Here is a 265,310-nt window from a genome sequence, read left to right on the forward strand (position 1 = left end):
GGCTTGTGGGCCAAGGGGGCTGAGAACTAAATGGGAAGGAGGCAAGGCTGGGGGGGAATGTAACTAGGAAACCGATAGGTAGATGAAACAGGGGGTGAAGGTGATAGATCGGAGAGGAGGATGGAGCAGATAGATGGGAAGGAAGATGGGCAGGTAGGACAGTTCAAGAGGGCGGTGCCAAATTGGAAGGCTGGGACTGAGATAAGGTGAGGGAGGGGAAATGGGGAACTTGGTGAAATCCCCATTAAACCCATGTGGTTGGAAGGTCCCAAGGTGGAAGATGAGGTGTTCTTCCCCCACGTGGCAGGTGGTAAGGGTTTGGCGATGGAGGCGGCCCAGGACCTGCATGTCCTTGGCGGAGAGGGACAGGGAGTTGAAGTGTTCAGCCAGAGGCAGTGGGGTTAGTTAGTGTGGGTGTCCCGGACATGTTCTCTGAAACGAGAAAGTCTAGGACATTGAATGACTTCAAGATGGAGTTGGATATAGCGCTTATGGCTCAAGGAATTAAAGGATGTGGGGAAAGCAGGAACGGGCTATTGAGTCGGATGCTCAGACATTATTATACCAAATGGCAGAATAGCTTTGAAGGGTCGAATGGCCTACTTCTGCTCCTTGTTTCTATGTTTCTATCAGTATTATCTCTGGTGTCCAGCAAAATGCTTAACTTTCAATCTTCATAATCGAAACAGAATCATTACATTGCCATTTGAGGGAACTTACTGTGTATGAATTGGCTGTCATGTTTGTTCCATGACAATAGCAAATACACTTAATTGGCTGCAAAGAACTTTGGATATCCTATCAACATGAAGAGTACTATATAAATGCATGTCTGTTTTTAACTAATTGTATTGCCTTTCAGATCACTCTGCTTGTGGTGTTTTAAATAATAAATCCATCTGTAATTATCTAGATGCAGATCTGTGAAATACAAAAGATCCCAAGTGGACAGAGTTCCCTTGAGAAAGTGATTCATGAGGCATGACAAAGGAAAAATAGTTGCGCTAACACACCTCATGGGATCTAATAAGATAGCTATGCTGAAGTACAATTGTGAACAACGTAAAATTCATAATATCAGACTCTATAATTACGTGCATCCCAGCAGTACTTATAACTAAAGGAGGAGTCAGACCTAATTAAAGGAAAAGAGGACAATTTCTCCTTTAAAATATATTAGTATTCAGTCTCCGGATGCACTTAATAACTGACCATTCAGGATCAGAAACTACCATTGGTCTTTCATTCAGTGGTTTTGTTCTTCATTTGACAATGTAAGGTTCCTAAAGTTTATTACTGACATTTACAAAACTTCTGATTTTAACATCTTTTCCTCCTAATTTGATTTTTTGCCATACACTGGATTCCTCAGAAATTGTATTCACAGTTGGTGAATTTCCAGCTATCTTTAACAGATCTGTATCCAACAATTGGTTGGCTACACACCATTTCATTCTGGACCTTATTGAAGAGCAGGACCACAGGAATGCCCACTATGATTGGTCTAGGCCTAATCTAAAAGCTGGTTGAAATTCCTGCACCTAAGCCATTGGCAACTAAGTGTGGTTTAGGCACAAAGAAAATATTCAACAAGAATATGGGTAATAAAAAGTAACAGAATGATATTTTGTATAAAAGAATGCAATAGCTGCAGACTGAAAATCATTTAAGACTAAGGAAGGTTGAAGCTTGTTAAATCATAGCCCATTCAGTTCTGAGAATTTATTCTGGTAGAGCTAGATGAGGTTTGACCTATACTTCAACCCAATTTATCAAACAGATGTCTGTCCATCTCAGTTTTGGACCCAAAATTAACAGCCTTTCATTCGAGAGAGTTCCAGATTTCTTCTAACCCTTGTCTGAAGAAGGGTTTCCAAGTTTAAGTTGGCTGCGTCTCATCTCAGTGAATCCTTTGCCATGTTCAAGCGGGTTTCAAGGCGAGCAATTGATAAATCTCCCACTAGGTGGCGGTGTTGACTCTGTAGTTACTCAAAGATGGGTTGGGAAGGAAGGGCATGAGAGGGGAGAACGCCCAACATTGAAAGGGTGTTCAGAGGTTTCGGGTCTGAGAAAAATAGATTTCTGGAAATTATTACCAAACGTTTTCTTTGCTAAGGTACTAAAGCTTACTTTGTTATGAGGCAACACAGTAATTGGCACAACATATGCTGCTCCATCTGTTAGGTTTATCCCGGGCCACAGTTATATTACCATTTATCTGTCACTGTGGGACAGTTTATGGGCAATGTGAAAACAATTCAGTAACTCGGGGGCAGGACAGGCATCATCTGATTGCTTAACCGTAATAAAGCATCATCACTTCTGGTTAATGGACTTCTTAGCAGATGCAGGAAGACCCCAGCTACATTTTCATTGTGCTCAGCAACTTCATTGTTGACCACTGTTATTACCCACAAGAAGGGCAAATCTTGCCTAAGCTCTCATATTAAAATCTGGTCAGTGAGATAGGGTGAAGCAGATTGAGATTAAAGCAGTTTCCAATGAGACACAGCGAGTAATGCACTCTTGATCTGCCAATATGCATTGGACTTTACAGTTATCAGTGAGAAACCTATACCGGAAACATAATACATTTGGTCAGACCTTCAGCCCTATGTAGTTGAGACTGAGTCAATATTTTGGGAAAGGCTCCACCAACACTCAGTAGAAACTCATTTCAAATTGACATCGCTTTTTGTACACGAACTGTTAGGCGAAGTTCACAGCACAGAATCAGAGAATTTAATTGTTGTTTTAAGTCTGTCCAAGAGAAAGGCTACAGCAGTGGGTGCCGTGGATTCTTTCTTGATTATATGTTTTTGGAGATAAGTCTCTTGATTAAACTTAAAATATAAGCCATAGCTATTAATTTAACCTGGGGCAGTGTTTGTAGAGGAATAAGACGGTGTTATTTTCTGGGGCTGTAGATTGTGAAGGAGCAAAAACAGCTTTTGCAGTGATATGTACTTCTTGTCAGATGTGTGAGTTTAAAGAGAGTTTAAGGGTTACTGTGGATTATATCTGCCATAAATGCTGTTGTGTGCGAATCTTATCAGATCGTGCGGATCGGTTGGAGAGACAGATAGAAGCCGTGAGGAATTTGCAACAGCAACAGTATGTGATGGATGGCAGTTATAGAAAGGGGCGGGGGGGGGGGGGGGGGAAGGTCTCAGATACAGTCACATAGATGGGTTAACTGCAGGAAGGGTAAGAGAGATAGGCAGCTAGAGCAGGAGTCTTTTGTGGATATACCCATTTCAAACAGGTATGCTGTTTTGGAAAATGTAGGGGGTGATGGATTCTCAGGGGAATGTAGCACAAACAGCCAAGTTTCTGGTATTGAGACTGGCTCTAATGCAACGAGGGGTATGTCGGCTTCCAAGAGATCAATTGTGTTAGGGGATTCTGTAGTCAGAGGTACAGACAGACGTTTCTGTGGCCAGCAGAGAAAAAGCAGAATGGTGTGTTGTTTCCCTGGTGCCAGGATCAAGGATGTCTCAGAGAGGGTGCAGAATGTTCTCACGGGGGAGAGGGGCCAGCAGGAGGTCATTGTCCACATTGGAACCAACGACATTGGAAGGGAAAAGGTTGAGATTCTGAAGGGAGATTACAGAGAGTTAGGCAGAAATTTAAAAAGGAGGTCCTCAAGGGTAGTAATATCTGGATTACTCCCAGTGCTACAAGCTAGTGAGGGCAGGAATAGGAGGATAGAGCAGATGAATGCATGGCTGAGGAGCTGGTGTATGGGAGAAGGATTCACATTTTTGGATCATTGGAATCTCTTTTGGGGTAGAAGTGACCTGTACAAGAAGGATGGATTGCACCTAAATTGGAAGGGACTAATATACTGGCAGGGAAATTTGCTAGAACTGCTTGGGAGAATTTAAACTAGTAAGGTGGGGAGGTGGGACCCAGGGAGATAGTGAAGAAAGAGATCGATCTGAGACGGGCACAGCTGAGAACAGAAGTGAGTCAGTCAGGGCAGGCAGGGACAAGGTAGGACTAATAAATAAAACTGCATATATTTCAATGCCCTTGCAGGGGAGGGCAGATGAACTCAGGGCATGGTTAGGAACATGGGACTGGGATATCATAGCATTACGGAAACATGGCTCAGGGATGGGCAGGACTGGCAGCTTAATGTTCCAGGATACAAATGCTACAGGAAAGATAGAAAGGGAGGCCAAAGAGGAGGGGGAGCGGCATTTTTGATAAGGGATAGCATTACAGCTGTGCTGAGGGAGGATATTCCTGGAAATACATCCAGGGAAGTTATTTGGGTGGAACTGAGAAATAAGAAAGGGATGATCACTTTATTGGGATTGTATTATAGACCCCCCAATAGTCAGAGGGAAATTGAGAAACAAACTTTAAGGAGATCTCAGCTATCTGTAAGAATAATAGGGTAGTTATGGTAGGGGATTTTAACTTTCCAAACATCGACTGGGACTGCCATAGTGTTAAAGGTTTAGATGGAGAGGAATTCCTTAAGTGTGTACAAGACAATTTTCTGATTCAGTATGTGGATGTACCTACTAGAGAAGGTGCAAGACTTGACCTACTCTTGGGAAATAAGGCAGGGCAGGTGACTGAGGTGTCAGTGGGGGAGCACTTTGGGGCCAGCAACCATAATTCTATTCATTTTAAAATCATGATGGAAAAGGATAGACCAGATCTAAAAGTTGAAGTTCTAAATTGGAGAAAGGCTACTTTTGACAGTATTAGGCAAGAACTTTCAAAAGCTGATTGGAGGCAGATGTTCGCAAGTAAAGGGACGGCTGGAAAATGGGAAGCCTTCAGAAATGAGATAATAAGAATCCAGAGAAAGTATATTCCTGTCAGGGTGAAAGGGAAGGCTGGTAGGTATAGGGAATGCTAGATGACTAAAGAAATTGAGGGTTTGGTTATGAAAAAGAAGGAAGCATATGTCAGGTACAGATAGGATAGATCGAGTGAATCCTTAGAAGAGTATAAAGAAAGTCGGAGTATACTTAAGAGGGAAATCAGGAGCGCAAAACGGGGACATGAGATAGTTTTGGCAAATAGAATTAAGGAGAATCCAAAGGGGTTTTACAAATATATTAAGGATAAAAGGATAACTAGGGAGAGAATAGGGCCCCTCAAAGATCAGCAAGGCAGCCTTTGTGTGGAGCCACAGAAAACGGGGGAGATACTAAATGAATATTTTGCATCAGTATTTACTGTGGAAAAGGATATGGAAGATATAGACTGTAGGGAAATAGATGGTGACATCTTGCAAAATGTCCAGATTACAGAGGAGGAAGTGATGGATGTCTTGAAATGGTTAAAGGTGGATAAACCACCAGGACCTGATCAGGTGTATCTGAGTACTCTGTGGGAAGCTAGAGAAGTGATTGCTGGGCCTCTTGCTGAGATATTTGTATCATCGATAGTCACAGGTAAGGTGCCGGAAGACTGGAGGTTGGCAAATGTGGTGACACTGTTTAACAAGGGCGGTAAAGACAAGCCAGGGAACTGTAGACCGGTGAGCCTGACCTCGGTGGTAGGCAAGTTGTTGGAGGGAATCCTGAGGGACAAGATGTACATGTATTTGGAAAGGCAAAGACTGATTCGGGATAGTCAACATGGCTTTGTGCGTGGGAAATCCTGTCTCACAAACTTGATTGAGTTTTTTGAAGAAGTAACAAAGAAGAGTGATGAGGGCAGAGCAGTAGATGTGATCTATATGGACTTCAGTAAGGCGTTCGACAAGGTTCCCCATGAGAGACTGATTAGCAAGGTTAGATTTGATGGAATACAAGGAGAACTAGCCATTTGGATACAGAACTGGCTCAAAGGTAGAAGACAGAGGGTGGTGGTGGAGGGTTGTTTTTTAGACTGGACGCCTGTGACCAGTGGAGTGCTACAAGGATCGGTGCTGGGCCCTCTACTTTTTGTCATTTACATAAATGATTCGGATGTGAACATAAGAGGTACAGTTAGTAAGTTTGCAGATGACACCAAAATTGGCGGTGTAGTGGACAGCGAAGAAAGTTACATCAGATTACAACAGGATGTGGACCAGATGGGCCAATGGGCTGAGAAGTGGCAGATGGAGTTTAATTCAGATAAATGCGAGGTGCTGCATTTTGGGAAAGCAAATCTTAGCAGGATTTATAAACTTAATGGTAAGGTCCTAGGGAGTATTGCTGAACAAAGAGACCTTGGAGTGTAGGTTCATAGCTCCTTGAAAGTGGAATCGCAGGTAGATAGGATGGTGAAGGCGGCGTTTGGTATGTTTTCCTTTATTGGTCAGAGTATTGAGTACAGGATTTGGGAGGTCATGTTGTGGCTGTACAGGACATTGGTTAGGCCACTATTGGAATATTGCATGCAATTCTGGTCTCCTTCCTATCAGAAAGATGTTGTGAAACTTGAAAGGGTTCAGAAAAGATTTACAAGGATGTTGCCAGGGTTGGAGGATCTGAGCTATAGGGAGAGGCTGAACAGGCTGGGGCTGTTTTCCCTGGAGCGTCTGAGGCTGAGGGGTGACCTTATAGAGGTTTACAAAAGTATGAGGGGCATGGATAGGATAAATAGACAAAGTCTTTTCCCTGGGGTCGGGGAGTCCAGAACTAGAGGGTATAGGTTTAGGGTGAGAGGGGAAAGATATAAAAAAGACCTAAGGGGCAACTTTTTCACGCAGAGGGTGGTAAGTGTATGGAATGAGCTGCCACAGGATGTGGTGGAGGCTGTTACAATTGCAACATTTAAGAGGCATTTGGATGGGTATATGAATAGGAAGGGTTTGGAGGGATATGGGCCGGGTGCTGTCAGGTGGGACTAGATTGGGTTGTGGTGTCTGGTCAGCATGGACTAGTTGCACCGAACAGTCTGTTTTCATGCTGTACATCTCTATGACTCTAAGTGCCACAGTGGAAGAAATGAGTTTGACGTGTAAGTGTAGATGGTAAGATCAGTTTTAAATAAAAGTCATACATAGAAATAAACAATGATTGCACTGGTTCTCCATTATCAAGGACACAAAGGAAGTCAGATCATTTGCCAGCTTTTTAAAAATTCATTCATACAATGTGGGCATCGCCCTATCGCTGAGTTTACTGCCCTGTCCTGGCACTTACTGCCTGTCCCAGTGTTTACTGCCCCATCCCTAATTGCCCAGAGGGCCTTTTGGACCAAATGTTCAATGTCACCTGTTCTTCCCAAGATTACTTACAGTGTGGAAACAGGTCCTTTGGCCCAACAAGTCCACACCAACCTGCCAAAGCGCAACCCACCCAGACCCATCCCCCTACGTTTACCCCTGCACCTAACACTACGGGCAATTTAGCATGGTCAATTCACCTAACCTGCACATCTTTGGACTGTGGGAGGAAACGCACACAGACACTGGGAGAATGTGCAAACTCCACACAGTCAGTCGCCTGTGGTGGGAATTGAACCCGGGTCTCTGGTGCTATGAGGCAGCAGTGCTAACCACTGTGCCACCGTGCCGCCCATAACAGATGTTTCTGTTATCACAGATCATGTCTGTTCCTCCTGCACTGCACACAACAGAGAAGCAGCTGTTTCCCTTGGTGAAGAGTCAATAACAAGGGAACATAATTTTAATGTGAAAGGCAGGAGGGTTGCAGGGAGGTTGAGGAAGGGCTTTTTCACCCATTGGTTGGTAGGGTCTGAAATGCACTGCCTGGGAGCAGAGTTGAGGCAGGAAACCTCCCACTCTTTAAAAATTGCTTGGATGAACTCCTGAAAAGTCCTAACATTAAGGCTATGATGGGCCAAAGGGCCTCTTTGTTCTGTTGTTGTTTTCTGAAATATCTCCAGAATTATCTCGGTCAGTACTTGTATATTTAGATGGTCATAGCGTCCTTCCTAAAATAACTTCACCAAAAAATGTATTCTTCAAATATGGATCACCTACTCTTTAAATGGCTCAACACTAGCACAGAACTCCAGCCATCTTGTTCATTTTCATTCCTATATATATCTGAGGAAGTTCCCTTTTGATCTTACTGGTATTGGCAGTTTTCTTCCCATTCTGGTAGATTTTACCTTGTTATGAAATAGCTTTCGCTTCTGTAATCACCTTTTACTTGTTCTTCAAACAACATGCAACACAACTTGACACTTCAAGAAAATATAACAAGGCATATTAAACCATCAGTTTGTGTCTAGTCCAGTCTACAGGGACATATTGGTCTTCATCATTCCTGTATTCAGAAAAATGAACATTATTTATTTTTTAACTTTTGGGTAAAGATACTTAAGTAGTATTAGAAAACTCTTTACGCAAAAAAACTTAAATAGGGTTGAGTGTTAATTATGATAAAATTACACAATCAAGAGGGACCTTGATCAGTTGGGTCAATGGCGAAGGAGTGGCAGATGGAGTTTAATTGAGAAAATTGGTGTTGCATTCTGATATGGCAAATCAGGGCAGGACTTAGAATGGTAAGGTCCTGGAGAGTGTTACTGAACAAAGAGACCTTGGGATGCAGGTTCATAGTTACTTGAAAGTGGAGCCATAGGTAGGCAAGGTAGTGAAAAAGGCATTTGGTACACTTTCCTTTATTGGTCAGTGCACTGAGAAAAGGAGTCGGGATGTCATGTTGCACCTGTACGAACATTAGTTAAGCCATTTTTGGAATACTGTCTTCAATTATGGTCTCCTTGCTACAGGAAAGATGTTGTGAAACTTGAAAGGGTGCAAAGATTTATAAGAATGTTGCCAGCATTGGAGGGTTTGAGATACATGGAGACGCTGAATAGATTGGGGCCATTTTCCTGGAGTGTTGGAGGTTGAGATAAGACCTTACAGAGGTTAATAAAATCATGAGGGGCATGGATAGGGTGATTAGCCAAGGTCTTTTTCTCAGGGTAGGGGAGTCCAAAACTAGAGGGCATAGGTTTAAAGGCGAGAGGGGAAAAGTTTAAAAGGTACCTCAGGGGCAACTTCTTCACAAGAGGGTGGTGCGTGTACAGAATGAGCTGCCAGAAGGAGTGGTAGAGGCTGGTACAATTACAATGTTTGAAAGGCATCTGGATGGGTATAGAATAGGAAAGATTTAGAAGGATATGGGATAAATGTTGGCAAATGGGACCAGATTAAATTATGATATCTGGTTGGCATGGACAAGTTGGACTGAAAGGTCTGTTTCTGGGCTGAACAAGTCTATGACTCTGTAAGAGCTGACAGATCTATGATTTCCAGCTCATGTCTCTGGTGAATTAACAGCAGAAACATCTGAACTAAATTCACCTCACAGTCATGAAGACACACCATAATTAATGAGTATCATCATTGAGACATCTTTAAAAACTCTTTCTTCACATGTGTTCTGGAGGTCTTGACATCCACCAAATCTGTGCCCATCTGTCGTGCAACCCGATGTCTGAAACCCTCAAAATCAGGCTTCTCTCGGTCTCAGCAGGTCTTTCTGAAATCACAAATGACATCCTGTGACTTTGGCAGTAGTAACGCCCTCGCTTCTTCGACCTTCAACAGAGTTGAACAGAGTAACCTCCTCCAATGCCTTTCCCCAGTGACCTGCTGGCTCAGGCTGCATTTAACTGGCTCCCTTCGACACAAATGTTTGAGCTCTTATATCTTCCCCTTAGTTCTGGTGTTCCCCAAGTATTTATCCCTGATCACAGGGCCAAATGGCCTACCTTTGCTCGTAGTTTCTATCCTTGGCACCCTCAATACTTTAACTAAATATTACAAAACACATCCCATTCCAGAATAAGCTAACAGTACATAATTCCATCTCACAGTTTGGATGAAAAAGTGTTGGATTATTTAATATCATGATATCCACATCCTAGTTTCTCATGTTATAAGTGATAGAAGTATTTCTACATCAGAAAAGTACCTTGCTGTTTGGCAAAGCACACATTATGCACCGTTAGCAGTTTGACTGTTGGAAAGATTCCTCCTCCATCATGTCAAAAACCAGTTCAAGCTGGTTGTCTTCAACATTGAGTCAGAGATGTACAGCCCAGAAACAGACCCTTCAGTCCAACTTGTCCATGCCAACAAGATATCTTAAAATAATCTCGTTCCATTTGCCAGCATTTGGCCCACCTCCCTCTAAACCCCTCCTATTCATATACCCATCCAGAAACTTTTTAAATGTTGCAATTGTACTAATCTCCACCACTTCTTCTGGCAGCTCATTCCATACATGCACCAGACCCACCTTACTTTAGAAAATCCAATGACCAAGTGGAAAAATGAGCAATCTTTATTCAAAGATTTAAAACACCACTCTGTTCTCAGCTTTAATAAATGTTGAATCAATGTGGGGATGCAGCAGTATAGCAAAATTATATTCAATATACATATGTTAAGGAGTTAATTAGTGCTCAAAAATAAATAAAAATTAAACTCCTGAGATCCACAATTATTTCATCTCTGGACAGAATCCAGAGAGAGTAGTTTCTGGGCTATTGTGTTGGGAGAAATGCAATAGTGCATTGACTGGCTTGCTGTAGTCATGTGACACATGCCTCTGAGGTAAATGACTGTGACCCCTGAGACAACCAATAAACCCATGTCAGTTGTGAACTGGAGCAGAATTTCACTGGCCTCTGAATGGCACAGGTAATGGTGAGTTTGGAAAATATGCTGAGAGCTTGGAAAAAATTAGCTTCTCAACATCGAGAAAAGAGAGAGTCTGATTTTCCACCCCAGCTTTTACTGGCAAGACAGGAATTTCGCTAGTCAGCTGCAAAACGTTCATTCACATGCAACATCTCCTTGTAGTTATTCTCATCTCATTTGTATACAGTGTGTTGTTATCAAAGCAAGATGGCGGCAGAATCGCAGCGCAGCTTATGAGCTCCTTAGCCCATGAGCCCAGAGCTCATCTACTTCATCCATGTTTTACTTCTCCCTTCTTCGCAATGTTTCCTTTTTTTAATCTCCTTTGGCAGAAGGCATCCTCTCCAAGCCTGGGCCCAGCAAAGAGGTGGCTTCCAGTCCAGTGTGGTGGTCACGGTCTGGTGCTGTGGTCTGTGTCACGGTGGCCTTGTCCCGGAGGGGCCTGGTGCTGTGGTGTCTATCACGGTGGCCTTGTCCTAGAGGGGCCTGGTGCTGTGATCTGTGTCACAACGGCCTTGACATGGAGGGGTCTGTGTCACGTTGGTCTTGTCCTGGAGGGGCCTGGTCCTGTGGTGTCCATCACAGTGGCCTCGTCCTGGAGGGGCCTGGTGCTGTGGTGTCCATCACAGTGGCCTTGTCCTGGAGGGGCCTGGTGCTGTGGTCTGTGTCACAATGGCCTTGTCCTGGAAGTGTCTGTGTCATGATGGCCTTGTCCTGGAGGGGCCTGGTGCTGTGGTGTGCATCATAGTGGCCTTGGCTTGGAGGGGCTGGGTGCTATGGTGTCCGTCATGGTGGCCTTGTCCCGGAGGGGCCTAGTGCTATGGTCTCTATTCTGGTGATGTTGTCGGGGAGGGCCTGGTGCTGTGGTCTCCTGTTGTGGAGGCCTTGTCCCAGAGGGGTGCTCTTGGCAGTATGTAGATGTTCTTTTGCCGCAGCGTTCAAGTATTCCAGTGCTCTGATGTAGCAATCTTGTCTAGTTCCAGCATGGAGGTCTAGCCCTAACGTCTCTTTCTGGCGTGCAGGTCTTGTATTCCAGCCTGAAGCAGCGGGTGATCTCCTGTTGTCACAGCCATCTCTCTGGGTGGTGGTCTTGTCCCGTTGTAGCAGTCTCATCTACATGGAGTCTTCTTTGGCTGTGACTTACAGATATTCCAGTGTTAATCATCTTAATCAACTTTCTCGGAACTGAAATTGATCCAGAAATGAACTCTGTCTTAATGTTAACTTTTTTCTTCTTATTTATGACTTCTGTCATTAATACAGGCACCATGGCTTGGCAGCTTATAAAACTTTTCACTGTTTTTGTTTTGTAACAATATGTGACAATCCATTGCTATTCTATTCTCTTCTCCCAAATGCACAGTGAAACCAGACAATTCCTGGCATGAAAGTGGGGGTGGATACCTGGTAACTCCAGCTCTCACTGCTTGTTTCTCCCTTTGCACCAGCATTCTCTGGCATTTCAGGGCACGTTTCAAGTGTGGTATCTGTCTCCACACCCCACGGAGGCTGGCATTAGACTACACACCAGCAACACTGTATCATCGAGGCACAAACTCACAATGAATACAGTTCTCTGGATGGTTTTACAGGTCTGCAAGGTCTTCTTTATAAATGTCATCCCCAAGTTGACAAGAGTGAGACACCAACTCAGCATCTGCCGCAGAGAATCTAGCTGCCTCCATTTAGAGGACAAGGAAGAAAACTGGAAGATGAAGGAATGATCAAGAAAGTGATAAATCCTAGCAGCATGGTCAGAGAGAAAAAACTAAAAGCATGCAGTAGATCCAAATGATCTCAATAAAAGCTTTGAACAAATCTCAGTCCCCACATGCTAAACATGAATGAAATTGTGCCCTAACTTGTCAAATCAAAAGTCTTTATTACCTTGAATGAAAAGGATGGTTACTGGCAGGTGCAATTGGATGAAAGCAGCAGTTTTACAACTACGTTCTGGTCACCATTTGAGGCACAGTTGGCTGCACAGAGTGTTTGGCATTTCTACTGCTCTAGAAATGCAGCAATGTGGACAGCAAACGATCAGCGATCTTCCCAGAGTGGAAGCTATTGTAGGTGATCTGTTAGTCTATGAATGTGCAAGTAATCACACATGATCGTGACACCTCACCAGATGAGCCTGAGGCAGGAAAAGAAAAAGATGCAATTGAAACATTTAGATGTCTAAAATCAATCACATAGCCATGCACTGACAGCAAGTTGGCTTTGCCTGGATCGTGACACAGGTAGTGCTGTTGAGATGTAGCAACCAACAGATTGTTGTAAGCAGTGCAAGAAGCTGTTGGATCCATGAACCATTAAGTAAAGGTCCTGTCTAACTTGTTGCCAAAGTGCATCTTAAGGATGTGTTTTACGGATGTAGTTAAAAAATCACTCAACACCAGGGTATAGTACAACAGGTTTATTTGGAAGTACTAGATTTCAGAGCGCTGCTCCTCCATCAGGTAGCTAGTGGGGCAGGATCACAAGACACAGAATTTATAGCATAAGATCATAGTGTTATGCAACTAATACAATATATTGAACAAACCTGAATTGCTGTTAAGTCTTTCATCTTTTAGAATGGGCTGCAGGTTTCAATTCATTAATATGTAAATTCTTCAAAGTCACATTCATGAGATAACTTTTATAAAGGTTTTATAAAAAAAAGGTGACATTTCAGCTCAGACAATGCTTTAAAGGTGTGAGGTTAGAGTCTGTCTGTGTTCCAATCTTGAGTCAGATTGGTTCCATTTTCCAAAGTAGGAATTTATAAAAATGTCATGTGGAATGACTGCCTATAGATTGTGCGCTCTTTCAACAAAATAGAATGTATCTGCAAATACAAATTAACTCCATATGTGTGTGTGCATGTGAGGGAGGGTGAGAGCAAGAGAGTGTGTGCATGCATGTGATGGAGAATAAGTCTGTGAGAGGGTGTGTGTGTGTGAGAGAGTGAGACAGAGTGAGAGAGTCCTTAACCCTAACCACAATTACCCACGGGGACACCACCCACCATGTACGCGACAGGTACTCATGTGACTCGGCAAATGTTGACTATCTCGTATGCTGCTGGCAAGGATACCCTGAGGCATGGTACACTGGCAAGACTAAGCAGACGTTACAACAATGGATGAGTGGACACCGTGCAACAATCGCTAGACAGGGATGTTCTCTCCCAGTTTGGGAACACTTCAGCAGTTAGGGACATTTGGCCTCAGACCTTCGGGTGACCATCCTCCAAAGTGGACTTCAGGACAGGCAACAACGCAGAGTGGCCAAGCAGAGACCGATAGCCAGGTTCGCTACCATGAAGATGGCCTCAACCGGGACTGGGGATCATGTCACACTACAGATGACCCCACTGTAGTATATACTGTCACATACACTGAAAAGCTGAGGCTGCATCCAAAGATGAAGTGGAACAACTATGGAACTTCATTGCACTATCCCATTGGTTAGACACAGAGACAAGAATGGATGCAAGCTTTGTTGCATGTAAGAAGTCAGGCTAGTGATAAGAAAGCCAAAGGTTGAGGATATTTTGAAGTTGACCAAAACATTGACAACTTTAATGATAGAGAAGTATATATTGAAATTCCCAGCTTTGAGCAATCTCAAAAACCACAAAATTGACGTTTTGTGATGGCTTTTCATGCTAGTGTTTGCAATGGATTTTCCAGTGATGGTGGTGTCATAAAACTCTTCATGGCAGAGAATGGGAAATGATGCCCTTTGACCTGGGAAGCACATCAGTCCCTGAAACACACTCATTTGTTGATGCAGCAGACATACTGCTACCATTTATCTAAGATCTTATAAGAAAGGTTATTTTAACAGGGGAGTGAAGAGATCAAACCTGAGATCATGTACATTCTATACTGTGTACAAATGAGAAAAAGGCAGAGAATAGTTGCAGCAAGAGTAAAACAAATGTAGGAGAGAAAAGCAAAATCCAAAGTGAGATGGGCATATAAAAAAATTAACTATTGGTCTGTTTATCAAAAGGAGTGCTTCTAATGAAAAGTTGTTGGGCTCCTGGAAGAAAGATGTCTTGTAATGTAAACTTTGGGAATATAAGATTTATCTGTATATCTTGTTTTATTGTCAACTTTAAAAAATGAAAAGGAAATAAACATTATTATAAATTTTGATCCGTAGAAGAATGAACCAGGGCATGTTCCAGAGATTACAGAGAACATAATGCTGGGAATAACATATATGAGAGTGCTGGTTTCCCATGGTAAGGAAAAGGAAAGAGCAGACTGGAGTTTGTATTGAACCGTGAAATGCAAAGTCTGACTCCTGCTTCAGTAAATGGATGACTAGTAGTACAAAGGTTAGCACAGTAACAGCACACACTGTGGGAATAAATAGATGCCAGAGGTCAGCCAAGAATAATGCACACATGTACGAGGAGCTTTGCACAATTTAAGCACTATAATGATGTGCAGAGACTGAAACTAAAATTAAAGAGATGACAAATGACTGTCTTGTTCATTAATGATCATTTCCTTTCAGACTATGTACATTGGGTAAATTGAATAACTTGTAATTGCAAATTTATAGTGCATTCAATTTTGTTTTATGATAAAGGGAATATCTGTAGAAATGCAATTGTACTTAATGTGCTGACTGGCTTTCCATAGTAATGTAGCATCTAATGCTGTGGAAGGGCCTGTATGAGCAATTTCTGACAGCTATTAAACACATCACTTGTAACATTATTGTGCTTTCAACAAAAGCCATTTCTTACATTGCCACCTTGCATTTATTGCACACTTTGAATACACAAAATAATAGAGGGGTGAATTTGGGTGCAACCTATAAGAAGGAATCTAGTGATCCAGACAAGGAACAACAGGTGTGTCCCGCATTTTCGGATCTAATAAAGGCTTGGTGCATTGAAGGCTATCAATCTCTATCGTTTGAGAGCGTTGATATTTTCAGTGTGTCTCTTGCTCATGTCAAAATGCAAGTTATTTGCATCTCTTAATCAATATCAGTTTTGTGCTGTTGTGACTTACAAGGGTCAAATGGTGTTTGTTTTGTGCAGAAATTTGATGATACTAATGCAGATTAAAGAGAACACTGCCTATGACTGATTGATTAATAGGAAACACACTGATTGAGGCATCTGAGATTAAGAATTGTCTCATTGTTTCCTGGCATGTACAATAATGAACAATATAAACTGTTTCCATTGTCACTGGACATTTTGGTTGGTTTTACTTGTGTAGCGATTGTAATGAGATCAGCCAGGTGGAGTCAGTCAGAGTATGAGTTCCCTGACTGGGGCTGTTAGTCTGGGTCCAATCAGGAGCCCTCGCGAACACATAAGGAGTGTCAGACATCCTGTTCGCTCTGAGAGCTGGCTTTACGAGAGCTGGATCAGTGTCTAGGACTCACCACATGTAAATAAAGGGTGACTTGTTTACAGGATGTAGGCATCTGGAGTAATTTCAGTGATGATAAAAGAAAAGCATGCCCCTGAAGAAACTTGCTTGCAACAGTCATCTTTCAGTTGGGGTAAACATTTCTGGCATCATGCTGTTATTTGGGAAACTTGACTCATTTGATCCTGCCAAATTCTGGGCCCAGTATGTGGAAAGCATGTGTTATTTTCTTCTGGGCAAGTGGCATGAGGGCAGATGAAAAGCAACAAGTAATTCTCCTGACTGTCTGCGGATCTGCAGCTTTTTAGGTTATCAGGGGACTAACTTTCCTTGAGGCACCAGATACTAAAACCTTTCAAGCGTTCATGGATTTAGGTAAGGTATATTATCACCCCCAAGCCTCCTCTAATTCAGGTTTTACTCAGCAATTTGAGAACCGGGGAATCAGTTTTGGGATTGTTGAAAAGTTATGACGACTGGCAAAGGCATGTGACTTTTGTTTGACCCTTAATGAGAGGCTTTTTGTATGGAATTAATGATGCAACCATGCAAAAGCACTGACTAGCTGAAGCTCAACTGGACTTCAAATAAGCACAACAACTGGCTTTATCATTGGAAAATGCAGCAAGTGGAGCAGATGAGCTACAGGGTATTCAGATGGAGGTGGATATCCTTGCCAGTCTGACTGAGTTTGGGGAACACCACTTGAGGAAGGTCATTGCACAGCCTCACTCAGGACATATCCTGAACAGAGGAACTCCAGATCAGCCCACAGCAAAACCCCAACCACAAGCCTTAGTCAGACAAAATTTTCTTCAGGATCTGGGCCAGCAAGCCACTGTAATTGTTGCCAGTATGTGGACATGAGACAGCAAAAGAATCTCACTGGATCTAAATTCAGTAAGAGAATTCAAAGGTTGGTATCTCGGAAGGTGAACCCCCTGGAAAAATCCCACCTACATCTAGTTTGGAACAGTTAAATTGCTTAGCAACATCCAAGTCAGAACTAATCAAAATGAACGTCTGGTTAAATGGTCACCTGGTTCTAATGAAACTCTATACTGGCGCAGCCATTTCAGTGATCGCAAATCCAGTCTTTAATAAAGTTCGGTCTGGACTCAAACCCTTAAGTTTGCACAACCATGGCGAGACTGAGAACCTATACTGGAGGAACCATTACAAGTTAAGGGTCCGGTATCTTTGCGAAGCAGCTGGTTCAGTTCCCACTGATTGGAATAAAAGGCTCGGGCACAAGAATGATGGGATGGAATTGGTTGCAAGATTCACCCTTGGTTGGCTGCCTGAGTGAAGTCCACATTAAATACCCAGACATTTTGCTGGAAGGTCTATGGATTATTAAAGGGCCAAGGCCACCTTGCATATTAACCAGGAAGTAATTCCATAATTCTGCAAGGCCTGCCCAGTGCCATTTGCCTTATGGACAAAAGTGGAGTTGGAAATCAGGAGCCTGGAAAGCAAAGAAATCTTCACTTCTTGCAGCTGGCAAAATACCCAGTCCCTCACATCGAGGATTTATTCGCAAAAGTGTCGGGAGAGGCTGTCTTTCACAAAGCTGGTCATTAGTCATGCATGCATGCAATTGCGATTAGAGGAGGATTCCCAGAGGTATGCTACAATTAATACCCGTAAGGATTTGTACCAATGTACAAAACTGCCATTTAGGGTTACATCAGCCTGAGCAATCTTTCAGCAGAACATTTTGGAAAGTCTACCCCAGGTCACCATTTATCTAGATGACGTGATAATAACAGGAAAGATCAATAAAGAGCACTTAGAGGATTTGCACATAGCCCTTAGATGTTTCTTCCAGGTGGGCATACACCTTGGAAAGGAAAAATGTGTGTTCCAGGCACCCCAAGGGAGCTACTTGGGCTACAGATTCAACAAGACAGAGATACACTTGCTGGAAGATAAAGCGAGCTTAGGGTCTTTCCCTGGGTGTATTATTACGGAAAGTTCATTCATAACCCGGCCTCCATCCTGGCACTTTTGTGTTAACTCTTTAAAAAAGGGTCAGCCATGGAAATGGTTGCATAGCCAAGCCATTGCTTTCAGAGAAGTGACAAAATAGCTATTGTCAATCTAATCCGTGTCAAGCACTCTCTATGTGTAAGTAAAGGGTACAGGACACTGGCCTCTCTGGAATTATTTCAACTTGTCAGTCTGAATAGCAACCATTAGTGGAGCTCCAACCGTTTTAATAGTTGATGATAAAACTGCAAGTTAATCCAGAAATACCCTTCAGTTCATGACCAGGAAACCTACAACTGAAGTACTTGGGTTCTTTAGATGCCACATGGAGAAGGACTTAGACTGAGAATTCAGGCTATATGGCTCCACAGTTAAAACTTTGCTGAGTGTATATCAGAATTGTGTGTAAACAGCAGGTGAAGCGCCAAAGAAACTCCAAGACTAAATTATAAAGTAAGTTTGTCCATCAATTTATTTACTGGAGTCAATCATGAACCCACTCCTCAGGCAGAAAGTTGAAGATTCTCTGGTACATGCACAAGAGAAACATTATCATCTGAATTTTATCTACTTTTACACTCCAGGTCTTCAAAATCAAAACTACCTAAAATATAATGGTTTTTCAGGAATTCACAAGCCACCTTGTAGATTTCTATCAAATTGTGCATCATTTCCTAAACCAAAGAACAATACAGCACAGGAACAGGCCCTTCGGCCCTCTAATACTGCATAGACACATTTTGCCCTTATGTTCCAAAACTGTCTTCACTTACAGAACTTGTATCCCTCTATTCCCTTCCTGTTCATGTATATGTCCAGCTTCTTGAATGTTGCTGCTGTGTCTGCTTCCAGCACCTCCTCTGGCAACACATTCCATGCATTCACCAATCTGTGTGTGAAAAACTTGCCTTGCACATTTCTGTTAATCATGCCCCCCCTGCCCCCGCCGAACCTGCACCCCCCCAGTAATTGACCCCCCACCCTAGGAAAAAGCCTCATACTTGCCACTCTATCCATGCTATTCACAATCTTTTAAGCATCTATCAGGTCACCCCTCAACCTTTCTTCATAACTAAGGGACAGGATTTTACGTGCTTGGAAAAGCAAGGACTGATTAGGCATGGTGAGCATGGCTTTGTGCTTGGGAAATTATCTCTCATAAACTTGATTGAGGTTTTGAAGAAGAAACAAAGAGGATTGATGAGGACAGAGCAGTGGATATAATCTAAATGGACTTCAGTAAGGCATTTGACAAGGTTTCCCTGGGACACTCTTTAGCAAGGTTAGATCTCATGGAATACAGGGAGAACGAGCCATTTGGATACAGAACTAGCTCAAAAGGTAGAAGAGAGAGGGTGGTAGTGGAGGGTTGTTTTTCAGACTGAAGGCATGTGACCAGTGGAGTGCCACAAGGATCGGTGCTGGGCCCTCTACCTTTCATCATATATAAGTGATTTGGACATGAATCTAGGAGGTATAATTAGTAAGTTTGTAGATGACACTAAAGTTGGAGGTGTAGTGGACAGCAAACAAAGTTACCTTTCTTGATCAGATGGATCAATGGACTGAGGAGTGGCAGATGGAGTTTAATTTAGATAAATGTGAGGTGCTGCATTTTGGGAAAGCAAATCTTAGCAGGACTTATACACTTAATGGAGTATGTCTGAAAAAAGACCTTGGAGTGCAGGTTCATAGCCTCTTGAAAGTAGAGTTGCAGGTAAATAGGATAGTGAACAAGGTATTTGGTATGCTTTCCTTTATTGGTCAGACTATTGAGTTGGGAGGTCATGTTGCGGCTGTACAGGACATTGGTTAGGCCACACTTGGAATATTGCATGCAATTCTGGTCTCCTTCCTATGGGAATGATGTAGTGAAACTTGAAAGGGTTCAGAAAAGCTTTACATGTTGCCAGGGTTGGAGGATTTGAGCTACAGGGAGAGGCTTAATAGGCTGGAGCTGTTTTCCTGGAGCGTCGGAGGCTGAAGGGTGACCTTATCAAGGTTTATAAAATCATGAGGAACATGGGTAGGATAAATAGACAAAGTCTCTTCCCTGGGGTGGGGGAATTCAGAACGAGGGGGCATAGGTTTAGGGTGAGAGGGGAAAAATATAAAAGGGACCTATCAAGCAACGCAAAGGGTGGTGCATAAGAAGCTGACAGAGGAAGTGGTGAAAGCTGGTACAATTACAGCATTTAAAAGACATCTGGATGGGTGTATGAATAGAAAGGGTTTAGAGGGATATGGGCCAAATGCTGGCAAATGGGAATAGATTAATTTAGGATATCAGGTCTGCGTGGATGAGTTGGACCAAAAAGTCTGTTTCCATGCTGTACATCTGTATGACTCTATAACTAAACTCCCCCATACCAGGCAACATTCTGGTAAACCTTTTCTCTCCTCTCTCTAAAGTATTCACATTCTACTGATAGTGTGGTGACCAGAACTGGACACAAATTTCCATGTGTGGCCTAACTAAAGGTTTATAATACAGCAGCATAAGTTGCCCAACCTTTTACTGAATGCCTCTTCCAATGAAGGTGAGCATGCCCTTGGCCTAATTTACTACCTTATCTACCTGTGCTGCCTCCTTCTGATGTGTGGACCTGAACACTCAGAACCCTCTGCCTATTAATACTCCTAAGGGTTCTGCCATTCACAATATAAATTCCACCCGGACTTGACCTTCGAAAATGCATCATCTAGCATTTGTCCAGATTAAGTCCCACCTGCCACTTTTCTGCCCATACCTCCAACTGATCTATATCCTGTTGTATCTTCTGACAATCCTCCTCACTATCCACAACTCCAATCTTTGTACTGTCCACAAACTTACTAATTAGACCAGCTATGTTTTCCTCCAAAATATTTATGTAGATCACAAAACCAGTGAACTGCTGACAAATCTCAGTTCTAGGAATCCTCTTTCAAGAACTATCAGCTTTAATTCTGTCTTCCTATTACAAATTGTGCCTTTTGACAAGCTTAGGAACTGAGAGTATAGGAAATCACAGCACGTAACTGAACCCAATCGCTCCTGCTGCACCACACTTGACAACATGACACGCCACTGAGGACTGCTGTTATCATAGAAATTGTTTAAACAATTGGAGCCCAAGAGATTTGGAGAAGGCAGAGTTCCACAGGACAGTATTAGCACTTGTTAGATGGATAGATTATTAATAGGCAATATCGTCAACCTTTGTACACTTATCCTCTGGCAACTGCTTTTTCTTGTTTCTTTGACTGTGACTGATGATAAACATTCTTGACAGCATAATATATTCAAAATATCCAATGCTTTACAATGGGCTTTGAAGTGAACAATGTGACTGTTTTAGTTGCATGGTGCATTACATAATATAGAGGATGAATATTGATAGGTTGGCCTTTCCTTTCTGCATTAAAATTATTTCTTCAGTGAGAAGATATGTATTACAACAACTTAGATTTATGTAGCATCTTTAACATATTAAAACATCCCAAGGCACTTCACAGGAGCATTATCAAACAAGAATGAAACCAAGCAATATAAGGTTATATTAAGTCAGGGGAACAAAAGGTTGGGCTTGGTTTTATAGCTAGGAAGTAAGATAGAGATGAAGTGTAAGAACAGAACGCCACAGCTCAGAATTTAAGCAAGCTAGGGCACGACATTGATGGAGATTCTCAGGAAATCAGAATTAAATTAGTACAGACATTAGTGTTGCACAGCAGGAGGAGATGGGGACTAACAAAGTCATAGAGGAATTTGGAAACAAAATTGAAAATTAGGTATGTCGGAGACCACAGGAGTGATAGTGAAAGGTACTTGCTGCAAGTTAAGACACTAACGTCAGAATTTATGGATGACCTTGAGCTTATGAGGTGTAGAATATGGGACATCATCCAGGAGTGTATTGGAATAGGCAAGTCTTGAGGTAACAAAGGCAAAGGTCAGGGGCTCAGCAGCAAGTAGGCGAAACAGGGGCAAAGTCTAATGATATCACATAGATGTCAATAAGCAGTCTTCATAATGGCATGAATATGAGGTCATAAAATTCAACGTTAACTCAAATGTGATGCAAAGGGCATGAGCAGACAGAGCTCATCTCAGACATTTCTAGAGATAGGTTTGGAATTGGTAGCTAGGAAACGGAGTACGGAGTGGGAATCGAAAACAGCAGCTTCGTACTTGCCAATATTTCATTGAAGAAAATTTCTGCTTAGCCAATACTGGATGTCAGATTAGCAGTTTGATAATTTAGCAACAGAAGTAGAATCAACAGAGGTGGTAGGGGGAGTGGTGGTGGAGCTGGGTGCCGACGTATGTGGAAGTTAACACTATACTCTTGGACAATGTCACAGAGAGATTGCACATGAATGGGAAATAGGTGGGAGCCAAGAATAGATCTTTGGGGAGAATGAGAAGGAATGACTGGGGATGAAAAGACATTGACAGATAGGTAAGGATAGAATAAGATCAAAGGAGACCTACCCAGCTCGATGACAATGGAGAGTTGTTCAGGAGGAAGATGTGGTCAACCAGCATGAAAAGGACATGGAGTTATGTCCTTGGTCACTAGTCACATCAGGTAAGGTTTTACACTTGAGGAAACTCTCCAATTTATGAAACCATGTTCTTCTTTCACAATAATTTTTCACGCTGCTCTTTTAATTCCAAGTCACCCATTTTGTGCTTTCAAGTCCTAAAAACTTACAGACGTACAAGACTTGATACAGCTTTACAGATAAATTTCCTAAATGCTCACGATTTTGCTCTGTTAATTGTTGGTGCAAATACTTAGTCCAAACGTGTTAATGTGAACGCATGATCAGTCCTTGAGCTAGTGTTACTGACAGTAGAACGTCAGGACGTTTTCCTGGTTTCCTCGGATTAGGAGGACAGCGGGATGCAGATCCTGAGAAAGGGTCTCCAACCATGCCAGGTACAGTGTGCTCGGGCATGTATCCTTTCTTGCGGCAGGCATTGTACTGAAAAGATAGAACCACTATCACAGTTCACTCAACAGAAACCCACCAATGTCAAATAATAAATATGTTCCTTTTGAGCATTCCAGGGCCTCAAGACAACACTAATATCCTCGATGTACCTTAAATACACAATCTCACTATTGTCATTAATTCCTTCATTTTAAAAAACATTTTGAAGCATTGTTTTAAATTTAACGTACTTAAATTTGCGATAAGAAAGGGAAGCAATCTTCTGTGATAAGAAAGATTCCCATGGGCTATTGAGAGAGAGTGGTAGATATCTCTTAAACAAGCCTTTGTTAAGCCTCTTTGGGTAAGATATCCTGATGCACATAATGCAGACAATTGAAATAAAAATTTAAACAATTATAATCACAACTTGGGAAATACCAAGACAAGTATAAAATAGGAACAGACAGTGCCACTTTGTCACTGTTTGTTTTATTGACCAACTGAAAATTAAATCTAGTTAAAGTCAACTTTTCAATAACCTTTTAAATGTAATATCAAAAGAGACATTTACAAATATGCTGTCGTAACTTGAATTATTGAATTTCTATTTTTGGGTACCATAGCTTCATAAAATGTTAATGTACTTTCTTGAGATTTTAAGATATATAACTATGAATCTATAATGTTCATTATTATTTGAGAATGAGAGTTACAACATCAATTAAAATTTTCAGATAGGTAATCAAATACTTTTAAATGACTGGCATCTATCTTGTAGCTATACATTATGAAAATAAATCAGGCATGCATTTTGAAATAAAATTCATTCATTTCACTAAATACCTAGCTCGTTTCTACAATTTTTGTAAATGTAAGTGTTTGGTTCACAAATCTGATGACTGGAGCATTGCAACATCCAGGGGCAAGGATAACAATGATCTGAGTTGGAGATTACACACAATTTATACTTACTCAACTACAAGCGCAGCATCATGGGAGTAATCCAACAAGATCTCGTTCAGTTGCACTTGTCGGAATGACTGCAGGCAACACATTAACATTATCAAATTCTCACTCAACAATTTAACAACATCCAAAGATGTGCAGGTCTGGTGAATTGGCCATGCTAAAATGCCCTTAGTGTTAGGTGCATTAGTCAGAGGGAACCAAGTCTGGGTGGGTTACTCTTCGGAGGGTCAGTGTGGACTGGTTGGGCCGAAGGGCCTGTTTCCACACTGGGGAGAATCTAACCTAATCTAAATTTTCATGTCTGGATCAACATGGCATCTATTGTTAAAGTTCACTTGAGAATGTAACTTTAAAAAAGTTCTGCGATTTACATAGAATGACCATGTTGGTTTCAGTCCTTCCCTAAAAGATGAGAAACTTTCAATATATCATTTCAGATGCATCACACTGTAAACTTTTGCTATAAATTCTGTGTCTTACGATCTAATACCCCACAACCACCTGATGAAGGAGCAGCGCTCTGAAAGCTAGTGCTTCCAAATAAACCTGTTGGACTATCACCTGGTGTTGTGCGATTTTTAACCATGAACATACAGGATGCATAGATAAAGCAAAATAGAAAAACATGGGTCATACACAATAGTACAATAAGTCCTGAAAGGAGGCTAATTTAGGTTTATGCGCTATTACCAGTCTAGTTACTATCGAACTGGCCCTCAAGCCATTCTAGCTGACAATGAAATCTCCAACCAGATATTTACACACTTTTGTCTTGTTCTTCTTAATCTCTTCATCGGAGATCTTCCAAGAACAATCTTTCCTGAGCTCCTTAACAATAGCTTCATCCTTGAAGCCATCATTCAGTCTGTAGGGAGCAATCAGATCTTCAAACCTCTTTAAGCTGCAACAAAGGAAGGGGGTTGAAAGAATGGCTTATGAAATAAAAGACATAAAACTAGAATCACTAGCATTCTATGTTGCAGAGTCTTATAAAGCTATCGCGTTTGTGCTGCAGTGTTCCTTACTGTTCAGGACGTGGGCTCGTGTTGATATCTGGCAGGATATGTACCTCATGGAAACCAAGGCGGAATTTGTTTAAGAAAGTAATCATCCTAAAACACATAGGCAATTATTAATCCAGTATCTTCATCTGCTGAAGTTAAATTCGTCAAGTTTTCTCTTTAATATTGACAATGAGACCTGAGTTGGGTGTGACATCAGGGAACCAAAAGTTGAGTCAGTTTACTTGCCAGCACTAGTCTGTCTTCCTCACAGGTGGAGTATAAAACTAAACATTCATGCTATTTATTGTGAAAAATTAATTTGTACTGATTGGTTCCTTCTAATTTCTGATTACTGTTTTTTGTTGCTAGCTAGGTATTTGTGAGAAATAGCAAGAACTTTCTTTCTGAAAATTACTGCAAGGTAGTAGAGGCTAAGATTATTACTGGTAGGAAACCCCTCAATACAATTACAGCAAATGTATGATTTGAAGTGCACAAATTTACATAAATCTTTAGACTTATAGATTGAAGAACAGCCTTCAATTAATGGACTTGTACAGAATGAACCTTACGTATCCTAGAGATTAGTGTTAGCTGGAATCTGCAGGACAAATGGAAGTTACTGCTCACGACCACAATTGAGGACAGGCCCTGGAGTCAGTAGAGATTTAGAGACAGGGTAAGGCAGACACAGATAGGGAATGGGGATAATAACAACATAAAATTTCTTATTCCCCGAGTAGGTGAAGACGGTGTTGTTGAAATTTAACCTGTGACTCAGAATGGACATCTGTTTCTTATATTTGTAAAAAGCAAGATTAGAATTTGGATAATGAGATGCATTAGGTATAAAAGTACTCAATTTTTCAGTATTCTTTAGAGTCTTATTGTAGTTTAACTGGAGTGATGCATTGCTCAAATAAAACAATAGTAAACTTGTACTAAGTCTCCAGTGGTCAATTATAAGCAGTTATCTCAATATAGCTAGAACATAAGAATATAGAACTAGAATCAGGCAAGTCAGCTCCTTGAGCTTGCTCTGCCATTTAATACAATCTAGCTGATCTCATCTCAAACTCAACTCCACGTTCCTGTTGTTCTCCACAACCCTTCAACCTATTACTAATTAAAATGCCTATGCTTAAATTCCCTCAATGTCCCAGCACCTAACTCTGGAGTAGGGAATTCCACATATTCACAATCCTTTGAGAGAAGTAATTTTTTTATCATCTGTATTTTAGGTCTGTTAACCCCTTTTCCCAAAACTACAACCTCTTGTTCTAGATTGCCTAACATGAGGAAACATCCTTTCTATGTCAACTCTGTCAATCTCTTATTGCATCTTGTATACCTAAAGCATAAACACACCTGCATTATGATGTGTGCAAAAATAAAGTCATGAGGACACTAAGATAACAATTTTATTCAGAATGTATTCTTTCAGATACCTGCTCGTATAATTGTTTTGGGTTTAATTTAATTTTTTTTGTAATACAATTGGGTGAATGCCATTAGATGACTGTTTCATTTACATGGGGGTAAAGGCACCAACATTATCAACTAGGCTTTGAGGCTTGGAAAGCTAAAAGGATATATTTTGCACATGCATCATCACTAAGGAGCGTAATTCACATTATTTGGGCTCACTAGAGATTTAGAAGTTCTCATCTTCGCAGTAAGGAGACCGTCCATGCAAACTGGGACAGATGGATAGATATAGGAGGTAAAAACAATGACTGCAGATGCTGGAAACCAGATTCTGGATTAGTGGTGCTGGAAGAGCACAGCAGTTCAGGCAGCATCCAAGTAGCTTCGAAATCGACGTTTCGGGCAAAAGCCCTTCATCAGGAATAAAGGCAGTGAGCCTGAAGCGTGGAGAGATAAGCTAGAGGAGGGTGGGGGTGGGGAGAAAGTAGCATAGAGTACAATGGGTGAGTGGGGGAGGAGATGAAGGTGATAGGTCAGGGAGGAGAGGGTGGAGTGGATAGGTGGAAAAGAAGATAGGCAGGTAGGACAAGTCCGGACAAGTCATGGGAACAGTGCTGAGCTGGAAGTTTAGAACGAGGGTGAGGTGGGGGAAGGGGAAATGAGGAAACTGTTGAAGTCCACATTGATGCCCTGGGGTAGAAGTGTTCCGAGGCGGAAGATGAGGCATTCTTCCTCCAGGCGTCTGGTGGTGAAGGAGCGGCGGTGAAGGAGGCCCAGGACCTCCATGTCCTCGGCAGAGTGGGAGGGGGAGTTGAAACTGCACCAATCAACCACACCGTCCCGTGGCCCAACATTTCAATTTGCAATTCATAGAATCCCTACAGTGTGGAAGGCCATTCAGCCCTTTGCCCCTCCAAAGACCATCCCACCCAGATCCACCTTCTTACTCTATCCCTATAATCCTGCATTTCCCATGGCTAATCCTCCAAGCCTGCACATCCCTGGACACTGTGGCAATTTAGCATGGTCATTCCCCCAACCTGCACATCTTTGGACTGACAGAAGAAAGTGGAGCACTTGAAGGAAACCCACACAGACACAGGGGGAATGTGCAAGCTGCACACAGACAGACAGTCGCTGAGGCTGGAGTTGAACCCAGATCCTTTGCGCTGTGAGGCAGCAGTGCTAACCACTGAGCTAGCGTGCCATGTCAATGTCATCTATTTGTGTGCCTAAATCAACAGCAATGTGACTAACTCTTAACTGCCATCTGAGATTGACTAGCAAGCCACTCCACTGTTACAAGTGCATCCCCAGGGTTAATTAGGCATGGATAACAAATGCTGATCTTGTCAATGACACCCATATCCATGATTCAATCATTGATCACCATAAAATTGAGCCATTAACCTTGTGAAAAAGAGACTGCACAATAATCATACAACTCAGAACCATCATAATGGGATGCTTGATACATGAAAGTCCCCGCCTGATTCAGGTGTACTTACGCCTTCCTCTCCTTATCCATACGATTAATCTGACCTCCCACAAATACACGAACCTTGCAACTGCGCCACCTCTTCTTGCGAGTGAGCAAATATGGGATTAAGAGAGTGAGGCCTACAGTGTTGAAAACAAAAACAGATTAGTGCAATAGCAGTTGGCATGTTGGATTCCAATTCTGATCAGTCCTGGAATATTGTTGCAGCTGCATCAGTCTCTCTCCCTTTCTTTCCTATCTGCTTCTCACTGCACCCACGCTGTTTCAATGACAATATTCATTGTGCTGTACCTATAAACAACAGGAAGGAAGATCAGATTTCTCTCACACTTCTGAGGGGGCCAGTTCAAAGTACTATTGAAAGTGACTCTGAAGTGTCTAAGTGAGGAACAGGTATTCACCTACCTCCTGGAAGAAAGTGAGAACTGCAGATGCTGGAGATCAGAGCTGAAAATGTGTTGCTGAAAAAGCACAGCAGGTCAGGCAGCATCCAAGGAACAGGAGAATCGACGTTTTGGGCATCAGCCCTTCTTCAGGAATGAGGAAAGTGTGTCCAGCAGGCTAAGATAAAAGGTAGGGAGGAGGGGCGTTGGGAATGCGATAGGTGGAGGGAGGTCAAGGTGAGGGTGATAGGCCGGAGTGGGGTGGGGGCAGAGAGGTCAGGAAGAAGATTGCAGGTTAGGAAGGCGGTGCTGAGTTTGAGGGATTTGACGGAGACAAATTGGGGGGAGGGGAAATGAGGAAACTGGAGAAATCTGAGTTCATCCCTTGTGGTTTGAGGGTTCCCAGGCGGAAGATGAGGCGCTCTTCCTCCAACCTTCGTGTTGCTATGGTCTGGCGATGGAGGAGTCCAAGGACCTGCATGTCCTTGGTGGAGTGGGACGAGGAGTTGAAGTGTTGAGCTACGGGGTGGTTGGGTTGGTTGGTCCAGGTGTCCCAGAGGTGTTCTCTGAAATGTCCCGCAAGTAGGTGGCCTGTCTCCCCAATACAGAGGAGGCCACATCGGGTGCAGCGGATGCAATAGATGATGTGTGTGGAGGTGCAGGTGAATTTGTGACGGATATGGAAGTGTCCCTTGGGGGGATGTAAGGGGGAGAGGTGTGGGCGCACTTTTTGCATTTCTTGCGGTTGCAGGGGAAGGTGCCGGGAGTGGAGGTTGGGTTGGTGGGGGGTGTGGACCTGACGAGGGAGTCATGGAGGGAGTGGTCTTTTCGGAACGCTGACAGGGGAGGGGAGGGAAATATGTCCCTGGTGGTGGGGTCCGTTTGGAGGTGGCGGAAATGACGGCAGATGATACGCTGGACATGGAGGTTGGTGGGGTGGTAGGTGAGGACCAGTGGGGTTCTGTCCTGGTGGCGGTTGGAGGGGCGGGGCTCATGGGCAGAGGAGCGGGAAGATGAAGAGATGTGGTGGAGGGCATCGTCGACTATGTTTCTGGGTGGTACGGTTTTGGAACTGGTCCTCCTGGGACCAGATGCGGCGGAGACGAAGGAATTACGATGTCCTCCACCGCATCTCTTCCACTTCCACCTGCACCTCCACACACATCATCTATTGCATCCGCTGTACCTGATGTGGCCTCCTCTATATTGGGGAGACAGGCCGCCTACTTGCGGAACGTTTCAGAGAACACTTCTGGGACACCCGGACCAACCAACCCAACCACCCCGTAGCCCAACACTTCAACTCCACCTCCCACTCCACCAAGGACATGCAGGTCCTTGGACTCCTCCATCACCAGACCATAGCAACACGACGGTTGGAGGAAGAGAGCCTCATCTTCTGCCTGGGAACCCTCCAACCACAAGGGATGAACTCAGATTTCTCCAGTTTCCTCATTTCCCCTCCCCCCACCTTGTCTCAGTCAAATCCCTCGAACTCAGCACCGCCTTCCTAACTTGCAATCTCTTCCTGACCTCTCCACCCCCACCCCACTCTGGCCTATCACCCTCACCTTGACCTCCCTCCACCTAGCGCATTCCCAATGCCCCTCCCCCAAGTCCCTCCTCCCTACCTTTTATCTTAGCCTGCTGGACACACTTTCCTCATTCCTGAAGAAAGGCTTATGCCCGAAATGTCGATTCTCCTGTTCCTCGGATGCTGCCTGACCTGCTGCGCTTTTCCAGCAACACATTTTCACCTACCTCCTGCCCATAGTCAGCAAATGACATAGAACTGGAGGCAGGCAGACAGAAGGAAGATGTAATTAATTAAATAGAGTAGATTTATACAAGAAAAGAGAAGACTGGAGAGATCAAACACAACCCACTCAGAAATGTTTGAGCAGCAGTACAGACGTTTGCCTAGGCCACAGCTGGAGTACTGTGTGCAGTTCTGGTCACCACACTCTCAGAAGGATGCAGTTGCACTGGAGAGGGTGCAGAGAACATTCACCAGGATGTTGCCTGGGCTGGATCAGCTTAGATATGAAGAGAGGCTGGATAAACTCGGGTTGTGTTCTTTAGCCCAGAGAAGGCTGAGGGGGAATGTTTTGGGGGCATAACATTATGTGGGGCATGGACAAGGTGAAAAAGCAGCTGTTCCCCTTCATTCAAGGATCATTAACAAAAGGGGGAAATTATCAGGTGAAAGTCAGAAGGTTGAGAGGGGGTTTGAGGAAAAATGTTTTCACCCAGAGGGTTGTGAGAAACCTGGAGAGTAGTTGAGGCAGGAAACCTCACAATCTTCAAGATTTGGGATTTACAAATGTCCAACTTACAAGCGCGCTTAAACAGGGGTATAAATTTTAATATTCCACATGAAAACATTTCCTGTATTTACAAATAGTTGCTTTATTTTATCTTGCACTGTGTTCCGACTTGCATAGGAATCAACTTGGGAAAGAAATTTGTTTCAACCTGGGGGCTACCAGTATGCAGATCAACTAGAAATGTCATAACATTCGAGGATATGGGCCAAATGCTGGTCAGTGGGACTAATGTAGATTTGGAGAAGTTTTATTTGGTGCAGGCTCCCAAAGGGAGTCTTCTGTATTGTACAAGTCGGTGATTCTTAGAATATCCCACAGCACTGTACAGGGTCAATGAATTATTGTACGAATTGTTATCATTATTGTAATGTTGGAATAATTGCAGTCAAATTGTGACAGTGAGCTCCCACGTATAGCAATGACTTGGTGACAGGTTTGAGGATTAAATATTAGCCAGAATACTAGGAATAAGTCTCCTGTTCTTATCTGAAAGAGTTTCGCAGCATTTTTTTTACGGTCACCTTAGAAAGCAATGATTTACCATTTCAGCTGAAAGCTTTGCAGTCACAGTCATCCTGCAGTACTGTGTAACAGTGTCTAGAGTGGTACTTGAACCAGTGAACCTATGACAATGCAACCACTGAGTCATGGCTGCCTTCTGATCACCAGTAGCAGCAAACAGCAAGGAACACAATCAGGAGAATGTCTGTCATAATGCTGACCTTTCACCTACTCCTCTTCAAGTTCTAGGTACAATTTCCAATTAAGAACAGTTAATGGCAGATTAAAATGTGCAGCTATCTAATTTGGAGTAAACGAGCCATGTCGTGGGAGGAAATTTGTTGTAATGTTGTTTCTCACTAAAACTGATGGAATATTTATGATAAGAGGGAAACTTACTCAAAAACAATTACATTTATTAAAACACAACTCACTGTCTGTCCTCTCCTCTGTTGTTCTTGCCTATCATTCTATGCCTTTTGATGTATCTGTGTGTCCCGTCAGCTGATGTATCGCTATCTCTCACTTTTAACCCACTTGTGTCCAGGAGATAATGCTGGCTGCACCCTGAAACTGCGCTCAGCAGTAGTATTTGGTAAGCCCTAGCAAGCAGATGGTGTACTGTGCCAAAAAGCATGGCCTGAGAATGGAGGAGGTCGGGGGGAGGGCGACTTCTCATCATCGAGTAGCCGGAAATTGAGAGCTGAAAGGCCAGCTTTTATACAGATCTAATGTGTCCGCTTGACAGCTCCAGAGGCTTTTTAAAAGTCAGTCCTTCAGGTCAGTTTCAGTGACTGTTGTTGCATCTTCCAAACTTCAGACATTCATGGACCCAATTTTTAAAAAAATGGTTTGCCCAGCCCCACCCCAGAAATCCAGATAGTCACCCAAAGGTCAGTTACAACAGTTCCTTCTGGCAGTAACTATCAGAATACTTTGGGTTGAAAAATGGTAAAGTGAGATGCTGGAACCATGTTGGAGCCAATTGCAAGTTATCTCTGCATTGGGGAGGGAAGGGCAGGGCCACTTTGGAGGTTTAGGCCTACAAATGTTAATACCTTTCTCAAAATTCTCGAGTTTAAAGCAGCACCTAAATAGCAGCCAACATTTTCATCAGGCCCTGAAGCAAGGACAATTCTGCTGACATGCTGCCATTGACGGATCTGATGCTTGATATTCTTAGCCCTCATCAAAATACATGTGACAAAGTAAAAACCGATAGTGGTGCAAAGCAGAACGCTGACTCACTATCGTCCATTTTATTGGGTGAGGCACTTTAGCAAGGACATGAAAGCATTAACAGGATGTGTGGAAAACATGCACAAAATTAGCTCCAAAAAGTAGGAATTTCAGTTATGAGTTAGGATGGAGAAATTATAACTGTTTTCCTTATAAGAAAGGAAGGAGAGGAGTTTTGCTAGAGATATTCAAAATCATGAGGGATCTGCATAGAGTAGATAGAGAGAATTTAGAATTAGCTCATGAGTACAGTGAAATGTTTACAAGTCACCTTAGATACAAAGCTACCCAGATACAGATTCTTAAGTGCAAATTTTTCAAAAAAAATTAGAAAAATAAAGAAAATCAAAGCTCCAGCATGACAGATCATAGATAGAAATTTGAAAAATAAAGCAATAAGTAGTTCAGAATAACAGTCCTTCCAACCCATTCCATACCAGGCAGAGGCATTGAAGCTGGAGTCAGAGTCCACGCTGAGGTCAGGATATCACCAATGTCGCCCAAGAGCAGGAGGCAAGAATAAAGGAGGAGAAAAAAAACATGAAAAGGGAAAAAATAAATTCTTTCAAAACATTGCAGACACGCTCTGGCTGAAGAGGCAAACCCCACTGCCACCTTGTGAAAGGATTGAGAACAAATAATCACTGAAAGAAACAGTAAGGTGATGGGAGGAAAACATTTTCACGCAGTGAGTTAACAGGGTCTGGAATACACTGTGATCAGACTTTGCAGAATTGCCAAGACAGGAGGACTCATAGTGGCCTCAGAGTGAATCAGTGACCTGTTTTACACTACATATAATTGTCAAGAGTCTTTTCTACGGAGTTTAATTTTGTCGACTTATTTACAATTTCAAGGGTTTTTTGAAGTCTCATGGTAAAATTTGTTGTGTACGAGATACTGATCAAGAAAGCAGATACAAGTGGGACACTCAATCTTTGTCCTCTAGCCATTGCAAAGAGACACCCGAAGGCTCCAACTGAGTGTGAAAACCGCTGGGTTTTTTTTGAGTTTCACTTAATTGCTTGAAATCAGTTGATCTTTCTACTCTGCAAGGTTACTGATAAAATGGAATTCAGTTGCACCCATCTACAAAATAGTGATATTGAATAACATGCACATACCAGGCAGGAGAAAGTCTTCTAGACTCTGCTGTTTTTCTAGATTGCAAATAACAAACTTTTGCCCCAAATATGAATTTACTATAACCGTGCACACATGGTGGAATGTGCAGAACATATTAATGAACAAGTGACCAAAATCAATGTTACTGTTTACAGAGTGCTAGAAATAATTAATGGAATATTTTCCTATCAAATTAACAATATCGCACGAGGAAATTAAAATAAAATTTGTACCTTCTGCCTTGTTTAATAGTCAAAGTGAGATCAGCTATAGTGTGCTGTTATAGACCAGGCCAGACCCCCTCAAAACGTATTAAGATGATTGCCCAGACCCTAACTTTTCTAGTTGTTTTAGGCAGATGTAGGGTGGATATCCCAGGAGTGATGCAGCTGGTCAAATCACTTGGGTTTCATATAAAACAGAATTTATTTACACACCACCAAATTAAACACAAATGAGAGTATGAGAGTGAGAGAGTGAGAGAGTATGAGAGTGAGAGAGTATGAGAGTGAGAGAGTATGAGAGTGAGAGAGTATGAGAGTGAGAGAGTATGAGAGTGAGAGAGTATGAGAGTGAGAGAGTATGAGAGTGAGAGAGTATGAGAGTGAGAGTATGAGAGTGAGAGTATGAGAGTGAGAGTATGAGAGTGAGAGTATGAGAGTGAGAGTATGAGAGTGAGAGTATGAGAGTGAGAGTATGAGAGTGAGAGTATGAGAGTGAGAGTATGAGAGTGAGAGTATGAGAGTGAGAGTATGTATATGTGAGAGAGAGACACATCAGTTGAATCAGGGAACCTTTCTACCCCAGCAGCTTCGAACAGATTGCTTGCTAAAACCAAACCAAACTAAACTAGAAACATCTCTGAACTGGTAGAATAAGCCACTCCCCTTTCATTGTACAACTGTTTTAAAAAAAACCTGTTAGCCATTAGCAAGTTCCATCTCCCAGACAAATCGGAACCTCTGCCTTTTACAACCCGTCTTGAAAAAAAAACCCCAAGGACAACATAACTTTGTTAAAGGAGCAGCATCATCACAGTACACACAAATCAATACTGCATTCTATCAGTACAGCTGCTGATATTAGCCACTTATGCTGTAGGTATTTTCTAATCAACTTGTTCAGAGATGTTATTACACACGTATGTATGTAAACCAGATGACAATAATGGGCATTTCATTTACCAGGACCTTTCTGCAATTGTTTTGGGAACTGCTTGACGAATCTTGAAAGGGGGACATGGAAGAGAAGGAGCAGAGAATAAGGGGCCTGGACACAAGAGAAACAGCATGACCTCAAATTTTACTCCTTGCAGCAAGATCTGCTGCCGAACAAAAACCACGACAGCTAAGAAGATGGGATATTTTTCTGAAGGAAGATATGTAAGACCAAGTGACACCTTACCTTTATAAAATCATTGGAATAGAAATTTAGGGCCCAGGGCTAATGCTGTTGGGGCACAGGCTTAAACCCCACCACAGATAATTTGTAACCGGAATACAATCAATAAATCTGGAATTAAAACAGGTCTAATACTAATCATAAAACCATTGCCAAAAGCTGTAAATACCTGAATCACTAATGTTCTTCAGAGAAGGAAATATCATCCTCAGCTGACCTGACCCCAGGCACACAGCAATGGGGTTTTCTCTTAATTCCCCTCTGAAATGGCTTAACCAACCATTCAGCTGTATCATTTGCTAAAGGAAATGAAACCTGGCAAACATCAGACAAAAGACCAGGCTGAAGCGTTCGCAGCAATCCTCAGCCAGAAGTGCTTAGAGGATGATCCACCTCAGTCTTCAGCTAATTCAATTCACTCCATGTGATATCAAGAAACAGTTGGAGGCACTGGATACTGCAAAGGTTACAGGCCCTGACAACATTCCTGCTATTGCACTGAAGACTTGTGCTCCAGAACTTGCTGCTCCCCTAGCCAAGCTGTTTCAGTACAGTTACAACACTAGCAGCTACTCAACAATATGGAACATTGTACACAAAATGCAGGAGAAACTTCTGCCTTTAGTCAACTCTTGATCAATGAAGTATTGGAAGGTGACATCAACAGTGCTATCAAGCAGCACTTGCTGAACAGTAACCTGCTCAATGATGTCCAGTCTGGGTTCTACCAGGGCCACTCAGCTCCTGACCTCATTACAGCCTTGGTTCAAACATGGATGAAAGAGCTGAATTCCAGAGGGGAGGTGACAGTGACAGCTCTTGATAGCAGGGCTGCATTGACTGAGTGTCGCAATCCAGGGCATCAATGGGAGCCATTGGGAATCAGGGAAATCTCTCCACTGACTGGAGTTATACCTGGCACATGGGAAGATGGTTGCAGTTGTTGGAGGCCAGTCATCTCAACTCCAGGAATTAGATTAGATTACAATGTGGAAACAGGCCCTTCGGCCCAACAAGTCCACACCGACCCGCCGAAGCGCAACCCACCCATACCCCTACATTTACCCCTTACCTAACACTACAGGCAATTTAGCATGGCCAATTCACCTGACCTGCACATCTTTGGACTGTGGGAGGAAACCGGAGCACCCGGAGGAAACCCACACAGACACAGGGAGAACGTGCAAACTCCACATAGTCAGTCGCCTGAGGCGGGAATTGAACCCAGGTCTCAGGCGCTCTGAGGCAGCAGTGCTAACCACTGCGCCACTGTGCTGCCCACTGTCTGCAAGAGCTCCTCAGGATAATGTCGAGGTGGGAAATAATTCTGGAACTCACTGCCTAACAGCACCGTGGGTGTACCTGTCTCCGTGGGCCACAGCAGATAAAGGCAGCACTCACCAATACATTCTCAAGGGCAATCAGGAATGGGCAATAAACGCTGGCCAAGCCAGCAACACCTATGTCTCATGAATAAAAGAAATATAATCCCAGAGTGGACGCTCACTTCTGTCAATGAGAACAGGAGTTGGCTGTAGTTAATGTACTGTAGTTTATGACTTTTCCAACTGGAATAAACAATTTATATCATTACGTTTTAACTAGTGTAGTTACAAAGGGTGACAAAGGAAAATCTGCAGCTCCTCCTTCTAGCTGTTACTCGTGAACAATTCAGAATGTTATCTCTGTCATCAAAGAGCCAATAGACATCAATGGTCTTTTTGCCTTGCTCCAACTGGAAAATGGTACTGGTCTGCTGAGCAACAACGACTGTACTGGAGTCCACTAAAGCAAAAATAATAATGGCTTTTCTTTAAAACTGATCAGCATAGACAAGCGGCAGAACCATCATTCAGTACAATCTTAAATATTCCGCAGTGAACTGCCAGTATCTGGTCATAACTTCCCATTGCAGATGGCTTCAGTAATATTGTTTCATTGCACTTTTCTCCATTCCTCTCTTGAAGGGATGATATTATGCAAATAGCTGAGATTGTACCAGACATCCTGATCTGGGGGAATGTAAGGTCACAGACCAAATGGGTGAAATGTAATATTGGCACTGGTGTGGGAAGCTGATGTGAGTTGCTTTGCTCTGGGAGGACTGATGCTCCAAAGTGATCAGGCACCTACCTGAGCAGTTTCAGGTCCAGTCCAGCCCCAGAGGCTGGCAGCCTCTAGGTCCTAATGGTTTCTGCTAGAGGCCAAGGCTTTAATGCACGGAGATAAATCTTCTACTTTCTGGTCTTGCGGAATGGAGGTTATGGACAGAGAGAGGTCAGAGTATCACAGGCAAGGTCATGGTCATTTCCACCCCTTCCCCTTCAAATGTAGCAAATGGAGGCACCTCAACCCCACAACAACAGGCAGGATGCCCTGGTTCCCCAGTTGGAATTCCTCCCTTGTTTCACATGTCGGGAGGGAAATGCTTGTACCCACTGGCAAGTCGGGGCCCTTCATTGGCCACTAATTCACTAATCAAGTCTGTGGCCTCTCTCACCCAGAAAGGGGGTTAGTGTCTCTCCTGCAGGGGCAAGGACAGAATCCTAGCTCCTGACCTGAGTGCAGTGGAACCCCTAACTTCTCGAGATTTCGGCTATTGCGCCTTGATGTAGCCTAATATCCCAAGCCCTGGTCTCGAGGGCCAATTATTCTCGTTTTCTGCCACTTTCCGCACCATCACCACAGCCAAGTGTTTTTATTCATAAACTTGGAGGAAAGAAAGGCCAATGTGTACAGTGTAGGACAGATTCACCAAGGTTAGAGGAAAGAAGGAGCAGAGAAGTTAAATCTGGCAATACTAACATGTGTGTATCTGTAGATTCTATAAGGAAAGAAAGCAAGGTGATCTAACGATAACATTGCAATCTATGAAAGATATTTCAGAGCCTAAGGATAGCACATTAAGCCTTGATTTTAATAGTAGCGAACATACAAGAATGAAATAATAAAGATAATATATTTTCAGCCTACAACAGAAAAATTCAGAGAAGCATCAACCCTTAGCAGTATTGAGAAACATTATGATATGTGATCATTCAAGACTTCAAATTCCATTTTCATTCCATCCATTATTAGTCTCTTTAAAAAAACTATAAATTCAATAATGTAAATAAAAGATAATCAACAAATAGTGGGCATAAGTAGGGAAATGGTCCTTCATGCACAATTAAAGAAACTCTCAAATACAGGAGCCCTGCAGTGACAGTGACTGTTGAAGGTTATCATAAAACAGTTGGAATATTGAATGAAGAATGCAATCAGAAATTTAGAAATGGATTGGAATTAGGATTGATGGAACAGAGGAAAGGAAGGATCAAGCCAGAGGCAGAAGAGGAGAATCAAAAATTCACATGGCAAATAAAGAAAGCACCCAGCAGTCAGTCAGAGACCGAATGGAGGGAACTGGGAGAGGTCCTAGAGGAATAGAATGATAAAAAGGAGAAATATGGAATGGAGAGGTAGAACAGATGATAACACAGACCAAAAGGAGCAAGAAAGTGAAAATCCGCGATCTAAGACTAACAAAGATACAAGAAGGGGAGACAAAGGCAGATAGATAAAATGTGATGCAGGTCTTTGATGAGATCATACTTCCACGTGCAGTTTGAGTTTCCATGCTGATAGGAGGACATACCGGGCTTCGAGAGGGTGGCATTATGCCTGGGATGAAAGAGTTGCCTTGTGAGGTGGGACTGAATAAAATAACCCTATCATTTGTGCAATTGAGCAAAAATGGGAGGTGATCTCACTGAGACATTCAAAATGACCAGAAGGCTCCGGAAGTTAGATGTTGACAGGAGATATTTCTGCTCACAGAAAGTTGTGAATATTTGGAATTCTCTCTCCCATAGAGCTGTGGATGCTTAACCACAGAGTACATTCAAGGCTGATATTAATATCAGTTTGGGTGGGATACATGGATCAAATGGGAAAGTTGACTCAGGCTGATGCTTAAACATTAATTTACAGAATGGTGAAGCAAGCTCAAGGCCATATGATTTACTTCTGATCCAATTTCTTATGCTTCACCACACAGCGGTCATACTGTGTTTATTGCTGAGAAATTAATGAAATTGACAGCATCAAAACCCACAGGTACTAGCTTTTGGGCCCAGAATATATTATTGGAGTTAAAATGTCTGTCCTATACTCACTGTGTGCTTGCATCATTCTCAAAATATCGAAGCCCTGCTTCATTCTCATCACACACACACCATAATTCAAGTCAAAAGAGTCACTATAATTCAAATACCGATGTTAACTATTGCACCAGACATTAATTCAAATTACCAAGAGCAACACAGAATCCTATCACTTTGTTAACTATTGGTGGTGCAGAACCTTTTAGCAGAGACATTTGATTGTATCCCTTGTTAAACAGATTGATTTTCACATGTTGATCTAGGCACAAAATAGCTTCCAGAGAGTTAAGGATTTTATTGAAAATCTATAAACCACAAACATCAGTTTCCACCTTTCCCTGTACAGAGGCTACTGAAGAAGAATCCAGCTTTTTTGTTTTGTAAATCAACTATTCAGCGACACTATAACACACCTCTGGAGCAGGTGAGACTTAAACCCAGGTTTCCTAGCTCGGAGGTACAGACGCAACAACCACGTGCGAGGTTGACGGGGGAGACCAGACGCAGAAGGGTGGAGAGCTGCCAGATCCTCACTTCTCTCCACCTCCCACCTACATGAGCAGATACTGTCTTAAAAATGGTGATGTTAGTTTTGTCCTGCTGATAGTCATGTTAAGTGACAGGAGACAGTGATGTATATGGCTCATACTCTCCAGCAAGCATTTACCACAATTCAGCATTCAATGTTAGACCTACATCCTCCTACAATAAGTGGTTAGCAAAGATCTAATTTTCAGTTCATGACACAATCTGTAATGTACATTATTTAAGATCTCACATTACCTCTCCTTTTAAAATGATTTGCTTTTTGCACAATAATTGATATAGTAATTGGATACTCACTAGATAATGCTGATCAGATTGCCAGTTCCTTTTAAATCCAATCATAAGCACGTTGGGCTTCATCCGCCCAAGACCTACAGCCTATTAAATAAGTAATATGATTCCTTTTAATATATATCAACAATTTTACATGGTGGTTTGGAGTGGGGGGGGGGGGGGGGGGAGAGAAAGAGGGGGGAGAAATCAGGAGTTAATTTAAACAAAGAGAACACAATGTCCTGTGGCAGTAGTGGTGTCAATACTCTTAGGAAGGAATGGGTAAAACTGATATCTGTACACATGCAGTTAAAGGCACAAACATGGAAGCTTGACTTTGACACAACTTGCATTGACTTGCCAAGCCATTACAGAAAGCAGTTATGAATGAAATCACACCGTTGCAGGTCTGGAGTCACATGAAGACCAGGCTGGGCAAAGTTTACAACTCAAAAGGACATGACCAAACCAGATGGGTTTTTATGATAATCCAATCGTTTTGCTGTGACCATTACTGAGACGAGGTTTTAATTCCAGATCAATTAATTAATTGAATCTAAATACCACAAGCTGCCATGGCAGGATTTGAACTCCTGTCGCCAGAGTATTAACCGCCAGTTTACTCATTCAGAAACATCACTGACCAAATGCTAGCTGACTCGTGATGCTCAAGTCCAGTGAAGGAATAAATTTGTTGCTGTCAGAGATACTCTACTCTTCCACAGAGGGCGCCATTGTAACCTTCACAAAATAAATAAAATACAAAAACGTCTTTTTTCAAATTCATTCACAGGATGTAGGCACCTCTGCCTAGGCCAGCATATACTGCCCATCCCTAATTGCCCAGACAACAGCTCCGGATCTGGAGTTACATGTCGTCCCAACCAGATAAGAATGGCAGTTTCTTTCCCGAAACGAGAGCGAGGGGCGGAGAGAGCGAGGGGGCGGGGGCGGCGGGGGCGGAGAGGGCGGAGAGGGCGGGGGGGCGGAGGCGGAGAGAGCGGAGAGAGCGGAGAGGGCGGGGGCGGAGAGGGCGGGGGGGCGGAGAGGGCGAGGGGGCGGGGGCGGAGAGAGCGGAGAGGGCGAGGGGGCGGGGGCGGAGAGGGCGGGGGCGGAGAGGGCGGGGGCGGAGAGGGCGAGGGGGCGAGGGCGAGGGGGCGGGGGCGGAGAGGGCGGGAGGGCGGGGGCGGAGGGGGCGGGAGGGCGGGGGCGGGAGGGCGGGGGCGGAGGGGGCGGGAGGGCGGGGGCGGAGGGGGCGGGAGGGCGGGGGCGGAGGGGGCGGGAGGGCGGGGGCGGGAGGGCGGGGGCGGAGGGGGCGGGAGGGCGGGGGCGGAGGGGGCGGGAGGGCGGGGGCGGAGGGGGCGGGAGGGCGGGGGCGGAGGGGGCGGGAGGGCGGGGGCGGAGAGGGCGGGAGGGCGGGGGCGGAGAGAGCGAGGGGGAGGGGGCGGGGGGGGAGGGGGCGGGGGCGGAGGGGGGGAGGGGGCGGGGGCGGAGGGGGCGAGGGGGCGGGGGCGGAGAGGGCGGGGGGGCGGAGAGGGCGAGGGCGAGGGGGCGGGGGCGGAGAGAGCGGAGAGGGCGAGGGGGCGGGGGCGGAGAGGGCGAGGGCGGGGGGGCGGGGGCGGAGAGGGCGAGGGCGAGGGGGCGGGGGCGGAGGGGGCGGAGGGGGCGGGGGCGGAGGGGGCGGAGAGGGCGGGAGGGCGGGAGGGCGGGGGCGGAGAGAGCGAGGGGGAGGGGGCGGAGGGGGCGGGGGCGGAGGGGGCGGGGGCGGAGGGGGCGGGGGCGGAGGGGGCGGGGGGGCGGAGAGGCGGGGGCGGAGAGGGCGGGGGGGCGGGGGCGGAGAGGGCGGGGGCGGAGAGGGCGGGGGCGGAGAGGGCGGGGGGGCGGGGGCGGAGAGGGCGGGGGGGCGGGGGCGGAGAGGGCGGGGGGGCGGGGGCGGAGAGAGCGAGGGGGCGGGGGCGGAGGGGGCGGAGAGGGCGAGGCGGCGGGGGCGGAGAGGGCGAGGCGGCGGGGGCGGAGAGGGCGGGGGGGCGGAGAGGGCGGGGGGGCGGGGGCGGGGGGGCGGGGGCGGAGGGGGCGGGGGGGCGGGGGCGGAGAGGGCGGGGGGGCGGGGGCGGAGAGGGCGGGGGGGCGGGGGCGGAGAGGGCGGGGGGGCGGGGGCGGAGAGGGCGGGGGGGCGGGGGCGGAGAGGGCGGGGGGGCGGGGGCGGAGAGGGCGAGGGGGCGGGGGCGGAGAGAGCGAGGGGGCGGGGGCGGAGGGGGCGGAGAGGGCGGGGGCGGAGAGGGCGAGGGGGCGGGGGCGGGGGCGGAGAGGGCGGGGGCGGGGAGGGGGCGGGGGCGGAGAGGGCGGGGGCGGGGAGAGGGCGGGGGCGGGGAGAGGGCGGGGGCGGGGAGAGCGGGGGCGGAGAGAGCGGGGGCGGAGAGAGCGGGGGGGGCGGGGACGGAGATAGCGGGGGGGGCGGGGGCGGAGAGAGCGAGGGGGCGGGGGCGGAGAGAGCGAGGGGGCGGGGGCGGAGAGAGCGAGGGGGCGGGGGCGGAGAGAGCGAGGGGGCGGGGGCGGAGAGAGCGAGGGGGCGGGGGCGGAGAGAGCGAGGGCGGAGAGAGCGAGGGGGCGGGGGCGGAGAGGGAGTGGGCGGGGCCAGAGAGAGAGGCCAGAGAGAGAGGGGGCGGGGCCAGAGAGAGAGAGAGGGAGTGGGCGGGGCCAGAGAGAGAGAGTGTGTGTGTGGGCGGGACCAGAGCGAGAGAGAGAGCGGGCGGGGCCAGAGCGAGAGAGAGAGCGGGCGGGGCCAGAGCGAGAGAGAGAGCGGGCGGGGCCAGAGCGAGAGAGAGAGCGGGCGGGGCCAGAGCGAGAGAGAGAGCGGGCGGGGCCAGAGCGAGAGAGAGAGCGGGCGGGGCCAGAGAGAGAGAGAGCGGGCGGGGCCAGAGAGAGAGAGAGCGGGCGGGGCCAGAGAGAGAGAGAGCGGGCGGGGCCAGAGAGAGAGAGCGGGCGGGGCCAGAGAGAGAGAGAGCGGGCGGGGCCACAGAGAGAGAGAGCGGGCGGGGCCACAGAGAGAGAGAGCGGGCGGGGCCACAGAGAGAGAGAGCGGGCGGGGCCACAGAGAGAGAGAGCGGGCGGGGCCACAGAGAGAGAGAGCGGGCGGGGCCAGAGAGAGAGCGCGAGGGAGGGAGAGCGCGCGAGGGAGAGAGAGTGCGCGGGAGAGGGAGAGAGAGAGTGAGCGAGGGAGAGAGAGACAGAGCGAGGGAGAGAGAGACAGAGCGAGGGAGTGAGGGACAGAGCGAGGGAGTGAGGGACAGAGCGAGGGAGTGAGGGACGGACGGAGGGAGGGAGGGAGGGAGGGAGGGAGGGAGGGAGGGAGGGAGGGAGGGAGTGAGGGAGGGAGGGAGTGAGGGAGTGAGTGAGTGAGTGAGTGAGTGAGGGAGGGAGTGAGTGAGGGAGGGAGGGAGGGAGGGAGGGAGGGACAGAGCGAGGGAGGGAGGGAGGGAGGGAGGGAGGGAGGGAGGGAGGGAGGGACAGAGCGAGGGAGGGAGGGACAGAGCGAGGGAGGGAGGGACAGAGCAAGGGAGGGAGAGAGCGAGGGACAGAGAGAGCGAGCGAGGGAGGGACAGAGAGAGCGAGCGAGGGAGGGACAGAGAGAGCGAGCGAGGGAGGGACAGAGAGAGCGAGCGAGGGAGGGACAGAGAGAGCGAGCGAGGGAGGGACAGAGAGAGCGAGCGAGGGAGGGACAGAGAGAGCGAGCGAGGGACAGAGAGAGCGAGCGAGGGAGGGACAGAGAGAGCGAGCGAGGGAGGGACAGAGAGAGCGAGCGAGGGAGGGACAGAGAGAGCGAGCGAGGGAGGGACAGAGAGAGCGAGCGAGGGAGGGAGGGACATGGAGAGTGAGCGAGGGAGGGACAGAGAGAGCGAGCGAGGGAGGGACAGAGGGAGGGACAGAGAGAGCGAGGGAGGGAGGGACATGGAGAGCGAGGGAGGGAGGGACATGGAGAGCGAGGGAGGGAGGGACATGGAGAGCGAGCGAGGGAGGGACAGAGAGAGCGAGCGAGGGAGGGACAGAGGGAGGGACAGAGAGAGCGAGCGAGGGAGGGAGGGACATGGAGAGCGAGCGAGGGAGGGACAGAGAGAGCGAGCGAGGGAGGGACAGAGAGAGCGAGCGAGGGAGGGAGGGACAGAGCGAGCGAGGGAGGGAGGGACAGAGAGAGCGAGGGAGGGAGGGACAGAGAGAGCGAGCGAGGGAGGGACAGAGAGAGCGAGCGAGGGAGGGACAGAGAGAGCGAGCGAGGGAGGGACAGAGAGAGCGAGCGAGGGAGGGACAGAGAGAGCGAGCGAGGGAGGGACAGAGAGAGCGAGCGAGGGAGGGACAGAGAGAGCGAGCGAGGGAGGGACAGAGAGAGCGAGCGAGCTAGGGAGGGACAGAGAGAGCGAGCGAGCTAGGGAGGGACAGAGAGAGCGAGCGAGGGAGGGAGGGACATGGAGAGCGAGGGACAGAGAGAGCCGGGGAGGGAGAGGCAGAATGAGGGAGGGAGAGGCAGAATGAGGCAGAATGAGGGAGGGACAGAATGAGGCAGAATGAGGGAGGGAGAGGCAGAATGAGGGAGGGGGAGGGAGAGGCAGAATGAGGGAGGGGGAGGGAGAGGCAGAATGAGGGAGGGAGAGGCAGAATGAGGGAGGGAGAGGCAGAATGAGGGAGGGAGGGGCAGAATGAGGGAGGGAGGGGCAGAATGAGGGAGGGAGGGGCAGAATGAGGGAGGGAGGGGCAGAATGAGGGAGGGAGGGGCAGAATGAGGGAGGGAGGGGCAGAATGAGGGAGGGGCAGAATGAGGGAGGGGCAGAATGAGGGAGGGAGGGGCAGAATGAGGGAGGGAGGGGCAGAATGAGGGAGGGAGGGGCAGAATGAGGGAGGGAGAGGCAGAATGAGGGAGGGAGGGAGGGAGGGAGGGAGGGAGGGAGGGAGGGAGGGAGAGGCAGAGCGTGGGAGGGAGGGGGAGGCAGAGCGTGGGAGGGAGGGGGAGGCAGAGCGTGGGAGGGAGGGGGAGGCAGAGCGTGGGAGGGAGGGGGAGGCAGAGCGTGGGAGGGAGGGGGAGGCAGAGCCAGGGAGGGAGGGGGAGGCAGAGCCAGGGAGGGAGGGAGGGGGAGGCAGAGCCAGGGAGGGAGGGAGGGGGAGGCAGAGCCAGGGAGGGAGGGAGGGGGAGGCAGAGCCAGGGAGGGAGGGAGAGGCAGAGCGAGGGAGGGAGAGACAGACAGACAGACAGACGCAGAGAGAGACAGAGAGAGAGAGAGAGTGTGAGAGAGAGAGACACACACAGACAGAGGGAGAGAGAGAGAGAAAGAGAGAGACACAGAAAGACAGAAAGGGAGAGAAGGAAAAAGAGAGAGAGAGAGACACACACACAGAGACAGAGAGACTGACAGCCTGATATCAAGTGGAAATTTCCCATTTGCCATCTGTTTAGATCTCACAGGAATTCCAGACACCCTATCCAGTCCATTCCACATTCACTGCCAGCAATCTGTAAAGCAGTGTTTTTTTGGGAAGTTTTAAATTCTAGTTAACAATCTCCTAGTTTGGATAATCCATAACTCACTTAGAAGCTGCATAGGGCAAGAGCAGCTGAAAACTGCACAAACAATTACATGTTTATCAGAAGAAAATACAATTTAAGATCAGCCATTGTTTTCAAATTCTGTGCATGCATGTATCTATTACAGATTTAAAAAAAACATAATAAATTATAAAGAAAGCGTGCAGAAAAGTGCATAGAAGATGATAAAATGCCCAAAAATAGCTTTTCTTAAAAAAAAGCAAGGTCACTGCTGCAGATATTTCTGGAAAATTAACTTCAAATCTAAAGTTTCAATCACACTGACGATCAGCACATTCCCGCACACCATCAGACGGTGGTTTTTGGTGACAGTCCCCACAAAATCTACCAGTGCCGGACGGAAGTTGGGAGGACCAGTCAGAACCAAGCACTGAGGCCTGGAAAATAAAGTTTTGTGTTAAGAGAAACAGCATTGTCTAACTGTGGCATTATCAAACTCGTAAAGGTGGGGTCGATCGGCCTAAAATAATAGACATGAACTAATACTTGTCAATGGATACACAACAAATTTAAAACAGTCATACTCAACAAAAGATTGTAGGATGTAGAACAGGATTATGACAAATGCTACAGCATTAAATAAATTGGAGTAATCGTTTACGATTAGATAATATGTCAGCAGCCATTTTATTTGAATTCGAGAATGTCAAACATTAATTGTACCCTGCCTCAATTACAATATTTTCAAAACTAATCAACAAACGATAACGACTTTTTAAAAAACTGTTCCAAGGATTGTTCTTCACAGTTGCTTAGTGTCTAGAAGATTAAACTTTAATTTGTTATTACCTCAGGATACTGCTGGGATCTACTAATGACCATGATGATCTAATATACCAAATGATGGCTAGGAGTGAGATATATGAATGACTTTGTCTGTGTACAGAAATAAATATACTCAACTGGTTCACCAGAAAAGACCAGGATTTGAAGCTATGACAACACATTTGAACTTTAAGATGGGGCAGCAGTCAAACTCAAGAGGCAGAACCTTCTATGCTTTCAACAATTTAATTTTGTCATATAAATAAATTGGCTACTCTCTTGTAAAGAATAAATGATTATTGAATGAAAGTTAGTTGAGCACTGTGGCCACTTGTTGTAAATTGCTTGGTTACCCATAATTACCTGTAATTTTTAATGTGATCATCCACTTCATTAAGTCCCACAGAATAGGACAAGGCCATATTATAGGAACCAGCTTGAACAGACGACCCCAATTTACAGCTAAAAGGGGAAATACTGACATTCAGAAACACGTACATTATTTATTTGAACATTTCTGCATCACACTAGGGTTTGAATTCCTCGGTTTACAAAAACAAAAATACTAGGTAAAAACAATGACTGCAGATGCTGGAAATCAGATTCTGGATTAGTGGTGCTGGAAGAGCACAGCAGTTCAGGCAGCATCCAAGGAGCTCCTTGGATGCTGCCTGAACTGCTGTGCTCTTCCAGCACCACTAATCCAGAAAAACAAAAATACTGTCAATCATTTGGAGCTATTGCAGTTAAAATGGCACTGCACATCACATTTAATCACAAACTAAAATAAATACTTAAACAGAATTCACCACTGGCTCAGGAACTGCAATGAGTGTATCATTCAGATGGTAAGTAAAAAAACTTGTGTATACATCATTGCGGTTCATTTTGCATCTCAAACATTTCTCAAAGGGTTCTGAAGTGAACTGCAAAATACATTAGAAAACAATGAACATTATGGAAACAGAACAAAAATACAGCCTTTCTCCATTGAACACATTGCACCATGAAGTGACTCAATCCAGTAACATTCACAAAAAACACTCAGTGACAAGTGTAAAGCTTGAGGGGGTCTCAGAGTTACCAGTCCCTTTGTAAAGTAAGGTTGAAAAGCCTCAGACAATGGCCTTTCTATGCAGGCAAACTGTAGCAATCACTTTGGACTTCAAGCCATATAGACTGGCACAGTATGGCAACAACCTTGTTGGCTATGACAGACATAGGTATTCCTGAGGAAAGGCGGGGTGATGGCTCCTGCTCCTGAATGCAGCTTAGTGACATTTGCTAAAATATGTACACCTGCATATTGGGCAGTAAAACAATTATAGTCAACTTCGATACCTGCCACACTTGATTAACTTGCTGACCCCTGCTGCCTAGGTTCATACGATAACAGCAACCATTTAGATGCACTAACAGGGCTACAACTCCAAACACGTTAAACCTTCATTAAAAAGCAGAGTGTGATTTTATTTAAACATCTTCCTCCAACCACAAAGATGATTAACCATTACTATAATCAACAAGAGGGAAAGTGAGGACTGCAGATGCTGGAAATCAGAGTCAAGAGTGTGATGCTGGAAAAGCACAGCAGGTCAGGCAGCATCCGAGGAGCAGGAGAATTGACGTTTCGAGCATATGATTCCTGATGAAGAGTTTATGCCCAAACTGTCGATTCTCCTGCTTCTCGGATGCTGCCTGACCGGCTATGCTTTTCCAGCGGCAGTCTCTTTGACTATAATCAACAAACTGTGTCAGACTTCAGAGTATAGTCAAACCAGTGAACCCATCATTAGTATCTCTATGCTTTAACCTTTGGTGAAAAACTCATAATACATAACAGTAGCAGCTTTCCTGTCACTTACCAGGGTTATTGTACAAGGCATATGCCAGGAAGAAGGCAACAATGCCAATAGCTATGAGGGCTGCCCACCACATCAGTAAAAACATGATAACCATGGAAACTACTGCACAAAACAGGGAGGCCCACTTGTTGTAATATCTGAATGAAGGTCGCCAACCTTTTTAAAACATAAAGCAAAATTTAAAAGTGATATGAGTGATATCCAGTCTCTGATATTCTGTGAATGTTGTCAGTATGGCTACGCTTTAGGACCAGAATTTTAGTGAAACACATACACTTCTCTATTGCGTTGTTGGTGCTCTGACCGAAGCCCACAGGGACATTCCCAATGTATAGCAGATTTATATTAAACAGTACAATATAATACAATAAATCACAGGAACAGGCTCTTTGGCCCACCAAGCCTGCGCCGATTCCAAATCCTTATTTGGACCCACTTCTTATTGCCCAAATGTGCTTTCTATCCCTCGCATTCATGTGTCCATCACGATACACCTTAAATGTTGCTAATGTGCCTGCTTCCACCATCTCCATTGACAGTGTGGTCCAGGCACCTACCACCCCGAGTGAAATGTTTTCCCTGCACCTGTCCTTTAAACTCTCCCCCTCTCACCATGAACTTGTGCCCTCTTGTGGTTAACTTTTCCACCCTGGGAAAAGGCCTCTGACTATCCACTCACTATGCCTGTTATAATTTTGTAGACTCTCTCAGGTCACCTCACAATCAAGAGAAACAAGACTATGAATAGTTGCATTCGACTTCAACAATGTCTACATAGTACAATGAAATAAACAGCACTGGCAGTGTGCATGGATTACATTATAAAGAAGACTTCATGATAAAATTACACCTCGCAGTTCATTGAGGGCAAAGCTCACCTACAGGAACTATTATAATCCACTGACAGAAGAGTCAGGTCATTGTCAGAATACTGTTTCTGAAGCTCTCACTCCCTATTTTAACTGCTATTTTGCGAAATGTTCTCAAAAAATACTTTTCCTTCAAATATTTGGTTAATTTTACATGTCGTTCTGCTATAACACACATTTCATCAGCGTGAATTGGCTTTAACACGATTGATGAATTGTGGATGTTGTTTGCATAGTGTGAACTTTCTGTTGAGTGGTTATAGTGGGTCGCCCATGCGAAATTCTATGTAACACAAGGTTGCAGAGGAACATAACTGCTGCATTATAGCAGAATAACCTGTAACGTATATTGAAAAGCTGTATTTTCTCTCAACTCCCAGAAAGACTTAGCGCTTCTGAACCCAAAAACTCTTTGGCTCAATCACAGTCACATCAAGGAACCGGATGCCTTTGGTGCTAAAAGTTCATGAGGACCGGAATAATACATAAGAAAGCACAGTCTAGTGAAGGGCAGGAGTGAATGTATAACTGCACGCTGCCTATCTCTGGTCTCCAACAGATTATTGGCCCTGATACCTATTTGTACTTGATATCAGCAATAATGACAAAATCCACATGCAAACTTCTTGAGAAATAAATAGTGAAAAACTTGCCTGGAGAATTGGTAAGTGAAGCATGGAAGCAGCTAAAATTGATGAGTGCATATGAGCACAGGAAGAAGTTGGAGATGATTGGAGCAGTCCTATTCAGTTCCGCTGTTTGTAAGAAAACAGAACCACCCAGGTTACAGGTGATGTTAGATTTCATTGTTGACCATTGTCCAATATGTAAAGGCATCATATAATACCCTAAACACAGTCGAATTGATGCATCTCAGGACTTTGAAGGAATCTGTGGTATGTCTCTTCAGGAATTTCTCTCTCCAAAACACTTCTGTTAAAACAGGGTTACCTGACTTTTTCCACATCGAGGAGCCACATCAAGTTTTTCCCTCACATGAGGGGCCAGTGAGAAAATTTCACACAGGGAAGGCTTGCTACACCAGTGAGCTTGAATCAAAAATTGATTGTTTTGCAGAGTAATTAATAAAAATAACCATTAAAAAGGGTCAAGCAGCAGAGCTAACTAAATAAAAAGCCCCAGACGATGGTATGGGGTTAGGACCACGCTAAGGAGTAACTAACCTTGCATTTGCCTGTGAGATGGCTTTGGTAGAATTCTCAAGAAAGTGGAACGTGAAAGTGGGTTCCTTTGAAGCCTGGATTTTCCCTGTCTTCCAGCTTGCTTTGTGGATCGATGCTTTGGGGAAGGTAGGTCTGTGTCCAGCTCAATCCCACTACCTCACCCACTTCCACAAAACAGACAGACACACAGCACTACCAGCTCAGGTCTGGGAGGTTTGGGGTTAATAACACTCACGAGCAGCTCTGAAGGTGGCAACACACAATTCCTCCCTCCCAGTCCAACCCACCAATTGTCCTGAGCTGTGTTACGGCAGCAACCACTGCTCCTCCTTGCTTCCCTGTCGCATCCAGGCCACCTGCCTCTTTCCCAAGCCAGGGTCTCCCTGAAACCTTCCCAGTTCCCCTCCCTGCAGATTCACCATAAGTGGCTCCAAACTATTCATGTTGTGTTGCTCCACCGATCGCAGATTATTCCTCTGGCACATTCACTACATAGTGCACAAATGCAGGATAGAGATGGCCTCTGATCAAAGGAGCAGCTCCATACAATATCCTCCAGTTACCTGTAGCTGTATTGTGAACAGTAGCTTGGATAGAACCCCTCAGCAGGTTGGACAATGCTACTTTAAAATTTCTACTGTAATAGTCTCTTTTGTGGAACTTTTATGGATTTGAAGACCAATGCAACAAATCTTAGCAGGATTTACACACTTAAATGGTAAGGTCCAACGGGGTGTTGCTGAACAAATAGACCTTAGAGTGCAGGTTCATAGCTCCTTGAAAATGGAGTCCAAAATTGGAGGTGTAGTGGACAGCAAAGAGGGTTACCTCAGATTACAACAGGATCTTGACCAGATGAGCCAATGGACTGAGAAGTGGCAGATGGAGTTTAATTCAGATAAATGCGAGGTGCTGCATTTTGGGAAAGCAAATCTTAGCAGGACTTATATACTTAATGGTAAGGTCCTAGGGAGTGCTGCTGAACAGAGACACCTTGGAGTGCAGGTTCATAGCTCCTTGAAAGTGGAGTCACAGGTAGATAGGGTAGTGAAGGTGTTGTTTGATATGCTTTGCTTTATTGGTCAGAGTATTGAGTACAGGAGTTGGGAGATCATGTTGTAGCTGTACAGGACATTGGTTAGGCCACTGTTGGAAAATTGCATGCAATTCTGGTCTCCTTCCTATCGGAAAGATGTTGTGAAACATGAAAGGATTCAGAAAAGATTTACAAGGATGTTGCCAGGTTTGGAGGATTTGAGCTATAGCGAGAGGTTGAATAGGCTAGGGATATTTTTCCTGGAACATCAGAGGCTGAGGTATGACCTTATAGAGGTTTATAAAATCATGAAGGGCATGGATAGGATAAATAGGCAAAGTCTTTTCCCTGGGGCGGGGCAGTCCAGAACTAGAGGGCATAGGTTTAGGGTGAGAGAGTAAAGATATAAAAGAGACCTAAGTGGCAACACTTTCATGCAGAGGGTGTTACATGTATGGAACGAGCTGCCAGAGGACGTGGTGGAGGCTAGTGCGATTGCAACATTTAAAAGGCATCTGGATGGGTATATGAATAGGAAGGGTTTGGAGGGATATGGGCCAGGTGCTGGCAGGTGGGACTAGATTGGGTTGGGATATCTGGATGGCATGGACAGGTTGGACCGAAGGGTCTGTTTCCATGTTGTACATCTCTATGACTCTAAATAACAGCTTGACAAGAAGATACTGACATGCAACCCTGTAGCTATTATTCATAGCGATTGGTCTTCTAGAATGCTCGACACACTGTATACAAATAACAGCTTAAATGCCATGAAAACTATTTCATAATTATCAGTAAGTTAAAGAAAAGCATTCCTTTTTTTCATATAAAGTACTGCATGTTATTAGATATTTTTCTTCAAAGCTAAATAATCTGGGATTCCTTATTCACTTCTAATATGTTGGATCGAAAACACCTTGCCACACTTGGCCATTCTGCATATAACTTAGTCAGATTGAATTTTCAATCTTACCAAAGGACAAGACAGATATTTGGAGTTACTTACCTATGAGAATGAAACCAATAGCGATGGCATAAGTGAGGAGGTAACTGTAAATGGGCTCATTGTTCTTCCCGTAAGCCTTCACAAAGAAACCAATACCAGGATACAGCTTGTCCTGGCACAGACGCTGTTGTGAAAAAGGTGAAAAAATATCGGTTCAGTTGAACCATTTAGGCAACAAATAACTTGGAACATTGGTACTATTGACACATTTTATACTACAGGAATCTTCACCCCATGATGATCACTAAATCACTACATAGAAAAATTAAACAATATAGAACTAATTGAATTTCAAGCTTAGCATCTCAGTGGATGAAGTAAAAGCACAAACTAATTGCTATAAATATCATGGTTTGGAGTCTGAACTTGAGGTTAAGTTATTTGCTTTTCCTTAAACATATATGTTATAGAGCTTCATATCGAAGGATTCTACAATGTCTTTTATTGAAGGATGGCCTGTTCCTTTGTCTATCAGAAGCCAATTCAGCACGGACTGCATCAGACTCGATGGTTTTGCACCAACAAGTCAAAGTTTGTGTGTGTTAGACTTAAGTCAAAGCATGTAAAATGGATGTTTTATGACATTCTGAAGAAAACAAAATTAAGAATGCAGACTTTGGGAAAAGCTGCAAAAAACAAATGGGAATGATTTTGGTCATGGACTATAGTGTGGAATGGATATTAGTGAACTGGAAGCCTGTTTTACATTCCTCCCAGTCTTATTTTCTAAATGGGAAGGTAAATCAAGAGGAGTGTATGAGGAACAGCTGTTTCACTGTTTCCTTCTCCTGGTCAAGCTGGGATTCTGCTCCAATGTTTCTTTATTCTGAATTCTATTGGTTTCATGGATGTTATGAGAACCAGTAGCTCAATAGACGTTTTTTTTTGACTGATCCAGTTTGTCACTAGATAGCGTTACCCTGCGCATTATAACAATAGCAATTTGCATTTATATCATTTCTGTAACAAAGTAAAACATCTCAATGTGTTTATAATAGACTAATAATGTCTCAGCTGTCAGGACTTTGATACAATGTAAGAATTTCCAGACTTCTGTACACCACACTGTTAATTTTAGATTGGTTAACAGAGTACAGACCAAATGATTGCCCACAAGTATTGAGGTCAAACCAGATTAACTTCATTTACATACTTCCCACTCAATTACAGAAACTGAAGACACTGATTGCTTAAGTGTGCAAATCAGAAGAGAAGTTACCAGTTAATATTTGGAGAGGGAACTCTGTTTAGAGAAAAAATGCTTAATATTCCAGGACTTACTTTCACTGGTTCCACAATTTAAAGTAAATAACATTACTGGGAAACATTACAGAAAAGTTAATTACAGCAGTTGGGTAGCTGAAGAAACATTCAATACCTGGAAGTCTTCGGGGGCAGACACAAGGAAGGCAAGTGCAGAGGAAAACGTAGCTCCAAAGATTCCAGCTGTAATCAAAGGGGCAAATCCAGACACTAGGCTCATAGTCTTTAAAGAAATAAAAGTGGAAAAAAATGTTTGTTATCTCATCAAACACCAGCATTACATCACTCTCATACACGTTGTCTTAATTCTAAGCATGATGGCAAATAAGCACTGCACATCATTTGTTGACAGTGTAGAGCTGCAAATGTAATGTCAATCTGCTAGAAAACGACCACAGTACAATACTCACTGCAGATATCCTCCCACCGTGAATCGGCAGATACTCTCCCAATTTGATGATGCCAGAACTGCCTGCTAGCGTCTCACCTGCAACTGGCAATAAGTACAGGCAACATCAGTAAGGTCACAGCAAAACTCTTGCTTTGGACTGAAACAAAATTTGATGTCCATTACTGTGCATTGTATTAGATGATTCTGGGAAATAGAAGGAACTGAAAGATTGGAATATAAAGTACAAGAGAATATCAAGCCCCAGAGTAGGAAGAGCTGAGAGGGGAGCATCTCAGTGCAGACCAAAATTGAAAGAATCGAGACAGGACACAGAGAGAAGGAAGAAGCTGCAGAACCCAAAGAAACTCAGATCAAGGGCAGTCAGTAAATATTGAGGAAAGGATCCAAGGCAAAGAGATAGAATAAATCAACAAGGTTGAGATGAAGTGACAAATTATAAGTTTTGAACATCATGCTTATTTTAAGTATTAATTTGATAAGTTTAGTTTGTGTTTGACTGAAAGGGGACATGGCAGGTCATCTCCACATCACTGGCTGCAAATCCTGGAAATTCCTGAACACTTCTTGTGGCTTCTTTGACGCTGTTAATTTGTTGTTGTGAATTTAAAATGAAACTGGACTTTACCAAAAGATCCCTATCCAAGCACAACTCCAATAAGGATCCTTGCCTTCCTTGATATATATTAATACCTTGCTTGTGTATGGGATACAACTTCAAAATGAGCAAAAGACACAAAACATGGCAGCGTTGTGTACCATGAGGAGGACAGTGATAGATTTCAAGTCGGCATGAACAGGCTGGTGAAATGGAATGGGCGGTGGGGGGTTCTCATGGCACAGGATACAGATGAGTACTGAAGATGGGGTGAGACAATAAGCTTAAGAATACAACTCTAAAAGGGATGTAGGAACAGCAAGACCTGGGGGTACATGTGCACAAGTCTTAGATGGTAGCAAGGCAGGTTAAGGAAGTAATTAAGTAGGAATCCCAATTAAGCTTTATAGACAGAAGGAGACCGTATAAAAGCAATGAAGTTATGTTGGACCTTTCCAAAACAGAGGCTTTGCCTCAAACGAGTATCAAATTCAGTATGTTAGACAGAATATGAAGATTTTAGAGAAAGTGCAAACAAAAGAATTGGTTCCACAAATGAGGGACTTCATTCCATCGACAGATTGGAGAAGCTGGGGTTATTCCCCTTCAAGAAGATTGGGAACAGATATTTAGAGGCAAGGTCAGAATGATAACAGGTGGATGAGGGTAAAGTGGTTGATGTGGTGTCTATGGATTTCAGTAAGGTGTCTGATAAGGCTCCCTACAGTAGGCTATTGCAGAAAATACAGAGGCCTGGTATTGAGGGTGATATGGCGATTTGGATCAGAAATTGGCTAGCTGAAAGAATGACAGAGGGTGGTGTTTGATGGGAAATGTTCAGCCTGGAGCTCAGTTCCTGGTGATGTATCGCAAGGATCTGTTTTGGGGCCACTACTGTTTGTCATTTTTATTAATGACCTGGATGAGGGCATAGAAGGATGGGTTAGCAAATTTACAGATGACCCTAAGATTGGTGGAGTTGTGGATAGTGCCTAAGGATGTTGCAGGTTACAGAGGGACATAGATAAGCTGTAGAGCTGGGCTTTTTTCCTTGGATGGTGATGGCTAGCACAAGGGGACAGCTTTAAATTGAGAGGTGATAGATACAGGACAGGTGTCAGAAGTATTTTCTTTACTCAGAGTAGTAGGGGCGTGAAACCTTCTGTCTGCAACAATAGCAGATTCGCCAACTTTAAGGGCATTTAAATGGTCATTAGATAGACATTTGGATGAGAATAGAATAGTGTAGGATCGATGGGCTTCAGAGTGGTTTAACAGGGTGGCTCAACATAGTGGGCCGAAGGGTCTGTACTGTGCTGTAATGTTCTTTGTATACGTCCTGGAGGTTCTCCTGTTTCCAAACCCCTTGTCCTATGTCTATTTCTAACCTTCACAGGTTGTGTTAAACACCCCCACACGTTTCAGTCCTAGAGAAGAGAATAATGCAGCATAGGAAGAGGTCATTCAACAAGAGGACCAAGGAATCCTACTACCCACCCCACTCTTCACAATCTTTCCCCATGTATTTGACATTACAAAACCTTTACACACTTCTGAAATATGGCATTGGAAACAGTAGTCATGCAGCAATAATAATGCCAATCAGTTTTACATAACTGGCAGAAAAAGCTTTGCTTTTGCATTCTATGTTTCTATTTATTGAGCCCATCAGAAGTGCCGGTTCCAGTATATTACATTTTACAACCAGAGCTTTGTCAGATAATTGCACACAACCTGTTGTTTATATTATGTAAACAGCCATTTTCCCCCCAAAATGGCTTTGAGTGTGACTTTCAGCGATTAAATTTTCATTCTCACAAATTCATGAGTTAGGTGATGCAGTCACACAGTATCAATACCTTCTGCTTTTCTGTTAATATATGCAGAAGCGGAATTAGAATAATTCAGTTATTTTCTCAATTACTAAACTCTTCATCCCAACTTAAAGCCACAAGAAACAAGGAAAGCCATTAAGCACCATAGTTTACATTGGAACAAGATAACAGGCGTAAGATATCAGCAAAAGTTTTCTTTTCCAAAATAAGTTACACAAACTTTTGAACATAAAAAGCCATTAGCTAAAACACATCTTATACAGACTAGTGAGGTTACAGCTAATGCATTTCCATTGTGTATGTTCAAAGCTGGACCATTTTAATCAGGCAGCATTTATTCTCTTTACTACATTTCAGATCTCAATTTCAGATTTCCATTTAACAATTGACTGCATCCACTGCATAAGCGAGATATTCCACATTCATTTGCCAAGAACTTATTACCTCAGTGATTTCAGGTTTGCTTGGATCCCAGTGAGACAATGTTCTTTTGTTGACAGTTTTAAAACTGCTCTCTCTCTTTTGAGACCTCCTTTGCATGGAAACAGAGAAAACAGGAGGAGTAGGCAATTTGGTCCTTCAAGCCTGCTGTCTTTCATGGTTGATCATCCAACTGAGCACCCTGCTCCCGCTTTCTCTCGATACATTTTTGATCCCTTTGGTCCTAAGAACGACACCTAACTCCTTGAGAACGTTCGATGTTTTGGTCTTAACTGCTATCTGTCATAGAGAATTTCACAGGCTCACCACTCTGGCTGAAGAAAATTCTCCTCATCTCAGCCCTAAATAGCCTACTTCATATCCTTAGACTGTGGTTCTCCCCAGACATTGAAACATCCTTCCTGCATTTATTTTGTTACATCCTGTTCGAATTTTATAGAGAGATCCTCCTTCATTTTCCTAAACTCTAATGAATATAGTCCTAACAGATCCAGTCTCTCTCCAAATGTCAATGTTGCTGTCCCAGAAATCAGTCTGGTAAAACTTCATTGCACTCCCTCCATAGCCAGAACATCCTTTCTAAGAGGGCCAAATCTACACAGACTACTCCAAGTGTTGTCTCACCAAGACCCTGTACAATTGCAGCAAGACACTCTTCCTCTTGCTATGAAGGCTGATATACCATTTGCCTTCTTTCTTGCCTGCTGCAGCTGTATGCTTACTTTCAGTGAATGGTGTACAAGGACACCCAGGTCACATTGCACTTCAACCTTTTCCAATCAGATAATAATCTGCCTTCCTGTTTTTGCTGCCCAAGTGGATGACCTCCCATTTATCCACATCTGCCATACATTTGTTCAATCACTCAACTTGTCCAAATCACACTGAAGCATCTCTGCAGCCTTCGCACTGCTCATCCTCCCACCCAGTTTTGTGTCGTCTGCAAATCTGGAGATATTACAGATGTTTCACTCGTTCACATCAGTAATAATTATTGAGAATAGCTGGGATCCAAGCACTGGTTCATGAGTTGCTGCCTGCCACCCGGTCATGTTCATGTTCATGTTCCATCATCTTCATCGTACCTGCCCCTCACGTGTAGCCTTCTTGCTCCTGCACTTCACTTTCAGCCTCAATATTCCTCCCCTCTGCCCTAGCTGACCCTCCCTTCCAGGCTCCAGTCAGCTCCTTGCGGTCTCCTTTCCCTTTCTACTTACCCCCTTTTCCTTGCTTCCCTACACATACACCCATGGGTCATAGAGAGAGTCATAGAGAGAGTCATAGAGAGAGTCATAGAGAGAGTCATAGAGAGAGTCATAGAGAGAGTCATAGAGAGAGTCATAGAGAGAGTCATAGAGAGAGTCATAGAGAGAGTCATAGAGAGAGTCATAGAGAGAGTCATAGAGAGAGTCATAGAGATGTACAACAGACCCTTTGGTCCAACCTGTCCATGCCGACCAGATATCCCAACCCAATCTAGTCCCACCTGCCAGCACCCGGCCCATATCTCTCCAAACCCTTCCTATTCATATACCCATCCAAATGCCTCTTAAATGTCGCAACTGTACCAGTCTCCACCACATCCTCTGGAAGCTCATTCCATACATGTACCACTCTCTGTGTGAAAAACTTACCCCTTAGGTCTCTTTTATATCTTTCCACTCTCACCCTAAACCTCTCGTTCTGGACTCCCCGAACTCAGGGAAAAGACTTTGTCTATTTATCCTATCCATGCCCCTCATAATTTTATAAACCTCTATAGGGTCACCCTTCAGTCTCTGATGCTCCAGGGAAAACAGCCCCAACCTGTTCAGCCTCTCCCTGTAGCTCAGATCCTCCAACCCTGACAACATCCTTGTAAATCTTTTCTGAACCCTTTCAAGGTTCACAACATCTTTCCGATAGGAAGGAGACCAGAATTGCACGCAATATTCCAACAGTGGCCTAACCAATGTCCTGTACAGCCGCAACATGATCTCCCAACTCCTGTACTCAATACTCTGACCAATATAGGAAGCATACCAAATGCCTTCTTCACTATCCTATCTACCTGCGACTCCACTTTCAAGGAGCTATGAACCTGCACTCCAAGGTCTCTTTGTTCTGCAACACTCCCTAGGACCTTACCATTAAGTGTATAAGTCCTGCTAAGATTTGCTTTCCCAAAATGCAGCACCCCACATTTATCGGAATTATACTCCATCTGCCACTCCTAAGTAAATGACAAAAAGTAGAGGACCCATCACCGATCCTTGTGGCACTCCACTGGTCACAGGCCTCCAGTTTGAAAAACAACCCTCCACTACCACCCTCTGTCTTCTACCTTTGAGCCAGTTCTGTATCCAAATGGCTAGTTCTCCCTGTATTCCGTGAGATCTAATCTTGCTAGTCAGTTTCCCATGGGGAACCTTATCGAACACCTTACTGAAGTCCATATAGATCACATCTACTGCTCTGCCCTCATCAATCCTCTTTGTTTCTTCTTCAGAAAACTCAATCAAGTTTGAGAGACATGATTTCCCACGCACAAAGCCATGCTGACTATCCCAAAGTCAGTCCTTGCCTTTCCAAACACATGTACATCCTGTCCCTCAAGATTCCCTGCAACAACTTGCCCACCATCGACATCAGGCTCACTGGGCTATAGTTCCCTGGCTTGTCCTTCTTAAACAGTGACACCACATTAGCCAACCTCCTGTCTTCTGGCACCTTACCTGTGACTGTCGACGATACAAATATCTTCGCAAGACGCCCAGCAATCACTTTTCTAGCTTCCACATGGTTCTAGTGCACACCTGATCAGGTCCTGGGGATTTACCCATTTCAAGACATCCAGCACTTCCTCCTCTGTAATATGGACATTTTGCAAGGTGTCACCATTTATTTCCCTACAGTCTATATCTTCCATAGCCTTTTCCACAGTAAATACTGATGTAAAATATCTGCCCCATTTTCTGTGGCTCCAAAAATGACAGCAGTCCTTAGACTGTGCTCCCAGCAACCTCCAAGGCCTGAATGTGACAACTCGCCAAGACCTGGACCCACAGTTTCGCATGACCTGACCTCCAGTGGCAGGACCTGAAGGTCTGAGCTCCAGCTGCAGTGCCCCAGAGGCCAGCTCTAGCTGCTCATTGAATGTCTGTCTCAGGTATGGGAACAACATGATCTGATGGTCATAGAGGCAGCAGTACTGCCCAGACCCTAGAATCCATGAAATCAGGAACTTGGTGATCAGCATGATTCTCTGACTCATAGAATTCTTACAGTATGGAAGCAGGATATTTGGTCCATTGAGTCCACACCCAACCCAAATCCCCATCCCCCCCCACCCCCCACTCCCCCCCAAATCCCCCCCCCCCTCAAATCCCCCCCCCCCACCGGACCCTGGTGCTGTTGCAGCAGTACTAACTGCTGAGCCACTGTGCCACCCTCAAAGGATTCTAAAGCCTGAAGGATATGGAAAAAGTAGTTAGACGAAGTAGTTATCAGGAAGCTGTTCCCGTTGGGTCAAACATTTGCGAACATACATTGAAGGTGATTGACAAAAGAAATGATGATGACAAAGAAAATCCTTGTCCAGTATTTACAATCGAGAATGCACCGGCATGTGGTGGAGGCAAACTTTACTGTGGCTTACTTACAGAAGTGAACTGGGTAAGCACCTGACATGGAAAAAAAACACATAGGATGATTGGGAAAGGGCATGGGAATGAAATTGAATCAAGTGTCTTTTTTTAAACAGAGAACAAGCATGAAGTTGACAGGCTGATTGGCCTCTTTACATCGAACAGTGATTGTTAGATTGACTCAGCTCCAGAAATGGTGATCTTTTCAACACAGAATTTCACTGTGACAATTCCCATTCAGTGCCATGCAACACTTTGAAGTTCCAATTCACCAATCCCTATTCCCCTTCAATGCTCTGACAATTAATTCCAGAAAATATGCAAAAGATAATATGCGCAGTTCTAATGCACCACACTTACTTGCAATTATTCATATTGTAGAGAATTTGAACTGACAAACTCTCCTTTTCCATTCCTTACTTCCTTTCCTACAGCTTTTAAATCAAAAATTACCATGTCAATAAAAATAATTTTGCTGCTTCAAGTATAAACATGTAATTGCCACTGTATTGTTTTTGGATTAGTGGTGCTGGAAGAGCACAGCAGTTCAGGCAGCATCCAAGTAGCTTCAATATCGACGTTTCGGGCAAAAGCCCTTCATTAGGAATCTGTTTTTACCTGGTAGTAGTTAATGAGTCCATAAGTACAAGTACCAGCCTGACTGCATTCAGTGAAATTCCATCCATAACCAATCCATTGAGCCGACAAGAATGGTGTCATTGAGACTACCAGAGGCATCACATACCACACAAGATCCTAAGGTGGAAGGTGAAAGAAGCTAGGTTAAAGATACGTTTCACGAACATCTGACCATTCTTATATCCTTGAAGACTCTAGTTTTAAGAATGGTGTATGGTAAGGAGTTTGCCTTTGTGTTTGGGGTGGTGGAGAGAGTGTTCCTCAAGAAAATACAAGGTAGATACATTATTTCCACAAGTTGTGGATTCTAGAACTAGGGGGCTATGGTTGAGAATTAGGGCCAGGCCACTCAGGAGAGATGTTAGGAAATTGACTACTTTGTCATGGAGAGGCAGTGGTCTAGTGATATTACCACTAGAAACCTAAGTAATGTTCTGGGGACCCGGGTTGGAATTCAATAAGAAAATCTGGAATTAAGAATCGAATAGTGATCATGAATCCATTGTTGGATTCTGGGGAAAAAAAAAATCTGGTTACCAAAGTCCTTTAGGGAAGGAAACTGCCTCCTTACCTGGTCTGGCCTACATGCAACTCCAGACCCACAGCAATGTGATTGACTTTTAACTGCCCCTGGGCAATTAGGGATGGGCAATAAATGCTGGCTGAGCCAGTGGCCATTCTCATCCCATGAATGATGAAAATAAAGTCTTCAATACACAAAGAGTGGCAAATATTTGGAACAGTTTTTAGCAACAGCAGTAGATGCTGGATCAGTTGTTAATTTTAAATGGATAAACATTTGTTAAATAAATGAATTAAGGGATATGGGTCAAAAGCAGTTATATGGAGTTAGGCCACAAATCAGCCATGATCTCACTGAATGGCAGAACAGGCTCAAGGGGCTGAATAGCCTACGCCCGATACTATGTTCCTCCAGCAACTATTTTTAATGTCTCAAGCAGTACAGCTGAGTATCCAGGATTCTTTCACACAGAATCCAAATTGTATCGCTTGCTCAGAAAATGTCAGCTTTGATGTGCAAAGATTTGAAAGATCTACTAACAATTCAGTCACATACTCCAGTTACAGTGTTTGCTTGCTCCTGTCAAGTCAAAGTCCTGCAACATCCCCCTGCCTAAACGGCAGTGTGGACATACCCACACAAGGGAACTGCAGCGGCTCGAGAAGGCAGCTCTGCACCACCCTCTCAAGGGCAATTTGACTTAGACAATAAATACATGCGCAGCCAGCAATGCCCATGCCCCATAAGTAAATAAAAAAAGGATAGGAATCTGTGGAATACAAAACATGTGACTGGTTGAAGATTGTTGTGTTGTTGCTGTTAATGATGGCACACTACCCCACTTTACCACTTGTGTGTAATATATTTATGCATTTGTGCTGCTCAACAAATTCACATAACCAACTACTTAAAAACTCTCAGCAAACAACAAGCACAAATATCGTCACTCTAGTATGCCGTTGGTATATGACTAGGACTACTTCATTCTTCAAATGAATGTTTTAGATTGTTTTCTTCAAACATTTGTAGATCATTCCGTTACCCATTATTTTAAGGAATGTAGTGATTGAGGTTCACAAGGAGGTGATGTTAGCAATTCTAAAAAGTGTGAGAACAAATAAGTCCCCTGGGTCAGATGGGATTGATCCTAGGATTCTCAGAGAAGCTGAGGAGATTGCAGAGCCTTTGGTTTGATCTTTATGTCGTCATTATCTACAGGAATAGTGCCAGAAGATTATTGGATAGCAAATGTGCCCCCTTGTTCAAGAAGGGGAGTAGAGACAACCCTGGTAATTAGAGACCAGTGAGCCTTAGTTCAGCTGTGGGCAAAAAGTGTTGGAAAAGGTTATAAGAGATAGGATTTATCATCTAGAGAGAGGAATAATTTGATTAGGGCTAGTCAACATGGTTTTGTGAAGGGTAGGTCATGCTTCACTAAACTTATTGAGTTCTTTAAGAAGATGACCAAACAGGTGGATGACGTTGATGTGGTGTATATTGATTTTAGTAAGGTAGTTGATAAGGTTTCCCATAGTAGGCTATTGAACAAAATACAGAGGCAGGGGATTGAGGGTGATTGAGCTGTCTGGATCAGAAATTGGCTAGCTGAAGGAAGACAGAGGGTGGTGGTTGATGGGAAATGTTCATCCTGGAGTTCAGTTGTTCGTGGTGTACAGCAAGGATCAGTTTTGGGGCCTCTGCTATTTGTCATTTTCATAATGAACCTAGATAAGGGTGTAGAAGGATAGGTTAGTAAACTTGCAGATGACACTAAGGTTGGTGGGGTTGTGGAGAGTGCTGAACAATGGTGCAGGTTACAGAGGGACATAGATAAGCTGCAGAGCTGAACAGAGGACGAAAATGGAGTTTAATGTGGAAAACTGAGAGGTGATTCACTTTGGAAGGAGCAACAGGAATAAAGAGTACTGGGCTAATGTGAAGATTATTGGTAATGCAGATGAGTGGAGACGTCTCAGTGTCTATGTACATTGATCCCTGAAAGTTGCCACCCATGTTAATAGGGTTGTCAAGAGGCATATGGTGTGCTAGCTTTTATTGGTAGAGGGATTGAGTTTTGGAGCCACAAGGTCATGCTGTAGCTGTACAAAACACTAATGCAGCCGCACTTGGAATACTGCGTACTGTTCTGGTTACCACATTATAGGAAGGATGTGCAAGCGTTGAAAAGGGTTCAGAGGAAACTTACTAGGATTTTGCCTGGTATAGAGGGAAGGTCTTATGAGAAAAGGCTGAGGCACTTGAGGATGTTTTCATTCGAGAGAAGGAGGTTGAGAGGTGACTTGAGACATTTAAGATAATCAGAGGGTTAGATAAAGTGGACAGTGAGAGCCTTGTTCCTCGGATGGTGATGGCTAGCATGAGGGGGATACCTTTAAATTGAGGAGTGATAGATATAGGACAGATGTCAGAGGTAGTTTCTTTACTCAGAGTAGTAGGGGCATGGAACAAACTGCCTGCAAAAGTAGTAAACTCACCAATTTTAAGGGCATTTAAACGGCTATTGGATAAACATAGGGATGAAAATGTAATAGTGTAGGATAGATGGGCTTCGGATTAGTTCCACAGGTCGGCGCAACATAGAGGACTGAAGGATCTGCACTACGCTGTTATGTTCTTTGAATGCGTTTGCCCATCTATTTCAATAGGCTAACAACTGCCAACTCATTAGATAAAAGAATATGACTTAACCATCTTAAATGTTCCTACACTTGCATCAGGCAATCATTTCTACACGTGTGCTACCTCAGTTTAGTTAATAGCACCTTTACCACTTAAGTCATGGGTTCAAACCTTGCTCCAGAGACTTGAGGTTGTGTCATCAGTGCAATAATACAATACCTGCAACATCACAACTTTTGGGCAAAAGAAAAGCGAAGCAGAGGCTCTGCCTGCACAGTCATGCAAATGTAAAAGCTCCTTTTGTACTGGTGTAGTAAGAATTCCCAGAGATCTAAATCAATACAATTGTGTTCTCATTTTAATGACTTGTGATTCTGGATAAGCACTTGATAAAAGGCAATGACCAATAATTCAATATTTTTTGTTATGCAAAAACAATGAACAATTTGAATTAAAAGATGTAAACAGCACAGAAAACTGGAACCTGATCATTTGTAATAAGAAACAATGAATCTACAAGTTTTAGATAAACTTTCAAAAGTAAAGAAGAAATCATAGTTATATAATGATGATAAATAATAATCATTCTACAATTTACCAATGGTAGCAGAAATTACAAGGTAGGAAAAGGCTGTCCAAAAAATGGCTGACAGAGCTCCCTTTGGAATGGCTACATCAGGGTCCTAGAAGTATAATGCAATGCAAATGAGCCCATTCAGTATATAAGGAGGTTACTAACTGCAGACAGAAAATGGTAATGAGTTAACACGAGACAAGTCAGAGGAACCTCGATTATCTGAATGAGATGGACGGGCATTATTTTTTTCGGATAATTGATTATTCGGTTAATTGATTTCCTCTGAGCTCGGTGTTTTCTGTGAAGTCTGCTCTCCGTTCAGGGCACTAGGCAGCAGCACACTATAGGGTAAGGGCATCACTGAGCAAAGTCAGTACCTACTGCCTTTATAAAAGTCAATGATGTTCTGCATTCTTGAATTATCTGTGTTGAAGGTACTCCCATAGTACTATTGAGTAGGAAGTCGAACAATTGTGACCCCGGCAGAGGTGAAACATCTATGGAGATGTATTTCCAAGTTGTGAGAAAGACTTGGAGGGGAACTTGAAGTGATGTTCCTTTGCATTGTATACCTTTGTCTGCCTTGGTAGAAATCAGGGGATCGGGACGGGCAGGATCGGGGCGAGGTGCGGGAGGGGGGTGGTTCTGTCAAAAAAGCGTTACTGAAATACATCTTGTATCTGGTGACAGTACAACTATAGGAATAAATCCATTATTTGTTCACTTTACTGCATTAATTTTCACATACGTTTGCAAGAGAATGAATTTGCAATACAAGTTCTATATTCTTTTGGTATTCAATTTGTGAATTTGATCATGAACTCAGTCCAACTTTTGGGGGGGGGGGGGGGTGATGGGGCGCAGGGGATGAGTCATGGATGGACAGCAGTACCAAGAGCAAAGAGTTTACTTTCCATAGTAGCTGGGGGATGGGGGGGGGGGGGGAAGAGGGGAAGGGGGGAGAGAAGGGGGCTTAATGCCTGAGTTTATGGAGCTGGAAAATGGATTGTGGACATGCCACAAAAAGACAAACTGAAGAAGCAACTGGATAGGTTTGGGGAAAAAGACCAAGAGATAGTCTTAAAAAACTGAGATGAGGAAGCTGACATGAACCAGAAAGGAAGCTGCTAGTTTGGCTAAACTGCATGTACCTTCTCCTAAACTTTTTTCATGTTCTATATATTGCAAGTTAAACTCATCCAACTCTGACTGTGTCTCATCAAGTCAGGTTAGAACAGGCTTCATGAGGTTTGTTTCAATTGCTTGTCTTATAAAAATGGAGAGAATATTTTCATTGAGATAGTTCACTCTAGGCCAAATTTCAGAACAAAGACACATGGGAAATGCCCCTTCAATAAAAACAGAATGAGTTTGGATTTGGATTTGAGATGCCCAGGTCAGACCAGGCATAAATGGCCTGAAAATCCAACCAAAAATTGTTTATCCCTTACTTCCTATAACCTTATCTCTTTTAGCAGACCCAACTTTGACTTTCCAAAGTATTCAGCCCCTCGAGTGTCATTTTCTCCCAATAAACGTAATCGATTTCATGTTAGCATATTTAACACCCCCAATTTTATTCAGTTTTAGCGAGATAACCATTTTACAGTTGTCCAATTATTATTATCTGAAATTCAAAAGATTGATGATTTTTTAATTCCTGTATAGAATGATACATCAGTTTCATTTTCTCCATTTGCATTCATCACCGGATCAAGTGAAAGAAACAAACTTTGAAGCAAATTGACTCCAGCTTTCTCAAATTCCCACACACTCTCCTCCTCAGTAATTTCTGGAAATTACATACTCAATTATATGACACACCTCAGTCATATTGCCATGAGAGGGAAAGATGTCACAGAAATATCTAGTCCACAATTAGTCTGAAACCAGAAATTGAAAGCATAAAACCAGTAACAAGAAGAAATACCATTAGAAAGCAGTTATCTTCCTTCATAATACTTAGGAACATTTGATCATTAAATTTATTACAGCTCTTTTTAAGTTGTAAAAGCCTGAAGTATACCTTTTTACTTTGTTGATATATTTTTCTGGACTGGGAAATTTGCAAAGATATCGCTGCAAGTGAGGGGCATTGATAGGATAAATAGCCAAGATCTTTCTCCCAGAATCGGGGAGTCCAAAACTAGAGAGCATAGGTTTAAGTTGAGAGGGGAAAAACGTAAAAGGGAACTTAGGGGCAGAGGGTGCTACATATATGGAATGAACTGCCAGAGGAAGAGCCAGAGGCTATTACAATTTCAACATTTAAAAGGCATCTGGATGCGTATATGAATAGGAACAGTTGAGAATGATATGGGCCAAATGTTGACAAATAGGACTAGATTAATTTAGGATATGTGGTCAGCATGGATAGCTTTGACAAAAGGTTTGTTTCTGTGCTATACATCTCCATGACTCTATAAAGAAGGACTTCCTGTTTTACATCTGCTCAGACCTTGCCACAAAGAGATGAGACAAAAAAATCTTACAATTTTATGTTTTCATTCACAACATTTTGAATTACCTTCAGGTTGCCAGAGATGTTTGCACCTGCCAGGATGCCAGTTGCAGAGGGAAAGAAAATGGAAAACATGCCAAAGAAGGACGAGTCATTTTGCCAGCAAGGCAAAAAGTTCTGGGCAAATATATCAGCTGAAAAGCAAAATCAGCACTAGAATGAACAGCAGAGATGGACACCACTGTCTGAATCCAACCAATCACCATGCATCAGTACAACTACAAGACATCATGTTCTGAGTGCTGCAACCAATTGTAAAACAACCTAAGCAAACCCAGTCAAAATAGCTTGAAGTTACCCAATGTGGTAGCAATTCACAGCAGGTTGTTCAGTGAACACATCCGAATACAAAACACTTTCGCCAAGCAACATTGTGTTTTACATTTGTTCACACTGCTTAATTCTGCAGAGTCAAAAAGTGTGGCGCTGGAAAAGCACAACAGCATCTGAGGATCAGACTTTTTGGGCACAAGCCTTTCATCAAAATGCTGCTTGTTTTCTCTACTGCGGGACAGAATGAACAGAGAGAAAATGCTTATTATCATATATGATTCAAAACAAATTCAAAGGGCTCCAAGGTGAGAAATATCAAATGAGGATGTCAGAGATGGTATAAAACGTTAACCTTCTGCCATCCTACTCTCCTGCCAAAGGCAGTGATTCACATTGAAGTAGTGCTCCATGAAATCTGGCTACTTTGCCGAAGTGCCTATTCCTCATTTGTGAGCTCAGACAGTGATCAGTGCCAGAGTATTCATCCACAAGGAATCAAATTCAACTCTATCCTCATTCAACAGCCACTTGCACCTATTTTTCAGCAAAGGTCACTGAAGTCAGGAGCAGGAAACATCTGATTTCCCCATTCCCTAACCCAGGGCATGGGGACAGGCTGAAGCTCCCCACATTGGGCACACAATCTGCAAAATATTAGCAGTCTGTGCCCCAACATACATTTCGCCACAACTGTGCTGTAAAACTCCTCAAAACATTGATGTTTATTCAGATGCAATAATTAAAAAAGGGACTTAAGAAAATGTAGCTTGAAAATAAGCAACCTCCACAAGTTAGAAACCTAAGTAGCTGAAAAAACCTTTGGTCTGTTTTTCTTGCGATCCTGGGATAAATGTCCCCACAATGTAGTTTGAAAAGGAAATCATGATCACAAAGAAGAAGCCAACCTGTGCCTATCAGAAAGGAAAAAGAAGGGGCATTCTTCATCACAGAAAACAATGGGAAAGTTGTAGCCTTGCCCCACCAGTACAGCTAATACCAAAGATGGTGGATCAATGAACTGGAGGATGCAAATAATGCTAAATTATTGCTTCATTCACTCACTTGGTGAAAAACACTGCTAAAGCGCAGAGTCCCACCAAGCAACCCTGAAAATAACATGTACAGTGTAATAAAGTTGAAAGTATGTATGCTCACTTTGAAATAGAAAGCATTTTCTGAATTTTGAAGTAAACTTAAAATGCAAGCTCAGCTTTTCGAATGGAAAGGCTGAGAGATGAGCTGTTCCAAAATAGATACATGTAGGAAATGGCTGTTAAAATGGATACCTAAGTTCTGGCTGCTGTTTTGACAATAATTCGAGTTTAACCAATCGGTTTAAATTATGCCCAGGATACTAAATAGAGTTTGAATTTATTGTTTTGACACCCAGAAACCAATCAAATCATATGCATTTTAATGTGTCATGGGAGGTATAAAACATGTAGGCATTTTGAAAATGGGTGAGAGAATAACTGCCATTGATCAGCCAAGCAACTGCTGTAGAGCCGGACAGCTAACTGACCAGCTAATATCTCGCTCTCAAAAGAAATTAGAAAACACTCTCTATCAAAGGTCTCTTTTCATGTGAAACATACTCGCAGTATAAAGAAAGAAAGATGACCCAGGGAGATCATCAGCCAGAAGAGAAGACAGAGACCGTGTGGTCTTGAGATTAAGTTAATACAATGTTTAATAAATATTGTTATTAAAACAGCTTTTTTTAAAAATAGAGTTGGGGTCAGATAGTAAGTAGTTAAGAAAAGGAGAGCTTGGATTTGTGAATAGTTGTTGTTTCACGTTCAGTATTAGAGTTAAGAAAATGAATTGTTTTTTTTCCTTTAACTAGTGGAATTTAGGAGTTCTCTGCCACTCATATTTTAACAGATTATGAGGAGCGGTGAGCTTTTCTAGGTGTTTGGTTTAATTAAGAGGGGCTCAACCTTCACTTCATATCAACAGTTACAAAAACGTTTTAATTTTATTCTACTAAATCTTATTAAATAGTAGAAGAAAAACATAACATCTGATCATAGACATTAAAGAATAACAGTGTAATGTACTACTACAAAAAAAGTCCTACAGCTATTGAGAGAGTAAAGCATTCTGACATCTTGGATCCACTCTGTGGAATTCTCGAAGCCCTCACACTTTGTTCCTCAGCACCAAGAGAAATCTTTCTAAAGCCTGTATTTTTGACCAACACTACCTCCAAATCCACTGAGCTTGTGTCAGCCAGTAAAAGGAGAAAGTGAGGACTGCAGATGCTGGAGATCAGAGCTGAAAATGTGTTGCTGGAAAAGCACAGCAGGTCAGGCAGCATCCAAGGAACAGGAGAATTGACATCTCGGGTGGGCTCATGCCCGAAATGTCGATTCTCCTGTTCCTTGGATGCTGCCTGACCTGCTGTGCTTTTCCAGCAACACATTTTCAGCTCAGCCAGTAAAAGCCACTATATAAATGCAAATGATGTCGCATCAGGAGCAATATGCTGCATCCTACTTGGAGTTTAGCCTTTGTCTTATTCCAACCCATCTCCATCCTACCTAAAATTTCAGCAAAGGCTCTGATCTGAAGTCTAGTTGAGCTTACAAAGGGCAGGATACATACTGCTGGAAGGGAAGACAAATCTTTAATTCTTTGTATGGATCTTTTGATCATATTCCTAATGAGTCACTCATATCAGTAAACTAATGCTGTTAACCCGAATATTCAAAAGAATATTCCACATGTTACAAACAGCAAATTGGCAATAACTTTAGTCTCTAAGCTTTTGGGACTGTCACATGTGCAATACTCGATAGCAACCACAACTTAAAAGTGCATCAGTACAGTGTACGTGTTGCTGGCTCCAATGGCTATACTGTGCAGTTGTCAGACATGGGTTTGCTACACAAGTGAGATCACTGAATTCTGCTGCTGAAAGAGTCACTCGTTGCTTGGGTTCTTTACTGTGTGCAGAGAGGATAAAAGGGTTATTAAGTTCAAGTAGTCACAACAGGGACCTTAAGTCTACCTTACTGCAGTCAGCTCAGAAGCAGCAAGGATAGTGAGAACATTTGCTAATCTCCTGAAATAGGAGAGTACAATATGGTACGTAGGTGACCTAAATATGGATAAAGTACATAAACAAGCAAATATAAACAAGGACTCATTAATACAGTATTTACAAAATAAAAGTAAAATCAATACCTAAACTTTTCTGAACTGACTGATTACAAAGACTCAAAACTTTGGTAATGTTACAATTTCCATGGCTTTACCTTTGCTTCCCATTCCATTCCAGCCAGTAAAATCCCAAGTGGCACTGTCACTGTTATGACTCCGATAATCCGTATATCATTTGTGGGGTCCACAATTGTTGCATTGTACTCCTGTTGTAAGGTTAAAGTGCTTAGATTCATAGGAGCTTTGCAGTGTCACAACTGAATAACACCAAAACTGAAAATAGACATTGTGATTTTTGGATTTACAGTCCGATCATTATACAGACACTCAGTGTATGCAACTTGATTATGAAACCTATTCTTGGGATGCTCAAGAACAATACCTAACAGCGGATACATCTCAGAATAACACATTGCTGTAAAATGTTATTTTTTGCAACAAGTTAAACTCAATAATTGATCTTGAGTAACTCAATTCAACAAATTCAGATTGGTTTCTTCCTTTGGCATAATTACACTGATCACATACAAATCAGAGACACGTTCATAAATAATGTTGTACTGACAAAGTTACCTGGTGTCCAAGATTCCAACAATGGATTCTATTAGCAAATAATGCTGAAATGGGCCATTTAAACATCACACATCAGAATTATAGACAACATGTGTCAGGTAATGACTTAGAGGAGGGAGTTGAAGGGTGGGTCAGTAAATTTGCAGATGATACAAAGATAGGTGGAGTTGTGGACAGTGAGGAGGGCTGTTGTCGGCTGCAGAGGGACTTAGATATGATGCAGAGCTGGGCTGAGGAGTGGCAGATGGAGTTCAACCCTGCCAAGTGTGAGGTTGTCCATTTTGGAAGAACAAATAAGAATGCGGAATACAGGGTTAATGGTAGGGTTCTTGGTCAGGTGGAGGAACAGAGGGATCTTGGGGTCTATGTACATAGATCTTTGAAGGTTGCCACTCAGGTGGATAGAGTTTGTAAGAAGGCCTATGGAGTATTATCGTTCATTAGCAGAGGGATTGAATTCAAGAGTCGTGAGGTGATGTTGCAACTGTACAGGACTTTGGTTAGGCCACAGTTGGAGTACTGTGTGCAGTTCTGGTCGCCTCACTTTAGGAAAGATGTGGAAGCTTTGGAGAGGGTGCAGAGAAGATTTACCAGGATGTTGCCTGGAATGGAGAGTAGGTCGTACGAGGATAGGTTGAGAGTTCTCGGCCTTTTCTCGTTGGAACGGCGAAGGATGAGGGGTGACTTGATAGAGGTTTATAAGATGATCAGAGGAATAGATAGAGTAGACAGTCAGAAACTTTTTCCCCGGGTACAACAGAGTGTTACAAGGGGACATAAATTTAAGGTGAAGGGTGGAAGGTATAGGGGAGATGTCAGGGGTGGGTTCTTTACCCAGAGAGTGGTGGGGGCATGGAATGCGCTGCCCGAGGGAGTGGTAGAGTCAGATTCATTGGCGACCTTTAAGTGGCATTTGGATAGGTACATGGATGGGTGCTTAATCTAGGATAGAAGTGCGGCACAACATCGTGGGCCGAAGGGCCTGTTCTGTGCTGTATTGTTCTATGTTCTATGTTCTATGTAACCCTGAAAACTGTTGTTATACAAAAGAGGTTGCTGACAGCTTCAGAAACCTGGTCATTAAAATAATCATTGGGGTTTGTCTGAAGCAGAGATCATTTTGTAGAATTTCTGAGTGAATGCAAGCACCAGAGAGTGGTGAATTTTGAAAATAGTCAGCATTCTGAAATTAATTTAGCAAATGAAAACTGAAATATGTCAACAATAATCAAGTGAAATTAAACAGACCAGGCAGCCGTTTCATGAGTTTGTTAATTAGATTTAATACAGATCAAAACATAACATTAACTAATTTATTTAATTTGTTAGTTTTTTTTTATCCATTTAGCTAATAGAATGAAATTCTACATACAATGTATTTTGCTGCTGAGTACATAGTATTTTGCTGCCGATGGGCCATTAATTGAATTTAATTTAATGCAGCATGTCCTATGCCTCCATATCTAGGGAGGATCTGTGCCTCACAAAATCCGAGATGCAAAAATAATCAACTTGGTCAATAACAATCATGACATTGGTGACTGTAGTCAGTAAGTGAGGAACGGCTTTACTGGTGGTGTTGGAAGGGGTTTACTCTCGTTGCTCTGACCAGAATGCAGATCCTGGCATCAGAGTCATAGAGATGTACGGCACTGAAACAGACCCTTCGGTCCAACTTGTCCTTGCCGACCAGATATCCCAACTCAACCTAGTCCCACCTGCCAGCACCCGGCCCATAGCCCTCCAGACCCTTTCTATTCACATGCCCATCCAGATGCCTCTTAAATGTTGCAATTGTACCAGCCTCCACCACTTCCTCTGGTAGCTCATTCCATACATGTACCACTTCTGCGTGAAAATGTTGCCCCTTAAGTCTCTTTTATATCTATCCCCTCTCACCCTCAACCTATGTCCTCTCATTCTGGACTCCTCCATCCCGGGGAAAAGACTTTGTCTATTTATCCTATCCATGCCCCTCATGATTTTATAAACTGCGATAACGTCACCCCTCAGCCTCCGACGCTCCAGGGAAAACAGCCCCAGCCTGTTTAGCCTCTCTCTATAGCTCAAATCCTCCAACCCTGGCAACATCCTTGTCAATCTTTTCTGAATCCTTTCAAGTTTCACAACATCTTTCCGATAGGAAGGAGACCAGAATTGCAAACAATATTCCCACAGTGGCCTAACCAATGTCCTGTACAATCGCAAAATGACCTCCCAACTACTGTACTCAATACTCTGACCAATATAGGAAAGCATACCAAACGCCTTCTTCACTGTCCTACCTACCTGCGACTCCACTTTCAAGGAGCTATGAACCTGCACTCCAAGGTCTCTTTGTTCAGCAACACTCCCTAGGACCTTACCATTAAGTGTATAAGCCCTGCTAAGATTTGCTTTCCCAAAATACAGCTATTCACATTTATCTGAATTAAACTGTAAGAATAATAGGGTGGTTATGGTGGGGGATTTTAACTTTCCAAACAGACTCTGACTGCCACATTGTTAAGGGTTTTGGATGAAGACAAATTTGTTAAGTGTATACAAGAAAATTTTTTAATTCAATGTGTGGATATACCTACTAGAGAAGGTGCAAACTTGACCTACTCTTGGGAAATAAAGGTGGATGCAGTGTTTTTCCTCGGAAGGTGGGCGGGAGTCCTGATTGTGAAAGTAAGCTCGGAGGCGGAGGCGACGGAAGAATTGTTCGATGTCACGTCGTGTATTAAATTCATTGATGCGTGGACGGAGGGGGATGAAGGTGAGTCCTTTTCTGAGGACTGATCGTTCGTCCTCAGTGAGTGGGAGGTCTGGAGGAAAAACACTGCATCCACCTAGACACCCCGCGCTGGCCTATTACCTGCCCTCGACCTCTTCATTTCCAACTGTTGCCGGGACATTAACCGCCTCAACCTGTCGACCCCCCTCCCCCACTCCAACCTCTCACCCTCACAACGCGCAGCCCTCCAATCCCTCTGCTCTAATCCCAACCTCACCATTAAGCCAGCGGATAAAGGGGGCGCAGTGGTAGTCTGGCGCACTGACCTCTACACCGCTGAAGCCAAACGCCAACTTGAGGACACCTCTTCCTACTGCTCCCTCGACCATGACCCCATCCCCCATCACCAAACCATCATCGCCCAGACCATACAGAACCTCATCACCTCAGGAGATCTCCCACCCACAGCTTCCAACTTCATAGTCTGGGAACCCCGCACTGCCCGGTTCTACCTCCTTCCCAAGATCCACAAGCCTGACCACCCTGGCCGACCCATTGTCTCAGCATGCTCCTGCCCCACTGAACTAATCTCTACCTACCTTGACACTGTCCTAAACCCCCTAGTCCAGGAACTCCCCACATACGTTCGAGACACCACCCACGCCCTCCACCTCCTCCAAGACTTCCCTTTCCCCGGCCCCCAACGTCTCATCTTCACCATGGATATCCAATCCCTCTACACCTCCATCCGCCATGACCAGGGCCTCCAAGCCCTCCGTTTTTTCCTCTCCAGACGTCCCCAACAGTACCCTTCCACTGACACTCTCATTCGTTTGGCCGAACTGGTCCTCACCCGTAACAATTTCTCCTTTGAATCCTCCCACTTCCTCCAGACCAAAGGCGTAGCCATGGGCACACGTATGGGCCCCAGCTATGCCTGTCTCTTTGTTGGCTATGTAGAACAGTTGATCTTCCGTAATTACACCGGCACCACTCCCCACCTCTTCCTCCGCTACATTGATGACTGCATTGGCGCCACCTCGTGCTCCCGCAAGGAGGTTGAGCAATTCATCAACTTCACCAACACATTCCACCCTGACCTTAAATTTACCTGGACCATCTCTGACACCTCGCTCCCCTTCCTGGACCTCTCCATCTCCATTAGTGATGACCGACTTGACACTGACATTTTTTACAAACCCACCGACTCCCATAGCTACCTGGATTACACCTCTTCCCACCCTATCTCTTGCAAAAATGCCATCCCGTATTCCCAATTTTTCCGCCTCCGCCGTATCTGCTCCCAGGAGGACCAGTTCCACCATAGGACACACCAGAAACGTCGATTTCGCTGCTCGTTGGATGCTGCCTGAACTGCTGTGCTCTTCCAGCACCACTAATCCACTGTTGGAATATTGCGTGCAATTCTGATCTCTTTCCTACTGGAAAGATGTTATGAAACATGAAAGGGTTAAAGACTTACAAGGATGTTGCCAGGGCTGGAAGATTTGAACTATAGGGAGAGGTTGAATAGGCTGGGACTGTTTTCCCTGCAGCATCAGAGGCTGAGGGGTGACCTCATAGAGGCTTATAAAATCATAAGGGACATGGATAGGAGAAATAGACAAAGTATCTTCTTTGGGATGGGGAGTCCAGAACTAGATGGCATAGGTTTTGGGTGAGAGGGGAAAGATGCAGAGGCTGGTGCATGCGTGCAATTAGCTGCCAGAGGAAGTGGTGGAGGCTAGAACAATTGTAACATTTAAAAGGCATCTGAATGGGTATATGAATAGGATGGCTTTGGAGGGAAATGGACTGGCTGCTGCAGGTGGGACTAGATTGGGTTGGTATTTCTGGTCGGCATGGACAGGTTGGACCGAATGGTCTCTTTCGATGTTGTACGTCTTTATGACTCCATGACTATAACTTCTATCTGCCACTCCTCAGTCCATTGGCCCATCTGATCAAGATCCCGTTGTACTCTTAGGTAACCCTCTTTGCTGTCCACTATACCGCCAATTTTGGTGTCATCTGCAAACTTACTAACAATATCTCTTATGCTCACATCCAAATAATTTATATAAATGATGAAAAGTAATGATGTATTGACCTTGAGTCTCAGCGCAGTTTCAAACTTGGTGGATTGACAGTCTACATCATCTCACTTTAGCAGTTAGAGGGGAAGTGGTGTGAAGTGTGCGGACAAGACCTCATAGACCTCAACAAAGACTTCAACCTTTTGGTACGGTAAATAAGCTACCTATGTGGGCTTGTGGACACCTTTACTTCAATTCCATATTAATACGCAGAGTATCACAAGTTACAATACAGCCTCATAGGAGACTTTCCAGATCAGCTGTGTGGTCAAGGTAGAGCTGTGTCCTGGTACCAACTCTCTTCAGCCAATTTCTCTACATTTCTGTTGCTCTACGGGGAGGCTGTTAACCTGCACACCAGAGCTGACAGCTAGCTATGCAACTGTGTGTCAAGACAAAACAGTGTAATGGCACTGGCAGCCATCATTGAAGCTAATCTGGGCCAGCTTGTAGATTGGTTCTCCCGGGACAGAGAGAAGCTTGAGCTGACAATTGGCATCAGAAGGACCAATGTTATGGACCAGGAGGTAGATATTCCACCTTCTAACAACAGGACAAGCTCACATTGGAGCTCACTAACAGCCTTACATACGTTGGATCAACAACTACATGCCCTGTGAAAATGAAATTGGCACCAGGATTGCCGAAGCAACACTGTCGTGTAAAGTTGAGACATAGCAAACTAACTAAAGATACAAGACTAGGTTTGTGTCCTGAACAATGTCTTTTACAGCAGGGAGGTGTGGACAACTTCAGTAAGCCATTCCTGGGCATCCTGTGGCAAGACAAAGTGCCGAATATGCAAGCACATCAGGATGCAGCGATGCCCAACAGGTTTGCCTTCTACAATCAGTGGTAACTCCATTGGCTGGCTCATGAGCAAAAGGATGAGTGTTGCATTCCTAAAGATAGATTAGATAATAAACTCACTGTCACACACAGGTCTATCCAGTGGAGATGGCTGTGGAGCAGGACGCTCCAAATGGAACTCCTCTGCTCCTTTTGTTTATTTCCTGTTTTCTTCTCTTTTTTTGTGCCTTTTTCCCATCTTAATGTTCTCTGCTGAGGTGGGCCAGGGCCAGGGCCAGGGCCAGGGCCAGGGACGGACAGCGGGCAGAGGGCAGGAGCGGGGGGCAGGAGCGGGGGGCGGGTTCAGTGGCTTGCAAGCCCAGGCAGACCACATATGGAAGCCCCTTTTGCCAATCCACTGCAGACTTTACGGAAAGGCTGTAACACTCATCTTTTTAACTTTATTCTCATTCTTCCAACTTGTACAATGGACAACTATAAGTAATGTAACATTTTCCCCTTTCTTTTTCTCTTTATTTCTGTATTTTGTATTTAAGATCGCACCTATTACTTTGTCCCTGAGGTGGTGCCACATGGAACAACATTGTGAACCTTTCACTGTACTTTTGTACCTGACTGCAGGTGATGTTAAAAGGATCTTCTATTCTATCATTGCTCACCTCCATCTGAAACACCACCATCTCTGCCACAGGGCTCCAGAATTTGGAATCGGCATGTGGAAAGTGCTTGCCGTGGCTCAGTATCTCTAAGACCATCTATCAGGAACTGGGTAGGAAAGTAGAAGACAGAAAAGACAGGCAACTCAGGGAGGAATGCTCCTCAGTCAACCTCAGGCCAATGCACTTCAAGTCATTGCAAGTGAGCCTCTACAGGCAGAACACAGTAATTCGGAAGTGACAGACTAGGGACAGTACATGGTCTCCCAAGCTGACTGGATGTCATCACTCAAAGATTTGTTATGTTTATGACTAACAGTCCTTTAATTCTGGGTTATCTATGTGAATTAAAGAATGCGTGGAATCTTTATTCTGCACGACCCAAAGTAAATGCGTTTGTGATAGACCCTGACCTGCCCCTCACCTGTGATCTGCCAACCTCTCGGGGGTTTTCACTCAGAACCCAGCCCGGCGTAAAATGTTGACAAAGCTGAAACTTGTCATTATTCTGCCTCTATTGGTTGCTTAAAAGCAAGCAATGAAAGTGTGTTTGGAAGCAGGGCTAATCCAGCTCCCCAAACAGTAACACAATAGAATTTAAAAAAACCTTCAGTTTTATTTCAGTGTATGTTTCCACGCTGCATGACTATTAAAGCAATTGCTGAAAATGTGTTGCTGGAAAAGCACAGGTCAGGCAGCATCCAAGGAGCAGGAGAATCGACGTTTCGGGCATGAGCCCTTCTTCAGGAAAGCAATTAAAGCAATTGGTCTAATAGTATCTCCCCTCTCTTCGGCTTTGGGGGAATACCTGGTCTTCACTGAGGAACAGTCTATGGTGGAAAATGTGGGTTTGTAACCTTACAGGCAAGGTCAGCGAGACCATGAGTGCTGAATTCCATCCTCGTGTTCATTTGGTATCTCGGCCGTGCTCATGTATTCAAAAGAATGGGCCTGAGCAAGGCAACGATTGGTACATGTAGTTCTTTCAAAACACGAAAGTACTGTGACAAAGGATTGAAATGAATCCAACTTACAACAAGGAGATCTTTCACAGTCTCAGCGAAGCCAACAACGTGCATGGAAACTGCCATCGCGTTTGCAAAAGTAAAGATGAGACCAATGGAGCCTCCAAGTTCTGGGCCAAGGCTTCTCGAGATAAGAAAATATGAACCACCTGAACAACACAGAAAGGAAGGCCAGTTTACTGTAAACACAGAAGAACACAAGGGAACGGATCTAAAAATATACTTATGGATTTAGTCTTTGGGAAATGGCAGAAGACACCCATGTTTCCAGTTTGCACTTATTCAGCAGAATCTTGTACTTAATTTAAACTGAACCAGTAATTTGCTTCATTTCTGCTCTCTGCCTACTATGCCTTCCCTTTTTAAACTACTGTTCAAGAACAGAGGGATCCTACCAAATGCAACAGGAACAAGAAAAACCTGATGTTCCTGACCTATATTTTTCTCTTTGTTAAAAAAAAAATCATTGAAGGGTGCAGCTGGCTATGCCAGCATTTATTGCCCATTTCTAATTGGCCACAGGGCAGATAAGAATGAATGACATCACTATGGGTATGAGTCACATGTAGCCCAGACCATAGAATCCCTACAGCCCAGTTATAGGCCATTTAGCCCATTGAGTCTGCACCAACCCTCTGAAGAGTATCCCACCCTATCCATGTAAGCCCATATTTACTACACTTATCCTGCACACTACGGGGCAATTTAGCATAGGCAATCCGCCTAACCTGAACATCTTTGGATCAAGTGAGGATGGCAGTTTCCTTCCCTAAAGGACATTAGTGACCCAGATAGGTTTTTCTGACAATTAGCAATGGATTCAGATTCTTCATTCCAGATTTTTATTGCATTCAAAATCCACCATGTGCCGTGGCAGGGTTCGAACCTGGATCAACAGTCCAGCGATAATACTTCTAGACCATTGCCTGTCCCAGACATAACACGCTACTTGAATGTTTCTATGAAACCCGACTTAACTCTCAACAGCAAAACCTGCCCCTCCCACCGCTTCCCCACAACTCTGAACACATGGCCTTCTTGATTCACTCCCCACTGTCACGCAAGTTCTTTTCATTAAGGAGACACACCTTCGGCTACTTTCACTCCATGGTCAAACTGCTGACCACCCAGACCTCTTCTGCTGTTGCCATCCACTACCTTGTTAGCAGATATGCAATAGTTCACTCTCAAGATATTGCCTAATTGCCTTTCGTAACTATCATTACTGTTTCTATCCCTCAGCAAAATCACCCTCAATTCCTTTACACTTGCAAACAGTCAAGCAATCATCACCAATGTCTCTGTTTCAACTCTAACTTCCTTGAATCTGTTGTTGCTTTCCAAATCTGAGCCCATTTGCCCTGCAACTCCATCTTTAATCCTTCCAATCAAGTTTCTATCCAACCACGGCACAAAAAGGGCCCAACCCCATCAACAATTTTACTATGAGATCTTATCCCATCTCATTCTTCTCAAGGGGTCTCTAGCCTTTGACATGCTCAGCTATACCATCCTGGACAAACTGGATTAAAAATGTGTGAAATTATGAGGATTGGTCACACTGCTTGCATCCCCTGGACGTTGACAATTAAAGTGCGACCTAATTTAGGCATTTCACAGTGTTGAATTTTTTCATTAAAGTAGCTACTAAGAAATTATTTTCTCTGGCTGAAGAGCTTGGAAACACTGGTAATAAACATAAGATTAGAGTCAGGCCACTCTGAAATGATATCAGCAAACGTTTCCTGATGCAGAGGATGTTGGGAGGCTCTGGGGCTCAGTTGAAAAATCTCAAAACTACATTCAATGCACCATTGTTTGACAAAGGCGAGCATGTTTGCAGAAACAAATGTTAAGGTCAGCAATGACGTGAGCAAATAGTGGGACAAGTTAAAAAGGGTTGAATGGCCCACTCCTGCTCTGACTTTTTTCCACTGCCACTCCTCTACCACCCTCAGCTTGTTTCACTGTCTTTGCTTCGTTCCAATCTTAACTAATGATCAGATCACCTCCTGCTGTAGTTTAGTTTCCAGCCCTTGAGCCATTTCTCCGAATTGTCAAAGTCTTTCCTTCAACCTTCAGCCTCAGCTTCAAGACAGACAAATGTGGAGTCTGTTCCTATCTATACACTGATGACATCCAACTCCATCTTTCTAACTGCTACAGTGTTAGGCTGGGTTTGTCCAAAGCTGAATCTTGAATGGACTGCAATTTCCTTTCTAGTTAAGCAGTGAGAAGACAAAAATCACTAGCATTAACCTCTCTCTCAAGCTTTGTACTTCAGCCAATCCACCCCACTTCCTAGCCGCTGTTTTCAGCAATCTCAGTACTCTATTCAATTCTTAACTTATTCTAACTTTAAATGTCCCCCAACTACCTATCTCTGTAACATCAACCCTTTTTGCACCAATAACAGATCAACTGGGGGAAAATAAATCTCTCATTTATGTGGCACCTTTCACAAGCAACAGATGCCTCAAACAATTCACAGCCAATGAAGAACTTTTGAAGTATTGGAACTGCTATAAAGTGGGAAATGCAATAGCCAAGTTGTGCACAAACTTCTGTAAATGGCAATATGCTAATAGGCAGTTTATCTGATTTTGGGATGTTGATTGAAGGGTAAACATTAGCCAGGAACTGAGGATAACTACTTTGTTCTGCTTCAAAATAGTGTTGTTAAATCTTTTACATCCACCTTGGCAGTAGATGTGGCCTTCGTTTAATTTCTTATCCAAAAAAGCACTTCCATCACTCGTCCCATGTCAAGGTTTTAGTTCTCAAGTCCTAAAGTGGGACATCAATCCCACCTGAGACCCAAAGGCAAGAGTGTCCCAATGAAGACATGGCTGACAATTGATATCATCATTCATTACCTACCTTCAGCTGAATCAAAACTCTACTACCATATCCAATCCTGCAGGAAATACTATTAAACTCACGAATCCTGTCATTGCTGGCTTTGATTCACTACAAATTCTGAATAGCAGGCATGGAAATAGAAAGCTCTGGCGGATGAAACAGTATGAAGTATTGTGAAGAAGCAAGAACTAAAGAATACCTGATTTGACTTTGGCATTTGTTGATATGGATAGACCTGTAATGCTGGTTACAATTATGGACATAATGATGATTAACCATGTTAAAACTGCAATGGAAGGGAACAAAACCAAAATCATTTGTGTTTTCATCACCACTGGTAAATACACAGTATCATACTTCAATGCTTGCGACAAAGGATCTCAATTAAGTCCATTAGGCCCACAGTTGCTTTGACTGATTGCCCAATTATATGACTGAGGAACTACTGTTAATTGTTTGGATTCAGAGATCACTCTGCCACTTAGATACAGTAATTTATTTTTATTCTGTACTTCATTAAAAAGACCGTTGTGCTAGTTATTTACTTCTTCTGGAATCACTGCTACAGAAGAATCTGTTCAGCATGTCAAGGGTAGGGTTGAATTTTAACAGGAGCAAATACACCAGAACAGAGTCAGTGGGCAGAATAGCCTGTATCTGTGCTGTATACCCTATTTAACATTCTCACCTTATCAGAAATACATATGTCCATGGATTTCTATCACTATAATGGGAATATAGACATTTTCATTATTCTTTTGAAACACAATCTGTGAAGACACCACATGATTTTTATACCTTGAAAGAATATGAATGAATAAAATCTTTTCTATCTAATGCAAGATGAAACTATTCATTTGAACTGAATAGCTGGTATTAATTTCAGAAAAGCTGCAGTAACATATAAGGAAATTGGCATCATCAAATGTGGCACTGCAAGGCCTTTTACATGTAATTCCATTGACTAACTTGAAGCATTGACTGTTCTTTAAAAGAGTGAAAGTAAATCAAAGACAGGCTCCAGCAACAGATGAAATAACTAAAATAGAAGCTGCTGGTTGAGTGATCAGTTCTTTCTTGTCTTGGACACAGCATGGTAACAGCAGGGTGTAAGTAATGGCCAGAGATGGCTTTTGACAAAACAATTTGTGTTAAGCCTATTGTCAAAGATGTAAAGGCACTAATCGCCTTGGAAATAGTTACGACTGTCTCTCCCAAATTCTGCTCTGCCTTTTTTTTAAAAATTGAGTCAAACAGTGTGGTGCTGGAAACGCACAGCCAGTCAGGCAGCATCCGAGGAGCAGGAGGATTGATGTTTCGAGCATAATCTCTCCCACTTTATTTTCAAAACCTTGCTCTTGTGATGTGAACACTTCAAGCAAGATGTATTGCTGTGCATCTCTGGTTGCTCTGAGTGGGTAATGGTGGGATTTTGGAAGGAAGTGAAATTCTTAGGCTGAAGGTGCTCCAAAAAAGAAAATAAGAGTTTGTTAGACTTGGGCTATTCTTTCTCACCTGACAAACTGCCACTGTGGCAGGGTGTCCAACAATGAACCCCCTGATTAACCACATCCAAGTTCCACAATAACATAAACAGGTCTTTATAAACCTTGTCTCAATCAGCGACAGTCTCCACATATTCAGGCCATCAGGGGACCAGATGCAATTGCCATGCAGCTAATAATGAGTAGCTCAGGCCCGAAACTGGGTGCCAGTTCCCACAAAAATACTGCAAAAATCAACCCAGGAGAAAAGTACCAGGGAATGGCATAGAGGATATCCCTCATAGCAGCAGCCTCACACAACAATTACTCTAAAGCTGTGATCCTCCGACAGTGAAACAAATGTCACTTCACTTCCCATTTCTTTTCCAAGTCGTTCTTCAGCTGTCTTTTCGGCCTGGCAAGAGCTGCTCATTGATTCATCTTTATTATCAACCGACTATGATGCTGCATCTCTTAACTGTCCCTTATCTCAATAAAGATGTCCTCTTGCACCATTATTGTGTTCCCAGCACGTCTTTCACTTTCAGTATAGTACACACAGGTGTAGCTACACAGAGCAAGCCACACAAAGTAGTGCACACAAATATCAAAGACCCATTTTTATTATTGTAAGCCATAGTTACAATAGGTGGGCTGAATTTTACACTGGAGAGGGAGTGTAGTGCTCATCACTCCAGAAAATACGACAGTCCCAAACTGACCAATGTTAAACAAGCCCACTCCCCAGTAACAACACATACTTGATGTCCTTAAGGAGCACATGGTTGAAATTCCACAACTCCAATGGGAGTGAGTGTGACGGTCGAGAGATCAATCTGATTGTCCCAGCACCAGACCTCAGCCCTGGGCTCTACATGGAGCAATGTCCCAGAAGGGGACGAAAGGACTCTCGAGAATGGCAAATCTGAGGTTTTGGAGGGGAAGGATCAGGAAACCTTGGGTGCCGTGTGGGTGAGAATGCAGGAATGGGTTGGAGGCAAAGTGGGAATTGGTGGGAAATGGCAAAGTTGGGGCAACACCCTGGGAACAATGCCCTCAATAGTGTACAGCAAACACCACCCCAAAAAAAAGGACAAAACCCACCTTCCATCTCTCGCTTTTAAACTGGATGGATTAAAAAGCTCAACCTAGAACTGTACTGTGCTGGGGGCAAAAATATACAATTCCACTGGCTTGTAAACAAGATCAGTTGTCAGGTAAGTTATTCTCCTAAAAAAAAACGGCAGGCAGGCTGATGATTTCAGAGCTCATTTGTGTACCACTTCATGGCAGCTAGGCTGGAAGGAGTGCAAGAACGTGCTGGGTTAATCACTCGTTACTCCCCACCTCCTCTTAAAAACATACCCGGCAATGGGACTGTAAACCCCAACCCAGTATCTGCAGGGACATGATGAATGACCTCAATTGCACCTAGTCCTCCCTAAACATAAAGCATTTTCTTGTTGTGCAGTTCGTAAGTATAGGGAATCCTACCTGATCTCTCCTTCCTATGCAGGGTCAGCTAATTCAACAAAGAGAAGGGACTATTATCCAGTTCAGTAGCACAACACCCATTTTATTCACCCACTAGTTTTCCACAAAGTCTGTGGAATTATGCTCACTTATATTGTAAAAAAAATTATACTTGATATGTACAATATTTACATCACCAGTAAATACCCAGATTTGCCTCGTCTTTAACATTTTACATACAGGTCAAAAACAAATTACATTTTATTCCCTTTATCAATACAACAGATTCAGATTTTGCTACTAATACTTATTAATGTTCAGTGAAATTTGGCATATTTTGAAGTTCATAAATGTAACCTTACCTATTCCAGCTTGTGCTGTAATCCATGACAATCGTAAATACAAGATAACACCCGAGATATTTAACATACATCAGATCTATGGAAAAGGAGAAACAGAAACAATAGTAACATGCCATGCCTGAAGAAAGTCACCCTCCTGTCACCGATTAAAGGAGAAGTCTCCTTTAGTGGGGAACAGAGTTCATAAAATGATCAGTTCCTTGTAGCTCTCTAAGAACTAGCCAGGTGACCCTACTTCTCCTGTCTTTTCTTTGCACCCTGCAAATTTCTCTTCAATTAATTGTCCAATCAGTTTTTGGAAGCCATATTTACCAAATTCTCAGGGGTGTATTCCAGATCCAAATCACTCACCATATATAGAATCTTCTCCTGCTACTATTGCCTCTTCTGCCAAACAACTTCAATCAATACCCTTTGTGTCTCAATCCTTCCATCAGTGGGTATGTTCTCCCCGTCTACTCTGTCCAGACCTTTCCTGATTTTTGAAAAGTTCTATTAAATCTCCATCAAGTTTGTCTTCTCAGCTTCAGCTCCACAATCAAAGACTCAGAACCAGTCTCTAAAATGTATTCACACATTTCTAATGCTTGCACATCCTTCCTAAAGTGTGATGTCCAGAATTAAACATATACTCTAGTTAAGGCTGAAACCAACATTTCAACAGGTTCATCATAGCCTCTTCCCAATCCTCAGATCTCTTCACACAGAAACAATGTTTTTGCATCTGAGTTGCAAATGGTGCTGAACAGATTAGATTAAATTCCCGAGTGTGGCCCATCAAGTCCACACCTACCCTCTGAAGAGTAACCCACCCAGACCCATTTCCCTTTGATTAGTGCACCAACCACTATGGGCAATTTAGCATGGCCAATCCACCCTAACCTGCACATCCCTAAACACAATGGGCAACTTAGCATGGCCAATTCACCTAACCTGCACACCTTTGGGCTGTGGAAGGAAACCGGAGCACCCGGAGGAAACCCACGCAGACGGTTACCCGAGGCTGGAATCGAACCCAGGACCCTGGCGCTGTGAGGCAGCCGTGCTAACCACTGAGCCACCATGCCACCCTGTAATCATCAGCATCCTCATCCATGACCTTATGATGGACATAAGGAAATTGACGAAGCAGTTGAAAATGGGTATTGAGGACACTATCCTGGAGGAACTCCTGAAACTAGGGTTATGACGATTGACTTCCAGTAACTACTACTATCCTCTTTTGTGCTAAATAATGGAAATCCTTCTCCTGATTCCCTTGACTTCAACATTTTTTGAGGGCTCCCTGGTGCCACACTTGGTCACTTGTTGGCTAATATCAAGGACAGATGTAACTCACCAGTGATCAGCCCAAGCCTGAATGTCACCCAGGATTTGCAGTATGTGGGCATGGACTGCTTCATTACCTTTAAACAGGGATAGACAAAAAAAGTTCAAAAACAAATCTTGAGATTTACAGTTTAGCAGAGATAACTTTGTAGTTGTCTCTTATTACTGGACATTGGATGCACAATGCAATGACTGATCATTCCATCATAACATAGCAACTGTATAAACTTGCCGTGTCATCCAGTGATGTGACTTGTTGTTATGGAATTCTAGGCATAAAAACTAATTAGCAGTCAAGAAAGTATGCCTTGGGAGTTAACCTTGTCATGCGCTGGTACAAGAAATAAATTAGACATACCATAACACCTTTTATCCAGCCAAAACGGACAGGTTCTTCTACAAGTTTATTGATGCTCAACCCAGCCTTTCTTTGCCAAGTTCATCATCAGGTCTAATCTCATTCACGGGGGATGGATGTTGTCTTATTTCCTGAAAGTTCACAAACACAATATCAAGAACTATCCAGGTTCCTTCAGTGGACATTGGGTATAGGACGGCATGAAGCATAAACACAGAATTCCAAACAAACATTATTCTGCATTCACTACATGTTAAAGAAAAACAAAAGAATGCAAAGGCTGAAAGTCAGAAACAGGACCAGAAAATGCTGCTTTAAGAGGTGTGATACAAAACACGAACTTGTTGTTTCTTTTCAATTAGCTTCTGAACCTGCCAATATTTCCAGGGCTGCATTATTTATTCATTTACACCACAGTCGGATGATGGTAATCTATTTATGCGTTCACACTGCCCACTGTTTGGTGAGATACAAGCCTGCAACCTGCCAAGGGCACACCCAGGCCTCACCTCATGACTGGCCGTAAATGGCTGCCAGCCAATCACTGACATCTTAGCTGGACATATCTTTTATAAGCGTACTTTAACTAACACCTTTCCCTTTGGCTTTTTTTTTTTTTTAAATTTATTCTCTCCTGCCTTCCACCTGGTCACAAACTTTCCTTTTGGTTCTTTCTTCCCACTTTTTCTTGTTGACAACCTAGTTCAGATATTCAGGGGTCATTAATTCAATTTGCCTCCACATATGCTGCCTGATCTCTAGCATTCTTCAAACATTTTTTATTTTTATTTACTAAACATATTGGCCTTTAATTCCTTTAACTGGGGACCCGAACGCATTGCTGAAGATTCTACTGATTTGGTTTCCATGACGTTGGTTTGGATATCTGCTGGATAATTCAACAATAATAGGCTGCGTTTCAAAACGTTTGACAATATGGAAAACAAACAAAATCAGCTTTGTTAAATGGAAGACCATGCATGCATTTTTATAGTGACTTTCACGTCCTCAGATGTCCCCACAGTGCTTCGCAACCAGTAATCTACTTTTGAAAAAAAAAAGTGGAGAATCTCAGCAGCATCTGTGGAGAGGGCAACAGTTGGTCCAAGTGCAATACCTGAAGAATCTAGTTATCAAAATCAGGGGAGGCTGCGGCTTAGTGACAGTATTACTGGATTAGTTATCCAGAACCCCAGGTTCTGGGAACAATAACTGAATCCTACCGTGGCAAGTGGTGACAATTAAATTCAATAAAAATTTGGAACCAAAAGCTAGCCTAATGGGACCATGGTCAATTATGGTAAAATCCCATCTGTTTCACTAATGCCTTCTGGGAAGGAAATCTACCACTCTTATCTGCTCCGGCCTTCACGTGACTCCAGATCAGAGCACTGTGGTTGGCTCTAAAGGCAGTTAGGGATGGGCTCTCCTAACCAGCAATGTCCACATCCCATATCTTTTCCAAAAATTACTTTTGAATTTTGTCTACAGGGTTAGGCAAACATAGCAGCCAGTTAGTGCAAAGGAAGATAGAAAAGCAGCATAAGATAAATGAAATAATAAATAGAATGCTGAAGAAAATCAGTGGGAGAGAGAAACAGAGTTAACATTTTGAGTTTGATATAATTCTTCTTCAGTTCTGAAAGTTATTTGATCTGTTTTTCTGGTGTAAAATTTTAAGCTTAAAGTTAACACTTTTCCCAATGGTATCTTGGTTTGCATATTCCTAGCTTCCTTTACAAATCAAACTGAGCGTGAATCCAGTTCTCTGGAGCAAGGGCTGGATATTACTGCTAACTTCTAGGAATTTGCAGGTAGATCATTAAATGATAACAATTAAAGGAGCTGAACTAGTTTCTGGTCAGACAGAACCATGTTTATATTATGACCTTCGTGAGCGCAGAGCTTTCCCCAAGTAAATACAGAAATTTAAACTGTGGTCTTACTCCTTTCTTAAACACGAGTTCTGTTCTCACATTCCAGGGTGCCACAATGCCTCAAGAATTCTGCCATTTTAAAGAATGGCATGGTTTGCCCTTCAACTAGTAAGGTAACGGAACAACCTTGAGGTTATGACTTCAGAAGGAATGGGAGTTTGAGGTAGAACAGCATGAATGTGAGAATTCAATGGAGGAGCTGATTTTAAGATTTGATGAAAGTCTTCATAACAGAATTAGGATTGAAAATTTTAAAAGCCCGGCCCATGTCAAAGAAACATATTTTAAACCATATTTAAAATAAGCCACCTCTGGGTGACAATGCAATGAGTGTGCACCTCAGCGTAATCAGAAAGAGATGGATGGCTTGTCCAGTGAAACTCACACTGCGCTTCAGTTATTTGATGGATGACATGAGAAGGTAGCTCACTACCAATCCCTGAGGCAACCAAGACCATAAGACATAGATGTAGGTTATTCAGCCCACCAAATCTACTCCAGCATTGAGGGATCACAACTGATTTGATAATCTGCAACTCCATTTTCCTACCATTTCCCCCATAATCCTTGATTCCCTATTGATGAAAACGTCTTCCTCAGCCTTGATATATGTAATGATACAGCCTTGAAACCTTGGGTAAAGCATTCCACAGATTCACCTCCCTCTGAGGGGGAAAAAAAACCCCTCCTTATCTGACTTACGTGGGCAACCTCTTACTCTGAGATTATGCTGTCTGGCCCTACACTCTTTCCAGGGGAAACAACTTCTCTGTATCTACGCTGTTCAGCCCTTAAAGCATCTTATTTATTTCAGTAAGATCTTCTAAACGCAATGAGTACAGGCCTAACCTACTCAACTGCTTTTCTCAAGAAAAATCCTTCCATTCATTGGTATGATGGTTTTCAGTGGTTAGCACAGCTGTCTCTCAGTGCCAGGGACTCAGGCTTGATTCCACCCTCTGGCGACTGCATATGAAGTTTGCACATTCTCCCCATGTCTGCTCAGGTTCTAACCACATCCATAGATGTGCAGGTGAGGTAAACTGGTTATGCTAAATTGCCTATAGTGTCTGGGGAGGGGCTCTGGATGGGATGCTGTTCAGAGGGTCAGTGTGGACTTGATGGGCTGAATGGCCTACTTCCACACTGTAGGGATTTTATGATTTGGAATGTGCAATAATGCTGACTGATCCAGTGACATCCCTATCTCATGAATGAATTAAACAAATGCAAGGTTTGCTGGAAATCACCGTGACACCTGTTTGGACAACTGACATTTAATTAAAATAGGCGCAATTTATGGAATAATTATCTATTTAATAGTGTGTTGGAGGGTAAAGATCCTAAAGACAAACTCGCAACAAAACTCAGTGTAAAAGGTGCACTTTAAGAAAGTGGACAGAAACGTTTCGAGATTGTGAATTAAAGACAAATTCCTGACAAACTGGAAAACTGTATTCAAGGAAGTTTCTAAAATAAATATTGAAGGGGAATGCCCAAAGAATCTTGAAAATTAGAATGGAGAATGAAATGCTGACAGTCTTTAAAGTGATACACGTTGCAACTGAATGGTTGGATAATTGAAAGAGATAGAATGCAGGTCTAGGGGGAATGTTACATTATGGACTGGCTTTCTCAGAGGATGGGAGTGCCTTACCATCATGTTGCAGTGGAGATCTACCAGACTGGGTCTGGCCCTCTTCTCTTCACCTGGCACCTGCGTGTTGGCATAATGCTGGTAATTGGGCACTGCATCAAGGGTGTTGTAGTCAAAGGTTCTCAGGTAGGTGTTGTTCTGGGTCAGTCTACTGACACTCATGCTGTCGCTGGTGGGTTCAGGCAGGCAGTAGGATGTCCTTTGTGTCCTCCTCCTGGCCAAAATGGGCACTGATGGTGAATCTGCCATGGGTCATGTCTCCTACAGCCGGGCTAGGGACTTCCATTGGGCTCTCGCAGGCTGTAGAAAAAACTTCCATGAAGTCAGGGGGACTCAGGCAGAGGGAGCTGCTGGGGAAATGAAGGGAGTGCCATGTGAAGCTAAACCGTACCTTATTTTATAGAACAGAGCAGGGAACCAGCGCACATCTTCAGCGGACGGATATGTAGCCGGCCATACAGGGCATTGGTAGCTGGCAAAAACAAGAAGACATTTTATTGCAAAAGTCAGCTGCAAGCTTCGATCATTCATCTGACAAAACTTTTTTTTCACATCGCCAGAGAAACCACTAATTGATGTTTAAACTTTCTTTGCTCCAACTATTTCAGGATGGGGGTGGTGTGATAATTACAACGATCGCCTGAAGGAGAGGAGAGTAATCTTGGAAAAAAGCCAGAGGTGACCGCCTCCGCCATCCCTCTCAGTATATTCCATTGAACTTGTTTGGAGTTGTAAAGGCAAGTGAAATGCCAACTGGAAGAAAGCTTTTTTGAGGGGAAAGAGAACACAAATGGTGCTGACTCAAAGTTAATTAAAAAGTGACTTTAATTCAGTTGTTCCAACCACCCCCCTCAAAAATCTGCATTTACAGAGTGCCTCTCAAAACTTGTGCTTTGGTCCAGTCCACATCAGGGACAATCGTGATATTTAATGCATTCAGCTACCACTGACCAACAACATGGGTTACATTGATGTGAGAATGACCAAATAATATTTTTCAAGGGGATGTTGGAAGAGGCACAGATTATGGCCAGGACACAGGATAATATGTCCACTCTTCCACATGGGCCATCCAGTTGAACAGGTGGTTTCATTCCCACTGCACTAGACACTCATCCTTCCTTTCTCACACACTAGCTCTTGGAATAGAAGTTGGACCTGGATCCTTGTGCTTTAGATGTGTTACTGAATCAGCCACAGCTAAGACACTTCACAGTTAATGAAGTGGCTGGCCCTGTTGGACAAATCCAAAAGTCTGTCTCTACGAGTGGTTTTACACTGAGGATCACCATGTATCGAAACCCACCACAATATGAAGATGCTGCCACCCAAATAAGTGGATTTGGGTGGATTTCCCAACATGAGACGCAACGGCTTTTCCCTTTATGAACAAATATTGATCCATGTACATTTTAGATGTGGCATCAGACTCAAGAGGTTCTTACATACCTGCAGAAATTTACAGAGGGCATCTAATATGTCACCGTATCAAAAAGGGCACTAGTGAACTGACACCAGTGTTGTCCCAACTCGTTAACAACTGGAGGTGAAGGCTTAGTCGCGGTTCCTGCCTCTTTTTAACTCAAAGCATTGTAAGCACCAAAACAGGGATTGGTGATCATGCAATACCTTTGAACAACAGCCACCATGGTCCTGGTAAAGCTTATTAGCTACATAACTGATTTCCTCTTCAGCGTCGTGTAACCTACTACTTAAGATAGGCTCACCAGCCACCTTGTGGTTCCAAACATCCAGCTCCAATGCTTTGTTTCAGAATTTACTCATTACGAGTGGCTCAATTTCACAGCCTCATGAGGGACTTTGGAAGAAATGTAAAATCAGGAAGCAGTCCCTCCCAGAAAAAAGTAAACTTGGTTCCATATCTCTGCTTTCTTGTTAGCTGATCTCAGACTGAGCAATGATACAATTATCTTTGACTAAAGAACACATACAGCATCCTCCACTAAAAAAAGTGCACATAGACAGAAACTTATTTACCTGTACTCACCTTCACATTTCCACCAAAATAACCATAACTCAATGCTCACAGACCAGCTGAGCAAACACTAGTTTGAAAGATGGACACTGCCTATAGAACAACAGCCAAAGGTGTGACATGCTTTTAAAAAAAACCAAAATAAATATTACTTTATCTCTTTAATTAATGTAATCATTTAGAACAGAATGAATTTTCCAGGCAATATCAAATGTATTTCATCTGTGTTTCTTCAGATCAATAGGATGAACAATGACAACTTGAGAGAAGGCAAACAACATGACAAGATCATAACATGATAGAACTGTATAATCAGTTTGAGGGTGAGACACTTGGGTTGGAAACAATTGTGTTTAACTTAAATAAAGGGAGTTACAATGCTACAGTTAGCTGAAGAGAACGGAGTGAATAGGTTAGCAGGAACCTCAGTATGCAAACTGCGGCAGACACTTGATGGCTGTTGCTAAAACTATATCCCAGTAAGGAAGAAAGATGATCTATCCTCTGAGAATCTATGACTAACTTAAGGAAGTTGAGGAGATCATTAAATTGAAAGAAAAGGCACATAAAGGAGGCAAAAGTCAAAGACTTGGATAAATTCAGAATCCAGCGAAGAGCTAAAAGACAAAGACAGAAAGTAACTATGAAGGCAAACTAACGAGGCATATTAAGAAAACTGATAAGAAGAGCTTCTTGAAATATATAAAAGAGGAAGAGAGGTCAAAGTGGACATCGGCCCCTTAGAAAATGGATATGGTGAGACAGTTACGGGGAACAAGGAAATGACAGAGGTGTTAAACAGATATTTTGTATTAGTCTTTACAGTGGAAGATACATCAGACATCGCATTAATATTAAAGAATATGGTGGAAGAATTAAGTACCGTCATCACCACTAGAGAAGTAGTATTAGATAAACTAATGGGGCTAAAGGCAGAGAAGTCCCAGGTCCTGATGGCTTGCATCTTAGGACCCTAAAAGAGTAGTTAGAGAGATAGTGGATGCATTTGTTGTAATTTAACAAAAATGCATGCATTCTGGCAAAGTACCAGAGAATCAGAAAACTACTAATGTGACACACTTACTCAAAGAGAAAAAGTGGGTAACGTAGGTCAATTAGCCTACTCTTACTGGAAAAGTATTGGAATCACTTAAAGGAAGTAATAGCAGAACAGTTGGAAAATCATGATCTAATTAAGCAGAGTCACCATGGGCTTTATGAAAGGGAAATCATGTCTGATAATTAATTGGAGTTTTTTGAAGATGTCTCACCAAAGTATATAGAAGGAATGAGTAGATGTTTTGCGTTTGGACTTTGAGAAGGTGTTTGACAAGGTACCTCACAAAAGGCTAAATTAGAAGCTAAGAGCCCATGTTGTTGGAGGCAGTATACAGGCATGGATAAAAAAAAATTGGCTCACGGGCAGGAAACAGAGTGGGAATAAGGGTTTTCAGGTTGGCAACCTGTGACCTGTGGGGTTCCACAGAGATCAGTGCTGAGATTGCACAGTTTACAATATATAACAATGACTTGGAAGAAGGAAGTGAATATATTGGAGTCAAATTTGCAGATGACAAAAATAGTGGACATGCAGGTTGCAAGAGGGATACAAAGAGTTTACAGAAAGATATTGATAGATAAAGTAAATGGACAAAAAGTTGGCAGAATATCATGTGGGAAAATGTGACTTTGGAAGGGAGAATAAAAGACAGTATTATTTAAATAGAGAAAAATGGCAATGCAAAGGGACTTGAGGATACACAGGGGTAGATGGTAATCAGGAAGACTAATGGAATGTTGGTCCTTATTTCAAGGGTTGTTGAGTCTAAGAGAAAAGAGGGCTTACTGCAACTGGTGTCTGAGAGCAGTTTTGGTCCCCTTATTTAAGGAAAGATCTTATTGCATTGGAAGCAGTTCAGTTCACAGGGACGGTCTCCCGTATGGTTGAGTACTCACTGGTATTTAGAAGAATGAAAGGCAATCTTACTGAAACATCAGATTCTTAAAGGGCTTGACAGGGTGAATGCCAAGATGATATTTCTCCTGATAGAAGAGTCTAAGATTAGAGGGCAATGTCTCAGAATTAAGGGGCACTAATTTATGATTGAGATGAGGAAGAATGTCTTCTCTCTGAGGGTTGTGTCTCTTTGGAACTCTTTGCCACCGAAAGATGTGGGACAAAGTCCTTGTATAAGACGGAGATAGATAGATTCTCAATTGGGAAGGGAATCGAGGGTTATGGGAAAACAGCCATGATCCTATTGAACAGTAGAGCAGGCTTAAGGGGCTAAACAGTCTGCTCCTGTTCCTATTTCTTACGGTCTTTTAAAAAATCCTAGCATTTGACTGGATTTATGCATACCATTTTCATGAAATGGTGTTTGTTATTGAATTAATTGTTTTATCGAAATGTTTCATGAATATTCTTTTTCTCAGAGTTGAACTTTGCTTGTTTTTGGTCTGTGAGAGTACTTATCCTGATGCACGAAGGCCAGTTAAAACAGAGAAGCACAATCATCTAATATACATCATAAGAACGGGACCAGAGCTGTTTCACATGGGAACAATGTGAAAACAAGCCCTATAACCTTTGCAATTTGCCTTTGGGAAGTCAGGATTAATTGATTGCTGCATTCAATGCAGAAGTTTCAGAACTTCACATTCAAGGACGATAGCAATTATGAAACAAAGCCGTGGTAAAACTACTTAACAGCTGATTATGTAGGCATAAATTTCTTTTGTGTTCTGCATCAGTAATAATGACATCTCATGTTATGAATGTAATTTTCTTTTCCTCGAAAAACAAACCATTAAACTAATTCTTGCAGCACTTGTCCCCTACCAAAATTATTTTAACATTAGCTAGCAAATACAATGGAGGAGGATGATGGTTAACCATTAAAAGAAAATACAAGTTACACAGGAGAATACTTTAAATTCATGCTTGGGACTCAACTTCCTTGAGAAGGTAGCGGTGGAACTGTAATGCTGAACCATTGTAGCTTCTCAGCAGAAACATCCACAGTGCTGTTAAAGCACAAGTTTCAGAATCCTGACCTAGTGATTATGAAATCATGAAGTTACGTTTTCAAATCAGGGTGGCAAGAGGCTTGAAGGAGAACTTGCAGAGGTTGTGATGCTCTCTTGCAGCTCATCTAGGTAGCAGAAAGTTTGCTTAACAGATGCTGTCACAGAATTCTTTTTTCCATGTTACTCTGAAATCAAAGGAAACAACTCAGGTGGTGATGTTATATTGCACTGTAAATAATATCCAATTCTTATCTCTACATCAGAACATAAGAACTAGGCGGCCATCTGGCTCTTCAAGCCTGCTCCAAGCTGGAGGTTCTTGACCAAATACATTTTCAAGTTGCTTAAGATTCATATAAGCATAACGTATATTGGTACCATTTTATTAAAAATAACCCAACTGCTAGTTTTCATCTATTCACATCCATACATTTTCTATGCCATAGTATTTGATATGGCATGAACAACTGCTAATTTCTTCTACATTCAAATATGTTTAAACTATTAAAGAACACCTGCTTTCAAAAATAGGTCAGCGTAGCCAACTTTAAACAGAATAGACTGTCACATCGTTTCAAGTGTCTAACTTAGAGAGGGTTTTCAGATGCAAATAAATCTAGAGATGAAGGTAGATGTTTGTAAACATTTATTGAGGAATGATAGTGATGTATTGATAATGTCACAAAACCGGTCATCCAGAGGCTAAATCTCTAAGGATATAGGTCGAATCCCATCACAAGTGCTGATGCAATTTAACTTCAATTGGAATTGAAAACTAGTCAATAGTTCAGCAAGAAATTGGTGATGGACAAAAATCCATCTGGTTCACCAGTGTTCTCTAGAGCATAAACCTGTTGTTCTTCCTGGTCTGGCCTACACTTGACTCCAAACTGCTCTCTGCCCCTGTAATCCACCTCGGTCAAGGTGGGCAATAAATGCTGGCCCAGATAGCAATGCCCAGATACCAGAAAAGAATTGGGAAACTACACTATATTGGAAACATCTTCTCTCACCAGATGATTTCAAGAGGGTTGGCAGTGGAACAGTGCAGGAATAGATCAGAGTGTTAGGATATTACCTCAGGAAAGAAGAGGGTATTTATCATAACATTTAACAATGCAATGACAAGGAGAGGTTAATTAATGCATTATTTCAGACTGGCTTATCAAAATCAAAAACAGGCCTTATCAATGCATTATTTTATAAAGCTCAATAAAATGGACTGTCATTTGATATAGGGCTGAGGAAGTAATGATGCCATAGAAAGAAACAGTCTTGATTTTTGGAGGAGGTCGACGTCATGACCAACTACCTAGTATAGGCAGTCTAAATTTGCAGGCAGTTTTCTGATAGTTTATTGAGCGTCTTATCCAGCTTAGAAATTATATATTAGTAAATTAGACAAAGGCAGATATACAACCATGACTACTGGGGATGGTTTATTGATATCAAAAGATAAACAGGCTGTTAGTATGTCTATAGTTGCGGAGGCAGTATCCTGCTCTCCTGCCGAGGTGTTAGGGAACTCTTTCCGAGTCTTCCTCTGATGAAGACAGCTGAGGACCACTGCCGACAAGGTTTGCCTGAAGAGAACTGCCCTCTTGATTAGATTACTTACAAGTCCACACTAATACTCTGAAGAGCAACCCATCCAGACCCATTCCCCTACATTTACCTAACACTATGGCCTAATCTGCACATTTTTGGACTGAGGGGGGAAACTGGAGCACCTGGAGGAAACCCCGCAGACACAGGGAGAATATGCAAACTCCACACAGACAGTTGCCTGAGGCGGGAATTGAACCTGGGTCTCTGGTGCTGTGAGGCAGCAGTGCCAACCACTGTGCCACCATGCCGCACACTTGTGACAATATTCCCTTTTGATTTTCATTACAGCTGCATAGGTTCAGAGTGGCAGGAACCAGAAGACAATACCATAATCAGAATGCATCGGAACTGCTGTGCACGTGCATCCACGCAGCTTAGAGGGAACATTTCTATTTCTACATTTACTCTGTCAATCAATTGCTTGAATTCTTTTGGCCAATGCCCATGGGACAGCTACTTGTGATGCTTGCATGACCATTGTCTCCTTGCCCACCTTCATCTGGGCATCAGTTTATCATTCTAAGAACAAATATTTATTTTTCCCAAACAGTACACTTATAATAGGGTATACTGGATGCCAGCTGAAATTGTGGACTCTAGTTCAAAGGGCATCGTGACCTTATTGCTTCTTGTAATTCTTCACATTTTTAAAAAGGAAATGCTAAAGAGCTTAGAAAAGTTATTGCTGCTGTAATAGCTGTAAATGAAAATTTCCAACTTCACAGTAAATACTAGGTAAATTCAGTTTTTAAAGGAGTCTAATTTCCAAAACGATTTAAGTAAATAGCATGATAAACTGCATTTTAAAAAAAATCTTATTCATGGAATGTATAGGTCAGCATTTATTGAAGACAGCTGAGGACCACTGCCAACAAGGTTTGCCTGGAGAGAACTGCCCTCTTAGAGTCATAGAGATGTACAGCCATCCATAATTGCCCTTTATCCAATAAAGATCTTGTATTCTTGATCAACCTCTGAAGCCAAAGACACTTACTACAGATCTCAGAAATGATACTACAGTTACAGTTTCCATTGCTATTCCATTATACTTCAGTTGAGCCATGGCTGCTGGCTCCACCCCATCCCATTCCATCTGTTCACTTTAGTTCTGTGGCTTCCCACCAGATTGAAAAAGACATGCCACTGCAACTCACTGACCTTTCCAGCATGCTTGAGGAACCTGACTTATACTCTCTATCCCCTTTCTAAAACTGAGATGGATAATCTCAGTCTGGAAATTGTAACCTACTGCTCTCCAATTCATTGTACAACTTGTTTGTTCTTTAAAAAACAACATCCTTTTACAAGCTGAATTTTGTGATTTCTACTTACCCATGTGGTATGTACATATTTTCAGAGTGGTTGGTTTTTCATTGAAGACAGTGGTATGAAGCAACCCTGGTGTTGTGAAATAGCCGGATCGTAGCAGTTGCTTTTTACCGGCCTGATTCACAACACCAGCTGCTGCACCGATACCAAGTTTCGCATGGCAATGGCACGTCATCCAGCTATCCTGACATTTCCACAAGTCTCTCCCAAGGCGGCTATAAAACTGAGGTTATCTAAATACACATTTTATTTGAACAAAATTTATTTATTCACTTAAAGATAAAAAGGGCAAAAAAATCTTTCTAAATGTAAGAAAAATACAATCAAATACATCCCTCCAGATAACTAAAATACACAACTGAATTCAAGTTAAAAGCAGTTTCCATTTAACAGTCTTTAGTTTATCAGATCTAGTTTACAGCTTAGTTTAATGTTCTTCAGCACTAGGCCAGTTTAATGCAGGATCTTACCTTGAAGGGTTGAAACCAAGATATTCTTCATAATAACATAATTGACACTTCGCAGATAACTTTAAAGTTTGTACAGTGAGTTCCTGCACTCTACAACTCAGGAAAATTCTGAGCTTTAGTTCCAGTTTAAGGTATTGTAATTTGAAGCTCTAGTAAGGTGCAAAATGATCCTTGGCATCCCAGTTTGGAAGACAGTGCTGGAGGAGATTTGTGGGGGGTCCAAGTATAGGCATGGTTTCTGCTCCTATTGTCTATTCGGTGAATCCTGTGCAGAGGCACACTGCACATGCCCTATTAGCCAGACATTTATTCTCAAAGCACAAATAATAACCACCCAAGCGTGGGACCAAAGAATAACTTGCAGAGATTGCAAGGTTCACCGCTAGGTAGATTTGTCAGCAAGGAGTCAAAGCATTCAGGAAGGCAAGGAAAATGAACTGAATGAAAGTTGACAGAAATAAGAACCCTCACAAGTAAATTTCCAAACTGTAGTAGCATCCCAGCCGAAGCAAAGAATGTTGCTAAAGGTGGCAGTACAGGACAGATGCCAAGCTTCTGCCAGCCACTCTTGTTCAATCTGCATCTAAACACAAATATAATAAGAGCATTAAGACTGCTCCTTGTCTAACCAGAGGGGAAATTAGGAGAAATCTTACTTAAGAGCTTGTTTTTGAAATGAGTCATGTTAATTCAACATGCACTGTTATAAACGACGATGAAACATTTGGACACATTTGAAAAGTAAATATCGACAATAGTCATGGGGAATAAGCAAGGAAGTGGGACTAATTGAATTTTTTTTTTCAAACTGTTGGGCAAGATGACAGGCTGAATAGCCTGCTTCTGTGTCAAAAGGTTTATAGGAATGAATGAAATTCCTGAAGAAAATCAGTTTCTTACAGGAGGCATATTAGTGCTTTTATAAGATCAAAGGGCAAAGAAACGTTATTGAGCCTATTTGACAGCACTGAAATTTCATATCCAACTCACCCAAGAAGGCTAACTTTCGTTTTAATAAACAAAATTAGACAGAATAGCAGTCACCCAATTTTCATAGACAAATTCTCAGGTAGATAATCCCATTTCTTTCTGCCAATTTGGTCAGAGTTAAATGATCCACAAAAACCAACAGCTGATCAAAGAAGTGATCAAAAAAAAGACAATTACATTTTTGATCAAAAAACATTATATCACAAGAGTTGACGACACTTTCATGAAACAATTCACAGCTGTGTGTAATTTAATAAAATTAATCACAGTCTCTTGGTTTGCATTATTGAGATACCAAAATTCAAACCAAATGCTTCTGATTCACCTCCAGGTATTTAAATGAAAATGAACAAAATATTCCAAAAATCATAAGTTAAGCAGGAAAGATAATTTTATTTCCAATTTGAAAAATACAAAAAAGAATTCTGAATATAAAAATCTATTATTACACCACTGGGTTACTGCTCCAATATTAGAATTCCCCACAATTGTCAGTTCATGAGGACTTCCATCTGTACTAGGCGTGCATTTGTATCACCAGCCATTCTATATGGTATCATTCCAGCAAATGTTATCAGGGCACGTGCCTGGCTTCGGAGTTGCTGACGAAAAAACAAATCAAACTGTTAGAGGTACTCCATCAAGGCATCAAGCAAAATGAAACAAAAACAGCAAGATGGACTTTTTTATTTGTTACTGCAAATACAATTCACTAATTTCAATCAATAGAAAGTTTTACATCCACAAAAATATTACTTGCAGCACCACACAGGCGATACTGTGAGGTACTATTTCTTGTGTTCTTTTGAAATGACACTCAAACTGTCTGCTTCCCTGTATTGAAATGAAAGTACCAATGGCTGTTAGGTTCATGGTACATGTTTCCACACATTGTTTTTCCCTAGCCACAATTGGCATAGTAGTGGTATCTACTCTCATGAAAAAGGTCAAAATTAACATATAATACTCTCAAAATGTCATCTAAGTATCTAAATAGGTATACTGATGGAGAAAGAAGATTTACTTCTGGAATTCTATTCCTTGGTCTGCAATTTCTGTTCAATTCAGTTATGTCTCACCAAAAATTTAGCCTCCCTCTATTTCTTTTATGCATTGTGAAGCTTACAAAAGCAAATTCTATTTTGCTTATGAAAATGAAAGTTTGACATCATGTCATTTAAATTGTTTAACATTTCTCAACAGCTCAAACACATCCTAAAGCTCTCTAATGAAATCTTACCGAGTCTCTATCCTCCATCACACGCTGAGGTCTGGTTGGGGTGGCTGGGCTTTTGCCCTTCAATCTCTTGTACTGGGTATACAGAATATTCATGGTGGCAAGCAGCACTTCTGACAAGTTGTGTCGAATCTGTATAGAAGAGATTTGCTCATTAGCAATGCCATTTGTTGCTATACAAATGTTATCAGCAAGAATACTGTCCTGCTCCTCGGATGCTGCCTGACCTGCTGTGCTTTTCCAGCACTACTCCAATCTAGACTCTGGGGTCCAGCATCTGCTGCCCTCACTTTTGCCTAGATACAAATGGCAGCTCTTCAGATTTTACTTTTTTCATAACAGAATTCTTAATGTCAATAATATTGAAGATTAAATGGTTTAAAAAGAACTGCTACCATCACAGGCTGTTAACGACCAAGCTCAATTGAGAGCTTTTCGTAATAGTGTATCAAACGGAAAGATAGAAGAGTGAGCAGTGAAGGGGTTTACCAGAGAATGCAGAAAGAACAATGTCATTGTGCTATCCTGTCTGTGAGCTTCAAACAAGGTTACTTAATCAATCCCACTCTGTCCTTTACCACCTACTGCTGTGCAGTATGCTACCCAACTATTTCTCTAATTTCCATTTGAAAGTTATTAAATGGGCTTCCACTGCCCTTTTACAAACAGTACTAGGATAAACGCATTTTTAAAAATCTTTTAGTGCATATTAAACATGTGCTGCTTGGATCTAAGAGAAGCCCCCTCAAAAAGAAGTTAATTTTCCCCCATTTCTCATATTTGGTGTCAGTTTGCCTCAACAACAATGTCCAAATGGTAGGTAAATGAATGCTACAATCCTCTGCCGGAGAGGAAAGCTCAAGTTTATTTCATACAGGGCCTTTACAACTAGCAGACTGGAGATTCTTTCTGAATTTAGACACGTGTCCCAGAACAGAATGGACAATGGATAACAGCATTAATCCAGTCATAATCATTGCAATCTTTTACTATTCTGGATATCACAAATAAGGTGGAGTCTCTCCATCAAAAACAAATATAACTGAATTCTATGCCATGTTAAATTCAGACCCTTCTCAAATATCTCCGAAAAAGCTACAGAAATTCGGACTTTGAATTTATTATGCATAGCTTTCGCAACATAATCCCAATGACAGGCCATAAATTTCACATAATTTTAAGGAGCATGCACAGTTGTATTAAAGGAAACTACCCCTAGCAAAAGCTTTTCACCTCATCGCTGAAATTTCTGAAAGCTGCCACTCTCTCCTCAACACATTCTTGACTGAGAGGCACAAGTTTCAGTCTCTCCATGACCTATAGGGGAAAAAGGGCAAACGCAGTTCGGCAGAACATTAAAATCAAACATGACAAAGTTGATAGAGAAAATGGTATTTAAAATGGTATTTTAAATAGAAGTTAAACATTAGAGAGAGTAAGAGAAGTATGAGTTTGTGTTATAATTTAAATGAAAAAATACCCAGTGAAATAAATCTGATCAACATAACAGAAAATGCAACAAGAAACTTGCTAGTATGAGTGTGTATGGAATTAATCAGAACTCAGGAAGAAAGAGCAGCATGTTACTGCTGCCCTCCTTAGGCTGCTGTTGAAATTACTGCTTAACTAATGTTTGAACTACAAGAGAGAGCATCCAGTGTGAGGGCAGAAATAGCTTGTAGTGATAAATCTTTATCCTCTTGTTGGTTTATGGAAGGGGAATTGGGGGAAAAATGGCTTGTATTTGTATAGCTGTTTTCACACCATCAGTTGTTTCAAAGTGTTTCACATAGTTAGTTAAGGAATCTTTGAAGAGCTAGTCACTTGTAATTTAAGAAACACAAGGAACTCACATCGATTGCTCTGTCAATATTGCCAGAATGGTACTCATCAAAAAAGGTAATTAGGTCCAGAAGGAGGTAGAAAGTGCTGTCAACTGACTTTTCTGCAGCAACACCCCGATTCCGATACCTACCGAAAAAGGAAAATGTAATCATTATCTGGACGTTGGTGTTTCATAGATCACTACTGTGCTGTCTGTGCCAGCTTATCTTGCCTAAATTCTCCAAAGCATCACATTATCTTCTTGCCTCCAACAATGACTCATAAGTACTTTTACTGACATCTGATGGTGCTTTACAGAATAGTACCAAAATAAAATTTGACTCCAAGCCACAAGAGGTTTTAGAACTACATGTTGATCAAAGAAACAGTTTCTAAAAAACGCTTTAAAAGGAGGAGGACTGAGGGGGGACAGGGGTAGACACATTTAGGAAGGGAATTTCAGAGCTCAGGCCTCAGCAGCTAAAGGACTAGCTGTCAATGGGATGATCAAGCATCCAGAATTGAAGGAACACAAATAGCTTACTGGATTGTGGAACGGAAGGACATTAGAGTTAGGGGAGGGGAGAGGTCATGAAGGATTTGAAAACAGATCAGAATTCTAAATTTGAGGTATTCCTTAAATGGGAGCCAATGTAGATTAGTGAGCACAGGAATAATATGCAAATTGAGTTTGGCATCAGATACAACAGAATTAGTGGGTTAATTCAAGTTTGCAAGAGTAGACCATGGAAGGTTAACCAGCAGCAGTGTGTTAACTAGGCAGGTCTAGAGGTTTAAAAAAAAACGATGCAGGTTTTTGTACCTGGAAATGGATCATGTTAACAGAGTAGAAACCAACGATTTTAGTGATGTTGTAGAAGTGGGCTCAGAACCACATTTTGAGATTAAAGGATGCCAAGATTACCCACAGTTTAGTTTAGCCTCAGACATTTGCTTGGGAAAAAAATACAGTTGGAAGAAACTTGTGCTCATTCAGTACTGGATACAGCTAAGCAGTCTTTTAATTTAGAGACAGTGAAGAGGGGTGGAGGGGTGATGAGGAAAAATCTGACATCATCAACACACATGTAGAAAAACATGACATGCTTTTTGATGGTGTCATTGAGGAGCAGCATGTCTGTAAGAAATGAGAGAACAAAGGATAGATCCTTGGGCCACATCTGACCCAACAAGTTGGAAGTTGGAAGAGATGTTATTGAAGCAATTCTGCAGCTACAACTTGGTCCATAGAAATAGAATCACAGTCCAAGAGCAGAGTCCCAGACAGCTGGATGACAGTAAAAAAGGCATTGGAAGAAAATTATATGCACAAACATCAAAAGTTGGAGACTAGCTGGTAGTTTGCAGAGACAGAATTAGTCAAAAAGGTAGGCACTATCCTACAGCCCACAGAAACCCCTCAATTCTTTTGTGCACCTGACTCTAGCCACTCCTACCAGGAGTTGAGTGAAGTGTTTTCATGCTTTCAAATACTCAGACCTTCTTCTGCAGAATTCAAGTCAATAAACCCGTTCACCCCTCATTCCTCCACTAAAGCCTTTGCAATCCTACCTTTCTAAACAAGTCCTGGATTTGCCACTACTCCATAGCTAGCCTGCACATAGCCATGTGAACAAGCTCCTGTTCTCCAGAAGATCTATCAAAACAATTTTATACTCTGTTTCTCAAAATTATTTTTGATGCTTTTCTTTATGCAACAAACAATCTGGAAATTAAATTAATTTTGTAAAAATTAAAGAAATATATTCTGTGTGGAAACAAAATCTTTTCATATACACAAGCACTGGCATGAACTGTTTGAAAAATTACTACAATTACTGAATGTAGTTAGTTTACTGGTATGTTATAAAATCTAGAATTGCTTAGCAATTAAGCTTTACCACAGGTCAATATAGAGCCCAAGCTATTGACCTGTTCTAAAAGTGGTCTATATTGACAAATCAAGCATTCAGAAGACATTTCCTTCTAGTCACCTTATTTTAAAACAAAAATCGATTCTTAGCCATTTTAAATCAGATAAGTTTTAAATTGCTGAAACCTCAACTCAAAATATGCTTATGAGCTGCTTGAGATAATTAAACCCAACTGAACAAGCATGCAATGCATTTTTAATGGAACATGGGAGAAAAAGTTATAATGCATTGGTAAATAATTTACACTCTACTTTTAAATAGGCATTTTCCATTACCTTGACACAGGAGTTACAGTAAAGACAGAACTATCCATAGAACCTACAACTCTTACCTCTCAGCTACTGAAAGTGCCATGTTTTTCAATCGTTCTTTATTAGACTGGGGTGCGCTGATTTGTGGTATCACAGGGCTCAACAGTTTGTTCATTAGCTCCAGGACCTTGTCTGGATTCTACAGACAGAATGTTAACAAAATATTAATCTACTGGTTAAAAGCTTCCATACATTAAAATTGTGATAGATAATTTTGCTCTATTGGTTGACTAGGCTCTCGACCTGTGCCTGCCACAGATGATAAATATGGCAGAATGCTCTTACCTTAACATAAAACGACAGAATGTTCTAGTGATTTGGAATACTGAGGTGACCAGTTTTACGGTCCAGCCATAAGCCCTAAAGGCTTGTACAATTGTGCCCTGTAACATCCACTGGAACTTTGCAACATCATGAAAGTATTTTCACTTATAACAAACAGTGGTAAACCAGAGCAGGAGACTAGTCATGAATTGAATTTCCATCCAGATCAAGGAGGTCACTATCACTGGTTTTCCACAAAATGGAAGTGAAAATTTGACCCCATCAGCTGCCGACATTGATAAAGATAAACTGACTCCAAGAGTGGTGATTGGCCAGTTTTAGAATGCAGAGTTTTGTTTTTATCTTTCCATTTCACCAGCAGTCTAAATCATGGTAATTCTTTCAAATTTATAAAGTGGGTAGGTGAGAGCAAACTGGCTCCAGTTTCTTACTGCCAGTGACAAACAGATACCAGGATAATTTATGGTAATTCCTTCACCTTGCCCGCTTCCACAGCAGTATGGGGAAAATTGAGAGCTGGGAATAGCCAAGTGCAGGCACAAAACTATGTTCTGATATCCTTTGGCACAATACACAGGGGCTCCAACAGTCTGCTGCTTGAGTATGGCTCACATGTGCTTAACAACCTCATGGATCTTGCTGCACAAATGTAAAACATGCTTTCTCTACAGGTCACAAAAGAAGAATGATTGCAGATGCCTGTAACCAACTGAAGAAGCTCTTATTATAGTAATTCACAAATAGCAGACTCAGTGCTTTAGCACTTTACTAAAGCTGATGGAACCTTCCTGGTGAAAAAGGACTGAAATAAATGTGCAGCTATATACAGCGAAGGAACTGATCCGCTCTTCAATTACAGCCTATTCCAAAGTTCAGGGACACAAGAAACATCAGAGTCAGCTCTGCCAAGGATATCTACCTTTAATGATCATTTGTGAGATTTAGATCCTTATACCTGGGAAAATTAAAGGCTGCAAAAACTGATGTCAGTGAAGCATACAGACTGCACTATTAAAATTAAATGAACTGGAGAGTCACTAGTAAATTATGTCTGTCTGTGTCTCCATTCAAAATGGTGAGATGCCAATAATAATTATTTTAATCAGGCCAAGCACCCAAATAAATGTCAGGGAGAGTACTGGTGGACTAGATTACCTTGTTAGAAAAACGAGAAGACAAATCAAAAAATATGTCCGATTGATGAAAACTGAGATCAGTCAATTATAAACTTAAATGTGTTTTAAATACTCTTAAAATTGATTCTGTATCAGAACTTTTTAGTATTTTCAACATATAGTACACAGGGCATTAGATGGACAACAAACTAGTTCACCAGTAGAAAAGGACAAACAGTCAGACAGAACAGTTCACTTATTCTCAGAGCTTTTGTATAAAAATCTATAAGATACTATTCAATAATACAGTGATAGGAAAAGGACCAATAAAATTAATTCTCACTGCAAGACATACTGCACAGTTAGTGGCTGAGCCTTCAGAATTTACCCACTCATTCTCCATTCCAATACATCACTCCTAAGCTGGGAAAAACTGACATAAGGCACCCAAAAGAGCATAGAGTTAAATCAAAATATCTGGGGAATTCTAAACTGGAAAGGATAGCAAAACAAAACAAAAAAATTCCAAAAAGTTAGAAAATACAAATTGCACACTGCACATTTATCCCAACAATTTTAAACAGTTATAAAATCTATACTATACTACTATAGATTGAATACAGTTTGGCGGACATCTCATTTATTTCACTTAGATACTTTGTAGGTCCTGCCTACCTGAGCCAAGTCGTAAAGCTTCACAGCCTCCTCGAATAGGCCTTTATTTTCAGCCACTGAAGCTACTTTACTGATGACAGCTCTCGTGTCACCAGCAAACTTGTCAATTACACCAGGCTGTGCAAGGAAACAAAATTGAAGAGGTGAGAAATGACATTCTGTAATTTGCTTCAAGTATTTACATAAATCTGTTGAAATATTCCACAGCAACCAGGTACCAAAGCTCGATAAGAAACCGTATTTGGGATAGTAACTGAAAATCTACCCCAGGAAATGGAAATATTGTGATCTCTGCTGCTGCACTATTCATCTTCTGAGACTGGGGGTAAACAGATTGAAGTGAGAATGAAGCAAATACTGCTCGACATCTAAGCCTTGCTAATTGCTTAACTCAATCACTGGGGGACTGAATACAAATCAATTCCAATAAAGCATTTTCAGAGTGCAAAAAAAATCATACAGTTTTAAAAAGAGTTCAAGTAAAATATGAAACTTTTCTCACAACCACAATACTATTACTGAAGAAACAGTTTAGCTCCAACACCTAATTAAACACTTGGGATTCTGCAAAAGTTGTACTCAGGCATTTCTTGAAAATAGGTGTACTAAGCAAGTTTTTTGGTCAACCATATATATGGTTGAAACACATCAACTTGCTAAGCAGTCTTTTAAATAAACAATGGAGAAATTTATAGAGCTAGAATTCCTGTTTAGTCAATAATTTTACCCAGAGGACACTTCACACTTACTGCAGAGTAGTACAGGTGTGCAAGGTTTAAGATTGATGCATTACAATACAAAGAATATTCAGTTTACCAGTAAAGAATACTGGACAACTTAAAATATCTATCAACCATGATATCTTCCAAGATAAATAACTCCAAATTAAAGCTCTGGCCAAAGTTATTTTGACAAAACTATATTGATCCTATAATAGTGCAATATCAATACATAACAGGATAAGGTTTTTTGTTACACAGAATAGGGTTTCTTAATAGGATTAAAGTTTACATTAATAACCATTTGACAATACGAAAATACTACATTTTTATTGATTATAGGCACACTCGTGCACTGGTTGGCACTGATGCCTCACAGCGCCAGGCACCTGGGTTTGATTCCACCCTTGGGACAACTGTGTGTGGAGTTTGCATGTTCTCCCTGTGTCTGCGTGACTTCCCTCCGGGTGCTCTGGTTTCCTCCCACAGTCCAAAGGTGAACAGGTTAGATGGACTAGCCAAACTAAATTGTCCACAGTGTTCAGGGATGTGTGGGTTAGGTGTGTTAGCCACCGGAAATGCAAGGTTACAGGGAAAAAGGTGGATGGGGTGGTGTGGACTTGTCAGGCCAAATGACTTGCCTCCACACTTAGGGATTCTATGAAAATAAAGCAGCAAATAACATTTTCTCCATAAAGTTGATCACCTGATATAAATGCATATTCAGTGAGAATTCCCTTTCCCTTGTGACTTCATCTTGTAATAATAGATCACGAAGTACATTAATGATTCAACAGATTCATACCAATCGATATGTTACTGAGCCATTAAGCCAGGCTTCTATGCATGTCAGTCCTAAGTCTCCTTATACACTGTTTTGTAAAGTGCAGAGGGTAGTAGGAAGGCTTGCACAGTGGCAACAAAAATCCATGGCCCTTCTGGTACGGAGCAAACACCACTGCACGAGTGCGAGAAGGTCAGAAGACTCGCTAGTAACGTCTAAACTCTCTGACTAGACCTGCCACATCTGCTTGGACATGCAGCCTGAATGCTGCCAATATCCATACGTTTGTATTGAGCATTAGTTGCTGCCCTCTGAAAAATCATAAAGGCAGGAAACAGGAAGGGAACGAAGCAACAGAACAAGCACCACCAATGTGAACCAATGATGGAACTACAGGCAACTTTTATATCTATGTTACGCAGTAGGATGCAGCAAAACTGACCAGTCTAAACACCTTCTTACACGTTAGTAACACATTTAAAGACAGTAAGGGAAAAAGAAAGGAATATCCTGCGCCATAGTAAAACTCATCTCACCTTTCGACTGCCATCCTTTTCTAATCGCCCAAGTAGCATGTCAAACTTGAAACAAGGGATAAAAAAAATGTTGATTAAAATAAGAAATCACCCATATAATGCAGGGATGAGGAAAATATTTTTCTCAATGGTTTGCAAGCCCGTGGAACTCTTCCTCAAAAGGTGAGGAAAGCAGAGTCTTTGAATATTTTAAAGTCAGAGGTAGGTAGATCCTTAACAAGCAAGAGAGTAAAAGGTTGCCGGGAGTATCAGGAATGTAGAGTGATCAGCTCAGCCATGATTTTAATGCAAGGTAGAACAGCTTCAAGAGACCGAGTGACCTATATCTGCCTCAAATTCATGTGTACACATGCATGCAATTAAAGAAACAAAATGCACCATGCTACAGTTTTTTGCAGTACGTCTCAGTAGGTGCATTACTTACCTCTCTACTTTCAATGACAAGCTCACTGACACATCTCATGAACATGTTTTCTCCTTGACTGTCTTTCTCATTCCTGTTAGAAACAGCAAACAGAGTTAAATAAGCGTCGATCCAATGTGACAGTTGAGTTAAGAGTGAATTGTTCAGGTTCAAAAGCCAATTTCTAGCTTCTCTCTCCCTTTGTCTTCAGCATTTTAGTTTATTCTGATTTACCATTGGCTGTGGAGTACACCTGATCAAACCCAAACAACGATCTTTAGCAACTTAACATGTAGATTCAGTCATGTGATTGAAGGTTGCATCCCAATTTATATTCAATTCTCAAATAAAATAGAAACATCTGCAACAACTGCACACCCAAAATTTACAAACGTGACACCCAAGAGCTAAATGCTTATTCCATAATTCCACAACCATATTAAATCCTGTGGAAATTCTCTGTAGGGTAAACATTATTGAGCAACAGATGGTCATTTTCCAACCAACTTGCAGTAATGACACCATTAATGATCGCCTTCTGTGACCATCAATTTAAGCCAAGGACAAGAAGCTCAAATAATTAATATCTGCACATTTTTTTTTGGCCCTAAATCTTCCTCTAAAAATGAAGATATGGTATAAATAGACACTAAGGCTATAATGGCTTTCAAAGCTGTTGAGTTACTGTAAACGTCAAAACTTTTAACAACTGTTCACAGAGTGCAAGGATCAATAATAACACTGTCTGGAATACACTGTAAAAGGGACAAGGACAAATAGTTATCCAGGAATTGAAAGCAATTGGTCATGCCTGGGAAAGAGACACAAAACGACATGAACAAAACTGTTTGGACATCTGCTTCACGACTGGCTGCCTTATATCACAAGGACAAATTATTGCCCTGCTAAAGAATTTAAGGAGCTAATCTCAGAAGACTTGTGCGTCTTCAAACAGATGGTTAATGTCGAATGTAAGAAACAGGGAAGCTACTTCTGATAAGAAGGCAAGCTGCAGATTTGATAGCTCCAGAGGAGTAGTCAATATTGTGGATGAAAGAGTCAAAACGATCATCAATAATGTCACATAGTAAACTTAAAGGACAGAAACTTGTATAAAAATTCATCTCTAAGAATCTTTAGCAGCAGAACTCTGAAAAATACCTCTCCATGAGGATTAAACCTGGACTCATCTAGAGATAGACGCTGTTGGCTGAAATCGTAAATTCCACCTTCAACTGGGGAATCATCAAGTTAGGTTGTGGGGCTTAACTTGCTTAGTTGAGGAGTCATATTTGGTTTGCTACATTCAATATAGTTTAAATAATTGTTTCAGTATTTGGTTGTCTGAGAAACCTATTAAGAAGTAGCTTAATTAAAAAGGTAGCTTGTGGTATCTTAGACACAACATTGTTAGGCCAGCTTAACAATAATGGTTTACTATTCCAAAAGCCTTGGTTTTAGTGTATTCCTAACTAGGTTAGGTGTTTTTTAAATACACATTTGGATTTCCACAATTGAAACTGTCCCAAATGAATTAAAAATTGTTTTGCTGTTTAAGCATTTCATACTTGCTTAAAGGAATAGAGCATAAATTATGCCCCTGGGCTTTACTTAGATCGCAATAGATAGGTATGAAGGAATATTACCTGAGGAAATAGAAATATTGGAGTGCTTCTCTAGGATCAGTGGGTTCAAATTTTCTGGTGTACAGCATTAGCAGACGGATGAAATTAAGGCGTCGTATTGGACGGGGATCAGCAGCATCCTGACTCACTGTTAGAAGATTACAAATTTCAAATATAAAAGACTGAAAATATTAACAACATAGAAACAGAAAAGAATTTTAAAAAGTGAAATTCAGTATTCTCACTGAAAAAGTATAAGACTGGTCAGTAAAATCAAAGAGAACATGAAATGCCAGCTACAAACTAGTATAGACAGCATGGTGGCTCAGTGGTTAGCACTGCTGCCTCAGTGCCCAGGACCTTGGTTCAATTCCACCCTCGTGCGACTGTCTGCGTGGAATCTGCATTCTTCTAGTGTCCTTCTAGGTTTTCCTACATTCTCTGGTTTCCTCTCACAATTTAAAGATATGTAGATTAGATGGATTGGCCATGCCAAATTGCCCATAGTGTCCAGGGATGCATAGGTTATGTAGATTAGCCATGGGATATGCAGGGTTACAGGGATAAAAGGGTGTGGGAGTGGGTGTGGGTGGGGCACTCTTCAGGAGGTTCAGTGAGGACTCGATGGGTCGAATGGCCTGCTTCCATGCTATAGGGATTCTATGATTCTAAACATTAGGAAATCAAACTCAAGGTATACCATTGTTTGCATTTTGAGAGATTAAGTTGAGATAATACGACTTTCTCCACATTATAAATTATAGGAAATATTGTACTGAGTAGAGTCGTACGTTTATAAAATCGTTAGAACAAAATGTTTTGGTTTTCAAAGCACCAAGAGAAAGTTAAATGATGGAATAAACAGTTTTGCTTCATGTTACAAAGACATCTGCAAACAGCATAGATATCAGAACAAGAGTTGAAAAAAATCCTAAGTTACAATAATGTTGAAAATTTCATTATTGAGCTTTTGAGCAAATGAAACATACACAATGATTCTTGAACAAACTAGACTAATTGTATAAGGATTAAGTTGGTTCAGGACTTCTTCAGTTCCTAAATCATTTGACTGCGAAGAGATATCCAGCCAGATCACTGGATTGATAAACTGGAGAAATAGCACATTATTCTGTACCTGAAATTTAAACTGGGACACCTCCAGTTTCAAGTCATGTTAAGAATACGGAGATAAAACTGTTCTGACTGTATTCAAGTGTTTTGTGATTTTATAATTTTCCCCCTTTGGCAGTAACATACATGTCATTATACTAAGAAATCTCCAAAATTATTCAAATGATTAAAGCAATAAGGGGTGAGCCACACAAAGCATGAAGAACCCAAGATCAATACCAAGGTCTATACCAAGTCACTGAACCTGAATATGATCAATCCAATTAGTCTCAACACACAAGGTAGAAACGTGATAAACTGATAAGTGTTCTAAATCCAGCAACACTCACCTACTGTCAAATTACTACAAACTGTCACCATACAGACTCTAATATCCAATGGCCAGTTGAATAAAATACTCAAGTGTGCTTCGAGTACTAATCCCCAAGTGAGCATAAAAAGCAGCGATAGGAAAAGAGTGACAAATTGGACCAGAACTAAACTGCCTGTGTCCAAATACTTGAGCCAAAGCTTCATTTCTATGATAATTCTCTGCTTCTTTTACACAGAGCCTGGGGAGTTCTTTTCAAGATAAGTATAGTGACCTCAGATAGTGCAGAGTCACTACACTGATACCACAGTTTAAAAGGTGTAAGTTAGGATAACAGACTCAAGTCGACAAAATTGAAGGGTGATCTAATTAAGATCTCAAGAATAATAATCTACTATGAATGGTGACCGTGTGTGGGGGAGGCATGCACCTCACATTTTTTTTTAAAATGGTGCTCTACTGGAACATTCTGATGTACAGTGTACAAATGATCATTACGACTCCCGAGTTGGTTGAGCTAATTACAATTCAGCTACCATAAATCCTCCAAATAAAAGGAACAGCAAAAACAGTTTAGGTATCTGAGTACAGGTTTTTAACTGGGGCTTTCCAAAGGGGAAAGTGGTACACCAAACTGATCAATATGAGCTTCTACATTGAATAGGCTAATAAAAAATTTAGCGATCATAATCCCTGGATGAAAAATAATTTTCTTTGTGTCAGTATCTTAGCACTGCATTAGCTACTGTCCTGCACTTAGGAATGGTGACAAGTGCAGGAGTGGTTTAGGGGAATGAAAAATTGAACTATTTCATAATTGTTAACATGCAAAAAGCTGGGGAAAGAGTAGATAATTTGCTTCTCCCAATTGAAGGCTCTTTTCTCAATCAACATTGGAAGAAAGTGGAGCAAACTTGAAAACTTAAACATAGGTGCGGGAATATCTATGACAACCTGGGACTGTATAGCATGATGCTGTTCCTTTGTTACAACATCCAGATTTTCCTGTTACACATGTGGATAATTTGACTTTTTCTTTTAACCTGGCCTGCACTTCTGTGGCTATGATGTGGGCAGCTTTTAGTGGTGCATGACTAGACAATGTTCTCAGTAAATGATGATCCCTGACAGCTGTCTGATCAATGGAGTTCTCATTCACTGTGGTCCAGTGGATCAACAGGCCAACTAGTGGGTAGCACAATGGTACTATTTACCTTAATGAAAGGATCTGGAAGATGATGACCGTTTTAAGTAATAATTCTGTCATTCAAAAGGAAAAAGCAAAAGGTCTTTTTCTACATAAAGTATAGTGGAAATTTGAAACTCTGTCCCCCAAAAACTGCTTATTGCCATTTTTAAGTGAGATTTTTGTTAAGAAAGAGCATGAAGGTATTAGATTAAAGGTGCAAAATGCAGTTTCAGTAGAATCTCAAGGGTCTGATTGGACTAAACCTGCTCATATGTTCAATTATCACACTCCTGTTATTAAGTATGCTGAATTCTGAAACTTAAAATGTTAACTAGAGAATCACAATGAAGAAAACCACAAACTAGTTAAAGGGCCTATTGAGGACAGTTCTAGCATTGTACTTACACAGCTGTGCACTCTGAGCAGAGGATTTCAGAAGTAGTTTTAACTCATAAAGAACCAGGGCCACTTGCACTGCATGACAACGCAGTCTTTCCATACGGAAGAGAAAGGCGATAGCTGCCTCAAATTGGGCTGTAAGGAAAAGGACTTGGAAGTACAGGAAAGGATGCCGGTTGGCTGCAAAGTGGGTTTCACCTGGAGGAAGAACAATACATTCAGGAGCTTGAGCATAATAAAAGGTTTGAATGACTGCAGCTTTGTGGATCTACAATTAACAGAACATTGAAAATTAATACAGAAGTTGAATAATGCATTTATTTCTATAATTCACTAACTGTAATTGATATAATTATCGGATCACCCTAAATAGAAACACAGTAAAGCTGTAATTGAGAGATGGCATGAGTAAATTGTTATATCAATAAAAATTATATAAACTGTTTAAAGACCCAAAATCCTTGCAACTGTCAAGAACGCCTTACAGCAAGCATTCACTTTCTGTTATCAGAAAAATGAATTTTGCTGCAGGTGATATCTACCTTCCCTGTAGAAGCAACAGAATATTAATTTACAGAAGTTAGACATTTCCTACAAAAAAACACAAATCACTTAAAAACAATATTTTAAAGTTACAGCATTTGGTATACTGACCAACACAGAGACTTAAGTAAACCAATCACCAGAATTGTTAAGGACCAATAAACAGCTGGGTTAATAATTCAAGTGTTTAGCGCCGGAAGCTTACCATATTCTTCCAGCAGCTGACTCTGCAATTGTGGTAGGGTTTGCCTGTCCTGAGGAGAGCTGCTACCATCATCGTCAAAACATACTTGATTAAGCTGAAAACGTATCGAAAGGACACAATTAATGCATCATACAAAAGTTCCAGCCGAAATCGGAAATTTACTCACTGGATAAGACATGTAGGGAATAGAAACCTTTATTTGACATACCTCTGGAGCAGGTAGAAATTGAGCCTGGGCCTTCTGGCCCCAAGTAATATAATTCTCCAGATACAACAGCCCAACAATAAAACCAAACCCATAAGAGTATTGTCATATTTCTTGTATTGTGCACTAAATAACCAGTTTGGTGAAAAACTAAGCAAGCGGTGCTCAAGAAACTAGATCAACACTGCACAAGTCAAAAGCACTCAGGATCTTTTATAACTGTGCTCCAACACATCTTTAATTCCTGTATATATTTGAAAGCACGCTTCAAATGATTGCATAAGATATTTCAGATATCTCTTTTCACTGCCTAAGTCAATCAAAAGTAACTTTGTTTTTAAAAAAATATTGCAGGTAAAGCTGCAGTTCCAATTTCCATTGCTTGTTCCAGGTTATTAATATTCCAGATTCTTAGTGTGCCTAAATTAAGCTTTCTGCTGTTGGTACCAATCATGATAATAAATTGGTTCATTTTCCAAAATTGAAACTATTTAATAAACAATTTAACTCAAACAAGCATTCAAGGTGCATGTAAAGATTTGTAACTCATTATGCTGGTAGTCATGGTTGTGGGTATGTTTGCTGAACTGGGAAGTTGATTTGCAGGCATTTCGCCCCTCATCTTGGTGACACCTTAAATGCATTGGAGCCTCCTGTGAAGTGCTGCTGAACTGCATCTTCTGGAATTTATTTGGTTCCGATCTTACTGCTGCCGGTCGTTCATTGCAATGGTTGGTATGTTGGATGGTATAATAGGGCAAGCACGCAGACAACTAGCAATCCGTATCCATGACCACCAACTTTCCACTAAGCACCATGACCAGCTGTCCCTATTGGCCATACACACAGATGACAAGGACCAAAGATTCGACTGGGTCAACACAACGATATTAGAACAAGCTAAACAGGGGACAGCCAGAGAATTACTAGAAGCATGGCACTCAGCCATTGACTCCAACAACAAACACATTGACTTAGATCCCAATATACCAGCCACTACAATGAACTACCAGAAGTAGAACCAAATAAATTCCAGAAGACACAACACAACAGCTCTTCACTGGAGGCGCAAAGCACAGACAATGCCACCTAAACAGGGGACAAAACGCCTGGAAATCAACTTCCCAGCTCAGCAAACATACCCACAATCACATCAAACATTGTAGTTGAAATTGAAACATTGTTGTCGCCATATTTTCCACAGTCCAATAATACTTTACAAGGCTGCAGTGAAAATACAGATACTGCATATATCCAACAATTTTGAACTAAGTAGTCACAGGGACAATGGTCATAAGCCTTGAAGGAGGGGAACTGATCAGGTAATACCCAAGTAAAACCTGTGACACCAGGATAGTCAACACTTCAGCCACATGAGAACGGTAGGGAAAGAATGAAGTGAGTGCCTATACCTTTAACCAGAGATAGTCGTCTGTTTTATCAGCTATTTCACTGTGGTTGTCAGTAACATCACATCGACCAATCAGACAATAAACTGCTCTTTTATATGGATCCGTGCTGTTCCGCAAAGCACGTCGGTAATGTAGCCGAAGTTTATTCTCTGTTGTGGGAGGCAATCTAGGATACACAATGTAAGTTCAAACAGAAAGCTAAGCCTAGAGGCAGAACAACATCTTGAGTGTGTGCAAGTAAATACACATTAAACCTTCAACCTCGTCATTCATATGCAAAAATATTCAATCATTTTAGCTGAGCTATATAGTACTTTTCCTCCTGACTTTTCCATCATGCTGTTGAAATATAAATGGGGAAAACTATTCCAATTCAAATTAATGCTGGTCTACAAAGGGTCACTCTCCACCCTGGCATTTATCCCCTACAGACACACAGAGAAGGTGTCTGCAAAGAATTAGTTATATTGTGTGCCCAACACCCTTTCAACTTTTAATAAATGGATCGAGGTCAAAAGAAATTTAAATCTGAGTAAATGCATCTTTGCATACTGCACGTTAAAAATCTTTTGTTTTAAAAATAGCCTCCTCACAATTCCACTAGGTAGGTAGCAAGCATCAATTTCAAAATGTACTTTTCAAGAATGATTGTTAGAAATTGGTACTTGCCTCCGGTCATCACTCTGAACGTACTCTTGGAACCAGTTGCTAAACTCCCCCAGCTGATGCTGTGCACGGTTCACCACCTGCAGTGCTGCCATTAAGTCTCCACAACGTAAACAGTAGTAAATGAGGGCCCAGACTGGCTGGCCTTCAACCTCACCATCCTAGATTTGAAAATAAAAAATTATTTTAGAATGATGTACACTGAAATTTCTGATCTTGAGTTTTTAATAATACAAACATTACAGCCATCAATAAGTATTGTTATCACTGGATTCTATCCAACAACCTACAAAATGTACCAACATATGAATTAGTAACAGGGAAAGGCTACTTGATCCATTGAGCTTGCTCTGCCATTCAATAAGGTCATTGCTGATCTGACCATGGCCTTACCATTAGATTCCTCCTCATCTCCATAATATCTTTCAATGCCTTTGTTAGTCAAAAATCGTCTTACCTCTGCCTTAGAAATATTGAATGTCTCAGTTACCACAGTTCCCTGGAGGAGAATTCTAAAGATTTGTTACCGTCAAAAAGAAAAAAGAAATCTCAATATTAAATGCAAGTGCCTTTATTTTCCAAACTATATGCCCCAGTTCTGATTTCTTCTGCAAGCGGGAGCATATTTTTACAATCCATTCTATCAACTCCTCTCAGAATCTTAATGTCTCAATAAGATCACTTCTTATTCATTTCAGCTCCGAGAAATATAGGAGCAGTCTGTCCAACGTTCCCTCAAGGCCCCCTCATCCTATGAGCCAGTCAGATGAACTCTGAGTTTTATTTTAGGTTAAACTGGCTCAACTTTCCAGCTCAGCACCATCCCAATGACCTGTCCTACCTCCCTATCCTCCTTTCCACCTATCCACTCCACCCTCCTCTCTGACCTATCACCTCCATCCCCCACCGCCATTCACCTATTGTACTTAATGCTACTTTCTCCCCACCCCCACCCCCTCTCATTTATCTCTCCACTCTGCAGGCACCCTGCCTCTATTCCTGATGAAGGGCTTTTGCCCAAAACATCGATTTTCCTGCTCCTCGGATGCTGCCTGACCTGCTGTGCTTTTCCAGCACCACTCTAATCTCGACTCTGCTTATATGGTGCAATTCCACCTTCACAGATTCTTGTATCACTGTATTAAATGTTAAGTATGTCAAGTAACCCCAATGCAGACTCAAATTCTCTTCAACCTCAAATTAACTCAAATACACAACAACTGCGTGTGTTTAAAAACTTGAATACTTAAAAACATCACAGGATAGAAGCAATTTTTTTAAAAATTGGTTATATATTGTCTAAGGACACAGGACCAAAGTTAATGTTTCAGATGTCATTTTGGCAGAACTGGAAAATGTTAAGAGCTGAAACTGGTTTAAGCAAATGTGGGCGGGGTGGGGGGGGGGATGGGAAAACAAAAGGGATAAAATGACAAAGGGGTGAAGATGCAATGCAAGTGGAGATGATAATAGGGTAAGTAAAGAATCAAAATGATGTGTGAAGAGAAGAGATAAATAGAAATAGTAGAGCCACCACAATGCTCATGCGTCTATAATAAGGAGGTGTGCATCTTCAAACTTACTTTGAACTTAACTTGAACAGCAAAGGAAGCAGAGTCAACGATGACAAAGTGTAAGTGGGGCAGTAAATTACAATAAGTGACTGGATTCTCAAGGTCTCCCTTGTGGGCTGAATTCAAGTATTCCTAAAAACAGCCACCCAACGGATGGTGTCCCCAGTGCAGAGATCTATAAGGAATGGCAATTACAGGATTGCCTATAATTTAAATTTATAATTTAAGATAAGTAAATGGTTATTCCAACTGGATGGGATATTTGAAATCCTGAATAGTCATAGAGATGTACAGCATGGAAATAGACGCTTCGGTCCAACTTGTCTATGCTGACCAGATATCCCAACCCATTCGAGTCCTACCTGCCAGCACCTGGCCCATATCCCTCTAAACTCTTCCTATTCATATATCCATCCAGATGCCTTTTAAATGATACAATTGTACCAGCCTCCATGACTTCCTCTGGCAGCTCATTCCATACACGTACCACCCTCTGTATGAAAAAAATTGCCCCTTAGGTCTTTTTTATATCTTTCCCCACTCAACCTAAACTTATGCCCTCTACTTCTGGACTCCATCATCCCAGGGAAGAGACTTCTGTCTATTTATCCTATCCATACTCCTCATGACTTTATAAACCTCTAAGATCACCCTTTAGCCTCCAACACTCCAGGGAAAACAGCCCCAGCCGATTCAACCTCTCCCTATAGCTCAAAACCTCCAACTCTGGCAACATCCTTGTTAATCTTTTCTGAACCCTTTCAAGTTTCACAACATCTTTCCGATAGGAAGGAGACCAGAATTGCACGCAATATTCCAACAGTGGCCTAACCAATGTCCTGTACAGCCGCAACATGACCTCCCAACTCCTGTACTCAATACTCTGACCAATAAAGGAAAGCATACCAAATGGCGCCTTCACTATCCTATCTACCTGCGACTCTACTTTCAAGGAGTTATGAACCTGCACTCCAAGGTCTCTTTGTTCAGCAACACTCCCTTGGACCTTACCATTAAGTGTATAAGTCCTGCTAAGATTTGCTTTCCCAAAATGCAGCACCTCGTATTTATCTGAATTAAAGTTCATCTGCCACTTCTCAGCCCCAAGATCCCAAATATTGACAAAAGTGCTAGGACAGCAGCTGCAACAACTTCATTTGCTCTGGAAAGTGCTGTGATTGGGAGTGGGATGGGGCAGATCATTGCATGCGTTTAAGGAATGGACTGGGTATCTTGGATGGGACTACCTCATGAGACTACTTCAAAGGGCAAGGTATGTATCGGAGTGCCATCATGCTGGGAAGGGGTGCAAATGGCAATCTAATGAATGTACAGATTGGCGGGGTGGGAAGTGAGGAGGAGAAGGGTTACTCCTGTAGTTGGGGGCGCTGGGGGGAAGAGGTGCAGGGTAAGAAAGAGAGCAGAAAGGAAATCAAAAGACCATGATCAAAGCCCTTATCAACTGCACTGAAATAAATCCTTGGTTAAAGAAAAATGGAAGCTTTTTGGAGGTACTGCTATGGAAGATGGCATTGCCAGAACAGATGCAGCAGAGAAACTGGACACATGAAATAGAGTTCTCAAAGGAAGCTTAGTAAGGAGTGTAGTCAAGGTACTTAAGGGAATCAGAGAGATTAGTCGAAAACTAATTGAGGTATGGAGAGAGATTAGGAATAGTCAGCATGGTTTTGTGAGGGGGTAATTGTTTCACAAACTTGATTTGAGGTTTTTGAGGCAGCAACCAAGAAGATTGAGGACGGTAGAGCAATAGATGTAGTCTGCTTGGATTTGAGTAAAGCCTTTGACAAAGTTCCGCATTGGAGACTAATTAGTAAAGTTAGATCACGTGGGTTTCAGGGCAAGCTTGCCAATTGGATACAAAATTGGCTTTAATGGTAGGAGGCAGAGTGGTGGGGGAGGATTTTGTTCCGATTGGAGGCCTGTGACCAGTGAGGTTCCACAGGGATCAGTACTGGGTCCACTTTTGTTCTTCATTTCCATAAATTACTTGATATGAATATAGGTGGCATGGTTAGTAAAAATTGGTGGTACAGCGAACAGTGAGGAAGGTTACCTAAGATTACAAAGAGATCTTAATTGATTGGGTCAATTGGCTCAGCAGTGGCAGATGGGAGCTTAATTTGGATAAATGCAAGGTATTGCATTTTGGTAAAATAAACAAGGACAGGACTTAATTGTAGGGCCCTGGGCAATGTTGGTGAACAGAGAGACCCAGAGGTTTAGATACATCATTCTTTAAATTTTTGTCACTGGTCGGTAGGGTGGTTAAAGTGTTTGCCTTCATTGATCTGACCTTTGAGTATCAGAGTTGGATCGTCATGTTGAGGATAGTGATGCCTCTTCTGGTGAGATTTCAGAAAAGACTTCTAAGGATGTTTCTGGGAATGGAAGGTTCAGGACATTAAAAAAAATAGACTGGAAAGGCTGGAGCCTTTTTCACTGGAGCATAACAGGTTGAGGAGTGACCTTATCGAGGCTTATAAGGTCATGAGAGGCATAGATAAAGTGAATGACAAGGGTCTTTGCCCTAGGGTGAAAAAGGAGTTCAAAACTAGAGGGCATATTATGAGGAGAAAGATTTAAAAAGGACACAAGGGGTAACATGTTTTTATAACACAGAGTGGTTAGTGTATAGAATGAACTATCAGAGAAAATGGTTGATGCAGGTCCAAAGTTTAAAAGACATTTGGATAAGTACACGAATAAGGAAGGTTTGGAGGGATATGGGCCAATCTCCGGCAGGTTGGACTAGTTTAGTTTGTGAACATGGTCGGCATGGACTGTTTGGACTGAAAGGTCTGTTTCCATGCTGTATGACTCTATGACTCTCATGGATTCATCCTCCAGCCAAAAATGTGCACTAACTGGAAGTGGTAATGGCCATCACACTCATGTAGCTTGCAGAACCATCAGCAGCAATCTCTATTTTTATATTAAGTCTATGCCACAGTTGCTTACGAATATCCCAAACATTTTTAAATTTAGATGTTATTGTCATGTGCATCTGAGTACAGTGACAAAAGCGTTAAGTTGCCATTCTCTAGCACCATCTTAGTATACAAAAGACGGGATTAAAAACACAAGCAGAAATAAAAGAAACATCCAAGAGAAAAGGAAACGTCCAGATCACTCCCATGCCTCTGGCAGGAGTCTTCGTCACCAGAATAACAAAGCTACAAAGCCTATCCCTCAAATCAGGTGTTCCAAGTCCCCACATGCTGTCACCTCAGCAGTCAGGTAGCTGGGCCAAGCCATGTCCTGGAGCCTCGCTACCGTGCTGTAACCATGTCAGCTTTCATCGGCGCCATCTTGAACCCACTGACGTCATTGCTGTCATGAGTCCATGGTGGGCCGATCGCGGCAATACAGCCACAGCTGAAGACGCAGTATCCCAAACTGGGCTCAAACCCAACACCAAAGCTGCCGGTGCCTCATTTTGGCTTACATTGCAGCCACTGCTGCCTCCTAGGACCGTCATTTTAGCAAAGGAACCTGCCACTGCCGACACTCTGGGAAAGAGACCGAAACAGCCAAGAAAGGCAAAAGTAAAAAGAAAGTGTGGGAAGAAAGAAAAAAGAAAGGCAGACAAACCCCGGGCATGAACTTTGATACTCTGCTGCTAACTTGAAATATTTTATCATAAGATCTTTTATCATAAGCAACAAATAAAAGGAAAATGATTAGGAAATTTAAAAAATCTTGAACCTTAAAATGCATGATTTCTGGTTACGTTTTAATATTGAAAAAAATACAGAAACGATTACCATTTGAGAATAAATACCTGAAGCCCTTGCAAGGGAGCTGGCAGTTTAATATTAAGAAAGCTACGGACTAGTTGGTATGTTCCGGGTACACCACCTAATTGAGCCTGGTGCAGGTTTCCATAGACAGTTGCCATTACATAATTCTTGTAGCTATCAATGGGAACAAAGAAAATCAGTTAGACAATGGGTGGCACTGAAGCTTAAGTTCCAACTCTTTCATAAGACCTTAGAGAAACAGTAATCAAATTAAGCTAGTTTGTCACAAATTAATAATCAACAGCTACAAAATAGTTCTTAGAACTGCTTCTAATTAGTAATCCTAAGAGATAACATAAACAGGCACATGTCAAATTAGCAACAAGATGTTAACCGTTCCTCAATATGCTCTCTCTCACCTCTGCTCCAGAAAATTTAGGGCCTGCCGTACAAACGCCATTTGCATTTCCAAACTAGTCCGGCTCTTCAGTGCATCAGCAGCAGGTACCAACAGCACATCAGTCATTTGCTTCACCATCGCCCACAGTTCGGAAACATTCTGCAATCAAGAAAGTAGTCAAATGAGTACCAAAGTCTTTGATCGCTTCAGAAACAACGAGCTCGAGGCAGATACATTCTTGGAAAATAATGTATCATTATTTCTTCCTGGAAACATTATATTATCCTAACAGGTGTTTTGTATTGAATTATGTATACCATACCCAAAAGATGTTTTTCCATTACATGCCCAGATTTTTGCAATGTTGCACAATTACAGACAAAATCAATTTCAAGAACAGGCAAAATAATACCTTCCCCAGTCCGAGGTTTTAAAATCTATTTCTATAACTTTTTAAACTCCTTTACATAGCATTTGATTTTATTCTCTAAGCAAAGGGGAAGAATAGCAACCTCTTAAATCAACAACTAGGATACAATGGTACAAAGGGTTGGTAATGGGATTATTCTGTCTTCACTATCTAAGATGCAACAAAACTCCAACACAAATTCATTCCACAGTTGGAACTCTGAGCCATTAAGTGGACTTGGTAACCAAAACACAAACAAGCTATTTCAAGAGCTTATAGTTATACGGGTTATGCTTTTAATGGAATAAAAGGTCTTAAGGTACAAGACATTGCAGAGAGGGTGAATAACTAAAAAAGCACAATTGTAAGCTAAATCAAGCAGTCTCCAAAAGGTTAAAAGATTCTGAGGTTGTAATGAATCATATGAAAGGAAGTGCAATAAAGCTACTGCATTCCTTCAGGTTTGGAAAAGATCTATTATCTCTAAGTCTCAGTGACACCAATCTTTAAAAATATGAATAATAAAGTTTGGAAATCTACGGCTGCTTAAAGCAAGCCAATTTGTGGGTAATGTTTAACTATGAATCGCAAAATGCAAATTAATATGATAGCTTAAAGTTTTATATTTGGGTACCTTGTCATCCAAAGACTCAGCTACAGTGCTGCAAAGGTCTCCTAAGTTTGGTTGTAGATGTCCATTCACCACTTTCTCATTATATATATAGATCTACAATAAGCAAAAGAATTTTTCCACATGTTTAAATGCAGTTTTAAGGCAGGTGAATTTTGTTTATTTTTACATTTAAAACGTACAGAATTACACACTGTTTATAGCTGCAGACTATATTTTAGCCTGGATTTCTTTTCTGTTCATTTACAGCATGTGGACATCGCTGACCAGGCCCATCCCTAAATGCCCACAGGGCAGTTAAGAGTCAACCACATTGGTATTGATCTGGAATCACACAAAGGCCAGACAAGTAAGAACAACAGTCACTTTCCTGACTTTTCCCAGGTTTCATGATCATCGTTATATTCTCACTTTTATTGAATTCAAATTCCACCATCTGTCACAGTGGGATTCAAATCTGGGTTCCCATATTGATAGTCCATGATAATATCACTAGGCTATCACCTCTTGAATGCATTTGTAGTGACAGTGAAATTATCAGTGTTTACTAGTATTAATAGAATTGGCGGCACGGTGGCTCAGTGGTGAGCACCGCTGCCTCACAGCACCAGAGTCCCAGGTTCAATTCTAGCCTGGGGTGATTGTCAGTGTGGAGTTTGCACATTCTCCCAGTGTCTGCGTGGGTTTCCTCCGGGTGCTCCGGTTTCCTCCCACAGTCCAAAGATGTGTAGGCAGGTGAATTGGCCATGCTAAAGTGCCCATAGTGTTAGGTGCATTAGACAGAGGGAAAAGGGTCTCGATGGGTTACTCTTCGGAGGGTCAGTGTGGACTGGTTGGGCTGAAGGGCCTGTTTCCCCACTGTAGGGAATCTAATCTAATCTAAATCATGCACAGTAAATGAGAGAAATCCAGAAACTTCTGTCAGTGCATCCTTCTTTCTGCACAGGGTGCACCAATGCAGTCCCCACAATTGGAAACACTTTCAAATCATTGATTTGACACTTCTCCACTTTGCAAAGTTCCTTTTTAACAAATCATAAAGTATGTCTTGTTGAATAAGGTGAGATAGAGTTTTTAAAAACAGTGTACCGAGTCATGAATTTTGCTGATCAATCTCTTAGACCTTGAAAAGCTAATTTTATATTTAGTGGATTAATAAAGCTCTGAACTCAGTGATATGTTTTAGTAGATCTTGAAAACAATCACTTTGCTTTAAAAAAAACACAGTTTTGATGGTTCACCTTCTACCTTGAACTTGTATTTCAAACATTCACTGCATTTTCTACAAAACGTTTGCTTTTTTCCCAAACGTATTTATCACAACGTCCTAGGCCATTTTTTAAAGTTTAGCACATATCACACTGGATCTGAAAAGACTACATGCATGTGAAGAAACGTCTGTAGACATATCTCAAGACAAATTTAAACCATGTGAAAATTACTAAGTTAATTGCAAACTTTCCTTTTAGCAAAGTTTAGTGCGAACCTTCAAACATGTTCCTGACATTAAAAGTGAATATTTGCATATATAAATAACGTATACACACCTGCCGTGCATATGCCACTTCCACACTGTCCATTGCACTCCGTCCTGGTGGACCCATTTCACTGACAAAACTTGGCTGTTAATAAAAAATAAGAAACATAAACAAAGCTTCACTAAAACAAAACAAGTTTTTCATCACCAACCAGAAACATTTTTTTTTTAAATGAATGAATTCATATTCTGTCCTCTCTTAATTTAAAATTAATAAGTGAGAGCCATTTGAAAGATTAGCAATAATGTATCACTACACTGCTCTTGTAGGTCATCCCCTTTAATGTAGACCGTCGTTGCTCCTCTCCTAAACTAAGTAATCTTTGAGGCAAATCTCACAGAAATGAACAAGAACATGAAAACTGACCCATACTTCATGTTTGCATAAACTGTAAGATGCAAGATACAAGACACTGCAACTTAGCTCAAAACACCACCTAACATCCACACATTTGTTAACTGAAGGTCACTTGATAGGCAACAGAGGTACAGGATGTTGGGCAGTTATCTTTCCTTTCATAGCCAGAACATAGCGTCATCCACTACAGCAATTTAGTGGTGGCCGCAGGAGATACCAGCTTGCCCATCACAAGCAGGGAATTGATGTGATGTCTACAGTTCACTGCTACCTTTATTTACTCTTATTAGGAAGGATTTGCTTAATTAGCATCTTAGCTGCTTAAACAAATTCAGTGTGAAAAGAAGAGGTAAATACCTTTGTTAAAATTTTACGTGAAGGATTCACACACAAATGTATTATTAATATCAATTCAATTTTGACATAACAGATGCAAAGAGTTAGATGCATTATTTTCAATAATGCAAAAAGGTGCATTATTTTCAATATATCGTAAATGAGATTTTCTTGCCTATCTTCATTTTTGTGAGAATGTATCATAAAAGCAGAACGACACAGCTTCGGGGACAAAATACTTTATCACAATAAATTGTTTAAAAGTATACCTGAAGATTATCAAAAATGAGAAAAATGGCTCAGAGAGTCGGAATTTTGCAACAAGTAACTTATCGCCAATCTCCCAGTGCTTTTCCACCATCCACAAGGCACAAGTCAGGAGTGTGATGGAATATTCTCACCTTGTCTGGTTGGATGCAGCTCCGCTCCAATAACACCACCCAGGACCAAACCATCTGCTTGATTGGCATCCCATCCGCAAACATTCCAGCTCATTACTTCCACTATCAACGCACAGTGGATACCATCAGCAAACAGCTTCGATTTTGAACTACATCAACGTTTCTTCACAGTCATTGGGTCAAAATCATGGAAACTCCTTTCTTAACAACATAGTAGGTATATCTGTATCCAAAGAACTACAGTAATTCAAGGTGGCAGCTAGCCACCACCTTCTCCCAGGCAATTAGGAATAGGCCCAGCCAGATGAATGCCCTCATCCCATGTAGGAATAAATAATTAAACAAAATCATGACTCTTAGTGTGGAATTAAAAGCATCTCTGAACAGCCTACTCCTGTTCCCATCCTCCTGGGAAGTACGTCTTCACAATCAGAATATGGAATGACTTTCGGGGGACAGTAGTAATGTAAAAGCCTGGGAGTAATTAAAGAGGCAGTTGGATGCAGCAAGATTGCGGATTCTTCAGGAAGGCAGGGTGAGCTAGATGGGCTAAATTTCTCAAGCTACCTCTCAACTTACCTCTGCTTCCTGAGTGAAGTCAAGAGCATCCTCCCCTGATGTCAGAAGTGTATGGAGGATCTTCTGTTTCTCATGTTCCCATTCCACCAGCATGGACTCCCAGTGATACTTCTCTGCCATTGCAAATGTCTGTCAAAATATATATGCAGTCAACCTACAGGTGTGATTTCAAATTAAACTTGAACAGTAAAACCCAATTTCCACTTATGATTTTCCAACCTTTAAGCACAATTTATGAGAAATTGCAGCAGAATAATACTCAATCGTAGGAAGTTATTTTTCATGGAAGTTGGAAATCTGTGCGAGTACATTTAACCTGCAAGATTGAGACGTTCAAACTCCTGACATGAAGTGAGAACCAGACCAACGTTGTCCGCTTCATAAAAATAACATAATTCAGGAGACCTACAGAATTCAAACATAATAGCAATGCAGTATCAAATTTCAAAGTTGGATTTTAAAATAAATCTGTTTGAATGAATGTTTTGGTTCAATGATAACCTCATGGAGACATTTAACTACCATCAGTAACCTTGCTGGCATGTCAGAAAAATGAGTCATTGATCTGACAGTGAAAATCTAGTTGAATGGTGAAGCAGGCTTGAGGGACTGAACAGCCTACTTCCCATCCTCCTGGGAAGTACGTCTTCACAATCAGAATATGGAATGACTTTCGGGGGACAGTAGTAATGTAAAAGCCTGGAGTAATTAAAGAGGCAGCAAGATTGTGGATTCTTCAGGAAGGCAGGGCGAGCCAGATGGGCTAAATATTGAATCCAGTCATTCAAAAACAAATATTTCTCTTTTTACACTAGCAAATATTTTGATCTGAGTTTTAACAAGATATTTCCTCTTAGCATTTCTTTTTATCTCAAAGCAGAATGAGTTCGTTGAAGAAAATACCAGTACGCCATCATAATGCTCAAAAAGTTTTTTTTCAGCTTTTCCATTTACCCATGCTTCTACAAGCTTCAAAAATATAAATCACAGCCAGAGGTTTTCTTACAACTGTTCTATTTTATTTAATTTAGTTGGCCAATAGGTTTTGCACACCTGCTATCCTCAAATTTGATAGAAAAACAGAGCTGTTATCCAATTACATCAAATACGCCCTATCTCTATCTCTGGTTATTATAGAGAAAATTCTGCATAGATTATTCCTTTACCAAACCAAGTAGTTATGTTTTTTTAAAAAAGTCACAAATTCAGCACATTTTACTTTCCATTCATTTTACTTCATTTGCAAACCTCAATTTCTGCTATTTTCTGGTTTGAAAGCTACATTTTCAGTACACAGGGATGCTAATCTGAATAGTAGAATTAGAATTCAGAGATACATTATAAAATATGATAAAGGTCTACAGTTCTAACCTGGTTGAGTCAAGAAACAACTTGTGGTGAGCCATTTTGGATTTCTCCACTGCTGTGATCTATTCATATTAAAGTTGTGCAGTAAACATATTTTAACCAAACAAACCAGATGCTACATCAAATTTTAATTTATGTGATCAATAAACTAATTTTTGCAGTTGGATTAATGATTCCAGGACATAAAGCTTCAACTTAAATGTTCTGAGGAAGGGTCACTCGACCTCAACTCGAATTTCTCTCTACAGATGCTGCCAGACCTGCTGAGTTTTTGCAGAAATTTCTGTTTTTTGTTTCTGATTTAGAGCATCCACAATTCTTTTGGCTTTTATTCAAATTTAAATGTTAATTTATTCACAAACCAGTTTCCACACACCAAGCACTGTTACCGTCAGTGTCAGAAAGCAAGGATTCTTGACAATATGAGCTTCAATCCTACAAACATTTGTGACCAATACCAAAGGGTATATATATATATATGAGAAGTGCTGGGAGCACCCTTTTAACTATATGATCCATTTAAAAAAAGAAACAGCACCCTTCTCAGGGAGATGGTAGTGTAGGTGATAATACTACTTGACTCGTGACTCAGAGGACTAGGTTAGTACTCTGAGAACAGGGATTCAAATCCCACCATGGCAGCTCATAAATCTGGTTTTGACCTAGTCTTAGTAATGGAACTATAAATGATTATTACAACCCATTTAGTTCACTATCTTTTAGGGAAGGAAATCTGCTATCCTTGTCCTGTCTGGCCTAGGTCTGGAACAGCAGCATTATGGTCAACTTTCAACTCCAAGCCACTCTGTTATAAAGGGTGATAAATACTGTCTTTGCCGATGGTGCTCACATCATCTCAAAAGATCAACAAAAACTTTAAATGCCTAAGGTATACTATTTAACATTGTCACTAAAATGTCAAAACCCTGGATTTCATATTAAAATCAAAATTTAACTCAAATTAGTTCATAATTTAGCATGGAGATGATTTGTGGCCACATTTCAATCTGATACATAAAACAAACTTTGTCTCTAAATTAGATGAGCCAGACTGCATGTCAATACAGAGAATTATGAACGCAGGCTCTCCAAATGGATTTTATAAAATTATATATTTGCTAAGACAGCAATTAAGTGTGGTTAATGGTTCTGCAGGTGGTGAATGAATTGTTCCATTTAAACTTCAAATTGCTCTGCACATCTTTAAAGATCAATTAGAATTATTAAAAGTAAAATAGTCAACCAACCTTGACACCAAATTGACAATTCAACAGGAATGCCTGATTTTTATTCTTGCACTTCTAACACTATTTTACTGATCAACTTGCTTTCCAACTTGGAGAAAATTAGGTTCAAAGCCTGTTGGAGTTTTTATCAGCATGATGCCACCATATTTCTATGCAAGACTGGTGTTTTTATGAATTGCCCATTATGAATATTCCAATAACTTTAATATTCAATAGCATTGTTACATTTTATTTGTTGTTGCTCTCAAATACTTCGCTATTGACGAAGTTAGTTACCATTACAGACATAACCAATGCAAAACTCTGAAGGACACACATTACAGCCCTGGAAATATTCAACATTTCTGTAGAGGGAGAAACATACAATAGTCTAAACGGTCTCTTTTGTTTTGCTAAGTGTCATTTTCAGAGAGCTGTATGAAGAATGTCCTCTAGTCATCTAATATTTCAGTAGCCATCTCGTTCTTTACTCATCAAGGCTCCACTTTCAATTGTGCAGTCATTGTGGTGAGAGCTCTCACCACTGCTGGCATCTTTCGGTGTTCACATTGTGAGAGCCATTATGAAAACCCAGCTCCACAACATTTAGCCATACCTTCTCCTCCAGACTTCCAAAGAAACCTATGCCAAACACGCTCAGCTTGGAGATAGCCAGCCACTCCGGTAAATGCAGTCTCTACAGTGAAAGAACACCCAGCAATGTCTAAAAAGGATCACTGACTTTCTGTGTTCTCCAAGTGTAAATGCCACCATCCTCTCTGCCGTTTCACATTCATTAAAGCACGGTCACTGCACACACTTCCCATCTAAGGTGAACAGTTTGCTGCTCATAATTGCATGTAGCATCTCCATTTTACAGCTCTCACCTACCTCAGCCACTCTGTTGTACCTCAACACTGGAAATGTTAAAACATTCTCCCCACAGATGCTGTCAGACAGGCGGAGTTTTGCCAGCATTCTCGTTTGTTGCTGCTATACTTCCTACACACTCACTGACGACAACTCATCACCGTTCCTGCTGTTGCATTATCATGAACTACTCTTTCAGCCACTTTCATTTCACTCAATTCCTCATCTCGTCTCAGTCCAGGAGGCAATGCTGCACTACAGAGTGGAGTGTGTAGGCTGGGTGATAGTAGCATCCTCACCCTCCACAAGGAAATCTCTGAAGTGGATCAGGACCACTATTTTCTCTTCCCTTATTCTCTTGCATAGGTAAGTGCCCTCTGTTCTCTTGTGCAGGTGCTAGCACAGCTTCAACCACAAAGAAGCTAGCCCCTTACCCCCATCAGTTTCTCTTCCACCTCAGAGAAAACAGCAACAGATCCCTCTGAGGATATGGCAGCAAGGCTTTCTCCTGCAGCCTCCATTAGTTCAGATACGTTCGACTCGCTGGGGTCCCTGGCCAAGTTGGATTTGGGGGCAGGTTCTGGTGAGCACACCTCTGGCTTGGTCCTACAGCTGGAGGGTTACATTGATGCTGGAGGTCAGGCACTTGCTCAGGTCCAGGCCATCAATGTCCTGTGGCAGTAGCCTTTAATGACTTTGTGCAAGTGTGCAGATAGATTGTCACAGGTACAACAGGCAGGTTTGTTGGAGATATTCTGTAAACTGGACCAATGTCTGGAGGAAGTGGGTACTGCAGATGCTGGAGATTAGAGTCAAGATTAGAGTGGTGGTGGAAAAGCACAGGTCAGGCAAAAGTCCTTTATCAGGAATTTCTGATGAAGGGCTTTTGCCCGAAACGTTGATTTCCCTGCTCCTCAGATGCTGTCTGACCTGCTGTGCTTTTCCAGCACCAGTCTGATCTTGACAACAAAGTCTGGAGGAGTCCACCAATGTTATCAGTACCAAACTGACTGGTACCAACCAGGCAAGCATATATCCTAATATCTCTATCGAGGGTGGTAGCTGCCATGTCAAGTCAGGTCCTGCAGAATGCGTAATGGCTGCCAGAAATGTACAGAGGAACCTTAATTATCCGGCATTCGATTAACCAAATTTCAGATTATCCGAACAAGATCACAAGGTCCCGATGCGTGGCTAGGTTACCTGGCATTTGATTAACTGAATGAAATACTCCCTTCCCCTGTCCTTCAGAAAACTGAGGTTCCTCTCTACACAGAACTGCATTCCATTGCTCTAATCAATGGTACTCAGCATCAACAGAAAATTGAAAGGGGCGACGAGGGACTTCGACCACATTCTAGGTAGCCCTTTATCTTGAGCCAAGGTGATTTCAGCAGACACTAGGACAGAGTAGGAAGCTCACACAGGCCCTTTCCAGAAGCCTTCTCTCAGAACATTCTAGAGGAGTCACATCTCTCCATGTGAACCCTAACTACAAACCCCAATCCCGTAGTCACCAAGGAAACTAAGCCTGCATCTGTACAGAACATTCTCAGAGTGTCCACTAGCCACAAATGCCATGGGGCTGTTCACCCAAACCTTTCATGTCTCCGCCCCAGCTAGATGTAGCAGGATGGCAAGGAGGGGAAAAAAGCCCTCTAAAGACACACAGGCAGGATGGGGATAGTTCTTATCACTAGAAATAAGTATGCAGCTTAGTCACTTTGTGACTGACTGTCATTTTAGCTTAAGGACCTGGTTAACTAGATTCTATATCACAGTTAAACCAGATGATCGCACATCCCATTGAGGATAGAAGTTATAGTGGTAAGATGTTGCTCATCTCTGAACAGCATTCTGGACAGCAGCAGATATTATACATCCAACATCCCACATCCCTTACGTTCACAATACTGCCAAGACCTAGCAATTTTAACAAGGAGACACCAATATCAAAGTTAACTTGAACACCTTGTAATTGGCCCTTGCCTCCAATTGTTGCTTGGTTGGGATTTGGTGGAAGAGTGCATGTTGTCCAGGTCGCATTCTTGTATGCGAGTCCCAATCTCCGCCTTCAAGTCAAGAGTCCCCACCCACCCTTCACGCCAATCTTATATTTGCAGTTGCCACTTCACAGTCATTATCGCCTCCACTTCAGAGTGTAACAACACTAATCCCCACACTTGAATTTCCCTACTTTCTGCTACGAAGCATGGACTTGACCCCTGATAATTCCTCCTGACATGTGTTACCCAAACCAACTGGCCATAGCTTAGCTCTGAGACGTCTCGGAGGGACTGCCCTGACTGACCACTGACTGGTGACTCTAATACTCCCCAGACTGACTGGGCCTGATTCGCAGGTCAGATCATGGCCCAAACTATGGACTAGAAGATACTAGGATCCTGATCAGATCACATTAACAGCAGCAAAACCCCTGGTTGGAGTTCAACTGAGTGTAACCACACCCTCAAATGATCACAGTCCCCATTACTCAATTAAGGACTGCTCCTTTACAACTTTCAGACATGCCCCTTTAGCTGAAGCACATGCAGAGCATTTATTATGGAAGCGGTAGGCACATGTTGTAAGTGTGATATCGATGTAAGACTGTGCCATATAGCAACATGGTCACCCTCTTGACTACTTGGTGATATCAATCACAACAAGGTGGCTGCCTTTCTACCTGTGCTAAGAAGCAAGTTAATGCAGAAATAGTGAGCCTCTAATGTTCTGAATGAAGCAGCAATGTGCTAAAAGATAAGGCAGACATGATGAGAATATCCAAGTGCAGAGTCAATGATTACTAAGAAAGCCAGCTACAATGTGCCCTGTTCAGATGCACAAGATGGCCATGTGTGTGGAGTGGCCTGGCTGGAACTCTGCAAGATGAGTGCCCATGGGCTTCAAAATGCAGTGGTGACATGCTAAAGTGCCTCGAGTTAATCCAAGACAATGATGTAGGAAGGCTGGCGATTTGCTAAGGCCAACTTCTGTGAACAAAGGGTACAGATAGTCAATGGCCATGGAGATACTGCTGAACAGAGCTGAAGATGGAAATCCAGAAGGGCAAGCAGTCAGCTGCATCTCGAAGGTAACCAGTCTGACTTTCCAAGTTGAAAATTACTGCCATCTAGTTTCTCACCAGCACCCTGAGACAACTGCAAATTACATATAAATGAGGTGGGAATGCAGATGAGATACAAATACTTGAAATAAGGAACTTGTCACTAATGAGTGAAATTCTCACCTCGTCGTTAAAACCTGAAGGGAAAAATGAGACTATTATTTGTTTGCTGTTGAGGATTGGCGTTTTCCCAATCTCGGTTCTTCCTGTAGCCCATGCCTTCTAGAGCTGGGGAGACTTGATCAAATGTTTCAAATTAAACATGACTCTCTCCCTCCATCACAAATGATGTCCAGCCCAACTATTATGTATACACCTTTCACTGTGGTGTCACATCGTCTAATACTAACTTTTATTTTTGACTTTTCAAAAGTAAAAATGAGTACCATTGATCACATAACCTTCTGATGGTACTCAAAACAAGGTGAAAATCTGGCTACACTTGGAAGGAAATCAAAGGACAACAATGTTCATCCTTACAATAGGCCATGAACATGCAGAAAATGAGAAGTAGCACTAATCAATATTAACATATCCTTTCAACATCATAGCTGTGTGCATTCAGCTCACAGTATTAGGAAGGGCACTAATTACATTGTGGTGAAAATTACATCATCTGTTAAACTACATAATGGGAGGTTGTTCAAGTTGAATCATTTTCAAAAAAGTCAAACCCTGAAAGACGTGACACGGCGACAGCCAATAATCCCATTTTTGGGAAAGATTGTTTTTTGCAGTTATCAGGGCATGACATCCAATCACAGTTGCACTGCAGACCCACAGCTGCTAAAATTAGGATTGGGACGCTAACAGATTCCAATACAAATAATATTGGCTCAATATTTCAAATAATATAACTCAGGAAGCCTGACTGGAAAGGATTTTTTTTGTAGAACACCAAAATAGAGATACTATTTATGGCATACACAGGCTAGTTGCTGAGTGGGACAGACAGTTCTGCAGACCCATAGCTGGGTCTGCTTAATAGTTTTTTAAAATCAATTGGTTTACAGACGTTATTACACACTGCAGGAGCAGGTGGGACTTGAACCCAGGCTTCCTGATTCAGGTGTATGAACACTACCACTGCACCACAAGAACCCACTGTGTCAGCTTCATATTCCTTTTTTTTCCTCAAAAGATCTGGAAGTATTATCACACAAAACCAAACAACTTCCCACCACCAAAACATTTTTATTTGTTTTTAAATTATTAACCATCACTGATAATCACCCGTGCAGCCAATTAGAAGTTTACAGAACCACAACAACGAACACCCGAGCTACAAATCTTCTACCAAACTTTTATCCCTCTTAGTGCCCACCTTGCTGTAAAGACATCAAGAACACTAATAGATATTGCATGCTCGCTCTCCAGGGACACCCATGTATAAACATAACTGCAAAACAGGAGCATCACTGGGTCTGCTTTTTTTAAAGCAATGTTTCTAATCAATCTGTTCACAAATGTTATTACAGGTGGAACTTGAACCCAGGCCTCCTGACTCAAAAGGTAGGGAGACTACCATTGTACCACAAAGGATTCAAGTAACAAGTTATAGCAGGCCTGCTGCCAAGGGGAACTCACTAACAAGCTCCAGAAGGACATTAATTAGTGACCCTCCGTATAGGAATCATCATGACCCTCTTGTGGCATGGTATCATCCCTATCCCTGGACTGGGAGGCCCATGTTCAGGTCCCACCTGCCCAAGTGTTCAAGAGTATCTTTGATAAGTTGATTAGAAAAACAGGTTAAATTAAAACTATCAGGGTTATCACAAAGATTTCCATTGGAATCAAATCTGAAGACTGGTTAGCTAATTCAAGCACTTACAAAGCAGTGAGCTCCAGCTCTTTATGAATGAGAAACAATGATCACAATATTGGAGATCAGATTCATAAGAGTACCTTTGAAACTGTTCCCAAGCACATGAACTCTGAAAGCATTCAGCCAATCACAGGGCACCCCAAATCTTCTTAAAACTTCAAGTCAACTGCATTAATTGCCTCTTGGATTGTCATACAATTTTCACCTGCCAGATACTGGACTTTCATTCAACTATTTCAAAACCTCATCACAGAATCCCTATCGGATTTAAACAGGCCATTTGGCCCAATATGTCCACACCGACCCTCCGAAGAGTATCCCACCCAATCCCCGACCTATTACGCTACATTTCCCCTGGCCTACGCACATTCCTGAACACTATGGGCAATTTAGCATGGCCAATTCACCCAACCATCACATCTTTGGACTGTGGGAGGAAACCGGAGCACCCGGAGAAAACCCATGCAGACACGGGGAGAAGGTGCAAACTCCACACAGACAGTCGCCTGAGGCTGGAATCGAACCCGAGTCCCTAGCACTGTGAGGCAGCAGTGCTAACCACTGAGCCACCGTATCGACCTGATGGTATTCCAAAGAAAGATCACCGGCCTGAACCATGAACTCTATTGCCCTCACTGCAGTTACTGCCAACTCATGGTAATTACATTTTCTGTTTTTATTGGTGAAATCATGGTGAATAAAAGCTTTTCTTTTACATCTTGTGCAGCATGGCAAAAATATATTCCTTTCTGTTTTAACTTCCACTCCAATATCCATCGGTCTCCAGTTATCTATTAAAGACATAAAACGGTGATACTCTATGCATCTTCTACTGGAAGATGAGATTTACGATGTGCAGCTTCAGGAAATCTAACATCAGTCTACAGTTGAGCACTGCCATCACGGATCTACTGAAAAATGATTTATTTCAACTTCATGAAGGAACAATGCAGCCCATTGGGTGTCCTTTATTCTCAAATTTTATACAGCACAAATTTATTGTTCAGCAAAAGTGCTGAATCTGAAATGGTAATAAAGACAGATTACAGATCAATGGTATAGAGTTACTACACGAAGGATATAACACCCACTAAAGCTCTGGTTAATTAATCTGATATTTTATTGCTTATCCATTCACGCATGCTCATAAGCTGCTTAAAAATAAACAATATTCCATTTAATTGAAATAAATAAAACCCACTTTTAATCCATTGTATCATCACAACCCATCAACATTTGTTGAGACAATATTAAAAAATCCCCATTTGTTAGAACAGGACTTTTTGTTGAGGGATGATTCCACGAGTGGTGAAGGGATGAAGCCATTTGTCAGGTGAAGGTCGTGACTGTCAGTGTTAGTATTTAGAAGGACATGTTAACATAGAGGGATTAGTTAAGTACCTTTGATCTAAACTTTCAAAAAAGAATTTAAAGTCATTGCCTAGATACTTATGTGGGTATTTTTTAAAAAAATAATTATATGTAATAACATTAGAAGATTAGCAGGAGGAGGCTTGGACCATTCGGTCCTTTAAGCTCACTCCACCATTCAATAAAATGACAGCTGATCTGAACATGATTTAAACATCCACTTTTACATTTTTCCCCATACCCCTGGACTCCACTGTAAATTAAATATCTATCCAATTCAACCTTGAACATATTGAAGGTTCCACTGTTCACTGGGGAAGAGAATTCCAAGCACCAAATCCACAAGGAAAACCTTCTCATCTCAGCATTAAATGGATGACCTAGTTCTAGACTTTTCTGAAAAAAAATGCTCTCAGCATTTAGCCTGTCAAGCCTCCTCAGAATTTTGTGTTTCATGATGATGATCTTTCATTCTTCTAAACTCCAACAGGTATAGGATCAACCTGTTCAACCTAATGAACCTTTTCTGAACTGATTTCAATGCAATTATACATGTCAGAAGTAAGGAGACTAAAGATGCCCATGATAGTCTAGAGTTCAGTCTCATCAATGCCCTTTATAGGTATTGAAGGACTTCCAGACTTTTATATTCCATTTCCTCCTAATGAAGACCAACATCGCATTAATGACTCACCGACATGCTGACTTTTTGAGATTCACGTTCAAGGACACCCATAACGAGAGAACACTGTGATAGTCTCCAGTTAAATAATATCCTACTTTCTTATTCTTCCTGCCAAAAAGTGAATAACTAACCACATTTACCCACATTATATGGCATCTGGCAATTTTTTTCCCATTCACTTAACCTATCTATATCTCTTTGCAGGCTCTTTATAAGCTCGCAATGAGGACTGCTGCATATCTTTGTACCATTAGCAAATATGGTTAGAATACAATCAGGTTCCTTTATCCAAGTCATTAATGGAGATCAAATAGTTGATTCCCAGCATGGACACTTTGGCTCATCATTAGTAACAGCTTGCCTTCCTCAAAGTAACCCATTTACCCCAATTTCATGTACTAAAGCAAATTCTGCAGATTTCAGAAATCTGAACAAACATGGAGAATGCTGAGAATCTCAACAGGTCTGCAGCATCTGGGTAAAGTACAACTATTCTTACATTAACCGGACTTAAAACTATAACAATTTTTCAACACAGATACTGCCAGATCTGCTGATTTTCTCCAGCATGCTCTAAGTTTACCTTAATTGCTTCCTGTATGCTAGTGAGTCCTCCATCTAGAGTAACATATCACCCACAACATGCTGAGCTCAATGTATGCTGTAACTCTTTATGTGGAACCTTACCAAATTACTTTTGCAAAACAAAATGCACAACAGTTACTGGCTGCTGTATCCAGCCTGCACATTACATCCTCAAAGAATCGCAACAAACTTGTCAAACAATTACCCCTTCATAAAATGTGTTGCCTCTGATTAGATTATGATCTTCCAAATGTCGTGTTACTACCTCTTTAATAATGGATGCCAGTATTTCCCCAATCATATATGTTAAGCTAATATAAATGTTAAAGTAGCATAAAATGCATATGTAATATAAGACAGGGATATCATGCTAAAACTATAGAAGACATTAGTTAGATCACAGCTAGAATATTGTCAACAGTTCTGGTTTCTTTATCTAAGGGAAGATACACTAGTATTGGAGATAATTCAGGAGAGGTTCACTGGGTTGACCTGGGCATGGAGGAATTTTCTTACGAGTTGAGATGGAGTAAGTCGGGCCTGTACTCGTTGGACTTTAGAAGAATTGACAGGGATGAAACAGAAGAGTTGTTTCCCCTTTGGGAGAATCTAGGGCCACAGGGCATAATTTCAGAATAAGGGACTGCCCGTTTAAAACAGAGACAAGGGGGATTTTTTTCTCTCAAACAGTAGTGAATCGGCATAATTATTCGCTGCAGAATTCGGCAGAGGCTGCATATTCAAGATGGAGGTTGATTCCTTTACTGATTAAAAATCTAAAAATCAGGAAAGTGGAGTTGACTGTTTTATGGAAAGCCAATTCTATGATCTCGGCCAGCATAATTTCAATGAACGTGCACTGTTGGTTGACTGAGCATTATTTCTTATTCTAATTTTGTGCCAAGTAAAGAGGCTGCATTTATAGAAGGTCTCAACAGTGGCTGATGTCAAGCCAACTGACAGGGTTTCTCCTCCACCCTGCTTTACTTTGGTTTTTTAAAAAATTGTGTATAGCTCAGCGAGGGCTCCTGCTTGTTCAAGCAGCTAAGGTGTTGTCGATCAGTCTCAGCAGCACCCACCTCTCCCCATAGGGCTGCTGAGGTCACAAATCAGCTGATCCTCTAATTAGACTGCCAGCAATGGGAGCTCACCCAGAGTCTTTAATAGGACCATAAGCACAAACATGGTGCTGGCCAGTCAGGAGGCTGTGGCTTGGATGATGATTACACTGATCTTGCTGGTGTCTGGCATGGGTTTGGAATACCCTTTTGGTCATGACTTCAAGGTCCCAATGTCCAAGGAAAGATGCAATATTGGTAAGAAACACAAAATTGTTGTGTTCTACTAAGAGAGTGCTGACAAAATAAATGAGACAAATTGAAAAAGGTCAAACAGGTTTTTATTAAAAATACATCTTAAATTTTTAGCATCTTTGACACTGAACCTAGTCATGGCAGCAAGAGTTCTGCAACTGACTTGAAAATGTTTAAAGACCGGGAATGAGAAAGACTTCAAGGCAAGTCAACAGCTTTTAGCTCTCTGGCGACCCCTGCTGGAAAGTACACTTGCGTGGATTCATGAAATAAGGAAACACTGGGCTTAGTTACGATGCCACTCAGCGGATCAATATTTTCTCTGCACACAAGAATGACAACTTGACTCAGCTTTCAAAAGGCTAACAAGTGCCAGTCAAAGCATGCCAGCAAGAGTAAGACAACTGTTGGAGAGGAAGGATCAGAAACATTCTGCTTTAACACAGCCATGCCAGTAACAAATGACGCCATTAAAAGATATTTCAAGTCCTGTGTCTGTAATTTGGAAAATGAAAATATCAAACAACAAAATTCAGCTAAATCTGATTTCATTGAATTATTAAATGTTTAAAAATCAGCGAAGTTCACTAAACTTTGTGAAATTTAAATATTAAGTAATTTTATTAACAGAGACTGAACTGAAGTGTTAAAGAATGTGGCAATATTCACTTTCAAACATTGCCACGTTCCAACCTGTTGTCTCTTTCATACACTGTATTACAAGTGGTTTTGAATATGTATTAAATTTAGTGAAAGGAAACAGAATTCATCCCTTAAATGAAGATGTCTAGGCCTTTGGCCCAATCAACTTCAACAACAACGATGTTGCCTGAATGGAGCATTTCATCTATGAACAGCCTGATCAGCTTGGGTTGTTTTCTTTAAAGTAGTGATTGGAGGTGTATAAAATTATAGACAAGGTGGAGCTGTTCCCCTTAGTTGAAGGCTCAAGAGAAAGGAGGCATACTTTTAAAAGTGTAAGGAAGTAAGTTTAAAGGGGAGATGTGGAAAATTAGTTACACCCAGAGGGGTGGGTAGGGGTCTAGAATGCACTGTGTGACAGAGCCATTGAGGCAGGAAACCTCAAATCTTTAGAAAGTACTGGATGAACACAAAGTAACTTAACGGTCGAGGTCTAGTGCAGGAACGTGACGTACATAGATTCAACTGAAGGGCCTCTTCTCTACTTTATGATTTTATGAACAGTATAATTGTGTTGAATTAACAATTTACAATGCAGCAAGGACTTCATTTGCCAGCTCAAGTACAATATGGTGAGCCACCTAGAGACTTTGTACAGAACTGAATGCTGCTGCCATAGACTAGACCGTGAGCTCATGCGCCACCAACCACAGACACTCAAATCTTCAATCCTGCTGCTGTAATAGGATGTATCCATTATCATTCTACCAACACTGCCATTGTGTACAGTTTTAGATCTTCAAAATGGTTGCACACTGCACAACACAAGAATATAGCTCAGTTTGCAAAAATAAAAGGACCAAATCTTTTGATTCAAAAGTAAACCAAAATCAAGTTTATTTTGACATTACTATGAAAGATATTCAAGCTTAATCTTTTGAATGTAAGCCAAAACATTGTTATTTTATCAGAAGCCGAGAATAATTGAAAACATACATGGCACATATGTAGCCTCAAATTGTTTTGTTTTGACAGGTTGATCAATTCCAACAAAGTAGCATTTTGCAGTCTGATCGCCTTAATATACAGTATTAAAATGTTATAGCCAAATTTCACTTACCCTCTTCCTGGACTCTTCAATGGCTGACAGCAGTGCATTATCACGCTCATTCTTCAGAAAACCCTAGAGGGTAAAGAAAGTCACATCAATGCCAGCGCTTGAAATGCTGTCACACTAGGTTTCACCACGGTATGAACTAACAGCACATTACTGCACAGTCTGCATAATTAGTAAATCCAGAGAAAGGTCTTAAAAAATCCATAGCATATTATCAACCTGCTGAAAGCAGTTATCCACAAACGCCTTGAACAATCTATTTCGTACACATTCTGCATAACGATGAAAAATTTAAAATTATATTCTGCTAAATCATTATTATTTGATAATGTAGCCCAATAGGAATGCTGAAATACCTTAAGAATTTAATCAGGGGTGCTTACCATTAAATTTATATCACAGAGTTGTGAATTCGGTCTATTTAGACAACATATTCTGATCAATCACTTCATACTTGTAACAAAGTCATTCTGGCATGCACAAAATATTATTATGGAAAAATGAGGAGAAATGGCAGTTTCCCACAGCCCCTCTCTCTCTCTCTCTCGCTCTCTCTCTGCAGGCATCTCCTTAACCTGCATGAAAATATACTGTCAATGACAAGCGAAAAATAATTCTAATTAAATCTATCTTCTTCTTTGTCGTTTTTCACCCCGAAACTGTGCAGGGTGTCTTCATTCACTGCCCCCATTTCTTTGCAGCATGTGCTCAATGGTGCAGCAATCATTCAAAAGACCCCACCCCATCTCAGAAGTCTGTTGGACAATGACTTATGGCTTTGAATAGCAATTATAAAGGATAATGCTGCAAAATTATGGGATTTAAATTTACTGAAGGAAATGGTCATTTAAAATCACCACTTCTTCCATTTCAAAATATTAAGCATCAGATAAAATAACTTTAGTGCTTCATATCTATCAGTTTTGTACATTTCTAGGAAAATTGCAATGTGGAAATGCAAAAAAAACAGTATTGGGTTAATAATTAATATATTTGCATGTTCTCAAAAAAAAATTTATCCACTCTAGTTCTTCCTTCATACAGAGGTAGTTTTTCTTTCTTAATCTTCCTAATATACTGGAAGCAAGAATGGAGAAATGGGTTCAAACTGCAAACAGGCAATATATGACGCAGTTACTTGACACACCCATGTCTTCAGAGTCAAGTCCTTTGAAACAATGGATAATTAGAATATGTTTGAATGGATACATTTTAAAACAAAAGGGAAGAGTGCAGACAAGACACAGAAGACAGTCACAATGCACAATCATATGTAGGCAAATAAAAGTTAATTACAAGCTTTAAATGACCATTTTACAAGCCCATATGCTAACAGTAATATTTTGTAATTCACATTTATAACCAAGTAAATGGAGAACAAATTCAATTCAATTATTTCTTGCAGATGACTAAATGACACCAAGATTAATCAACTCTAACTTATTGTCCATTTGATTATAACAAAAAATTGCCAAACATTTGCATTGCATTTTTCTAAATTATAAAAACATCTGAAACAGTTCAAACCTTGCATATTGTAACTCAATAATTAAAGTGAGATGATGCATTTCACACAGCTATTTCTTTGCAGAGTGCTGTTAAAATTAGAATTTTCACTGATGAACTTAAGCTTAGGCAAATTTAAGAAACATCTTCCCGTTAGCTTTCCTAATTTACTAAACTGGGGAAAATAGTTCAGTACTAAAAATAAGAAACAAGCGACCACAGAGGAGAGCAAATTCAGCATTAGCAGTCTGAGCCTTCAGTACAGTTTACTTATGTCCATTGGGGAAGACTGAGAAAGAGGGGGAAAGTGAACAGATCACTTGAAGTGTATTCGGGAGCAGGATTAACACGACTGGTCCAGCATCCATACAGCTGCCATTTCCAGTTGTGAACAAGGTCGGACAAAGAATTGCTTTTAAAAGCACCCAAAAGAATATGTCCCAGTGTTAAGCAGTTTAAAAATACATAATTCAATCAGCCCATTATACTTATTAGTGAGTAAACTTCACGAAACAGAACAATTGAAAATGGAAACTGATAAGCATACACATTACGAAGCTTGCGAATTCAGGCGCAGCATGACCCCACCCTAAATTAGCCATACATTGGTTCTTAGATGGTCAGAGCATAACTAAATACATTCAAAAATCAATTTCCTTACCTGGAGGATGAGACCGCTGTTAACATATATAAAGAAAAGGAATGTAAATGGGTTCAATGGATGCACCTGATGGAGTTTGTTCGCTCAGATATACTGCAATGCTCTACTTAATAATATATCTAAAGTACTCAAGGTTTTCTGGGGTGCTTCATACTCCAGATCAATTTCTGATGCTGTATAACATATATCTCATTGCTGTAAGATTCCCTTGTACAGCAAAAACAGCAGAAAGATTCTTAGAACTGTTGATACAGTCAACAGTCCAGGAGCATAAATAACAAGCAGCTCAGTGTCTAGGGAACTGAAAATCAGCTGAGTCTATTTCAGGAGTGCATGCACCGCAGTTCACCCATTCCACAGCACTGAAAAACATGCATTCTATAACCATCCAAGCAGTCTGAAGCTGGCTGCTCTGATGTGTGCTACGATTTTAGGGTTACACTGGGTTTTTTTTATTGTTAAAGGACTGTACCATATCAATTTGATGTTGGGGGGGGTGGGGGGAAGAGGAGAGAGAGAGAGAGAGAGAGAGAGAGAGAGAATGTGGTGCGGGGGGGGGGCGGGATGGAAAGAGGAGATGGAAAGATGATTCAAGCTTTTTCCCTCCTTTGGCCCACTGCAATTTATGCTAATGGGAATTTTTGATGACTTCCGACATCCTGCCTTGAAATCAGGCTAATAATCCTTTTAGCTGTCATGTTTTGTTAATGAGGTAAATGCGGCTGCAAAAATGAAGCAACACTGGGAGCTGCGCAATTTAATCACAGATGTGAAGCTATTTTCTTAAGCTAGCGTCCTTTATTAGCATATGTCATGAAGCATGGAGAGGAAATGTAGTGTTTTCTCCCTTCCCTTATCCAGTGGGAAGACTTACCAGCTTCCGCCATTTAAACAAGCAATATCACAAAAGTGTCGTTTCTAACTGCTAAGTGCAGATGAGAATCGCAGCAGAATTAATAGTCACTGCCCAAGTATGATACAGAGCACATTAATATGTTGTCATATGAGAACTTGATTGTAATTTCTTGCTAAAAAAATAAATCAGCAGGGCACGCCACATTAAAATAACTGCACATTCTTGTGTTCGGTCTGCAATGATATTCTTTCTAATACTGCGGATATTGCAAAAATTAACCTTTATCATCAATGATAGATGACTGTACATTATTACACCAGATGCCTCAAGATAAACACAGTTATGTCAACATTTAAATTAGGAATCAAAATTAAATATAAACTAAATCGGTAGTTTTATTTAGTGTAGATGCACATTACTTAGTATAACAAAAGGATCGCAGAGTACAGTCAAATTGCAGGTTGTCAATAGCCTAAATAGTGTCAATCAGGCTATTAAATGCTAATAAGAGTTTTTCAGGTCAAATGTGATATTTATGCTGAATCAGTTCGGGTTTAGCCAATAAAGCTGCAATTTTCCCAGTTACCCATTACTGGAATATTTCTATATAATGGTATTGTGGAAAGGTAAATAATGTCTTACATATCAAATGGAGGGTTGCATCTGGATCCAAAGCTATAGTGTCAAGATGCAAATTAAGAGCTAGTCTCAAATGACCAAAATTAGGCCAGGTTATTTGACACAAATCATGCAATGGCACTGTCAAATTGCAGAGAGCTGCAGAAACTTCTAGAGACAGCAGCACTCATTCAATTAAATCAAAATGAAGCAACTATCTACTGTACAGAGCTGGTAGAAGTTTTTTTTTAAGGTTGAAATTTACAATATTTATTTTAACCACTTAACTACTTCCTAGGTGAATGTCATGTTTTTTTAAAATTTGTGGAAAATGATACAACTCTTTTTGGTGTAAAATGTATTAACAATAATCTATTTTGATTTCCAGAAATTGGTGCAACTTAAAAGTGTCCTGTAATTTGTGTGTACTTTCTCATTCTCCATTAATTTACAACAGCCAAACTAATTTTATTGATTAAATTATACTGTGAATCTTGCTGTGCAATTATTATGCAACGTCAGCAGTTTCTCAACTATGAAACCAGCAGCAAAGCCAGAATAATAGGTTTACTTTCCTAAAGACAGATTCAGAGTAAAAACTCAACAGGATTGGTTTCCAGGAGCATTAGGCACCAATTTAATATTAGGGTTCAGTTGCCAATGAATAGCACTTGCTTTCAGAATTAATGAAGTCATCTGAACCTTTGGTTTAAAATACAGCTTCACTATTTAATCCTCAGCAGCCAGAGCATGCAGTTCTCATTGTGCTTTGCTAAAGACACAAAAATTCCTTTCATCCAAATCAACAGGCCAATTTGGAAGACTAGACTAACAGAATTTCTGCAAATAATCACAACTGTTCTAACATCATACCCACCTTCTCAGTCTGTACAATCTCAAAATCAAATACTTATATTAGGGTATCATTCAGCTGTTTATGAATTCACAATACATCAGAAATATATTCACAAATATGAAAGCCCGTTTTATCCCCAAAAGAAAAGTTAAGCTGAAATTAGCTTCAATTTTAAACATATGCCATTCCGAAACATTCTATATTCTCAAACTCCAGAAAAATGCAACTTTAGAACCTGCATAGGAACCAGCAAATCTAACATTTATAGCGTTGGGATGATTGGAGAGATGGAGGCGCATAAGAGACTGGGTGATGCCAGCTAACATAGTGCTTCTTTAGCTTTTAAAAAGTGTGATTTGTACCTCATCAACTCTAATGAAATATATCTTCTCACAGAAAATTGCCTATAGTTCTTCTTCACTTCTTCACGAGATGGTGTTGTGCAAGAGTTGTCACACCAACATAGTAGATGGTCCACTGCAGTTCTCTAGGACAGCCTCAGTAATCTTCACCTATTAGTACTCAGTAATGACACTGGGCATCCAAAAAAAACTAATAATGGAGGTCAGGGGCCCCTCATCTCAAATGGCAAAAAAACCTCATCAGTATCCCAATCAGATTCAGAGGTCAGTAGTAAGAGTAAAACTTTTCTGGTAAAGCTGCTTTTCAGGTTACAATTTCAATGGTGATGAGGATTAGTATTAATTTTACAGTCTGTAAGAGAAGAGTAACCCTGCCCTCCATTCTAACAACTAGCCAAAGCAATCCTGAGTTTAAAGGAGGTGGGTGCACAGTGTGATCTAGGTTTCTGTGCTGTCCTGTCAACCCGATAACCTAGCAAAGAGAAGCGTGCGGAAATGACTAACCTGGGCAATTTCATACTCCTATTACACATGGACCAGCACAAGGCAGGAGACATTAAAATAATGTATTAAAAAAGCTAGGCTCAACAAGTTACTTGAAGGGACACCAATTCAAAAAGTCTGGCTTCAAGGAGGCAAGAATTTGTTTCTTCTTTGCCCTCTCTACTACTCAGTTCTGACAGCGTTTGGAAACTGAATAATAAGTATTTAGGCTCAATTCAATAGAGTTTTGAAGGTAAGACAAAGAACATTAGAATGCGTTCAAAAACCATTGCATCTCTTTGAAATTAAAGGAAGCTTATTAAATTTAAGAAAGTATGTATAATATACTAAAGTTGACTGTCATCGGTTTATTCCTGTTTCTATCTTCAATGCCAATGACACAGCAACTTTTGTCATGCTGCAATCGAGCAACTACATGCTCCAGCTCAAAGTGAGCTTGTCTGCACATCCACATCAGCAACTAATGAATCTGACCTGGCAGCAGCTTGAGGCTACTATTAAGTTATTAGTGTTAATGTAAATCCTCCCCATCCCCCAACCCAACCCAACCACTCCAACTCAATTTTCTCCATATACTGTGGGTAATACTATCCTTCCGGCTTTTTCTACCATCTCCGATGCATCATCTGCCTCTTTCCCTATTAGCAAGGCTTTTTTTTCATCCCTAGTGGTTTATTAAAGGCTCGAGGGCGAGGTCGATGCAGCCACTGTGTGTGTGACCTGCTGAACGTCTTTTCACTATTATAAATCCCACAATCATACCAAATGATCTAAGGTAGTTTACTTAAGAAACAGAAAAAAGGCCGACATCCCATTTGCAATCTACTCTGGAGAAGCAGCCCATTACAAACATCAGCAACCACACCATATCCAGTTACAATTTCCCTTGCTGTTTTTGAAATTCGGTCAAGAGGAGACTGCTGTTGGCAAATGGCTGAAGACGCCATATAAAGTCAAAACTCATATCTAAACAACAACCGCCATCTTGTTGATTAGGCAGACCAGAATAAGGTGTACAGCAGTGCAACACTGGAGTTTCAGCAAAAGACTTCTATACCTTTAAAATTAATGAGCATGAGCAAAGACTTGCACTAAACCTGGAATCAGATGGTTTGTTTTTGGAAGGAACTATTGTATAGAAACCAAAATCACACAAATATATGGAAGAACATGTTGAAGGTTTTGACCAGAGGCAGCCTTGGTGATGTCTGGATTTATTCATGAAATTCTCTCATCCATCTCTGCTCCACTACTCGTGCGCCTCAAGTTCCTGATAAACTGATATTAGGAAACATTTTGAGCGCTGCAACTGAATCACAAAAGGTAACATGCATGTGAAGCAATCAGGAAAAAAAGAAGGCATGTTATGCTCCTTTCACTGTGACGATGCACACTACAAACAAACAATCTACCGAGATGCAATGCCTTCAAGGTGCATCTTTGCTGAAGATTGCAAAACACCAATCCATGAGAGGCAGGTTCCGTTAGAAGGAAAACTACCAAGTGGGATTGTAGATTTGCTAATGCCAAAAACAGCACTGTTCCCAAATGCTGTAGCAACAGGTAGTAGTGAATGGCAGCCCACAAGAGGGCCTGTGACACCCAGGAGTGATGGTTGAAACATAGAAACTTACAATGTAGGTGCAGGAATAGGCCATTCCATCCTTTGAGCCTGCACTACCATTCAATATGATCATGGCTGATTTATGCAATCTCACAACCAAACCCCACAGCAATCATCCAAATTCCAGCAAATACAAACCCTGTTGATCCAGTCTTTCCTCATATGTCAGTCCTGCCATCCCAGGAATCTGTCTCTCAATAGCATGAATGCTCTTCCTCAGACTAGGAGACGAAAACTGCACACAATACTCAAGGTGTGGCCTCATCAAGTCCCTGTACAACTGCTGCAAGACATGCTTACTTGGATACTCAAATCCGCTTGCTATGAAGGAGAGCATACCATTGGTTTTCCTCGCTGCCTGCTGCACCTGCATGCCAACCTTCAGTAACTGTTCCACCGTGAAACCCAGGTCTCGTTGTACCTCACCTTTTCCTAAACTGCCATCATTCAGATAATAATCTGCCTTCCTGTTTTTGTGACCAAAGTGGATAACCTCACATTTATCCATGTTATATTGAAGTTGAGGTTCTTCATGTCATACTGGCAAGGATCCTTGAAGGCTCGAGCTTTGAGTGCCCCATTGGTAGTCCAGCTCAGACTATCTTAGAAAGGCAAATGCTCTACTTGCAAATACTGACACTTACCAGCAGGTGGCGATAGACCAGACCCCACAGCTTTTAAACAGAACCTCATCCTTTTTAACAGCACTTTTTAAAAATCAGGAGAATTAAACAGGACAGACTTCAAAACATGAAACCAATTGGATCCAACACACCACGCTTCTATGGATTACCAAAAATACACAAACCAGCGCCCCTCCTCAGACCCATAGTCTCCCTATCTGGTAAACCAGAGTAGCCAAAGAACTCCACCAAAAACTAAAACACCTAACTGAAGATTCACACCACTCCATTCACTCCACCCAAGAATTCCTGAACAAAGACACCAAGATAGAAGAGGATGAAATAATGGTTTCTTTTGATGTTACAGCCCTTTTCACATCAATTTTAACATCGACCTGGCCATAGAAACATTAGCATCACTACTAGGTAAACCAGGACCACAAAACATCAGACAGCACCAACGTCATCAGCAAAGATAACATCAAGCTAGTGGACTTGTGCCTCACCACCCACTTCACATTCAATAACAAAACCTACAAACAAGTCAACGGAATACCTATGGGATCACCAGTATCAAGGCTCATAGCAGAAGCAGTAATGCAGAGACAAGCTGCCCTCCCATCTATCCAACCCTAACTTTAGGTCCGCTCCGTAGATGACACCTTTGTCATCACAAAATAAGAGGAACAATTTAGAGGAAACATTCAACACCATCAACAATATCCTGACAGGCATAAAGTTCACAAAAGAGGAGAACGACAACAGATTCCCATTCCTAGACGTGACAATTGAAGGTGTAGTTAATGGAGAGCTTCAAATCAGTGTCTCTAGAAAAACAACAGACATGAACCAAACACTGAACTTCAGAAGCAATCGTCCCAACACCCCAAACGGAACTGCATCAAGACATTATTTCAACAAGCTACATCACACTGCAGCACCCAAGAACTATAAAAAGCAGAAGAAAAATATCTATACAACGTTCAAGAAAATGGGTACCCAATAAACACAATCCACTGATTCCTCAGAAACAAACCCAAACAAGCAGACACAATGCAACCAAAAACGATAGCCACATTACCTTACAAAGACATATCAGAAATTTCTTCCAGACTACCCTTGGCATCATGGTAGCCCACAAACCTATCAACACACAAACAGCGACTAATGAACCTAAAGGATGCAACAGGTACCACCATCAAAACGAACATCATTTACAAGATACCATGCAAGAACTGTAAAAAAAAACTGTAAAAAAAAAACATCGGACAAACTAGCAGGATACACAAACACCAACTGGCCACCAAAAGACACGACCCATTATCACTAGTTTCTGTAAATACAGGCAAAGGGGGACACCACTTTGACTGGGACAACACACACATCCTAGGACAGGCAAAACAAAGACACACACGAAAATTCTTAGAGGCATGGCATTCTAACCAGAACTCCACCAATAAACACATTGATTTAGACCCTATCTACCTTCCCTTGAAAAAAAAGAACCGAAAAGACATCACCCACCTTAAAAAACCAAGACCTATAAAGAGAGAAGCGGGACTTACCACCAGAGCCTGTCATTGATGTTGTTACTTAGTATGGTGACAAAACGTCTGAAAATAAACCTTCAAGCTCAGTGAGCTAACTACATACATAATCTAGCTCTGGCTAAATCACCATTCAGGAGGATTCTGAACACATGGCCTGCATTCCATCCCACAGAACATGGCCAATCTACTGAAGTCATCTCTGTTTGACTCAGTGACATTCTTGATTGCTCTGCCTGTGAAGAGACATCACATTTGTGCTACTGTCCAGCCAGGATGTACCCATGATGTCTCACAGACCAAGATGACAGAAACAGAGCTTTCTTTTCGGATGGCTGTAAGTGACCAATATTTCACAATAAGACACCGAGAACACAGGTTTTATAAACCTGTGCCAGCCGAAATGATGTTGGTTAGTTGGCCAAAGCAGGTAGTTGATTTTTCCATGCATGTATTGAGCTCTGAATTTCTGTGCATCAGTGGACCCAAGGCAGAATTTGCTAACAACTTTCATTAGAGTGTGATGCAATGTGATCAAGGTAGAGATACAGCACCATTTTTGTTGACATGTTTGTTAAGAGTCAGGGAGAACAGCTTATTGGCATTGGAGAAACAATCCACAAACCTTTGTGGTTGGCTTTCAGTGTGGTGAAGCACCGTCAGTATTGATGGTGTTCCCTGAACAGGACACAATATGCTTCTGTTTTCATTTCTAGACTTCAAAGAATGTGCAGCTTGTCATTTGAGCTCAGAGTCTCAATTGTTGCATTACAGGAGGAAGTCACTTGGCCCATCACATATGCATTGGCTCTCTAATCTGGAGCTGCTCTTTTCGCCGCTGTCCAATGTCTTTACATCCTTCCCAAGGTAATGCGCCTAGAACCTGAACAACTCAGCCCAGCCATGGCCAAACTAGCATCTTTTATCAGTTCAAATAACTTCCTTGTTGCACACTCTGCCCTCATTAAAGCCCTGGAAACTATGTTTTATTAACTGTTCTCATCAGGATTACATAGTGTCCAGGCTCTTGAGCCCAGGGCTTTGTTCACACCATCCACTTTTTTCCTTCTTTATTTTTTCCCCGCTTTTGGTTTTTATTTTGGTGGAAGACAGCTTCATTGGGATTCAGAGCATGGCAGCATGCTGCTATATTGGAACAGTTGATGAGTAGTTAAATCATATTTTAAGTATTTCGATAGAGTTACCGTTATGCTAATTTGTTTTGTCATTTAACTGTGGTGTAAGAATAAAGTGTTTTGCTTCAAGCCTAGTAGCTTGACCAATCAAATCACAGCTGGAATGCAGCACCATACACTTGCCTTTAAATGAGCTACAAGTTAGGGTTATGCTATCTCCTGTTTTGAGGGGGTTTGGTCTGGTTGAAGATGCGAGAGCTAAACAAAGAGCCACCTTTTGAAGAAAAGAGTATCTGGCTAGTCAAGGAAAATCTCGTGAAAAGGGAAAGGTAGGACAAATAAATCCCCAGAGCTTTCCAAATGAGGTAGAGATTTATGTTAAAGAAGAAAAAGTAAGCTTATAACAGATGTTGGCTGGAAAATACAATTGAGAACCAGGCTGAATATGAAATATTCTAAAGAGTTCTTGACATGTTAATGATCAAAGGTGGTAAAAAGACAAGTTACACACCCAGGCAGAAGAGAGGGCTGACTGTGCATGTGACTTTACCAAAGAGAACAAAAAACCATTGTGAAAGAGGTCAATATGAAAGAGAAGGAAATTCAAGAAGGGTTAAAAGAGTTCAAAATTCATGATTCATTTGTTTGTCTGTACTTAATGTTGACCAGGCACTGGTACGGGTTGAGCTGTCTCACGCTGAGGAAAGTGAAAATGGAAATTGCAGAGTCACTGGCAATATTTCAGTCTTCCTTTGACTTATAGGGTGGTGTTAGACGACTAGAGAACTATAAACATTATATTCATACTCAACAAAATGCTGTAGGAATAAGTGAAGCAACTACAGAAGTCAGTTTAACTTTGGGGTATCTCCAGTTAAAATAATTGTAAGCACATTCATATTTACGTGGTCAAATGTGGGTTAATTAAGGAGAGCTGAAAAATGTGCCCCGGCCGACCCATCGTCTCAAACTCCAACCTCAGTCCTACAACCCCACACCACCCATTTCTACCTCCTGCCCAAAATCCACAACCTGACTGCCCCGGCCGACCCATCGTCTCAAACTTTTCCAGCAACACATTTTCAAGCTCTGATCTCCAGCATCTGCAGTCCTCACTTTATCCTAGTTAATTAAGGAAAGCCAGCATTCATTTCTTAAGGGAAAATCATGTTGATCTAACTTTGCTGCAGTTTTTTGATGTGTTAATCAGGGCAATGCTATTGGAGTGTACATGGACTTTCAGAAAGAATTTTACTTAATGCTGCATGGTAGACTTTTTGAGCAAAGTTGAAGTTCATAGAATAAAAGGGACTATAACAATATGTATACAAAATTGACTGAATAATAGACAAAGGAATAATGCTGTATGAATATTTTTTGGGCTGGGGAGGACCAGTAGAGTTCCATAGAGTATTTGGGGCCCAAGCTTGTTATGAAATAACATTGCCAATCTAATTACTACTTTACAGGCTACAATTTCAAAATGCTGGAACATTATGAATAGAATAGTCATTTATTGTCACTTGTATATTTTACAAAACAAATACCCTAAAATGTTTAAGTCACCATATTAATAACCGAAGGCATAGATAAGAAAAAAAATCTTCATTTTTAAGACAAAGCCCATCTCAGTTCAATTCAAGGCTCCTGGGTTTGGGGAAAAGACAGTGAGCTGGAAGCCGCTGCTGAAGCAGGCCATCCACGTTGGGCCACACGATTCTGCAGAAGCTGCCCAGCAGACATGGCCATAATGAACACAAGGAACTGCCATTGCTGCAGCAGCAGCTGCCCGAAATATTCTTGCTCCACCTCCGTAGCAGCTGATACTGGGTCCCAGTGTTTGCTCTTCTCCTAGCCCCTGTCTCTTCAGTCATCTAACACCACCCTATAAGTCAAAAGGAGACTGAAACGTTGCCAATGACTCTGCAATTTCCATTTTCACTTTCCTCAGTGTGAGACAGCTCAACCCGTACCAGTGCCTGGTCAACATTAAGTATAGACAGACAAATGAATCATGAATTTTGAACTCTTAACCCTTCTTGAATTTCCTTCTCTTTCATAATGACCTCTTTCACAATGGTTTTTTGTTCTCTTTGGTAAAGACACATGCACAGTCAGCCCTCTCTTCTGCCTGGGTGTGTAACTTGTCTTTTTACCACCTTTGATCATTAACATGTCAAGAACTTTTTAGAATATTTCATATTCAGCCTGGTTCTCAATTGTATTTTCCAGCCAACATCTGTTATAAGCTTACTTTTTCTTCTTTAACATAAATCTCTACCTCATTTGGAAAGCTCTGGGGATTTATTTGTCCTACCTTTCCCTTTTCACGAGATTTTCCTTGACTGTACCCAGATACTCTTTTCTTCAAAAGGTGGCTCTTTGTTTAGCTCTCGCATCTTCAACCAGACCAAACCCCCTCAAAACATAGGCGATAGCATAACCCTAACTTGTAGCTCATTTAAAGGCAAGTGTATGGTGCTGCATTCCAGCTGTGATTTGATTGGTCAAGCTACTAGGCTTGAAGCAAAACACTAATTCTTACACCGCAGTTAAACGACAAAACAAATTAGCATAACGTTAACTCTATCAAAATACTTAAAATATGATTTAACTACTCATCAACTGTTCCAATATAGCAACATCCCATAAACACACTCTTAGCAGAGGCAAATTCAGTAAAATAGATTTCCCTCACGTGTGATCGTCTTCAGTCCAGAAGAAAGGAAAATCAGAAAGCATGAATCCAGCAGCAGAGAGAGGACGCAAACTGTTGCAGCAGTAAAGAGAACTGTAGCTAGCAGCTTCAATTCCAAAACCTTAACTTCAACACCCGAAAGCATAGCTAAAACCCTGGGCCTACCTGAGCCTGATTCCACTGACTCATTCTTCTTTGTCTAATTTACTCTGCTTTCCATGGAGTAGGCACCTCAGCACCTGGTTTACAATACCCCTTTATCAAGAGAAGCTGAATAGATCAAATCCCTCTTGAAGGTGTATATCGTCACAAACCTACGAACCTTGAATTTGTCCCACCCAGATCCATTCTTACCCCAGTAAAGTGAATTTTCCTTTAATTATTTGCACTCTGGATTTCTCATTATCCTTTTCCATAGTCACCGTAATCCTTCTGACGGAGTGATCACTATCACCTAAATATTCTCCCACTAATATTTTGTCTATTTGGTCCACTACATTGCTAAGAAAAAGTTTAGCAGTGCTTCCTTTCTCACTTAACTAAGAATATACTGCTATGAAAAAGTCCTCTGCACAAACTCTAGGAACTCTTGCCCCTCTCTGCCCTTTATGCTACTACTATTGGAGTCTACATTCAGATAATCAAAGTCCCCCATTATAACTGCTCTAGTTTTTGCACCTCTGCAAGTGCCTTGTAGATTTGTTCCTCTACAACCTTCTCAGAGTTACCGGTTTATAAGACTATCCTGAACCATTTAATTGCACTTCTGTTTGTTTCTTGCTCTGAATTAGATGTGTCCATGATCATTTTGGGACCTTTTCTCCAGAAATGTGATGATCTCCTTAGTCAATGCTGCCACTCCCCCCCTTTTAATTCACTTTTCTTTCTTGAACATCTTATATCTGTGAATATTTATCAACCACCCTGCTTTCCAAGAAGCAGGTGCATGTTATAGCCACAATTTTAACATGACTCCTCAGCAATTACCTGCAAAACAGAAATCTTATTTACCATTCTCCGTGCAATTATTTACCTGCAAAGCAACCGGAGTTAAAGCTTCCTTACTCTGACCCCATCTGTTAACTTATTAATTATTCTAGAGCTCTTTCTCCACCAGTATTATGGACCTAGTGTATCAGTAAATTCCTTCTACATCTCCAGGAAAGGAGTGGTCAGGAGCACAGAGAATAATACTGAACAGAATAGGAGCTAAGACACAGTCATTTTCATTCTATTCAGCACTTTTAAACTATCAGAAATGGAGGCAATGTACACGCTGTCATGGAAGGAATGGATGAAACAGGAGCAGCTTTGCTGGCTGGCCTACCTTTGCCAAAATCTTGCAGAGTCCTCCTTCTGTGAACTCTGTTGAATGCCTGTGTGGGATCTTAAGAGAGGTACACCTGATTTCTTACAATTTTTCTTGTAGCCAAAGAATAAAGATGATCATGTCCACATCACAAACTGGACTCCACTTTTCAGTAGCAAGTAAATGGGAGCCTTTTGAGTAAAACCCTCATTAAAAAAAGGTCATCCACATGATACTATAAAAGAATGAAATATCCCTGTAGTTAATGCAGTTTATTTTTTGTTTTCAATGTGATGATTTTGGTGTCCCGCAGGTCCTGCCTTAGAGCAGATGTTTATTTTAATACATTGTTCATGGGATGTGGGTGATACCTGCTCCACCAGAATTTATTGTTCAATCTTAATTCTCTCTTGATTTGACAACAAAGAAGAGCAGAAATACATTTCCAAGTCAGGCTGGTTTGAGGTTTGGAGAGGACCTTGCAGTTGAAGTGCTTCCATGCATCTGCTTCCCCTGTCCTTCTAGTTGATACAGTTGGAAGGTTTGGAAGATGCTGTCAAATGAGCATCTTGTAGATGAAACCAAAAGATGCACCTCTATTACGGTGCATTGCTGGTGGAAGAAATGAATGCACAATGTGATTGACAGGATGTCAGTTATGTGGAATGCTTTATCCTGGATCGCACAGAGCTTTAAGCATTGTCGGAGCTGCCCAGGCAAGTGGAGAATATTCCAACAGACTCCTCATTTGTGCCTTGTAGATGGTGGGCAGATTTTGGAAAAGACAGGCAGCAAGTTACTCACTGCAGGATTCCGAGTGTTTAAACTGCTCTTGCAGCCAGACTTTTTATATGGCTACCTCAGTTCAGAGTCAAAAAGTGTGGTGCTGGAAAAGCACAGACAGACAGTCAGGCAGTATCCAAGGAGCAGGAGAGTCATTGTTTTGAACATAAGCTCATCAGTTCAGATTCTGGTAAATGGTAACACCCATGGTGTTGATTGCTGAATTCCCCTACTATGTTAATGCCATTGAAAATCAAGAACTGATGGTTAGAATTTCTCATTGAAAATGGCCATTGCCTGGTATTTGAAGCACAAATGCCACTTTTAGTCCAAGTTTGGTTATTGCCCAGGTCTTGCTGTATAAGATTACCAATGAAGCAGCTGAAAATGTTTGGGCCTAAGCATTTACAAGGAACCCCTGCACTATTGTACGATGAATGAGATGATTGAATTCCAACAACCACAACAGATTCCTTTTGTGTCAGACTCCAACAGCAGGGATTATCTTATGACGAGGAAGTGAGTAACTACCTACATACTCCTAGATACTAGAAGGCGATTGCATTGGAATATATGAAGTTCTTGAAAGGCTCAAAAGACAAGAGGAGAATATTTCCTCTAATTGGGTGGTTGAGAACCAAGTCTTTGGGTTATAGGCTCAGAATAAGGGATCAGCCATTTAAGACTGAGATGGTGAGAAATTTTATACAACAGGCTGTGGACCTTTAGTTAAAGGAATTGAGGTATAGGAATTGTGCAGGAAAGTGGATATGACATAAAAGATCAGCCATGATCTTGCTGTTTGGCATCTTGAGCAGGCTCACAAGGTCTATATCTATTCTTTTTCCTGTGTTGCATTCCATTATTCAATCCTACGATTATTTGAAACAGAAATGGCATTGCCATAATTTAGGTCTGTCCTCTAGGCAGCTATACAGGTTGTGCTTCAGGACTTGAACAGATTTCTGAAACTGGATCTTTGATCTGAAACAGGTTGTCCATAGCTGAGCCCATCCCACTACGACATTATTAATAATGACCGGAACAGAGGAACTTCGATTGAAACTGAAATGAAATTTAATTATCACTTTGCAGATGCAAGCATTGTTGTTTTCAGGCGAATGTCTACCAACTTCCAACTAGCAATCAACAGTCTTACATTTGTGGGTTTTCATCTTGAGCATCTACCAGTATAATGTAGGTTCCAGAATTCAAGTACTATAAAGCTGGTGCTTAATATGGCACCCACAAACAACTGCTGTGATGAACTACAATGACAATACTAGCTAATCAACCAACGATGACGTGCATTGGGAAGGCAGTGGAATGGCAATGTCACTAGACTAATGATCCAGAGCCACTGGTGACTGTGGTGGGGACAAGGGTTTGAATGCCACCATGGCAAATATTGGGAATTTTAATTCAATAAAATTAAATAGAACTAAAAGCTATCCTAATTGGCAATCACTTGAATATTTAGGTTCATCTTTGGGAGAGAATTCTGCCAACCTTATCCTGGTTGGGTCTACATGTGAACTCCAGACTCTCAGTAATGCGGTTGACTATTAAATCAGGTGGGTGATAAATACTTGCCTTGCCAGCAATACCCACATAGTGTGAACAAATAAGAAACTTTGACTTTACACTGCATGGGTAGTGCCGTATCTATGACAGGGTGAATGGACACTAACTTTCTCCCACTGAACAAATTGTGAATTGTGGGTTTGTAGAGAATGGATATGGAAATTACATTAAATCATATAACTCCTTGGAAAAAAAAGAAAGGACCACACAGACAAGTAAGATTGAAAGGAAGAAACAGGCAGTAAGAGAGATAAATTACAGATAGTAATTGAAGTTTATTAAAGATGATTCAGTAATTCAAAATTTTATTTTTCACCCTTTGGCAAAGAACAAGATATATTTTGCTCTGGTTCCACCTCGCCTAAACCATATATGTTTGGCTTCAAAAAGGATCAACTGAAGGTTGTGTCCCAAGCTCAATGAGAGGATTCTGCAGATGGCGGAGAAAATATATGAGTGTGGCTGGACCTTACACGCACCTCGTAAAGTAACACATTGGCTTTTACTGAGTGCCTTCTTAGGCATGATTAATTGCAATAAGGATGGGACAAAAATAATCACTTCAAAAGGTGAGATGATCAAAATGTTCAAACCACAACCACCCTTCAAAATACCCTGCCTTCATAATTTTTTTAAATTCTAACATGAAGAAGAAAATTGAATACAAATCTACAAGTGCTCAGAGCCCAATGTACTCTGGAGTAGTGGCAAACATTTTCTGCATCAAAAATTTAGGAGAAATTGGATCGACAATGGTTTTAAAGCTTCTTAAAGGAACAGTTCTGTCAGAAACTGTTGTGAAAAGGTGCAGCTTGACAGTCTTCAACAGAATGTAACCTTGCAGATTCTGTGCATATCAGTGTCCAAAATTGGAACTGCATCTTGTTGATGAAGAGCCAATGTTGACTAAGTCTAATCCTACAGTGAAATTAATATTGGATTTTCCATTTCTGGAAACTTCCAGTTTATCAAAACCCAAAAGAAAAAGAGCACAATTGTTTGCTGAGAATACAAATATATTGCTTGATGGCTAGAATCCATACTTAATGTATGTTGACTCCAGAATTGTACAACAGTCACAAAAGAAACTTCCTCATCAAACTTTTAAATACTTTATTCTTGGATGGGTGCTTCAGTGGTGGTGGTGGGGGAGGGGGGGGAAACATAATATTGACAACACTACCTTAGCTTTAAAATCAATTCAATGTTAACGCAAACAGAATAATTAATTCATTACACTGGCTAATTTGAAATAATTTCAGATGATTCAGCAATAGTTATGACTAGTTTATCTCAAAATAATAGGTCTCATAGGTAATTGTAACAACACTGCTATTTAAAATATTGTCCTGTAACCTCTGTGAACCAGATTTCAATCCACTGCATTCTAGTGGAAATAAAATCTTGCGTCCCTCAGCTGTAAGGATTTCATAGAACATAAACAAACTAGAACACTTCAGCATAGGTACAGGCACTTTGGCCCACCATGTCTATGCTAACCATGTCACCATTCTAAACTGATCCCCTCTGCCATGTGAAATCAGCTATTTCAGGCTCAAACCTTACTCTGTATTGTCGACCGGGCTTGTTTTGCTCCATCAACTTCACTCAAAGATTACTGAATAGTTACTGTCAAAATTGTAAAATGTCATACCAGTGCAATGGGGAGTGTTTTTTTGGAAATCAAAAGCAAATCCGAAACTTTAAACTAGGGCAAGTACAGAGCCTGTCTGTCTGCATCTGTAAAGAAAAGGATTAATCAAAATTTCAGGCATAGACCCTTCATGAGAACAGAAGTTCATTGCAATAAAAAAAGTCACTGCAAACTGACCCAAAAGAAAGCACATAGCAAAGGCTGGAGGAACACAATAATTCAGCCAGCATTGATAAAGATATGGGGCTACATTTCCATTACATACCCTTCTTTAGAAGGAGGGAACAGCATTCAAAAACAAATCAGGAAAAACAAAAAGAGAAGGGTGAATGCATATTTAAAATTACAAAATTCCTACATAGCAAGGACAATGAAATTACATGTCACTGAACAGAGCTACTGAAGAAATAAATAACTACAAAATAAAAATGAGCAAACTACTGTGCAGGAGAGGGATCTGGAATCCTTTTCTTGCTCATTTACATCCTCAGAGGCAAGGTTCACCTTTCACTGGCGGCATAGCTTCATGTCTCCGAACAGTGCTCTTGACACCTCCAAGGACACCATACAACTAGATTGGTCATTAAAGAATGTAGTTGATTAGATTAGACTCCCTACAGTATGGAAACAGACCCTTCGGCCCAACAAGTCCACACCGTTTCTCTGAAGAGTAACCCACTCAGACCTCAACCCTATGTTTACCCCTGACTAAGTCACCTAACACAATGGGCAATTTAGCATAGCCAATTCACCTGACCTGCACATCTTTGGATGGTGGGAGGAAACCGGAGCACCCGGAGGAAATGTGCAAACTCCACAACAGACAGTTGCCCAAGGCAGGAATTGAACCCAGGTCCCTGGCGCTGTGAGGCAGCAGTGCTAACCACTGAGCCACCGTGCTGTCCCTGATGTAGTTGATAACATGCTTGCTAACTACCTCATCTCATGATCAATGTTATAATCTGTGTGCACATTTGCAACACCATGCAACCCCAAAACTAAGTTTCCAGCATCATTCTTTCAATCACAAAAAAACTTCCTCCTCCATAACATCTTCGTTTCCAACTTTCACCTCAGACCATCCACCACTCAAATCTGCTTTCACATCTTAGAGTTTGGCAATTTTCATGCTTTTCCTGGCAGGTTTGCCAATCACCAATTTAGAGGAGTTTCCACTCATCCAAAAATTCCATCAGTATCCTTGTACACCAACCTGTCTCAGATCTACACCAATTCAATTTAAAACCCTGTGAGTTGAAATCTCTTCTTGCCTTCATTGCTCCCATTATTATAATCTCCTCCAGCACCACAGCCTGAAACGTGTCCTTCTTGGCACCCCTGGCTGCCTTATAGCCCATCTCCTTTGCTCCATCACAGATAGCCAAGATTTCAGTGGTCTGATCCATTGTTGTTTTCAGAGCTTTCTCAGAGACCATCCCTTTTGAGATTCCTAAAGCTAGCCCTTTGACTGATCTTGTGGTCATGTGACTTAATCTTGTGCCTTTTGGTTCAGCACCTTTTTCTTCTGACATTTGAAACACTTTATAATGTCTTTCTCGATTACATGCACTAAATATGCAAAATTGCCACAGGCAGGTAACAGAAAAGGCAGGAGATTAAGAAAGCAAGCATGGGAGTTAGAGATAAAATAAATGTGGGACTTGTTACTACAGTGTGCCTGAATAAAGTAGTATGGGTGCAAGTCTATCACCAACCGATTTATAAACTTAATTCTGGTTCACACAAATATAATTGATTTTGATTTTATTGACATCACTCGTCCAATTGCATCATCTGATTTTAATATCAGAGATCAGCGTGGACTGAACTGGTCCATATTTCATCAGTTTCTGAAACATTGTCTTAGGATGGCCACTGCGGTGCCTTGACCAGGTTGAGCCAAGCTCATGAAATTAAAGATAAACAATTATCAATGACAATCCAAGCCAAAATTAAATTTTATCAAAAGGCACTGAAACTGTCAGAAGTGAAGAAATCCTCATCTCTTCTTGATTTCTACTTCCACAGTGTGGCCTGCAGCAGTTCACTGCCTTCTCAAGGGACAGTCATTAAATGCTGGCCAGCTAGTGATACCCATGTGCCATGAGTGAATTTAAAAATTTACATTTTCCTGGAAGTTTCACATTGTAGGATACAAGTCATCTGTGGATTATTCAACTTGAAAAAGTAATGATACCAGGTGTGGGAATATGCCAGCGAACTGCATTTCACAAAACCAGCTTTTGGGTAGAAGTGATTTTTTAAAATTGTTACATAAAGAATCAAAAGACTGACTTCTTGCCCCATTTCCTCCTCAAGATCTTGAATGCCAGAATTGGTGATAGAAAAAAAAATAGAAACATCTATTCACTAACAACTCAAAGATTCTACAATTTTCAATATTGCTGAGGCTACGAGACATCTATTAAACAGCCAGGTTCTCAGGTTTAAAAGCAATAACTCAAGTGCTTCAAGAACCTTTAAAACTGCATTTTTTCCATCTTTCTACTGTAATAGATACTCCGCTCATTAAAACTTTATGCCTCCAAAAGTCTGATGTTACATTTATTTTTTGTCATGTTACTAAGTATTAAAATTCCTCTTTCTTTCACTCAAGAAAACCTTGCAACTGGTACTTTAATTTTGATTAGTATAACATTTTAACTGAAGTGTGGTATAGCTGTTGGCTACTTTTATTTTAATATTTGTTACAACTGACTAAAGAGGTTAAGAGGAGAGCTGATTCATCCCTCCTCACTGGGTCATGATAAAAACAAAAACTTTCCAATTCCAAAATTAAGCCAATTCCAAAGGGGATACAACACCACAGATTTTAAAGCTAAAGCGACAGGCATTGCTTATTATTTGGTTTTCTCCACCCACTTAAGATTCAATAAAAAATGCTTTATCTGCAATGTTACCATGATCAACTTGGGCCTATACAAGCAAACATACCAAATCCAGACACCTACTATCCAGCTGACTGAAATGTTGAGAGCGCGCTAATTGGGAAAAACAAAATTGACTGCAGTGGCATCTACACAATAAGCATCAAGAATTAATTAACATAACAAGGCAATAAAATGCTAATTATAAAATTTGTGCAATGGCACATATTTTTAGTCAGCATTGTCACTGACTTGTGCAGGAGTAGAAGCATCACCTCAGATCATACTCTGGCTAAGTCAGTATTAGTTATGTAGAGACATTCAACTTGCATTGACCTAGCAACTGATTATTGATTGCAATTTACTGAACTTGGGAGAACAGACACTTAAATTGTTGATTAAGACTTGTGCACTTTAAAAGTGACTTTGCCACCATGGGAATGGAAAACAACCAAGTCACATGTGTGGGTATAATGAAAACCCACTAGGCAAAAGGGAGAACTGCAGATGCTGGAGATCAGAGTTTAGATTAGAATGGTGCTGGAAAAGCACAGGTCAGGCAGCATCCAAGGAGTAGGAAAATTGACATTTCGGGCAAAAGCCCTTCATCAGGAACCTGATGAACTTCCCGATTAACCTTCCTGATGAAGGGCTTTTGTCCTAAATGTCGATTTTCCTGCTCCTTGGATGCTGCCTGACCTGCTGTGCTTTTCCAACACCACTTTAATCTGGATAATGAAAACCCAACCTAACCAAACAAAATAGCAAGGTGGATCAATTATTTTGTGATCTCAGCAGTATCATTTAACTCTTGCCCAGCAGAGAGTTTATTGCAGTATACCAAGGAATACTGAGTCCTGTAACTTGACAGGTTGCTGACAGTGCACTTATCTGGATATTAGAACTGCAGATTTTCATAATGCATCAACCTATTAATAAATAAACAATTCAGGGCTTAAGAGTTGCACTCAGTTGAAATGCCCCTCCCCTATATTAAGCTAAATACTTTCGGAGTAAGAGATCATCAAAATGCAATTAAAATAACCTTGAATGATAGTACAGAAAAATTATTCACTCAAGAGGCATTATCTTAGATTTAAGATTATGCTCTCCGATCAAGATCACTATACTGCAAAATACTGTGTAATAGCATTTTCATTTTGATTCCATATATTAGAAGAAGCTTTTCCATACCTTATTTCTGAAACAATTATTTATCCTGTTCAACAATAGGCCAAGATCCTTTGAACTATACAGTATTGGTTTTTTAAAACCAGGTATAAGTAGTATAAATATTTCCTTTTGATCATTAATGCTTTCCTGTTATTGGCAAACTTTGAAAGTCAATTATGTAGAATGTATCGTGAGGATTACTAGCTGTAGTCAGCATGCATTTGTAAAACAAAGGTCAATCTTGATGAACTTAAAGGGAGGGTAGGTAGATTTAAGATGACATATGTCAAGATATCACTAAGGTGGTTGGTTACAAAAATTATAGAAGTATTAAAGAAAATGCAGTGACATGAAAAGAAGCGACAAAGAAACAAAAGGCAAAAGATTTAGACAAGTGGATAGCTTTCAAATTGCAAAATATTCATAGAAGTTTGCCTCAAAAATCACACTAAACACACATTTTGTCTGAGATAACTGAACTGAACAGGATATAGATTTTTTTTAAATCAACTTGATCAGCTGCGTCATGAGACACCTGTGGAACAGGTGGGATTTGAACTCAGGCCTTCTGGCTCAGAGATAGGTGCTCTTATGGTACAGTGTCAGTGACCCTAAGAAATAATGAAACAGAATCAACCTGCAGGTAAGAATCACATCAATAGGTATAGTGATAACAAATTAAGATGCTTGCTGAACTGAAGGTGTCAATCTCGGGCCAAATAGACTGAGACATGAAGATGGATGACAGGCGTGATTCAATGGAGAGAAATTACAGGTAGTACATTTGGAGAAAGACATGAAACAACTAACAGCTTAAAGAAAATTCTCAAAAATGGGGCCAGAGAAATCTCAGGATAAAGGTGGAAAAATAAGAACCAACTAAGAAACATAGTAAAGATTCTCTAGTATATTAGAAGCAAGTGGTTGTGATCTTTTTAAAATAGCAAAAGCAAAAATACTCAAATTCAACAGATTGCATAAAAGTTGCCATCTTAAATAACAAATTATATATTAGACTTAGAGGTGCAGGATCCTAAAGGAGAGGAAAACTAGAGACCCTAATATTTGGGAAATTTTAACCTACAGTTAGATTTGAGCAAAAAAGTACAGCTAGAAGAGAATAGGTTTATAAAAAACAGTAAAGATAGTTTCTTAAAGCAGCCAGTGAGGAAGATGATTGATTGTTTGCTATCACATGTACCAACGTACTGTGAAAAGAGTGCTGTTGTGTGCACTATGCAGGCAGATTGTACCACACAAAGTGCATCAGGGTAGCAGAACAGTGCAGAATACAGTGTTAGCTGCTTTCCTGAGGCAGCGGGAAGTAGAGATGGAGTCAACGGATGAAAAGCTGGTTTGTGAGATGGACTGGGCTGTATTACCACTCTGTAGTTTCTTGTGGTCTTGGGAACAGCAACTGTCAAACCACGCTGTGGTGCACCTGTAAAAATTGGTAAGAGTCCTTTTTGGCATGCCAAATTTTCTTAGCCTCCTGAGGAAGCAAAGATATTGTCATGCTGCCTTGACCATTACATCGGTGTGGGTAGACCAGAACAGGTTGTTAGTGATCAGCACTCCCAGGAACTTGACACTGTCTCCACCTCAACACCAGTGATGCAGACAGGTGCACGCTCTCCACTCTGCTTCCTGAAGTCAATGATCAGCTCCTTCATTTTGCTGACATTGGAGAGATTGTCATCTTTACACCATGCCAGGAAACACTCTCTTTGCTGTATTCCAACTAGTCATTGTTTGAGATCTGACCTACAATGGTGGCATCATCAGCAAACTTGTAAATGGAGTTGGGGAGGTATTTGGTCACATAGCCATGCATATACAAGGAGTATAGTAGGGCGTTGAGTGTGCAGACTTGCAGGGTACCAGTGTTGAGGACTATGGTGGAGTAGGTGCTATTACCTATTCTTACTGACTGCTGTCTGTGGGTCAGGAAGTCAAGGATCCAGTTAGAGATTTTTGATTTAATTATAACTAATAAACCAGAAATAATTACACCTTACCGTAGATTTTCAGTGTGCCCATGAAGTAGCTCTAAAATGTTCCACGAACATTCATCCAGGCCAACTGGCAAAATATTGCTTGGGATTTGGTGGGGGTTGGCAAGCGATGTATTTGTTTTGTGTGAGACAGGATTTGAAGTGTACGATTTAAAATGTTAACTAGAAATCCTAGACTCCAGAGAATGAAACAAATGAATTAAAAAAAGAGATAGGTGCTCACAAAAGTATGAAATTGGGAATCATATAAAGCTTGAAACACAGATTCTGTTAGGAAGATTATTCTACAGAGCAAACCTAGAATATAAAATTACTAGAATTAAATTATTCCTTTACATCAATGAATACAAAATATTTCTCAATGTTGATATATGAATCTCCAAGTTCTTCAGAAATTGGTGGACCTTGAGTTTAGCTGCACCACTACCCAGTCTCTCATGATTAAATTGCTGAAACATTTTTATGCTCTCAAATTTCTTTTAACAAGTGTCCCTTTTCACTGACAATATTTTGACAAACAAAATTTAATCTTGTTATTGTATGCATAATATTAACATTTTGATTACCGTGATACTGATATGTGCCATTCATAGAATAAAAAGAATTTCATGCTTGTAATCCTTATAAAGTTTCGGTTTTTGAAACAGATGTCTCAGTTTGGTTAATTACCCCAAGAGATTTAATTTGTGTCGGAGACCTAAATTAACAATTCTCCACATCAGCAGCTCCAAAATGTAGGGAAAGCCAAAGGTTAAAAACGGTTACATACCAAGTGATATATGGTAACTAACAGTTCATAAAACTCAATCACCAACTTTTATCAAAGATTGGGAGGTTGGAGGAAGAGAAGGGGAGGAGGAGTTATCATTAGATCACACATTGGTTCAAAAGGGGAAGGTTTCTTCTGGCAGCTCCAAGAATTCTATTGAAGTTCTAAAAATATATGATTCATATATGTGACATTTTATACTTTTTTGATCTTTCGTATTTATCTTAAAGCACTAGGTTAGATATAAGTTTGAAATTGCATGGGACAACATTCACATAGGCTCATGTTCCAGACAAAAACATGAAACTGCAGTTTTCTGAAATCTTGCTTTACCAAATAACTTTGCTGTCACCCAAAACTCTCCCTCGCTAACCCAGATGCTGGATTTTCTCCCCCACTCCACCCCCATTTAACATGTTTGATGGAGATCGCAAAGAAAATTATTAGACACATGCTGAGCATTCCCAGGGTGCAAAGCAAAATATGGGGCTAGCATGAAAAGCCATACTTTTTTTTAAAAAAACACCAATGGGCACACACTTGAACATATATTTTTGCTTCCTGGGTAGATCTGATGCATATTTACATGGTGTGCACTTGGGTTTCAGAATCAATTTTGAAGAACCATTTGTTGTCTTAAAGCCATCTCAAGATCGCTACCTCCACACCAAATTCTACAAAAATGCAAAACTTATAGAAGGGGTTTCCAACGCTCAGCACAACAACTTAAGCAAACTGAACCACATCTTTTTAATTAGGCCAATTTTGCACCTAACTTTTCACATTTTTTTGCCAAAGGCAAATCACCTGCCTTGCATACATGTATAATTCTCTACTACTTGTGTAATGTCCCAACAAGTTTTGGCTCTTACCTTCTCAGATTTGCATGGAATTAATAGTGTTAAAACAGTGGCCCTGTAGTTTAAGGCTGGTCATGCTAATAACTGGTGAGAAAATGTAATGTTTCTCAAAACAAAAACAAAAACTGTCAGAACAGTACAGTTTACAATGTCAATGCCAGGACTCCACCATGGGGGACACAGACTTTTAGTGCCTGACAACAAAAACATTTAATAAAAACTAATTCATGACATCTTTAAAAGTACCAGAAGTATACTTGACATCAGTTTAGCTGCAGAAATACTGGTTTATTTAATAGCAAAACCACTGACATTTATGAGAGAAACTGAGGACTGCAGATGTTGGAGAGTCAGTCAAAAAGAATAGCCCTAGAAAAGCACAGGTAAGGCAGCATCTGAGGAAGACAGTCAACATTTCGGACACAAGCCTTTCATCGGGAACGAAGGGCTTATGCTCGAAATGTAGACTCTCCTGCTCCTCGGATGCTGCCTGACCTGCTGTGCTTTTAGTGTGACATACTTGAACGCTAAAATTTATGAAACTCATGACAATTATAGCATACATACTTGAGTAAAAGATTTTTTTAAGACCTTTTTTTAGGCCAAATGTCTTGGGGCTATCTTTCATATGTGCAATGGTTTGAAAGGATGGTGTGCAAATTTGATTCGGGCCTAAAAGGGAGAGTTGCAATTCAATAAAGTTTTCTTTTTAAAAATCATATTAAATTAGCATTAACAATAAGTTTAATAATTTGAACAAATAAAAAAAATGTACTAATGCTTTAGGTTTTTACTTAGGAGTTTCATTTTCATTCATTTGCAATGAAATCATTAATCTCTCTAGGATTATTCTTTGGTTCTGCATTCTTATCCCTGATATACTTCATATAGATGATCATCCTAATTTAATGAAAAATTACAGTGGTTTAAGTCAAAAACCATGGGATCAATTTCTACACGATTGACTTTCAGATGAATACATATGGCAAATGGTCAAATTGAACATCTGCATTTTGCCACCTATGAAGGTGGCAACTATCTGCTAACAGCAATGAGGTACATTTACAATACAGAGAGTATGCAGTAATCATCACCAAGCTTCCAATGATGCCAGATCAGCAAGCAAATTAGCAGAATATCTGAATCACAGTGTCTATAGTTCTTTCAGTTTTTAATTAGCAGAATATCAATGTTCACTAACTGAGCAGCTGTAGCTCTCCCAACCAGAATTTGGAGTTCTTTTTGCTTTTGACAATGTATAGACCTTTCACAGCTTTTGAAGGGGTTAGCTAGACCAAACAAAATTGGTACCATTTATGCAAACAGTAATTTCAATAACAGAGCCACTAGGAGCCAGAAGTACATCTCTATCAGAAAAACAGCATCAATTCAAGCAACGCACACAATATACTCACTAGGACATCATAGTGACTGCTTAGAATCTTTTATTTATAAAAGGACTTGACAACAGTAACCTAGTTAAGAAATTCAATCTCATTTACAAGTTTCAAATGAGGATCATAAAAATTACTCATCGAATCATTCTGGTCTGGCAGAACTGAAGATAATTTTTGAAATGCACCTCAACAGCTGAGACACAGCCAGCAATTTGCAATGCTAATGACTCTACTGGTCACACCATTGCAACAGCCAAATAAACAAGGAGATCAGCCACACAGGGACCACATAGCACTCACATGATTCATGGCCACCTTCCTGGAAATGCAAGTGATTCATCTGTCAAGAGTCATAAACTCAGCAAGCTGCTCTGAATGTTCAAGCTGCTTTGAATGCACAATGCAAAGAACGCTTCTACAGCCTTGCAAGCTCGCTAAATTAAAAATTGTCATAATCAAACATCATAGTGAAGCTCTAATTTTTGGGTCTCCAAAGCACACTATCATGTACTTCAGAACTATTCAAAATATTTATATTCTGGCACCTCATATATGAAAGCAGCAAGGTCCACTGATTGCGCCTGCACTGAAAAAAAAGGAAGCGGAATTAAAAATGTAAGCTGAAAAAAAATGCGCCTCTTCTGCAATTGAAAGGTAACTAGAAAATGAAATGGTAAATATGCTAAATATTCCCATTTTGTGCATACTTGTTTCTTTATAATAAATCAAGATTCAGTCACAATCTGTCATTTTGAAAAGAAGCATATTTCAAACAGCAATTGGAAATATAATATCAGTCTGTGGTTTTCAAAGAAACCACAAATGTTTGTGCCAAAATATACCTGTTCTCTTTGATATCAAAGAGGGACAAGAAAAAGCCATTTTAAGAGTGCACATATCTTGCTCATTATTAATCCCATTAACACTTGTCACAATGCTGCCTTTAGGATGACGATACAAGGAAGAGAATTATACGGTGAATCAGTCACAGGAATTCTAGTTTTACTGCGCTCCAATGTGTTAGTGTACAAATATTATAAACCATCAATGTCCACATAAAATAGTGCCACTGTATGGAAAGACAACTGCATTGTCATTATATCCCATGTTATTTTCATAATGTATAAATATATATTAAAAACAAACAGAATAAACTTCTAATAGATTCTTTCTTTGCTCATCTTTGCAATGAGATTAGCAACAGCACCAGAAGTGTCTGCATGGGTTTCCTCCGGGTACTCCGGTTTCGTCCCACATTCCAAAGATGTGTAGGTCAGATGAATTAGCCATGCTAAATTGCCTATAATGCTAGGTGCATTAGTCAGATGGAAATGGGTCTGGGTGGGTTGCTCTTTGGAGGGTCGGTGTGGACTGGCTGGGCCAAAGGGCCTGTTTCCACGCTGTAGGGAATCTAATCTAATCTAATCTGATTGTGGAAAGATGAACAATACTGGGAGGGGAATAAGTGACAAAGTAAACACTCCCCGGAATACATTTGGTTCACAGTAAGAATCTATGTTGTATTATTTAGTTTCAATAATCTCAAGTCATTTTTGGAAACAATCCTTCGTATTTCCAAATAGTTTCATTTGTGGTGGAAGAAAACCAGATTTTCCCTGCTATTGTTTCCTCCAAGATTTCTTTTCCTGTCCTTAACCCACCTCTTGTGGCTCAGGCCAGAGTACAATATCAATGAAACCAAAAGACAAAGTTCACAGTTCAAGTGAAACCCTTTCTCGGGATGACAAACAATTGTTGATGAGTAGTATTTAAAAAAAAAGAAAGGACAAATTAAAAAAGCAGAATTAAATATCCCAGGCAAAGTGCACAAGAGGTAAATAAGCTAGTCTTGTCACTTCAGTAATAACATTAAACAATAGGAAAAATATAACTTGTGGGACACAGGGATAAAACAAAAACAGTTCAGCCAATTTTGCAGGGACTTGTGGGCGTGACAGGGCAGTTTTGAAATGGAAAGAAGTGCTAATAAGTGGAATAAAATCCAACAACCCAAGAGAAAATAAGAAAGAAACAGAGAAACAATGGAGAGTGAAGACCAGCAGTATACGATTGCCACTCCAATGATCAAAGATTCATGTGAAGTGATGTCAAACTTGTTTGCTCCCTCTAAAATGTGTCAGCTGCTGTGTTTCCAGAATTTAAAAATTCAGCTCAGCTATTCAACCATGAGAAAAGAGATTACCACAGTCAAATATGATCTCATCCTTGTTTGATAACTGCATAATTATATTTCCTTCAGCCATCATTGTACAGTTGCAAGAAGGGGTAAAAAGCCTTCTTCAACCTTAACATCTGTAAATCATAGAAAATGAGGCCAATTATACCACTCCAATGTTGCCTTGGTTAACAGAGCAAAGAATACATCTGGGATCTACTTCATCTGAAGCTTGTTAGGATATAGTCCTGCAGCTACAATTATTTACCAGTTCTTTGAAAAGCATCTCACTTGCAGAAAACTCTGCATGTTATTTTCCTTTTTGGATGCGCAAAATAAAGTATTTGAAATTATTTAAATTTCAAACATTTGTATCACATATGTAAAAAAACACAAAACTGTAAGTCCGTTCACATGATGCCACCAATTACAACCTAACAGCAATAAATAAACTGAATCAACTCTGAACAAACTACATTTGTGCTGACACACAAAGATCAGAAAATTTTATCCCAATTTTCCCTTTCTGCAATTACCAGTTTGCATGAATAAATAAAAGTATTAGATAACATCCCTATCCAAGTTTCATCACCAGATTTCAGATTCTCAGAGCTAAGTAAGGTGTATTCATTATGCAGCCGAACAGCAACTTTTTAAATCTTCCAACACACAGCAATGCTGGTGAAAAAGGTGGGAGAGATTCCTGGTCAGCCATGTGACAGAAAGAAATTGGAACTTCTACCATCACAATGCATAGCACCAGGTTACATGTTGCCACACAAACTCAAAAAAGGTTCAGTGGCTCAGTTGGCTGGATAGCTGGTGTGGATCTGATTAGCATCTTTAGTTTGATCTCCACCACGGCTGTGCTGAATTTAGGACGCCTCAGTTTTCTTTATTAGTGGTTGATATCACTGCAGTGGGTCGAATGTGGCTTCACACATAAACCTCAAAAAAGAAGCCTTTTATAAAAAGTAATTGTGCATGACACGAAGCACTTGCATCTCTGGTATAAATTAATCTTATAACATCAGCACTGTTGCACAACAATGTACACAGGAAAAGTGAAAATGGCTCACCACTTCACATGGCACTGCCTCCAACTGTTAACACAAACTCCTCCAGAGTTATGGAAACCAGTTCAAATAGCTATGTTTCCAAAGGCTTCCAGAAACAAACAGATATCACAACCTCTGTTGCTGAACATAACTGACTGTCTTTGTTTTAAAAACAAACTCTCAGCTCAAACTCAAGGCTTTGATCATTGATTTATTGGGCCCTCGGAAATATGGAAGAAAAAATTACAGCCTGAAAATCTCAATTGCAGCTTTTCAGCAACTGATCATTTTAAAAATGGTGCACATGCAGTTGCTCAAGCAACATTGCTGTTCCAAGCACAATTCTCCATTAGAATCACTGTATTATACCAAAGAGTAACAATGCTATATTTTAAATATACGAATAACAATATTTTTAAGATGAGGAAAACCAAGCTGCCCAACAGTAAATTTTTCATTATATGAGGCTATTCAACTCATATTTATTGAAAGTAAATATCTCCAGAATTAAACTATATACTTCCAAAATTCTCCCAACTCAATGAAACTGCGATTGAATGTCACAGATCCTTAAATAGCAAGCAGACGTTTGCCATTGTCTGGGATTCCATGGGTTTTCACCATTAGTAATGCTCGGCCATGTCTTATCAAAGTATAGTCCAACAGGTTTATTTGGAAATACAAGCTTTCAGAGCACTTCTCCTTCTTCAGGTAACTAGTGGGGTGGTATCACAGGGCACAGAATTTATAGTAAAAAGACCAAAGTGTCATACAAATAATGTGCTCCAAAAGCTTGCACTCCCAAATAAATCTGTTGGACTATAACCAGGTGTTATTTAATTTTAAAACTTTAACCACCTCAGTCTAACTCCATATCATGGCTACCGTCGACGCCACAAGAAGGTCATACATATCGACACGGACACCAAGTTTCTACAGAAATGCAAGAAAGCAGGAAAGATCCTAAAAAGACGACAGATCACGAACACATTCATGTCGACCTACAACACAGACTACGCTGAGAGACTTTGTTGTCACACCTCCCGGAAACTCCTCAATCATCTTGCACACCAACTCTACAGCAGGCATCATAACCGTGAAATCGAGATACAGTCCATACTCTCAGCTTGCACTCAAGATACAGCAGTACAGTTACGAGACACTGCCAAGGAGACAAGGCGACAGAACTACACCACCGACATTCACACCAAGAACAAGCAACTTGGCATCACCACCAGCAGTAGCCAAGCCTCTCCGGCACGACAGTTGAAAAATTGTACCACCACGGGGAAATCGATCGTTCACTTAAATCGGACCACACCCTTCAACCAGAAGAGATTAAAGTTCTCAGCTAAGGGCTCAATTCTGCCCCACCACCAATGTGGACCCCCTTGGTCTTGTGCTAGACACTGAGGAATTCATCACACGAATGAGATTCTGGGAGTTCTTCCAAGATGTCAGCAGCGGGCTCAATGAGAGAACTGACAAACCAGAACAGTCGTCAGAGAGATCTGTAGTGGAGCGACCAAAGTAGTTGTCCATTTGGACCCCTTGGGAGAGCCGCTGCCCTGGTTTTGACACTTATGCTCAGACCATCAGGAAATGTGTATATGCCAGATTCATCAGCCACACCCACAACGTAGGACAAAACATCACCCGGTCACAATGCAAAGCCATCCATGCTCTCAAAACCAATTGCAACATTGTCATCAAACCAGCAGACAAAGGAGGAGCCATTGTAATTTAGATTGAAACTGACTATTGCAAGTGTACCAACAACTGAACAACCAGGAACACTACAGACCAAGCCAAAGAACACACCCGTGAACTAAACAGATGTTTAGCAATGAAGACTTTTGACCCAGTCCTTGAGTACCCTAGCACTCTCATCCCACGTACATCTCGCGTAGGGAACTTCTACTGCCTTCCAAAGATACACAAAGCCACCACACCTGGGCATCCATTGTATCAGGCAATGGGGCCCTTCTTAAGAATCTCTTTGGCTATGTCAAGGGTATCTTGAAATCCAGCTCCTGTCGCAACTCTACATATTTCTTACAGAAACACAGCACCCACGGACCAGGTGAACGAGGAACATTCCTCCACACCAGCATCCCCCACAACAGCAGCATCACGGCATCAGCCTCAGCACTCAATACCAACAACTGTCAGTCTCCAGGCACCATCCTACAACTCATCTGCTTCTTCCTCGACCACAATACCTTCACCTTTGACAACCAGTTCTTCAGCCAGATACTTGAACAGCCACAGGGAATGTGCACTCCAATAAGCCAACATTTTCATGCACAAGTTTGAACAAGACTTCTTTACTGCACAGGACCTCCAACCAACACTATACACCAGATATAGTGATGGCATTTTCTTCCTCTGGACCCGTGACGAGGAATCACTGAAACAGCTATACAGTAATATCAATAAGTTTCATCCCACTATCAGACTTAGCTTGGACTACTCTTTAAAATCAGTCTCATTCTTGGACATGCGCATCTTTAACAAGGATGGGCACCTCAGTACCTCCCAATCAGCTTCCACTCGAAACATATTAAAACAGCCATTCCTGACGGACAAGGCCTAGGCATACACAGGATCTGTTTAGATGTGGAGGAACATGACAGACACCTGAAGGTGCTGAAGGATGCCTTGTAGGAACAGGATATGATGCCCAACTGATTGATCACCAGTTCTGACGTGCCACAGTGAGAAACCATGATGATTCCCCCTGGAGACAAGCACTGGAAATCCGCCTTGGAGGATCTTCAGGTGACTGCCCTCCAAGGCTGACCTCAGGAAATGTAACAACGCAGATTTGCCAAGCAGAGGCTGATAACCAGGTTCTGTACCCATGAGGATGGCCTCAACTGAGATCTTGTGCTCATGTCACACTTCAGGTGATCCCACTACACCATACACACACACACGCACACACACACATGCTCATGCAGACTCTCTCATACACATGCACACACCACCTCTCCCCCACCCTTTCACAGACATATACTCCATCACACTTGTGCGCACAGTCACACACCACACACAGACTCTCTCTCACTCCCTCACACACACGTGCACACAAGTCTATGGGTGAATTTGTATTTGCAGATACAGTGTATTTTGTTCAAAAAGCACAGTCAGTCCATGTGACATTCTATAAATTGCTGTTTTGGAAATAGAACCAGTCTGACTCAAGGTTGGAATACAGAAAGACTCTCATCTCACACCTTTGATGCATTGTATTAGCTGAGCTGTCACTTCTTTTTGTTTAAAACCTCAATGTTATCTTGGGAATGTGACTTGAAAGTAGTTCTGAGATTTACATATTTATGCATCAAAACCCACAACCCATTCTAAGTGATTAAAGACTTAACAGCCACCTAGTATTGTTCAATACATTGCATCAGTTGTATGACACTTTGATCTTTTACTGTAAATTGTGTGTCCTATGATCCTGTTCACTAGCTCCCTGACAGAGGAGCAGTACTTGGAAAACTAGCGCTTCTAAATAAACCTGTTGGACTATAACCTGGTGTTGTGATTTTTTTAAACTTTGTCCACCCCAGTCCAACATCAGCACCTCCACATCATGTCTTAACAAATGTGAGACTAAAATCCATATAGATAACAAACGCACTATCAACTTTTGTTACCTTCTTCCGATACTCAAAATTAGTCAGACTTAACTATCCCTTAATAAGTTGGCATTTAGAGTCTGTGATTAAATTAATCAGTGCCCTTCTCAATTATAATCTCAATCTTTTCCAATAATTTTTGCAGTTCGCTTGCAAAGTTTGAAATGGTTCTCCCAATCAAGCATCTGGCTCCCCTTGTGCTCAACTCATACATTTCCACAACTGTTATTCTGAACCCTGTCAAAAGATTCAACTGCAATGGCTTTAGTTAAAGTGCTATTTTGATGTTGGCTTTTAAATCTAGTTGTAATACAATCTATTATGACGACCTCCTGAAGCATGTAATCCACACAAAAAAGTCAGTCCAACTATGGGATAGAATCAGTATATTGGTACTCATGTCCTCTATGTGCAGCATCCTTTCCACATCCACCTTGAAGTCTCCTAAGGATCTTACATGCTTCAATCAAGTCATCTCTCACTTGTCTAAATTTTATCAGATACAAGCTGAGCCTGTTCAACTCTTCATTAGGATAGATTAGATTAGATTAGATTAGATTACTTAGAATAATTAGGATAATAACCTCTTCTTTCTCTCCCCCTCCCTCAAAGTGAAAGAGAACTGCAATCTCTCACCATTCAGTGATGCTTCTTTATGTTCTCTACAAAAATAGCAAATTTCACATTTTCCCACATTATACTCCATTTGCCACATGTTTGCTCGTTTACCTCACATAACTATATTCTTTTGTAGCTTACTTTCCTACCTATGTTTGTGTTATCAGCAAATTTAGCAACAATAGCATTGACCCTATTACTTAAGTCCCGTGTAAATTGTAGAGTTGAGGGCCAGGCACTGATCCCTGCAGCATACCATCAACCAGATTCATTCATGTGCCTACTCTACTTCCTGTCAGTTAGCCAATTTTGAACTTTTATTTCCCACAATAACCTTTGTGGCACCTTATCAAATTCCTTTTGTAAACCTATGTACATCAATTAGTTCCCCTTTATCCACAACAGATACCACTTCCTCAAAGAGCTCCACTGTTGGGTCAAACAGGATTTCCACTTAAAATGAAGCTAGCTTTCCCTCTAATAATAGCTTCTAGTGTTTTCACTAATTCAGATCTCACCGGCCTGCTTCTCTTTTTGAATATAGGAATTAATTATCTACTTTCTATTCTAATGGAACCTTCCCTGAATCTTGTGAATTTAAAAAAGTTAATTCAATATAATTATCTCTCAAGCCACTTTTGAGATCTCAGGATGAAAACCATCAGGACCCAGGGACATATCAGCCCATGGTTTCAGCAATTTGCTAATTACTTCCTCCTTGGTGACTAATTTTCTAGAGTTCCTCCCTTGCTTCCAATTTCTTTGGACAGCTTTTTCTGGGATGTTTCACACAGTCTACAGAGACAACCAAATCAAAATACCTTTTCTCATTATTAATTTCCCAGAATCATCTTTTATCCGACCACTCACTTTGTTAACACTGTTTCTCTTTAAATAGCTATAGTAACTCTTACTGTGTTTAAATTGCTGGCTACCACACACATTGTCAATTTTTCCTCCTTAATCATTTAGTCATTCTTTGCTATTTTTAAATTCTGTCCAATTTTCTGACCTGCCACCCATCTTTGAGGGATTATATCCCATTTCTTTAAGTTAATACTAACTAACCTTTTTCAATTAATTGTGGATAGTAGGCAACAGCCTTGGAACTTTCCTCACTTTTTGGAATGTATCTATTCAGTGGATTCTGAAATATTAAAGTGTAGGCCACTGTGTTTCTATTGCTCTGTCCGTTAACCTGAACTGCCAGTTAGTTTCCACTAGCTTAGTTTCCATGCCCTCATAGTAACTCTTATCCAAGTTCAAAATATCATATTAGAGCCACTGTTCCTTCCCTTAAATTGTACTTAAAATGAATTCATATTATGTTCACTGCACTTAGGGGTGCTGTTATTGTGAAGTCATTAAGCATTCCTACCTGATTGGTCAATACCAGTTTTAGTATAGACAATTCTCTGGGTCTGGTTGGCAGCAGAGCATGCTGTTCCAAGAAACTATCCTAAAGACATTTTAAGAATTCATCATCTCAGCTACTATTGCCCTCCAGTTTCTAAGAAGATCAAAATCACCATGATAACTGTTGTACCTTTTGACAAACTTCCATTGTTGCTTCTTTGATAGCCCGTCCAATCATGTAGTTACTGTTAAGTGGCCTCCGCACCATTCCCACAAGTTGTTTGCTTTAATCATGCCTTCTCTCTATTCAAACAGTTTAAATGAATTCAAATCAAGCCATCTCTATTATGTTAAAAATAATCACTTATTAATAGAGCCACGCTTCCACCTTTTCCCAACCACCTAGCCTTTCTAAATGTCTGATATTCTTCAGTAGTTAGTTCATATTATGTAATGAAAAAGGACTAATTGTATGATTACTTTTATCTGTTTTCACTCAGGAAGATATCAGCAATCAACCTGAAGATATGGGCGGCACGCTAACTCAGAGGGCTAGGGACCCGGGTTCGATTCAAGCATTTGGTTACTGTCTGTGTGGAGTTTGCACATTCTCCCTGTATCTGCATGAATTTCCTCTAACAATTCAAAGACACGCAGATTATGTGAATTGGCCATGCTAAATTGCCCCTTCATGTTCAGGGTGTGTAGGTTAGGTGCATTAATGAGGGGTAAGTGTAGAGTAATAGGGTAGGGGAATGGTTCTAGGTGGGTTACTCTACGGAGGGTTGATGTGGACTTGTTGGGCCAAATGGCCAGTTTCCACACTGTAGGGATTCTTTGAGGATCTGTGGCTAGGGAGGAGAAGGAGAAGTTGAAGGTAATTAACATCAGTAAGAAGATTGTACTGGAGAAATTAATGTGATTGAAAATTGATAAATCCTCAGGAGCTGATGGCCTACACCCCACAGCAATTGAGATAGTGAATGCTTTGATGATTAACTTCCAAAATGATTCCCGTGGATTGGAAAGGCACAAATACACTCTCGCATTTAAAGAAGCAAGAGGGAAAAATGGGTAACTGTAGCCCCGTTAGCCTTATATTAGTAACAGGTAAAATGTCAGAAACTACTACGAAATATGGGATAATCCAACTCCTTGTTGATGATGATCCGATACCACGGATCAGTGAATAGGAAATTGAGTTTGATGAATTTGGAGGTTTTCCTTTGAAGATGCCACAAACAAAACTGCTAAAAAGAAAGCCAATAGATGGAGTATATTTTTCAGAAGGTTTTTGATAAAATCTCCCACCAGTGGCTAGTTAGAAAAATTAAAGTAGTGGATAAGTGGTGATATACTGGCATTGATTAAGCATTGGCTAACTAACGGAATACAAAGTAGGAAAACACAAGTCATTCTCGCATTGGCAGGCTATAATTAGCAGGATGGCACAAGGTTCAACACTTGGGCCCAGCTACAAATCGATGTTGTGAAGACCAAATGTAACATCTCCAAATCTGCAGATGATACAAAGCTAAGAGGGAATGAGTGTTGCGAGGAAGATGTAAAGTGGCTGCAGAAGGTTGGACATACTTAGTAAATGAGCAAGAACATAGCAGCTGGAATACAATATGGAAAAATGTGAGGCTATTCATTCTGTTAGGAGAAACAGATGTGCACAGTATTCTTAAAAGGTAAGAGGTTAGAAAATGTAGATGTACAAAGGTACCAATGGTTCCAGTCGTTAAATGTGTAGATCAAAGACGTTATTAGGAAGGCAAATGGAATGTCAACATTTTTCCCAAGAGGACTGGAGTACAGGAGTAGTCTCGCTTAATTACATAGGAGCTTGTTAGACAGCACCTGAAGCACTGTGTACAGTTTTGCATTCTTTATCTTACGGAAGATATTATTGCCATTAAGGGAGTGCATTGAAGGTTCATCAGACTTGCCCCCAGGATTTTGGGTGGGGAGGTTCTAAAGAAGGATCACTGAACCTAAAACATCAATACTAATTTCTCTCTGCAGATGCTGTCAAACCTGCTGAGATTTTCCAGCAATTTCTGTTTTTGTTTCAAATCTCCAGCATCTGCAGTTCTTTTAGTTTTTTTTGTCCAAGTATTATCTTAGTTCATCTGTTTTGTTTCAAATGCGGCCTGCAATCAGTTTTACAGCCTGAAACTTTTTCTTATTACAATTTCTGTAATCTTTAGTCCTATTGCGGATTCACTCTTGAATTTATACTACTTGCACCATTTTATCTGCTTTTGATTTCCTGCATTAATGCCTTCAGTTACTAGTGGCGTACTGCAAGGATCTCAGTTACTGGTGGTGGACCGCAAGGATCTGTTTTGGGTGCACTGCTGTTTGTCATTTTTATAAGGGACCTACATAAGGGCATAGGAGGATGGGTTAGTCAACTTGTGACTCAGACGAAGGTCAGTGGAGTTGTGGACAGTGCCAAAGGATGTTGCAGGTTACAGAGGGACACATGAGCTGCAGAGCTGGGCTGAGAGGTAGCAAATGGAGTTTAAATGTGGAAAAGTGTGAGGGGATTCATTTTGGAAGGTGCAACAGGAATAAAGAATTTGAGCTAATGGTAAGATTCTTGGCAATGTAGATGAGCAGAGAGATCTCAGTGTCCATGTACATAGACTCCTCAAAGTTGCCACCCAGGTTGACAGGGTTGTTAAGACGGCATACAGTGTGTTAGCTTTTATTGGTATAGGGATTCAGTTGAGTTTCGGAACCACAAGGTCATGTTTCAGCTGTACAAAACGGTGATGTGGCCGCACTTGGAGTACTGTGCACATTTCTGGACACTACATTACACGAAGGATGTGGGAGCGGCAGAAAGGATTCAGAGAAGAATTACTGGGAGGTTGCCTGGTATGGAAACAATATGAAGAAAGACTGAGGGACTGGAGACTGTTTTTATTAGAGAGAAGTTTGAGAGGTGACTTAATTGAGACATATAAAGTAATCAGAGGGTTAGAAAGCGTGGACAGTGAGAGCCTTTTTCATTGGATGGTGATGGCTAGCACGAGGGCACATAGCTTTAAATTGAGGGGTGATAGATATAGGACAGATGTCAGAAGTAGCTTCTTTACTCAGAGTAGGAGGGAGATGGAACACCCTGCTTCCAACAATAGTAGACTTGCCAACTTTAAAGACATTTAAATGGTCATTGGATAAACATACTGATGAATGTGGAATAATGAAGGATAGATAGGCATCAGATTGGTTTTACAGGTCAGCACAACATTGAGGGCCGAAGGGTCTATACTGCGCTGCAATGTTCTATGTTCTCTCTTGCCTTGTCCCTATTCTTTGATTTACCACATCTTCCCAAATTTGATCCCTTGTTTCCTTTGGGATGCTACAAAATATTGCAAAAATAAAACTAAATGAGTGAACAATTTAATTATCAAAAAACCATTCCTACAGGTTTACTATGATGAAGTAAGTCATCTGAAAGTTGTGAGAAACTTCAGCTGGAGTAAGGAAAGAAATTATGTTCAGGGACTCCACTATACCATCAGATTGGTTTTACAGGTCAGCACAACATTGAGGGCCGAATGCATTTCAGTTGTGTTTATATTGGAGGATATTTATAACCAGTTCCCAACAGCGCACACAAAAGTAATCCACTAGGACCTGGGTTTGCTTTGTGAATCTTGGAAAACAAAAGCAACATGGGGTTTGACAGAAGGGGAGGGTTTGAGTGGGTAGAAGATAACTATGCCAGGATACACAGTAAGAAGTGTCTTTCGATGCTAATAAAGCCTCAGGGTATCATTGTGGTTATTAGGAGAGGAAGTGAGCAATATTAGGACACAATTTTAAAAAGCAACTAATGTAACAGTACACACATGTGGGCAGTTCGGACACCACAACACCCATTAGCAGTTGCTTTGGCTTACGTGAATTGAACATTAAGCTCAATGCACTTCCCCCATTAGTAAACTCCTGAGCACCACTCATTTCTATCCAGGATATACAGTTCCCCCCACCCTCCCTTTATTTTATCCTCTCATTCACTAATGAGACTTTAGTCCAGGCTTTGTAGCCACTTATGCTTCATTAACAATGAGCAAACTGGGGAAACTGATATTACATTAGGCTGTAAATCACTATGACAGTGTCTGTGATTTAGTTGATTTAAGAACACCCTAGGAAGGAGAATTTAGGATAAAGGCAGTTTAAACTTGAAAGTGACCTTTAGCTAATCAGACACCAAATGCAAATATGATTTTGATCAGAAAAGGAATGAATGAATTGGTGATAGCACAGAAAAATAGGCACACTTAATTAACAAGTAGAAATATGAGAACATCCCTTGGACAGGCAAGAGGGAGATGAGGAGGAATAGAAGTCTTATGTTGCTTATGTAAATCACTGTAGAATTTTGATTTTTAACTCTGGTGACTGTCAATTATTGACAACCATTTTACTGAAAAGTTTTTCCATCTTGAGAAGTTTGTCATTCTCATGGCAGCTGGAATTTTCTAGCTCAGAAGTAGGGACACTATCACTTCACCACAAGATCCCTTTGATGACCAGTGTACGTTAAATTGTCAATTTCTTCACAACACCCTTGTACAGTCAACTTGGTTTTGATGAATACTTTCGACTCCTCTCTTTCTAAGCACGTTTGCATTCTGACCAGTCTAAGAAAAAGTTAGGGCACTGGCTAGGCCAGCACAAGATTTAAGCCAGTCCTCAGTGCTTATGGGGCTGAATTCTAGCATACTTAACAGTACTCATTGAAGAGTTCCATGAAAAGATTTCAGGCATCACTTGGGACAGAGTGGTTCCCAACATCTTTGGTCAAACAGAAAACGGATGGAAGCATATAAAAGTGTAGTTACAGGCATATCTTTTCATCAGTTTCAACAGCCTGAATGCAATCATGGTCCTTTCAAAAAGCACACTAGGGTTTGTAATGGAAAGTTATCCATTTACTGTGTAATTATCCATTTACTGTGTAATTAATTATCCATTTATTGTGAAATTTAAAGAGAGTGAGTCAATTTTAAATCAAGGCTGCATTGAGCTTTGTAAACGATGCTTTGATGAAAGTCTGCAGGTAGCTTATCTGTTTGAATTCTGTAAACATTCAACTCAACCTTGTGACAGTCGAACTCAGCGAAAGCTGAATAACTTATGTGTAGGACCAGGGGATGAGAGGATGACAACTTGAGTTTCCCCAGTCTCTGCCCTTTCAGAGTGTGATAAGGAATGCTATAAGGCAGGCGTCTGTGTAATTTTTCGGTACTCACTGCATTGAGGCACCTGACTTAGTGTAATGAATCAATCTTGCAAGATTTTTAATAAAGACCCTTGCTTTGCTCTTGCTAATTACTGAGTCAAGTTGATTTAATTTCCACGACAGGTTCTAAAAGAGTCTAACTCAAAAGACTAACCTTGTCTCTCTCGCTGTCTCCACAGATGCTGCCAGACCCGCTGAATTTCTTTAGCGCTTTGTTTATATTTCACATTTCCAGCATTCTTAGTATTTTATGTTTCTTTGTATGGTTATGTGGATATTAAAGCATAAATGCGTGCATGCAACAAGCTTTTTTGGTTGTTAAAGATTTCTATGCAAAGTAATCTTCAGCTTTCAGGTTAATTCTAATCAGGTAGTAACATCCATAAAAAGGCCTTGAAAAAAGGACTTTAAATTTCCTGTACAACACTAACAGGCCAGCTGATTCTTGCTATCCCCATTCCCGATCACCTCATAAGCACCATCAGGAAAGAAATATTTTTGCACTGAACATGTAAAGAACTGGCTCAAAAGTATAAGCTGGAGGATGGTGGAGGAGGTTTGCTTTTAAAACAAAAAAGTGGGCAGCACGGTGGCACAGTGGTTAGCACTGCTGCCTCACAGCGCCAGAGACCCGGGTTCAGTTCCCGCCTCAAGCGACTGACCGTGTGGAGTTTGCACAATTCTCCCAGTGTATGCGCGGGTTTCCTCCGGGTGCTCCGGTTTCCTCCCACAGTCCAAAGATGTGCAGGTCAGGTGAATTGGCCATGTTAAATTGCCCGTAGTGTTAGGTAAGGGGTAAATGTAGGGGTATGGGTGGGTTGTGCTTTGGCGGGTCGTGTGGACTTGTTGGGCCGAAGGGCCTGTTTCCACACTGTAATGTAATCTAATCTAAAACATTGGTTGAAGAACAAGTATACATTGTTAGTTCAATCCCTCAGCATATTCTAATCAGTACATTTGAAAACACAGCAGTGCAGCAACTTCTGACTGAATGCTTTTGCTTGCTGCTAATTAGCACTGGATGCACTCTAAATGAGAGAAAAAAGAAGTGTCTTAAAGACCAAGCTTTGAACCAGCCTATTGAATTCTGGGAATTCCAGAGGGTTAGTATCCAGAATGGAGAGAAGTCCAGAAACCACCCTTAGAACAAGGGTTCTTACATGAAGGCTGGGTTGTACTCAACACAGGGTAAAAAACAAGGACTGCAGATGCTTCCTGATGAAGGGCTTTTGCTGCTCCTCGGATGCTGCTGACCTGCTGTGCTTTTCCAGCACCACTCTAACCTAGACTCTTGTACTCAACACAGTTAACAACAAATATCAGAAAATTTCTTGAAAGGAAGGCAAATGTTATCTTATGCTGTGTTTTATTAAAGGCTGAAAATTTAAAGTGGCTACACAAACTAACATTTTTCTTTCATTCAATAACTAAGGTTTGGTTTATTACAAGTCCCCAACATCCATCTGTTTAAGATGAGTTAAACCTAAAGTGAATCTGTGAAATGGGGGTAAGTCACCTTGGTGTGAACTTTTATGGAACCAAAAGATAAACATATGCAAGGTTTCACTTAACAGGTCAAAAACAAGTTAGAGAACAGAGAAGCAAGAACTAGGAGCAAGGGTAGGAGAAAGTGAGGACTGCAGATGCTGGAGATCAGAGTTGAAGAGTGTGGTGCAGGAAAAGCACAGCCGGGCAGGCAGCATCTGAGGAGCAGGACAGTCGATGTTTCGGGCATGAACTCTTCATCAGGAATGTCAGAAGCAAGGGTAGGCAATTCATCCCTTGAGCCTTCTCCGCCATTTAATATCACTATGTCTGATCTCATCTTAGCCTCAACTCCACTTTCCTGCCCACTCTCCATAAATCTAAAAACCCATTACTAATTGACTGCTCCTTAAATTGACTCAGGTGTTGCAGCATCCACCAAATGCTGGGGTGGTGAATTTCAAAGATTCACGACCCATTGAGAGAAGTAATTCTTCTTCAGCTATGTTTAAAATCTGCCACTGCTTCAGCTAAAACTATCTCTTATTCAAGATTACCCCACAAGGAAACATTCACTCTACATTTACTTTAATCAATTCCCTCAATTAGATCTCTCATCCTTCTAAACTCTAGTAAGTAAAGGCCTAAAGCACTCAATCTATCCAGAGATCAGACTCCTCTCTCTGGAGTGAATCTACTGAACCTTCTCTGAACCGCATTATCATCCTTTGTAAGGGGACCAAAATTGTGAACAGATGTGGTCTCACTAATGCTTCCAACTGTTACTACAATACTTTCCTACTTTTTGCTCTATTCCTTTAACAATAAATGCCAAATTTCCATTTGCATTCTTTCTTACCTGCTGTATCCGTACACTAGCTTCCTGCGATTCATACGAGAACTCTCTGACCCCTGTGTACCAAAGCATTGTAAAGTTTCACTCATTTGGAGAATGAGTTGCCTCTTTATTCTTCTGATTAAAATGGACAACCTCACACTTATCCAGGTTAAACTCTATCTGCCAAATTTTGGTCCATTCACCTAGCCTATTCATATCCATTCGTAAATTTCTTATTTCTTCACTGCAACTTGAATTCCCATTTGCTTTGGCTATATCACATACTATTCCTGCATCCAAGTCATGATATCGATTGAATACAGTTGGTGCCCTGAGGATCAAACCCTATGACACCTCATATATACAAAGTTTCCCTATTTTTCATCCCTTCCTTCCCCCACCTACCTTTGACCCCAGCATATGCTTCAGTGATCATTTAAGATTAAGCTTTCAACTATCATAAGTACACTGGTGACACCAAGCGCAACCTCACCAGCAGCTCTTGACATGTCCACTGTTACTAAACTATCACCGTATCTGTCAAACATCCAGAACTGAATCAGCAGAACTTTCCTTCAATAAACGACCTTCAGGGAAAGAAACTGCCATCCTTACCCGGTCTGGCCTACATGTTATTCCAGATACACAGCAATGTGGTTTACTCTTAACTGCCCTCTGGGCAAGTAGCAATGGACAATAAATGCTGCCTCGTCAGCGACATCCTCATCCCATGAATGAATTTGTAAAAAAAAAACTGGAAAGTGTGAAGCCATTGTTCTTGAATCCCACCCACAATCCATTTTCTCACTGCCCATTCCATTCTTCTCCTTAGCAACAATCTATAATTATAACCAGTCAGTTGGTGTCACACTTGATCCAAGAGATGAACCCCACCCCGTAACCACAATTTACATTGTCACTAATAGCCTATTTCCACTTCCTTTTAAGCCCTCATGTATACCTTCATTATTTATGTTCATCACTATTTCAGCACATCACTAGCTGGTTTCTCACATTCTGTCTCAAGGTCATCCAAAACTTTACTGCCTCATTCCAATCATCTATCATCCCTTGTTTGCTGGCATGCATTGGTACAGATCAAGGAATTAATTTTAAATTCTTGTCCTTGCTTACTGATCTTTTCATAGCTCCACCTCTCCCAATTTCTATTCTCCTCCAGCGCCACAGCCTACAAATATCTGCAGTCCAATTCTGGGCTTGAACATTCCAAACTTTACTTTAAACCTATGGCAGCTGCAGCTTCAGTTAGTTGGATCCAAAAGGTCTAGAATATCCCTGCTACACTTGTCTTTCTATCACACTATCCTCCCTTGAAGACTTGTCTAAACCTACAACTGACCAAAAATTTAAAGTTGGTTCTTAAAAGACAACCTGTATTTTCCATGACAATACCTCCATTAATTGAAATCCACTTACCAACTAGTATTCGCCTCTCATGCGAATTTATGTTTTTGCAAAATGTCCTGATGAATGAAAGTTAAAAGGTTTTGGCAAAATGTCTTTTTTCAGCAATTTTCAAGTTCTGCACGACCAAACAAAAGTAAGGACTTTATTGTTTCTGCAGATACTTGCTGGCTTGAACTCTCAGAACACCGAGATTGGAGTTAACTAACATGGTCAAAATCAGAGTGCTCTCCATGAAATGCATGCCTTACAGCATTTAATATACAGTTGCAACACAAGCATAATACATCAACCTTTAGATATCAGTGCCTCAAATTACACTGAACCTACTACATACAGTGGTAGTACTGGCTATATTAAAATGCATAAATTATACATTTCTCAATATGTAAATCATTATAAATAAAATGCTAAAATATAATCAAAACAAGCCAGATAAGAACAGAAGAAATTCTAAAGGGTCACTGAACTCAACATGTTCCTGCTGATTCCTCTCCACAGAGGCTGCTAGACTTCCTGAGTTTTCCCAGCAATTTTTGTTTCTGTTTCACTGTTAATGGTTAAGTCCTATGATCAAGGTTGCTACGTTTCAAATTACATTGCAGCTCAACAGTAAACATTAATTTCTATATTCAAGCAGAACATACTCAACATAACCATTACCAAATCAATAGGCTATGGTCTCAATGTGCTGGTAGTTGGGGTTGATTGACTCTGACCTGGTTTTGCTGAACAAAAAATGCTGACCAAAAGATTTCTTCTTTTGATTACTAAAAATAAATCTGCTGCAGAAGCCATGGAGTCACAGCACAGAAACAGACCCTTTGGTCCAACCAGTCCATGCAGACCATAATTCCAAAGTAAACTAGTCCCACCTGACAGTACCTGTCCCCTATCCCTCCAAACATTTCTTATTCACGTGCTTATCTAAATGTCTTTTCAATGTGCAAACATCTGATTTCCTGACAATTCACCTTTAACATGGTAGCAAATGCCTGGTTTTCCCGAGATAGCTTAGCTCAGCAGGAAAAGAGCATGACAATTGTGTTAATAAGTTTGAACTATGGAATTATTCCTGCCAGCCAGCATGTAACCAAAAAGGTGTACGTTGCAACTAGAAATATTTTAAATACTTTGTTTTGGTCACTGCTTTTTATCATAGTTACAGATGTTAATACATTTCTAAAAGTACCTAACTGGAAAGTACTAGTGTGTTGTGAAGACATAATCTGGCTCAAGTGAAGTGAATATTAATATCTCTAAGTCTACTATACTGGCGATTCTCTACCTTGAAAAATGTCTACTTGAGCAAGATACAAGATGAAAATGCCACAAGTGCCAGTAACTTAACCAGTTTATCGTACTGTTACATCTCACTGGAATAATGTGCTGGAAATCAAGCTCCACTATTCCCAAAGTCATCACAAAAGTTAAAGAATTTAAGAAGTGTGCAGAATTCTCCAATTTACTGGTCTTCTCAACCCAGGTTGACAGTAAACACAGCCTTTTTCATTATACTTAGCAATTTATATTACAAATAAGTTGATTCTAGGTGCAGGTAAACAATTATGAACCATGAGCATATAGTCTTACTAGTTAGAACTCTAACCTGCTCATTGACAAAAAAAAGTCAAGAGCAGAGGGAAAGGCTGGGAAGGAATTCAGTGGTCCTTGTGCTCAGGGTTTAGCTGAGACACTCCTTTAGCTGACAAGAACACTGCTTCTTGATCTATCTTCTCCAGATGCTTTTACTTTTTTATAGGAGACACAAGATGGCAGGTTTACATTTATAAAAGTTCTCTGGCATGCTAATTAAAATTCACAGCTTACAACAAGAGATGGGGAGAAACAAACTGGCAATCTTTTGACTCAAGATGGTTTTAATGGAAAATAAACAGGTCCTTCCCTCCCAGATGCCTTAATGGCTTCTGACTTGAACACCCCCCAGTTTGAGCTACCTGGGAGCCAACCACATAGCTGTCAAGAGGCAGGAGCCCTTTGTCACAAACAACAAGTCACTGTTTCCTAGACCGATCAGATACTTGCTGCCAACCAAAACTCTAATCATACATCCTCCCTGCACCATGCACATATGTTCCAGTTCATCTATAACAGGACGTTCCCCATAGCTTGTACCCAAGGCTTTGTAAAAAGCACTGACGATGAGTTTCAGGTAGCTTGCTTTTTTAAAAAACAATAATCCAACAACTATCCTTGACTTATAAAGCAGTCTATAAACAATCATACAGAAAAATACAAAGATTCATCTTACTATACCTAGGCCCAATATTGGACTCTGGGCAAAACACATCACAACGCAAACCATACCACCATAAAAATTAAGTAATATAATTCATTGTTCCATTATCTACAAAATTAAGTCATGGGTCATAGATAGTACAGCACAGAAGCAGACCCTTTGGCCCAACTCATCCATGCAGACCAGATATCTTAAACTCATTTCGTCCTATTTACCAGTACTTGGCCCATATCCCTCAAAACCTTTCCTATTTATATACCCATCCAGATGCCTTTTAAACTGCTGCCTCATAGCGCCAGGGACCCTGGTTCGACTCCTGCCTCAGGCAACGCATGTGTGGAGTTTGCACATTCTCCCTGTGTCTGCGTGGGCTCCCTCCGGGTGCTCCGGTTTCCTCCCACAGTCCAAAGATGTGCAGGTTTGGTGAATTAGCCATGCTAAATTGCCCACAGTGTAAGGTGCATTAGTCAGGAGTAAATATAGAGTAGGGGAACGGGTCTGGGTGGGTTACTCTTCAGTGGGTCGGTGCGGACTTCTTGGGTGAAATGGCCTTTTCCATACTGTAGGAAATCTAATCTAAATGTTGTCATTGTACCAGCCTCCACCATTTCATCTGGCAGCTCATTCTGTACATACACCATCTTCTGAGAAAAAATTGCCCCTTAGGTCCCTTTTAAATCTTTCCCTTCTCACCCTACAGCCATGCCCACTAGCTCACAATTGATGTAAATTAAAGCAATTGTAAAAAAAATCCAGAAGGTAGAGACTAAATTTAAAGAATAATGCAGTCCCAGTTGTAAGTTTTTAAGCATAAAAATCATTAGATCTAACATATGCTCAATATACCTGCAGCACATGATGAGTTTAACAGTAAATACCAGCTTTTCAGAGCTATTTACAGTTCTGATGAAGTGTCATTGAGCTTGAAACATTAATGCTGCTCTCTTCCTACAGATGCTGTGCGAGCTACTGAGCTTCTCCAGTAATTTTTATTTCCAATCTCTAGCACCTGCAACTCTTTGCTTTCAGTTCCATTGGATATACTTGAATTCACTATCAAGAAGGCATCCCAATTGCTTGACACCCCACTCATTGCATCAAATATCACTCCTTCATCACCAGCACAAACTGCCTGTCGTATATACTAATTACCAGGTGCATCTCAACACCATCTGTCTTCTTTCACAGCACCTCCTGAAATCTACAACCTCTACTGACTATAAAATGAGGTTAGAAGCTGTTAGCGAACATTCCTGTTGCCATTTCCCATCCAGTTGCACACATTCTGACTGAGAAAAAGACACTCTAGTCGGGTCAAAGATTTTGGAGCTTCCTCCCTTAAAAACAACATGGATTTGACCGCTGTACATGACTACAGTGGTTTAAAGGTGACAGTCCTCCACCGCCTTCTCACAAGGTAATTAGGAAAGAGCAATAAAGTGATGCCCACATCCCACAAACAAAGTAATATACAAATATAAAAAACAACTGAGCAGAGTTGCAAATCAATACAAGAGTTTAGGGAGCAGAATTAGACTGAATTGGAAAATAAGTTATTTTTACTCACTGTGATAAACTCAAGTTTTCCTTTCCATCATAATATGGCACAAATGTCAGTGACAAGGGGCCAAATCTGACTTTTGGGATTTCAGTAAATTAATGTCTGAGAGAATTTAACACAAAACATTCTCCAAGGATTGACTGAAAAAGCTAAACATTCCTGCTTTGTAACAACAAGATGCATGCTGTATATACAACACTTGCATCTTACTTCAGAATTAATTCACCTCAAGTACATATCTCCGACTCCTACTTTATAAAATTCAGCACGAGTTCACTCTTTGCTGTACTCCACAGTCAGCTCAAATGCTTTTAGCATTCAGGCCAGGCTTTTTGGAGTTGAAATTTTACAGAATTAACCAAACAAAATCCCCAGTGTAAAGGAATAACAAGTTTACATGGATGATCTAAAAGATACAGTTTCAGTTGAAGGAGAGTGAGCAACACGAGAATACATCCTCCAAGCAAATGTAATTTAGCTTGGTGGTTAATTTTAAAAAAAACTAACATGGTTAATGCTGCTAAATGGAAGGGGAAAAAAAAAATTAATTATTACAATAAGATATTTAAAATACAACTTCCCCAATATAGCAATTCAAAACTGTTCCTGGATGCAACGCAAAGAAATTCATTTTTGGGAAAGTTTTGAAAATAAGTGCCAACACAACTGCATTCTTATTCTCAATAACATACAGCCAGAAAATGGAAAAGCTGCATGTCTGAAGTCTTTTTAATGCATTTATCTACAATTTAGAGATCATGTTAGATGGCACTCAAGTCATTGCTGATTCCTGAACAACATGATTGCACTACACTTCTGTACACCAACTTAAAGGTTCTTTGCTTCACACATTTTTACAGTGAAGGAAAGCCAACCAAAATAAGTTAGGAAAGAAACCTAATGGATTAAATGATTTATAAGTTGCAATGGAGAAAATACTGGGGTTTAATTTTGAACAAAGGTAAAGACATTTAATGCAGTTATTCATAAACTCTTACAAGCTCTCTAGATTCAGGAATACACCAAATGCTTGGAAAATTGCGAATTTGGGAAAAACAAAGTGACCCTGTAAGAATATCAGCTGATCAAATCCGCACAGATCTGTAAAAGGAAAGTCATACCTGACTAATTTCTAGTTGACTGTTTTTGAAGGTATAGGCAAGGTGGATATGGAAATATCTACAAGACCTTGAACTAATTAAGAAGAACTTTAATGTTAACTATCACCTTATTTCTTTATTTTCTACTTTCTGTATGATGGTGTGTAAATTTTAAAATTTTGTTTCTCTCTTCTACTACTTTGCACCCCTAAGACGGTGTCATGTGTGGCAACATTGCACACTTTGCACTGCACTCCTGTACTTGAGTACAGATGATAATAAAGTCTAAATCTAAAATATTATTAAACATTAAAAGCGCATTTGGAAATAATCTTGGTTTTCAGGTCAGAGAGAGACATTATAATTGGAGGTAGAGGTAAATCAGTTGACCTTCCCAACCCGCTCGCAATTGAGATCCTTAAAATGATGAAGGAGCACAAATGGCATCACCATACCACAGCTGGGGCAGATAAGGCCTGCCACTATTCTGCCATCTTGTCAGCTCTGGGAAGGTATGCTGAAGGAAGGAGGCAGACAGTACAGGAAGGCTCCCTCAATAAAAGGTACATGATACCCAATTTATGGACAGGATGTTGGGAAGGACTATGGGCTTGCTGAGAATCCCTCTACTCCACAAATCCAAAAATAATTCAGCAGTGCCACAGGTGCTTCCCCAGTCCCAAGATTGCAACAGCAGCTTTACTTCCGCTGTGATGCTGCTGTGTAAGAGTGTTGTCAAGTAGCCAATCAGGAGAGACTGCAGCCCCTCATGCGACTGCATGCCTCACTGGCTTGTGGTTTGACCAGGCTTCCTGAAATCGAGGGGCAGCTCAGGTCTCTGAGAGCACTCTCTCCTTCCCCCTCCCCCCCCCCCACCCCCATGCCTCAATGAGATTCTATCCAAACTTTTTGCATTTTCTGTTGTTTTCTACTTTAGACATAGGAGGGATGTTAAGCTGGAGAGGGTTTAGAAGAGATTTACTAGATATTGCCAGATATGGAAGGGCAGGGTTATAAAGAAAGGCCGGGACATTTTTTCACTGGAACGTAGGAGATTGAGAAACAACCTTAAGAGAAGTTTATAAAATAATGAGGGGCATAGACAGGGTTAATGAAACTTGTAGGAGACAGTGAAAGTTGGCTTTTTCAGAGGATGGGGGATTTCAAGACAATGGGATGCATTTTTAGAGTGAGGAGAGAAAGACAGACGGTGGTTCATGTGTGGAATGAACTTCCTAAGGAAATGGTGGATGTGGGTACAACTACAACCTTTAAACAATATTTGGATAAGTCCATGAATAGAAAAGGTTTGAAGGGATATGGGCCAGCATCACGCAGGTGGGATTAGTTTAGTTTGGAATTAAGTTTGGCACGGGCTAGGGAAACCGAAGGGCCTGTTTCTGTACTGTATGACTATTAACATTCACATTTTGATCAAGGATCCAACCTTGAGAAGTACTTTCTTTTATTAAACAGGAAAGGAAACATTGAGGTATACAATATTCAAAGGTTATAACATAGTCAAGGAACACTGCACTTTATAAGAATTATTTTCAGATACCATGTGCCTTCTCCTCCACTGATTCAGAACAGAGAATTAAGACATCGAATAATATGAGGCAAATATTTTACATTGAATAGACTCTCCACCAAGCTTTAAACATGTAAATTTTAGCATTCTTTGCTTCAAGCTATTTACTACTGCCACGTTGCCTCCTTCAGTCACTAACTGAAATTACTGGAGTTTAATATTAATCTATTTCAATCTGGTCAGCTGATTTAAAGTATTTTGCAGCCAGGAGTGTCTTCTCCCCCCATTAAAAATAAATCACTTAGCTACTTAGCTACTTTTCACTAACTGATTAATCAGAAGCACAACATGCTCCTTCAATAGTCATTATGCCAATTGAGACTGCTAACTTTCTGGTTCCAAATTAAAACATCACCACCATCAGAATAATCAAAGTGCAACATGAAAATGGGTATTCAGAGTTAGAACTAAAATCAACAGTTACAAGATCACAGTGTTCAATAAATTTGGATTATACCAGGATATTGATGCCATTTTAACAATGGATTAAGCCATAATGCAGGCATTCAAACATGCGCCAGGGATAAAGCTCCAACTCAACTTAGAAACTGCAGACAAATGTTAACTCCAAGCATTGTAAAATGACAACAACATTTTGATAGTTGACTACTGACTATTTTGAAGTTAATGAAGCTCCATTTTAATTGAAAACTGTTTATTTCAGGAACAGTGGAGAGTTGATTAGAGTTAGAGTGCTAGAGCTTGGAAACTTTTCCTTAGTTATTATCATCTGCCACCTATATGACTCTGGCCCCTCCACCCTACCTTACCCAATCCCACAACAGGAAAACTGCTCTTTGGTTTGCCATGTTAATCTGCTGACTCAAGTGATACAAGATGCATCAGGAATAAAAATATGGCCTTGTCGTCTTAAGTCATCACACTGAAACAGTTTCATTCATTGAAACTATTAAAAGATGTATTTTATATACTATATTGAAATAATTTCCTTCAATTACAATTGGCTAAGGAAGAAGCTGGTGAAGGCAAGTTATAGGTGTCATACATCATGCCAGTACATCATTTCTGCAAAAGGAAATGGCAGTACCAAATCAGTCCAAGTTCAATTCAGTATACAATTGGACATTTAGCTGCAGAATTGATGGAACACCATTCAAAAGAATAAAACATGCATTTCCAGAGTATAATGTTGACCTTCACTAGTTTAGTCATCATTACACTAGTACTGAAGGGGCTAAATTCCACTCCATATTTTGCAGATTGTCGTTCTAATAGACAACCAAGAAACAGTTACATTGTTTGATATTCTACCAAATTGTTATTTTAATGTCACAATGATGATGCTTTTATGGGGGTTGGAAGCACAGTGGCTGTTACATGGCTAGTAATCTAAATGGCTGTATTAATGATCTGTAAACTAACTCCAATCCTACCAGCTAAATTGTGGGAGAGCTGGAAAATAATTTGCGGAGCATATCTACTCTTCTTTTAATAAATACTGGATTTGAGCAATCATCACCTCCTGTGTAGTGTCATTTTCACAGATGGGAATTCTAAGCCTATAGATTCAAAACTCCATGATGTTCAGACCTGATCTCTTATCCTTTAACCTATGCATCCACGTAGAGCAGGCTGCCCAGTAAGCACAATATTAATTGTAAAATGTACTTATTACTACTTGAAGCTAAAAAGCGTCTCAGTTACAGAAATTCAACAATTATTTGGCTCCCAGATTGTTGTAATTGCCAGGTGGTTGACTTATACACTTTGGAAAAGGAAATTTGTCATTTTTTTTTCCTTCTGAGCCACAGCAATGTGGATTGCCTCATACCTGCTCTCTGAAATGACCCAAGCCACTCAAATTAACTGATAGATATCAGTAGTGCATTATAAACTCTGGCATCACCAGTGACACCAAAACCTGATATATGGATTTTATTTTTAAAATTCTATTTTTATATATTGCCACAACCAGTGTCACAATATGGGAAACAGACAGTTTACTTCGCCTCACTAAAATCCATGAAAGATTAGGACAGGCCTCTGATTCACTGTTATCAGTACATTATTATTTTAGGATATTCAAATAAGACTTAAAACTGCGACAAAAGGAGTGGCTTTATTTCATTTTCCATAAGTCAGAAACCCAGTTGCTCATTGCAACGAATTTCTGTCCAAGAAACTTCATGCTTATTATTAGTACATCATACATGTGCAGAGTTATTTCTGGATTAACCAAATTTAAGAAATTAAACTATAGGTAGACAACAATAAAAGCATCAATCATCTTACCGATAATATGCAATGGATTTCAACAAGACCACAAACATGATTAAGCCTTAACTTTCTGTTTCTCTGGAGTACCAATTCAGTCTCCCACCCACACAGAGTGAAACACCTCACTGAACTACCATGCAGTGTTAGAAGCTCAGCTAATTTTGAATTAACAATCCATAGACTTAACTAAAAGCATTTATCAAAATTGACTTTTCCTCTTAACATATTTATCATAACTACTACAGAAACTAGGAGCTTCAAGAAACAAGTTCTTGATCATTTTAGACATAAGATTTCTATTCAAACCTGCAATAAATCTATACATACAAGTCAACATTTGATCAAAACCCAAATAAAATTGTCCATAAAGAGCAACAATACATACTTTATGCATAAAGTTTTTAATAGAACTTTCACTGTAGTTAAGGACATTGTTTAAACACTTAGATTACTGCTTTGCAATTCCAATGAACGTTTTCATTTAACAATATATCCACATTCAGAATTACATTTTTCTTAAGAATTAATTGAAAATGAAAAATATGCCAACTTTGTGGTTGATTGATAAAAATTTATGTTTAAGTGTTAACACCAAAACTAAAATTGATTTTAAAAAACAAATAAAGGTGACTTGGTTCAAAGGAAATTTTGGATCGATGATCAAATAAAAAAAGCAGTGGAAGGGGTGCCCAAAACCACAGACTAAAACAGATATTACTGGAAAAGCTCAGTAGGTCTGGCAGCATCTGTGGAGAGAACTCAGTTCTCAGTGAGGGTCACCCAAACAGAAACATTAATTCTACTTTCTCTCCACAGATGCTGCCAGAACGGCTCAGCTTCTCTAACAATTACACGGTTTTTGTCTCTGGTCTATAGCATTCGCTGTTCTTTCAGTTTTCATTTAGTATTGCCCAATACCAGACTTTGCTTCTCAGCTAATGTTTTACTAATTCTCAGCCTAACGAAAATGGATCAAATGACAAACATCAGCCGGGTTTTCTACCACAGTGGAAAAGCTAAAACTAATGATAGCCACACAAGTTCATAATCAGAACTGGTAACAGCGGACACTGGCCAGTATGGAAAGAATTTCTATTGCATATTTCAATTCCATCTACTTTTCTTGTCGATGTATAATTTATTTTGCAAACATTTTATACTCTATATTTGCAGTCACATCTCATTTACCCAAGACAGCAAACTGTCAGAATTCCATTTACCTGTATATCTGTGTCCTTCACTGGTTCAAGAGGCTCAAAAGTTGTAGCTGCACTGAGACTTTCCAAGCGTTGAGAAATGTGAGAGATGTCTAATCCTTTAGAACTTAGCAGAATGGACCTATTTAAAGAAAAAGAGGGGAGGGAAAAAAAACTCAGCATTTGCAAAGTTTACTTATCGACAATTATTGCAACTTTACATGGGCTGGTTTTAGGCATTGACAATTATGTTGCATCAACCTTATGTTCTGTAAATCTTTTCCAATTCAACACACTATCAAAAGAATATTACATGCTGTTAAAATAGAGTAAAATAGAAATGATTGCACTGCTTTGACACAACATGGGGAATATTAGCATGTGGCCACAGTTTCCCAATGTCAGCCACAGCTGCAGAAGCAGCCAACTCTTATTTGCTAATTGAGAATGAATTATGGAGCAGCACTAAAAGAAACCAAGGTATAGAACTGCTTGTCTGCTATCACAGCATTAGATTGTTACTTGCGACAGGTGGCACAGAAGTGAAAAAACAGGTTATTTTAAAAATTCAAATAACATTCAAGATAAAACAACAAACCTTCATTAAAAACTGAAATTTAGCATCTAAATATTTATTTCATGTGGTTGTGTACTTTCAGTAAAAGGAAGCCAATGAACCTCACAAGAACCTGTTAACTAATGAAGTGAGGACTTTCTTCCAGTTTAGTTAGACGTGGTTTTCTCACATCCGTTACACAATTAAAGGCACACTTTGCAAAAAAACAAATCAATTAGAAAGAGAAAAAGGCTTATCATTCCTGACAAATAACAGGGACATTCCCATCTCCATCTCCAATTTTCCCTCACCAAACAAATTAAACTAGGATCAAACAGGGAATTTACTTGACTTTGTAGCAGTGGTGGGGAAAGCCATTTAGCTCAGTTGGCTATCCAGCTAGATGATCGAATTAGTGCCTCCAGTCTGTTTGATCTGCTGTGACTGAAGTAGATTTTGTAGATCACCCTACAGTTTAAAAAAAAACATGGTGCTGTACTGAGGATTGGTGAATAATCATCAAGGTCTTGCCTTTAGGCAGAGAGCTCAGAAGAAACCTTAAAAGCTCATGTTTCCATCTTAACAGCAAAAATCAATCAAAACATGCCATCATTGCACAATCAAAATGTGCCATCAAAAACAACAGATTGCCTGACTTAACATAAGCATCATAGGAGAACTGGTCAAATTTTATACAAATTATTCACTGGTAAAGTAATTAGTGCGCTGCTTCAGTTTATGTTAAGTAATCCTACAATAAAGTGATGAAACATCAGTGACAAAATTAAAATCATTCTCATAAGGTATCTACGGTAAGAATTCAACATATTCCTCATGGAAGTCAGCACTTCTACTCACGCTTTGACATCTGCTGTCTCCTGTGATGTGCGTGTCAGGGTCCTTGAGCGCAAGACCTCTCCAGCCTGCTGAATCTCCTGTAGGTTTCTTTCTACATGGGGAAGCTCAGACACACCTTCAGTTTCTGCTGCAAGCTGCTCAGCTTGCTGTAACAGCTCGCCGAAACCTTCCATATCCATAATAAACACTGAACAGATTCTGCAGAAAGGAAACAAAAGTAGAGGCATACTGGGAGACAGCTTACGCATAAAATCTTTCACTTACATGGTGCTTTTTATATGGAAAGACCACTGTAGATGCTTCAGAGACAATGCAAAAATAGGTAACAAGCTCAAAACTTTTCAGAGAGACAAGCAAAGAGGCATGGGCTTCAAGAAGGAAACGCTACACCTTAGATTAATGAAAGTCTGGAGGACACAGACACCTGAGAGAGAAGAGATGGTTTAGAGGAGTGGTGAGGCTGAAAATGGGGAGACATACGATAAAATAACTGAGCATGAAAATAAGAATTTTAAATTGATGGGAGTTGGATCAGGAATATGATGGATGAGTGGAATGTTGTATTGGTTACCACATGAGCCACTGAGCCTCCAACGATCTGAAACAACCTTGACGAAAGGCTAGAAAGGCCAGACCTATTTTTTCTGGAGTTTAGAAGAGTCAGAGGTGACTATATTGAAACATAGATGATGATGGTTTCTCTCATGGGGTGATCTAGAACTAGGAGCTGTAGTTTAAATGTAAGGAGACATCCTTTCAAAACAGAAATGAGTGAACATTTTCTCTCTCAGGATTGAGTGTCTTCGGAACTCTCTTCAGCAAAATACAGTATCTTTAATTATTTTAAGGCAGAGGTAGATTGACTCAATTACCAAGGGAATAAGAGATTATTGGGGATAAGCAAGAATGTAGAGTGGAGGTTAAAATCAGATCAGCCATGAACTTATCAAATACAGTGGAGTCTGAAAGGGCCAAGAGACCTGCTGCTTTGTTCGTATGTTGGCAATTTACACAGGGTGGAGAATGAGGCGTTAGCCTGGAGACCATTGGAATAGTCTAGTTTGGGAGTGCCAATTCCAATGGATTTGTTCTGGCAATCAATAGAGAGGGAGATAATAGTGGAGGCAGGTTAGAAGCAGGCAATCTTTATGGCAGCTATAGAAGTCATTGTTTAGCTCAGGATCAAATAGGACCCCAAGATCTTAAACAGCTCATTTTAGCCCAGTAAGTGGCTAGGGAGCTGTCTGGAATCAGTGGCATGAGTAAGGACTTTCAGGCAATGGTCTGAATGACCAGTGTTTTCACCGTTTAACTATAGCTCATCCAACACCAGGTATTGGACAAATAATCTGGCAACCAAGCAATGCTGCCTATTACAGAGCTGCACAAATGTAAAAAACAAACTGCACTTCATTTCCAACTCAAATCCTTTAATAAGATCGGCTAGATATTAACAGTGATTGCTGTGATACAGAATGTCACAGGTCAGAAGAGTCACCAAAATTGCAAGCATTCTTATGGGCAAGAACATAATGTTAAGTCATGGAAGTAAGTTCAAGCCACAAAAGCACTCAAGCCTGTTATGCCATTACATAAATTACAGCCTTTCTAAAATGCTTCCAAGTGAATTGCAACCGATACACAGATATTAAAAAATATAAAGAGAATGCCAGTCCAGGGAAAGTGCCGTCTAGTGCATTGCAATGAATAAGAACGCTCAGAAAACAAAATGGCTGCCTTCTATGTGGATCGCTTTTGCCCGTGTCATTGGGAAGATTGCAATCAATGTATTTATTTTGATTAACTGGCCCCGAAGCAACTACCTACTAAATGTTTAGAAATCCTACAGTGGCGATTCTCCAGGGTCTATTTTTAAAATCACTGCTTTGTTTTTCCATATAAATGATTTAGGAAATTGAATTCTATAAATTAAATTCTATCAGGAAACTTAAAATGTAATAAAAGAGCAATAAACAGTATGGATGAAACACGCAGACTGGTGAAGCCGATTGATGCGTGCAGCTGAAATGTAATGCAGGGAAATGTGGAACAATACATTTTGATGGGAAGATTAAGACAAACAATATAAACTGAAAAGTACAATTTTAATGGGATGCGGAAACAGATACATGGAGGTGTATGTATACATATGCTTGAAGATGACAGGTAAAAGAAAAGAGCCTCCATAATTGTTGGACTTGTTAATAAAAGGCATAAATAAACATACGCAAGGCTATGCTAGCCTTTTATAAATCATTGAATTGGCTCCAGTTGGAGTAGTGTATTCAATTCTGATCAGCCTTTTGGGAGGATGTCAAGGTCATATGATGTTAATTGCATATTAATTGGTGTTTCAATGCATTCATTCAGAACTTGTCTATCCCTACCGCTAGGCCAGAAAGTCTAGGTTCAATTCTCACTTCCCCTAGACTATTGTCATTACAGGTCCAACCGACAGTTTGGTTAAAAGATGTAAAATATGTAAGCAGATTGAAAGGGAGGTTGTCAAATTGGAAGTACTTGAAATATAAACATGTTGCCTTTGAAATTAAAAGTTTATAATTCCCTGACTCAGAGTCACAGAATTACAAGTTACCAAAGAAATTGACTGTAATGGCAACAGGGATGTGAGGTCCTTCAGTTATGTGGTCAGCCTGGAAATGTGTTCTGCACCACAAATAGGTTAAGAGAAGATCTGGTAGAGATATTCACAGTTTTGAGACAGCAGCTATCCATAAGCTGTTAGGAATGGCATGAATAATTCAATAACACAGATTGAAGGATTTTGGCAAAAAAAAGGTGACATCAGGAAACTGTTTTTTTTAAAAGGCAGCGAGATGCTATGATCTGAGAAACACTGCTTGAAAGAATTGTGAGAATAGACAACAGTGACTATCAAAACAAAACAGTGAAAATTGGAAAATACTTGACAGCACGGAAAAATTAAGGAGTGCGAAGAAAGAGCAGAGGAGTCAGGTTTAATTGGTTAGAATTGTCAAGCAACTGACAAAAGGCACAATAGGCCAATTGCTATGATTCTATGAATCCACTACCTAATCTATCAAAAGACAATGTCAGCTACACGATGGAAAAAAGTGTTGGTATTCCAGAAACAAACCAAAACAGGAAATTGCTAGAGAAATTCAGCACATTTGGCAGCATCAGTGGGGAGGAAACAGTTAACATTTAGAGTTTGGTGACCCTTCTTCAGAATGGCTACACTGGGCTAAAGTTAACTCAGCTTTCTCTCCACAGATACTGCCAAACATGCTGAATTTCTCCAGCAATTTCTGTTTCGGTTTGTTCCAAATGTCCAGCATCCACAGTTCTTTGCTCTATTATTTCAGGAAGTGTTTTCTCAACAGACAATGGAAATAGCATGCTCTGAAGTCAAAACATTGAAATCTGATGGTACCTGGGTTCTCTTCCCTGATTCTGATTAAAAAAAAGATCTTAAACTTCAGAATTTTGGCCTGGGGGGGGGGATTTGAAAATGCCAGCTTTATTATAACAAAAACTGGGCAAACCCAACACCTACCAGCTCCTCCAATATACAATGCAGCTACAATATATCCCTGTTCCTTCAGCGTCACTGGGTCAAAATCCTGGAATTCCTTCCCTAATGGTATTGTGGGTCAGCTCACAGAAGGTGGACTGCAGCGGTTCAAGAAGGCAGCTCACCACCACCTTCTCAAGGGGAGCTAGGGACAAACAATAAATGCTGGCCAGCCAGCAATGCCCATATCCCATAACTGGATGAAAAGAAATTATATTGTGAATAGAAGTCATCAACAATTGACTTTTAAAGAAACATAAATGCAATCAACAACACAACAATACTTGATCAGGACATGTAGCACAGACATTTCTGAATAAATGTTTGTAATGGAGTTTGAAAGCAATTTTCTCAGCTCATCCACTCTTTTAATAAATACAGGATATGAAGCAGTCAACTCCTGTATCCTCATTTTCACAGACTGGATTCAAAGCCTTTAGATTCAAAACTCCAATATGAACAGATATGATCTCTTGTGCTCTAACCTGTGCCATCCAGCATTATAGATTAGGCTGCCCAGTAAAATAGATTGATGATTACTTGAGAAGCTTTAGAGCTTCAGACACCATTTAATTTTCAAAGTTAAAAAAAGCCAGAAAAGCAAAACAAGTTCAGAGCAGACTTAGTTCAACATCTTAACAGTATAAAATGCAAAAGATTGATGCAGCGAGGTGATATACAAGTAAAATGATGATGCAAAATACTATAACACAAATTTAATGATCATTTGGCAACCACATTTTTACATGGTGCAGGACTCTGGATCTATCTTAAAGTAGACATCAAAATCAAAACTAGCTTTTAAACAAAAACAACAAAAAAGGCAGATGGTGGAAATCAGAAATTAAAGAAAAATGACTGAAAAACTCAGCAAGTCCAGATTAAGAAAAACATCTTTGGACTCAGAACTAACTGATTCTCTTTACACAGCTGCTGCCAGACCTGTAGAGTTTTCCAGCACTTTCAGTTTTTATTCCCTAAAGTAGATGTGTTCCATACCACTTACGCAACAAATCAGATTTCTGAAGAATGAATTTGCACTTTTATAACATCTTAACCTCACCTCCCAAACATCACAAAGTATTTCATATACAATGAATTACTTTAATATGTAACACTCTTACTTTGTAGCAGAATCTAAAGTTCCGAATCATATTGCAAGAAATGTAGCTGATGTGAAACTGTGAACATCGAGAGCTCCCGAAATGTGTTTCTAAACAATATAAATCAGTGTAGGTGCAGATTCAATTCCTGTGGCATGCGGAGTTACCAACTGGGTAAATAAATGGATGGGACAATTAACCTAGGGCTAGGAAAATCAGCTGCAGTACCTGTGGCCAAATATTATATGTTCAGTTTTACTTGAAAGAAACATCTGGACACGTCAGTCAGGTGAAAGCAGGATCAGAACTAGGTTTACAAAAACAGAAATTACTGGAAAAACTCAGCAGTCCTGGTATCATCTGTGGAGAGAAATCAGATTTAGTGTTTCAGATCCAGTGACCCTTCCTCAGACCCTCTGAGGAAGAGTCACTCGACTCAAAATGTTGACTCTTGATTTCTCTCCACAGATGCTGCAAGATCTGCTGAGCTTTTCCAGCAGTTTTTTTTATTTACAACATCCACAGTTCTTTCAGCTTTTATTCAAAACTGGGTTTGGCTGTGACTAAATTCAGAATTAAATCATCAATACATACTCACTGTTAAATCACACATGAAACATTGTTATTTGAGTGAAATCCTAGATTCAAGTACCTATTGAACTATGCTCCAATATGAATCTGTAGCCTGTGAAGAGCAATAATGCTGGAGAGTGAGAGGGCAGGAGCACTAGTGAAATGTGAAACGTGAAACACAAAGCTTAATCTATTTAATATTTTTAATCCACGAGCTGTGGCTTTCAAATAAATTTTTGTTGTCGGACGTTGCACCAGACAACATAACGGGATCATTGCATCTTTGTCTTGGCACAGTCTGTCATTAGAACAAGGAAACAACAGGCTTTCAACTAAATTGCCTCTGAAGCTAAAGTGTGTTTCTGCAAGGGAATCATGTTGTTTGGGATATAAGAAACACTTCTACTTGCACTGCCCTTTAATGTTTAAGCTCCGAAAATGCATAATGGGAAGATTTAGAATCAAGTTACAGCAACTAAAATTTGACAACGTAATGAAAATCTCGACCACCAAATAGATGGGTTCTGACAATTGATTTTTAAAACAAGAAATGAGGCAGAGATTCTAGGCAGGGAGCTCCCAGAATAGGATTGAAGTAGCTAAACAATGCTAATCAGAGTTGTAGAGTCAGCTGTGCAGCACGGAAAGAGACCTTTCAGTCCATACCAAAGAGATATCCCAACCCAATCCAGTCCCACCTGCCAGCACCCAGCCCATATCCCTCCAAACCCTTCCTATTCATATACCCTTCCAAATGCCTTTTAAAATGTTGCAATTGTACCAGCCCCCACCACTTCCTCCAGCAACTCATTCCATACACGTATCACCCTCTACATGAAAAAGTTGCCCCGCAGGTCTCTTTTATATCTTTCCCCTTTCACCCTAAACCTATGCCCTCCAGTTCTGGATTCCCCCACCCCAGGGAAGAGAATTTGTCTAGTTATCCTATCCACACCCTCATGATTTTGTAAACATCTATAAAGGTCATCCCCCAGCCTCTGACACTACAAGGAAAACAGCACCGGCCTGTTCAGCCTGTCCCTATAGCTCAAATCCTCCAACCCTAGCAATATCCTTGTAAATCTTTTCTGAACCCTTTCAAGTTTCACATCATCTCTCTGCTAAGGAGACCAGAATTGCACGCAATATTCTAAAAGTGGCCTAACCAATGTCCTGTACAGCCGCAACATGACCTCCCAACTCCTGTACTCAGTACTCTGACCAATAAAGGAAAGCTTACCAATCGCCTTCTTCACTATCCTATCTACCTGTGATTCCACTTTCAAGAAGCTACGAACCTGCACTCCAAGGTCTCTTTGTTCAGCAACACTCCCTAGGACCTTACCATTAAGTGCATAAGTCCTGCTAAGATTTGCTTTCCCAAAATGCAGCACCTTGCACTTACCCGAATTAAACTCCATCTGCCACTTCTCAGCCCATTGGCCCATCTGGTCCAGATCCCATTGTAATCGGAGGTAAACCTTTTTGGTTGTTCACTGCACCTCCAAGTTTGGTGTCATCTGCAAATTTACTAACTATACCTCTTATTCTCACATCAAATCATTTTTATAAAAATGATGAAAAGTAGTGAACCCAGCACCAATCCTTGTGGCACTCCACTGGTTACAGGCCTCCAGTCTGAAAAACAACAGTCCACCAACATCCTCTGTCTTCTACCTTTGAGCCAGTTTTGTATCCAAATGTTCTCCCTGTATTCCATGAGATCTAACCTTGCTGATCAGTCTCCCATGGAGAACCTTGTCAAACACCTTACTGAAGTCCGTTTCAATCACATCCACCACTCTGCCCTCATCAATCCTCTGTTACTTCTTCAAAAACCTCAATCAAATTTGTGAGACATGATTTCCCACGCACAAAGCCATGTTGACAATGGCTAAATCAGTCCTTGCCTTTCCAAATACATGTACATCCTGTCCCTCAGGATTCCCTCCAACAATCTGCCCACCACCAGACTCACTGGTCTATAGTCCCCTGGCTTGTCCTTACTACCTTTCTTAAACAGTGACACCATGTTAGCCAACTTCCAATCTTTGGCACCTCACCTGTGACCATCTCCCCCCTCCTTTCATGCCTCCCTTTCTGTCCTTCCTGTAGTAGCATTCCTTAACACCATTCTCCTGCATTATCATTGTATTCATGACATCTTTAACAAATAGAAATCTATCAGTCTTCAACATACCTCTTTAAACAGTATCATGGCAACCTACTATCCATATGACAGGACAAAAATCTTTGATTAAAATCCCACCCAAAATGCAGCACTTCCAATAGCCCAGAGTCTTGGAAGTACTACATTGGAATTTTATCATTGACTTCAAATCCTGGACTGGGGCTTGAATCCACAACCTTCTTGACTTGAGATAGGAATGAATTTCAAGTGAGCAACACATTAGCAGCAACACTGATAGATGGAAAATAACAAATCAGACGAATGAAGAACATTAAAAGGAGATCAAGGCTGCAGAAGATGACAGGGCATAACAAGATCATGGAGGAGTTAAGGATGAAACAGCCAGGAAGAAGCAACTTATCACCTTGCCATCAGGAGTTTCCATTTAAAAATGTGGAAACAGGAACTCCTGCCAACTTTCTGCCACATTGCGAGTTCCAAGCAAACAGAAGATTTTACTTTAATATAAAGAACTATTGCCAGGTAGTTAGGAGAAACCATTTTTTCCAATTTGTATTTATTATTACACCATCTGTGCAAGTGTCTTGCTTTTGCTTTTCTTGCCTCAATTCTTTTTGTACTTCCTTCTGTCACAGTCGGTTTTTAAATTTTCCTTTCAGATGGAGAGGAAAGGTAGCACAGTGCGCTGTGCTCAGTAAGGCAGTTCCCTACCTTCAGAATGAATTTGGTAGAGGTAATGGGAAAACTAATGCTGTCTCCCTTCTTATCCCTACCACGCCCCAGTAACCAATTACCATTATCGTTACACTCTCACTTCTCAACGATCCACTCACTTCTATCAATATTATCACAACTGCTTAACAATTGAAAATGCCCTTAGTTTGTCCTTTAACCCTGGACTCAATTCCTTCCAGTCAGTTAGCTCCCAAAAATCTAAGGGTCACCTTCATTTTTCTCCATGCTTTCCTCCTGTTTCAAAGTGAATCAATTTTTTTGCCTTTCAAAATTAAGGAAACTCCTTTTCTCTTTCAAGGTCAGGCTTTATCCACATTTCAAACTATTTTTCTTTCTTTCCATCCCTCCCTCCCTACACCTTGATCATAACCCCTTAAAAAATGTCAATATCACCACCCTTCAATAGAGTTTGTCTGTTCAATTCTTCTTTCTTTATTCAGTTTGTCCAAATTCAGCTCAATTCACACCTGCAATGAAGAATATATCAGCACAGTACTTCATTAAATTTATTGGGATAGACTTTGCAGCCTGGATTGCGCAGGAAAGCATTATAGAACACGCAGGACTGAAGTGGTCCTTGGCCGTAAAGACCAACAGGGGACATCAAAACACCACAAAGCTTGATTTTAACCAGGCTCTTGGGCATTATCAGATCAAGTTAAATCGATCATTTGGCTACATTTATGGTTGCTGAATTTGCCAAGTGTACCGATACATCCTCTACAATTATGGTAGTCTGGTAATGAAGCTTACCCCATATTTGCACACCAGAGAACACATCAAAAAAATGGCCAAGATCCACAATTTTCCAATTCTATGAAATTATTATAGAATCCAGTTCATCTACAATGTGCTGTAGTGACAAGGTAGCTGGAATTGATTTGGCACTGGAGAGCACGTTTTTGTAATTAACATTAGGCACTCAGAAGAGAGTCAACCCTCTTTTGCAAGAATCTGCAATGGAGCACAATCTAGCCAGTGTACTTCCCAGCCCAACCTGGATATTAAATTTGGTATTGATCTGGTTGTGCAATACACTTCCTGCGTAGCACATTCACACTTGCCCAGAGAAAAATAAGCACTAAAAGTTCTGATCCAAAGCTGATCTTTGACGGAGTGTAACAAAAATCTGAAACATAAATTTTGGGTTTTTTTTGCAACAACTGCTCTGCAATAGCCTCTTTCTAGTCAAGAAGTGGAGATACTGAGAGCAAATAACAGCAAGAACTGTTCAAAGCAATCATTTAAAGAGGAGTGATTTTTGTTGACATCAAGCCAATTTTTACTCTAAAGTTTATAGGAAAGGTCAAAATAAAGGTGACTATAGCGAGTTCTGTTAATCTGTCAATTAATGACGTAGCTTCTTGTGCGCATGGGTTCTTGGGGCATGGTTGTAGTATCCCTACCTCTTAACCATCAAGTCACACTTAAATTCAGTGGGACACGAACAGGCTGAAATGATGGGTCTACCAGGACCAGTCCTGTTTGTGGATTTGAAAAGACGGCGAAGTGTTCGAATAATTTGGTTGGAATTATGCCTGGATCAGTTGATTTTTCAGTTTTAAATTCTCAAGAGATCTCAAAAGACTTCCTATTGCTGCATTACAGCAGGCTCACTTGTTGATAAAAACTTTTGAAACGGAGGTGTCATATCACTGACAATATCTGTAAAATATCTATAAATGACATTGGAGTGTGGCAGGTACTGAACTCCAATTAAAAAAAATGCAACAATCTGAGGGAACTGGGAAGATAGCATCATTAGTTTAACAGGACAAGTTATACCAAAGGGTCTGTTTCTGTGCTGTACATCTCTATGACTCTATGTTGATCAGACAGTGGATTATCCAGTTTGAACTGGTCATGGTAGAAACTTTGGGCTTGCAATTACATTCTAGACCTTGTGATGATATTCGCGCCATTTTGGAAAAGCCTTTGATGTACATACAAAAGAAACCTCATCAGAATGGTGATTGAAGCTTTTGTCACTTTTATGACTAATGAATATTGTTACAAGTGTAAATTCAAAGCTGGTAGCAAGGAGCTGAAATTGCATCACATTTAGTAAAAATAGCAGAAGCACCGAGCACTTCAGGCCAAAAAAGTGGAAGATACCCTGCAGCTTAAAGCTTAGGAATTGATGTCCCCAATCATCCCTGTCACACACTATGTTGATACGTTAATGTCATGCAGAATTAGCAATTAGACAAATCAAAATAAAGTTATGATTGCTATCAAGAAGGCACATGATCCCACTTTCTTAGTACAGACACAGTTTGGTTAAAAATCTTATCCAAATCTGCTGTTAAAGAGAGTCAGGTTGGTGCTCATTTGATTGAAATCCCACAAATAGAGATATCTTCCTTTCAGTTTGACTCCTTATTGCAGAGTAGAGGAGGAGTATGTGGCAGCGATGTAGTTCCCTGTAACACTAGGTAAATAAGGGCAGCATAGGTAATGCCATGCAATATTACAGGATGTGCTGGAAGTTCTGAAGTAGTGCCATACTGGATACTCAACATCAATTTTGTCTCTCTCTCCACAGATGCTGCCAGACCTGCTAAGTTTCTCTGGCACTTCCTGGTTATAATTCAGATTTCCAGCATCAACAACATTTTGCTTTTAACTACTGAAGTTGTAATTTTATTGAGAGAAGTTGGAAACTTCCCTTTAGAAAGCATCAATGCACAGACACCCTTTTAAACTGATCAATATCTTGAGAAATTAAAGAGACTCAGATTGAAAAATTGAGACCCGAGATACAAAACGTCTTTACTCAGCAGGTTTTGAATACTTGAAATTCTCTACAAGAGTGCAGAGGATGCCAGATCTTCATATACTCAAAACAGGATTGGTAGAACTTTGAATGTTAAGGAGATGGAGGGTTGTGTGGACATTTGGGAAGGTGGAGTTGAAGTAAGAGATCAGCTGTGACCTTATTAAAAAGCAGAGTAGGGCAAATGCCTTTCTTATAAGCATATACAAAAGCAGACCTTCATTGCATCTTAATTTTCTATAAATCCAGTCTCTTGCCTTTGTCTATTTCTACTGATCATTCACACCGGTTATTCACCATTAATTAAAAACAGACAACATCAGGTCACCTTGACAACTGAAAAACATTAGCATTTGGCCAAGGAGGAATTTAGTCCTCCTCCCTCTTCACCAAGTAAAATTATAAAGCTCCTTGCTACCAACGCTCTGACTACAAACAGGTGTGAAGTTAACATCCTGAACAAAATCAATTTTCCCTCCCCTCACCTGGGGGTGCTGAGCCCAATCATGGCACAGTGATAAAGATGAGCTATTAAGCGCAATGCTGTAACTTAAAGTGGAAGCTTCCTCATTCACACTCACTCAGCTGCCCAAAAAAGAAAGGATTTGTGAATCAAGGTATTTCCAGCTTTGGAAAAGACAGAGGAAAGGAATGAAAGCAACATCATTGCAGGTTGGAAGGAGGCAGCAAGTATGACATTGACAGGGTGCAACTGAATTGAGCTGCACTGCTGTACAAGCCTGGAAAACTGTGCAATAAAATGAGTGCAAGTCAGTTTCGAGCTAATCCCTATTCTGAGCATCTGAATACATGATCCATTCATTCTTGTCTTCTCCACCACATCAAATCAGGAAGGACTCTTGTTAAGCATATGTTGAAATGACAACCTCCAGGTCGACACAAGTAAAGTCTTCATTTATTATGTCAAAAAAAATACTGGTCAGCTCAATGAGAAAGATCAAATCTAATATGGAAACTCTCAAAATATACTTTGTAAAATACCAGGTTTAAATTTAGAATCTCCCTTTCGGTGATGCTAACCATGGGTTGTATCCACGTTGTTCTAGCTTTCGGCTTCCCTGAAGCAATGTCTCCTGTGACCTAAGAGAACAATACTGGAGTGACAGCCCTGGTCATAAAGGTCACATCTGTATGGGGTTGTTGATCTGCTGCACTCCATCCTGCATGCCCGCTTGTTCTGCTGCAGCGCTCCTCAGTTTCTTTTCCCCTGGTTTGAGGTGTTGGTTCAGGGTGTTTCTCCATCTAGTGTGGTCAGTTGCAAGCCTTTCTTAGGACCCTGTAATGATATCAAGTGCCTTCATGCCCCTCATGCAGACATCCTTGCAGCACAGCTGGGGATGCCCAGTGGGTCTCTTCCCGGATGCAAGCTCTCCATAAAGAATATCCTCTGGGAGCGGACAGCCTCCATGCGGTGGATGTGGCCCAGTCAGTGCAGTCTCCACTGCCTGAGCAGACTGTACATATGGAGAAGGCCAGTATGAGATAGGATTGCTACATTGGACATGGTCTTGCCAGAATATGCCCAGGATATAGCAAATATTCCTCAAGTGGAAGGCGTTCAGTCTTCTCTCCTGTCTGGCATATGTAGCCCATGTTTCACTGCTGTACAGCAGTATGTTTATGATACAGGCATTGTAGACTGACATTTTTGTCTTCACTGTCAGCTTGGGATTTGTCCATACTCGAGTCGTGAGGCGAGCAAGAGTGGAGACTACTTTCCTGATCTTCTTGTCGAAGGAGAGGTTGTCAGTGATGGTAGAACCATGGTATGTAAACTGATAGACGACACTGGTGATGACCGGTGGTGCTTTTGTGTCCTGTCCCAGGATGCTCGACCTCTTCAGACTGATAGTTAGCCTGAAATCCTTGCAAGCATGAGAGAGGCGGTCTGTCAGTGGCTGTAGTTCCTACTGAGTGTGTGTTGCAAACGCAACAGCGTCGGCAAACAGCATGTCCCTAATGTGTGCCGCACGGACTTTAGTGTTGGCCCTGAGGCAGGTCAGGTTGAAGAGCCTGCTAGTGCGTAGGTAAATCCCCTCTGCTGTGGTGCCAAAGGCATGTTTCAGGAGCACAGCAAAAAAAAAAGTCCCAAAGAGTGTGGAAGCAAGAATGCAGCCTTTTTTGACACCACTGTGGATGCCAAAGGGCTCAGTCGGACTGCACTGTCCCCTTCATGTTACTGCAGAAGGACTCAATCATGCTTAGCTGTTTTGGTGAGCAGCCGATCTTCAGGAGAACCTTGAAAAGGCCATTTCTGCTGACCAGGTCAAACGCCTTGGTGGGGTCGATGAAGGCAACAGACAGGGGCATTTTCTGTTCTCTGCACCTCTGCTGCAGTTGGCAAAAGAAGATAATGTCTATTGTTGTCCTTTTAATTCAAAAGCTGCACTGTGACTCTGGGTACACACATTCTGCCAGTTTCCACAAGCGAGTCAAGATGACCCAAGAAAAGGCTTTGCTAACAGTGTTGAGGAGAGAGATGCCCCTATAGTTGTTGCAGTCACTTCTCTGACCCTTGTTCTTGTACAGGGCAATGATCTTAGCATCCCTCATGACCTATGGTACAGGTTCTTCTTGCCAGCACTGGCAGTAGACACTGGCAATGGGAGCAGGACACTGGCCTTGCAACACCTGATCAGATCAGGAGGAATCCCGTCACCACCCGGGGCCTTACCAGAGACCAGGTTGTCAATGGCCTTGTTGAGCTCTTCTATTGACGGCTCTGCGTCTTACTCGTCCATGGTTGGCAAGCACGTGAAGGCATCAAATAATGAAGGAGACACTGTATGCTCTCTGAGTAGAGATCAGAGCAGTGTTTAACCCACCTCTCTACCTGCTGGCCTTTGGTTAGTAGTAACAGGATAGGTCAGAGTCAGCATGGATTTATGAAGAGGAAATCATGCTTGACTAATCTTCTGGAATTTTTTGAGGATGTAACTCTGAAGATGGATGAGGGAGATCCAGTAGATGTAGTGTATCTGGACCTTCAGAAAGCTTTTGATAAAGTCCCACATAGGAGGTTAGTGAGCAAAATTAGGGCGCATGGTACTGGGGGCAAAGTACTAACTTGGATTGAAAGTTGGTTGGCTGATAGGAAACAAAGAGTAGTGATAAACGGCTCCATTTCAGAATGGCAGGCAGTGACCAGTGGGGTACCGCAGGGATCAGTGCTGGGACCGCAGCTTTTTACAATATAGATTAATGATATAGAAGATGGTATTAGTAATAGCATGAGCAAATTTGCTGATGATACTCAGCTGGGTGGCAGGGTGAAATGTGATGAGGATGTTAGGAGATTACAGGGTGACCTGGACAGGTTAGGCGAGTGGGCAGATGCATGGCAGATGCAGTTTAATGTGGATAAATGTATGGTTATCCACTTTGGTGGTAAGAACAGGAAGGCCGATTACTACCTAAATGGATTCCATTTAGGTAGAAGTGCAATACAGAGAGACCTGGGTGTTCTTGTACACCAGTCAATGAAGGTAAGCATGCAGGTGCAGCAGGTAGTGAAGAAGGCTAATAGCATGCTGGCCTTCATAACAAGAGGGATTGAGTATAGAAGCAAAGAGGTTCTTCTGCAGCTGTACATGGCCCTGGTGAGACCACACCTGGAGTACTGTGTGCAGTTCTGGTCTCCAAATTTGAGGAAAGACATTCTGGCTATTGAGGGAGTGCAGCGTAGGTTCAGGAGATCAATTCCTGGAATGGCAGGACTACCTTAAGCTGAAAGACTGGAGCAACTGGGCTTGTATACCCATGAGTTTAGAAGACAGAGGGGATCTGATTGAGACATAAGAGTATTAAAGGATTGGATACTCTAGAGGCAGGATACATGTTTTCACTGATGGGTGAGTGCCGAACCAAAGGACACAGCTTAAAAATACAGGGTAGACTATTTAGGACAGAGATGAGGAGAAACTTCTTCACCCAGAGAGTGGTGGCTGTGTGGAATGCTCCACCCCAGAGGACAGTGGAGGCCCAGTCTCTGGATTCATTTAAGAAAAAGAGTTGGATAGAGCTCTCAAGGACAGTGGAATCAAGGGTTATGGAGATAAGGGAGGAACAGGATACTGATTAAGGATGATCAGCCATGCTCATATTGAATGGTGGTGCAGGTTCACAGGGCAGAATGGCCTACTCCTGCACCTACTGTCTATTGTGTGTGATTACTTCCCCAGTAGAGAATTTGAGGGGAGCTGTCTTGCTCTGAGCTGGTCCTAGTGCCTTCTTGATGCCTTTATACATTCCCCTAATGTTCCCCATTATAGTGGCCATCTGAATTTCCTCACTTAGCTGTGTCCAGTACTCATTAGTGCATTGCATGGCGGTCTGCTGAACCTTGTTCCTGGCAGTCCCGAGAATCTGCAGGTACTTCCCACTAGCTGACCGCTTGTCCTCAGCTTGGGCAACACGCTTGGCTTCAACAATGGGGGTCATCTGGTTAGCCTCAAACCAGTCACGTGTCTTGCAGGTCTTTTTCCCAAAGATAACCAGGGATGTATGGTGCATGGGATCCCGCAAGGTTTCCCACTTCTCTGTGGCGGAATCTCTGTTTTGCGAGGCGCTCAGTTCTCTCTTGAAAACTGAGAAATGTTGCACAAGGTCTGGCTGGGACATCTTGCTGACTTTGATGCGAGAGTTTCCCTGTTACTTGGTGTGATGGAATCTCTTAGGTTGCAGCCTGATCTTTCAACACACTAAGGAGTGGTTTATGTCGCAGTCAACACTATGATAAGAGCCTGCCTGGAGAACATGTTTGATGGCAGCACGTCTAACTAGGATCAGATCGAGTCAGTACCAATGCTTTGAGCATGGGTGTCTCAAGGAAATCTTGTGCTGAGGCTTTGTCTGGAAGCAGGAGTTGGTGATGCACAAACTGCGGTAAGTGCACAGCTCAACCAGTTCCTGTCTGTTCTCATTCATTTTTGCACACACCAAAATGCCCAAGGCATGAGGGCCACGAGTTGTGGTCTGCACCCACTCTGGCATTGAAGTTGCCTCGAAGAACAAGTTGCTCCTTCCTAGGGATGCTGCTAATGAGAGGTACAAGTTGGTCATAAAACTCATCCTTTGTGTCTGGTGTAGAGGACAGTGTCAGGGCATACACGCTGACAAGGGTGACTAGGCCTGCAGTGGCGCTGGGGTGAAGAGTCAGGAGTCACTCTGAGCCATTGCTGCCTGGCTCTGTGTCATCAGGCTGTCCTTTACTGCGAAGCCAACACCATGTGCTCTAGGCTTGTGAGAGCTGTTCCCCAGCCAGTAAAATGCGTAGTCCTTCTTTCAGTGAGCACACCTATCCCAGCCTTGTTTCCTGGAGGGCAGCTATGCCCACATTGAATCTTTTGAGTTTGTTATTTATGACAGTTGATTTCCTAGAGTCGCTGATGTCCTGGAGGTTTTCTGAGAGGCTGGTCATCATTGTTTGGATGTTCCAAATTCCCAGTTTTAGAGCAGCTCTCTTCAGTTGCTTGGTGCTGTGATTGCAATCTGCTGTTCAGATAATTCCTAATCCCCATGCACCCGATGAGGATAGCTGTCCAGTGGGATCCGACAATCCTTCCCACCATCAGGAGCAACCCCTGGAGTCGCGGACTATGCCAATCTAGCGATGACTTAAAACTGCTGGGCAATGGTGGTGGCCGAGTTCTGGGAGCACGGCCAAATCATGCTTTAATAAGGAAATGCAGCTGTAAATGAGTGTATAGCCATGGACTTTGAAACTCATCATTAAAAATAATGAATCTGTCTATTTAAAAGGCTGGCAAGTAGGTTAATTTTCCAGACAGGAGCAAAATGTCTGCAGTTTTACCAAGGACAGAATTTACATTTAAATATAAAACATTGAGTTAGGGAAAGATTTGCAGAGTATGGGCCAAACAAAGACAGTTCCTGCTCACACTGGAAGTATTAAGAGCTCCAAACTTTAATAATGAAAATCAGAATTTAAAAATTGGTGTGAATGGAGGGTGTTGCACTGCATCTGAATTGCATCCCCAAGCTTCTCACTATAAACAGCAAGGAACTTATCTACTGCAAAAAATGGCTCTTTCTGTCCACAGAAAAATTGCTCCATAAATCAGGCTATATAATACTAATCCTATACTTCATTACAAGTACGTGTAAAACTGGGTCACTAACTTCATGTGCATTTTTGGCTACATAGTCACTTAGGCTATAGCCATGTAGTAAAACTAATAAATAGGAGATCACAGAGAGATGGATCTACCATTGCAGTGGCTTGCATTTGAAGGTGTGGAGAACTCACACTGACTGTAAAACATACTGCCTGCATCTCCACAACGCAATAACTGCTGTGATTTCAACATCACAACTAGAGAGTGTTTAAAAATGTTACTTACATTTGTGACATTGCCAACCATCTGGTCTTATAAGTGGACCGCTGAAAACATTACCTTCAAATTCAAATGTGCATCTTGCATCAATACAAAAATTGCTGCTATCTCAATTCTCACTTCAGAACTTTACAAAGAAGGATACATTTCAAACAGGTTGAAAAATAAGCCTATTCAGATTGTTTGAAGGCAGTTGTGGTTTGAAACCAGGTTTACTGCATGCAGGGCAGCTTTATAGTGATTTAATTCAGAATTCAAGTCCAGAACATATGATTACTATGAAAATTTAAAGTATATTTCAAAGGCTGGTTCCTGCAGATGATAGAGCTGTTTGTTTCCCCGGAGACAACAGTTACATTGTGAAAGTGACAGTATAAAAATAATCAAAACAGCAGCCTGCGATTGCTCCCATTTCTACCAGAGCAGAAGTGGCTGAACATCATTGCGTTCAACATTCATCCTACACAGATCAATGTAGGTAAAAGCCTGAAAAATTAAACAGGGTCATGAGCAACCTTTTTAAGAGTAACAGTATCAAATACATGAAGGCAAAGATGTGCCGATTGAAAAATGATAATCACATAATTGTGGGTTCACCACCTCAACTGCAAATTTCACCAACATCCTTCTCCTTTGTTCCTTTCCATAAGTTTAAATTGCATTATTTATGCATTCAAATTTTGCCAATGATAGTCATCGTTATAACTGCCCTTTTTGTGTTCGGTACACAAAAGATCTTCAAGCCATCTTGAATGGTAACTTGTTCCTTCCTCTTGTTAGGTTACTCCCCCCCAATCAGTTTTCATATTTATTCATTGCAGCTAGCTGTAACCTTCCAAGTCCTTCAACCCACATTGCTAAATGGTTTTCCCAATATTTACTGTCAAATAAGCGACAAATTCTTCAGGTCTGGAAGAATGGAAAAGATGGTCTTTGGTCCCTGTGCTGTACTCTTATGAGATTCTATTCCCCTTCATCACCATCTAGGCTGAAACATACAAACTCAGTATCCTATTCAATCCTGAGACAAGCTTCTGACACCTTCAGCTCTCTAACCACCTATAAATGACCTAACTTCCTACTCTAACATCATTCACCTCTGCTGCACCCCATTAACACCTGAACTCTTAACTATGCCATTCTGATCATCTCCAGTTCAATTATTTAAATAAAAGGCAAATACTGCAGGTGCTGGAAATCTGAAAGAAACATAAAAGATTTGTGTAAAAGATTCATGGCTCAGGTACCAGTTGTCGTGGTTGTGGGCATGTTTGCTGAGCTGGAAAGCCGATTTGCAGAAGTTTTGTCTCGTCTGGGAGATACCTTCAGTGCTTTGGAGCCTCCTGTGAAACACTGTTGTGCTGTGTCATCCGAAATTTATTTGGCTCCATTTCTGCGTTGTAGTGGCCAGTATATTGGGTCAAGATCAACGTGCTTGTCAATGGAATCCGTGGCTGAGTGCCATGCTTCTCGAAATTCTCTAGCTGTCCTCGGTTTAGCTTGTCCTATTATTGTTGTGTTGTCCCAGTCGAATTTGTGGTCCTTGTCACCTGTGTGTATGGCTACTAGGGACAGCTGGTTGTGGTGTTTACTGGCTAGTTGATGTGCATGGATGTGGATTGCTAGTTGTCTGCCTGTTTGTCCTAAATGGTGCTTCATGCAGTCTTTGCATGGAATCCTGTAAATGACATTAGCCATGCACATGCTGGGTATAGGGTCTTTTCTCCTGGTAAGTTGTAGTCTGAGCGTGGCTATCAGTTTATGGGCTGTCATGGATCCCAGTGGTTGGAGAAGTCTGGCTGTCAGTTTCAAGACTGTTTTTAGGTAAGGCAGCGTGACTAGAGAGTTAGGTCATGACATGTTCTTGTCGCATTGTGTCTATCTGTTAGGCATCTGCAGATGAAGTCGTGGGGATATCCGTTCCTGGTGAATTCTCTGTAGAGGTGTTCTTCTTCCCTTCATAGGTCAGGAGTGCTGCCGTGTGTTGCAGCCCTTTTTGAACAGGGTCCTAATGCAGCTTCTCGTGTGTTTGGTTGGTTGCTGTTGTAATTTAGGACTTGATCAGTGTGAATGGCTCTCCTGTACACTTTTTTTTGTGATGCATTCACCGTTCTGTGTACCATCACATCCAGGAATGGGAGTTGATTGTGGTTTCCTCCTCTTTCGTAAATGTGACTCCTGTGAGCATGGAGTTGACAATCTTGTGTGTTCTTGATTTCTGTTCTCTTAATGATCACAGAAGTGTCACGTACATATCTGATCAAGAGTTTTGGTAGGATTGGTGGTCGGGTTGTTTGTTCCAATCTTTGCATCGCTGCTTCTGCTATGAGCCCAGAGATGGGCGAGCCCATAGATGTCCCATTGATCTGTTCATATATTTGTTTGTTGAATGTGAAGTGTGTCGTTAAGCAGGTCTAGTAGTTTAAGCATACAGCCCTTGCTGATAGGTTCCCTGTCATGTTGTCTGTTCTGCCTATACAGGAGGTTGGCTATTGTCTCTCTGACTAGAGTTTCCGACCCCGACAATGGGAAGATCACCCCTGCAGAGAATTTGCCAAGAAAGATATCCCCACAACTTCATCTGCAGACACCGAACAGATAAACAATGCGACGAGAACATGCCATGACCTAACTCTCTAGCCACGCTGCCTTACCTAAAAACAGTCTTGAAACTGACAGCCAGACTTCTCCAACCACTGGGATCCATGACAGCCCATAAACTGACAGCCACACTCAGACAACAACTTACCAGGAGAAAAGACCCTATACCCAGCATGTGCGTGGCTAATGTAATTTACAGGATTCCATACAAAGACTGCATGAAGCACCATTTAGGACAAACCAGCAGGCAACTAGCAATCCACATCCATGAACATCAACTAGCCAGTAAACACCACAACCAGCTGTCCCTAGTAGCCATACACACAGGTGACAAGGACCACAAATTCGACTGGGACAACAACAATAATAGGACAAGCTAAACCGAGGACAGCTAGAGAATTTCAAGAAGCATGGCACTCAGCTATGGATTCCATCAACAAGCACATTGTAGTGACTAGTATATTAGGTCCAGATCAACAAACGACCAGAACCGGCAACTGGAAGCTGCAGGAACGAAACCATGTACATTCCAGACAACACAGTACAGCAGCACTTCACAGGAGGCTCCAAAGCACTGAAGGTGTTACCTAGACAGGGGACAAATGCCTGCAAATCAGCTTTCCAACTCGATGAACATACCCACAACCAGAAGTACAGAATTCTGGAGAAACCCTTAACATTGAGTCCAGTATGACACTTCAACTTCAGATTCAATTGTTTAACATTTGCTGAAATTTTCCCAATCCTAACAGTGTGTGTGTCAATTTACAACTGGGCCCCTTCTCCCCTCAAACTCTCTGAACATCAAGTAGTACCATTATGAACAAAAATAGGTCCCATAGATCAGGGCCTCTCCCACTCAAAAGTGAGTTAAGTCTTAAAGCACTGGCATTTGAAACTCTTCCATTTCATGTAATATTTACAGTATGGTCCAAAATAAAGGTCAGGAATAAAACATTTTCTATGACAAGTTACATTAAACCTTTAGAAGTCACTGGTTAGACCTCAACTCTGTTCAATTCTGGAAACCACATTTTAACATGAACGTCAGCTACTGAGAGAGTGTACAGAGAAATTTACACTAAGTGATCCCAGCAATGAAAGACCTCAGTCAAGTGGAGAGATTGGAAAAGGTAAGGCTGTTCTCCTGAGAACGGAGAAGGTTAACAGCAGATTTGAGAGAGCAGTGCAAAATCATGAACTGCTTTGATAGAATAAATCAGTAGAAACTACCAGCATTTGAAAGGTTGGTAACTAGAAGGAACAGATATAAGGAGATAGGCAGAAGAATCAGGGATACCAAGATAAACAGTTATTTATGCAGCAAGTTGCAATTTGGAAATCAATGCCTTGAGTGGTGGGAGTAGATTTAAAAAGTAATTTTCAACAGGAAATTGGATAAATAAACTGGATACGTTTATAAACCTGCAACAAAAGAGCAGGGAAATAGCTCGGCCAAAAGAGACAACATTGTCATAGTGGGTTGAAGGGTCTATTTCTTTCCTGTACCATTCCATGATTCTGCGAAGGTGTGAATCTCTCTAATGTAAATTCTGAACTTCATTCAAGTGCCTTATTAAACTACCAAATATTTTGACACTATTTAGTAGTGCCTTTCAGCTGAAATGAAATTTTTGCACACAGGATAAACATGCACTCTCAAAAAGATTCCTGCCAGGTCATAGATCATTCATGTTCTTACAATCAGGATGAGACAACAAAATTTTAATGCTTGCATGAAATCAATTAGAAGAGTGATGGGCTGGCATACAGACAGAAATTCTATTAGTGCTTAGGGCTGAAGTGCAAGCCATCAGGGAAATAACTGTTCAACTACAAAGTGTTCAATCACTGACAGCTCAATTTACATTTGCTGAATTTCCTGTCAAATGCTGGATTGACTTCAACTGGCGTATTGTGTCTAGTTGTGGCCACCACACTTTAATACGAATGTCAAGGCTTTCAAAACGGAGCAGAAAAGATTTACAAGAATGGTTTTGTGGATGAGGTACTTCAGTTTTGAAGATTAATTGGAAAGGTTGGAACTGTTTTCCTTCAAGAGGAGAAGTTTCAGAAGAGATGTAATGGAGGCATTCAAAATGGAGGGGTCAGGAAAAGGTAGACAGGAAAAACTGTTTCCACTGATGGGTGAGAACAAGGCACCAAATTATGGTGATGGCTTAAGAAAAACATAGACAAGAAGGAAGTTTTTTCCGTGCAATAACTGGTCAGGATGTGGTAGAAGCAGGTTCATTTGAGACATTTAGGAAGGCATTATCCAAAGCAAGGTACGCAGGAAGAGGTCCAGGGTATCGCACTCAGTAAATTGCTCCTTCAGAGAACATATATGGTGATCAGAATGGCCGTCTGTCACCATCCTGTGATGCAAAGGAATGCACATCATTTTCATGTTTTATTATTTATCAACACAAAATTAATTAATTGAAGGGCTGAAAGTCTCATTGTAAGCAGATGATCTCAACATACTGTGCAAGCATGGCATGTATCTTTATTCAAGAGCAAAATTAAGTAATTTAGAGCATTCTTGTATTGAACACTTATAGTAACTATAATAATATGAAATCTTTAAGATTGTTAAAAAGGACAAGTTTGAAACATTGTAATAGTCCTTAAATTCATTGAGTGGCAACACAATCTTTACAAAGAAGAAATAGCTGACAAATTTGCTGTATCCAGAGTAAACATCATTACTGGTACTGGCACCACTCATCTCTCAAGGGAGAAGTGCAGTGAAATAAAACTTTCACAAAAAGGTCTAGATCCAAAACCTCCATTAAAGAATACTTGAATATTTTAAACACAGGTAGTCAGTAACTTGTCAAGAAGTCAGGGCTGGTACCGTTGGGTACAAAAATACAAGGAATGACTGGCAGAATTCTGTCTATAGGAAGATAAAACTGAGCCAAATGCAACAATTAGTAACTTTCTCTAAAATGCAACATTAACTCTAAAAACACAGCCACATGCAGAAAGCAAACATTTAACTGCAGTTTCAACATTCTGCAGTTGGTATTATGACTCAGCAGTCCAGTTTAGTTAGTCTTTCATTAATCAACAGTAACTGGAAAAGCTCATGACCACTTCTGAATGCATACTACACAAATAGTTGCCTGTACCCATTACAAACAAGAGTTAAAGGAAAGAGAAGGCAGCATGCTCACAGATTACTTTCCTGTCATAATCTAATAATATTAGGCAACCTGATACAAAGATGACTTTTCAGCAAACATTAATTTTGAACACTAATAATTCAATGGGCTTTCAACTAATTTAAAAAGATTGCAAGTGATTCAAGATCCTAAAGCTCATGTAGAAGAGATCACAAGAGATAATCTTGTGTTATAAGGGAATGGCGAGACAAAAGGGCTATCTGGATCATCTAGAAACTTCTCAAAGCAGTTATATACTGAAATACTTTGAAGTATAGTAACATATGGGAAAACATGGCAACAGTTCTACAAACTACATCCAACAACATGAATAAACTATTGACTATCAGAAATGTAAACCCTGAAAATGTTTGACAATACTCCCAAGGTGAGAGGTTATAATTTCAGGTTACAGCACCTTTTGGCTGTTGAAAAGCGAGTGCAACAACTATTCAGAATTCCTAGTAACACACAAGTGATCCAAGTGCATATGTTCAGTACAAGTTTTCGGCATTGCTAAGTGTGAACAATGCATGATATAAAGCAGAAAATAATCTTCCTCACAATTCTCAATTATTTGAGCCAAATCATACGTAGATCTTGATAAGAGAGAGCTAAGATTGTATAAATGTGGAAGAAGACACTTTGTCCTAGATGAATTATATAAGCTCAATAATTTAAATAAATGCCAGTTTACATTGGTACATCACATTGTATCACCAGAATTAACTTAACAAAACAGTGCTCTCCTAAAACCAAACAAACTGTTTCTTGTCTCGTACATGACATGTCCCACAACTTAATGTTTTAAAGGAATGCATGCAGATGGAAACAAAAACAGAAATCGCTTGAAAAACTCAGCAGTTTTTGGCAGCATCTGTGGAGAGAAATCAGAGTTAACGTTTTGGGTCCAGTGACCCTTCCTCAGAACTGGCAAAGCACGAAGGATGAAACTGGAGTTGGAATCCAAAAGGGTGAGTCTGAGCCAGAGGCACTGAGGAATGTGGAAACAAATCTTAGCAAACACCTGGTCATATACCAATAGCAACAGTGACGGTAGACAAGAGAAAAGATTTGAACAGAAATGTGATCAGAGAAGGTAGCAAGATTTCTCCAAGGTGGGCATGCCAAGAAGAAATGAGTTAAACACGAAATAAAAACCGAAAGATCTGTGGATACTGTTAATCATTTACAACTTCTGCAGTTCTGTTTCATTTAGTGTGTAGATTGAGTTAGTTTAACTACACTAGTTTTTGTTCCTGAGATGTTTTCAAATCAAATCCAGGATATAATTTACGCAAAGATTCTAATCATGGCATTAATCCAGCATGGGTGATATTCTATATTTTGATTACATTTCAGGGAATTCGGGTCTGGCAATAAAAAAATGGTTCAAATAACATAAGATTCTAATAACAAACATGCAAGATTGACACCCTATTGACAAAAAGGGGCAAGAATTACAAAACCCATAGTAAACAGTAAAACATAGTCGGGCAAGTTTGAAAATCAATGTATATTCTGAAAGTTTACAAAAATACATTTAGAATGGTTGGTTCAGAGAGCATTCAGTTAAATCATTTAAGTATTTGATTTGGTTTCAGTAATTGAACTGTTCCAGTATAAACGGCAAAACTAAGGTTGAAAATTGCCTAGGTATATCACATCCTGTCCACAAAAAGTAGGACAAATCCAACCTGATTAACACCCGTCACATCAGTATATGCTCAATCAGCAAAGTGTATGAAGGTATCAACAACAGTTCTATAAAGCTGCACCTGCTCCCTAATGCTCACAGTCAATACATGTGAAGCTGGAAAAGCATAGCAGGTCAGACAGTGTCCAAGGAGCAGGAAAGTCAACATTTCAGGCCAAACCCTTTGATAGGAATCTTTTGTCACGGTCACTTAGTTCCGGAGCTCATTATAGCCTTAGTCCAAATCAGGGCAAAATGGCTGAACTGCAGGGGAGAGACAAAAGTGCGTTTGACCTAGCATGGTATTGAGGCACCCACACAAAATTGAAGTAAACAGGAAATAGGGAATAAATTGCTATCCGTAGGGAAAAAAAACCTCGCACAAGGAAAAATGGAAAATGGCCGTAATTGTTGGAGGTCCTGGGATTGAGATGATTGACATCTCTGCAGGAGTCCCTCAGGGTAGTATTCCAAGCTGAATTTTCTTCAGATGCTCCATCAATGACGCTCCCTCTGTCATAAGAGCAGAGATGGGCATGTTCACTGATAATTGTACACAATGTTCAGCACCATTCATGATGCGTCAGATACTGAAGCAGTTTGTATTCAAATACAGCAAAATCTGGTCAGAATTCAAGCTTGGGCTGTTAATTGGAAAGATGTTTGAGCCATACAAGTGCTAGGCAACTATCATCTCCAACAAGAGAGAATCCAACAATGGTCCCTTGACATTCAATGGCATCACCATCACTGAATGCCCTATTAGCATCAGTCAGGGAGTTACCATTGATCAAAAACTGAACTAGAGCCAGCATATAAATACTGTGAGTACAAGAACAGTCAGAGACTAAGAATTCTGCATCAGGTAACTCATCTCCTGACTTCTCAAAACCTTGCCGCCATCTACAAGGTACAAGTCAAGAGTGTGAAGACTCTCCACTCGCTTGCTCCAACAACACGCAAGAAGCTCTACATTTTCTCCGACAGAGCATTCCATTTGAAAGGCACCACATTTACTACCTTAAACATTCACCATCTCCACCATTGACACTGACTGGAAACAGCACGTATGATCGACAAGATGCACCATGAAAGCTCACGAAGGTTCCTTATATTATTCGTTTCTTAAAATCATGGTTTCAAGAACACGTTACCATCTTTGTCAGAAACAAGCCTCCCAATTTATACCACTCTAAAGAAACTTTGCTGAAAATTTCTAGGCAGTGAGACACCCGGAGTGATGTGTACAATCTTGATTTCCTCAATCAAAGAAGGATTTTCCACCTTCAAAAAGGAATGAAATAAGGGTTTGTTAAATTTATTGTTGCAATGATGGGACCGCCTCAGAAGAGATCATGTAGATAGACTATATTCTCTAAAGATTAGAAGAATGACAGGAGATCTCCTTGAATCATGCAACACTCTTCAAAAGCATGATACAGACAGATATTGGGAGGAAGCTTCCATTGGCTTTATAACCTAGAACTAAAGGGTCAAAGGTCAAAAGTTGGACATTAGGCACCAAGGAGAAATTGATCTTTGGAAGTTTCTACCTTAGGCACCACTAAAAGATCAGTCAGAATGAATTCAGCACCATTACAACAACCCACCCCTTCTCAATCACTGCACTCTAACTCTGCACCTTCTCCAGCACCTCAACATTCATAGTAGGGTGCTTCGATAATACTTTTCTATCTCACACAATAATGCCACTCTGACCATGTGAAGCTCCTTCTGCAGTACTGTCCCCAGCACTGACTGACAGTGGGGGCCCAGCAACACCTGCCTTGGCTGCACAGCACTCACTTGGCACAAGAGACTGACAGCATACCAAGCCACTTTAAGAGCTTGGAGCTCCCTGAACGCTGTACTGGGATTGCCAGCCTGGAACTATATGGCTCTGGAGGGGGCCTTCAACCCAGACTCTGAGAAGATAGAGACACTACCTGATCCAGGGACGGCTGGCACAACTGTTCCAGGGGATGAAACAGGCCATGCCCTGCCCAGAGACTGAGAGTATGCACCTGGACTGGGATTCCCCCTGCTCCTGGCGGGGGTAGGGGAGCACCAAGTGGATCCCCAGTGCCCAACTTTGCCATCACCTGCCCATGATTGACGTTACCTCTCACTCCAGCCGGTCTCCACCATGATCCTCGGATACCCCTATCACCAGCTCAGCACCACCCACGTTACCCCTCTGTCTCTCCTGTGTCTGTCCCCCCCCCTCCCTGTGTTATTACCTCTCTGCCAGACCACGGCCTGCTTTCTCCGGCAACCGGCTGCCGCCTGCTCCTGGACCGATACCCAGGCTGCACTGCGGGCCGCTCTCCCATTGGCTGCCCGGAACACACATCCGCCTTCTCATTGGTCCATCTCCGCGCCACGTGCGGCTGCTGGCGGTTCCATTGGCGGAGGGTCCCGGCGGGCTGGCCGCAGCAACCAATCACAGAGCCTCAATTCATTAGACTGTAAGGTCAGGAGCTGGTGTTTAAATGAAATTATCCAGTGTGACCGACAATATAGTGAAATAAACTAGTATAAAAGATAATCCAGTAAAATAAACCAGTGTAACAGACAATATGGTGAATTAAACCAATATAATAGATAATCCAGTGGAATGAACCAGTATAATAGAAATCCAATTAACTAAACCAATGTTCCACAATATAGCGAGATAAACGAGTGTAACCGACAATATAGCGAAATAAACCTGTATAATAGATAATCTTGTGAAATAAGCAAATGTAGCAGATAATATAGTAAAATGAACCAGTGTAACAGACAATAAAGCGAAATAAACTTGTAGAAAAGATAATCCAATGAAATAAACCAGTGTAGCAGACAATATAGAGAAATAAACCAGTATAACAGACAATATAATGAAATAAACTTGTATAATAGATCATCCAGTGAAATAAACCAGTGTAACTGATAATCTGGTGAAATAAATCCATATCATGGATAATCCAGTGAAATAAACCAGTGTGACAGATAATATAGTGAAATAAACAAGTGGAACAGACAATTTAGTGAAATAAACCCGTGTCGTAGGTCACCCAGTAAAATAGACCAGTATAACAGACAATATAATAAAATAAATTAGCATCATCGAAAATCCATTGAAATCTAACTAGTGTAACAGACAATCCAGTGAAATAAACCCTGGTAACAGGTAATCCAGTGAAATTAACTAGTTTCATTGATAATCCAATGAAATAAAACTAGTATAACAGACAATATAGTGAAATAAACCCATGAAAGAGATGTTCCAGTGAAATAAACCAGTGTGACAGAAAATATATTAAAATAAACTCATGTTGTAGATTACCCAGTAAAATGAAGCAGTGTAACAGACAGTACAATGAAATAAACTAGTGTCATAGATAATCCAATGAAATATAACCAGTATAACAGACAATCCAGTGAAGTAAACCCTGGTAACAGATAATCCAATGAAGTAAACTAGTGTCATAGATAATCCAATGAAATAAACCAGTGTAACATAAAATAGAGTGAAATAAACCTGTGCAATAGATAATCCAGTGAAATAGACCAGTGTAACACACAATACAGTATAGTGATATGATATATGTCGTAGATAATGCAACAAAACAAAGCAGTGTAATAAATAACACTTTGAAATAAGCCCATGTAATAGATAATCCAGTGAAAAACTGATGTAAGAGTTAATATATTGAAATAAACCAATATAATAGATAATGTCTAATATGGACCTGGTAATATGGACCTGGTAAGTGAATGTTAACATGTTGCTTTTGATAGTATGAGAATCTAAGAGCTTTCACTCTGACTTATTTCATGTCTTCGCCCTCCTTCTCTTCATTAATCAGGTTTGTCCAATTGAGAAACCCATAAGAGGTCAAATCTGTGCTTTGACTACAACTAATAAAAGATAAATAACTTTTAAAAGTTAATTACAAGTTTGGTCCATGTCAAAGTAAGCTTATTTGTGGGAACAAAATGTCCTAACTAAAAATAAGCCACCAGCAAAACAGAGCTTGCAAGAACAACATCACCATCTAGTGCTGACATGACTGAAAACCAAGGATACAGGTAATTAATCCTGATAAAAGTAGTGTCAAGATCTCACCTGCAGCTGTGTCAAAATCATGATGAAGAAGTAAATAAGCACAAGAAAAAAATGCATGCTGGACAAAAGACATTTAATAAACAATGGATATATATATAAATCCTGAGAGATTCACTTGTTTCACATGGAATCACATAGTGAGGCCATTAGAGAGAGAGAGACAGAAAAAAAAACCTGCACAGTTACTGCCTTTGCTGTTTGAATTCATGTATCATTGGAGATCGGAGTGCATCTGGGGAAATTAAAAAACAGTGAAATTCACAACTGATCTTGGAGGAACTGTTGGGCGAAGTTCACAGCACAGAATCAGATAAGTTCATCGCTGTTTTAAGTGTGGCCAACAGAGAATCTGCAGTAGGGAGTACAGTGAATTCTTTCTTGATTAAATGTTTTTGGAGATATGTCTCTTGATTAAACTTAAAATATAAGCCATAATTATTAATTTAACCAGGGGCAGTGTTTGTAGAGGAATAAGACGATGTTAATTTATGGGTCTGCAGATTGTGAAGGAGCAAAAAGTTTAAAGAGAGTTTAAGGGTTACTGCGGATAATATCCATCATAAATGCTGTTGGCCACGAATTTTATCAGATTGAATGGATTGGTTGGAGAGACAGTTAGAAGCAATGAGGAATTTGCGACATGTGATGGATGGCAGTTATAAGAATGGGGAAAGTCTCAGATACAGGCACATAGATGGGTTAACTCCAGGAAAGGTTATAGAGGTAGGTAGCTAGTGCAAGAGTCTTTTGTAGATATACCCATTTCAAACAGGTATGCTATTTTGGAAAATGTAGGGGGTGATGGATTCTCAGGGGAATGTAGCACGAACAGCCAAGTTTCTGGTATTGAGACTGGCTCTAATGCAACGAGGGATATGTCGTGTTCCAAGAGATTGATTGTGTCAGGGGATTCTCTAGTCCGAGGTACAGACAGAGGTTTCTGTGGCCAGCACTAAAAAAAGCAGAATGGTGTGTTGCTTCCCTGGTGCCAGGATCAAGGATGTCTCAGAGAGGGTGCAGAATGTTCTCACGGGGGAGACGGTCCAGCACAAGGTCCACATTGGAACCAACAACATAGGAAGGGAAAAGGTTGAGATTCTGAAGGGAGATTATAGAGGGTTAGGCAGAAATTTAAAAAGGAGGTGCTTGAGAGTAGTAATATCTGGATTGCGCCCAGTGCTATGAGCAGGTGAGGGCAGAAATAGGAGGATAGAGCAGATGAATGCATGGCTAAGGAGCTGGTGTTTGGGAGAAGGATTCACATTATTGGTTCTTTGGAATCTCTTTTGGGGTAGAAGTGACCTATACAAGAAGGATGGATTGCAGCTAAATTGGAAGGGGACGAATATCCTGGCCGGGAAATTTCCTAGAGCTGCACGGGAGGATTTAAACTAGTAAGGTTGGGGGGGGGGTGGTTGGTGAGACCCAGGGAGATAGTGAGGAAAGAGATCAATCTGAGACTGGTACAGTTGAGAACAGAGGTGAGTCAAACAGTTCAGGCAGACAGAGACAAGGTAACACTAATCAATTAAACTGCATTTATTTCAATTCAAGGGGCCTATCAGGGAGGGCAGATGAACTCAGGGCATGGTTAGGAACATGGGACTGGGATATCATAACAATTACAGAAACATGGCTCAGGGATGGGCAGGATTGGCAGCTGAATGTTCCCGGATACAGATGCTACAGAAAGGATAGAAAGGGAGGCAAGGGGAGGGGGGGGAAGCATTTTTGATAAGGGATAGCATTACAGCTGTACTGAGGGAGGATATTCCCATAAATATATCTAGGGAAGTTATTTGGGTGGAACTGATAAATAAGAAAGGTATGATCACCTTATTGGGATTGCATTATAGACCCCCTAATAGTCAGAGGGAAATTGAGAAACAAACTTGTAAGGAGATCTCATCTATCTGTAAGAATAATAGGGTGGTTATGGTCAGGGATTTTAACTTTCCAAACATAGACTTGGACTGCCATAGTGTTAAGGGTTTAGATTGAGAGGAATTTGTTAAGTGTGTACAAGACAATTTTCTGAGTCAATATGTGGATGTACCTACTAGAGAAGGTGCAAAACTTGACCTACTCTTGGGAAATAAGGCAGGGCAGGTGAGTGAGGTGTCAGTGGAGGAGAACTTTGGGGCCAGCGACCATAATTCAATTAGATTTAGAATAATGATGGAAAAGGATAGACCAAATCTAAAAGTTGAAGTTCTAAATTGGAGAAAGGCCAATTTTGACAGTATGAGGCAAGAACTTTTGAAAGCTGATTGGGGGCAGATATTCGGAGGTAAAGGAACAGCTGGAAAATGGGAAGCCTTCAGAAATGAGATAATGACAATCCAGAGAAAGTATATTCCTGTCAGGGTGAAAGGGAAGGCTGGTAGGTATAGGGAATGCTAGATGACTAAAGAAATTGAGGGTTTGATTAAGAAAAAGAAGGAAGCATATGTAAGGTATAGACAGGATAGATCAAGTGAATCCTTAGGAGAGTATAAAGGAAGTAGGAGTATACTTAAGAGGGAAATCAGGAGGCCAAAAAGGGGACATGAGATAGCTTTGGCAAATAGAATTAAGGAGAATCCAAAGGGTTTTTACAAATACATTAAGGACAAGAGGCTAACTAGGGAGAGAATAGGGCCCCTCAAAGATCAGCAAGGCGGCCTTTGTGTGGATCCGCAGAAAATGGGGGAGATACTAAATGAATATTTTGCATCAGTATTTACTGTGGAAAAGGATATGGAAGATATAGACTGTAGGGAAATAGACGGTGACATCTTGCAAAATGTCCAAATTACAGAGGAGGAAGTGATGGATGTCTTGAAACGCACAAAAGTGGCTAAATCCCCAGGACCTGATCAGGTGTACCCTAGAACTCTGTGGGAAGCTAGAGAAGTGATTGCTGGGCCTCTTGCTGAGATGTTTGTATCATCGATAGTCACAGGTGAGGTGCCAGAAGACTGGAGGTGCCACTGTTTAAGAAGGGTGGTAAGGACAAGCCAGGGAACTGTAGACCAGTGAGCCTGATGTCGGTGGTGGGCAAGTTGTTGGAGCAAATCCTGAGGGACAGGATGTACATGTATTTGGAAAAAACAATGACTGCAGATGCTGGAAACCAGATTCTGGATTAGTGGTGCTGGAAGAGCACAGCAGTTCAGGCAGCATCCAAGTAGCTTCGAAATCGACATTTCGGGCAAAAGCCCTTCATCCTGATGAAGGGCTTTCACCCGAAACATCGATTTCGAAGCTACTTGGATGCTGCCTGAACTGCTGTGCTCTTCCAGCACCACTAATCCAGAATGTATTTGGAAAGGCAAGGACTGATTAGGGATAGTCAACATGGGTTTGTGCATGGAAAATCTTATCTCACATACTTGATTGAGTTTTTTGAAGAAGTAACAAAGAAGATTAATGAGGGCAGAGCAGTAGATGTGATCTATATGGACTTCAGTAAGGCGTTCGACAAGGTTCCCCATGGGAGACTGATTAGTAAGGTTAGATCTCATGGAATACAGGGAGAACTCACCAGTTGGATACAGAACTGGCTGAAAGGTAGAAGACAGAGGGTGGTGATGGAGGGTTGTTTTTCAGACTGGAGGCCTGTGACCAGTGGAGTGCCACAAGTATCAGTCCTCTACTTTTTGTTATTTATCTAAATGATTTGGATGCGAGCATAAGAGGTACAGTTAGTAAGTTTGCAGATAACACCAAAATTGGAGGTGTAGTGGAGAGCAAAGAGGGTTACCTCAGATTACAACAGGGCTGAAAATGTGTTGCTGGAAAAGCGCAGCAGGTCAGGCAGCATCCAAGGAGCAGAAGAATCGATGTTTCGGGCATGAGCCCACAACAGGGTCTTGACCAGATGGGCCAATGGACTGAGAAGTGGCAGATGGAGTTTAATTCAGATAAATGCGAGGTGCTGCATTTTGGGAAAGCAAATCTTAGCAGGACTTGTACACTTAATGGTAAGGTCCTCGGGAGTGTTGCTGAACAAAGTGACCTTGGAGTGCAGGTTCATAGCTCCTTGAAAGTGGAGTCATAAGTAGATAGGATAGTGAAGAAGGCATTTGGTATGCTTTCCTTTATTGGTCAGAGTATTGAGTACAGGAGTTGGGAGGTCATATTGCAGCTGTACAGGATGTTGGTTAGGCCACTGTTGGAATATTGCATGCAATTCTGGTCTCCTTCTTATCGGAAAGATGTTGTGAAACTTGAAAGGGTTCAGAAAAGATCTACAAGGATGTTGCCAGGGTTGGAATATTTGAAATATAGGAAGAGCTGGACAGGCTGGGGCTGTTTTCCTTGGAGCGTCGGAGGCTGAGGGATGACTTTATAGATGTTTACAAAATTATGAGGGGCATGGGTAGGGTAAATAGACAAAGTCTTTTCCCTGGGGTTGGGGAGTCCAGAACTAGAGGCCATAGGTTTAGGGTGAGAGAGGAAAGATATAAAAGAGACGGCGTTTTCTTGCAGACTTGTATGGAACGAGCTGCCAGAGGAAGTGGTGGAGGCTGGTACAATTGCAACATTTAAGAGGCATCTGGATGGGTTTGGAGGGATATGGGCCGGGTGCTGGCAGATGGGACTAGTTTGAGTTGGGATATCTGGTCAGCATGGATGGGTTAAACCGAAGGGTCTGTTTCCATGCTGTACATCTCTATGAGTATGACTCATTGATTCTATGACAGGCCAATATTCAGCACGTTTTCAATGTACAATGACAGCAATATGGATTGGTGTCTGGGAAGTAGATTTAGAACATTCATTAATATACACTTATACAAATTAGAAGCAGGATTGTGCCAAACAACTCCTCAGGCCAGAGCTCTGCCCATTCAATGAGATTATGCCTGATCTGATTGTAACCACACTCCTACCTCACCCTGATAAACTTTCAATCCTTGCTTAACAAGAATCCTTCTATCTCTGGCTTAAAACATATTCACAGACTCTGTTTTCACCATATTTTCTGGAAGAGACATATAAGCTAATCTCACCTGTAAATAGATGACCACTGACTTTTAAACAACAGTAACACCTCATTCTAGATTGTTCCATAAGAGGAACCACCTCTTCCTCATCTACTACGTTGAGTCCTCTCTGGATTACATATGTTTCAAACAAATCACCTTACTGTTCTAAAGTTCAGCAGCAGACAGAAGCTTTGCACATTCATATTCAAGTTCTCCTCATAAGGCAACCCACAAATTCCAGGTATTATCTGGTAACCAGACTCGGAATTTCTCCAACATATTGACATCCTTCCTTAAATAAAGTGACGAATGCAGTGCACAGTATTTCAAATGCAGTCTGATCTGTGCCCTGTATAACTGACAAATGACCTCCCTAATTTTATACTCAATTCCCCTTAGGGTAACTGATAATATCCTATTAGTTTTCCTAATTACTTGCTGTACCTGCATATTAATCTTTTGCCATTCATATAAGGACACTCTCTGCATCTCAGAGTTCTGTAATCCCTCATTTATTTAATATTTTATATTCTTCCAGCTAAAATGAACAATTACATATTTTCCTACATTATAATCAAGTTGCAATATCATTGCCCATTCACTTAACCAATTAGCACCTTTTTGTAACATCCCTGTGTACCACTTGCAACTTACTTTCCTACCTATCCACGTGCCATCAATAAATTTTCCAATCATACAATCCATCTTTTAAGTCCTTTGTATAAATTGTAAACAGTTGAGATCTGAGCATTGATCCCTGTTGGACACCAGACATTATACAAGGTTTGTGAAGGTTTGTAGCTCAGGTTGAGGTTTAGGATGTAGGTTTGCTCGCTGAGCTGTAGGTTTGATATCCGGACGTTTCATTACCTGGCTAGGTAACATCATCAGTGGCAACCTCCAAGTGAAACGAAGCTGTTGTCTCCTGCTTTCTATTTATATGTTTGTCCTGGATGGGGTTCCTGGGGTTTGTGGTGATGTCATTTCCTGTTCGTTTTCTGAGGGGTTGATAGATGGTATCTAGATCTATGTGTTTGTTTATGGCATTGTGGTTGGAGTGCTAGACCTCTGGCATGTCTTTGCTTAGTCTGTCCCAGGATAGATATGTTGTCCCAGTCGAAATGGTTGTTTTTTTCCTCCGTGTGTAGGGCTACGAGGGAGAGAGGGTCGTGTCTTTTTGTGGCTAGCTGGTGTTCGTGTATCCTGGTGACTAACTTTCTTCCTGTTTGTCCTACGTAGTGTTTGTGGCAGTCCTTGCATGGAATTTTGTAGATGATGTTGGTTTTGTCCATGGGTTGTACTGGGTCTTTTAAATTTGTTAGTTTTTGTTTGAGAGTGTTGGTGGGTTTGTGTGCTACTAGGATTCTAAGAGGTCTTAGTAGTCTGGCTGTCATTTCTGAAACTTCTTTGATGTATGGAATGTGATTAGGGTTTCTGGCTGTGTTAGATCTGCTTGTTGTGGTTTGTTCTTCTTGAATCTGCGGACTGTATTTTTTGAATAACCGTTCTTCTTGAATACATTGTATAGGTGGTTCTCCTCTGTTTTCCGAAGTTCGTCTGTGCTGCAGTGTGAGGTGGCTCATTGGAATAGTGTTCTGATACAGCTTTGTTGGTGTGTGTTGGGATGGTTGCTGGTGTAGTTAAATATTTGGTCAGTGTTTGTCGGTTTTCTGTATACGCAGGTTTGTAGTTCGCCGTTGTCCTTTCTTTCGACTGTGACGTCCAGGAATGTGAGTTTGTTGTTGGTTTCTTCCTCCTTGGTGAACTTTATGCCAATGAGGGTGTTGTTGATGATGTTAAATGTCTCTTCTATCTTGTTTTGTTTTGTCTCTTCTAAAAGTGTGGTAAGTGTTTCCTTTGCTAGGTCGATGTTGATGGAGGTGAACAGTGCTGTTACGTCATTGAGATCATTGTTTCGTCTTCGACCGTCACACACACTCCAACCACCATCAATCACATTACCAACGAAAACATTATGAAGCTAGTGGACCTGTGCCTCACCACCCACTTCACCTTCAACAACATAATCTACAAACAAACCAACGGCAGACCCGTGGGATCTCCGCTATCAGAATTCATAGCAGAAGCGGTAATGCAAAGACTAGAACAAAAAGCCCTACCAACCATCAAACCAAAAATCTGGGTCCGCTACGTAGATGACACCTTTGTCATCACAAAACGAAACAAGATAGAAGAGATATTTAACATCATCAACAACACCCTCACAGGCATAAAGTTCACCAAGGAGGAAGAAACCGACAACAAACTCGCATTCCTGGACATCACAGTAGAAAGAAAGGACAAGGGAGAACTACAAACCTGCGTATACAGAAAACCGACAAACACTGACCAAATACTTAACTACACCAGCAACCATCCCAACACACACAAACGAAGCTGTATCAGAACACTATTCCAACAAGTCACCTCACACTGCAGCACAGACGAACTTCGGAAGACAGAGGAGAACCACCTATACAATGTATTCAAGAAGAACGGTTACTCAAAAAATACAATCCGCAGATTCAAGAAGAACAAACCACAACAAGCAGACCTAACACAGCCAGAAACCCTAATCACCTTACCATGCATCAAAGAAGTTTTAGAAACGACAGCCAGACTACTGAGACCCCTCGGAATCCTAGTAGCACACAAACCCACCAACACTCTCAAACAAAAACTAACAAATTTAAAAGACCCAGTACAACCCATGGACAAAACCAACGTTGTCTACAAAATTCCATGCAAGGACTGCCACAAACACTACGTAGGACAAACAGGAAGAAAGTTAGCCACCAGGATACACGAACACCAGCTAGCCACAAAAAGACACGACCCTCTCTCCCTCGTAGCCCGACACACGGAGGGAAAAAAACAACCATTTCGATTGGGAAAACACATCTATCCTGGGACAGACTAAGCAAAGACATGCCAGAGAATTCCTAGAGGCCTGGCACTCCAACCACAACGTCATAAAAACAAACACATAGATCTAGATACCATCTATCAACCCCTCAGAAAACGAACAGGAAATGACATCACCACAAACCCCAGGAACCCCATCCAGGACAAACATATAAATAGAAAGCAGGAGACAACAGCTTCGCTTCACTTGGAGGTTGCCACTGATGATGTTACCTAGCCAGGTAATGAAACGTCTGGATATCAAACCTACAGCTCAGCAAGCAAACCTATACCCTAAACCACACATTATATATTGCTACTTGAAAAAAAAGTTTTACATCTGCTCTCTGCATCTTGTTAGCCAGACAAGTTTCTATCTATGCCAATATTCTTCCCTCTACATCCAGAGTTTTTATTTTCTGCATTAATCTTAATAAATGCCTTCTGGAAATCTAAGTACTATACATCCACTGGTTCCTCTTATGCACAACGTGGGTAACCTCCTCAAGTATTTCCAATAAATTATTCAAACATAATTTCCTTTTCACAGAACTCTGCCTGATTAACTTGACATTATCAAAATGCCTGATTGTAACCTGTTTATAGTAGCTTCTAACAGATGTTCAGGTAACTAAGCCTGTAGCTTCTTGCTTTCTGCTTCCCTCTTTTTTCAATAGAAGAGTTATTCTATCTCCCAAACAAGTGGGACTGTCCCTGAAACAAAGAAGATTTGGAAAATTGAAATCAATGCATCAACGATCTCACTAGCCACTGGAATTCGCTTGGTCAGGAACCAGGTACTTAGCAGCCTGCATCTCCCACAATAAACTCAGTACCATTCCTCTGGTTTTCCTGAGTTTCTCCCTCATTTCCATTTTCTGATTTATGGTTGGTTCTGGTAAATTACTTATATCATCTATAATAAAGTCTGATGCAAAATACCCAATACTTTCCATCATTAATACACCAGTCTCGCCTTCCTTAGGACTAACACTCACTTTATTAACTCCTTCCTTCTTTAAGTATTTCTTGAAACCCTTACTTGTTTGTTTTTGCCTAACTTTCTCTCAGACTCCATTTTTCCCTCTTCATCATTTTTTAATCATTCTTTGGTTTGTTACATTCTGTCCAATCATCTGATCTGCCACCTGTCTTGCTTTTTCCTTTAGTTTGACATTATCTTTGACATTTCCAGTTAATCACAGTTGGTGGGTCTGTACCTTAGAATTTTTCTTACTCTTTGAAATGTGTCCATTCTGTATTTTCTGAAATATTCTATTACACTTTTATAGACCTAACCTTTAACTTAATTTGCCAATTCTCTCTAGCTATTCCTCCTTTAAGACCTCATATCTGCCCTTATCCATTTTTTAAAAATTGTGTCAGACACTTCCACTGTTCCTTAAACTGAATGTGAAGCTCAGCAATGTTATGAACACTGATACCAGAGGCATTTTCACTATGTGATAATGAATGAATACTATCTCATTGCATGACATCAGGTCTAGTATAGCCTGTAGGTTGGCTCCAATACATTTGGTTCTAAGGAAACATTCTCATCTACCCACCTTAGCCTATATGACTTTTCCAAGAGATAAGTAAATTAACATCACTCATCATTATCACCATGCCTTTTTAACAAACTCACATTATTTCTTCCTTTATGCCTCACCCTACTGTGTCGTTTCTGACAAAAGGTGAGTACATCACTCCCACAAGTGACCTCTTGCCTTTACCATTTCTTATTTCCACGCAAAATGTTTCCACATTTGATTTCTCAATCTTAGCTCACCCTTCTATTATGCTAATACTGTCCTTAACAAACAGAACCATACCTCCATGTTTTCCTATTTCTCTGTTATTTCTAAAAGTCCTGTACCTTTCAAGATGTAGGTCTAATCCATATCATCCATGGCTCACAGATAGTATTTCTTCACTTCTATTTGCACTCTCAGTTTATCTACTTTGTTTCAAATGCTATGTGGTTTCAGATGTAGAGCTGTGAGTTTTACCCTTTCAACTTCTTTGTAAACTCTAATCTGTTTGTTGACCATTTATCCTGTCATGGCCTGTTTATCAATTTTGGGATCAATAACTTTCTCTTTGACCTTGACTGTACTCATTGATTAACCATATTGTCCCAAATGTGATTCTTTGCCCTACTGTTCAGTTTAAAACTCTTTCTATTTCTCTAGTTATGCAGTCAGCAACAACACTGGTCCCAGAATTATTCAGATGGAGGCTGTCCCATTGGTACAGATCCCACTTTCACCAGTACTGGTTGGTGCCAGTGTCCTATGACACTAACACAATTCTCCCAGTCTTTCAGCCTGGCATTCATCTCTTTAATCTGATTTTCCCTGTGCCAACTTTGCTCAGGTGATAATAGAGAGACTATTACCTTTGAGGTCTTTCTTCTTACTGTGTCGCCTTCCTCCCTGTACTGCAATATACAGAACCCCCTTCTTTCTCCTGTCTATGTCATTGAAACCATCATGGATCACCGTCATGGATCTGGGAATATCTCTCCAGCTCTGAGCAGGAGTCCTGAACCATGGCATCAGGCAGATAGCACAGCCATGTGGACCATGTGCTTTGTTACAAAGAAAAATATCAATCTCTCTGAGTATACTGTTCCCCCGCCACTTGAATGGTTTCCTGTTTATCTCTGGGCTGGGCTTTCTTTCAACCTACAGCAAGGGATTTTCATATTTATGGAGGAAGACTTTCTTCGGAAAACTCAATGAAAATGAAGATGTCAAGTAAATGTGTACTGTTTCTGTAATTGCTAATGATAGTAGGAAAGTTTAGACAACACTAGTTATAATTGACTCACCTACAGACGTTCTCCAGAGAGTAGACCAGTAATACAATCGTGGAATTAGTTAAGAGAGTGGTCATTCTGAGTTCACATCCCAGAATTAATGCATCAGGTAAAATTCACACCCCTCATCCAGAGATTTCGGCGTCCAAAACAAGTTTTTGTTTAAAGAATAGTTAATACATGGATGTTGGAAGCATTACAAACGGCAATTTTCAAAGGATTGGTTTTAGTTCAGGATTAAAGTTTTTGCTCTTGTAAGATACATTTTCTGCCAGTAGGTGGCACTGCCAGACAACGTTAATCGCTTTCTTTTGGCAGGTTCTGAAAAATGGGTTCTAAAACTTTCTTCAATGGTACAAATTCCGAGCAACATCCTTTGCTGATCTCCAAATTCACGAACTTGGAAAATATTAACAGACACAACAAACCTCACTGAGCTAACTGACAAGTTTCCCTGCATTATGGATGTTGATTGAGGAAGAACTGCTGTTGAGTAAAACTCACTCTATGAGCTGATCTTTAAATCCTACATAGCCAGCTGATCACAGTCATCTACAGCATAATAAGCCATTCGGCCCATAGTGTCTCTGATAGTCAACAATATCTGATTACACTAATCCTAATTTCCAGCTCTTGGCCCTGGAGGTGATGGAAATGCGAGTGAATATCGAAACTGCATAAACATTTGACACCCACTTTATCAAGCATTGAATTCCAGGTTCCTGCTACTCTTCAGGTAAAAGATTTCTTCCCAACTCTCCGTTTAGCCCCTACCTCTTACCTTACATCTGTGCCCCCAGTTAACTGTCTCCTGACCACCCTATCTATGCCCCTCATAATCTTATACACTTTCGTCAAGTCTCTTCTCAACCTTTGCTACACCAAGGAAAACAAGCCCAGTCCAAAAAATCTTTCCTCATGGTTCAAACCCCGTAGCCTAAGCAACATCCCAGTAAATCTGAAACAGAGGTTACTGGAAAAGCTCAGCAGATCTGGTAGCATCTGTGAAGAGAAATCAGAATTCAGGCAGGGTCATTGGACCCAAAACAATAACTCTGATTTCTCTTCACAGATGTTACCAGACCTGCAAGCTTTTCTAGTAATTCTGTTTTTGTTTCTGATTTACAGCATCTGCAGATCTTTCCATTTTTCTCTTGGTAAATCCCCTGTGCAATCACACCCTTCCTATAATATGGTGACTAGACTGCATGCTGTATTGCATTATGTGATGTAACTGTGGCCCAACCAGCAATCTTTACATTTGCACCACCCTGCTCTTGTATTCTATATTATGGCTAATATAGGTAGGTATCCTATATGCCTCCTTAACCACCTTATCTACCTTCAGGGATCTGAGGACATACACACCAAGGTCCGTATGATCTTCACAACTTTCCAGCATCCTACCATTCATTCTGATACCCTTCGACTTGTTTAGCCCTCCCCAAATGTGTTACCTTACACTTTTTGAATTTGAATTCCATTTGTCACTGCTCTGTCCAGCTGACTAGTCTTGATATTCTTCTATAGTTTAGAAATATCCAAACTATTTACTACTGAACCAATTTTCATGTCATCTGCAATTTTTTTGATCATAATTAATTCCAAATCATTAATGTACACCTTAAATAACAGTGTGAAACAACAAAATTCCTTTGGAAAAATATTCCTTACTGTCACTATCTGCTTCCTGCCTTCAAACCAGTTTTTGATCCAATGCACTACTTTGCCTTAGATCCTATGGCCTTTTACTTTTTTGACCAGTCTAGCATGAGGGACCTGATCAAAAGCTTTGCTGGATTCAGTGTAAACCCCATCAAATACACCATGCTTATCATTAGTCTTGGTTACCTTCCCAAACAATTCAACCAACTTTCTCAAACATGAGCATCCCTTAACATGCTTAATCCCTGTCTCTCTAAAAGCAGATATATCCTGTTCTTCAGAATTCTTTCTAATAACTTTCCCACCATTGAAGTTACACTTGCTTATAATTTCTGGTCTATATTTTCTTTCTTTTTCTATTAATGGAACATCATTATCAGTCTTCCAGTCCACTGATATCTCATCTGTGGCCAGAGAGGATTTGAAGATTATTACTGCAGACTCATCCATTGCCTCCCACAGCCGCAACCTAGATTGTACATTTCAGTTGAATAGAAAAACAATAACTTGCATTTATATAGCACCTTTAGCAAAGTAGGATATTCCAAAGCATTTCACGTGACCACGGCTAAACAAACTTTCGTACCTAGCCACAGGTAAGGTGACAAAAGGCTCATTGAGATAATTAGCCATTCAGCAGTTTTTAAAGGAGATTTACAAGGGAACTTGGGAGTACTGTATAAGGATTTGTCAGCTGAAGGCACAGTTACCAATTTTTTGCAAATAAAACTGAAAACTAAAATTTGGATCGTATAGCTTTTTCAGAGGGTTGTAGGATAGAGATAGAAGGGAACAATTTGTAATGTAGGTAACCCCCAGAATGTTGATCAATGTGGGATTCAGTGATGGTAATGCCTTTGAATGTCAAGAGTAATGACTAAATTCTCCCTTGTCAGTGATGGCCATTTCCTGGCATTTAAAATATTTTGATTCCAAAAACAGAAGACACTATCCTTGAATCAAGCACTAGACCATGATCCATTAGCAGAGGTGCACTTTCTAATGTTGGGTTCTCCTGAAATTTTGTTTTGCTACTGACCTCATTTACATTTAAAACTAACACATCCCAGAGTTCATTGTCAACTAGGTCTCTAGTACATTTTAAGAATTTGATTCCCAGACTTTAGTAGCTCTCTTTGCCACATTCACAGTGAAAAACCATTTCATCCTAAACCTATTCATAAATCCTGTGTGTGGTCAAGCATGTATCTCCTTCACTTTCCTCTTTCCTATGTCTATTGAGACTTTCATTGATTTAGCTGTCCCAGGATATCTTCTCAATAGCCATTGGAAAGTGGAGTTATACCAATTAGCAAGCACACATTCCTAAAGTAGTCTTCCTCTTTATCATCTACATTATCAAACCAACATGGTCATTCTAAAAGATGAGAGACTTAACAAACAATCCAGGTCCTTTTCAATATATAATTTCAGTTACATCACACCGTAAACGTTTGCTATAAATTCTGAGTTTTATGATCTTATACTCCACAACCACCTGATGAAGGAGCAGCACTCCAAAAGTTAGTGCTTCCAAATAAACCTGTTGGACTGTATCCTGGTTTTGTGTGATTTTTAACTTTGTACATTATCAAACAATATTATCAGGAGTCAATTCTCTATGGAAGTTTAAATTCGTCTTTAAATATTGTACACTTTACCTCTGATATTTATCTTTCAGTTTTAAAAACTTGTTTGTTTCTCTGTTTGATTTCTGTTGCCCTCTCTACAGACTGCTTTGAGTTCTGGATTCTTTCCCTTACCTTCTCCCAAAGCTTTATGCTCACATATGAACCTTGACATCATTGCTGACAGATCATTAAATTGAAAGTGGCAAGGCACCATGGGAAAACCCAGGTCTGTCTTCATCCAACATTTAAAACTGGTCAAGTGAGTGACTGAGTATAGGGAAGTTCATAGCCACACTTAACAGCTCCTAGTTCCACACAAGTAGGTGGCCTCTAAATTCACAGAACTTGATAAAAGCAAAGACTTGGGGATTGTAAAGAACGTATGGAATACATTCAATTATGAGCAGACACCTGGCCTGCTTAAAGAATTAATAACAATCCCACTTCTTGATCACCCACAACCAGGATTTTTCAAAACCAACGGAAAAATCCCAAGTTCCGGCAACAAGTCTAATCTTTCAGGTCTGAGTAATGACCCAGAAAGCTCTGGAACACTGTGAACTTCACTGACTCAGTTACAGCTCTGGACTTGACCCAAATGACCTCCTTTCGCGCTGTAGTGATCCTTTGACTTTACGGCCAATGCTTGCATGAAACATTGAATCAATTCCAATCTTCTATTGATAGACATGTTGCTCTGATATTAATGGAGGGGGCAGGATGGGTGTGAGGGGACTTGGTAGTGGGTGGAAAAACTGACATATCTGGATTGTTGAACCCTCCTTTAGGAAGGAGAAATTAAAATCAGCACCAGAACCTTGAAGGCACACAAACTCTAAAGGACCTTGTTTAATTTCTTTCCCAGGCAGGCAGTCTGCTCACCTGACATCCAGAGGAATCCCTTCTGGAGACATGAATGTCTAGACCATATCTCTGAACAGGAGATGGGGTTTGAGGGAAAGGCTCTGAATATGGGGCATGGTGGGAATTGTCTCTGAATAATAATTTGGGGTTGTACCTCTAAACAGGATTGAGAGAATAGAAGTGAAAAATCATGAGGACTGAGGGATTATGGGGGAGACTCCTTCTGTAACCTAGAATCGAAAATGTGGTGCTGGAAAAGCATAGCCTGCTCCTCGGATGCTGCCTGACCTGCTGTGCTTTTCCAGCACCACAGTCTCGACTCTGACCTCCAGCATCTGCAGTCCTCACTTTCTCCCTGTTTCTATAAACTAGACAGGTTTAAGGGTGGTGTACTTTCCAAGGCATTATAGCATCTTTGAAGGAGAGGATTAACCATTATTTTAAAGATTTAGTTGATACTGCTCATAACAAAGAAACACAAATGCCCCTTATTCTTTCCTATATGTAATATTTCTGAATTACAAATGTATCAATTGTCAACTAAGAGTATCTAAAGTGTAAGTCGAATAAAATGATAACACGAAGGGCCTGTTTCCGTACTGTAGGGAATCTAATCTAATCTAATTACATGAATTTTCTGAAGAATATATCCTGGGAGCTCCCAAAAATGTACATTAATATATTTGATGAAACAAGATTACAGGTCTGGGGCTGTGTGTGTATGTATGTAGGGATTGGTGGGTGCAGTGATTGCAAAGGGTGCAAATGTTTTTAAATCTTTTCTTTTGCTTAGTTAACAATTTAAAATGGAAACAGGCTGATGCCTTTGGGTGACAAGATTTGCAGTGAATATTTTTTTAACGTTGAGATGGACTGAGGCAAATTGGAATAAATGTTCTTTCCCTCCAACGTATTTTGTGGTTTTCTGTATATCAGTCCAAATATATAAACCAGGCTGTTGTTGAGACAGAAGTCTTGAATTTTATTAACAACAATAATTATTTACACAGCCACAAGATCAGACTCACATAGTCTCAGCACAATGTTTACTGGTGTTATTTTATATTACATACACATAAATGACAGATTGAAAACATCTAAATAATTTTACAATAGAGAGCCACTGAAGGTGGAGACAGGTACCTTTATGCTGAAACGTCATATATTGCAATGGGATTTAACACTTTTATCTCTCCACGCTTCAGGTTCTCTGCCTTTATTCTTGATGAACGGCTTTTGCCCGAAACGTCGATTTCAAAGCTCCTTGGATGCTGCCTGAACTGCTGTGCTTTTCCAGCACCACTAATCCAGAATCTGGTTTCCAGCATCTGCATTCATTGTTTTTACCACACTAAAGTAACAGGCCTGTTCCAGTCAAGCACATATGCTACAGTACACTACTCCCCCTTCCCCCACCCGCCTTTGATCTGTGGATCAGTTTAAGAGAAACAGAGCGAGGAGTATTCAGCCCATCAAACCTGACCATCCCCTCCCCCTCACCCAAACACACACTCATGGTTATTGTGCCTGCCCCGATCACCTCGCCAATTTAAAATCTGTAAAACTCAACCTTTCCGTGAGACAGACTTCAGTGCTCTGAGAGACAACTCGAAAGACTTAAACGACGGCGAAAGAAGACATTTCTCTGTCATAAAATGGGAGAGCCCCTTCCCTTCCAACGGTGTTCTCTCATTCTAGATGCTTGCCCCCGGAGAAAAAAGCATCCTCCTTCCCTCCCTCAGAATTGGGTACATTTTGTTCGGGCTTTGTGACATCGTGACACGTTGCAATGTTCCGTCTCATGTTGAAAACAAACCAACCAGCTATAGTCATGTTTCCGATGAGGTGGGGGGGGGGGGGGGAGTACATCGAGTATCAGTGAGTCACGGGACTGTTCTGAAAACATTCCTGTTTTTGTTCAGTGTGTTTCTCTGGTTGTTGGAAGTTCCCATTGTGAGCACAGTCCCGTGTGGAAAGGGCTGGCGCTGCGCTCGGACTGAAAACTCGGGGTGTGGCCTCAGGCTGGGTCGTGTGCAGCAGCAGCACTGACGGGCAGTATGGGATATCGGGCAAAGCCCAGCGAGTATGAAACCTACTCTCCAGAGCGGCTTGTTGAGAAGAGAACCAACTCTCAATCACATGGGATTGGGAAGCGCCTGGATGAACATCTCACTCACTCGAGCACATCAGTTGATAATAAATAGCGATACAAAGTTGCAGCTGATGACACTGAAAAAAGAGGGACCAACAATGAGAGAGTTGGAAAGGGAGAGGGATCTCCTTTTCAGAATGGGTGGGGGAATGCCTATGGCCCACTAAGATGTAGAATCACCCCCCTCCCCCGTGGATGCCTCCTATCCCTTCAGGTGCTTTGACCGTCTTCGTTTGTTAAATATGTATCTATGATATAGGTATACGGGGCAGTTTCTAAACTGTAGTACTGCTGACTGCACAGTTTGCAATAGCGGCTGCAGAAACAGTGTAACTGAAAGTTGGAAGCACAGTTAATCGAAGGTCAATCACCAAGGCTACCGGCTGTAATAAACCGATCCCAGGCTGCTCTATCTCTCTCCTCCCCCTTCATTGCTTGGCTGTACGCTCTGCTTATGTTTTGCACACAGCGCCCAAGTTGACACCGTGTGCATCACCGCCCCAGCTTTGCGCTGGGTTTTCAGTTTGCACTCGGTCTTAGAGCTCGCCTGTCACTCTATAAATATAGAGCAGCAAGCACTCGCCGTGATTCAACAGCTGGGACTGAAGAGAGGGGCATCGTTAGACAACAGCAACAAGAAACAGCACCAGAGCAAGCTGACAGGATGTCTGACACTCCTTGCACGTGTAACCTGGGTAAATGATGGAATCTCATGGTAGAGACTGCCTTGCGTTTCTGTTTCTCTGTCATTTGTAGTTTGTAATTCTCTTTTTTTTACATTAACAGGAGACACTTGTAACTGCGGGGACAATTGTAAATGTAAAGACTGCAAGTGTACATCGTGCAAGAAGAGTAAGTATTGACTGAAACAAAAAAAAACACAAACAACTCTCCACCTTCCAGACCTGTTGAATTTCTCCAGCGTAGTGTTTTCTTTTCAACTCTCCAGCGTCTGCTATGCTTTATAAAAACCGACAGAACTGCGGATGCTGTAAATCAGAAGCAAAAACAGAAGTTGCTGGAAAAGCTCAGCAGGTCTAGCAACCAGACCCTTCCTCAGGACGCGTCACCGAACCCAAAACATTAACTTTGATTTCCCATCGCTGATGCTGCCAGACCTGCAGAGCTTTTCCAGCAACTTCTGTTTTTGTTTCTGCTGTACTTTTTGTTATTGAATTATTCACTGACTCCGGAAGTCTAGTTCTGTGGGAGGAATTGTCTTTGGGAATGCTAATGTTTTATCTTTGGAGGGGATAATTTCATGCAATTGAATCTACTTTTGTTTTAAAAAAAACTGTTTTCCCATAATGTTGGTCGTGGTCGGTTTATCATTGAATTGTTTCTGGATAATCCATATGTTTGTCCAGTAGCGGCTAGCGGGTTCCCCATTGCATTCACAGTCAGGGGCTGATGGGTCGCTGCCGTCTCTGTGTGCGACTGTGGAAATGTGGACGTTGAATGTTCGGCCTTCATCCCTCTCTCTCTCTCTCTCCTTCTCCATCCAGGCTGCTGCGCATGTTGTCCAGCTGGCTGCAGCAAATGTGCTCAGGGTTGTGTGTGCAAAGGAGCCAGCGACAAATGTAGCTGCTGTCAGTGAAAATCTTCAACGTGGACTCTTTTAATTTTATGATGTGAACGACTTGTTTTTAATCCTTTTTGTGTGACTCAATCATATGTAAAGGAGTAATTGCTAATACTTTTTTTTACTTTGTTTTATGTTGAATGGCATCTGATTAATAAAATCTGTTTGCAAAATAATCACCTTTTGGATGGTTGGTTTGTGCTGGGAGCAACATTAACACTGCTAAGATGCTCCGCTGGTCGCAAAATTGACACTTTAAGACAACATTTTCATTCAAATTCCCACCATAGTGCTACAGCAAAAATAGGAATCACACCACACTAAGTTTTAGTCGAACAGGATTATTTGAAATCACAAGCTTTCCGAGCGCTGTTCCTTGGTCAGAAGAAGCTAAAGAATTCCCCACTTCAATTTACTTCACTAATAACTTTATTTAAGAACAGGGACTTCTGTCAAAAAATCTGATCAAGTTTGGAAAGGATCACTCACTTTAAAGAATGAAATGTTCTCTAAGTTTTTCTGAGCAGGAGTTAGGCAATTGTAAGAATCATTTTATAGTTGACCTCACCCTGTTTTAGGTTCTTTCTCTTCACCAGATGAGTTTTTAGATGAACAACCCAGTTTAGCAACTAACATCCTGCCCATCTCTGAATGCAGCAAGGGAGATCAGCTAATATAGTACTGTAGTTACATACTGCTTTTAAAAATTGGGCAGTTACAATATTGTACTGAAGTTCTATTATCAAGGGACATGCATGGTACAGTAATTGAATGTGGAGCCATCAGTTGCCAAGTCTTTTATCCAACATGTACAAGCCAATTCATGTTCTTGCACATTTGTATATTCAAAATTACATCAATATTTACAATATTAATTACATGTCAAACATATATCCAGAGGGGTTTTACAGAGGTTTCAACTGCATCCAACTCCAGTTCTCTAATGAGAGGGATTTCCACAGAGACACTTTCCCATTGAGCCTTTACAGTAGATGCTCCAAGTTTTATTCTGTGTTAACCCAGTATGAGGTTCTGATCCTTGGAATGTGTCAGTCTGTTACCCAGAGTCATCAACAACTCTGAAAGACCAACACGTTTGGGACAGATCAAATAATGTATTTCACTCCGTTCCTGTTCCCCCAACTGCAGGTGATGTTTGACTGGGTCTGTTCCTGAAAACAGCCTGGACAGCATTGAGTCCTGCATCATGCAAGTGTTTGGGTTGAACCTATTCAAAAAAAAAGTTACACTTTTACCACACTGCTTTGCAAAGTCAAATTCCTGGAGAGGATGTATGTTTGCTTCTTTTCCCTATTGTAGCCACCTGAAGAACCAAGAACTCAGGTGAAGAGACTCCTAAATTTCAGAAGGAATCTGATAAAGTGAGCATTTCCCATCTAGCTATTTTATGTTGCTTGTTTGAAGTAGAAGGTAAACTAGCAGCTAAAAAGGAAATTAAGATGATATCAGCAGAGAAACCAGTTTTGAAGAAATAAAGGGAACTAAGATATGATAAAGCCCTGAGATTCTAAAAGCAATAACAGTAAAAATAGTGACTGTACTAACTATAATCTTTCAGAACTTCTTAGGTATGGGAATTTCAAATCAGATTGGAAGTCAGTAAATGTTACACATCTCAGGAAAGAAAGGAAATGAAACACAATGAACTACAGGCCAGTTAACCAGATATTAGTTGTTAGGAAAATGATGGAACTTATTATTACCTTATGCACTTAGTCAACTATAGATTAGAATAAGCCAAGACAGGTTGATAAAAGGAAAATTCCTGTGAGTTATTTTCAGGATGTAACAAGAGATAAAGGAGATCCAGTAAATATAATATGCCTGGATTTCCAAAAGGCAATCAATGAGGTGCTATGCAAAACATTAGTAGGCATGATAAGGGCTCAATGAATGGATAGCATATTAGCATGGACAGAGGATTATTTAATGGGCAGGAATCAGGGATTTTGTATGAATGGTCCCTATTCTAAACTAATTTGGGAATGTTTGCTGGCTGATTGTGCTGTACCACCCCATTGTCGGGATGGGGGGTTGGGGGGGGGAGGGGGTTTGCGGAGGGAGGGGAAACACATGAAATATAAATTGCTTCCCAAAGGGAGTGCTGCAAAAAGCTGATGTAGTCTTGGAGTTTGAGTTTGAGCTCTGCACTGAGGGGTTTGTAAAATGTCATTATCTTTACTACAATGTAAAGGCCTTTCAAATCGTCTATTCACTCATAAAATGAATAACTCTTTGGCAATTATTTCTTTGTTATACTGATAAAAGAACAACTTGTACTAAATTTTGTGGGGGTGGGACAATATCCTTACAATTTTCAAAAGTAGTTTCTAATGCATCGAGTACTTGGAATTACTGGCACAAAGCCTCAAGTGTAGGTAGCACTGAGTACCTGTCTGTAATTACACAATGGGGAACAGAATATCAGTCACGAGTCTGATCATGTGTTGTGGTAAATCAGTACTGAAATGGAAGAACACTAATTAAATGCAGGTTAAGAGATGTTTTTGAAATCTTGGCAGCTGACTTCAACCAATCAGCATTTGTTGAGAAATAATAACTTGTATTTATAAGTGCCTTTCAGGGCTTCAGGATATTTCAAAGTGATTTATAGGCAATTAAATTCTTGTTGAAACACAGTCACTATTGTCATCTGGGGCGGGGAAAGCAAAAGCCAATTTGAATGTAAACAGCAAAGTGATAATTACTACATAATCTGTCAGTAGCTGTTAGTTGAGGGATAAATATTGGCCAGGATAGATGAGACAACTCCTTTTCCCTTTGGTGAAATGGTGTCATGCAATCTTTTACACTTAGCTGAGTGAGCATATATTTTATCCAGAACAACAAAAACAGAAATTTCTGGAAAAGCTCAACAGGTGTGGCAGCATCTGTGGAGAGAATTTGGGTTCAGTCACCCTTCCTCAGAATGATGGTAGCTAGGAAGAAGTTGTACTTTTTATGCAGAAGATAGGTTAGGGGGTAGAAAGCAAGGAGTAAACAATAGGTCGAGATAGAATCCAAAGAGAGAGAACAGTTGGACAGACAAAGGAGTGGATAATGATCTGGCTAGGAAGATGAATAGCTGTTAATGCAGACAGTTAGTGACTAACAATTGTTTGTGTTTAATAGCAGGCCATGTGATAACAAAGCCTGATTTGTGGGGGTTGGGGTAAGGATACGGGAGAGGGTGCTCCCATCAAAAACTCAAAACTTGTTTAACTCAGTAGTGAGTCCTGAAGGCTGCAGGGTCCCCAAGTGGAAAATGAGATACTGTTCTTCCAGCTTGTGCTGAGCATCCATGGAGCACTGCAGCAAGCCTGAGACAGAGATGTTGGCCAGGGAACAGGGTGGTGTGTTGAAATGACAGGCAACTGAAGGTCAGGGTCTTTTTTGTGGACTGAACGTAGGTGTCCAGTGAAGCTGTCAGCCAGTCTACCCTTCGTTTCCCCAGTGTAAAGGAGACTATATTGTAAGCAGCAATGCAGTAGACTAGATTGTGTGAATTGCAGGTAAAGCATTGTTTCACCTGGAAGTTGTGTTTGGCTCCTTGGATATGGAGGAGAGAAGTAAGCAGGCAATTGTTACACCTTCTGCATTTAAAGGAAAGGTGCCATGAGGCTGTGGGAAGGGTGGGCAGTGCTGTGAATGAAGAAGAAGTAGACCAGAGTAGACCCAGAGAGAATGGTCCTTGCAGAAAGCTGACAGGGGAGGTGAGGGCAATGTGCGTCTGGTGGTAGCATCCTGCTAAAGGTGGCAGAAATGGAGGTTAATGGTCCTGTGAATGTGGATGCTAGTGGGATAGTAGGTGAGGACAAGAGGGACCCCATCACTGTTGTGGGCAGGAAGAGAGTGGGCGAGAGCTGGGTCACACCCAGCTGAGGGTCCTGTTAATTATGTTGCTGGGGAATCCGCAGTTGAGGAAGCATGTGGACATTTCAGAGACTCTCCTGTCAAAGTTGGCTTCACTGGAACAGATGGGACAAAGACAGAGGAACTGGGAGAGTGGAACAGAGTATTTACAGGACACAGGGTGTGAGGATGTATAGTCAAGGTACCTGTGGGAGTTTGCAGGTTTGTAGTGGATATTGGTGGCCTGCCCATCCTCAGAAATGGAAACAGCGATGTTGAGGAAAGGAAGGGAGGAGTCCAAAATGGACCAGGTGAAGGTGAGTGCAGAGTAGAAATTAGAAGTGAAATTGATTAACTTACCTAATTCCGGACAAGAGAGGGAAGCAGCACAGATGATATCATCGATATGGCAGAGAAAACGTTGTGAGTGGAGGTTTGAAATAGGACTGGAACAAGAAATGTTCCACATACCCCACAAAAAGACAAACATAACTGGGGCCCATGAGGGCAGCAAAGGCCACCCCTTTGACCTGAAGACAGTAAGAGGACTTGAAAGAGAAATTGTTCAGGGTAAGGCCGAGCTCAACCAGGCAAGGGAGGGTCATGGAGGATGGGGACAGTTCAGGCCTTTTTTCCAACAAACATTAGAGTCTTGAGACCTTCCTAAAGGGGGATGGATGGGTAAAGGGAAGGTCAAGTGCAGGTGGAAATTATACAACAAATGGCAAAACCCTTAGGAGTATTGATATGCAGAGGGATCTGGGTGGTTAGGTCCACAGATCACTGAAGGTGGCATCTCAGGTCAATAAGGTAGTGAAAAAAGTCTATGGCATGCTTGCCTTGATTGGAAGGGGCATTCAGTATAAGGATAGGCAAGTTATGCTGCGACCTTATAAAACTTTAATTAGGCCACACTTGGAATATTGCATACCGTCTGATCACCACACTATGAGAAGTATGTAGATGCCTTAGAGAGGGTACATAACTTTTTACCAGCATGTTGCCTGGTATGGGGGTAGTTTAGCTATGAAGAAAGGTTGGATAGACTGGGTTTGTTGTCACTGGAACGCTCAAGGTTGAGGGGTGACCTATTAGAAGTTTATAAGGTTGTGAATGACACAGATAGAATGGGAAGTATAAGGCTTTTTCCCAGAGTGGAGGAGTCAATTACTGGAGGACACAGGTTTAAGGTGCAAGGGGAGTTGGATTTTAAAAGAGATATGCACCGTTAGTTTTTCACACACAGATTGGTGAGTGCCAGAGGAAATGGTGGAAGCAGACACAATTATAGCATTCAAGAGGTACCTGTCCAAATACATGAATATGAAGGGAATAAGAGGGGTAGGAATCCTGTAAGTGAAGACAGTTTTAACATGGAAGGGCAAGATGTTTCAGCACAGGCTTGGAGGGCTGAAGGGTCTGTCCCTATATTGGATTGTTCTTTGTTCTTTGTAGTAAAGAGGGGCAGCTGGAGCCCCCAAACTGGAAACTCTGAAACTGGTGTAAATTGTCAGAGAAATTTTGGATTTAAGGGGGAAGGGATTGGACAGGGGGAGGAAAAAAATTAAGTTAATGTAGGAAGAGATGAGTTCTGTGGGGAAGGAGCAGACCAAAACAGTAAGTTGGCCCAGACAGTCCTGTTTGTGGAATTTGGGAAGGTGGTAGAAGTGAGTGGTGTGGGGTTGTGGGTTTATCAACTTGGAGACAGTGCAGGGGAGAGGACACCTGATGAAATGAGATTAGTGACCATAGTAAACACAATGTTCCATTGTGAGGTCATGTTCAGGGGAGATATGTTTTATCTGTCTCTTGAAAGGCAAGGCAGCACCTATTGTCCATCAATAAGATATCTGAGAAGATGGTAATGAAGCATCAGCTTGAACTCCTGCAGTTTTGTATTGTGGTTACCCCCACAATGCTATTCAAAATTTTGACTTGGGGGCAGAAATGGACGAGTGATATAATTCCAAGTGAGGACGCTGTGGTGGGAGCAGTTTGGTGTGATAGGCCCAGTGTTGAGTTTGTGCCTAGGTCTGGACCCAGCAGCTTCAGCGACAGCTGCACTGCTGGGATTGGCCCAACACAGACTGACGGTGACACCGATGTCAGTGGGGGCAAGATGGCTTCGAGGAATGGCAACATGGTTCCAACAGCAGTGGCACTGCTCCAGGCAACAGCTGGGCATGGGTATCTGATGGCAAAGGTGGTGGCATTCTGGCTGCTGTGTTGGGACTCAGAGCCCTGAGTGCTTGCAGACTGAGGGAAGGATTTTTTAACTTGCTTTATCTGGTGGTGAGGCAAGGGAATGATCTGATCATTTTCTTTTCGTTTGGATGTTTCTTTTATTTCTGCTTATGTTTTTAATCCTGTCCTAAGTATACTGGGATGGTGCCAGAGAATGGTGACTTTCTACATTGTTTTCTCTGTACTTCTGAACTCTGATACATGTGACAATAAAATTGAAATCAAAATTTAAATCTGTGCAATTTGAAGGGCAAGCTGCAGGTTCCAATGTATCTACTGCCCTTATTCTAGTCATTGATAGAGATTGCAAACTTTGTAAGGTGCTATCAAAGGAAGCATGGTGAGCTGTTGACACCTAGTAGATAACATGCAGTACACTGTTGCAACTGTGCACTGGCATTGGAGGGGATGTATATTTAGGGTTACGCATGAGATGGTGATCAAGCGTTGTCTTGGATCGTGTTGAGTTTTTGAGTGCTGTTGAAGCTAAAGATGGTCACGGTCATGTATGTGCAATGCAAATGGTACTTACCACTGTTCAGCCCAAAACTGAATGTTTTGCAGGTTTTGCTGCAAACAATCATGGATCATGTTCATATCTGAGGAACTGTGAATGGTCCTTTAATGCTGAGCTGGGATAGAAGCTTCAAAGCTGGCTATCAGGTTAATATTTTATATGATTGAAATGACAGGAAAACAGAAATGTGCAATCAGAAAGAGAACTTAAACATAAGCCAATCCAATGCTTTTATCAAGAATTTAATATTGTGAATATTATTGCATTTATATTGAATTACATAGAATATGCAACACAGAAAAAGGTCCAGTTGATTCAGGGCCGTGTTCTACATTTGCTTCCTCCCTCTCAAAACCTTCATATCATCCATTATCAGAATAATATTTAATCCCTTTATTCCACATGTACTGATCTAGCTTCGCCTTTGTGCTATATGCTCAATTAGGAAATGTCTGCTATGAGTCAGACATTTGTGAGTTCAAGTTTCGCTTCAGTACTTGATCATATAGGCTGCTGTTAAGATGTGAGAGATATAATCTAAGACCACACATCTTTTAAAAGAGCCCCATGAATTTTTCAACAAAAAATTCACAGTGAGATGTTTTAACTGACACTCTTCAGCAATCAGAGGAGTTCTAACTGGTCATTTATTTCACTTGCTGTAGAAAGGGTCTTGCTGTACAAATTGGCTACTGTGGTTACCTACATAGAAAGAATACACCGGGTTAGTTCATTAAATGAAAAGAGATCAGCGGCAACCTGAGGAAAAGGTATAATGATTTTGAAATGTTTGTTCCTTACCATGTCCTTACTTTGGCTGAAAGAACAAATGAGATTCATGGCAAAAGATCAGAACAAACAGGAACAAGAGTGCACCATTCAGCCTCTCCAGCCTGTTCTTTCATTCAAAAGATCATGGCTGATCTTTCATTCCTCATGTCCGCTTTTTTCTTGCCCTTTCCCTCTATCTATTGATTCCCTTACTGATCAAAAACCTGTGTATCATAATATTAAATATACACAAGGACTCTGCCCCCACAGCTCTCTGTGGCAGGGAGTTCCTAAAGATTCTCAGCCCTCTGAGAGTAGATATTCTTCCTCATCTGTCTTAAATCAGCACCCTTTTATTCTGAGACCACAATCTTTGGCCTTAAACTCTCCCATGAATGGAAACATGCTATCAGCATTTACCCTGTCAAGCCCCTTAAGAGTCCTATATGTTTCAAATTAGATAATCTCTCACTCTTCTAAATTTCAGTGAGTAGAGTCCCAACCTACATAGCCTTTATTCATTAGACAATCCCTCCACACAAGGAATCATCCTAGTGAACCTTCTCTGATCAGTCTTCAATCAAATAATACCTTTCCTTAAATAAGGGAATGAAAACTGCTCACAGTACTTCAGATGTGGTCTCACCGGCATCTTGAACAGTTGTAGTAAGATTTAGAGTCATAGAATCATAGAGATGTACAGCACAGAAACAGACCCACCAGTCCAACTTATCCATGCTGACCAGATATCCCAACCCAATCTAGTCCCACATGCCAGCACCAGGCCCATTTTCCTCCAAACCCTTCCTATTCATATACCCATCCAGATGCCTTTTAAATGTTGCAATTGTACCAGTCTCCACCACTTTTGGGCGGCACGGTGGCACAGTGGTTAGCACTGCTGCCTCACAGCGTCAGAGACCCGGGTTCAGTTCCCGCCTCAGGCGACTGTGTGGAGTTTGCACATTCTCCCCGTGTCTGCGTGGGTTTCCTCCGGGTGCTCCGGTTTCCTCCCACAGTCCAAAGATGTGCAGGTCAGGTGAATTGGCCATGCTAAATTGCCCATAGTGTTAGGTAAGGCGTAAATGTAGGGGAATGGGTGGGCTGCGCTTCGGCGGGTCGGTGTGGACTTGTTGGGCCGAAGGGCCTGTTTCCACACTGTAAGTCTAATCTAATCTTTACTTCCTCTGATGGCTCATTCCATACACATACCACCCTCTGCATGAAAACGTTTCCCCTTGGGTCTCTTTTTATGTCTTTCCCCTCTCTCCCTAAACCTATGCCCTCTAGTTCTGGATTCCTCTAACCCGGGGAAAAGACTTTGTCTATTTATCCTATCCATGCCCCTCATGATTTTGTAAACCTCTATAAGGTCACCCCTCAGCTTTTGTGGCTGCAGGGAAAACAGCCCCAGCCTATGCAACCTCTTCCGATAGCTCAAATCCTCCTACCCTGGCAAGATCTTTGGAAATCTTTTCTGAACCCTTTCAAGTTTCACAACATCTTCCTTACTCTTATACTCCAACCCCCTTGAAATAAGAGTCAACATTCCATTGACTTTCCAAGTTACCTGGCATACCTGTGAGCTAGTTTTCTTTGTTTCGTGCAATAGGACCTTTGTGTTGCAGCCTTCTGCAGTTTTTCTCCACTTAAATAATGAAAGGTTGCCTGTATACAGAGATAGAAATTTAAATAGTCAGCCACTTTTGAAAGCTGTGTTAATCTCCTCTGAAGTATCCAGAGCAGGACTGTTATAGTGCATCAAACATTGTTCCAATATTATCACATGCTACCATTTCTAGGCTGCATGAGCTGTTGATTTTTGTTAGTGTTCATTATTGCAACATGATACAGTTTACCTCTGGAGTTTACCTACACTCTGGATAAGCTCTGGAGTTTACCCACACTGTATATGGATATTTGTACAGAATGTTCTCAGTTATGGTTGAAAACTGTCCTACCCCAATTATACAATACCCTCTTCCCTCACCAAACAGAAAATTCACTCCACTCCCATTCTCATGTCATTTTCCATCAACTGCACCATTGTAATCTTTCGGGCTCCTTCACCCAGTGCTTTTTCCCTAAATCCCCTCCACACCAACTTCTTTGTTCTTACTAAACAGATAAAATGAGGGGAATATAACATTTTCATACCTTAACATATCCCAAAACACATCACTGCCCAATCCATCCACATAACTAAAATACTTTATTCCTGCAACCATTTTCATAAATCTTTACTGCAATGTTTTTTAACGTTTCACTTTTCCTGAAGTGCTCATAATTATGAAATACTCCGGTTGATGGTGAATCAGAGCTTTATCATCATAACCTCCATGCTTTTGTATTCTATACCTCTATTCGTAGAGTACAGGATCCTGAATGAGTGTGCACTGCCATCATCATACAACCCCAAGACTCTGTCCTAAAAATTCCTTTAGAATTGTTTGATATTGTCTCTCCTCATTATTTCTTATCAAGGTGTATCAATAAACACTTCTCTGCATTAAGTTTTGTCTGGCATGATGCTGCCTACTCTATCACTCTGTCTATGCCATCTTGAAGTTTATCAGTATCCACATATATTTATGTGCTTGAACACTGGAGTGGGACTTGAGCAAAAAGCTTAGTATCAGAGGAGAATGGATCACCAGCTAAGACACCGTTGGTATTCAAGGTGGTGAAAGCCATTACATAAATGCATAAATATTCTTTTATTGAATATATTTCCTCATGTCATATTCATTAAGGAGGAAATATAAATCAGGATGTGTGAGAACTTGCTGCTCCATTAAAATAGTTCTGTCTCATCTCACATAGTTCCCTGAGCAGCTAAACAAAGACTTGGTTTAAGATGGGATCTCTGACGAAAGTGAGTACTGCAGATGCTGCAGATCAGAGTCTAGATTAGAGTGGTGCTGGAAAAGCACAACAGGTCAGTCAGCATCTGAGGAGCAGGAACGTGTTGGAGGCAGGTGAAGGGGTCCTCGGAAGGTGGGCGGGAGTCCTGATTGAAAAAGGTAAGGTCGGAGGCGGAGGCAGCGGAAGGAGTGTTTGATGTCACAACATGTATTGAATTCATTGATGCGTGGACAGAGGGGGATTCCTCATGAAGGGCTTTTGCCTGAAATATCAATTTTCCTGCTCCTCGGATGCTGCCTGACCTGCTGTGCTTTTCCAGCACCACTCTAATCTAGACTGGGATCTCTGACAGTTGCAGCACCCCAATAACATTGCACTGAAATGTCAAATACTGGATTAGTGGTGCTGGAAGAGCACAGCAGTTCAGGCAGCATCCAACGAGCAGCGAAATCAACGTTTTGGGCAAAAGCCCTTCATCAGGAATAAAGGCAGTGAGCCTGCAGCATGGAGAGATAAGCTAGAGGAGGGTGGGGGTGGGGAGAGAGTAGCATAGAGTACAATGGGTGAGTGGGGGAGGAGATGAAGGTGATAGGTCAAAGAGAAGAGGGTGGAGTGGATAGGTGGAAAAGAAGATAGGCAGGTCGGACAAGTCAAGGAGACAGTAAGTGAGCTGGAAGTTTGAAACTAGGATGAGGTGGGGGAAGGGGAAATGAGGAAGCTGTTGAAGTCCACATTGATGCCCTGGGGTTGAAGTGTTCCGAGGCAGAAGATGAGGCGTTCTTCCTCCAGGCGTCTGGTGGTGAGGGAGCGGCGGTGAAGGAGGCCCAGGACCTCCATGTCCTCGGCAGAGTGGGAGAGGGAGTTGAAATGTTGGGCCATGGGGCGGTTTGGTTGATTGGTGCGGGTGTCTCGGAGATGTTCCCTAAAGCGCTCTGCTAGGAGGCGCCCAGTCTCCCCAATGTAGAGGAGACCACATCGGGAGCAACGGATACAATAAAGGATATTGGTGGATGTGCAGGTGAAACTTTGATGGATGTGGAAGGCTCCTTTAGGGCCTTGGATAGAGGTGAGGGAGGAGGTGTGGGCACAGGTTTTACAGTTCCTGCGGTGGCAGGGGAAAGTGCCAGAATGGGAGGGTGGGTCGTAGGGGGGTGTGGACCTGACCAGGTAGTCACGGAGGGAACGGTCTTTGCGGAAGGCGGAAAGGGGTGGGGAGGGAAATATATCCCTGGTGGTGGGGTCTTTTTGGAGGTGGCGGAAATGTCGGTGGATGATTTGGTTGATGCGAAGGTTTGTAGGGTGGAAGGTGAGCACCAGGGGCGTTCTGTCCTTGTTACGGTTGGAGGGGTGGGGTCTGAGGGCGGAGGTGCGGGATGTGGACGAGATGCGTTGGAGGGCATCTTTAACCACATGGGAAGGGAAATTGCGGTCTCTAAAGAAGGAGGCCATCTGGTGTGTCCTATGGTGGAACTGGTCCTCCTGGGAGCAGATACAGCGGAGGCGGAGAAATTGGGAATACGGGATGGCATTTTTGCAAGAGATAGGGTGGGAAGAGGTGTAATCCAGGTAGCTATGGGAGTCAGTGGGTTTGTAAAAAATGTCAGTGTCAAGTCGGTCGTCACTAATGGAGATGGAGAGGTCCAGGAGGGGAGCGAGGTGTCAGAGATAGTCCAGGTAAATTTAAGGTCAGGGTGGAATGTGTTGGTGAAGTTGATGAATTGCTCAACCTCCTCACAGGAGCACGAGGTGGCGCCAATGCAGTCATCAATGTAGCGGAGGAAGAGGTGGGGAGTGGTGCCGGTGTAATTACGGAAGATCAACTGTTCTACATAGCCAACAAAGAGACAGGCATAGCTGGGGCCCATACGTGTGCCCATGGCTACGCCTTTGGTCTGGAGGAAGTGGGAAGATTCAAAGGAGAAATTGTTAAGGGTGAGGACCAGTTCAGCCAAACGAATGAGAGTGTCAGTGGAAGGGTACTGTTGGGGACGTTTGGAGAGGAAAAAACGGAGGGCTTGGAGGCCCTGGGTACTGAAATGTCAATTTCGAGTATAAGATCAGATGCTGGAATAGGCACTTAGTCATGCCCCTCTCAATTTGAGCCAAGAATGCTATACCTGAAAACACCAGAAACTTCAAAGAAATCAGTTTAACTATGCTTTTACCAAACTTCCCCTTTTGTTTTAACCTGCACAGTGTCATCCTTTTCTTCTTCTTGTGGTCTAATAAGCTCTGTAACATTGCATTTTGCATGGAATATATTGGGAATTGTAATGCGTTGAGGAAGTCTGCAAATCCTAATAAAAACAAAGAACATGTATTTACATTGCACCTTTCCCTACTTCAGTACCTTTCAAACATAATCACTATAAGGAAACACTGGTGACAATTTGCACACTGTAAACTCTTACAAACAACTGTGATATAATAGCCTGTCTTGGCAATGAAAGTTGAAAGATAAATGACAGTCTCGGCACCAGGAGATTTCCTTGCACTTCTGTGGCACGTTCAACAATGCAACATTCCCTTACTGCAGTGTAGTTAATGTGAACAAATAAGCATCTGATTCTGAGGCAAGAGTACCAGTTAAGATTACCCACTTTTAAATTGTCAAAAGGAACTTAGAGTCATAGAGATGTACAGCATGGAAACAGACCCTCCAGTGCAACCCGTCCATGCCGACCAGATACCCCAACCCAGTCTAGTCCCACCTGCCAGCACCCGGCCCATATCCCTCCAAACCAGTCCTATTCATATACCCATCCAAATGCCTCTTAAATGTTACAATTGTACCAGCCTCCAACACATCCTCTGGCAGCTCATTCCATACACGTGCCACACTCTGTGTGAAAAAGTTGCCCCTTAGGTCTCTTTTATATCTTTCCCCTCCCACCCTAAACCTATGCCCTCTAGTTCTGGACTAACCCCAGGGAAAAGACTTTGCCTATTCATCCTATCCATGCCCCTCATAATTTTGTAAACCCCTATAAGGTCACCCCTCATCCTCCGATGCTCCAGGGAAAACAGCCCCAGCCTGTTCAGCCTCTCCCTATAGCTCAGATCCTCCAACCGTGGCAACATCCTTGTAAATCTTTTCTGAACCCTTTCAAGTTTCACAACATCTTTCCGATAGGAAGGAGATCAGAATTGCACACAATATTCCAACAGTGGCCGAACCAACGTCCTGTACTGCCGCAACATGACCTCCCAACTCCTGTATTCAATACTCTGACCATAAAGGAAAGCATACCAAACACCTTCTTCACTATCCTATCTACCTGCGACTCCACTTTCAGGGAGCTATGAACCTGCACTCCAAGGTCTCTTTGTTCAGTAACACTCCCTAAGACCTTACCATTAAGTGTATAAGTCCTGCTAAGAGTTGCTTTCCCAAAATGCAGCACCTCGCATTTATCTGAATTAAACTCCATCTGCCACTTCTCAGCCCATTGGCCCATCTGGTCTACATCCTGTTGTAATCTGAGGTAACCCTCTTCGCTGTCCACTACACTTCCAATTTTGGTGTCATCTGCAAACTTATTAACTGTACCTCTTATGCTCACATCCAAATCATTTATGTAAATGACAAAAAGTAGAGGGCCCAGCACCGATCCTTGTGGCACTTCACTGGTCACAGGCCTCCAGTCTGAAAAACAACCCTCCACCACCACCCTCTGTCTTCTACCTTTGAGCCAGTTCTGTATCCAAATGGCTAGTTCTCCCTGTATTCCATGAGATCTAACCTTGTTAATCAGTCTCCCATGGGGAACCTTGTCGAACGCCTTACTGAAGTCCATATAGATCACATCTACTGCTCTGCCCTCATCAATCTTCTTTGTTACTTCATCAAAAAAACTCAATCAAGTTTGTGAGACATGATTTCCCACACACAAAGCCATGTTGACTATGCCGAATCAGTCCTTGCCTTTCCAAATAAATGTACATCCTGTCCCTCAGGATTCCCTCCAATAACTTGCCCACCACCGAGGTCAGGCTCACCGGTCTATAGTTCCCTGGCTTGTCCTTACCACCCTTCTTAAACAGTGGCACCATGTTTGCCAACCTCCAGTCTTCCGGCACCTCACTGTGACTATCGATGATGCAAATATCTCAGCAAGAGGCCCAGCAATCACTTCCCTAGCTTCCCACAAAGTTCTAGGATACACCTGATCAGGTCCTGGGGATTTATCCACCTTTAACCATTTCAAGACATCCTCCTCTGTAATATGGACATTTTGCAAGATGTCACCATCTATTTCCCTACAGTCTATATCTTCCATATCCTTTTTCACAGTAAATACTGATGCAAAATATTCATTTAGTATCTCCCCCATTTTCTGTGGCTCCACACAAAGGTTGCCTTGCTGATCTTTGAGGGGCCCTATTCTCTCCCTAGTTACCCTTTTGTCCTTAATATAGTTGTAAAACCCCTTTGGATTCTCCTTAATTCTATTTGCCAAAGCTATCTCATGTCCCTGTTTTGCCCTCCTTATTTCCCTCTTAAGTATACTCCTACTTTCTTTATACTCTTCTAAGGATTCACTCGATCTATCCTGTCTGTACCTGACATATGCTTCCTTCTTTTTCTTAATCAAACCCTCAATTTCTTTAGTCATCCAGCATTCCCTATAGTTACCAGCCTTCCCTTTCACCCTGACAGGAATATACTTTCTCTGGATTCTGTTATCTCATTTCTGAAGGCTTCCCATTTTCCAACCGGCCCTTTACCTGCGAACATCTGTCCCCAATCAGCTTTTGAAAGTTTTTGCCTAATACCATCACAATTAGCCTTTCTCCAATTTAGAACTTCAACTTTTAGATCTGGTCTATCTTTCTCCATCACTATTTTAAAACTAATAGAATTATGGTCACTGGCCCCAAAGTGCTCCCCCACTGACACCTCAGTCACCTGCCCTGCCTTATTTCCCACGAGTAGGTCAAGTTTTGCACCTTCTCTGGCAGGTACATCCACATTCTGAATCAGAAACTTGTCTTGTACACACTTGAGAAATTCCTCTCCATCTAAACCTTTAACACTATGGCAGTCACAGTTGATGTTTGGAAAGTTAAAATCCCCTACCATAACCACCCTATTATTCTTACAGATAGCTGAGATCTCCTTACAAGTTTGTTTCTCAATTTCCCTCTGACTATTAGGGGGTCTATAATGCAATCCCAATAAGGTGATCATCCCTTTCTTATTTCTTAGTTCCACCCAAATAACTTCCCTGGATGTATTTCTGGGAATATCCTCCCTTAGTAGAGCTGTAATCCTACCCCTTATCAAAAATGCCACTCCCCCTCCTCTTTGGCCTCCCTTTCTATTCCTCCTGTAACATTTGTATCCTGGAACATTAAGCTGCCAGTCCTGCCCATCCCTGAGCCATGTTTCCATAATTGCTATGATATCCCAGTCCCATGTTCCTAACCATGCCCTGAGTTCATCTGCCTTCCCTGTTAGGCCCCTTGCATGGAAATAAATGCAGTTTAATTGATTAGTGTTACCTTGTCCCTGCCTGCCCTGACTGTTTGACTCACTTCTGTTCTCAGCTGTACCTGTCTCAGATCGATCTCTTTACTTACTATTTCCCTGGGTCCCACCCCCCCCACCCACCCGCCCCCACCCCCCACCCCCGCTCCCCCCCCCCCCCCCCCTCCCCAGCTTACTAGTTTAAATTCTCCCAAGCAGTTCCCTAGCAAATTTCCCTGCCAGTATATTAGTACCCTTCCAATTTAGGTGCAATCCGTCCTTCTTGTACAGGTCACTTCTACCCCAAAAGAGATTCCAATGATCCAAAAATGTGAATCCTTCTCCCATACACCAGCTCCTCAGCCATGCATTCATCTGCTCTATCCTCCTATTCCTGCCCTCACTCGCTTGTAGCACTGGGAGTAATCCAGATATTACTACCCTTGAGGACCTCCTTTTTAAAATTCTCCCTAACTCTCTGTAATCTCCCTTCAGAGTCTCAATCTTTTTCCTTCCAATGTCGTTGGTTCCAATGTGGACAATGACTTCTTGCTGTCCCCTCTTCCCCATGAGAGCATTCTGCACCCTCTCTGAGACACCCTTGATCCAGGGAAACAACACACCATTCTGCTTTTTCTCTGCTGGCCACAGAAACGTCTGTCTGTACCTCTGACTACAGAATCCCCTAACACAATTGATCTCTTGGAACCCCTTGTTGCATTAGAGCCAGTCTCAATACCAGAAACTTGAATGTTCGTGCTACATTCCCCTGAGAATCCATCACCCCTTACATTTTCCAAAACAGCATACCTGTTTGAAATGGGTATATCCACAAAAGACTCCTGCACTAGCTGCCTTACCTCTCTTACCCTTCCTGGAGTTAACCCATCTATATGACTGTATCTGAGACTTTCCCCCCTTCCTATAACTGCCATCCATCACATACTGTTGCTGTTGCAAATTCCTCATCGCTTCTATTTGTCTCTCCAACCGATCCACTTGATCTGATAAGATTTGCATCTAACAGCATTTATGGCTGATATAATCCGCAGTAACCCTTAAACTCTCTTTAAACTCCCACATCTGACAAGAAGTACATGTCACTGCAAAGGCTATTTTTGCTCCTTCACAATCTACAGGCCCAGAAAATAACACTGTCTTCTTCCTCTACAAACACTGCCAACTTGATTTATTCATAGTGTTTCACTATTTATGATAAATTATTTTGAAATGATTTTTCACAGGATTATAATCTAAAACTAAAGATCAATATGTACACATGTAGTCCTTAATAACATCCCTGTGACTGCACCTCGAAATGACTGGAAAATGGCTTGGGCTAAACTGCGGATGTATTAGGTCCTGTGTAAATGTCCATTATTCTTTGTCTGAGCTGTCCCATCCCCTGAGTATTTAAATTTATGCCTGCTAATATTGGCAGAGTGTCAGCCAATTCAGAACATTCACTGGCATCACCATGGAGCTTTAGTCATCTTTGTGACAACTTTAATTCAATTGGAATAAATATAAAGTATTATTCTGTTTTTCACCATTCCTACATGTTGTAGGTGTAGTATCCTGTTTGTTGTGACTGACCAGTTCCTTCCTAATATTCCTTTATTTAAACAAGCAAAGGAATTTGATCTGCTTATATTAGTATTCACATTGCATCATTTCAACACAAAAGTATTTGTTCCTATTGCCTGAGTGACGAGTACAGAATGTGAACTCCAGTCACATGAAAAAGGATTCTCTTAAGCACAAAAGACTATTTTGTTGTGTTTCTTTTAGGTTTACTTCCTTATAACTTGCATCATTCTTAGGCTAAAAGGGTATCCTGGAAACTAAGCATTTACCAATACCAATCTTTATGCTGACACTGTATTGTCGCTTACAGCAACCTGACTTAAGCTGCAAAACAAACAAAAAGATGTTGAGAACCATCTCAGGAAGTAAGTATAAATAATGGAACCTGAAGAAAATGCCACTCCCCCTCCTCTTTGGCCTCTCTTTCTATCCTTCCTGTAGCATTTGTATCCTGGAACATTCAGCTGCCAGTCCTGCCCATCCCTGAGCCATGTTTCCATAATTGCTATGGTATCCCAGTCCCATGTTCCTAACCATGCCCTGAGTTCATCTACATTTTAATTTGGGTAATGAATGAGACCAACAATCCAACTATTTAAATAGGAAAATAATGCAATTTCACTCTTGCTACCCTATAAAGTGTTCAGTATTTATTGTCATTCACAAGTCTTCAGCTACTGAAACTGATTGTTCTTGTATACAGCTGAAAATGTGTTGCTGGAAAAGCGCAGCAGGACAGGCAGCATCCAAGGAGCAGGAGAATCGATGTTTCAGGCATAAGCCCTTCTTCAGGAATGTTCCTGTATACAGCAAGACCTCAATAGCATTCAGGCTTCGGCTGCTAAGAGGCAAGTTAACATTCATACCACTCAGGTCCCAGGAAATGACTATCTTTAAGAAAGGAGAATCTAATCAACTCATGTTGGTGTTGAACAGCATTATCATTGTTGAATTCTCCATGGTAAACATCCTGGGGTTATCATTGACCAAACGCTTAGTTACAATATTTTTTAAAAATCATTGATCATGGCTTATAAGTTCATATCTGAAGCCTAGAAAAATCTTTCCAAAACTGAGTGCCATATTGGGCCCTGAGTCATTAAGGTATCATGCTACCATAAATCCTCCTGCCTGTGATATCATAGAATCCCATCAGTGCAGACAGAAGCAATTCAGCCCATCGAGTCCTCACCAATCCTCTGAAGTACATCCTAACCCAATGCAGCCCTCACCCTATCCCTATTAGCATGGCTAATCTACATAGTCTGCACATCCCTGGACATGACAGGGCAATTTTTAGCATGGCCAATCTACCTAACATGCCATGTTTGGACTGTGGGAGGAAACCAGAGCAGCCGGCAGAAACTCATGCAGACATGGGGAGAAATGTGAACTCCACATAAGGAGTCACCCAAAACTGGAATCGAACCTGGGGGCTATCTAAGGGCCTGTCTAATTATAGAGCATTGTGAGTCTTAACAGGAAGAGACACTTGTCCTACAAAGAAGAAGTTGTTTACTGAATGATAGTATATGTACAAGACGCAATGATTACACAGGAAAACTTATTCTAGAATACCAGGATCCAGAGGGGAAGTGATGCTAGATATCTGATTCTCTTCCCAAAAACAATGCAACATCATCAAATAGGATGGTGATTAGTAAGACTTCAACATGAACTTTTTCAGAATTAAATCTGAAAGGGCTCAGAAAAGATTTTCAAGGGTGTTGCCAGGGTTGGAGGAATTGAGCTATAGGGAGAGGCTGAATAGGTTGGGGCTGTCTTTCCTGGAGTATTGGAGGCTGAGGGGTGACCTTATAGAGGTTTATAAAATCATGAGGGGCATGGATAGGGCAAATAGATAAAGCCTTTTCCCTGGGGCCGGAAAGTCCAGAACTAGAGGGCATAGGTTTAGGGTGTGAGGGGAAAGATATAAAAGAGACCTAAGGGGTAACGTTTTCAGGCAGAGGGTAGTGTGTGTATGGAATGAGCCGTCGGAGGAAGTGGTGGGGGCTGGTACAATTGAAACATTTAAAAGGCATCTGGATGGGTATATGAATAGAAAGGGTTTGAAGGGATATAGGCCGGATGCTGGCAAGTGGAACTAGATTGGGTTGGGATATCTGGTCAGCATGGATGGGTTGGACTGAAAAGTCTGTTTCCATGTTGTACATCTCTATGACTCTATGACTGTACTACCTGAAGCACTATCTTCTCCAAATCTTTGCACCGATAGTTAATATATGTTCACAGAATAACCTCTTTTACATTTGGTACCACTCATCTATTCCCAAGTCTCTGACTTAACCACATAACAGTCATCTGAAGACTCCACAATTCTTCCAGAATAGATTGCTGTTTGACGTGTAAGATTAGTAAGTCTTTAGCTTGAGGACTGTTGACTTTGATTCTGATCTTGAGCTCAATTGGTCTGTAAAACATTTCTCATCTACAGACTTTTTTATTTCTTGAATGCCTTTCATGGAGGATGTTGTTCCTGTTAAAGTCCATACTTTAGTCCATTATCTTAACTAGACGACCTTTATTCTCTTGCTGACTCGTGGAGTTAGACCATAAGCACACAGGAGAAAGTGAGGACTGCAGGTGCTGGAGATCAGAGTCGAGAGTGTGTTGCTGAGAAGGCACATCAGGTCAAGCAGCATGCAAGGAGCAGGAGAATTGATGGTTTGGGCATAAGCCCTTCATCAGGAACGAAATGTCAATTCTCCTGCTCCTGTTCCTCGGATGTTGCCTGACCTTCATAAGCACATAGGAAATAGAAGCTGGAATCAGTCAATGAGCCCCTCAAACATGCTATGCCATTCAATTGCATTATAGCTGATCTGACACTTGTCATGTCCACTTTCTTGCCCTTTCCCCATAACCTCCTATGATCAGCTTTCAATATACACAAGGACTGT

The 265,310-nt window shown here is 41.3% G+C and overlaps 3 protein-coding genes across 4 annotated transcripts; 1 reads left to right on the plus strand and 2 right to left on the minus strand.

The window, feature by feature from the left end:
* Positions 1–18,954: 18,954 nt before the first annotated feature.
* On the minus strand, positions 18,955–97,928 carry slc12a3 (solute carrier family 12 member 3). Its single transcript, XM_072547507.1, is given in 24 exon segments — positions 18,955–22,947; positions 23,872–23,939; positions 24,634–24,769; positions 24,894–24,980; positions 27,809–27,920; positions 46,463–46,561; positions 47,965–48,120; positions 49,487–49,588; positions 52,060–52,183; positions 53,438–53,545; positions 60,850–60,925; positions 60,927–60,987; positions 64,632–64,716; positions 67,138–67,265; positions 68,204–68,315; positions 70,665–70,775; positions 78,458–78,597; positions 81,510–81,596; positions 84,630–84,705; positions 85,969–86,035; positions 86,317–86,447; positions 90,302–90,382; positions 94,991–95,121; positions 97,877–97,928. Coding segments are annotated over 19 exon segments (2,001 nt in total). The 5' UTR covers positions 84,697–84,705; positions 85,969–86,035; positions 86,317–86,447; positions 90,302–90,382; positions 94,991–95,121; positions 97,877–97,928; the 3' UTR covers positions 18,955–22,805.
* A 1,778-nt stretch (positions 97,929–99,706) lies between these two features.
* nup93 (nucleoporin 93) lies at positions 99,707–224,666 on the minus strand. 2 transcript variants are annotated; one of them, XM_072547508.1, is made up of 22 exons: positions 224,597–224,666; positions 197,618–197,815; positions 196,228–196,345; positions 140,963–141,025; positions 126,828–126,956; positions 125,164–125,238; positions 123,620–123,712; positions 122,596–122,735; positions 122,218–122,350; positions 116,845–117,002; positions 116,176–116,341; positions 114,559–114,652; positions 113,817–114,008; positions 110,803–110,929; positions 109,178–109,250; positions 108,754–108,798; positions 106,715–106,831; positions 104,660–104,778; positions 102,424–102,541; positions 101,804–101,887; positions 100,574–100,702; positions 99,707–99,935 (listed from the first exon to the last, which is right to left on the minus strand). In XM_072547508.1, the coding sequence occupies exons 2-22, from the start codon at positions 197,794–197,796 to the stop codon at positions 99,825–99,827; spliced, it is 2,463 nt and encodes an 820-aa protein (XP_072403609.1). In that variant the 5' UTR covers positions 197,797–197,815; positions 224,597–224,666; the 3' UTR covers positions 99,707–99,824. The 2 variants fall into 2 exon arrangements, with proteins under 2 accessions (XP_072403609.1, XP_072403610.1); XM_072547509.1 differs by lacking the exons at positions 196,228–196,345; positions 197,618–197,815; positions 224,597–224,666 and adding an exon at positions 143,127–143,503.
* Positions 224,667–243,998: 19,332 nt separating this feature from the next.
* mt2 (metallothionein 2) lies at positions 243,999–245,238 on the plus strand. The gene is made up of 3 exons (XM_072547510.1): positions 243,999–244,175; positions 244,267–244,332; positions 244,986–245,238. Exons 1-3 carry the CDS (start codon positions 244,145–244,147, stop codon positions 245,075–245,077), a joined length of 189 nt encoding a protein of 62 aa, XP_072403611.1. The 5' UTR covers positions 243,999–244,144; the 3' UTR covers positions 245,078–245,238.
* Positions 245,239–265,310: the final 20,072 nt, after the last annotated feature.

Source organism: Chiloscyllium punctatum, chromosome 26 (assembly GCF_047496795.1).
Source record: "Chiloscyllium punctatum isolate Juve2018m chromosome 26, sChiPun1.3, whole genome shotgun sequence".
Lineage (NCBI taxonomy): Eukaryota > Metazoa > Chordata > Chondrichthyes > Orectolobiformes > Hemiscylliidae > Chiloscyllium > Chiloscyllium punctatum.

Excerpts from the sequence above, each read along its gene's own strand:
- mt2 (XM_072547510.1), top strand. The coding sequence starts at position 244,145 with ATGTCTGACACTCCTTGCACGTGTAACCTGG. Across the intron at positions 244,176-244,266 it reads TCCTTGCACGTGTAACCTGG|GAGACACTTGTAACTGCGGG; the intron begins GTAAATGATGGA and ends TTACATTAACAG. Across the intron at positions 244,333-244,985 it reads GTGTACATCGTGCAAGAAGA|GCTGCTGCGCATGTTGTCCA; the intron begins GTAAGTATTGAC and ends TTCTCCATCCAG.
- nup93 (XM_072547508.1), bottom strand. The coding sequence starts at position 197,796 with ATGGATATGGAAGGTTTCGGCGAGCTGTTACAGCAAGCTGAGCAGCTT. Across the intron at positions 116,342-116,844 it reads GTTCAGAGTGATGACCGGAG|ATTGCCTCCCACAACAGAGA; the intron begins GCAAGTACCAAT and ends TGTGTATCCTAG. Across the intron at positions 100,703-101,803 it reads TCAGAAATTTCAGCGATGAG|ATTCGACACAACTTGTCAGA; the intron begins GTGAAAAGCTTT and ends TCTTCTATACAG.